The sequence below is a fragment of the Vulpes lagopus genome, chromosome 8, assembly GCF_018345385.1.
Source record: "Vulpes lagopus strain Blue_001 chromosome 8, ASM1834538v1, whole genome shotgun sequence".
Taxonomy (NCBI): Eukaryota; Metazoa; Chordata; class Mammalia; order Carnivora; family Canidae; genus Vulpes; species Vulpes lagopus.
In genome coordinates this window covers 79,269,524-79,544,939 of record NC_054831.1, presented here as the reverse complement: position 1 = coordinate 79,544,939, position 275,416 = coordinate 79,269,524, and the positions used below count along the sequence as shown (strand labels likewise).

The window sequence follows — 275,416 nt, the reverse complement described above, 5'->3', positions numbered from 1 at the left end:
ATATTTCAATATTTCTTTTTTTTTTAATTTTTATTTATTTATGATAGTCACAGAGAGAGAGAGAGAGGCAGAAACACAGGCAGATGGAGAAGCAGGCTCCATGCACTGGGAGCCCGATGTGGGATTCGATCCCGGGTCTCCAGGATCGCGCCCTGAGCCAAAGGCAGGCGCTAAACCGCTGCGCCACCCAGGGATCCCATATTTCAATATTTCTAGGTATTCATCTATTTCACCTGATTTATCTTACTGTTGTCCCACTGTTGTTTATAGTATTCCCTTATAATCCTTTTTTACTTCTGTAAGGTTTATTTCTGTAAGATTTATTAGCACTCTCTCTTCCAATTCTAGTAACTTAAGTTTTCTCTTTCTTGGTTGGTCACGCTAAAGATTTGTCAAATTTGTCAATATTTTCAAAGAACCAAAAAAAATACTTTCAGAACTGTTTTTCTTTTTCTTTTAAGTAAGTCCTATGCTGGGCATTGAGCACAACATGGAATTGAACTTATGATCCTAAGATCGAGATGTGAGCTGAGATCAAGGGTTAGATGCTTAACTGACTGAGCCACCCAAGCACCACCCCCAAAAAATATTTTCAAAGAATTAGCTCTTTTTTCTTTATTGCTATTCTCTATTTCCTTAATTTCTGTACAAATCTTTATTATTTCTCTCTTAGTTTTAGGTTTAGTTTGCTTTTCTTTTATGAGTTTCTTAAGGTGTGGGTTAAATTATTGATTTGAGAGTTTCTTAATATAGGCATTTGCAGCTATAAATTTCCCTCTAAGTATTTCTCTAACTGAATTCCATAGGTTTTGGCATTTAGTGTCTTAATTTTCACTCAACTCAAAATCTGTTTTAATTCCATTTTGATTTATTCTTAAATCCATTGGCTACTCAGGAGTGTATTAATTTCCACATAAGTTTCCTAATTTTTTTCTGGTTAATGATTGTTAATTTCATTCCACTGTGCTCAGAGAAATACATTAAATTTAATAAGGTTTGTTTTATGACCTAATACAAACCTATGACCTAATTGTCTATTTTGTAAAATGTTCCGCATGCATTTGAGAAGAATTTATATGCTATTGTTGAGTGTTCTACAAAAGTCTGGTAGGCTTAGTTGGCTTGTAATGCTGTTTAGGTCTTCTACTATTGTCATTTATTGTAGCCATTATCAAAAGTGGAGTATTGAGGTCTCCAATTATTGTCTATTTTTCCCCTCATTTCTGCAATTTTGGCTTCATATATTTTATAGGTCTATTATTAGGTGCATATCTATTTATGTTTTATTTTCCTTGAAGGTTGACCTTTTTATCTTAATGAAATTTTCCCCTTTATTAATATTTTCTGCTTTACAGTGTATTACCTTAATACAGCCATTTCAGCTTTCTTATGGATGTTATCTTCATGATATGTTTGTTTCAATTTTTTTGCTTTCAATATATTTATATCTTTAAACCCAAAGTGTGTCTTCTACAGACAGCTTCTAGTTGGATCATTTTTTAAAAGATTTTATTTATTTATTAATGAGACACACACACACACACACACAGAGGCAGAGACACAGGCAGAGGGAGAAGCAGGCTCCATGCAGGGAGCCTGACGTGGGACTCCATCCCTGATCTCCAGGATCACACCTTGGGCTGAAGGCAGCGCTAAACCGCTGCATCACCTGGGCTGCCCTAGTTGGATCATTTTTTAATCCATTTTATTGATCTCTGCATATTGATTGGATTGTTTCATCCATTCATATGTTGTTATTGACATAGCTGGACTTACAAGTGACTTTTATAAGTTGTCTTATATAGTTCCTGTCTCATGTCTTATAAGTCTCATATCTCATGTCTTATATAAGATCTCATGTCTTATAAGTTCCTGTTTCTCCTTTACTGCTTTCATTTGCATTAAGTGAATATTTTCTATTGTATCATTTTTCCTTAATTTTACTTGTTTTTTAATGATTGCTCTACAGTTTGCCATATACATCTTATCAAAATCAGATCAGATTTATACTAGCTTAATTCCAATGATGTATAGAAATGCTGCACCTAAATAGCTCTAATCCTTTCTTTTCTCTTTTATGGTATTACTGTTATTAATGTTAAAGCCCAACAGTATATTGTTATAATTATTGCTTTACCATCTGTTGACATTTCCTTAATCAAATACAGCTTTGTTCTCACCTACCTCCTTTGTGCTTTTATTAGCAGATATCATATACATATTACATTTCTATGTGTTACATAAACCCAATAAGTCCAATATTATATACATATTATTTCATGGCTTTTAAAGGAAAAAGCACGCATTTGTGCTTTTTTGTATCACTACATAATAACTTTACCAGTGCTCTCTGTTTTTTCACATGGGATTCATATTACCATCTGGGGTCACTTGGTTTCAACCTGAAGAACTTCCTTATATTTTTTGTAAGGCAGATATGCTGACAACATATTTTAGTTTTTGTTTATCTAAGACAGCCTTTTATTCACTTTCATTTTGATAGATGTGCTGTATATAAGATTCTTGTTTGACAGTTTTTTCTCTTTGAGCACTTTGAATATGTCATCCTACTGCCTTCTAGAGGCCATTATTTCTGCTAAGTCAGCTTTGAGTCTTATTGGGTGTCACTTGCAAGTGGCAAGTTGTTTTTCTATTGCTGCTTTCAGAATTTTGTCCTTATCTTTGACTTTCAGCATTGTTACTATGTTACATTCACGAATCTCTTTGAATTCATTCCACTTGGAATCCATTGAGTTTCCTGGATGTATATATTATTGTTTATTTTTTTATGAATTTGGGGAGTTTTCAGCCATTGTTTCTTTTTTAAAAAATATTTTATTTATTTGAAAGAGAGAGTGTGTGTGTGGGAGAGTACAAGCGGGGGGTGGCAGAGGGAGAGGGAGCAGCAGGCTCCCCGCTGAGCAGGGAGCCCAAGGTGGGGCTCTATCCCAGGATTTTGGAACCATGACCTGAGCCGAAGGCAGATGCTTAACTGACTTAGCCATCCAGGTGCCCCTCAGCCATTGTTTCTTCAAATATTTTTTCTTCTTTCTTTCTCTCCTGCCCTTCCCATTATACATATATTGGTGTATTTAATGTTGTCCCACATTTCTGTAAAGGTTAACATTTTTCTATCAGTTTACATAATCTCTATTGATCTATCTTCAAATTTGCTAATTCTTCTTCAAGTTTAAATCTGTTGTTGAGTCCCTCTAGTGTTTCTTATTTCAGTTACTGTACTTGTCAACTCCACATTTCCCATTTGGCTCTTTTAAAAATAATTTATCTTTATTGATATTCCCTATCTGATGTGACATTGTCATCATATGTTTATCACGCTTACCTTCAGTCTGTTGAACATATTTATGATAGCTACTTGAAATCTCTGTTAAAGCCAACATTAGTCACTCTCATAGGAGTTTCTGCTGCATGTTTTTTTCTCAGTGTCTAGGTCATACTTCCCTGTTTCTTTTCACACCTCATAAGTGATATGACTCTAGGGAGATCTATTTCCCCATATACAGTGTTAAGCTTCTGTTATTTCTTTTCAGGGAAAATTAATAAGCTAAAAAAGAAAACTGTATAATCTCCAGTAGATGCAGACAAAATTCGGGACTTATTTATGATAAAAGCTCTGAAAAAGTAGGAGTAGAAAGGAAAATCCTCAACCTAAAGGACATAAAACACCAAAGCTGGGATGCCTGGGTAGCTCAGCAGTTGAGCATCTGCCTTTAGCTCAGGGCGTGATCCCAGTCTGGGAATCGAGTCCCACATTGGAGTCCCTGTGAAGAGCCTGCATCTCCCTCTGTCTGTGTCTCTGTGCCTCTCTCTCTGTCTCTCATGAATAAATAAATAAAATCTTTTTTTAAAAAAACACAACAAAGCCAACATTATACTTAATGGCCAAAAACTGAATGCTTTTCCTCTAAGATTAGTGACATATAAAGATGTTTGTTCTCACTTCTTCTATTCATCATTGCATTAGAGGCCTTAATAAGGAAAATACATATTGGAAACAAAGAACAGTATTTTTATTTGCAGTCAGTATGCTGGTCCTAGAAAATCTTAAAGAATATACATGCACACACTAAGAACTATCAGATCTAATAAGTGAGTTCAGCAAGTTTTAAGTAAAAATGTGAATATGGAAAAATCAATTGTATTTCTATGTACCAGCAACAAGCCATTGTAAATTGAATTCTTAAATACCATCAAAAGCCTTAAGAGATAAACATAACAATGTGCATAATACCTGTACACTTACAGGTTTAAATATTGCCCAGGGAAATTTTAAAATACTTAAGTAGAAATATCATGTTCATGAATTTGAAGATGGGAGTATTCATCCCAAATTGGTCCATGTATTCAACATAAGCCCAAGGCCAAACAAAATCCTAGCAGTTTTTTTTAGATAGAACATAAGTTAATTCTAAAATTTATGTGAAAATTCAAAAGATTTAGACTATCCCAAATGTATATGAAAAAGAACAAAGTTGGAGGTCATGCAAATTTAAACCATAACACACCCTCCAGAATAACCCAAAAAGTGTTGCCAAAAATGGATGGCAACTAGAATTTTCATGTTGCTTGTGGAAATGTAACTTGGTAAAACTGATTTGCCAAAAATTTGACAATATCTATTGAAGTTGAACTTACGTTTGTTTCTTTATTGTCACAATAATGCATAATAAACCACCTCAAATTCAATGGCTTAGGCTAATAGCATTCATTCTCATGCTCATCAATCTTCAGAAAGTCTCACATTCTGCAAATGTAAGGTGGGTTTATGCCACAGGTTGGATTCACATCTGCTCCATATGTTTGTTCTGAAGACCCAGGTTGAAGAGGCATAGCTATCTGAGACATGGTCTCCTTGTGTGCATCATCTGAGCTCAAGGCACAAATGAACTGCATATGGATACTTAAGATTCCTACCCCTATCATGTCTGCTAATATTCTATAAACCAAAAATATTCACATGACCAATGGCAATATCAATGGAGAAGTAAATTTGCCAAAAGCAGAAGAGGGAGAGAATAAATACTTGCTGAAACAATTCCAAATTATCATGTCCAGTATGGTATACACCCAACAGAAGTGATGCACATGTGCACCAAGAGACATGTATAAGAATGTTCAAGCAGAATTATTCATAACAGCCCAGAACTGGCAACAATCCAAATGTCTATCAACAGTACAACGGTGAGGTGCCTGGTTGGCTGAATTGGTAGAGCATGCAACTCCTTTTTTCCTTAAGATTTTATTCATTTATTTGAGCAGGGGAGGGGCAGAATGAAACAGAGAAGCATAAGCAGACTATTCGTGGAGCAGAGACCCCAACACAGGGCTTGATCTCAGGACCCTGGGATTATGACTTGAGCCCAAGGCAGATGCTTAACTGACTGAGTCACCCAGATGTCTAGGACATGCAACTCTTAATCTCAGAGTGGTGAATTCAAGGCCCACATTGGCTATGGCACTTACATAAACAAAACAAAACAAAACAAAACAAAAAACAAAACCAACCCCACAGTAGAATGGATAGAGAAAATTTGCTATAGCCACATCTACATATATAGCGATGAAAACGAAAGAATAAGTACCCATGAAAACATGGTTTGCTGACACTGTTACTCCAAAGAAACTAGACACAAAATTATTCATTTTATATAAAGTTCAAACTACAAGCAAAATTAAATGGTGAAGTTTAGGGATGTATGTTTAGGCAATAAACCTAAAAAGAAATATCCTATCTCTCAACCGGGGTGGCCGTTTCGTGAGCATTTGCTTTGTGACAAGTTGAGGAGGTGCACATTTTGGTTTTGTGTACTTTAAACATAAAGTTGTATTTTGTTGTTTCTACAGCCAACCCTCTTCAGTTTCCGAACACATTTAGTTTCACTTCTGGGGACTTTGCACTTGCTTTGCCTTCTGCTTGGAAAGCTCTTCCTCCACATCTTCCAAGGACTGGTTTGGTCTGTTTTTACTACTGAGGTCTGACCCCAAAGGTCCCTTCTTCAGTGAGATCCGGCAGCTCGGTCTCTTCCTCCCCTGGCCTCCAGCCTCCAGCCTCCAACCACATCCTCCAGCCTCTGCAGCTTGCGCCCACAGCTGTGTTACATGAAATTCTATTTTTGTTGTGGTGGTGGGCTACTTGGTAATGTCTGTCACCCCCTTCTAGAGTAGGTTCCACTAGGTACCGGTTGCTTGTTCACAACCGTGATGCCTGTGCTGACCTTAGTAGCTGGCCAGGGGAGTCAGCAAAAGCTGCTACCGAACAGACACATCCTCTATCCCCAGCATGTGGTACCCTGCCCGGGTCGCGGCTCCGCGCCTGCGGTACTTAATCTCTCTCATCTGTAGAGTTAATGCCACGTGTGGTCGCCTAGCTCTGTCTGCATAGGTCATAAACCTCTAGAGGTGTTTCCCTGGGGAGTGAGCTCTTTAATAGTCCATGTGCAAAAATGAAACACCTAATTCAACCTGGAGTCAAGAAGCAGTGCAGGGTCGTCAGTAAGCACCACTCCTGGAGAGGGACCCCTCGTGCCCCAGGGGGAAGATTTCTCCCGCCCTAGCTACAAGCCAGCCAATGAGAAGGTGCCACAACAAGCCAGCCAACGAGAAGGTGCTACAACAAGCCAGCCAATGAGAAGGTGCTACAACAAGCCAGCCAATGAGAAGGTGCCACAAGCCAGCCAATGAGAAGGTGCCACAAGCCAGACATTAAGGTGCCACAAGCCGGCCAATGAGAAGGTGCTACAACAAGCCGGCCAATGAGAAGATGCCACAAGCCAGCCAATGAGAAGGTGCCACAACAAGCCAGCCAATGAGAAGGTGCCACAACAAGCCGGCCAATGAGAAGGTGCCACAACAAGCCAGCCAATAAGGTGCCACAAGCCAGCCAATGAGAAAGTGCCACAACAAGCCAGCCAATGAGAAGGTGCTACAACAAGCCGGCCAATGAGAAGGTGCCACAAGCCAGCCAATGAGAAGGTGCCACAACAAGCCAGCCAATGAGAAGGTGCCACAACAAGCCGGCAAATGAGAAGGTGCCACAACAAGCCAGCCAATAAGGTTCCACAAGCCAGCCAATGAGAAGGTGCCACAATAAGCCAGCCAATGAGAAGGTGCTACAACAAGCCAGCCAATGAGAAGGTGCCACAACAAGCCAGCCAATAAGGTGCCACAAGCCAGCCAATGAGAAGGTGCTACAACAAGCCGTCCAATGAGAAGGTGCCACAACAAGCCAGCCAATGAGAAGGTGCCACAACAAGCCGGCCAATGAGAAGGTGCCACAACAAGCCAGCCAATGAGAAGGTGCCACAACAAGCCAGCCAATAAGGTGCCACAAGCCAGCCAATGAGAAGGTGCCACACCAAGCCAGCCAATGAGAAGATGCCACAACAAGCCAGCCAATAAGGTGCCACAAGCCAGCCAATGAGAAGGTGCTACAACAAGCCGTCCAATGAGAAGGTGCCACAACAAGCCAGCCAATGAGAAGGTGCCACAACAAGCCGGCCAATGAGAAGGTGTCACAAGCCAGCCAATGAGAAGGTGCCACAACAAGCCCAGCCAATAAGGTTCCACAAGCCAGCCAATGAGAAGGTGCCACAATAAGCCAGCCAATGAGAAGGTGCTACAACAAGCCAGCCAATGAGAAGGTGCCACAACAAGCCAGCCAATAAGGTGCCACAAGCCAGCCAATGAGAAGAGGCTACAACAAGCCGGCCAATGAGAAGGTGCCACAAGCCAGCCAATGAGAAGGTGCCACAACAAGCCAGCCAATGAGAAGGTGCTACAACAAGCCGGCCAATGAGAAGGTGCTACAACAAGCCAGCCAATAAGGTGCTACAACAAGCCGGCCAATGAGAAGGTGCCACAAGCCAGCCAATGAGAAGCCACCACAACCCTGAGGCTCTCCTCCAGTGAGTTGTCACAACCACCTTTCCCAACTTACTCCTTTGCTCTATAAAAAGAACCTTTCGCCCCTTTTTAAATTGGGGCTTGCCTGAGGTTCTGTTTAGCTTGCAGGTCTTGAACTACGGTCCCTCTTTATGATAAAGCTACTGGCAGTTCTGTTCTTAAGGTTAACACTCTGTTAAGGTTATTTTTAAGGATTTGACGTTTACTAAATTACAAGATTTCATGCATGTCACTTTGGGGCGAGACAAGCGTCAGCACCGCACCGTCAGGGGACAAACCACAGCCCCCTGTGAGCCGGCTGCTGGAACCCACGCAGAACCATCATGGCGGCCGGACGTCTTCTCCTGCACGACTTCCGCATCCGGCCACGCACCAACCCTGGAGACACCAGGCTCCGCTTCGCCCCGCCCCCAGCTGCGCACGCAGAGTCCGTCCTCCAATCCCAGGGCGCGCTGTAGACTCGCGCCTGCGCATACCGGGGAGGCTAGCGCCGCGTGGACGCGGCCCACAGTCCGCGCGTGCGCGCCGGCTTCTCCTCCGTGATTGGCTCCCGCCGTGCGCCACGGTTCAGTTTTCACTTTCTCTTTTTTTTTCCTCCCCACCCCTCCCACCCCTCCCACCCTGTCCTTCCCTGGGACCGGGTTTCACTTCCGGTTTCCCGTCGCCGTCGCTGAGCTAATCGACATGTCCGCTCCGGCCGCGGCGCGTCTGGGGAAGCCTTCCTTCCTATGAGCCTGAGGAGAAAGCACGACGCGTGGCTGACGAGCGCGGCGGAGCCTGCGGCCTGGGAGCCTGGGCGCCCCCCGGGCGGCGCTGCCGGCGCTGCGGGCTCCGGGGCCGACAGGGTCCCGCGCGCCCCTGAGACGCCCGTGCCGAGCGCGCCGGGCGTGCCCGCGGCGGCCCCGGGGGCGGGGGTCGTGAGGGCGCCCGGAGGGCTCCCGTCGTGGGGTCCGTGCCGGGCGGCGGCGGGCGACCGAGGCGGAGACCGGCCGCGGTAGAGGAGGAGGCGCCTTGTGCCGAAGCCCACACCCACCGGCATGGGGAAGAAGCTGAGGGCGAGCCTCAGAGCCTCGGGGGCGGCGGCCGCACGCGACACCGGTAAGCGCGGGTGTGTGTGTGTGCGCGTGCGCCGGACCCGGGGAGGGTAAGGAGGAGCCCCCGCCTCAGACTGCGGCGCGGCGCGGCGGGGCTGCGGTGGGTGCGGGCGGGGGCTCCCTGCGGGGGGTTCGTGGGCCGGGGGGCGGGGCTTGCCTGCCGGGGGCTTTGTGCTGGGGGCGGGGCTTGCCTGCTCGGGGGCTTTGTGCTGGGGGCGGGGCTTGCCTGCTCGGGGGCGGGGCTCCCCGCCGGGGGCTTGTCTCCTGGGGGGCCCTTCCCTGCCGGGGTTTGCCTGCTGGGGGGGCCTTGCCTGCCGCGGCTCCCTGCGGGGGCGCTCCCTGCCGGAGGGCCGCGCGTTGCTTGGGTTCCCGGGGATGCCGTGGGCTCCTCTAGGATGATGCGTGTGGCTCCCGCTCGGCCCCGGGGCTGCGGGGCGGGGGGTTCCGACTCGCTTTCGCCGTCGCCATCCCGCTGCTGACCTGGGTCGGCCGTTCGTAGAGTCGCTGACGCTCGGACCCCGACGTGATTGTGCGAGCCCGTGTGGGACTCGCTGGGGCCGAGCTGCGGAGTCGGGAGGGCGGCCTCCTCCCCGCGCACGCCGCGGTGGCTCCTCGGTTCGCGCTGCGCTCCCGTGCTTCGGGCGAGCCGTTGCGTCCCCTCCCCAGGCTGCTCTCCCTCTCGGGGGAAGGGGTCTGCCGCCAGGGAGGGTCGTGCACACGGGGTGTGGTGGTGACGTCGGCCCGGGCGGCCCCGAGCAGCAGGTGGGGGGGACGTGGCGGGTTAACCCCAGCGCTTGTGGAGGACACCTTGAAAGTCCTCTAGTTTCGCTTGTCCGTTGGAAATCCCAAAACGTAGTACACCTGCCTTACCCTCTGTTTCCCTTGTGAGGTGAGGTTAGAGTGGTGAGGCCATTGTCCACGTAAGTGTGGAGCATGCACTGTGTTCCTGAAGAGGCAAAGAGGCGAGGAGGGGCGTGTCCTAGTGGGAATTTATAGGATCCGAGGTTGGTAGCAAGCCTGCCCGGGAGTTTTACAAGGAAGCAGATATTCTTGGACGGTCTGTTGAAAGTCCAGAACTGGAGATGGCTTGGCCGCATGTTCACGCCAGTGGTAACTAACCCACGCTGAATAGAAGAGAAGAGTGACCGAGTGTGCACAATTAACACAAAGGAGTGTTTGAAATTTTGGGTTTTCAGGACATTGGGCCAAATGCAGCTGTTCTCTTTAAAAAGCCTCTCCTATAACTCCGTAGTTCAAAATGAACCCCCAGAGTGCCTAAAAGCTTGGCTGAGACAGTGTTTAATGAATGTAGTATGATACCTGCTTAGTATGATTAAGTAGGTATGGGGTCTTTATCAAATCAGTCTTTCCTTTTGCTGGATATTTATTTTCAGGTTTTCCCTTCAGTATTTCTGTAGAGTTGATTCTCTATGAGGATGCTGGGTAACAAAGCTGTTAAATTGCCCTCCAATATCATACTCTTTTAATATCCACTCTGAGAAAGCAAGCTTTATCTCCCTGCTAGCCAGCACTGGATGGTGACAGTATTTCCCTCACATCTTACTAATTTTCTAATAATTGAAAATAGCTTCTCATTTTAACTTTTATCTTCCTTGGGTGATAAAAAAGTAAAACATTTTGGCTGGGTCATATCCCCCCTCCCTTTTTTAAATTAGGTTCTGAATTTTCACCCATTTGCCTATTACCACACTGTTTTAATTATTGTAGCTTTGTGATGTATCCTGGTACTTTCTTTTGAAAAAAGCTTTGGGCATTTTTTGCATTTTTCTTCCAGATGTTTAGAACCATCTTTCCAAGTTCTTATAGAAAATCGTGTTGGGATATTGTTTGTGATTACATTGAATTTATAGATTAATTTGAGAAGAGACATTCTTTTGAGTTTTTCCTAGGAGAGTAGGTATGTTTTCTTTGTTTCTTATATTAAATTTTTTTTGTGAAGTATGCCACTTATATGTATTGTGTTGTTGTTTTTAAAGTATATCTGGGTACCTGGTTTAAAAGTACATTTAAGTGCCTTAGAAGCTTTAGTGTGTACCTCTCCCCAGAAGCAATGTATTGCCACCTCCATCACCATTGTCATCCTGAATTTGGTGTTAATTATTCCCTTGCCTTTCTCTGGAGTTGTATCACTTACATATATATTTTTTAAATTGACCTCTTTGTTTACTTTTTTAGTTACTTAAACATTATGTTTTTGAGATTCATTATTGTTGAAGCATGTGCCTTTAGTTCAGCAGTTCAGAAACTTTTTGGTCTCAGGATTCCCTTTGTGATTTAAAAAAAAATTTTTTTTCCCCTTTGTGATTTTAAAAACTAGTGGGACCCTAAAGATTTTTTGTTTATGTGAATTGTGTCATTAGGTATTACTACTATGGGTCTTAAATGTAGTAGATATGGCATGTCTTGGTACCTCTAAAAAATAATAATAGGGATCCCTGGGTGGCGCAGCGGTTTGGCGCCTGCCTTTGGCCCGGGGCGCGATCCTGGAGACCCGGGATCGAATCCCACGTCGGGCTCCCGGTGCATGGAACCTGCTTCTCCCTCTGCCTGTGTCTCTGCCTCTCTCTCTCTCTCTGTGTGACTATCATAAATAAATAAACATTAAAAAAAAAATAAAAAATAAAAAAAATTAAAAAATAGAAAATAATAATAAACTTGTCACATCCTAATATAAATAACATTTTCCTGAAAAACTATTTTCCAAAAAAATTAATGACTAGTGGCATTACATTTTCTCAAATATCTTTAACAACTTAGTTTCATGGCTGCCTCTGCATTCGGTCTGTTGCAATATATTATTATGGTTGAAAGTATATGAAGAAAATCCAGACTCCGCTGTGTATTTAGAAAAGGGAGGGATGTTTTAATAACCTTTTAAGATAGAATTTGATGGACATCAAAGAAAAATATAATTAACAATTTCTTTAAAGGTTAGCTGCAGTGTAAAACTTGAAGCTATGTCAGTAAACTTCTCAAACTCCGTGACATGAAAACACATTGGTCTGTCTTGCATTTTGAAGGGATCTTTCATCCACACATTGGTCATGTGGTAGACACTAGTGCTCTGAGTTCTGTATATCTCCCAAATGATGACACATTTCAGTATAGGATAGAAAAACCCACCCAAGCACCATCACCACTTTGGGAATCACTGCTCTAAGTCCTTTGTTTTCATGGAAGTATAATGGTCTACTATAAGAATATGTTATAAATGGGTTATATTCTTATCCGTTTTATGCTTTATCAACATACTGGTTATTTCCAACTTGGGGCTATTATAATTAGTGCTGCCATAAATGTTCTTGTTCATCCTCAAGTGCATATATACAATATTTTGCTTGCGCATACTAGTAATGGAATTGCTGGATCCGTTACGATTTCATTAGATAATGGCCAGCTCTTCCCAAATGGTAGTTCTGATTTATACTCCATTAATTTTGAATGAAACCTCCCGTTGCATCCCATTCTTTCCATGTATGGCATTGTCCAGCGTTTTAATTTTTGCTGGTCTGGTGGAAATGAAATGTTACTGTGGCTCTAAACTCCATTTCTGGAATTACATAAAAGAAGGTAAACATTTTCTTCTGTGTAGTGTTTAGTCATGTTTTCTCCACTTTTTCTATTGGGTGCTTGTTTTATTAATATGTATGAATTTTTTTATGGCTTATTTTTTTAATAAAATAATTTTTTATTGGTGTTCAATTTACCAACATACAGAATAACACCCAGTGCTCATCCCGTCAAGTGTCCCCCTCAGTGCCCGTTACCCACTCACCCCCACCCCCCGCCCTCCTCCCCTTCCACCACCCCTAGTACGTTTCCCAGAGTTAGGAGTCTTTATGTTCTGTCTCCCTTCCTGATATTTCCCACACATTTCTTCTCCCTTCCTTTATATTCCCTTTCACTATTATTTATATTCCCCAAATGAATGAGAACATACACTGTTTGTCCTTCTCCGATTGACTTACTGCACTCAGCATAATACCCTCCAGTTCCATCCACGTTGAAGCAAATGGTAGGTATTTGTCGTTTCTAATGGCTGAGGAATATTCCATTGTATACATAAACCACATCTTCTTTATCCATTCATCTTTCGATGGACACCGAGGCTCCTTCCACAATTTGGCTATTGTGGCCATTGCTGCTAGAAACATCGGGGTGCAGGTGTCCCGGTGTTTCATTGCATCTGAATCTTTGGGGTAAATCCCCAACAGTGCAATTGCTGGGTCGTAGGGCAGGTCTATTTTTAACTCTTTGAGGAACCTCCACACAGTTTTCGAGAGTGGCTGCACCAGTTCACATTCCCACCAACAGTGTAAGAGGGTTGCCTTTTCTCCGCATCCTCTCCAACATTTGTGGTTTCCTGCCTTGTTAATTTTCCCCATTCTCACTGGTGTGAGGTGGTATCTCATTGTGGTTTTGATTTGTATTTCCCTGATGGCAAGTGATGCAGAGCATTTTCTCATGTGCGTGTTGGCCATGTCCATGTCTTCCTCTGTGAGATTTCTCTTCATGTCTTTTGCCCATTTCATGATTGGGTTGTTTGTTTCTTTGGTGTTGAGTTTAATAAGTTCTTTATAGATTTTGGAAACTAGCCCTTTATCTGATATGTCATTTGCAAATATCTTCTCCCATTCTGTAGGTTGTCTTTTAGTTTTGTTGACTGTATCCTTTGCTGTGCAAAAGCTTCTTATCTTGATGAAGTCCCAGTAGTTCATTTTTGCTTTTGTTTCTTTTGCCTTTGTGGATGTGTCTTGCAAGAAGTTACTGTGGCCAAGTTCAAAAAGGGTGTTGCCTGTGTTCTCCTCTAGGATTTTGATGGACTCTTGTCTCACATTTAGATCTCTCATCCATTTTGAGTTTATCTTTGTGTATGGTGAAAGAGAGTGGTCCAGTTTCATTCTTCTGCATGTGGATGTCCAATTTTCCCAACACCATTTATTGAAGAGACTGTCTTTCTTCCAATGGATAGTCTTTCCTCCTTTATCGAATATTAGTTGACCATAAAGTTCAGGGTCCACTTCTGGATTCTCTATTCTGTTCCACTGATCTATGTGTCTGTTTTTGTGCCAGTACCACACTGTCTTGATGATCACAGCTTTGTAGTACAACCTGAAATCTGGCATTGTGATGCCCCCAGCTATGGTTTTCTTTTTTAAAATTCCCCTGGCTATTCGGGGTCTTTTCTGATTCCACACAAATCTTAAAATAATTTGTTCTAACTCTCTGAAGAAAGTCCATGGTATTTTTTTTAAATTTTTATTTATTTATGATAGTCACAGAGAGAGAGAGAGAGGCAGAGACACAGGCAGAGGGACAAGCAGGCTCCATGCACCGGGAGCTTGACGTGGGATTCGATCCCGGGTCTCCAGGATCGCGCCCTGGGCCAAAGGCAGGCACCAAACCGCTGCGCCACCCAGGGATCCCATTCCATCTCTTTGTGTCTTCCTCAATTTCTTTCAGAAGTGTTCTATAGTTTTTAGGGTATAGATCCTTTACCTCTTTGGTTAGGTTTATTCCTAGGTATCTTATGCTTTCGGGTGCAATTGTAAATGGGATTGACTCCTTAATTTCTCTTTCTTCAGTCTCATTGTTAGTGCATAGAAATGCCATTGATTTCTGGGCATTGATTTTGTATCCTGCCACGCTACCAAATTGCTGTATGAGTTCTAGCAATCTTGGGGTGGAGGCTTTTGGGTTTTCTATGTAGAGTATCATGTCATCGGCGAAGAGGGAGAGTTTGACTTCTTCTTTGCCAATTTGAATGCCTTTAATGTCTTTTTGTTGTCTGATTGCTGAGGTGGGGACTTCCAGTACTATGTTGAATAGCAGTGGTGAGAGTGGACATCCCTGTCTTGTTCCTGATCTTAGGGGAAAGACTCCCAGTGCTTCCCCATTGAGAATGATATTTGCTGTGGGCTTTTCGTAGATGGCTTTTAAGATGTCAAGGAAAGTTCCCTCTATCCCAACACTCTGAAGCGTTTTGATAGGAATGGATGCTGTATTTTGTCAAATGCTTTCTCTGCATCTAATGAGAGGATCATATGGTTCTTGGTTTTTCTCTTGCTGGTATGATGAATCACATTGATTGTTTTATGAGTGTTGAACCAGCCTTGTGTCCCGGGGATAAATCCTACTTGGTCATGGTGAATAATTTTCTTAATGTGTTGTTGGATCCTATTGGCTAGTATCTTGTTGAGAATTTTTGCATCCATGTTCATCAGGGATATTGGTCTGTAATTCTCCTTTTTGGTGGAATTAAGGTGATGCTGGCCTCATAGAACGAATTTGCAAGTACTCCATCTCTTTCTATCTGTATGAATTTTTTTAAAATGTGTTATACATGCAAGTTGATGAACTCTGTTGCCTAAAAAAGTTAACTAGAACAATTAAAAAAAACGTAAAGACCATATGAAGAAAAATCATTCTTTCCTATTCCTATCCCCAGTGTTTGTTTTTATAATCTGATTTGTTCTATGCTATTTTTTTTCTCCATTTATCAGTATATCCTGGAAATCTTCACAAATCAGTTTATAGGTAGCATGCTCATTCTACAGCATGGGAAAACAATTTCCCATTGTGTGGCTGTACCAGTTTATTTAACTAGTCTGTAGTAGATAGCTTCTGGTCTTTTGCTGTTGAAAACAGCACCAATTACTCTATGCACCATAGAGTAATTTTGTAGAATTGTCAGTGTGAACAGGTATTTCTGTACTCGTAATTTCCAGAGCTGTGATTACTGGTTTAAATTGAAGTGCCTTTGATACTTTGAGAAATATTGCCAAACTCCTTTTCCTTGGGATTTTGCAGGCTCACCTGCAGTGACTTTTCCTGAAGTTCCCCTCTCCCCCAACAGGATGCCTTGCTAAACTTGTGTGTTTTGGTAGTTTGACAAATCAGTTTACAGATAATTATGACTGAGTTTGGGGATCTTTTCGTATATTTCGAGGCCTTTTTTTTTTTCTTTGTACTGTTCATATCCCTTGTCCTTTGCTGTTTTTTCTTGGATTGTTGAACTCTAGGAGGTTTTTTTTTTTACACACTCTGAGTACTAATCTTTCGGTAGTTAAATGGGTTACAAATACCTTTTTTCTCTCTCCATGATTTTTTAAAAAAATTTTTTTAAAATTTTTATTTATTTATGATAGTCACAGAGAGAGAGAGAGAGAGAGAGAGAGAGAGGCAGAAACACAGGCAGAGGGAGAAGCAGGCTCCATGCACTGGGAGCCCGATGTGGGACTCGATCCCGGGTCTCCAGGATCGTGCCCTGGGCCAAAGGCAGGCGCCAAACCGCTGCACCACCCAGGGATCCCTCTCTCCGTGATTTTTTTGATGAATAGAAGTTGTTAATTTTAAAGATTTTCATTTCATGTCTGTATATTTGGAATTAATTGTGGATAGTTTGAAGTATAGATATAACTTAACTTTATTCTCATGTAGTAACAAGTTGTGGTAGAATTTACCATTCAGTCTGAAGTTTTGTTGGTGGCAAATTTTTGACCAGTGATTTAATTAAATTTTTTTTTTTTTAGTGGTTACACGATTTACTTAAAATTTGAAAAAAAAATTGTCCCTATTGCTTAGATTTTTCTAGGTCTCTTTTGTCTGAATTTTTTAATATTTATAGTTAACAGTGCCCTCTTGCTATCTTTAGTGTGTGAAGCATGAGTAAATATGTCTCCTTTTTTCAGTTTTGATATTGAATATTTCTCCCTTCTCTCTGTAATGTTAATTCATCTTGCTTCTAGCTTGTCAGCTATGCTTTGTGATTTTCTCTTTAATACATTTTTTGTGTTTTTTTTTTGTTCATTTGTTAAACTGTTTTGAAATAGCTGTAGACTCAAGCACTTGTATGTTTTAGATGTCTCTTTTAAAGAGCATCTGTTGGCATTTTTTAATGCAGTTTTAAAACTTTCAGTTGGGATATATAGCCTATTTATACTCACTATAATTACTCTTATTTTGTGCTTTCTGATTGTCCTGGATGTTCTGTATTTCTTTTCTCTCCTTTCTGTTATTTTTTAAATACCAATTTAATATCTTTATCATTCCATCTTAGATGGTGCAAGAACCTTAGTTTAACTTCATTCAGTCCTTGGATGACTTACATGTTATCATATGTTTTAATTTTTTAAATAATATCCTTACTGGACTGAAGGGGGTCTATTTAGAATTATTGTTGTGTTTTACAGTCAGTGCTTATTTACATTTCCCACAATTTTTACTACTTTTCTCTATTGCTTCTTTTATCTTATCGAATGTCAATCTAGGGCCATTTTCCTTCAGCTCAAAGCATGTCCTTTGGTTTGGCTTTTTTTGTTGTTGAAAGATTGATTGTTAATGAACTCTTTCCACTTTTGTTTACCTGAAAATATCTTTTTTTTTTTTTTTTTTTTAAGATTTATCTATTTATTCATGAGAGACCCACAGAGAGGCAGGGACAGAGGCAGAGGCAGAGGGAGAAGCAGGCTCCCTTTGGAGACCCCAATGCAGGACTCAAGAGAATTGGAGAATTAAATCCCTTGCTTCTATTCTTTGTAAAGACTCACTGCCTTCCTTCGCATGGTGAAATAGACTGCTTAGAACCTTTCAGTACACCTGCTCCCTCCGTGGTTAGAATATTTAAGACTCCCAGCTTCTGAGATTCAGTTTGACCAGTTGAAGTACCTGCTTTCCCCTGCAATTTTCCTCTACTTCTCTGCGAGCCACTGTTAGTGAACAGGCCTGTTCTTTGCCCTGGACTTTCAGGATAGGATATTTCTAGGGGTGTGAGCAATAAAGAAAAAAAAAAACACCTTTGTTATGGCATGGATTAGATCACTTTCTCTTTCATCATACGTAATCAAAAGAATCCAAAGCAGTTTTAAAAATATGATTGTTCCTGAGAAAAATTTATTCTTAGGATTTTCTTTTAAGAAGTAGTTGGATTCTGAGGATGCTAAAACAATCTTCAAAAATCGAATACTAAATCCAAAAGTCAGTATGCCACAGTTAAATGAAAGAGTCATAGTACATGGGTATATCTCATTTTACAAAATGGATATAATCCTCCAAAAAATGTTTTTTAAAAAAAGCAGTTTCTCCCTTATCAGATATGCTAAATACCCAAAGTGAGTTTGCTGTTTTAAATAGTATAAAATCAACCTACATGACTCTTGATGAATTTAAGTGAATTTTGTGAGTTCAGATTTTCCTCTATGTTTTATATACATACAAAACAACGGTGGTAATGATTCTCTAGGATCTCTTGATTAGATTTTCCTCTAGCAAATGCAGATGTGTTCAGGAAATGCAGTTGGATGTCTTCAGTAACTTTATTAAAGCAGGAGTCAAAAGTAAAGATATCCCTAAGTCAGGCCAAATACTTCATGCCCCCTCCCTCAGTTTTCTTTTTGGCAGGTTTGGTTAGGGCTGCTTGGTTTAGTGGACAAGTACCCCCATCCTGACCACAACTGCTGATATCAGCATCTCCTGGGGATATATGGAGTATTCAAAATCATATTCAGTAGACCTTGTTTTGTAAATTATGCAACAAAGGCCCATGAAACTGTAGCTGGTGAATTTATATCGACAGTTATGGAAAAGCTTTATAGGGGCACTGATAAAGAATAATTGGGGATCACTGTAGTGAAAAGATGTGGATTTCGGATAAGCTCTGGGATTTGGCATCCATCATCAATACAGCATCCCCTGGGCAAGATCCTTGAAATTGAAGCTTGGAGGGCTCACTGTAAAATAACAGATATTCTAGAAAGAGGAAGACCAAGGGCAGTCTGGCTGTTCCACCTGCGTTTGAGCCAGATTGCAGCTCCCGCGACCCCCTCCCTACCCGGCTCTGTGGTGGGGGTGTGGGGTCTGCACCCGCCGTGCGTGCGCGGCTCGAGGGCTGCCTTCCTCGTTGACTTTTGAAAGGTGCCGCCCCGCGCTGCCCGCGGCCACAGCACTGGCGTTTGCGGGCGGGAGGGGGCCCGACGGGCCGGCTGGGCAGGGGTGAAGCCCCCTCCCCCACGCACCATGAGGTGAGGAGGAGGAGGGGCTGGCCGCCACCGAAGCTCTGCTCGGTTCCCGCGGCCGTCAGGTGCCCCACCTGGCCAGCGAGCTGCCTGCTTTAGCGCCCGTGCAGAGGAGACCGGGAGAAGGGTCAGGCTAGTGCTAACCTTCGGGGGACTTGAGAGAGTGGAGCTTCGGTGGGGCCGCGAGACGGTTGGAGGGTACTTACAGGTTTACCGAGCTCCTTTGCTCCTAACTCCTCACCGGATCCTGTAAGTATGGTAGTGAGGAAACGCTCCACGAACTGCTGCAGATACAGCGTCACTTCCTAGAACTCTCCTGTGTGTGTAGATTTACAGTATTTTAGGTCAGCTTTTGAAATATAGAACAATGATTACACATGTTTTGCCCTTAGAGCAAAGGCCCTTTGATTTTTATTCCTCCTGTGTATGATTATCTGGGCATTAAACTTCTGTACATGGCAAATCTTTTCATATTTTTAAATTTCATAAAAATCATGCCTTTCTTATTCTATAGTATTTTCTTTTAACAGAGGTGCTTTGTTTCATGGATCTCCATTGTTTTTGCCTTATGGGAAATGTTATTTCTATTTGTCTTCTCTGCCTTGTCTTTATACTTAAACCTAGCTTTCTGCTACTTAGGACTATGGGAGACCCCCCCCCCCCAAAAAAAAATAAACGTTGCTTTACTTTCCCCCAGGTGTTATTTATGCTTATGTAAAATTTTAAATAATATAAAAAGTTAGAAAAGATAATAACAAGAATTGCCTATACTTGACCCACCTAAAGATAACTTCGTATTGAACATTTCCTGTGGCACTAGGAGCTCTGCTGGACACTGAGGGACTTTGGTGCACAAGACAGAGTATGTGCCTCTATGGCTCTGACATTTAGATGGGAAAGATGCACCCCTAAAAAAGTAAATTGGTAAATAATTGCATGTCATCATAAGGAATGCTCTAAAGAGAGCATACCTACACTTTATGTGGGGTGATCGGAGGCCTATTTGGGGGAATAATGTCTAGATTTTACTGAAGGAAGAGCGAGAGCTAAGTCATGGATGGAATAGGAGAAAACATTCCAGTCAGAAATAACAGCATGTGCAGAGGTCTGAAAAGGGGAAAGAGCCTGAATCAGAAAGACTTAGAGGTAAGTCAGGGGAAGGTGGATCAAGGTGAGTAGAGAAATGATCTGGAAAACAAAGTGATTTATTCATTACATAAATGTTTACTGAAACCTTAATGTGTATTAGGCACTGTTCTAGGCATTGGGGATACAGCATGGATAAGGACAAATTCCCTGTATTCTTGAAGCTAATAAACTGGTTAGTGGGGGGATAACCAAATAAGAAAGATAGTGATATGGGTGTTAGGCAAAAGAAGACCATTGTTTAAACTGTGGTGTGTGTTCTTAATGACTTTATATAGATACATAGATTTCTCTTTTATAATCTGCATTTCTTTCCTCTAAACAATTTATATTAAGACATTTTTCTTTTTTTATCTTTTTTATGTTTCTGCATATACCATATATTGTAAATTTGTTATATTTTTGTATAATAATTTTAACTCAGTCTTTATCAAGAGTAAAATGAATCATTTGAATTGTGTCTTGAGTTGGAGGCACAACTCACATAAAAAGGTTATTGTAAGTTACTTTTTAAAAATGTTATTATAGAAATCTTTTTTCTTTCTTTCCAAATTTGTATTTAAATTCTATTTAACATATAGTATAATAGTGGTCTCAGGAGTAGAAATTTAATGATTCATCACTTATATATAACACCTGGTGCTCTTCATAACAAGTGTCGTCCTTAATAACCATCACCCAACTCCAACCCACCTTCCTCCATCAATTCTCTGTTCTTTATCCTTAGAGCTTCTTATGGTTTGCTTCTCTCTCTCTCCCCCGTCTTCCTCTTCCTATATGTTCATCTGTTTTATTTCCTAATTCCATGTATGAGTGAAATCATTTGGTATTTCTTTCTCTGACTTATTTTGCTTAGCGTAGTACAAACTAGCTTCATCCACATCATTGCAAATGGCAAGATTTCATTCTTTTTGATGGCTGAGTAAAAATCCGTTTTATACATATACCACAACTTCTTTATCTGTTTATCAGTCTATGGACACTTGGGCTCTTTCCATAATTTGGCTATTGTTGATAATGCTGCTATAAACATTGGGGGTCCAGGTGCCCCCTTTGAACCTGTATTTTTGTATCCTTTGGGTAAATACCTAGTAGTGCAGTTGATGGATTATAGGGGAGTTCTATTTTTAACTTTTTGAGGAATCTTCATACTATTTTCCAGAGTGGCTGCACCAGTTTGCATTCCCACCAACAATGTAAGAAGGTTCCACTTTCTCCACATTCTCACCAACACTTGTTGATTCCTGTGTTGTTAACTTCAGCCGTTCTGACAGGTGTGAGGTCATATCTCATCATGATTTTGATTTGCATTTCCCTGATAATAAGTAATATTGAGTATCTTTTCATGTCTGTTAGTGGCCATTTGGATGGCATCTTTCAAAAAGTGTTTAATCATATCTTCTGCCTATTTCTTAACTGGATTATTTGGTTTCTGGGCATTGAGTTTGATAAGTTCTTTAGAGATTTTGGATACTAACCCTTTATCAAATAATCATTTGCAGATATCTTCTCCCATTCCATAGGCTACCTTTTAGTTTTGATGACTGTTTCCTTCGCTGTGGAGAAGTTTTTTATCTTGATGAAGTCCCACTAGTCGATTTTTGCTTTTGTTTTTATTGCCTCCAGGGATGTGTCTAGTAAGAAGTTCCTCGGCTGAAATCAAAGAGGTTGCTGTCTGTGTTCTCCTCTAGGATTTTGATGATTTCCTGTCTCATATTTAGGCCTTTAATCATTTTGAATTTATTTTTGTGTATGGTGTAAGAAAGTGTTCCAGTTTCATTCTTCTGCATGTGGCTGTCCAGTTTTCCCAACACCAGTTGTTGAAGAGATGGTCTTATTTCCATAGGATATTCTTTCCTGCTTTGTCAAAGATTTGTTGACCATATAGTGTTGGGCCCATTTCTGTTCTGTTCCATTAATCTGTGTGTCTGTTTTTGTGCCAGTACTATATTGTCTTGCTGACTACAGCTTTGTAATATAGCTTGATGCCTGGAATTGTGATGCCTCTAACTTTGCTTTTCTTTTTCAGGATTACTTTAGCTATTCAGGCTTTTGTGTTTCTATACAGATTTTAGGATTATTTGTTCTAGTTCTGAAAAATGCTGTTGGTATTTTGATGGGGATTGCGTTAGATGTGTGGGTTGCTTTGGGTAGTATAAACATTTTAACAGTGTTTGTTTTTCCAATTCATGAGCGTGGAATTTTTTCCCTTTTCTTTGTGTCTTCTTCACTTTCTTTTGTAAGTGTTCTATAGTTTTCGGAGTATAAGTCTTTTACCTCTTTGGTTAGGTTTATACTTAGGACTTTTTTTGATACTATTGTAAATGGGATTGATTCCTTTATTTCTCTTTATGCTGTTTCGTTATTTGTGTATAGAAATGCAACAGATTTATGTATATTGATTTTATATCCTGCGACTTTGCTGAATTCATGTATTCTAACAATTTTTTGATGGAGTCTTTCAGTTTTTCTACAGAGTATCATGTTGTCTGCAAATAGTGAAAGTTTGACTTCTTCCTTGGCGATTTGGAAGCCTTTTATTCCTTTTTGTTGTCTGATTGCTAAGCCTAAGATTTCCAGTATTGTGTTAAATAGTAAAGGTGAATGTGGACATCCCTGTCTTGTTTCTGACTGTGGAAGAAAAGCTATCAGTTTATTCCTACTGAGAGTAATATTAGCTGTGGATCTTTCTTATATGGCTTTTATGTGGTTGAGGTATATTCCATCTATACCTACTTTGTTGAGGGTTTTTATCAAGAGTGGATGCTATATTTTTGTCATGCTTTTTCTGCATCTTTTTAGAGAATCATAAGGTTCTTGTTCTCTCTTTTATGATTTGCAAATAATGAACCCCTACTGCAGCCCAGGAATAAATCTTACTTGATTGTGGTGAATAATTTGTTAAATGTACTGGTAGGTTCGATTTTTCTAGTATCTTGAGAATCCATGTTCATGAGAGATATTGACCTGTAATTTTCCTTTTTAGTGGGGTCTTTGGTTTTGGACTCAAGGTAATGCTGGCTTTGTAGAATGAGTTTAGAAGTTTTCCTTCTATTTCTATTTTTTGGAACAGTTTGAGAAGAAAGGTATTAAATTGTCTTTAAATGTCTGGTAGAGGGCCGCCTGTGTGGCTCAGCGGTTGAGCATCTGCCTTCAGCTCAGGGTGTGGCATGGTCCGGGAGTACCGGGATCGAGTCCCACAACGGGCTCCACTTGAGGAGCCTACTTCTCCCTCTGCCTGTGTGTCTCTGCCTCTTTCTCTGTGTCTCTCATGAACAAATAAATAAAATCTTAAAAAAAAAAAAAGTGAAATTCCCTGGGGAAGCCACCCTGGGACTTTTGTTTGTTGGGAAATTTTTTATTATTGATTCAATTTCTTTGCTGGCTATGGGTTTGTTCAAATTTTCTATTTTTGTCTGTATTAGTTTTTATGTTTCAAGGAATTTGTCTATTTCTTCCAGATTGCCCAGTTTGTTGGCATATAATTTTTCATAATATTTTCTTAAAATTGTATTTCTATGGTGTTGGTTGAGCTCTCTCCTTTCATTCATGATTTTATTTGGGTCCTTTCTCTTCTCTTTTTGATAAGCCTGGCTAGGGGGTTATCAATTTATTAATTCTTTCAAAGAACCAGTTCTTAAGTTTTGTTGATCTGTTCTACTATTTTTGTTGTTGTTTCTATATCATTTATTTCTGCTCAAATCTTTATCATTTCCCTTTGCCTACCAACTTTAAGCTTTATTTGCTGTTCCTTTTCTAGCTTCTCAAGGTGTAACAGGTTGTGTATTTGAGATTTTTCTTGGTTCTTGAGGTAGGCTTGTATTGCAATAGACTTCCCTCTTGGGGACTGCCTTTGCTGCATCCCAAAGGTTTGGACTGTCATATTTTCATCTTCTTCCATGTATTTTATTATTTTTCTTTAATTTGCTGGTTAATCCATTCATTCTTTATTAGGATGTTCTTTAATCTCCATGTATCTATGGTCTTTACCAAATTTTCTCATGATTGACTTCCAAGTTTCATAGCATTGTGGTCTGAAAATATGAATGGTATGATCTCAGTCTTTTTGTGCTTGTTGAGGGCTGATTTATGACCCAGTATGTGGTCTGTTCTGGAGAATGTTCCCTGTGCACTCAAGAAGAATGTGTATTCTGTTGCTTTACCATGAAATGTTCTGAATGTATCTGTCCCAGTGTGTTTCAAAGCTGTTGTTTCCTTTTCAATTTTCAACTTAGGTGATCTGTCCGTTACTATAAGTGGGGTGTTAAAATCCCCTACTGTTACTGTATTATTATCAGTGAATTTCTTTATATTTGTTAATGATATATTGATACATTTGGGTGCTCCCAAGTTGGGAGCATAAATATTTATAATAGTTAAATCTTCTTGATGGATAGACTCCTTAATTGTTATGATATTCTTTTACATCTCTTGTTATAGTCTTATGTTTTTAATCTAGTTTGTCTGATATAAGTATGGCTACTCTGCTTTCTTTTGATGTGGTAGGATATTTTTCTATGTTTTTAAATGAACAGTTTTTATTTGGGAGCATCTTTGTGTTTTACATTAAGTGTGGCAAAAGTTATGCATAAATTTTAAAAAATACTCTGTAGTAACAAATATTTACACACTCTAAGGCTTCATAATATAGACAGGTATATAGTAACTTTATTTTGACAGTCTGACATTTGGCTCTCCTACCTCATCCCACTCTCCAGCAGCCCCTCTGTGACTGTTTTACTTTCACCTGTTAATGTAGGTAGTTAAATTCATGGGTATCCTATTTATTGAACCAATTCTTAACAGTCCTATAATGAATCTGAATTGATCTAGTTTATTTGAATATCTTGAGAGATTCTCTTTGCCAGTGGATATATTTTAGGATTTTAGTATCAATATTCATATGAGAGATAAGCCTTTAATTTCCTTTCTTATGTTTTGTCAGATTTTATATTGCATTTGGCTGCCCTCATAGGGCTTGGTTTATTAGGGAATTAAAATTGATGGAGTAATTATAAATACATAGTTATGAATCATGACAAGTACTCTAAAAGAAAGGAACAGTGCTTTGAGAGAAATATCATTGAAGATCTTGAGATTATACTTTTTAGGTGTTTGAGGACATGCCTATTGAGTATATATGCACTAAAAGATAATTCTTTTTAAATGAAATACTTACTGAAGATTTAATATGTACTTAGGTCTGTGATAAATAAGTAAAATGAAGTCTTCATAATTGTAAAGGTTGAAAAATACTGGTATTAGTAGCTACCAGAATTAGAGGCTATATTCCACATTTTTTAAATGAAGAAATTAAGACTTAGTTTATAGATAGACACTTCTAGTTTAGTATCCAATTGTACACTCTGGAAATCCCACTGAAGTTGTAGTAAAAGAATAAAGATCTAAATCAACAAAAAGAGAATGGGAAAGTAGTTGCCAGGTGAAGTCACCTTTGAGGAAACTAGGAAGAAGATGGTTCAGTGATAAGTGACTACAGATTAGAGGACGCTAAAGGCTGAAGAGCAGTAAGCCGACAAGAAGCAAGCTGCTTCCACCAGGCAGTCTGGCAGCAGCTGGGGATTTGGAAGTACAAAGTACTTCTCAAGGCAAGATTATAGGATGGAGTGGAAATGGAATGATTAAGTGATAATTTTTTGTAGTTTTGATGCTCCAAATTCCCTTCTCTACTGCTTGCATCCAGACAACTGCCTAACTGTCTTCTACCAGATGGAGGACTGAAAGTTTACCTGCAGGAGACGATTGTACTCAGGGGACAAGCTGACTGCTGAGGTGTGGCAAAGCACCTAAACAAAAATGAGGATGAAGTCGAAGTCAACATACCGAACAGTGAAGCCAGAGCTATCTTTTTATTAGCAATAATTGCGCCTTGGATAACCTCATTGGCTATGATATTGCCACTTTACAAAGCTCAGAGCTGTCTTTCTGTAGGACTCTCAGAACTCATAGTCAAGCTTATACTCCCCTAAACAAGATGTTAAAGGATTCTTTTCTGGGGACACGTCAACCCATGGCAAAATATTCAACGATACGGACTTTGGGAGTTTGCCTGGTCAAACCGCTGCATCGCCATCAGATCATGGGAGAGAGGGCTGCTGGTTGAGAGGCACCATTCATGCATCAGACTTTGCATTGGCTTTAAATGCCTCACATGTCAGCATAAATGGACAGCCAAGGATAACCAGTCATTTGGTAGAAGTCTCTAACATAAAAGAAACCAAATAGGAGTAAACAAGTATGAAATCAAAGAAGCTTGGTGTAAATAGATTTACTGCAGGTAATAGAAGAAACTTAAACCAAATAATACTATGGTACCTTTAGAAAGAAAAGAAATGATGTCCGTGAAAGAAGAGGTTCTGTTTTTTAAAAAAGAGAAATTATTCAGAAAATAGAAAAGATATCTGGGAGAGCAGGAAAAAACACATAAGGATTGAATAATAAAGCTGAAGAACTCTCCCCTAAAATAAAATAGCCATGAGAATTAGAAAATAAGAGTAAATAAGAAAAGTAGAGGATCAGTCAAAGAAGTCTTTTGTCTTATGCAGTGGGGGGAAACCATCATTTAAGTCCCAGAATTGGAAGAGGTGAGCTTCTGGGTTGAACAGGTCTTCTGTCTGGTGCCTTGAAGAAGAAAACATGCACTGTTGGTGAGAATGTAAAATGGTGCAGTCACTTTGGAAAACAGTCTGGCAGTTCTCCAAATGGTTAAACATAGATTGACTATATCATCCAGCCATTCTTGTAGGAATATATTCAGGAGAATTGAAAAAAATGTCCACACAAAAACTTATACGTGAACGTTTATAGCAGCGTTATATACATAATAGCCAGTGAAAATAGCCCAAATGTTCATCAGTTGATGATAGGATAAAAGAAAATGTGATATATCTGTAAAATATCATTTGGCCCTAAATGAGCCAGTGAGACAAAATGTGAGCGAAGTACCTGCTACCATATGGATGAACCTTGAAAACATAATGCATGAAAGAAGCCAGACAGAAAAGGACGACTTATTATTATGATTCCATTTCTATAAGATGGCCCAGTATAGGCAAATCTGTAGAGATGGAAAGTAAATTAGTGGTTGCGTAGGCATGGGGATAGGGCATAGTGAAGGGTGAGGATGGTGGCTAAGGGATACAGGGTTTCTTTTTGGGGTGATGAAATGGTCTACAGTTGATAATAGTGATGGTTGCATAGGCCTGAAGAAAATAAAGCCATTGATTGTACACTTTTAAATTGGTGAATTGTGGCTATGTAATGTAAACTATATCTCAATAAAGGATTAAAAAATAAAAATAAATGAAGCACAGAAGTTATGAAGACCACAAAGCAGAATTATAAGAATTTGAGGAAGAGACAACCAGACCACAGGAGAATGTGAAATGGGCACCAGGAGAACAGAAAAGAAAAGGAAGAAAAAGATTAAACCATTCAGAAACAGTTAATTAGGCGTGTGGGACAGCAGGTGCCATGGCAAAAGATAAAAAGATTAGATGCGAAATGTTGTGATGTTTATTTTACTATGATTTTTACAGTGTAAAACAAAGCCAAACGAGAAAAGTGAATAAAAGCAAGCATGGATATCTCTAAAAAGTAAATACGAAAACAGTAATATAGAAGACCATCAAAAGAGATCCAAAATACAAATGCAAACTTGGAGCCCTCAAAGAAGAAAATCAAAACCAGATATCTTAAGGTATAACTCAAGAAGTTTCCTTTTAAAAAAAAACTTTCTTTTTAAGTCTGTCTGTTGTAAAGATGCACCATGTTCCAAGGAAAACTGGCCCAGCACTGAGACATATTCAGTAAAAGAAATTGGTGACTGACAAAAGATCTTAAGGAAAAGGAAATCAGCTTGATGGCAGAACAGAAACAATGCGCCAGATAGTAGGCTTAGGGTTTGAACTCACAATCCTGAGATCAAGAAGAGCTGAGATCAGTAGTTGGACATTTAACCAGCTGAGCCACCCAGACACCCCGATTTTTTTTCAGAGAAGTAATCTTGATTTTTCTTGCTCTGTATTCCTTTAGTATTCCTTCCTTATTTCCTTTGAATTTACTGTTTCTCTGTTTTCTAAATTCTCAATTTGACGCTAATTTATGATTGATTTTCCAGTGTTTTTCTTTAATATTTACATTTGAATTTAATGGTTTTTGCTCTTCTTCAGCTCTGCCTATGAGTGGGCATCATGGCCACCACCCTCAGGCCTCTGGTGAAGCCCAAGATCATTAAAAAGAGGACCAAGAAGTTTATCTAGCACCAGTCAGGCCAATATGTCAAAATTAAGCACAACTGGTGGAAACCCAGAGGCATTGACAGTAGAGTGCACAGAAGATTCAGGGGCATATCTTGATGCTCAACATTGGTTAGAGGAGCAACAAGAAAACAACACGTATTACCCAGTGGCTTCTGGAAGTTCCTAGTCCGCAGCGTCAAGGAGCTTGAAGTGCTGCTGATGCGCAACAAATCTTATTCTGCAGAGATTGTTCATGGTGTCTCCTCCAGGAACCACAAAGCCACTGTGGAAAGAGCAGCCCAGCTGGCCATCAGAGTCACCAATCCCAAAGCCAGGCTGTGCAGGGAAGAAAACGAAGAGACGGCTTATTTGCACGTCATATTTGTATTAATAAAACCATAAAACTACCAAAAAATAAATTTAATGGTTTTCTTATAGGTATTTTTTTTCTTATAAACATTTTATGTGTGTCTGTGTAGACACATTCACTGTCATTCAGTTCAACCATTTTAAATTTCATTATAATTTAACTTTTGAGTGATTTATAAGTAGGGGTTTGGATTTTTTTTTTTTTTTAAAACAACGGGCTCTTGAGAGTACTTTTTTATGATCACATTGTAATTTTACTAGATCTTGGTCAAACATTGTATTCTATACTCTATCAATATTTAGTGCCAAACACATTTTAAGTACATTTGGGTCAGTGAATTTAGGTAAATGTGTGCACCCTGTAATGAACACACCAATAAAAATAGAGGTTATGTCTGTCACCCCAGAAAGTTCCTTTGTACCTACCTCACTTGCAAGCAGTTTGCTTATTCCTACCCTGGCAACTGCTGGTAGGATTTTTATCAGTATAGATTGGTTTTGCCAATCCTAAAACTCTGTGTGTGTGTGTGTGTGTGTGTGTGTGTGTAATCTTACAGTGTGTACTTTTTTATGTCTGATTTCTCTCGTTCAGTTAATGTTTTGAGATGCATGCAAGCATCAGTAGTTTTTTTTTATTGCTGAGTAGTAGTATATTGTATGAATAGATCATAGTTTATACATTCACCTATCATGAACACGTAGTTTGCAATTTTAGCTTACTGATAATAGTGCTGCCCTGAAGGTTCATAGTCACTTGAACTATAAAATAAGTGTATGTTTCACTTTAAAAGAAACTAACAAAACTATTTTCCCAGTTAGCTATATAGCTTTATATTCCTACCAGGAATGTTTGAGAGTTCCAGAGTTTTCTCATCCTTGCCAACACTTAATATTTTCTGTCTTTTTAATTTTAGCTGTTCTAGTGGGCAAGTATTACCTCCCTGATAACTAATAACATTGACTATTTCACCATGTACTTACTTGCCATTAGTATGTCCTTTGTGTTATGTTTAAGAGTTCTTTGTATATTCTGGACGCAAGTCCTTCATAGATATTTTTCTTAATGATGTCTTTTGAAGCTCAGAAGGTTTCAATTTTCATGAACTCTAGTATATCAGTTTTTATTTTGTGGTAACTGATTTTTGTTCCATAAGAAATCTTTACCTGCCCCATGGTCAGGGTTTTTTTCCTGTGATCTTTTTCTAGAAACTATGGTTTGGCCTCTTAATGTTTATGTCTGTAACTCATTTCTAGTTATGGTTTGAGGTAGGAGTTGAGGTTCATGATTTCTTTCTGTTTTGATTGTTATAGCACCATTTGTTGTAAAGCTGTTCTTTTCCTCTGAATTATATTGGCAGTGTTGCTGAAAATGAACTTTCATGCTCTTCCACTCATCTTTACATCAACACCACAGTCTCAACTACAATTGCTTTGTAGTAATTTTTTTTAAAGGTTTGATTGATTTATTCATGAGAGACAGAGAGAGGCAGAGATAGAAGCAGGCTCCCTGTGGGGAGCCTAATGTGGGACTCGATCCTAGGACCCTGGGATCACACACCCTGAGTCAAAGGCAGATGCTCAACCACTGAGCCACCCAGGTGCCCACCTTGTGGTAATTCTTGTGTGGTGAGTCCTTTAAGTTTGTTCTTTTCTTAAAAACTGCTGTTCTCTATCTTTGGATGCAAGTTTTAGAGTCAGGTCATCAGCTTCTGCAAAATAGGAGTGTGGGGAACATTTACACATCAGTGTACTGTCCTATATCGTCATTTCCCAGCCATGTCATGAAGCTCTCTAGTTATTGGAGAGCACAAGTCCAGACTGAAGCTGGATGGCATAGTGTTCGACAAAGGATGTTGCCAGAAACACTTGATGTCTCTGTTGAAAGGGGATTTTGGGTCTCTAGGATAATTTTAGCTTGGATAATGATTGGTAACTGAAAATTAGGCAGAAACAATTTGAAAATGAGTAAAATGAAACATCCTAGAAGAAAGGATATATATATATATATATATATTTTTTTTTTTTTTTGGAAGAAAGGATATTAACTACCCAGTGTGGTTAGTACATACAGTTTAGTGAAACATTGAATACTGCCAGAGCAAAACTAGTGCTGTGAGTTGATATGGGTATTTTATTTAGAAACATGGAGTTATACCAGAAGATACAGCTAAAGTTGATAGTGGTCGCCCAAGAGGAATGGAAATAGAGGCTCCCTGTGAGGGTGGGGACAGTGATTGATAGCCTAGTGGTATGTAGCTTTTTATTTAGTGTATGCGCTTTGTTGGAATTTATTTTTAAAAATAAGAGGAAGAAAGTTTGTGGCTTTCTCAAAGTCACAAAGCTAGAAAGACCTCCGTTCAAACTCCTGTCTTGCCAAGTTCTTCTAATGACCAAGTCTGTGCCCATAATCACTCGTTCTCCCTCCCTTGAGTCTGAAGAGGACCTTGTCCTGAACGAAACACAATCCTGAAATAATGACCTAAATGTCAAAGACTACTCTTTTCAGGTGGACACACAGTTCTGGTTTTTTCCCTGTATTCCATAGCTCCAGCCCAAAACCATACATATCCCAGGACTACAGTAAATATCTGTGAGTCACTAGTGAAGAATAATTAATGCAGGGTGGAAAATCTTAAGTCATCAGAGAAGTTAGGTTTGGGGGGTGGCTTTAAACATGAGGACAACTTAGACGTGAAGGGGGAGGAATGTGAATATCAGACTCTGGCACTAGTGAGGAAAATTACATCAAGAGTGCTCTACGTCGGGCAATTTTCCTTTGTGTGTGGGAGAGAGATAGACTTAGCCAGTAGGTGGGAATCAAAGGCTTTAAATATCCTTATATTTTAGGTTTCGAGTTTTCACAGAAGTTATATTAGCTTTTGTGATTTCTTACTAATAAATACTTAGTAGGATAAATGACTACGCCTAGTAACAAATAAAAGAGAAATTCAATAAATTATCTAGCGCAGTACACTATCTCATACACAACAGACCTTGAGGAAGGCCGTTTGCAAAGTCACAGTGTTAGAACTGAAAGGAGGAGGCACCTGGGTGGCTCACTTGGTTGAGCATCTGCCATTGGCTCAGGGTGTGATCCCAGGGTCCTGGTATTGAGTGCTTCTCCCTCTGCCTGTGTCTCTGCCTCTTCTCTCTCTGTCTCTCATGAATAAATAAATAAAATCTTAAAAAAAAAAAAAACTGAAAGGAGCCTTAGATAATTCCAACTAAATGAGACCTTAGAAAGTTCATAGTGTTTTTTCAGTTGCCAACAAAAGTGGTTTAAATAATAAAGAATATTTATTATTTCACATCTCAAAAGACTCAGGCAGGGCAGCTCCAGGTGAATTTGTTGAATAGTTCAAGGACTTTCGGTGATGGAGATTCTGTATCTTTTGTTCTACCCCCCATGTTTTGGCTGATCAGTCCCATCTTGGTTGTAAGGAATTCTGGGCAACGAACACATCTTAAGAGAAGGCCAGGGGCCCCTGGGTGGCTCAGTCAGTTAAGTGTCTGCCTTCAGCTCAGGTCATGATCCCAGGGTCCTGGGATAGAGCCCCAGGGCCCAGCTCCTTGCTCAGCAGGGAGACGGCTTCTCCCTCTCCTTCTGTCCTTCCCCTTGCTTAGGTGTACGCGCCCTCTCTTTCTCAAATAAAATCTTTAAATTAAAAAAAAAGACAAGGCCATGAGGCAAGGAGATGGGGACAGGGAGAGCATCTTTTCTTCTAGTACTTTTTGTAAGAAAGCTTTCCCAGAATTCTCTCTGCTGATGACCATTTACATCACATTGGCCAGAGACCATAATGAGCTTAAATTCTCTCTCTCTCTCTCTCTCTCTCTCTCTCTCTCACACACACACACACACACACACACACACACACACACACACACAGCATACCTCCCAAGCCTCTCCTAATGCATGGGATCACCCAGTACCTAAACAAAATTATGGTTTAGGGGGATAGAAAGAAAATGGAGCATGATTGCTGGGAAAGCAGTCAACAGTGTTCTCACACTAAAGTCTCATAAGTTAGTGGTTGGCCTATATGAGACTCCTGGTCTTCTGATTCCAATTTAATTTTTCCCTCTTGACATAAGTAACCTATTTGCTTAACAAATGAATATCATCAATATTGCTACTTTTTCTACAGAATCTTGAATATATCCACACCATTCTGCCTCAAATCCTTTTTGAAAAAAGGCTTACTATTCTAAAACTAGACACGCTAATTTTTTGTGTAAAGTGTATTGGATTCTTCAAATAAACTACTGGTTTATTATATGTATAATGTTACTACCTCTGCTCCTAATGTGCCTAGAAAACATACAGGCTAGCCCCCTTTTTTGGTTCCTTTATTTGAGTACCTACTGAGATTTCAAGTGTCCATGCCTCTGAAATTTCTTGACATTTCCTCGTCTTAATGAAATCCCTATTATGAATCCACTGCATGGTGTTCTAGATTCTACCACACATTATAGTACTGGTTTTTGTGTAGGTTTGTCTTCCTTTTCTACTCTAAGCTTTCATTGTAGCAATGGTTTCTCATTTGTCTTGATGAATCCAGGGTACAGCATGCTACTGTATGTGTAATAATTTTGTTTAAAGAATGGCTGGGTCGAGGGTGCCTCTGGCTCAGTCAGTTGAACCTCTCACTCTTGATTTCGGGGTTGTGGGATTGAGTCTCTAGTCGGGCTCTGTACTCGGTTGGTGGGGAGTCTCTGAGGATTCACTTCCTCTCCCTCTGCCCCTCCCCCTCATCTCTTTCTAAAATAAATCTTAAAAAAAAATGGATGGGTCATATACTAATTTGGAAGTGGGGAGGGATTTTGTGTTCTGTTTGATTTTGTTATTTTCAACCAGTAGAACATGGATGTGGTTCTGTAATCTCTACTTTTTATTTTGAGGCAAAAGTGATTCCTATAAGCATAACTTATCTGTAACAAATTTTCTTTGGAACTTGAAGGAAAAGCATTTAATTTTGTGTGTTACTGCTTATAGAACGAATTTAGCGTTAGCCCTGGAGACTTGTCAAAGGAGGTAAACATTACAGAATTGTACCTAATATAAATTAGATGTTCAGTAGACATTTATTTGTATGGTAGATACGCTGAAAATAGAACTATTCACTTTATGATTTAATTTTTCTTTTCTCATTTTAGCATTTATGATATTAACAGAGAACAGGACTATGTCACGAATTCTGGGGGTATACTTGGTGAAAATGAATTAAGACCACCCTTCCAGCTACATTGTCTCTTAGAGAAGACCGAGCCAGGGTTCATACCAGAAAAGAGTGGGTATTAAACCAAATGCTATGAGTTATTATTAATGAATCCAAAGTAGAATAGAACAGTACAATTTGAAAATTTCTAATTTAGATCATGTAAAATGAAAGGACTTTTAAAAAATTTTTTTAATTTCTAGTGATTACAAATTTTATTAATCAAAAATCATTAGTCTAAAATTAATAGGTGAAAAAATAAAAATAAAAAATTAATAGGTGATTAAATTTTTGAATTGCATCAGAAAAGGTTCAAGGGAAATTGTCACATTTCTCTATTTGAATTTCTTTGAAATTATGATTCATTTTACTTGATTTTAAATTTAGATATTTTAAATACTAGTAGTAGTACATGCTTATGTAAGAGAAACCTAACTTGTAATAATATATATAAGGTAAAAAGTATAAGTTCACCTTTATCCACTTCCATTTCAATAACCACTGGTTTAGACACTTACCAATTTGGTTTCCCGTTTTTCTAGATTTTTTCTATAAACTTTGAAACACATAATTTTTTTTAACCAAAATGACATTATTTGTTATTTACTCATTAGTATAGTAGACATCTTTATATCTCAGTATATACAGACTTTTTTGTTTGTTTGTTTTGATTTACTTGGTTTTTTATTTTATTTTATTTTATTTTATTTTATTTTATTTATTTATTTTTTTTTTTACTTGGTTTTTTAATGTAGTAGTTGTAAGGTGTTTCCTTATTGATGTTTAGGTTATCCCCAGTGATTTTGCTGTTAAAGATGTTGGTGCATGGGGTAGCCTTGTGCATGCATATCTCCTGTACTCTCATGCTAGATTCCCAGAAATGGCATGGTTATTAGGTATGCATATTTAAGTTTGTATTAGGTCCTGCCAAATTCTGCTGTAAAAAAAGTTGTATTTATCTTAAACTGGCAATCCCTTAAAGGTCTTAAAAATAAAGGTAATACATTTTAGGTATTTAGGTAATATTTTAGGTAATACAAAAAAAGTTGTATTTATCTTAAACTGGCAATCCCTTAAGGTCTTAAAAATAAAGGTAATACATTTTAGGATTAGATAATTAAGGAATGGGCTCTTCAACAACTATCAGATGCCTATTAAGACTAGATCAAATATGGAGGCATCAACGGCAATAATGGAGGTAGGTTGTAGTCCATTTTTAGGACATACTAATAAGGGCCCTTAGTGACAGATACTGTTGGGTTCTGAGTGTTTCTGTCATCGATGAGTGCTGTTGCATAATGCACAAACAGGAGATGTGGTCATGAAAGTCGTGGGGAGATGTAGAAGTGGCTAATTTTTGTTAGAAATATTATGACACATAAGTTGTTGGCATTAGTTGATCTCATATTTGCTTTCAGAACAGATGCTTACAAATTGGAAAACAGATACATGGGTCATAGCATCAGAGATTGGTTTATAATTTTCTGATCCCTCTTATTAGAAGTTAAAAAGAGAAACAGGTGTCCAAAGCAGACATTCCGTATTTCTGATGGATTTTGAGAAAGGAGGAGATTAACACAGGGTACTTTGAACATAATCCATTTTATGTCAAGCTTTACTTAACTTTTAAGACTGAATCCACTAGGGCAGCCCAGGTGGCTCAGCGGTTTAGCGCCACCTTCAGTCCAGTGCGTGATCCTGGAGACCAGGGATCAGTCCCACATCAGGCTCCTGCATGGGGCCTGCTTCTCCCTCTACCTGTGTCTCTGCCTCTCTCTGTCTCTATGAATGAATGAATGAATGAATGAATAAAATAAAATAAAATAAAATAAAATAAAATAAAATAAAATAAAATAAAATAAATAAAATAAAAAGACTGAATCCACGAATAACAAAAAATGTGCCCAAAGTGAGGTACTATTGGAAAGAATATGAACTCCGTTTCTAGTATCATTGTGATTGAACTTGAATTTTCCCGTATATTCTCTACTGGTCACTTAAGCCCTTATGAACATTCTTTCACTTTACAGACAGGTACTTTTTGAGCTTGTTTAAGGGTTTCTCTGTAGAATAATTCCATTTCTTCATTCTCTTAATGTTCTGATAACCTGGAATGTTTAAATGAAGCATGCATTTGTTCAGCAAAAATGCAGCCATTTATTTAGTGCTCGTACTGTTTTGTACACTAGTTTGCTCTTAAACGATAGTACATTGTGTAAGAAGAGATAATGTCAAATAATATCTTGATAAAATGTTCCTCTATCTCCTTAGTTATAGAGCAGGAAACTTGTGCTTTCTTGAGGGTATAACCAAGATCATTTTTTTATGAAATCATGAAAGATTCAAGATTTACTGTGGATTTTTAACAGTTTTGTTTTGGACGTGCTTTTCCTTCTGCTAACTGAAGTGATTATTTGCATAAATGTATTGCTATTTGGATAATGCTGACCTAAAGGGGAAGCATTTTTAAACATATATAGTTTTAGGAATAAAAATATCTTAGCACAAAATCACTTCCTACTGTTTATTTTAAACGATTATCTCTATTCATAGTTTTACTGAGACCAATATTCCTCCTATTACTGAGACCATTGATTAATAAAGTGTTCTCTGACCACATGAATTTGGAAAACACTGTATTGGATGGGTTGTTTTTGTTTGCTTTTCAAGTTGCATTGTTTTTTTACAGTTTTTTTATTGTATATGTTGACCCTCAAAAATGTGGATATATGTAGTATTTGGTACTTCTGAAAGTTAAAACCTGTTTCTTCACTTTAACATCTTGTGATATTTAAGAGTTGATAATCATAGAACGTTCATTTCCAAAGCTCTGACAACTTTTATTTCTTTCATTGTGAGCAACCTGTTTCTCAAATATTGAGCCTCAGAGTTTACTTAGATTTTTTAAATATTATTTTGCCTTTTTTTACAAATATTAAATACAAGGTTTCCCTAATTAGGATTTTTAGAGGAATCTGGATTTGCATTTGGGCTAGCAGTGCAGCTTATTTGTAAGACGGAGTCACAAATGCTTTGGCTTCCCAGTTTGTTTTGAGTAACAACTAAAGAAAGCCATCATTTTAATTGTTTTCCCTGTTGTTTTGCTATTTGAAACTCTTTAGAATATCCATGTTTTTAAAGTATTCATATACTGATACTGAAGGAAAAAGTAAAACAGAAAAAGTAAAACAATTGCTATGGATCAGATGTATGAACTTCAGGATATTCTTAAATATTTCATCCTCTTTCTTGATACTTTAGTCTTTGATTTTTGATAGTAGGAAGTTTTGTTTATTAAAGCATTTTTAAGTTACTTGGATAATTAAAGTATTAGGACAACTTAGTCCAAAATTAACTTTATTGAAATATTTTTATTTCTATGATAGTTTAGTTTTTTACTGTTGTTCGTAAGTTCACTTTAATTAAGATGCTTGTCTTTCCTTTAGCTTTTGAACTTTATTGTAATTGACAGAGTTCTGGTAAAAGCAGGAAGCCATATTAATGTATTTATGTATACTCTATCACCAAAACTTCCAGTGCTCTGTATATTATTCCATTCTCTTATTTATAATCTGTTGCCTCCCTGCCTTGACCTAGTTAAAGAAAATAGAGAAGATACAAATGTAAGGGAGTAACCAAATCAAATCATTAAATGTCATGAGAATTCATTAGGCTCAATTCTTGGTAAAGAAAAATTTGCAATGCAAAAGGCAAAAAACCTCAGTCAAGAGAATTATTGGGTTATCAGTAAATCTGGATTAGCATGTCTCTCGTGGGAGGAGCATATCAGAATTTCTGGGGTAGCACATGAGTAAGGTTTGAAAAAAGCACTTTCTAAAAGTAATAAAGTGTTATTTTTGTGGAATGAAAATAAGTAATGATTTCATAATATAATCCATAAAAAGTCAAGTTCACAGATATCTCTAGATCATGAGGAAACCCCAGAAGTACAACAATTTCTACTGTGTTTGTTGAGTGGGCAATAGTAGGCCCATTAAAAGAATCTAACAGGCTAACATGGAAGATTTGATGAGAAGACAGGAAAGGCAGGGTAAGTTTATCAAAATGTGGCAAAAGTCTAAAAAAAACCTCAGAATGAGAAACATCGGTCTAAGTGATTACTGACCACCACCTTGACGTGACCGCATTTGATCTATTCAACCACTATTTGATCCACTGTGGTTGCAACACACAGCTTTAAACTAGAAGGCCTAAGGGATTTGGGAGGGTTTATTCAACTCTTGTGTTGAAAGTATTTTACCCACAATAACTCCCCTCCGTGTAGATTATGTTCTTCACATGAGAATTCTTTTAAGATCGTTATAGATATGACAGTCAAAACACATTGTAAGTGCCTGAGTTTTACAGAAGGAAACTAGATGAAATATTCGGTGATATTTAGTATGCCGCTTTTAACCCCATCCTTTGGTTATCTTAAACAGTTGCATTATTTTTGTTTGTGTTTTACAGTTTTTGAGACAGTGTCCTTGAGTTCAGACTCTCTCTTCCAGAGGGCAGTTTCAATTCTTCATACTTCTTACTTGGACTCTGCATCTGAGCATGGTTTTCAGTACAGTCAAGTGACTTTGGTGAAAAATGACATTTTCTTAAATGAGGTGAGGTGCTTGGTACACACTGTGTCTGTGTGTTAGTTTTATTTTAGTTTTAAAGAAATAGACCCATCATTTTTGGTATAAAAGCCTACCTAGTTCTTTTCAGCTATGACTTTCAGATGAGATAAATCCTTGGAAGGTAATAAGAATATATTCTAGGGAATAGAAAAATAATACATTTCATTAGTCCTTTAACAGGAGGACTTCAGATGATGCATTTTTAAAAATTAATTTGCAAGGCAAAATAATATGCTTATAGCATCCAATTATTCTTTCTTTTATATAGTACAAAACTTTTTACCAAGAAAAAAAAGCAAGTAATTACACTCAGGAAGAACTTCAAGAGACTTACGGGTTTCTTCTGTTTGAAACGGAAAATCAGGTAAGGGAATTAGGTCATAGAGCATTAATTTTGTGATATTAATGTTTTTTGTGATATTAATATTCTAACTTAAATATTGGTATTTCACTTCTCTAGAATTTTTTAAAATTTTTTTAATTAATTAATTTATGATAGTCACAGAGAGAGAGAGAGAGAGAGGCAGAGACACAGGCAGAGGGAGAAACAGGCTCCATGCATCGGGAGCCCGACGTGGGACTCGATCCCGGGTCTCCAGGATCGCACCCTGGGCCAAAGGCAGGTGCTAAACCGCTGCGCCACCCAGGGATCTCCTCACTTCTCTAGAATTTTTAAAATTACTTTGTTGCTTTTTTGTTGCTGAGTCTAGTGGTAGTGGGAATGAAGGTGACAGCTAGTCCTGAAAGAAATTGGATTCCTACACCTTTTCACAAGCCCTCTTTAGTTTCATCGTAAATACATTTGTCAGCTCATGGTGTGATTTGGATTAATACAGCTTCCTAAGTATCACTAATGCCTTTTAATGGAGTGAATGGCTATTTCTCCATTCTGGATCATTGTTCACATAGATACTTTATTTCTTGTGGAGGTTTTTCAAGTTTCAGTTACTTAGTTTTGAGAATAAGGTGAACACTTTTAACAGTTGAGTTCCTTGAAATTATTTCTTGCGTTTGCTTGAAGATGGAGCTTCTGTATTGTTGCTCGTACCCAAATTGTGGGAGAAGGAAATTACTGTGTGGAGTATGTCCCCACAGATGTATGTGGCTTCCTAGATAACAGTTTTAACAATACCAGAGATTTATAATTCAACTTAAAATAATTTAACATTTTGATTGGGTTTGTGATTTTTTTTTTTTAAAGAACAAGGGTAGATTTGCTTAAAGAATACTTAATATTAGCATATAACAGTGATTATTTAGTAATGGGAGAAGAGTTCATTTACTTAATCATCTACTTAGAAATAAGATACTCTGTAGATTAGTGCTAAAAAAAGCATTAAGGGAAAAGACATTTTCAAATTTAGTGATTCCAGAGCTACAATAGAAGTCTTCAAGAGAGGACTTAATCTGTGAGCTTGTTTAATTTGGTTTTGCTGGTGACATTTTTATTAACAGAAATGATAAAATTTTGTGAACTATTAACTAAACACAATTGCCTTATATATGCTTGCTTTGTGCCATAAATATATATCACATACAGGTTCTGTATTTATTTGAAAGCTTATATAGTGTTATTTCACTGTCTCTTCTAAAACTGTTATGATAAGCAAAGTACTATCTTTTATTTAAAGGCAAAGTTAGTATGTCAGCGTGGACTCTGTGTGGGCAGCAGTGCTATTACCACTCTCGGTGATCCAGCAAAAGGTAAGTCTGTAAGAAAAAAAGAATCTCTTCTTTTACAAGATGAAGTGAGGTTTAGTTAATTCCATAAGATACTTATATTAAAAGCCAGTTTTATTAATGATAAGTAATAATCTTTAGAATCAGAGCTTTAAACATATAAATGAGCTTTGAATCTAAGACTTAAGATTTTCCAATAGGGGTTACATGATCAGAACTTTTTCTGAAAGGTTGGTTGGACTATAGGAGATGCTGAAGGTAGCTTTCAGTACCGAGATTAGTGTGGTCATTCAGGGCTCATGAGGATGTCTTCTAAACTATCATAATGGCAGTGGGAATGGAGAATAGATGGAACTGGCCAGACTTGGCAACTGTGGAATGTGAGGAGTAAGAGAAAGGACATACTCAGATTAAAGCTTGTCAGTTTACACTACAGTGATGTTGTTAATAGAGAAGCACAGAAGGAGAGGAGACTGGTAGGGGAGCTGAGGAATTAAAAGAGAAAGGTAATCTTAAAGTTAATAATGTGGATTAGCACTAAATTTCTTTTAGCTTCAACTTCCTCATCTGAAAACAGTTAATAAAACTATCTTGTAGATCTGCTGTGAGGATAATGTGAGGCTATGTGAAGTGCTTAACCTGGGGCGAGCACCTAGTAAGCTCTCAGTTAATGGACGCTACTACTTTCATGAGTTAAATTTGAGAAATAAAAAAAAATTTTTTTCTTGAGAAATAGTGAGATTTTCCTAGGTATTTCTGGAGGAGACCCTTCTGATGGTAAAAAATAGCTGGGAAAAGGTTTAGAACTGGAAGTGGAGGCTCAAGGTGGTGGGGCTGGTGTTAGTTGAAGCCAAAGATACTGTTTTACTGTTTCGTGGGGCAGTATTGAAGGAAAAGATAAAAGAGAACTGGTCCCTGTGGGACCAGTGGGTGGAGAGAGGAGAGGGAGGAGGAGGAGCAGGAGAGAAGGGGAGTAGAGGGAGGGAGGAAGGGCAAGGGAGGGGAGGAGGGAGCAGCCCAGTGGAGGAAGAACTGGGGAGTAGAGTTTGACAGAGCAGAAGACCTAGGGGATGTATTTGGGTATTTTGCACTATCAGGTGCTAGCAGTGTGGAGATTGGGGGTAGCCAGCTCCCTGCTGACTTTTTCTTTTTCACGGCTCTATCAAAATAAAATTTATATCCCCTGCAATTCACTCATTTCAAGTGTGCAGTTCAGCATTTTTTAACGTATTCATAGTAGTGCTACTGTCAGCGCAGTCCACTCTAGACTATTTTCTTCATCTCCCTGAAAAGAAGTCCTGTGCCTGTTGGCAGTGATGCCCCATCCCCACTACCATCGGCCAAGGTGGCCATGAACCTCCTCTCCACCTCTACAGGTTTACCTCGTCCAGACATTCCAAATAAATTGAATACTACATGTGATGCTTTGTGAGTTCTTTTCTCAGTTCAGTGTCTTCAAGGCTCATCCACGATGTAACTTATGCCAGTATTTCCTCACCCTTTAGGCTGAATAATATCCCATTGTATGGTTTTACCCTGTGTTCTTTATTTGTTCAGTGCTGGAGGGGCATTTGGTTGTTTGCATTGGAAATGCTGCTCTGTCTGTGTTCACGTACAGGTTTTGTGTAGATGTGTGTTTTCCTTTCTCTTAGGTATAGACGCAGCGGTGGATTTGCTGGGTTATGTGGTCACTCTGTGTAACACAAAATGCTTTAAAACTTACATTCTGGGGTCCCTGGGTGGCGCAGCGGTTTGGCGCCTGCCTTTGGCCCAGGGCACGATCCTGGAGACCCGGGATCGAATCCCACGTCGGGCTCCCAGTGCATGGAGCCTGCTTCTCCCTCTGCCTGTGTCTCTGCCTCTCTCTCTCTCTCTCTCTGTGACTAGCATAAATAAATAAAAATTAAAAAAAAAATTAAAAAAAAAAACTTACATTCTGCTCTTCTAACGGCCATAAGGGACAATAAATTCATAACCCCGGTAACATTTTATATAAAACTTTTTTTCCTTCTTATTGCTTTTCATCCCCCTTCTTTTCATTGTAAAACATGCTAACATGGGAAGAGAGGATGGTATGATGTACCCATCCCCTTGGTTTAACAGATCATGTTTTGCATTATTTCCTTCACTTGGTTAAAGAATTTGAAAGGAAATTATAACTAAATACTTTAGGTTACATTTCCAGAATATGAAGCCTCATTCTACATTACTCTAATCTCTGATTATATGGTCAATGTTAAGAGGCTGGCTTTAGCAGGGTGCTGGAGTGGAAACTGTATTATTTCTATCAAATAACACTTTGTTCTTAAACACATACAGGGGTGGGTAATCAAATAGCACTACCGGCCGTGTGTGTACTAGAGTTTCTGGCTCAAATAGAAATGGTTAGTTCTGTGAGTAATAGTAATATTTTATATGAATGTAGTGTCTTGGAGTTTTAAAAGTTTATGGATCTTTTTAAATCTTCCTGAGGACCCTTTAGCTAGATATCCAGGACCCAAGTCCCTCCAGCCCACCTCTGCCCCCACTCAAGTGACCTGCTCTTCAGTCACCTGGTTATTAGGAAGTGAAAGACTTGACTGGAACGAGTTTATGTTCTTTCCAGGATATCACAGTGCTTTCACTGTTGTCTCGTATTTCGAGCGATGTCTCAGTTCAGGATCTCTGTGGGATTCCCCTGCCGCCACCTGGGGACCCTCCTCTCCTGTCTCAGCTCCGACAGTAGCTTTCCGATTGGTCTTGCTTCTAGACTCTCCCCTCTTGAGACTGTCTTAAGTGGCAGTCTGCTGCTGAAAACCCTTGGTGGACCTCTGCTGCAGGGTGTGGGTCTCACCGGAAGAGCAGGTCCTACCAAGATCCTTAGCACTCAGTTCAAGCCTCCCTTTCAGCCTCAGCTTCCCATGCTTTCTCCCCTGCTCTCCACAGTTTAGAGGCCCATTGTCCTACACAGTTTAGAATCTTCTGTGCTTTCTACTTTTGTTCACTTTGTTCTCTGAGAATTTCATCCCCCTCTCTGTTTAAAGAACTCCTTTTCTAAGCAAATATAATTGCTTATTTCCATTTCATTGTGTCTTCAGATACATATGTCTGACAAATAGGTGAGTACCTACTCCATACTGGGCTGCAGTGTGGCTACAGTGGTGAGAGATCAAATGTGAAATTTGACAGACCAGCAAAATAAGCTGCTTCAAGGCAGGACCTTCTTTTATCTTCTCTGGTGTGGCTGCTGCCCAGCACACACCTGCCTTGTAGCAGACCTTAGCACTTATTGAATAAGAGTACTGACTGAATTTTTTTTTTTTTTTTTTGCAAAAAATAACTTGAGAATCAGATTACTATAGATAGGCCTTTTCACCGAATGATTGGGGAAAAAATAAAGTTAAAATTTACCAAGAATGTGATACTTTTGTCTCTTTGTAGTTATTGTACCCAACTAGAACATTGGTTGTCCATCAGATACATCTTGTCTTAGCTCTAATGTTTCCATACTTTTAGAATATCTCGAATTAGTTTTTAAAACATAAGCAGTTTCAAAACAGCTTAATGTTGACTTTTAGGTCTTTTGTGTTGTCTTGTTAAGAATAGCCCTACATGTGAAATGCATATGAGTAAACAATCCTTTTATAGTGTGAATTAATCTGTATCTTACACTTTTATAGGTGTGTATATTTCCAAGTACTCAGACTATCTTCATGCAAGACCATGGTATCACGGGAAGTCTGGTTATGTTGTAATTTTTAACCTAATTAAGGTAAAGCCCGTACGTGCTTCTGTGTAATTTTTCTTTTAAAAACTAGAGGTTATTAGGCTGTGATGTTCTTGGCAGATCATTTGCTAAACATCATAGTCACCGAAGACAGCTATCCAAATTCAGAAAAGATAATTGCATTATTCTTGCTTTCCTCTAAAGACGAAGCTTTTTTGTTCGTTACATGATCTATGCATATGTTTTTTAAAAACAGCTCTCAAAATAATACCTAAGGTAATCAGTAAAAAGTCTTCCTCTCACCCTGGCCCACAGTGCCACTTTTTAAACATTAATTAACAGAATACAAGAAGCAGCCTATGAAAACAATGTGATTACAGTCACAAGAGAGGAATTTAGAAAGCAAGTTTCATTTTCTGGTTCAAATTATTGAAATAAGAGAGCCTTAATTCCTTTATCCCTTAAACATCCAGGCCTGTTCACAGCTTTATGTGGCATCTGTAATGGCTGATCTCAGAAATGCTTAAGCACTCTCAAATAGATCAATATAAGTGAATTGAACAATTAGAATTTTTACTCAGGTAGTTCCTAGAAAAACTGTGACTGTGGAGATTGGTGGGCTCTGTGAGGACGTATTCTGTGCTCTCGTTTTGTTGTTTTTGCTTTGCTTTTAGCTTTCTTACTATCTTGAGTTCTCTAATTATGAACCAACACTACTGAGGTGTTTTTTTTTTTGTTTTTTTTTTTTTTTTTACTGAGGTGTTTTTTTAAGAATATGAACTCTTCACATTCTAAAGTTTGTCTCCAAGACCTGGAGGGAACATAGCATCACCCTGGCGTGCAGCCCACACCCACCCTCTGTCGTCCTGCTCCGAGAGAGCTACTGCTGTGGATGTACTGTCTCGGCTCAGATAACCCTCATTCAGTGTTTGGCCCTGGGGTTCTTGGCCCTGTACCCGCCCTGTCTGGTGAACATTGCTATTCAGTTTTCCCCTCTATGCTGTCAGTTCTCCTGACTTTACTGTTCAAAAGCCAGCCATGCCTGACAAAAAGTATTGAGAGGAAGAAGATGCAGGTTGTGATTGCTCACTCAGAAGCACTGTTCATATTATTACTGTCCCTGGTGGTGCTATGAATGAAGAGACAGGACCTTAATATAAAAAAAAAAGTTAGATTCTTCCTGCAAAGATAAAAATAAAAGTTTCCTACAACTTTACCTCATTTTGGTATATATTTTGTGTATTTTTCCACATATGTCCTTATATTAATCACAACAGCTTTTAAAATCAGTATGATATTTCATTGGAATGTAACCTTGATTGTAATCCGTGATGAAGAGAAAACCATAATCAGAAATACTGTGGCCTGTTCAGTAATCAGGCCCAGTTATCAGGATGTGTAACTTTACTGTGTATTTGTTCCTTGCTGATTTACTGGGTCCTGCCATAATAAAAGTAACTTGATCTAAAAATTATAATTGGTAACTTATTACTTCAGTTTGAAAATTTGTCTTGTGAAATTTTAAATTTCATTTGTCACCTTTTATGTTACAATCATTGACTAAGCTAATCTTTTCAAATGGTTAGTTTTTCTTTTAAAGAAATCGTTCTCTTAAATTTGGGGTGATTCATGTACTCTTTTTATGTTATGATAAAAGCTGTGATCATTTACCCCAGAAAGATGCCCAGATTTACCAGATTTTTAAATACAACGTTAAGAGTCTCATGGATAATTAAAACTATTGTTGCCCTTAAGGTAATTCTCGAAGAACCATAGTTGTTAACACAATTTGTTTGTAACACATCCACATCCTTACTTATTAGGCTACTTTTAAATGAATCCTAGAGTAGAATTATTGCCATTTGAAGACCTCTGATTAGTCTTAATATTTTCATTCTAGGGAAAAGTCAAGTTTGTGTCTGAGAATTATACCACTAACTATACTAGCCCATCTTCTGGCTATGATTGCCACGTGGCTGCAAATACTAACAAGGTTTCTCACAAGACGAGTCATTTTCGTGCATTTGAACTGAGTCAGGTATAGTCACCTGGGAATAAATCATTCCAAAGATACATTTCTGAATCTAATGTGTTAAATGTCAGGACTGGGTGGAATTGAGATAAACTTGGTGCTGATGGAATTCTGTAGTGCTACCCTGATAATCTTCATTTCTCTTCTTTCAGTATTACCTCTATGAACTTTCAGGCGGCACTGTTACTGAGCGGCCCAGGCAGATCTGTCCTTATGTTATTGTAGCTTTTCAGTACAGGGAACCGAAAAGGATGGCAGCATCTTCTCCTAGAAGCGTGTAAGTAATTACGCACATGCTTTATTTTACTGGATCTGTTTTGTTTGCTCTTATAAATATGCCTTTTCTTTTTCCCTAGATTTGAACTCCGTGAAAATGGTAAGAAATTATTTAATTAGTTCTTTTATGTTTTTTTTAAATAAATGTTTGGCTCATAAGTAATTAGTTTTTTTCTTACTCATTTCTTAAAGCTATCACCTCTTTGTGGCAAGGCAAATTAATTATTCAAGGCTGTCTGCTGTGTGATATAACTCTGTGGTCCTCTCATGGTACTGTTCCAACACAACTGTAAGTATTGAGTTTGTGTCCTTTACTATTAGTCTGGGCTTTTTTCCCCTGTCATTTGAGGTCTTGTTTGTTGGTTCTGGTGTGAAGCAAAGCAGTTGGACTTGGTTTTTGATTATAGTACTTTGGGGCAGATGTATAGAGCACAGGAAACTTAAATTCAGGTCTAAATTCTGAACTTGGCTTTGAAATAGTTTTATAATCTTTGACAAGTCACTTTTGAAATTTTAGTGTCTTAATCCATTCATGAGAATATGACCTTGCAGACTGAATTGATACTAGATGTTTGACTCCCCCAAGAAACAAATTGGATTTGCCTAGATGGCAGATGTAGCAGATCATAGACACTTAGTACTGTTATTGAGTCTTTATTAAATAGAGTTGAAGGAGCTGATTTTGTAATTTTCTCATGATTTTCCTAGACCACTATTAACTAGAGTATCTTTTACATATATTTGCATTACAAAGAATTATTTTCTTTTGGGGCATCTTATGAAATCTTTTATTCGGTCTATTCTTAGTTTGCACCCTAAACTGTTCAAAGATAGACCTATTTTATTGAAATATAAGCTGAAAACAGGTGTGCTATTAGAATTCATTTTCTTTCTATTGACTGACCTGTTTTAAGAGGGAGGAGTGAGTGGTATTGGAACCCAGAGAATAAAGTAAGAATTCTGTAAGTAGGGATCCCTGGGTGGCGCAGCGGTTTAGCACCTGCCTTTGGCCCAGGGCGCGGTCCTGGAGACCCGGGATCGAATCCCACGTCGGGCTCCCGGTGCGTGGAGCCTGCTTCTCCCTCTGCCTGTGTCTCTGCCTCTCTCTCTCTCTCTGACTATCATAAATAAATAAAAATTAAAAAAATTCTGTAAGTAGAGGCACCTGGGTAGCTCAATCTGTTAAGCATCCGACTCTTGGTTTTGGCTCAGGTCATGATCTCAGGGTGGTGAGATCAATCCCTGCATCAGGCTCTGCACTGGGCATGGAGCCTGCTTAAGATTCTCTCCCTCCCTCTTTGCCCTTCCCCCCACTCCCTACTCCCTGTAAATGCGTGTGTGAGGGCGTTTTCTCTCTCTCTCTCTCTCTCTCTGTCTCTCTCAGAAAAAGAATTCTATAAATGAATGGGAGAGACAGGAAAGTTCATTGTCACTGTGGAGTTTAACTAATGAGCGTTGAGAGAAGTGGTTAGATCCATTAAATGGTTAAGTTGGTTAGCATCACCAGCAGTAGGATAAATATCATGTACTTCCTGAAAGCATTCATGGAGAACGACACAGTGGCACTCGTGTGCTATTCCTGCCAATCTAATCAGCAGGAAAACATTATACATACCCAGATTGAGGGGCATTCTGCAAAATACATGGTCTGTAATCTTCAAAAATACCAACGTCATTCAAGATAAAGACCAGAGGACTGTCCAGATTGAAGGTGACTAAAAAGACATGAACTAAATGCAGTGTGTCATCCTGGATTGGATGCTAAAACAGAACAAAATTTGTTTTCTTTTGTTATAAAGCCCCTTAGTGAGACAGTTTAAATTTGAATAAGGTCTGTAGATTAAATAATGGTAGTATATCATTATTGTTTTCTTGATTTTGTTAATTGTTCTGTGGTTGCATAAGGATGGCATGGTAAGCAATCCAGTATTGTCAAAAGTTGTCAACTCTTAGCATAATTTTTAGAAAATTCTCATTCCAATATGCATAGTTCTTTCACCTATGTATATTTTGCTTATCTCAAAAATACATGTGCATTCAGAAAATGTGGAGATATTTGTAGACCGTGGTCTGTGGGTCATATATTTGAAAATCTTATTATTTGATTTGGATTCTGTCAATTTAAGGGCTTTTTGTTATGGTATTTTTGTTTGCATTTACATTAGAAAATTATGAAGTTGTAGTTTACGTGTTTCTTAAATTGCATGGTGGTGTTTTGTCTTTTAGACCACATGAACTAGATTTTAAGTATGTAATGAAAGTGTCATCTTTGAAAAAAAGACTACCAGAAGCTGCGTTTAGAAAACAGAATTACCTGGAGCAAAAAGGTCTGTTTAGATGTAATGATACACTGCATGCCCTGGGTTCTTCCAGTTATTTCCCATTTATTTCTGTCACACGCACACACATACACACTCCATTGTGGTTTCGTCCTAAGTGATTCGCAGAATGGCCTTTGGTAAAAGTTATAGGGTTGCTGTGTGATGTAGTTCCTTGGAGGCTAACTAGAAACTGAAAAGTGGTTTCATCTAAGGTGGCAGAGACCAGCTTTACTATAGGACGCTGAGGGAGTCAAGCAGAGAGATGCTTACAAAGAGTTGGCAACTCATACCTGTACCTTTCAAGGAGAACAGAGGTTTTGTGGTGGTAGTTTTTATTTACTTATGTACTTCTAGCTGAAGAAAAGCAGCAGAAAACACGAGAAGGAAATTTCCTGGTCATTTAGATTAATTCATGGAACACTGATGTTTATATTATTTATATAGTATATATTTATCTTGATAAATCCTGCAGTAGAGTCCATATTTATGAAAGCATTGTTTTCAAATACTTGACACAGTAACTTCTTACTGAGTTTTATAACAAAGACCATTGAATGTTAAATGTTTAAGAGTATTTCTAGTTCTTCTTTCATCTTTTTAACATATAAAATGAATAATTTAGTTATAAAAAAGTGTTACCGCATTTTAAAATAAAAAAGGTTCTGTTTTTCTGATTTTTCTCCACAGTCTGTTGCCAAGATATGTGCTTCGGGTTGTATGAGGTGGAACTATCAAACAAACAAGGGGAAAAAATAAATAAACTAACAGAATACATTAAAAATGAGCAATTGGTAAGAATCATCCATTTAAAATATTATTTTTTCCTTGAATTAAATTGAGATCTGATTATTAGTTGGCTGTATCTAGAGTGAATTATTTGTTGGCTGAAACAATTTTCATAACCTAGTGTTTATTGACATATTCTTGACTTAATGTTTATTGTCTAATATTTTCATCCCCCTTTGTGTCTCAGTTTACTTTCATGTTGCTGGTCAGTTGATACTCCTGATTTAAAGAATAAGAAGACAATTTTTCCCAAATCCTTTGTTGTTGTTTTATGACTGAAGAATTGCGTTAGATTCCTAGTGTTTCTATATTAATCCAAGGACCACTTGTGAGATATTTCTTTAAAAGTCACCTTTGGAAATAATAAATAAATAGATAGATAGATAGATAGATAGATAGATAGATAGACAGACAGACAGACCGACCGACCTTTATTGATCCGTGGACACATGAGGGAAAAACCAAATGCTGGTACTCCCACTGTTTCAGTATTGTAGAAAGGTAGACACTGATGAGACGTGTAACAATCCAGAGACTTCTGTACATTTTGTTAACCATTTTGTTAACTCACTGTGCAGAAGTAGATGTTGACTTTCTGTGAGTGAGTCCTAAACATCCTGAAGGAGATGTTTTGAGTGTAGGATGGCAATCTAACACCTGTGAGCCCATTGGTGGCATGCTGCACTGTCCCCATAGTAGATAGCAAGAAATCAGGAAAGGAAAATAGGGCATGGTGAAGCTGTGACGGTCTTGGGGCAGTCAGTTAAGATACTTGGAGTTACGTGTGATGGAAACCCAAGCTGGCTTAAACAATAAAAGGATTGAACAGGCTTACATTTCAGTTCTAGATGATAAAGCCAGTTCAGGTACTGTCTGCTTAGGACTCTGTTTCACCTTGCCCTCCCTCATACACTAGTTTTGTCCTGTGTGCATCCAGAGAGAGAGCCCCTCCTCACCTTTACTTCACTCTCATTAGACCAGTGTATGTCATCTGCATGTCTCTCATCTAGTAACTGACAGGGAATGAGGTGCTCTGATCCGCGCAGGCCACCCCAAGCCCACCTTCCCAGACTGGGTGCAGGGTCTGTCCTGCTGAGTCCATGGTAGTGCTCAACAGCATGGAGGGAGGTGGCAGGGCTGCAGTGGATGCTGAGCAAATGTCCATTGAGTATCTGCTAGGGGGTGTGGGCCGTGTCGTTTTGTGTAACATAGTCCATTTTATATTTGGAAATTAAAAGGAAGAGAATCCAAAGGTGTTTTCGGAAAATGCATTCGTGAAGTGACTGTAAGTGCAAATGATCTCAAAAGTAGCAGAGACCTGGTGCACAGATCACAGATTACGTCAGGTCCTTCCTCCTTCATGTTCGTGTTTTTTCTTCTTTTATTTTGAAGTTTTTATGTTAATTTAAGTTGGTTAACAGTATAATATTAGTCTCAGGTGTACGATACAGTGAGTCAGCATTTCCATATACACCCCCCCAAACCCACCCCCCGCGAGGGTCCTTACAGCAAGTGCTTCCCTTCATCCCCATCACCTGTTTCTCACCCCCCTTCCGCGTGACCAGCAGTGCATTCTCTAGAGTGAAGAATCTGTTTTTTCATTTTGTCTCTCTTTTTCCCCTTTGTGTGTTTTGTTTTTTAAATTCCACATGTGGGTGAAATCATAGGTATTTATTGTTCTCTGACTGACTTCACTTAGCATAATACTTTGTAGTTCCCATGCTTTTTTTTCTTGCCTCGTCACAGTACTTTTACATAGACATCTCCCCACCGAGACATTCAGTTCCTTAAGGGCAGTTACTGTATCTTAAACATCTGATGTACAGAGGAAAAGCAATAAATGTCCCTTGAATAAAGTGTATGTGGACTTGTACCTACAACACTGACCTTCGAGAACAGTACAGTTCTCTTTTTTTAACAGGTTGTTAAGGACATAGATGGCTGTATTTTTCTGTGTGTAAATCGAAGAGTCTAGTAGATATGTAAAGGATTGTAAGATTTCTCCCCACAAAGGTTAAAATAGGAACTTCAGCCCTTTCATTTCATAATCTGAGAGACCAATAAGATACATATTTGTTTTATTTGCATGTTTCTTATAAGATCAAAATGTTTGGTTTTCAGTAGGTAGACAGGTTTTACTTTTCATCTATATTATAAAACGAAAACACAGAACAATATGGAGGCTAATTGTTGTCACTTAAGCTTTTTACAGCAGTAAAAAATTAAGCCAGAACTATACATGCAGCTAACTAGATACCAAAGCTATGGGTATATTTAACTACTGGTATATTTATTCAGTAATTCTTTCTTCAGTCCTTACTGTGTGCCAGAGCACAGATAAGACTGTTGTAAGGGAAAAAAAAAAGACTGTTGTAAGACTGGAAGAAACAAAAGCAGAAACTGTCAGGTGCCCAATGGCTGTCAGAGCAGTGTAGAGTGATGGATCCTGGGGGTGTAATCATCCAAAGTCTTTTCTTCATACTTGAATTGTTACTGAATAATTTATTGATTCTCTATATTTGTAGGCTTATGACCTATCAATCTTTGAAATAGAATGTTTTCTCGCTTTATAAAATGGCGTATTTTGTTTAGGTTTCTATTTTAACTGAAAAATTACTGTCTGAACATTGGATATTTTCTGCAATGAATTCATAAGCTTTTGAAATGGTGACCAGTGGAAAAGCTGTTATCTTTATGATTTACAGTAATAGCTTTTAGAGAACGTCCCCAGCTATCTGGAGAAAAATTCCCAGAATTACTGGAAAGATGAAAATTTCAGGATTTTTTTTTCCTTGTGCTCAAGATTCCACTGAAGCCTATGGTAGAGAGAAATGAGAGGAAGAATTTATTTTCGTTTGTATCTTGTGCTGCCACTGGACCTAATTATGTTATTTTCTATTCGTTTCTTCTCTTAGGTTGCTGAAGGATTATTTTATTGGATGGCATCTTACATTTTTTGTATAAACATTAGCTCATGATGCTAATCTCAGGTCTAAGTCACCTTGAATTTGTAGTGGCTGAATGGTGACAGATTGGCTGTGTAGGCAGCAGTATGAATTGTCCAGCATCTCAGTGAAAAACTAAAATGTCTTTTCTAACTGATTTGTTAATATAGTTGAATACTATCCTGAAACTAATCTTGATGTTCTGGTTCTTATATGTGGGCCACATGGGGTCAAGATCCTTTGAACACTAAGGAACTTGCAGTTTCTGGTACTGGGAACAAAATTCTCCTGATTCTCACAAACATTTCAAGAATTGTTTTATGTTTATACTTTTCATGAGCTCACAATCCACTGCAGAGTGTGGTAGAGGGAGGAGAGAGGGACTGGATCTTTCATTAACTTTTTTTTTTCTTTTTAATGTTTAAGGCAATCATCAAATGCTTAGAAGATCGGGGGTTTTTCATCTTATTTACATCATCAGCCTTAATATCAGAAACAAGTAAGGAGAACTTTTTTGAAAAACTATTTTTAAGTATGTTCACTTTTGTTTTATATAATTACTTTTCTTACAATTTTTATTCTGTGTAGATTTTGAAGCTGAGCAGACAGGTCTACATGGGTTACATTTATTCCATCCGTCCCTTCTAGCAGGTAAGGACACAGTGATGGCTGGTTCATGGAGTCTGGGGATGTTTTTCAGCCTTCATCTTGGCGCTGGTAACATTCTCTGCTCTGAAATCACTCTTCCTTTAGCCTCCCTGGGTGATCCCTTTATCTCTTTTGCAGGCCTAGCCTTTTCTCCTAGCTTCACATACAGCTATTCAGATAATTTTGACATTTTCCCTTAGATATCTCAGGTGTTCCTCAAATTCACACCCCAAACAGAACTCCTGTACTAGGGAACAGCAGTGGCTGGGACATGGTCATCTCCATGTGCCCGGCAGTCAGGACTTGGGGCCTTCCCAGACTCAGCTCCCTCTGTCTCAATAGCTCGTCTCCTTCCCCTTTGTCAGCTAAAGTTGACCCCTGTGAGACCAGTGATTGGCTTATGGGGGCAAAAAAGATATTACTGTTATAGGATATAAATAGATACACAGTGTATCTGCGGTATTAAAATTTCAGAGGGAGATCAGGAGACAGAGTCTAAAAAGGCTCTGAGGTGGGGGGAAGATAAGAATTAAAATCAGGGAAGCATCCCTTGAGCCTGTTATTCCTGTCCATCCAGTGTCAGCTTAATATCAGCTGTTGCTGCCTCCACTCTTCTCTTGGTGGGACCTCCAGGTTTATCAGCAGTATCATTTCAGTATTCCTTTGTATAATTATTTAATACCTGCTTTTCTTGTATCCTATTGTATTCCTATCCCCTACTGGTACCAGACAACTGAATAATAACAAATGTCGAAGGCCCAGCTGATTCAGTCAGAGGACCATGCAACTCTTGATCTCAGGGTCGTGAGTTCAAGCCCTGTGTTGGGTTTAATAGAAAGTACTGGGGAAAAAGAAGAAGAAGAAGAAGAACATGTTTGTGGAACAAATAAATGAAAGTATAGGAGTCACTATTTTTTGTCCTATGAGGATGTTTTCCTCATATTTTATAATCACACTGTCTTTAAACTTAAAATTGTAGGACAGCTGGATGGCTCAGTCGGTGAAGCATCTGCCTTCAGCTCAGGTCATGATCCTAGTGTCCTGGGATCAAGTTCCATATCAGGCTCCCTGCTTATCGGGGAGTCTGCATCTCCCCTCTCCCCAGCCCCACACATGCTCGCACGCACGCGCGCTCTCTCTCTCTCAAATAAATAAATAAATAAATAAATAAATAAATAAATAAAATCTTTAAAAAATAAAAATTAAACCCCATAAAATGGCATATAGCATTTATTAAGCTACAACCAATACAAAAATGTTTTTAAAGTTGATTTTTAAACATTGTATTCAGTTACTCAAAGCAGAGAACTGTGCTGTCTTGGGCATCACTTTGAATGAAGCAAGACATTTAAAGTTATAAGAACATGATGGCAGTAGCTATGTGTACTTCTCAAGCATTTGTTGTACTTCTCAAGCCATGTGTGGTCGATTTAACGGCCCCCAAGGCAGGTCTGCATGTGAGGACCACCTCAGAGGTGATGGGCTGAAACCTGAATTTGTCCACCGTCAGTTAAGCTGACTCCTTAGCTGCCTTCCAGCCCTGATCCCATACCGCCTCTCCTCATCTGTGAGACCTTGGACCGCATCCTTATTTTTAAATGTACTTCCAGCCAGCTGAGCAACACCGGTGCCCACACCACACACCATGGCACAGCACAGGGCCAGTAGTGCAGCGTTACACTACTGTGTTCACATCCTCCTCTGGGGCCTTGAGACATCGTCTACCTGGGCACAATCAGAGGCTCAGAACTATGGGTACCTTAAATGCACGCTTTGCTTAAGCAGACTTTGAAAGTTCCTTTTCATAGATTATATAACAGTTTATTACAAATCATTCTGTTTCCACCTTTCCACATTCTTGAAATTATGAAGTTGTCTAGAAAAATACTTCTTGATTGTGAATTGTTGGTGCTATATAAGAACTTTTTAATATTTTTCCTTCACTTGTTACTTTTTAAATGATGAACTGCTCAAAGAAGGAAATTTTTATTTTAATGTCTAGCCACATTTTCCTGTTTATCCATATTTGCTTTTCCTTTCCTTTTCCTGATACCTGCTCAAGGGCAATAATATTCAGCTAGTACTGACTTGGCGTTTTTTGTTTTTTGTTTTTTTGTTGTCATTCTTTTAGATTTCATTTATTTATTCATGAGAGACAGAGAGAGAGACACAGGCAGAGAGAGAAGCAGGCTCCCTGCGGGGACTCCAGGATCACGCCCTGGGCCAAAGGCAGATGCTCAACTGCTAGTCCACCCAGGCATCCCTGACTTGGCGTTTCTTAATTTTGCAGTTACTTTTTCTTTAAAAAGTGCTGTGACTCAGTTCAGTTCAGTAGACACTAGAGGCCTTTGTCATTCGTGGGTTTTTTTCTTCTAAGAGTTACTGATGTCTTATATTTTCTAGAACTTTATTACCCACTTCTCAGTAACTTGACCTTTTCTCTTTTTTTCCCTCTTACTATTTTCCTTTAGATTATTGTTTTGCTGAAAAATTTGCATTTCAGTCAAAGAGAGAGCCAAGGAGAGAGAGCGGAACACAAGACTAGTCGGTTTAGTTACTTTTAAAAATGTTTATTTCCTTTTTTTTTTTTTTTTTTGTTTGTTTATTTCCTTTTAATACCAATAGTTAGTTACAATGAGATTTGAAGGTTACTTAAAGGTTCTACTTTCTGCAGGTCAGCTAGTTTGCATTGTAACTTCTTTAAAAGAATTTGAAGTTAAATAAGACCTATTTCTAAAGCAGGAAATGAGCTTTGAAAAGTATGCTTGAAAGCAAATCTGGAATGACACCTGAGCTCATGCTAGGCTCCTGGTAGGATGAGGTGGAGCTGGAGGCAGGTCTGCCTTCCTCCTTCTAACCTAGTGATTGCATTTGAATTACCCTTTTTTTTGAGGGGGCGGGGGGTGGCAGGGGCTTGGGGGGGAATGTTATGTGAATACAGAGAGATACATATATTCATTATATGTACCCACAGGTCTTCTATTAATGGCTATTTAGATTCCAATTCGAAACACTACCATATTTAACCATCCCATAACTTTGTAATCTGAAACATTTTCTTCCTGAATGTTTTTGTAAAATTAAAAAAAAAAAAGAGAGAGACAAAACATGAGGTTTGAATGTATGTATATATGTTTTAGGGCTGAAAGAATCGAAAGTTGACAACATCTCATCGAAGGTGACACCTATTTTACCTGCCCTTAATTGTGCCCTACTAGAAGCAAAGAAGTCATTTACTGAGGAAGGAGTCTGTCCAAACATGTTAGTCAAGCACAATTTGCAGGAACTGTTCAAGGTGGACAAAGGCCCTTCGTTGACTGCTACTTCCCAAAATGGAATTCAGGAGACTGCCTTCTTGGGCCAACTATCCAATGGCTTTGACTTGGTTCCTCCAGCAGAAAAGTGCCCTTCACAGTCTTTAACTCAGTTGAAGTCTTATTTTTCAAATCCTAGTGGGTACGTTTTGGAAGTGTCTGCTGCGTTAGATTTCTTGGCAGAGTGTCCTCAGTCTCCTTGTGTCTCAGATGGAATCTGTGATGCAGGATTTTCCTTAGTTATGACTCCAGATCCTGAATTTCTTGACTCTGAGGTAGAAGTAAGAAAGGAAACTGAAACCAAAAAGAATCCTGAAGAAATGGTTAAAGTAAGGCAAGGAGCAGTGGTTCCATTAAGCCCGGCATCAAATTTGAGAGTTCAGCCCAAGAGAAAGTCGAGCGTGCCACCTGCCGTGCAGAGTAAAAGGGTGAACTTATGCTGCCCCTTCCCCAAAAGAACTCCTGGCGGAGCAAGCAAGGGTTCAGACTCTCCAACAACTCCCAAATTAGTTAAAGGACCATTCCCTCAGAAAAGAAAAAGAGGTAAGTAGAATTTCTGTGGATTATTAAATGAGCAGTTAGAAGTAGCTGTGGTTTCTGACACGGTTCCTGTTTGATTGTTGTACCCCAAGCTGGGCAGTCTCGGGTAGTTGCTAGAAACACCAACATTTCTCTCCAGGTAATTTATCTGCATGCTAACGTTTGAGAAGCACCAATCTAGAGGACAGATGAAAATCCAGAAATAGGAAAAACAGATACCTCCAAAGCCCTCATCAAGGGCTCATATTTCATCTATAAAGTGGCTCCAACCATCACTCACTTGTTTACACTCCATTCTAAGCATTGGGGATTCAGTTTCCTTGGATGAGTAAGGGTGGAAGAAGAGGGTCTTCTAAAACCAGGCTCACCAGTGGCAGCAGGAAGTGATAAATAGTCTGAACATGTATGAAGAGGGACTTAAATGCCTGGATTCCCCAAACATAAAGCAGTCTGGGGCAAAATTTCCCATCTGTCGCGTGTTATCAGTTTTAAAAATAGTCACCTAGATCCCACCATAGACCTATTGAGACAGTGACCAGTGGCCTAGAGACCTATATATTGAAACAGCTTCACAAATGGCTCTGTTGCCCCCTGAAAATTTAATGAGAATCAGACTCTGGAGCTGTTCAGTATATAGTCAGATGCACTGTGGTGAATACAGCATAGTAGAACAATTTTGGCTTAGAGTCATCTTACCTGTGTGCAGTGTGCTTTGCTTTAAATTGGGGAACCATGTGCTCCGTGACACCTTAGAGAAGGGGTTAGTGAACTGTGGCCAGAGGCCTCCTCAAGCATTTACCTGTTGTCTCTGGCTACTCTACACTTTGCTATCACAGGTGAGCAGCTGTGACTGGGACCATTTGGACCAGCAGCCCTTCACAGAAGAGGTGTGCTAACCCTAATGTTGGTGCTTAAAGAGGAAAACATAAGGGATATGCAGGTCTTCAGGATTCTAGATAATTAAGGCTTTACCTTGTGACTTAGCAGATAGTTATTTCTGGCTTATGTTTGAGAAATGGAGTGTGTGAGGACGATGCGAAGTATGGCAGTAGACAGCAGTGAATCAGACCATACAAGTACTTACAGATATGTTCCAGGCCAACCATGTTGAATTTCTGCTATATATAAACCAGTTTACTATAAGGTATAAAATAATCTATAATTCAACATATATGTTGTCACTGTTTCTCAAATGTTTTTAATGTCATCCACTATAAGAATTGTTTCATGTTGTATAGTCCACTGCATGCAAATTCATGTGACTGAAACAAAAATTTCAAAAAATATTTACCCTAATTGTGCATACTATAATCTGGTATTTTCTATCCTGTTTCACTTAAGAAAGGATTTTGGTTGCAACCTATTAAACTTACTTTACAGTCCACTAGTGGATTGTGCCTACGAACTTGAGAAACCTGGCATGGAGTGCTGCAGATGGTCCCTGGGGGATCATCTTGTTCTGTGTTTCCATTACCCTACCAAGACCTGGGTTGTATGCAGCCTTCCTGCCTCCCTGTGCCACTGCCAGGAGCTTCACCTAGGTCTTGGTCCTCTCATCTTAGGTTCTTTCTCTTCTCAATTTAGTCAGCTGTTTCCCTGCTTGATTTATATTTTGCCCTTTTTGTGCTAAAAATTTTAGTAAATAGCTGGAGTAGAGTAAGAAGTCTTATTATTAAAAACAAAACAGTGTGTTGCTTTATAACTTTAATTGTTTAGTACAGAGGAAAATAATTAGACCCAGGGAAATGTACACATTAAGAGATGCCAGAGCTTTTTTCTTTTTAAACCACTCCTTTCTGAAACTCCCTAAAAATAAAATGAAATTGCTCTCTTTTCTACATTTCACTAACAGTCATCACAATTTCTTAAACTAGTATTGTGTTTCCTGTTCTCAATTAGAAATACAGTTGATCCTAGAACAACGTGGGTATCAGGAGTGCCAAGCCCCCATGCAGTGAAAAAATGCCTATAGCTTTTATCTCCCAGACCTACTCATAACCTCCTGTTGACCAGGAGCTTACTGATAGTACAGATCGCTGATTGACACATACTCCGTATGTTTTCCATAATATACACTCTGTTCTTAAAATTATGTAAGGTAGATAAAAGAAAGTGCTACTAAAAAAGTGCTAATCATAAGGGGGTTGGCCCCTGGGTGTGACACAGTTGATTAAGCATCCAATTCCTGATTTCTGCTCTGTTCATGATCTCAGGATCATGAGATGAGCCCTGCTCTGTGGGGAGTCTGCTTAAGATTTTCTCTCTCCTTTCCCTCTGCCCCTCCCCCCACTCTTGCTTATGCGCTCTCAGATAAATAAATAAAATCTTAAAAAAAAAAATGGGGGCCTCTGGATGGTGCCATCAGTTAAGCATCTGACTCTTGATTTTGGCTTAGGTCATGATCTCAGTGTCATGGGATTGAGCCCCATTTTGGACTGCACTCTGTATGGAGTCTGCTTAAGACTCTCCCTCCTCTCCCTCTGGTCCCTCTCCACTCGAGTGCACAACCATGCACTCTCTCTCAAATAAATCTTTAAAAAGAAAATCGTAAGTTAATAATACATTGTACTTAGGTTTATTTAAAAAAATCCATTCAAACCCCATTGTTCAGGGGTCAACTGTATGTTTTCTCTATGTTGTAATTTTAAAACATTTGTGAACACTCGTGTGATATTTTTATTGACTAAATTTGGGACTTAATTTTTTGGTGAGAACAGCTAAAAAAAGTTTTCAAAGGGAACATTAACTTTTTTTTTTAACTCTTGAAAGAGGTTGAAACACTTTCTGTTGTGTTAAATTAGCAGGTAGTCATGAGTTTTTTTCCTACGTACTTGCCTCCTAGCTGTTTCCTTCCATGTGAGAAGCAAAGCCACGTACCCTGTAAGAGAGATGAAGCTTTGTAAAAGGCTTGTAGAAAGTTAAATCAGGTGAAGGCTTCTTCTGTGGACCTTCCTCTGTCTGCTCCATAAAGACAATTTTTCCAGTCGTGTTAAGACTTGGATATTTAGGACTAGTTAAGCGAAATCTAGAAGATGGCTCTTTATGAAAATACAGTCTCTTCTCTGCAGTGCAATTACAGTTTCATCTACATCGCCTTGTGGGAGCTGTTACTTTTCCATAAATTAAATTCTCCATCCCCCAGTGCTGCGAACTACCATCCTCAGCCCTTACCTGCCTCATCAGTCAGGAAAGATTATGGAGAATGTTTGTTTTTTTTTTTTTTTCTAATTTAGTTAAGTCATGCCTTGTTTTATAAAATTATTACCCTGACATTTTCTTTTTCACCTGACAGGACTAGTCTGACACTTAGATCATATTTTTATATTTATATGAGAACTTTTAACTTATGCTTTGTTTAAAAAATATTTTAATGAAATACCCCAAATTTGATATTTTCTTCCCTATTACTAAAGTTACCCCTCTGAAAAGAAGTCAAAGGAGAAACTATTGCTGATAAGTATTTGAGCCCCCTTCCCCTTAAAAAACAGTGTGTTTTCTACATAAGGTGCTGACATGCTGGCTGCACAGTTTGTACAGACAACCAAATTGGATAGGAAAAACCGAGAAGCTCCCATTTCTAAAGATGCTCCAGTGGCAACGAATGCTAAAAGGGCAAGGAAACGAGAGAAATCTCCAGTCAAAACTGTTCCAAGGGCTAAGCCACCCATGAAGAAATCTCCACAAAAGCAGAGGGTAAATCTAGTAAAAGGCAAACAGAATCTCAGAATCAGAAAGCAGCCACAGCCTGGTAAGAAACACTCTTCCTGTCAACTTACACACTGCAGTGCAGACGAATTGCAATTGCAAGATAATGTGTTGAATTAATCTAAGAATAGCTGAAATTTACCAAGAATTCCTGCTATATCCTTGAGATCAGAGCTAACCGGATTAAGTAGGTGGGTTTCCTGTTGTAAATAAATCTGTAAAGTACAGGTTTGGACCTTCCCAAAATAGATCCTCCTTTTTAGTTTATATACAGCCTGGATGTGAACAGTCTACAAGAGTGTAAGTGTACAGAGGCTTTTTTAGAACTAAATGCACACAGATGGTATTTGGAATATTTTTCTGAGCCACAATCGGTTTAAAAAGTAGAAAGTTGTAAGTTTAATTTGTCCAAAGGGAGTTCTAAAGAGCTTGTTCAAGATGCTCAGTAATCCTGAGCCCTGTGTTTGGTTTTAAAAGGCAGTAGATTAATTTTTAAAGCAGTTTTGCAAAAAGAAAAAGTAAAAAAAAAAAAAAAAAAAAGCACTTTTGCTTGCTTAAGTGAATAATAAAGTTTAGTTATATGAACAAATGACCAACTGCTCTAGTTCTGTGTTTTCAACTTCTGAACAGAAAGTACCACTCTCACCGCAGACTTCTCCTCCCAGGCTGAGCTCACGTCACATCCATGTCCCCTCTTGCCTGGCCTCTGCATGTGTAGTGCACTTCTTCCAATCTGGCAGGGTCTAACTTCTACTTCATCTTTGGTATTGAGGCCTGCTGGGTTGTATGTGTGTTGTTTTTCTTGTTTTAACAAAGACTTCATGTCTCACACCTTTGTATTCCTATCAGTTTTCTGTCTAATGTCCCTGGTTCTACTCTCTCCCTCATCTATTTTTAGGCTTTTAAAAAACCTCACAGTTAGTGGGAATTCAGAAAATACTGTTTTGTTGGGGTGATGGTGTTATGGTAAATGTGGGCTTTTTTAAGTTTATTGGTTTTTTTTTTTTCCTAATGAGTGACTAACTTTTAAAAGCTTGTCCTGTGATTCTAAAACCCAGTGTTGCAGTTTTGACACATACATACCAAATGTAAAGTCTGCTGGTTTCTTGGGCAGTTCATAATGGGGCCTTACCCCACACATCAATATTTCCCTCCTGCTGTTTCTTGGCCTGTCCCTGCCCTACCACGTACTCCACGCTTCTGCACACGCATTACACTGATTTTTGCTCTTGAGCATTTTCCTTATATCACATTCTGCACAGCTAGGTCCTGCCTCCACTGTGAGGCATTTCCTGATGCTCTGTTTTTTGTTTGTTTTTGTTTTTTTCAAAAGATTTTTATTTTGGGGCACCTGGGTAGCTTAGTGGTTGAGTTTCTGCCTTTGCTCAGATCAGGATCCCAGGGTCCTGGGATCGAGTCTCACAACAGGCTCCTTGCAGGGAGCCTCCTCTCTCTGCCTCTCTCTCTCTCATGAATAAATAAATTTTAAAAAAATTAAAATGTTTATTTTTTTTGACAGAGACAGCACAAGCAGGGGGAGCGGGAGGGAGGGAGAGGGAGAAGCAGGCTCCCTGCTCAGCAGGGAGCCCAATGTGTGGGGCTCAGTCCCAGGACCCTGAGATCATGGCCTGAGCTGAAGTCAGAAACGTAATCAACCAAGTCACCCTGTCCCTGCTGCTCTGATCCTCACTGAGCTCTCTGTTTCTTTCATTTCCTTCTGGAGTTTTGAGAACACTATGGAATCAAATTTATACTCTTTTCTAATCATTTGATATTTCTTGGTCCTCTCTAATGAATTTATAAACGTTGTGAGCACAGATACACATATAAGCTTTGTTTGCTTAGCTGTGTCGTTGGAATTATTGGTACCGAATTGGTACAAATATTTATAGATGTTTGTAGACTAATTGGTTAATAAGAGGGATGCAGTTGGGTATTGGCATAAATGGCACCCAGAAAATGAAAAGGTTTTAAATATGTATTCAGAAATAGGCTGATTTGTATTGTAATTGTCTGTGTATATTGTGCAGCCACGTGCCAGGTTAAAATTTTAGGATTGCCTACATTTGAAATAACTCTTAATTTTTGTTATTTCTTAATCTCCTGTAATAATCTGTTTCATTTCTTATAATTGAGGTATCAGAATTTAAGAAGGCTCATTTTTGTTACTGAAACTAATGCTTTTCTGCCTTCTTTTAAATTTTCAATATAGCTTTTCATTTTTGAACTCTGTTTTTTATATACTTCATTTGGTGCTGTCTTATTTGTATTTCTTAAAAGAGATGATCAGTATTCTATTTTTAATTAATTGAGAACCTCTAACAAGTCAGTAATTAAATGATTTACCTGAGACACATATTTGTTAAAATGAAGCCTATTTCTAACTTTAGTGCAGAGTTCTTTATATTAGGCTTTACTCATAAGTGGTATCTTATTTAAGAGCCATAGTGTTAACCACAATGGAATGAAATTACAGTGAATAAACACATCAGATCACAAAATGGATTTTGTACTTCCAGTAGATCCATGGGGCTGATGAGGTGATTCTCTGCTTTGGGTCCCTTCTTTCCATTTACTCCTCTTGGGGTTGCTCTTTTAAATAAAAAGTAAACAGTGGTTGATTACTTTTATCATTCCCACCACACACACACACACACACACACACACACACACACACACTCTGATGACTCTCGCAGACCAGGGTTTTCTCTTTAAATGGATTAATCATTGGCCTTTGCAGGCAGGTTAATAATTCATTTCAGACCTGCTGCTGCTGCTGTTACAAAAAAAAACACAGTTGGCTTTTCTGTCCATGCACCTGCTGTGGGGAATCGTTGCCTAGTATTCTTGTGAACTCTGTCCTTCATAATAGACCTCTCAGGAGACTGAACTAACATCCTGGGAATGCAAGTAGGTTGCTGTCAAGGGTCAGCTTTCTGCTGTTTGCAAACAGAGTAGAGAGGAAATTTTTTCAGTACAGAATTTAAAGTTTTAGAAGGTGATGAAATTGGTGATTCTAAATGAATAATCCTATGACTTCTGATTTTTTATTTGTATCATTACATATTCTAATGAAATACCAATATGGTTAAGAGTTGTCTGTAGCTTGAACTTAGGTGATTTCTCTAACAGAGCACTTAAGGGACGTGCTTTGTAAAAGTGTGTTAACATAATATAATATACACTTCAAACTTAAAAATCCTTCTATTCGCACTAGATTGTAAGCTCTATGAGGGCAGGAGTCCGGGTCTTTTTTTTTTTTTTTCCTCTTTGTTTCTTTAGCTGAGCAGTATACTTTGTGTATAGTTACATACATGCATTTTTGAAAGATGATTTCTTTTTTTTTTTTTTTTTGATGATTTCTTTTTAAATCAATATGCGTGCTCTTTAAGATTTGTTCCTGTGGTATAAATAAATTATATTAGAACTGGCAGTTGGAAGAAACCTATCTGATAGGAATATTTCAACATATAATCTGTGTAACCTGTCCAGAGGTTCTTCTTGAATATAGTGACTTAACCATTAATTTTCACTAAGCCATAGTGTACTATAGCAGAGAATTAAAATATACGGAAATCAAATGTTACATGTCCTTTTCTTTTATACTGAAGCAAAAGGAGAAACTGGTTCACAACTGCCGTCAGAAATCTCATCAGTTGGACAAGAGGATGTTACTAGCATAAATGCCGCTCAGACGGAAGGAATCTCAGTGGCTCAAAAAGACCTCCCTGAAAACTCTATTGTCAACTGTGACTCCCAAGCCCTAAATATGCTAGCTGACCTAGCCTTAAGTGCTGCTACTTCTACCACGCCGTCATCGGAGCCCAGAAACTTTCCCTGCTCCTCTGAATCACCACAGAATGATGTTCTGCTTTCTAAAGAACATTCTGTGCGTGGTACGTCTGACCATGAATATCACAGAGGTGTTAAGAATCAAAAAGGTGGACTGTTAACTAAGCCTTCCTCTGAGAAAAAGAGTAATCCAACATCGGATTCCACCATCAGCCAAATGGAAGAGACTTGGGTTCCTGGTGATCCGCCCCCTATGGAAGCCCCATCAGCATTTCCTGAGGAAACCCTAGAGACTAGTGATGCAAGCCAAAGTTCTTTTGTTGCTGTGGAACATTCCTACGCCCTGCTCCTTGCAGAACATTCAAAGAAGCATCTACAGCAGAGGGGAATCACAGGCCCTGCCTTCGCCAAGAATGGCACAAAAGGCCCTGAAGCAGGGACCCCGGTGGGAAAGGTAATGCCATTCCGGCACCAGCACAGCACCTCCCCTCTGCAGAAGCTGTCTGAGGACCCGGGGTGCAGGCGCAAGGGTAGTTTGCTGTCCTCCAGCCTGAAAGATTCTTACTGTTCTCATACTGTTTATAGCTGTGATGGCTCCTTTAAGGTCACTTTCAAATGTGACTCAGAATATGCATTCAGCTTAGACAGCAAATACACCAACAACCCCCTGGAGAAAACCATAATAAGAGCACTACATGGGTAAGTAAGAGTGATGCTCAAGGTAGATGGATGTGACTTTTGTGCTGATAAATGTGGTGGGAAGGAGTATTTGCACTAGACTTTGGGGAAAGAGAAGTACTGTGTGTGAATCCAGTAACTTAGTGATATTATCAAGCAGTCATGTTTACTGACAACTAAGAAAATGAGGCTGGTTTTGCCACTGTTGGTGGTCCCACAGAGACCTTTTGCAGGCTGACTTTAGCCTAGTGAACAGCTTTCTATTTTGAGATACTCCTATGAAAGCCTTTATGGTCTTTGAATTATAATATTTAATGAGATCTTAATAGTGCAGATTTTGACTCAGGTCTCTTTGAGACAGGGCCTGAGAGTGTACATTTCTAACAAGTTTCCAAGTGATGCCAATGGAGGATGACAGTCTGTAGGCAATGCTTTCTAGATTTGATTTACTCATGAAAGACAGAGGCAGAGATACAGAGGGAGAAGCAGGTTCCCCACAGAGAGTCCGATACAGGACTCGATCTCAGGACCCCAGGATCACAACCTGAGCCGAAGGCCGACGCTCAACCACTAAACCATCCAGGTCCCCTGGCCAATGCTTTTAAGTATGAGTTTAGTAATAGCTACAAGTCAGGGTGTTGTGTATGTGAGGGTTTTACGCAGTGACTGGCACAAACTGGTAAGCAGTAGCCGTTATTATTTGCAAGGAGTGCTAGCTATGTGAAAAGGCGCTCAGCTGCCTCTTCACGGAGTGTCTTACCTAGGAGCAACTAAACTGTATTAGACTTCTTCCCATGCTCTGGTCACAAGCTCAGGCCCATAGGAGTGTACACTAAGTGTTCCCATCTACTCAAGAGGGTCATGTCCTGAGCCTTAATCCTGCCTGGCTGTATGGTTTCAGGAGATTTTTCAGGACTGTAATCTGAATTAAGGTATTTTAACCTTAAGACTTTCCCAACTATTAGAAGAGAAACACACACACAAAAAAAAGAAACACAAAAATAGAAATGAGTTGGCCAAACCGGGCAAATATGAGGATTTGGGTGTTTGCTGGAGCCATTATTCACATAATAGGCATATTGTGTCCAGAGAGAGTTAGAATAATAGAAAAATCCTAGCCCAGGAGGCCAGAGACCTCTGTTGCAGTCTTGGTTCTGCTGCGTCAGGGTCTACGATCGGAAGGAAGTCACTTTTCAAAGCTCTTGAGTTTCAGTTCCCTTTCCTGCCTCTATAAAATGAGTGGATTAGATTCATTGTAATTACTTTTTTTTTGTTGTTTTTTTGTGTTTTTTTTTTTTTTGTAATTACTTGTTAAATGAACTTCATTTTTATCTTATTCATCATTTCATGTTCATGTATTTTTACTATAAAAATGAACACATTTTAAAAAAATGAACACATTTAAAACTAAGATTAAAATGCAGGCACTTAATCAACTAAAATCACCATTTTCAGGATTTTTTTTGCATGTTTTTTCTTTAAAATCTCAGGCCCTGGAACACTGACTTACCTGATAACGTGGAAGAAGTGAAGCTTTTGCTTCATATGTGGGTAGCTCTGTTTTACAGCAATCAGAACAAAGTCATACGGTCATCCCGAAAAGTGGTAGAACACAGCAACCCAGCAAAATATGTGTCTATAAATAGCACATTAGAATCATTAGAATTCAGTGAAATCGAGGAGTCCTCCAATGTGGAAAGATGTCCTGTGGACCCTCTGTTGGAGACCAACGAAACTCCCAGAGGTCACGCTGCCGAGGTGTCCTTCCCTGACACCAGCTCCTTGCTTCCCTTCCTTAAACCTCCACCCACAAGAGGCTTGGAACTCTGGGTACAGAAGGAACGGAAAGACATTTTTCCAAGAGAGGGTCATCCAGATACCCCAGAAAGCCAGAATTTCATTTATTCTTGTAAAAATGAGGTAAGTAAAGCTGAGTATATGCTGACATTTGTGAAGATTTTTTTTTCTAGATATGTAAAATCACATTCAAAACATATCATTGGTTTGTTTTAGGAAGGTGGATTCCCTATCTATGTAAAGGACTAGTAATACCAAAAACTGTTCCCGTAAGTGTCACTGTGGATTGTCTGCAGGTGGAGCTTTTCTCCATCCCTGATTGAAGTAGTAGTAGTAGAAAGAGACCGTGGGTGTCAGATGGGTCTAGAGCCAACCATAATGGTGTCACTTACTGTATAATTTGGGGCAAATTACTTGTTCTCTCTGAGCATACTCTCTTCTAAAAGAGGTATGTAATACCTGTTCTTATTTAGAATAGGTGTTGTTGTTGTTGTTGTTGTTGTTGTTGTTGTTGTTTTTAATTTTATTAGAGAGCATGAGCAGGCCCGGGGAAACAACAGAAAGAGAGGGAAGAGCAGACTCCCCAGTGAGCAGGGAGCCCGACCCGGGGCCTGACACGAGGCTCGGCTCGATCCCAGGACCCCAGGATCATGACCTGAGCTGAAGGCAGATGCTTCACCGACTGTGCCACCCCGGTGGCCTAGAATAGTTTTTAAGGCTCATATGCAGTAATAAATATTAGAAATATTTAATAAACCTTAAACTGAAATTGAATATATTCAAAATTATTTGTGAAAACAAAAGCAGGAACAGTAAGTACAGTGCCAGACTCCACCAAGTCAGTCAGTAGCTATTTGTAAATATGGAAAATACACTTTGTTTCTTTCTATTGTTCTCAGCTAATGTTCAACAAAACCACATAATCACATTTTAACTGGAGCAAATAAAAAAATCGTATCAAAAGTCTCTAAGTAACTGGATTGACAAAATATGTGCCCCTTTAAGGATTCAGCCTCCCTCTCTCCCAGAATTCTTTTGCATGGGTTTGGGCACCTACAGTACCTGTCTTAACATTGAGTAGACAGTGTTTCTTTATCTGGGGTTACACTTGGAGGTTGTGGGTCCAGGGGCGAGCCTCAGAGAGCCTATGTCTCCAGATGTTCATCGTTATCATCACAAAGCACTGATGGCTTGCTGTGGGCCAGACAGTGGTCTATGCCCTGTGCTCACATTAGCTCAGTCTTACACAGCCCAGTGCCATCCTACAGATGAGGAGACTAAGGCACAGGGAAGCATGCCATTTGCCTGAACTCACATAGTAAGTTGTTAAGCCTAGATTCAAAGCTAAACATCTAGATATTTCTCAGATTCTGTGTACATGTGTGTATGTGTTTATTTACTTTTTCCTCATAGGAAAGTCCCAGATGACAGTGTCTTTATGTCTGATTGATGCTGGTGTTTTGTTGTTGTTGTTTTAAGTTTTTATTTATTCATGAGACACAGAGAGAGAGGCAGAGACATAGGCAGAGGGAGAAGCAGGCTCCCTGTGGGGAACCCAATGTGGGATTCTATCCTAGGATCTCGGGATCACATCCTGAGTGGAAGGCAGATGCTTAACCGCTGAGCCACCCAGTGTCCTGATGCTGGTGTTTAAAATACATTATTCTTTGCTTTAAAAACTCTCTTTTAATCTTGCTGAAAACATTTAAAACCAAGTTGTTGTTTTTTTTTTCTCTAGTACTACGTGTCTGCATTAGGTGATGCTATTTAACAAACAAGCTGCATTTTCAGTGTTTACATTGTCATTGGTCCAGCCACTTCTCTTCTCAAAAGACAATTTAAAAAAAAAAAAAATTGGCTGTGCAGTTAAAGTTTTGAAGCTCTCATCTGTGTGTATATTTAAAGAAAAATTTCTATTTGGGGCTTTTGTAGGTATCTAAAAAAGAGAGGGATGTGCTTGATTTCTACCCTGTGATATTATTAAAAATCAGAAGATTCAGAACAAACTGAAATTAATTCTTGTCCGTTCTGTTCTTCGTTATATGTAAATGTGATAGTCTGTTTGACTCTTGATTTTTCTTTTTGTCATTTCAGGTAATTGGGGAAAAAGCCAAACCAGACTCCTCAGATAAAGTAGAGACTTCTAATCTTGTGTTTTCTAGTATTGGAAGTACCCAAACTAATGGACTTTCTGTTCCTAGTGAAGATAAAACCTTTGAACCACTTGATAGCTCAAGAGTGACTTACAGTGATACTGTCACACAAACCACGTTCAGCAAGACTTATGATGGGCTCAGCGATCAGTCGGTGATTTGTCATAAGTCTGTGTACAGCACCCTTGAAAAGGAAGTTGATGTTTTTCATGCAACAGTACAGGCAGAAACCAGTACTTTACAGGGCCTTATCCAGCATAGCAGCCCCATGAGCAAAGAATGTCAGCCTTCATCAGAGAGGACGGATGATACAGAGTATGTGATAATTAATCTGGAACCAGTTACTTTTACTTTTGAAGAAAATACCTATGTACCAATACAGTCAGAAGTTGTAAATAAAACCGATAAGCCTGCAACCTTTAATACAGAGTTGATTAAACAGGTGTCACCTGCCTCAAGTCTTAGGCATCCTGTGTCTGCATTTGAGAAGGCACAAACACAGGGCCTTAGGGATGTTCCCTCTCTAGCAATCTCCGGAGAAAAAGATACTAACTACCTTTGTGCCTCTCCAGTAAGTGGAGAGACTCTTGGAAATGAAATGTGTTTGCTACAGAAAGAGATTCCAAACGTTCCATGCTCATCATCACCATCTGATAATTCAGTGATAGCAGAGGCATTGTCATTAGTTAAAAGCTCTAATTGTTCATTACCCAGAGAAGAAATGAAACTCTCTCAAGAATTTTTCCTGCAGACTCAGAATCTCTTTGGCATATCTTCGGAAGAGATCATAGAGCCGTCCCAGGTTGAAGAAGTGGTCTCGGCATCTGCCTCTGCCACTTTGGGAGGAAATTACTCCCATAACTGTATTCCATCAGTGGATAACAAAGCAGAGAGCTCCTCAGAACCAGTGAATGATGGGAGTGGTCTAAAGAGTGAAAATAGGAATTTGGAATCCTTTAATTCAGCATTCACCAAACAAACCAGCCTCTCAGTGAGTAAAGAGGATGCCAGCCTGGAGTCCTCAGAAGAAGATTCTGACATTGATCTCATTCTCAGAATATCGCCACCCACCAGCCCCAGAGAAGAGATGCCGGCAGAGGAGCTAGAGCCACAGCGGGAGGCCCCACTGTCAAATTTGGAACTTCAGGATATGACTGAAGAAATAATTAGGCCAGAAGAGGTGGCTCTCCTAGAAAACCGAGAAGCGACTTCTGCTAATTATACATCCACTTACCCTGCAGTGCCAGAGAAATCATTGGAAAGTAAGGAGAGGAAAGGTGATAATTTACAGACAGTTACCTTGATACTTTCTAAAGAAACCTGTGCCCTTGAGATTGCAGAGGAGGTGAATGTTACCTCAGACTTTCCCTTTGCTTCTTTAATTGAAGAAGTGTCACCAGCTTCTAGTCCTGACCCCGAAGATCTAGTTGAAGCAGCACAGCCATCTCAGACACAGCCTGAGATGGCTGTGTCTCTGTGTAGTTTACAACTTGCTGGTACACAAGGTGAGAGAAGCGACAGATTCTCCCAGATTGAGTCTGTAGATTTGGCTGTAACGGAGAAAGAAAATTCTTCTGTTGGTCTTACCCATCCAGTGGTACAAGATAACTTAATTGGTGTACAACAAATGCAGCCTTCTGCCAAAATGCCTCTAGTAGGAAGTAAGCATCCAGGCAGAAAAGATGGCTGTTTGAGCTGTCCTGGTAAAGTAACCAAGGAAATTGTCCCCGGGGAACATGGCGAGGGTCTCTCAGAAGAGGTGCCATGTGGTGATATGGAGCTGAGCCAGCCTGCCTCAGATGCCAAGTACAGAGAGGACTTCAAGCTTTCTCTGGAAAAATTAGTGACATCAGGAGATCCACTGCAGCCAGTTAGTGTACAGAACAGGAATTCGGACTTAAGTCATCTTGTCTTGGAGCCTGGTGAGCCTCCATTTAGCCCTAGAAAGATTATTGAAAATAAGTCTTTGGCTGACACAATTGTTTCTGCAACTGCCCCAACTGGTAGAGTGGATCTGTCACTAAAACAGCAGCCCAGCCCTAAAGGTATTAAGAAAAATCTCTTTAGCAGTGGTGTGAAGACAAATGAAGCCGTTTACACTCAAGCACAGTCCTTGAGCTCTGGCTCAGTTGGCGGAGCTGATACACAGACACACGAGCACTCAGAGATCCCCAAACTTGCTTTTTCCTCAGATGGTTCCAGACCCGTGAACACAGAGACTGGGTTCCAGACACAAGAAATCTCCGTAGTCAGAATGGCCAGTTTACTTAGGAATAATGATGCTGAGGTCAAGCTCCATGAAGAAGCCACAGATCTAGGAGGTGTTGACTCCCAGCCAAACACCACATCTCCAAAAGACAAGCAAAAAGCAATCCATACGCAGCAAGATGGGGCAGTGTGTGAAACCAGAGATCTGTTGAATGCTAGGCCTTTGCTCACGTATGTACCCATGGATTTTTGCCTTCAAATGGCTGTCGCTGGTGAAAACACGAGTAGAGAGCCTTGTGCATCCATCGCTCCCCAGGCTTGTGCCCCTCTTGTTTGTGAAGTCTCTGAAGAGCAGACGGCAAATAAGGGCTCTGGTGAGGGGCTCCGAGCCGAGGAGGACTTGGATACCCTGGGTGGAGACGTGGATGTCGGTGTGAATTCTGACATCCATTATGAGCCACTTTCCGGAGAGTCTGATCATGACTCCTTTGGGGACGGTAAAAATCCCAAAACGGAGGCAGAGGGTTCCTGCACTTTGAGGTATAGTCAAACCAAGAAAGAAGAAGATGCTTCAAAAGATGATTCTGACTCTTTCCAGAGCCTAAGTAACAGTGATAATGAAGAGTGGGTCTACTCTACCCAAGCCCCAGGGCTGGAGATGGGCATGGCTCCCAGACACTGGCTTGTTGGATTCAAAAAAGAAGACAGATGTGTGCCATCTTATGTCCAGATCCGAGACCTTTGTGGCATTCCCAGGATTTATGCTAATTTCACCGTCACTAGAGAGCTCACGGATACCACGAGAACTCTGCACAGCTTGAAGAGGCACCCCAGTTTCACTGCAAAATGTGGCTTGCTCAGCTCCTGGACAAATAGCTGGCAGGTGGCAGATGACCTCACACAGAACATTTTAGATCTGGAGTATCTGCGTTTTGCACATAAGCTAAAACAAATTGTAAAGAATGGAGATTCTCGGCCCTCTGCTTCCTCCACTGGTGTCTTTCCAAAGGAGCACCCTCTCCAAATTGGTGCTGAAGCTTTCCCTCTGACAAAAGTATCCAAGTCCCCGGCTCTGCACCCCGCCTCCCGGAGCAGAAGTCCCCTTGTGGTAACAGTGGTGCCCTCGGGCACCAGGCAGCGGAGTCTGCGTGGGAGAGACCATGCACTGGGCACTTTGGATGGTTCTTCCTTTTGGAAGGAGAGCTGTGGTCGCAGTAGAAATCATCTTGCAAATTCCGAAAGAAATCAGACTGGGTCGTTCCACCTCAACAAACTGAAATATAACACTACTTCAAAAGAATCCCGGAATGATGTTTCACTTATTCTCAATGAATATGCTGAATTCAGCAACATGATGTTGAATAGCAACCTCGTGGGTTTCCCAGAGAAGGAGTCAACTGTGGCTTCTGGAGAGGCCACCTCTCGAGAGGTGTGTTCACCTATCCCGCGGGCAGCCTCCTATGAAGATGTGATCGCAGACCTGTGTACCAGTTTGCATGTCAAACTGAAAAGTGTGGTGAAAGAGGCCTGTAAGAGCCCCTTCCTGTTCTACCTCGTGGAGACCGAAGACCAGTCGTTCTTTGTGAGGACAAAGGTAAAGTGCCAGATTCGTCCTAGACTTTGCATTATTCTGATTGCCACCCAACTTTGTTTTAGAGGTAATAACATGTAGCACCCTTGGCTTCAGAGAGAAATCATGACACGAAGCGGCCTTGGAGTCTGACAGGGCCTTCTGTATCTGCATACGGAACGTTGTGCTACAAGCTCTCCCGTTTGTGCTCTATCTGAACACGTGTACAATGTTCTAGAATTAGTGCCGTGACTGATTTTTACACCAAAAAGGTACCACTCCAAAGTCTCATACCAGAAATGTGACTCCTATTTAAATATAAGCACAGATAGATTCCAAAGGTAGAATTCAACAAAAAACGAGTACGCGTGTCCTCCATTAGTGTGGATAGTTGAGAGAGACCATTTGGGTTTGGGGTGTTTTCGAATATCAGGATAGCTGACATTCTGGTGAGCACATGCTCCTGACCTTTGAATGCTAGGGCCGCAGTCTGTCTTGATCACTGTGAGCTTTCTCCTTTTATCCTCTCCGAATGCATTTCTTTTCTTCTTGGGGAGAAGACTTTTCCTTCTGCTTTTAAAATACACTGTCAACAGGCAGCCTGGGTGGCTCAGCGGTTTAGCGCCGCCTTCAGCCCGGGGCGTGATCCTGGAGACCTGGGATCGAGTCCCATATCTGGCTCCCTGCATGGAGCCTGCTTCTCCCTCTGCCTGTGTCTCTGCGCCTCTCTCTCTCTCTCTCTCTCTCTCTCTCTCTCTCTCACATCTCTCATGAATAAATAAAATCTTTAAAAATAAAATAAAATACACTGTCAAATGCACAGACAGGCTACACAAATGGTGCCTTCCCCTGGGCCCCTGCTCTTAATCCCTCTGAACCTTTTGGAAACAGGTTGCACGCAGGATGCCCCACTGCCCCTTCCTGCTAAGCCTAAGTGTGTGTGACCTTTAGGTTTGGAGGCTGAGGTGCCCAAGGGCAGGGACACCCCTCTAAGTGATCACAGCCAGTGACCCATCATGCCATGTGCTCACCAAGCCCACAGACCTGGCCGTGCGGCCAGCGTTATGAGTTGCTTGTCGTGTCTCAGCGCCCGTCAGCGCGCAGTAGTTCCTCTGTCATTGGTTATCTCCTGTGACCTTGATGGTATTGAAGAGTGAAGGCCAGTTACGTGGTAGTTTCCTTCACTTGACATTCATCTCTTGCTTCCTCACGATTTATGCATGTTAGGCGAAAATCCCCGCATACGACTTCCTCCCCTCTGTGTCCTGTGAGGAGGCCCGCCAGCTCCCTTGTCCTGCGCCTGGGTATTAGTTGCTGTCACGTGAGGATGCTTCTGCTGGGTTCGCCCAGTGTGAAGTTAGTAAATGTGCTGTGGTTATTAACACACGGGGAGCTAGGATGGGACATCTGAAAATACCCTCTTCCTCATCACACTTCTGCCCATTGACGATTCTTGCCCGACGCAGTTCCTGATATGATGGGTGCCGCGTGGTGTTCCAGTCCCATGTTCCTTGTAAATTTAGTAGTGGGCGCTCCGCTGCAGGGAGGGCTTTCCCTTCTACCTCTTTTGCTGCTTTATGTCCCATGAAGCCGCACTCTATCCCATCGTACTCAGGGTTACCGTCCAGTCCCTCATCATGAGTGCCTCCTTCACCCCCCTCCCCCTTTCCTCCCCCTTCCCATGACCAGCAGTGTGTTCTCTGTAGTTCACACTCTGTTTCCTGGTTTGTTTCCCTCACTCTCTTTTTCCCTTTGCTTGTTTGTTGTTTTTCTTAAACTCCACTTGTGAGTGAGATCCCGTGGTCTTTGTCTCTGACTGACTTATTTCTCACAGCATCATAGCCTCTGGCTTCGTCCACATTGTTGAAAATGGCAAGACTTGTTCTTTTTGATGGCTGAGTAATAGTCCTGGGGGGGGTGCGCACCTGTGCACGTGTATGGACATCATCTTTACCTATTTACCTATTGATGGACATTTGGGCTGCTTCCATAATTTTGGTGTTATACATAATGCTGCAGTAAGCATAGGGATGCATGTGTCCCTTGGAATTAGTATTCTTGTATTCTTTGGGTAAATACCTAGTAGTGCCATTGCTGGATCGTAGGTCAGCTCTATTTTTAACTCTCTAAGGAACCTCCACACTATTCTCCAGAGTGGCTGTACCAGTTCACATTCCCACCAACAGTGTAAGAGGGTTTCCCTTTCTCTGCAACCTCACCAACACCTGTTGTTTTTTGTGGGGTTTTAAAAATTATTACTTACTTAAGTAATCTCAGCACCCAATGTGGGGTTCAAATCACGACCCAAAGATCAAGAGTCACGGGATCCTCCGACTGACCCAGGCACCCTTCTTGTGTTGATTTTAGCCATTCTGGCAGGTGTGAGGTGTTATCTCCCCATAGTTTTGATTTGCATTTCCCTGATGATGAGTGATGGTGAGCATCTTTTCATGTCTGTTGGCCATCTGGATGTCTTCGGAGAAATGGCTGTTCATACCTTCTACCCATTTGTAGTTGCATTATTTGTTTTTGGCTGTTGAGTTTGGTAAGTTCTCCATAGATTTTGGATGCTAATCTCTATCAGATATGTCGTTTGCAAATGTCTTCTCCCATTCCCTAGGTTGCCTTTTAGTTTTGTTGACTGTTTACTTCATTGTGCAGCAGCTTTTTATTTCAATGTAGTCCCAATAGTTTGTTTTTGCTTCTGTTTCCCGTGCCTCAGGAGACATACCTAATAAGTTGTTATGACCAGTTTCAAAGAGGTTACTTCCTGTGCTGTGTTCTAGGATTTTTATGGTTTCAGAAGGCCTCACATTTAGGTTTTTAATCCATTTTGAATTTATTTTTGTGTACAGTATAAGAAAGTGGTCCAGTTTTCCCAATGCCATTTGTTGAAGAGATTGTCTTTTTCCCATTAGTCTTTCACGCTTTGCCAAAGATCAATTGGTCATATAGTTGTGGGTTTATTTTTGGGTTTTCTTTTCTGTTCTACTGATCTGTGTGTGTGTTTTTGTGCCAGTACCACACTGTTTTAATCACCACTGTTTTGAAATATAACTTGAAGTCTGGAATGGTGATGCCTCCCATTTTTTTCTTTTTCAAAATTGCTTTGGCGGATCCCTGGGTGGCGCAGTGGTTTGGCGCTTGCCTTTGGCCCAGGGCGCGATCCTGGAGACCCGGGATCGAATTCCACATCAGGCTCCTGGTGCATGGAGCCTGTTTCTCCCTCTGCCTATGTCTCTGCCTCTCTCTCTCTGTCTCTCTGTGACTATAAATAAATAAAAATTTAAAAAAAAAGAATCATTTAAAAAAAAAATTGCTTTGGCTATTCAGGGTCTTTTGTGCTTCCATAGATTCTCTGTTGTAGTACTGTGAAAAATGCTGTTGGTGTTTTGATAGGGGTTGAATTAGATGTGTAGATTGCTTTGGACATTTTAACATACTTCTTTTGGTCCTTCATTGCTTATGGTAATGCTCAGATTGTCCCAGACACAGTCAGCAGGTCTTAAAAGCTGGCTTGTCCTTCTGACAAGTCCCCATAATTGTGTGGATCCTTTCTTCCTTTACGGTATAACTCCATTTACAGATTTATCTCACATATTCCTTGGAGTGGAATTTCTCTAAGGAGTTGTGATTTAAGTGAAGAAGAGCATTTGGAATCAGTAACTGGGCACAGGGTGAACTCAGTGTGATTGGGTAACACTGACTCCAGGCGCTCTCAGCAGAGCCAAAAAATATATGGATATTTAAAAAACTAAAATGGGTGCACACTCATATCCAGTTCCAGTCCAGCATCAGGAGGCTTATTCTGGCCATCTTTGCCAGAGTAGCAGGTCTCCCCCCAGAAAGCCAGCTCCCATCATCCCAGATGCATCTGCCACCCCACTTACATTCCCACTGGACATCCAACCCCCTTCTTCAGTGCCTGGACCACCAACCCAAAGCTGCTCCCCAGACACACCGCCTCCCTCAACTATGCTTGCAGCAGGAACTAGTTCAAAGGACAGCAGTCTTTAGTGTACATTCTAGAGTCCAGCATTTAAGGGGAGGGGAAATGTTGCCTTTCTGTCATGATCCTTAAAGCTAGCTTTACAAGGAAAACACTTGTAAAGCACACAGAGTAATGTAAAATTGACAGTTGAGGTGATGGCGCAGGTGTTTGGACATTGCTTTGAAAGGATAGGCCTAGTCAGGAAGGTCGGGACCTTTTTCTGAAGGAAGTGATGCTGCCTGTTGTACAAGGCATGGACAGCTAGACTAGTAAGTGTGTAGGTTCTGAATGTTCACCTAGATTTGTTTCAGAGTGCACTTATATCAGCGCCTCAAGAATTCCAGAGTATCTGTCTGTCACGTGGTAAGTGTCACTTGGCAGACCCACAGGTGTTGAATCACTATGTAACATTAAACAGCTGAAGATACTTGTGTCTGTCATCGTGGCAGAGTGTGTTAGGGGAGGCCAGGTCTTTTTTTTTTTTTTTTTTTTTTTAAGATTTTTAAAATTTATTTATTCATGAGAGAGAGAGAGAGAGAGAGAGGCAGAGACACGGCAGAGGGAGAAGCAGGCTCCACACAGGGAGCTCAACGTGGGACTCGATCCCAGGACCCCAGGATCAGGCTCTGAGCCAAAGGCAGACACTAAACCACTGAGCTACCCAGGGATTCCTGGGGGAGGCCAGTTCTGAGAGTTGCAAGTGGCCTCCACAGAAACCACGTTGGTGGCAGCTCCCTGGTTGCCCTGCTGCCCTCGGGGTCAGCATTGTGGAGGGCATGGGGGCCCTCGGGCCAGAGGGCTACCCCCCCCCCCCCAAGAGCTGGGTCTGGAGGTGTGGACAAGGTACAAGTCCCACTAAGGCACTTGGATGAGCCTGAATTCAGTGGGGGAGGCCCTGGAAATACTTCTAAAAGATAAAGAACGTCGTGTGTGTGTTTGAGAGCCATGTCTTCGGCTGCAGTGTGGGGAATGGACTGGAAGCATGATGAATAAACAGGCCTTCATGTGAGCCTAGACTCAAATATGTATTCTTCTCTATAGTGGCTGATGGCTCCTATTTTATACCATTTAAATATGATTTTAAATAATTTATATTAAAAGATTTTTATTCCCCATCAACGATCCATTTGTTTTCCAAAGTTTTTCATAAATGGTTGCCAGGTCTGTTTCTGCAGCCCCTCCATCATCATTGTTCCAGTTTCCATGTTGCTTTGGTAAGCAGTGTGGTTGAAAAATGAAGTTTTTTTTTTTGTTGTTTTTTTGTTTTTTGTTTTTAAGCTGCTTGTCCTCCAAAACTAATCTAAAAATTATTATTTTTTTTTTTACCTTGAATTGAAGTTAATTTTGTTTGGCTGATTACATATACTGTACCTTGACCAGTGCTGAAATAAGGGGGCAACTCAGTGGCATCATGCCACAGTGAGCAAAAGACCCGGTTTCTTTTTGCTTCCATCTTCTCAAAAGCAACAGCACCATTCTTGTCCTTGACAGAGAGAGCGCAGAGGATGCTGGGTTGTTTTTTTTTTAATAATAAATTTATTTTTTATTGGTGTTCAATTTGCCAGCATACAGAATAACACCCAGTGCTCATCCCGTCAAGTGCCCCCATCAGTGCCCGTCACCCATTCACCCCCACCCCCTGCCCTCCTCCCCTTCCACCACCCCTAGTTCATTTTCCAGAGTTAGGAAATCTGCTATCTCCCTTTCTGCTATTTCCTACCCATTTCTTCCCCCTTCCCTTTTATTCCCTTTCACTATTATTTATATTCCCCAAATGAATGAGACCATATAATGTTTGTCCTTCTCCGATTGACTTATGTCACTCAGCATAATACCCTCCAGTTCCATCCACGTTGAAGCAATGGTGGGTATTTGTCGTTTCTAATTGCTGAGTAATATTCCATTGTATACATAAACCACATCTTCTTTATCCAATCATCTTTCGATGGACACTGAGGCTCCTTCCACAGTTTGGCTATTGTGGACACTGCTGCTAGAAACATCGGGGTGCAGGTGTCCCGGCGTTTGATTAGGATGCTGGTTTTTGTGCAAGAGAGAGAGCGTAGTAGCCACGTTCAGTTCACACCTACAGCTGGACTGCTTCGAGACACCACACATGGTTTGGGAGTGTGTGTTGTGTTTCATGATCATATTTATCTCGTGGCCACTGTTTACAACAGAAAGTAAAAGATTGGGGGCCCCTGGGTGGCTCAGCAATTGAGCATCTGCCTTCAGCTCAGGTCGTGATCCTGGGGTCCTGGGATTGAGTCCTGCATCGGGCTCCCCGCATGGAGCCTGCTTCTCCTTCTGCCTGTGTCTCTGCCTCTTTGTGCATCTCTCATGAATAAATAAATCATTAAAAAAATAAAGTAACAAATTTTGTGCAAAGGTAAAACTATCCTTCAAGCGAGAAGGTGGGCATAGTATAAATTAAGCGTCAGAATAAAGTACTATCAAGATAATCTAGAGCAAAATGTTTTCAAAAACTCAGCTCCCCTGGGAAGTTTTCTGGCCTGGGGAGTCCTGAGGCACTTGGGAGAGATGGGGTGTCCGGCCCCACTTATCTGTAAGATGCGGAAGCTCCTTTATTATTATAGAAACTCAAAGTGTGTGACCGAAGAGCCCAGGTTTCACGGGGTGTGGTAAAGGTGTTGAATGTCTCAGAAAATGTGTTCCTTCAGGTCATTTATTAGTAAACGAAGTCAGAGCCGAGGATCTGTACTGAGACGTTTCGGTGGGCTCTTCGTCAGATCTTACCTGGAGGAGTTTCTTTGAAGTTACGTTGCTGTGCATTTTGAGTTGAAGTATCGAAATGATCAAATTTGAGTTGTTTTGAGATCCAGGGACACTGTGCTTTTACAAAGGAAATAACAAGTGCTGGTCAGACCGTGCTCCTGGTGCCAGGAGAAGCCTCAGGGTGTGCAGTGGAAACGTCCAGAATCCTTCAGACAGAAACAGTGTCTGCATCACAGAGGGGTATGGAGTGAAGGAATTGCTCGTAATTACTCGAGTAACTGCCAGTCAGGCCTGGGACAGGTGGTCCTGCCGGTGCGGGAGCATCCAGGGGCTCCCCGGCCATTCATGATGTTCCGGGGGATGCAGCTTGGCCTTCCCAAAAGTTGTAGGAGCGTTTCGACTGGAGGTGGTATTTTGAGGGTGAATATCTGCATCCCCAAGGTAACAGCCTCAGATTGCATGAGAGCCCCGTGTCCGTGCATTAGTCTGCTCTTGGCCACTTCGTGGACATAAGGATTGATTAGAAAGTGCTTTCCTTTTAAATGAACCTCTAAACCCAGTTGTTAGTGATGCCCGGGAGCCATCTGGAAAGCTCGTTTAGAGATGAAATCTTAAAAAAAAAAAAAAATTAATTAAAATTTAAAAATAAGTAAATTAAAAAAAAAAAAAAGAAGTAGGACTTAATTGCCACCCATGTTGCCTGGTTAGGATAGTTTAGGGACTAGGATGTGCTTTTTGATGTGCTTAGTGGACTATGAAAGTAATCCTGTGCAGGTGGCCCTTCTGTGGTAATAGTTATTTGTAAATCTTTCAGAACATCCTGAGGAAAGGAGGCCATACAGAAGTTGAACTTCAGCATTTCTGTCAGGCCTTCCACAGAGAGAATGACACGCTCCTGGTCATCATCAGGAATGAAGACATAGCATCGCGCCTGCATCAAGTGCGTATGCCCCTCTCTTACAGAGCTGTTCAAGCATTTTATGGGGTGTTCCGCGGGGTAGCTAACTGACCGAGGCATTTGTGGGATGTGTTATGGCTCCGAGTGAAGACTTCCCTCCTAACTAGGGAAGAGCCCCGGCGAGGGGGGCGGTGTGGGGACATGGTCTCAGCCCAGATTGAAACCCACACAGCAGGAGTGAACCTTCCTTTACAGGGACTGGCAGAAGTTTTCTTAACTCTGTACTGATATTAATGTGTCAGTTGAGTAAAAGGGGTTGCCTGTCCAGGGAAGCCCTCACTGCACAGCCTGGGCTCAGGGCAGCTGTCGGTGTGGGAGAGGAGCCCAGTGCCTGCTTCCCGGCTCTAAGGTTCACCCCACCCCCAGTGTCAGGCCCAGGGGGTTTCAGAGACCTCTCGGGAAATAGACAAGATGTTAGGGTCCTTGCAGCAGGTGAGATGAACCGAATCCATATTCCTTAAGGGAGGTGCTGCTGGGGTGTGCTGGGGGTTATGGGAGGTGCTGCTGGGGTGTGCTGGGGGTTATGGGAGGTGCTGCTGGGGTGTGACGGGGGTTATGGGAGGTGCTGCTGGGGTGTGATGGGGGTTATGGGAGGTGCTGCTGGGGTGTGATGGGAGTTATGGGGAGATGCTGCTGGGGTGTGACGGGGGTTATGGGGAGATGCTGCTGGGGTGTGATGGGGGTTATAGGAGGTCCTGCTGGGGTGTGACAGGGGTTATGGGAGGTGCTGCTGGAGTGTGCTGGGGGTTATGGGAGGTGCTGCTGGGGTGTGAGGGGGGTGCAGAATTCTAGTCATTTAGCTTAGGTTTATTTTCAGCTGCTCCTGAATCTTGCAGTCCTTGCATAACAGTGACCCCACCAACCTCTCCCTTTGGGTCCTTTGTGTTCACTAGATCCCCTTTCTTCTGAAGCTGAAGCACTTCCCCAGTGTCCTCTTCGCTGGAGTAGACTGCCCTGAGGACGTGCTCCAGTCCACCTACCAGGAGCTGTTCCAGACTGGAGGCTTTATGGTCTCAGATGACAAGATCCTGGAATCCTTAACATTAGGTCGGTCTTGTGTTTTCCTTCCTTGTTTCTGTCTTTAAAATCTAATTGGGTCCATTTCTCTTCCCCCAGCGACCCAAACACTACTTTCTCAAAGAGATTAACTCAGAAGTCGCTGTCAGTCACCACCTTGTGAGGCCTTCATTTGTGCCCCGTGCTCTGCTGAGCCTCCCTTGTGGCTTGCTGTCACCCCCGCCCCTGGCACGTGTGCTCCTGGCCTCTCGGGGGCCACCTGGCTTCTCTTCAGCACCAACCCCGCTGGGAGCACTGCCTGACTGTTCACCCTTGCCTCCTACACCTGCCCACAAGCCCTCTCTTCTGCATTTCTCTTGTTAGCAGTCCTGCCGTCTGGGTGATGTTCTGGAAACATGCCTCTTAAGTCTTGTTAATTATGTGCCAGGCACTCCTAATACTCTTCTCCCTGGGCAATGATTAGACGGAGGAGGTGGTGATAGCAGCCTGGCGGGGGGGGGCCTTTTGGTATAATCAAACCCTGCCCCAGCTGATGTCATACTAGAGCTCCCTGTAGACGCCACTCCTGGCCCATTGGAGGGGGTGGACCCCCACAGCCGGAATTATGCACGGAGACTGGAGTGGGGAGTATTTGCAGGTGCAGGATGTGGACTTCCCGCTTGTGGGGTCCCTAGGATTGGTGTCTGGGTGCCGGGTAGCGGGCCTAGCCGCCCCCCACCATCACAGTTTCTGGGCCCCACGAGACCGCTTCTCTTCCGTCTGTAGCTCAGTTGAAGGACGTGGTCAGAACCCTGGAAAAACTGAACAGAAACGGAAGGTGGAAGTGGCTGCTCCACTACAGAGAGAACAAAAAACTGAGAGAGGACGTCAGGTGAGGCCGCGGGGCGCGGAGCCTGTCAGGGAGGCCGGGAGGCTGGAACCGCCACCGAGGGTTTGAGGCCCAGACTTTGACAGCACTGGAGGCCAACGGAGGTCAAACTCGGGAGTCCTGAAGTTTGGGCTCTGCCGCCGTGAGCCGTGAACCTGGAGGGACTGGAAGTGTGGCCATGGGCTACTGCGCTCCTGGGCCTGTGTCGGGGGTGGGGTGGAATCAAGTCACCAGTCACAGGATGGAACAGGACAGGAACGTTCCCTTGGTTTAGTCGTTCGGGAACCAGCAGACTGGAAGGAGGCGGCGGGGCAGGGCTTCTGGGCAGCGCTGCTTTCCAGGAGGAGCCCCGGGCCATGGGGCCTGTGCTGCGGTGGGGCTGCTGCCGCTGGGCCCGGGGTGGATGCGTGTGGAGCTGCCAGGAGCCGTTGCAGGCTCCTCGGGGACCAACCGGCGGGCGGCCAGTGTCGTACAGCAGTTGCCCCCACACTCCAGGGATTGGGAGTGGCCGCACGGGCGCGACAGATCTGACCCAGGTCAGACGAGGAGCTGTGGTGCCGGGCTGCAGGCCCAGAACGTTCGCCTTAACCGGACCGCTGTCCTCTGTGCCCCACCGCGCTTCTCCCTCCCAAGGACAGACAGAGGCGGGAGCAGGTCTGGGAGAGGCTGTACCCGGAAAGCACTAGTGCAGGAGGAAAAAGCGAGCCAAAAGGTCTGAGCGGACCCCAAAGCAGATGCTGCACGTCCAGGGGGTGGGGGTGGGGGCGGTGGAGGCGGTTAACCAGCCCTTCAGAGTAGAGGCTCAAGCGCAGGAACGCACCACGCACCGGTCCACCTGGCAAGCACGGGTGGATTTCCATGTTTGGATATTAGGTAAATTGGTCCGCCACTGCCGGCCCTCGGATATGCACTCCCACCACAGTGGCCATCATGGGCACTTGCCAGAAAACGTCCTGTTCTGTGGCCTCCGGAAGCCTTCATCTCAAACTAAAAGCAAAAGAACCTTAGCTTTTAAAAACTTCTGTTTCAGCAAAGATGTTTATAGTAACAGGTGGTTATTAGTAACCTCAAAACCAGCCTCCAACCCAGCTCTAAGCAAATATGACCAATATATGGATTCCATACATTCATAATTTTTAACACATTTGCAAAATAAAGATTTTGCAAATATCTTACTTATAAAAAGCGGGGCTCATAAAACATGTGGTATGATGCCACTTAATTGTGTGTACACGAAGGGTAGAGCCTGAAGGAAACACAGCCCTGTGACATGGCCAGTGTCAGTGCCGCTGGAGACGTGGGGACCTGGGGGACTTGTTGGCTTTCCTCCAGAAAGCAGATGGACAGACGTGTAGAAGTTAGAGGAGATTTTAAGGGAGGTCACAGGGCACTGGGGGCTCGTTGGGTTTGTCTGACTGGATCTCCGCTCAGGGCGTGAGAGGAAGCCCCGGGTGAGGCTCCGCACAGAGCGTGGGGTCTGCTAAAGCTGCGGTGTCCCCCGCTCTCTGCCCCTCCCACCTCCGCACACTCTTAATAAAGAAGAAATTTAAGGAGTGAGAAATGACCGTTATGAAGCAGCAACTTCCTAATGAAGCTGCTAATCTGACTAAGCAGATCAGTGGTGGCCCTAGAACGGGGACGGGAAGCATCGCGGCACAATCCCTCCCGCAGCTGGGGGCCGCTGGACCTGCACACGGAGATGCCCCCCTGGCTTGGAATGAGGCCTGCACGTCTCAAAAATGTGTGTTGACAAAGGGAGGAAGTAGGCCTGTGCCACTTGAGGGAACCTGCGGGGCCACAGCGAGGTCCAGGAAGACAGGTGCGTCGTGGGAAGCGAGAGAGGAGGGAAGCAGCGTCTTGGGAGTTTTGAGTGTTTTCACAGATTGTGAAGACAAGAAGTCGAAGAATAAAAGCTAAAAATGAAGACACAGTAAAAAGTAAACTCGCAAATTTATACTGAACCTGAGCTTGGCTAACATTTCTGCGTCTATTACAGAGTGGATTCGGTCGCACATAAGAAGAACCTAATATTGAAGTCCTACCAGAGCGCAGAGCTCATCGAGCTGCTTCATTACCACCAGTGTGACTCTCGAGCAGCAACAAAAGCAGAACATTTAAAATGTCTGCTGAGCCTGCAGATCCAGCACATCCAGGCCAGGTTTGCGGTCTTCCTAACAGGTAAACTCACAGCCTTCGTCCCGGCTCCTCTAGAAACGTCCAAGATCCGTGCGCGTGTCCACCCGGCAGCCAAGAACCAGCCTTTTGCTGTGTTGGGAGAAGTGTGCTGAAGGCCCAAGACACGGGCCACTGGGTTCGGTCTGGCGCGCGGCCCCAACCCACATGTGCCTACGCACCACACCCTAGTGCTCCAAGGCGAGACCCGGGGACCCTGTCACCCCGGGAGGACAGGGAGGACGAGCCGCCCTTCAGCAGTGGTGTTCCGCACCTCGGCAGCCGCTCCTGACCCCACACCTTTCCTCCCTACGACAGTGCGCCCCCCCCCCCCCAGAGATGAAGCAGTTCCCTACAAGTTAGTGGGTGTTTTGTTTTAAAAAAGGGAGTTCTGATGCTTATAAAGTATGTACATCAATGAATTTTTCACCAAAAGGTATTTTTTTCTTTTTACAGAAAAGCCCACTGTCTCCAGAGAAGTCTTTGAAAATAGTGGCATCCTTGTTACAGATGTAAATAATTTCCTTGAAAATATACAAAATATAGCAGCTCCGTTTAAGAGTAGCTATTGGTAAGAACACTTTACAGAACTCTTCTGTGTGAACGGGACATGACACGTACTGACATTTGCGTCTGTGAGGAAACCGGTTGTTGGCAAACTCTGTTCTTTACCTTCTACATCATGCTATAAATTTTAAATCTGTATTAGGGGTGGAATTGCTGTTGGCTCAGCCTACTTGAGGGAACCCACTTCATCTGAACGGCACACGTCGTCACTGGCAGTTCACCTTGTTCCCGGGACACAGGAGACGGTGACCATGAGGTGCCTGGAAGTTGTCCCCACTGGACCGCATCCTGCTGCTGAAATACCAGTGTCCTGTTAATCAGGGATGAGCGGCAGCTGGCCTAGACCGCGACGCCACTGCCAACCAATTCCTGGTTTCCTTTTACTTTGAAAATTTTTTAGATAAACAGAGTCGTTTTCTCATATTTGAAAAATCAATGTTCTACAACTTGGAAGTTTTCATTTTCTTACATTTTGCTATAAAAATCTTGGCCGTTATTCAAGTGGAACATGAGCTGTCCACTAGCTTTGTTGCAGTGTTCGATATTATTGTTTTAAATTAATTTCATTTTATACAGAGAGCCTTCCAAACTATTAATTATAAGCTCCATGCTAAAAACAATTTTACAAACGTTTACTTATTAGTCGTAGCAAAAATAAGTGTTTGACCGATGGTTCGGTTTTTGCATGTCCACGTCCAGAAGGCGTACGTAGTGCATGGTAGTCCGTCTTAAAGGCTTGACCGCCCTTGTGAAAGCTAGGCTCTTAACTGGGGGATCTGCTGTTATTCTAGCAACACTACAGTCACGTTGCTGATTTATAAACTGTTTTCAAGAGCTCAGTTTTTGTAAATACTGCACTACAAAATCAATTCTGAGGAAGAAAATCACTTATTTATGGTATTAGAAATAATTTCTACAGTAATCTTTAAACTCAAAACCAAGCAAAAAATGTTTGTAGATACATAGTATCTATTTGGAACAGAGGTTTTTGTAACTAATTTGTTTCATTTTTTAAATAAAGACCCCTGAAGATCAACTTTCTGGGATTCCTTTAGAGCAAAACTTGAATTTGTGGGGAAAGTGGTGGCAGTTTTCAGACCACTTGACAGAAGTGGCTCTGCTCCCCTCAGAGCAGGGCGCCGAGCCCCGGGAAGGACGGGCTTCCCTGGCCTTTCACCTGCGCTCTGGACAGTCCGCTCCAAGGCCCGGCTGCCCGATCTGACCAGTAGCCGTAGGTGGCACGACCGGCGCAACAGCACCTGCTGTCACTCCGCTCTCAGAGGTCAAGCCCCCCCCCCCCTTGAAGAGCCGCCCTTCCCGCCCCCCCCCCCCCCCCCCCGCATCCATCCCACCTTTTCTAGAACTGTTTGTTTTTACACCTGACCAAGGAGTAGCCTTCTCTGCACGGTCCGCCGTCCTCGTTCCCTGCGGGCCTGGCTGAGGGTTGCAGTCATGCCACACGCATGCTACCCGAAGACTGGGAAGACCCTAAGGATTTTCAGCCCAGCATGCGCCCTTGCCTTCGCCCACAGGCCTGGTGGACAACTTGAATTAGGGGAAGGAAGGGCTTGCTGGGGTTTTAGATACTCCTACCACATGGAAAAGCAGGGGTTTCTCAACTGGGGTCAGTCTGTGCCCCAGGAGATGTGTCAGGAACCTAATTTGGGGTCTACTCACTTCGAAGCCAGGCCACGGGCATGCTGCTAGGCGTCCGGATGTAAATCCCCCGGGGCCATCGGCGCGGAGTTGGCGTGTGTGCCTGCACAGCAGCCAGCACAATGCACGCCAACTCTTACACCAGACAAAGAGACCAATGGAGCAGGAACTGGTTTCCAGAGTTTGGCTTTATTTTGCAGTACAGAAATCATGTGGAGCCATTTGAGACAGACACTGAAGTGGAGGCCCTGTCAAATCAATACTGCATCGCAGCTTGGTCCGTTGAAGAAGCCACACCTGGGATACAAAAGAAGCTTCTACGTTTACCTGCTTACAAGGGGTTTCTTTCCCCTTCGCGCTCATCCATTTTATAAGGTTAAAACACCGCACACAGGCTTCCTCCGAAAGGACTCTCAGGGTCTGCAGTTGGGTTAGATTTTAGGCTCATGTCTCCCCACTCGTGGCCGTGTGCCATGGGCACTGTCGGAGTAGCGGACAGGACACAGCACGGGAAGGTGGGGGGCAGATGTAGGGCTGCTGTCCCGTAGGGGAGATTCAGTCTTGAATCTCAACGCCAGGAGGACAGATGGCACGCAAGTGGTACTGCTCCGGCTCCGGAGCAGCAGAAGCACACGGCCGCGGCGGCTACACTGATTAAAAGATACAAAGTCTGTATCAAGTGCTCCGTACCAGGATCACGGATGTCCTCAGACTGCTCCTCCACTAGGGAGAGCCAGGGCTGGCTAAGGTGAGCAGACACGGTGACCTGCCGGTGCGGAGCAGCCCCGCCATGAGACACGTTCCTACATGATATTAGAAAGGGAAGGAGTATTTACTGGTACAGCGCCCTGCAATCACGGTGCGGATTACAGCAGCAGGCCTACGCTATCGGGGGCGAACAGTATGCGTCATTTGCCAGAGTTAGGTCTGTCCTAGCGAGATGAGTACGTGCACTGCTCCTAGTCTTCCCCGTAGATGTCGTTCTTCTTGCGCTTCATTTCCTCAAAGTCAAACTCGGAGCCGGTCATCCTCTTGTAGATGTTCTTAATATCGTCACAGGTGGTCTCAAAGTGAGTTGTAGCATCGTACGTGCGGGAAATAAAGATCTGCGAATGAAATCACCGAGACGTGAGGCGGGCATCTCCCCGCGCCGCCCGTGCCCGATGCCCTTCTCAGACCGCCACTCACCTGGCTTTCCGTCCCCAGGTCTTTGGGTACAAGGAGGTCGCTGATGCTAACGAATCTGGAGGGGGAAAGAATGAAGTCAGCAGGTGAGCTGCCCCCGGCCGCCCCTCGTCCTCACTGCGCTCCCCTCGCTGCGAGGTCAGAACTCAGTCTTGGATCTGAGCTCATCGAAAGGGACCCATCACTCACTTCTGTTCAATTGGTTCCAGAAGCTCCAAAGCTGGTCTGATTTCCTTCTCGGGTTCCTTGGTCTCCACTGTCGTGCTCACTATGGCGATGTACTTCCCTTGCGCGGCCACATTGTGTGCAGAGGAGATCATGCACACGTAGATGTCTGCAAACGAGTAACGCCGTCTCACTGCCAGGGTTCCCAGGCCTCAGCCGTGTGTGCGCAATCCACTCTCCCCGTATATCATCAGGTGGAATTAAAATTGCTTGGACCAGACAAAACCTTCTAGGCGGAGGTGGCAACTGGAGGCCGACGGCGCCCTCTCTGTTCCAGATAGGACCGCGTATGCAAGTACCAAGCCACTTGCAGCCTCCTGGGGCTGTGGGTTTCCGTGGCCAGAACTGCCGGGCTTACACAGCTTGCTTTCCTCCAGCTCTGTGGCCGCTAACCGGACACCTGACAACCCCACTGACCGCGCTGTCTCCTTCCTCTCCGAGCCCTGCATCTAGAAAGGGGCTGAACAGCTAAGGGACAATTTATTAAGGACTAGCTTCTCGTTTACTTAATTGAAGTAACAAAACGACCAATCAGCACAAGCTACTCTTCGTTTCGCATCCCGTCGTCTACTGCCCCCTCTGCGTGCTGCTTAGTAAGTGCGTCATTTCCAATACGAAAGTCACTACTGAGCTGCTTTCCTCTCGAGTTCACCAACCCTGGGGTCTGCGTGGGCCCCCTGCATGTCCCTTGGGTGCAATCCTAATAACCCACGATTCTGGTTTCTTACATGGAAAAAACATACCAGTAGTTCTGTTTAAATGCTGATAACCCTTCCTAAAGTTGAATTTTTGATAGATATAGGGCTTCCACCTCTAAGGATGGTGGGAAAAGGTAGGGGATGAAAACAACTGCTCACCACAAGGAGATTAGGAATTCCTACTTTAGAAGTCCGTCCTGATGCAGTTGTTTTCTAGCACACTGCTGAAATCCAGCCTAAGCTGGCTCAAGACCACAGTAGAGCTGGGCTGCCTAATGCCTAATAAGCCATGACCTGCCTCCCCATCCCCATGCCGGAGGGGCCAGGAGGCACCATGACCACCTAGTCCAGCCAGCTCAATTCCTCATTCTACAATGAAGGAAAGGAGGCCCAAAGTGGGGGCAAGCAGGAGGGCGAGGCAGGGCTCCAGGGTGGAGTTGTGCCTTTCAATGCAAGGACCTCACATCCCTGTGAGCTAAAGCCATCGGCTCTCGTTTCCCGTACGCGACCTAAAGTTTCTTACAAGAGAGCAAATAAGGATTCTAACAACGTGGCCCAAACATCTGCTGGTCTTCACACCTCACCTGACTTCCGATTGACCTGGTTCTGGGGGATGATGATCTGGCAGGAGTTGGCGTCATTGGTGTTCTTGATGGGGTGGCTGAGAATGCAGATAACCCTGATGACCTGGCCCACCTTCTCTACCCGGTCTTTGACGTAGCTGGGGTCACAGATGAGCTGCTTGCAGCGAGCAACCTGTAGTAAACGGTTGAGCTCCCATTTATAGCAGTCCGGGTCCCCAAGGCTTCCAGCTAGACTACTGACGCCACTGGGCTGTCAACACGTTCCCTTCATAAGGGTACCTGTCAATTACTGCTCAACTACAGATCACCTAAAACTAGTTTTGCCAACCACCCCCCCCGCCCATTCTCCTGGAACAGACCCGTGCATTCGAAGTCCTGTTCAACTACTAGGAAACCAGGTGCACAGTGTTTAGAAGCACAGGATTCAGAGTCGGGCAGACAGGTTTCCAATCCTGGCCAAGCTTAATCTCCAACAGCTGTTGCTGGATTAAATGAAGTACCGTATTTAAGGGCTGTCGCTATATGCGATGTGCCTGGGAAGACGGGAATGTTTATCTCCCACGAGGGAACCGCTGTGGGGAAAACAACAGGAGATGACCCCCACACTAAGCGCTCTGAGATCCCAGATGAATTGCTCCCCGTTTGTCCCTGTTCCCTAAACCCGTTCTGATGGACACACAAGGCAGTTACAAAGGCTCCACGGTAATGACTCATTCTGACGGCCCACCGCTGAGTGAGGATTACGTGGGCCAACCCACGCAGTACCACAGGAATGCCAACTAGCTCTCCGGTCTTAGCTTCTGAGCAGTGCCAGCTATCAGTACGAGTTGGCAGCTCATGAAACACGAATGAGCTGGTCAGCGGACCCTCAGCATCAGCCTCACCTAAGAGCTCGCAAGGACACAGACCCACCGAATCTGAATTAGCACGTGAACAAGGTTAACACATTCGTACTCAATCCAAATCAGAGAAACTACTTGAAACTCCACCCAGCCAGCACTGAAGCTAAAACCCAAATTAAATAATAAAATGCCCAGTATTCACCAGGCCCACCCAATTCCACTGATAAGTTATAAATTATATAAATTATAAAGCTACATTTAAATGAAAATTCAGGAGACAGGCACCAACCTACACTCCATAAATAGAGCACCTACCACTAAGGTTTCATCCATAACGTATAACCCAGTCTTCAGCAATAACCAACAGTAAGATTTTTGTAAAATAAAGCACAGTGGGCAGCCCTGGTGGCTCAGCGTTTAGTACCACCTTCGGCCCAGGGCGTGGTCCTGGAGACCCCGGATCGAGTTCCACGTCAGGCTCCCAGTATGGAGCCTGCTTCTCCCTCTGCCTGCCTCTCTGTGTCTTTCATGAATAAATAAATAAAATCTTAAAAAAAAAAACAAAAAACACAGCATCTCAAGCCAGTCCTTACTCATTATGAACACCAAAGTGGCATAAACCAGTCTGAAATCCAGCATTGATGCCCAAATCCCGTTCCACCAGGCAACATTTTCTTCACTAGAACACAGTATTATTTACATTGTGAAAGCTACTTACCTCTCCTTCAGATTTCACACCAATCACTTGGCCATTTTGCACAATGATTTCTTCAATGGGTTTATTGAGCATGTAGGTGCCACCATAAATAGCACTTAGCCTAAAAAAAGGTGAGATGACAGTAACTTATAATTGTCCCAACTACTAAAAAAGTCTTAGATCTTAATGAGTCACAGGCAATGTGTATTTCCTCAATTCCCTTCTAGAAGGCAGTAGTTTCAAAGTCATTGAGCAGCAAGTACAAAACCATGAAATGAAGTGTCCCATTCGCAGTTCTAAATACCAAGTCCAAAAAGAGCAGCAACCAGTAGTGAGTGAAGAACTTATGTTGGTCTAATCCTCCTGCATATAAATAAAACCGAACTATAAAAATAGACAAATAATAAACTAAAAGCAGACAGATACTGGAGAAGAGACTTGGAGCTGCGTGTGGGGCTCCTGTGGCGGCTCAGCTGAAGGACCCTCTCCCTGCTCCTTGTCACAGGAGCTGCTAAACAAGCAGAAAGCCTGTGGTCTTGTCAACTCGGGGCCAAAGGATGGAATCCAGGGCTCAAAGGAGATGAACTTGTGGGAGCAAAGGATACAAAACGGGGAGCCACCAAGTCTTCAAATTCTTCACTCCAGAAGTGCTCGTTCTTGTGACATTCCAAGGGGTCCAGCGAAAGCAACGCCCAAAAGGTGCAAGGAGCTGAGCAAAGGGTACGGCCGGGGCCTCGAGGACGAGGGGGTCGAAGTCTGATGCTACCACAGCAGATGGCCTGGGACCCGCCGTAAGCGCTCCACCAAAACCCCGGGAGCATCACAGCCCGGTGTTCGAGGATGAAGGATTGAGCCAAAACAAACCCTGCCGTCCCATCCAATAAAGAGCAGAGTCAGTCCTGTGGCCAAGGACTGAACCGCCAACTCACACAAGTCACTCCTCAGAGGAAGGAAGGACCCAGCATCTCGACAGCGCGCCAGTATTTACCAGGCACGGGAAGAAACAAAAAAACGTGATCCAAAGTAAAGCCTCGGGAAAAGCAAATCAGTACAAACAGGTGCCCAGATCACCGGCGTCACAGTGTGCAGGGGGCTGGAGACAGCTATTACTTCACTCACACAAAGGTTCAAGAACATGTTACTGCAAATATATTCAGGAGGGTCAAAATGAGTAACAGAATCTCACAAAAAACTATATTTAAAAAACTGGAAATTCCACATGTAGAAAGTACAGAACCAGAAAAAAGTTAAAACTCACTGAGTGGGATTAATAACCTTTTGAAAATAACAAAAAGGAGTTCGTGAACTTGAAGACAAATCAACAGGCATTATCCAATACGAAGCACAGAGAGACCAAAATAATGAAAAGCACCTCAGTGACTATGGAATAATACCCAGCATCCAACACACACAGACCTGGTGTCCAGAGGGAGAGGATGGAGGAAATGGGAGGAAATATCTGAAGAAAATGAGGATTTTTAAATTCCCAGTTTGATATAAACAATTAACTTCTACATCCAAGCAGTTCAACAAAACCATCCAGGCAAAACCGTCTGAGGCAAATCCAAGTAAGACTGTAAAACACCAAAAAGAATCCTGAAAGCAGCCAGAGAGGGGTAAAAAAATGCTGGTTCCATACAGAGGACCGGTTACCGACCTCAGTGACGGCTCACTGTCATCAGAAACAGCAGCTGCAAAGTGCTGAATGAAAACATGTCAAGCCAACAAAAGTCCTTCAAAAATCAAGGTACAGACCTCGTAAGAGCAGACCTAGAACTACAAGAACGCTGAAGAAGAGATAAAGAGAAGTGTCTGCAGAGAAATGGATGTAAAAGAAAGAAGAGCAACTAACATGGTAGCAGGGGGGACAGGGTTACGGCTACTCTTTCTCCTCCTCTCTTCAAACTGATTGCTCAGTGCAAAAATTATAATGCTGCGTGGTGGAGATGATTAAAGCAGACATGGAGGGGCACCGGAGTGGCTCCATCAATAAACCATCCGACTCTTGGTTTGGGCTCAGGTTGTGACCTCAGGGTCCTGAGATCGAGCCCTGCGGTGGGCTCCACGCTCAGTGGGGACTGCTTGAGAGTCTATCCCTCTACCCCTCTCTTGCCCTCCCTGCCACCTCTACACGCATTCTCTAAAATAGGTAAAAATTTTTAAAAAAATATTTGACCATAAAGTATGCCTTAATTTCAAAGATTAAAATTTTACAAGTTTGTTCTTTGTCATGGAATTAAAGTAGATATCAGTTACAATATTTAAGATTTTCAAATGTTTAGCAATTAAACACTATACCTTCAAAAACCCAAGGATCAAAGAAGAAAAAAAGAGAGGGTACCATAGAGAATGATACATACTTAGAAATTTTAAACCTTTTAATCCTTATGTTACACAAAGTAAAACCCATGTTCTGTTTCAATTTTAAAAAGCTAAAACTAGAAGAAAATTAAACCCATGTTGGAAGAAAAAATAAAGAACAAAACCAATAAAATAGAAAATAAGCTACAAAGAAAATAAATAAAACTAAGACTTGGTACCTTGACAGGATTAATAAAATTGATAAAATCCTAACAAGAAAAAGGAGAAAATATGACAAATCACAACAATGACAGTGGGAACGCACTGCAGATCCTAGACACTGAAAGGATAATAAAAAAATATGGATTTATCAGAAAATTCAAGAAATTATTTGAAATGTGGGGGCGCCTGGGTGGCTCAGTTAAGTGTCACCTTTTGCTCCAGTCATGATCCTGGGGCCCTGGGACTGAGCCCCAAATCAAGCTCCCTGGCAGGCTCCCCCCCACTTGTGCTCTTACTCGCAAATAAATAAGATTTTTTTTTTAATTTTTATTTATTTATGATAGTCACACAGAGAGAGAAAGAGAGAGAGAGAGAGAGAGAGAGAGAGAGGCAGAGACAGGCAGAGGGAGAAGCAGGCTCCATGCACCGGGAGCCCGACGTGGGATTCGATCCTGGGTCTCCAGGATCACGCCCTGGGCCAAACCAAAACACTGCACCACCCAGGGATCCCTAAATAAGATCTTAAAAAAGAAAAATTAGAATACTCAGGATGCTATGGTAATGGCATAAGAAACATAAACTAATGGAACAAAACAGATACACATCTGTGGCCCGTGGATGTGCCAACAAAGGCACCAACGTGACTGGAAAAGAAAGTCTTTTCGACAATGGTGCTACAAGAACTAAGTATTGGTATGGACAGAAAGGAACTTCAAGGCCTACTTCACCTCACACACCAACATTATTTCACAATGAAAACTATGAAGTTTCCAGGAAAAGACACTGGAAACCATCTTTGTGCTCTCGAGGTACGCAGAGCTCTCTCAGGAAGGACCCGGTAAGCACTGAACGTAAGCAAAAGACAAGGCATTCCGGGAGAGAAGACGTACAGTACGTGCACTGACAACAGACCTGCCGCCAGAATACAAGGCCTCCTAAAATCAAAAACAGAAAAGACCACCCAATCTTGAAAAACATGCAAAAGACATTAACAATCATACCACAAAATTATACAAATGGCCAAAAAGCTCATGACAAGGTGACCAACATTAGTTCTCAGGAAACCCAAGTTAAAGCCGTAATGAGCGCACTTCACACCGACTTGGGTGATTAAAATCGAGAAGCCTGACAACACTACGCACTGACACCGCAGCGGGGCAAGCAGGCCGGCGGAATACAGGTCACGTTACTCCCTCCCTCTCCGTGACCCTCCCACACAGGCACGAGTGATCTGTAGTGGAAAGAAGTTACAGGTGAAGCTGCTACGAGTGGGGGTGGCTGATGAGGAGGTGACCCGAGGGAACTTCCTGGACAAACGCCCTCTCCCGGCGGTGGTGGTGGTAAACAGGTCTGGACATGGATCCAACTACATTTCTTTCCTGTAGATCCGTGGTTTCGTTATATATCAAAAGTTTTATCTCAATAAAAATAAGCAGCATCTCGTGACTCGCAGACGGAGCTCCTCACCCCAAGCACGCAGCACGTACTTCCGCTGAGGAGGAGACGAGGTTAGCGACCGGCACTGACCTTGCAAATCCCTGCGGCAGCTCCCCAAGGCCATACAGTGGGTAGAGGTACGGGCTTTTGCCATATCTTGCCAGAGACTCGCTGTAAAGTTTAATCCTATTAATGGTTTCACAACATGGCTGATCTAAATAGCTAGGATAAAGGAAATAAATATTAGAAAATAAATATTAAAAACGTTTTTCTCAATGATTTCATTTCACTACTTTCATATTTTACTTCAAAGGTTCTAACACTAATTTACAGCTTGAACTTTTCATAATATAACCTGGTTATTTACTTGTTTTGTTAGAATTTCCATTTTGGAGAATGGAGAAATTCAGTGACAATTCCAAGAAAAACACAAATCTAAAAGCCAAAACACTTACTCATCGGTCCTGTAAAGTGCCAGGGCATGGCCAGTAAAGTCTATGACATCTTGTCCCAAGTCAAATTTCTTGTACACCTCTCGCATGGCAGTCTTCTTAGGATCGATGCCCTCAAAAGTTCTGGGATCTTTTTCATCAAAGTTGGCAACATACACTAGGAATTTTCTGAAGCGACGTTTTTCAAACAGTCCCATTAAGCCTAAAGAATTTGTCAAAAAGCAAACATTCACACTAGAACACGAGGAAAAGAGAGTGTGAGAGGCAAGTTTAAATGTGCCGTGGGATTACCCGAGGCTCTTCTAGACAGTATAGCTTCTACTTTTACTACGCTTCAAAAGAAACCAACAGAATTACAACAGATCAGCTATTAAGTATTTAATTTTACAGTTACAATTATAATCAGCACTTAATTAAATGTAACACACTTAATTTTCTCTCTTATTAAGGTGCAAGGTGAACATGACTTTGAAAGACTATTACAAGGGCATCCACCTGAATGTTCTAGACAACTCTGATCTGTACTCATCCAACTGCCTAAAATTCTGAAAGCTCCTCCTTTTTCTGTATTCGGACATTCACTCCGGCACCTCACAGAAAAGATGTTGGTTATGCTGCCGGGCACTTACTTCAGGGAGGTCCTAGGTAATCAGGTAACTGCTTTTTATACAAGAAAAAGGAGGAGGAGACAGGTATAAACTACTTTACAAACCTGCAGCTCTCTTGTCAGCAGTCCTACCTGAGTTCACAGCCGCCAGGAAGACAAGGCCAAAGGAAAAAACCTGTTCTGGATTTATCTCCTTCCCCTTTCCTAAACTATATGACTACGGTAAAGACAACAAACTCTCAAGGAACAGTGAAATGTTTCGATATTCTGAATGTTACTTCCCCCAAGATTATAGATGAAACCAACAAAACAAATTAAAATGCTCATCAGGCCATTAACGACAGCCAACTACACTTATTAACATTTTTAAATTCTATTTACAACCTAGCTTTAAAAAAATGAGACGGGGGCACCCGCCTGGTTCAGTCGGTAGAGCATGGGACTCGATCTCAGGGTCATGAGTTCAAGACCCATATTGGGTTTGGAGCGGACTTTAAAAAACTGAATGAAAATCAAAATGGATTTTAAATAATTTTTTAGGAATTAAAAAAAATAAAGTGGGACCAAGTGCATACACAGTAAGGGTAATAAGGGTAAAAAAAAAAAAAAAAAAAAATTGATGACCACACAAGCACCAACTTATGTTGAGTTGTCAGGGATAAAAATAAGCCAAAATAATACAGTACAACTCCAACTACTTCTCTGTGACGGTGCCTTCCCGGATCACTTTATTTAAAACTGTGTCCCCACATCCCTTCATCTGTCTGCACAGACTTATCACCATCTGATATCCTCTCCCTTATTTATTTATAACCTGAATCCTCTAATACAAGCTTCATAACAGAAAGCATTTTTTACTTTTCCCCTTCTGTTGAACCCTCCTCCAAACCTAGAAGGGTACACGGCACATAACACGTGCTCCATACTCCACTCACATAATTAATGTCTGATGCAAGGAAATACAAAAGTCTAATTATTCGTAGATAGGAAAACAGAAGGAATATAGAAGGAATATAGAAGGAAAATGTTCAACTATATAAAAAAAGGGTTAGAAAAAAACCCTTTTCCAAATTACTCAGTTTCCTAAGTTAAGTAGTATCTTAACATCATTTCAAATATTGTTTTACTTCTTTTCATTCACTTGCACAGTAGGGTTTATTTACAAAAAAAAAAAAAAAAAAAAAACAACTTAAGTCAAGGCCTTTAAAACATAAAAAGTTAACAAAATCCAGAGCAGTTTCATCAAGAGAAAAAATAAAAGCTTTAAGTGGGTGTAAGATTGGACCACAGAGAACTGGAAGGATATTGTTACAATGTCCATACTTACCCACAGCAATCTACAGATTCGATGCAATCTCTATCAAAATTTCAACATTTTTTTTGTACAGAACTACAAAAGAGGGACGCCTGGGTGGCTCAGCAGTTGAGTGTCTGCCTTTAGCCCAGGGCATGATCCTGGGGTCCTGGGATCAAGTTCTACATCGGGCTCCCCGCAGGAGCCTGCTTCTCCCTCTGCCTGTGTGTCTGCCTCTCTGTCTCTCATGAATAAAAAAAATCTTTAAAAATTAAACAAAGTAACTTATTCTTATTCATCCTTCTGAACTTCTCCACCTTTCCATATCCCATTCATTCTGCCTAGGATCTTCTAGCCTCCCATTCTGATTTCCAGATCCTATTCACTAACAGGAAAATAATCATCTGGTAAAAATTCATAAAACTATATACTAAAACAGGTAAATTATACTCTATGTAAAAATTATACCTTGATAAAACTAACCATAAAAATAGGCAAATAAACACATTTGCTTATTTTTGGAAAAAGAAACATAAGAGGATAAACCAGAAACAAAAACGATGAAGGGGAAGGATGGAAGACAACAGAATAAAGACAGACTCTAAATACATCTTCTGCTATAATGTTGGCTTTCAAGTCATCTAAAGGCTTTACATATTTGAAAAATTTAAATCAGAAAAATAAAACTGCTAGAAGGTAAGTCCTTCACTGACTGTTAATGAAGGAGACTGAAGTTATTAACAAAGGTAAGACTCAAATGGAGAATAAAACTTTGGAAACACAAACTTTGTTCTAAGAGATTCTCCTCAAACTGTTTAACTTTTACTTCTATGAAAATACTTTATTTGGATAAATTTTACATTGTCATTTAAAATACTTCCATGATGACACCACTAAGTCCCTCACTTTAAGTAGGGGCCATTTCTTCACCCACAGTTGTCAATCCTAACTTTGCCACAAACCTCCGTACTCATGTTTGACTTTCTGGCTATTGTGCCTTTCAGTATTTTATGCCAGCACTTTCTCCTCTGAGAGCAAGAAGGAAGTAAATGGAATTGGAGAAGTGGCCAAAGTCATTCAAATTGGGTTTTTAGGTGAGAAAATTTTCCCACACTCACACCAAAATAATCACTGAGAATTTACTGGCACTTTCCATCTTCTCCCAATCCAAGTGGCTCCCTCCCCTGAGCTCCTCCAGTACTCACTGGAGAAAACTAATCCACCCACCGCTATATAAATTCATCCTTTCTCAAACACCTTCAAGGACATCTAATGAAAAGAGGCAGTAAGAAGAAAGGTTAACCAGATTAACCTTAGGTTGAGCCAAGAGGGGAAATAATTTTGGGCAAAGAATAAAGTCACTCCATACTCACTGGGAATTCCTAAAACCAGGGCTTCCAGAGAATGACAGCATCAACTAGAAGATTAGTTTTGCCAGAACCAAGTTCTTGCCTTTTGTAGCAGGTTGGATAATAAGGCGTAAGAGGTCAGCACAGGTAGTAAAGTACACGCACTGGAGCAATACCACCAGTTTAAACCCTAATCTTGTCACTTCCCTGTCTGATTTTAGGCCTGAATCCCTCTCTATGAAATGGAAACCCTACCCCATAAAGGTGTTTCAAAAGTCAAAGAAGAAAATGAATGTGAAGTATTTAGCACAGAGCCTAGCACACAGGAAACACCCAAAACAACAGCTCTTATGAATTATTATGAAAGAGCACTGGCTGACCTAACAGCAGCACCAAGTTCCACGAGACAGAGACACTTAAACTCTCTCCGAGCTTCAGAAGAGAGGTGCTGAACATTCTCCTCACTGATGGTCTCTCAACTGCCCAGGACAGTGTCCGGCAAGTAACAGACATTCAATAAATACTGTTGCCTGGATGAGTGGACAGATGGCTGTCAGACAGGGGACATTCACTGTGACCCCCTAGGATTCCTTTCCATTATAAAATCTCAATGTTCTGAGAAAATAAAATAAAATCACTTACTAGATGCCAGGGCTTCTGCTTCAGTGGAAGGAACCTTGTAGATTTTTCCTCCCTTGTAGACAAAGCTCCCTTCAGTCACTTTGAAATCCAGATAACGAGTGACCTCTGTATAAAGCAGCATCTTCACCAGCTGACCTAAAAAAGTCCCACAATTCAAACTATAATTTAAATCTTACCACCTTCAAAAGCCAGCAGAAAAAAGAATACATTTATTGTTAGCTAATACTAATGGCTTCCCAGTTTTTTCTAGCATTGTCCGATAACCTCTACCAAAAAGTCTCCAATGCCGTGTTCTAAATGGGACCATCAGAATGCACACTCTTACTAAGCAGATTTAGAAGTTTTTTTCCTATTATAAAACTTCAAGATTAATAACTTTATCAACTTGTATCAACTTGCTTTTGTAAAAGCTATACTAATAATGAGAGGTATGAGGTTTAGAGTTAGAGTATTGCAAATGGGTCTGAGTTTCCTTTAATAAAGTTCCTATTATAAAGAGACTCAAATGATAGGCAAAAAATTTTCAAGAATTTGTGCTATTCAGTTTATATTGTTCAATCTGTATTAATTAAAATAGATATTAATTTAGTGGGCACCCGGATGGCTCAGTTGAGTATCCATCCAACTTTTTTTTTCTTTTTTAAAGATTTTATTTATTTATTCATGAGAAACACAGACAGAGGCAGAGACAGGCAGAGGGAGAAGCAGGCTCCGAGCAGGGAGCCCGATGTGGGACTCGATCCCAGGTCTCCAGGATCACGCCCTGAGCTAAAGACAGATGCTCAACTGCTGAGCCACCCTGGCGTCCCTCCATCCGACTCTTGATTTCAGCTCAGGTCATGATCTCAGTGTCATGAGATCAAGCCCTGCTCTGGGCTCCAGGGTGCATGCAGAGCCTGTTTGGGATTCTCTCTCCCTCTGCCCTCCTACCCCCCTAAAATAAATAAATCTTTAAAAAATAATAAAAACATGAATATTAATTTCAGATAAAGAATATAACCAGGCATATAATTAAAAATATCACCTGTCCATAAACCAAAGAAATGTGGGATACCAAAAATAGCAAACTTTTTGAGAAATTATTTTAAAGCTCATTTGAAAGGATAAAAATTCTATATATATATATATTTTTTAAAGATTTATTTACTGAACGAGAGTGTACACACAAGTGGGTGGAGGGAACAGAAAAAGAGGGAGAAGTAGACTCCCTGTAAAACAGGGAGCCCAATTCAGGATTCGATTTCAGGACCCTGAGATCATGACCTGGCCTGAAATCACTTAACTGACTGAGCTACCCAGGAGTCCCTAAAAAAAATTTTTTTTTTAAATGATGAGAGTTTTATGTAGCCAGGTGTTAGAATAAATTGCACAGTTATATTGATTAGTCCACTAATTAGTGGGGAAAAAAAGAGACCCATTTCTAAGAATATATTATAAAAGTTCATATCAAAGTGGAAAAGATACATGGTGTTGAGGGACAACAGATGAACCATTCTGAAAAAACAAATCTCAATCTCTACTTCTCAAATGGGTTAACAGAGAGGACACCTGGCTGGCTCCACCGAAAGAGCTTGTGACTCTCAATCTTGGGTCAGAAGTCTGAGCCCCATGTTGGGGTAGAGATTACTTAAACACACACACACACACACACACACACACACACACACAACCCCCCCCCCAATGACTATAAAACCATTAATAGCAAATATTAGTATTTTTATAACCTTGAAGATAAAATTATAAGCATACCCTTCAAAATCAAAAACAAAAAATCACTCTATTAACTTCATGAAAAGTAAAAGCTTATTTACAGAAGAAAAATACAGCACAGCTACATATAAAGCCAATCACAGACAGGAACATACCTTTAAATACACTATTTATTCCATAGCTCTTTGACACATGGATAAGGAAAAATTTTAAAACCTCAAAAGAAAAATATACAAAGGCTAAGGCTGGCCAATTCACTAAAAAAATATGAAAGGCAATAAACATCTAGAAATCATTTCACACTCTTAACAAATAGGTACTTTTAAAAAATTCATGGGGAGCCTGACTGACTCTGGATAGAGCATGTAACTCTTGATCTTGGCATCATGGTTCAAGCCTCATGCTGGGCTTGGAGCCAACTTAAAATAAATAGATAACCCACTATTTTGCCTTTAGCTATAACAAAGTGATAAAAATTAAAATGACGGGGTGCCTGGATGGCTCAATAGGTTAAGCATCTGACTCTTGGTTTCGGTTCAGGTCATGATCTCAGAGTCCTGGGATAGAGCTCAAAACTGGCTTCGTGCTCAGCAGGGTCAGGGGGAGGGTCTGCTTCAGATTCTCTCTCCCTGTTCCTCTCCCTCTGCCCCTCTCTCCCAGCTTGCTTGTGAGCACTCTGTGTTTCTCTCTCAAATAAATAAAACCAAAAACAAACAAACAAACACAAAGGTTAAAATGAAGAATATTCAGGCTTGGTGAAGGAACTAGGAATGAGGTACTCTCACAGGCCGGGGGTTAGAGACAGATGTGGCAATATAAAATAAAGGCTTTAAAAAATCACTGCATCTATCCCCACACTTTACATCTAGGAGTGTATGGTGAGGTTCAACACACAGAGTCTGGCAGGTTATACACGAAAACATTAACCATGATTCTAGATGGTAAGACTCTGATTATAAACATTTTATTTCCTCTCTTGCTTATCTGTGTCTTCTCATTTTAATGAAATAATTTTATTATTTACATAAAAGGTGCTTACAATTTATTTCAAAAGAATTTTAGGTAGGTACCTTTTTATTTCAGAGACAATTCAATTAAGATCTTTTCACTAGGGATGGCTGGGTGGCTCAGCGGTTGAGCGTCTGTCTGCCTTTGACTCAGGGCATGATCCCGGGGTCCTGGGATCGAGTCCCGCATTGGTCTCCTTGCAGGGAGCCTGCTTCTCTCTGCCTATGTCTCTGCCTCTCTTTCTCTCATGAATAAGTAAAATCTTTAAAATATATATATATCTTTCCACTAAAAAAACTATAAAATATCAACTCATAAAACAAAATACACAAAACAAAACCCAAAAACAGGGAAGGGCAGCTCATACTTTAATTCATGGTACATAAACAGACTTCATACCAACAACCTGACTTTTTAAATGTCATTTCAGAAAAAGGTACTAATACCACAGCAATTAGCTCCCCTAATTAAAAACATGAGAAAAATGTGAAAAAATAATCTTGAAAGCCTCCAAAGTAGGAGAAAACCTTCTTCTAAAGGCCCAGTTATCTGAGACTGTTGGGAAAGCCCCGAGGAGTGCTGCAGACGCTTACGGCTTTCCTACATACTGTGCTGCGTCCTAAAGGGGTCTCCAGAATCGACCAGGTAGGAGTCACCCCATCCTCCATTCATACAGACTCCAGATGCTTCCACGGGCCCACACACTACTCACCACAAACCGCTGCCATCAACAAAAGCTACTTTCACATACCTAGCATAACACTCTGTCAGGTGTTCTACCTTTCTTAAAGGTTCTACCTTTAAGCCAGATTCAATGCACCCCCATAAATGCCAGAATGCTTTACCATTGGCCATGAGGAACTTAGGGATCAGGTCCACGTTCCAGTCTCTCCCTCTTCCCATCGAGGCTGGTGGTGCTCCTGGTATCTTAAATCTTTTGTATAACTAAAACCAAAACAAAAATTACCCACAATGTAACAAAATTTACTTTTTATTATGCTACGCAGCAACCATTGCATGATGTGGTTTTGGTATAGTAACTGACCACCAGTAGATTTTATCAGATAAAATTTTTAGAGAAATTCCAATACATATCTAAGTTAAATAATACATTACTAAACTAATGAATGCTAAAATAAATATTACAGAGGTAGTATTTTCTTTACTAACAGAAAAGAATACAAAACAATTTTCAATGACATGCTAGCTCTGCAGATACACCCTGCATATGTAGAAATCATTTAAACTCATTCTCTTCTGAATAAAAAGTTAACAAAAGGCTTAGTTTTGCTTCCATAGTTATGTAAGGAGTTAAAAATAAATTCTGGATTCTTCAAATCAAAAAAGACAAAGTTAGTTCCAGCTAATTTTTAACTTCTGTCAGTTGAGTAAGAGCTCTAGATAAAAAGCTTGCCATCTAAAATTTAGAAATACTCATTTGAACTCCTAAATTTTATTGCTAATGTGGAAGTAAGCAAAGCTGGCATATTTACTCCTAAAAAACCCAACCCCTTGAGTATATTCACTGTGGAAACAAACGAACAAAAAAGTCAGCTTACTCACTTCACTGAAGATTAGTAAATGTACTATGTAGAAGGAATGGTGCCAACATACCACTCTCTATAAGATTATTAACAATGAAGAGATCTGGTGGTCATCACCTTTACTAGGGTCAAAGTTGGCATCATGACCAGTGGAGGAGTCTAGACATCATATCAGGAGGGATATAATGCAATATTAAGTACACAACGTTTTCTTATTAAAAAGTAGTTTGGAGGGACGCCTGGGTGGCTCAGTGATTGAGCGTCTGCCTCTTACTCAGGCATGATCCCAGAGTCCAGGATCGAATCCCGCATCAGGCTCCTGCAGGAAGCCTGGTCTCCCTCTGTGTCTCTGCCTCTCTCTTTGTGTCTCTTATGAATAAATAAATAAAATCTTAAAAACAAACAAAAAACTAGCTTGTACTTTTCAAAAGATAGAAGTGAGGAGATTTCTATAGATTAAGAGAATAAAGAGAACACCAAAGGCAATGTGTAAAGTGGTTTAAAAAGAAAAAAAAAGAAACACTGCCACCACACACACAAAAGAAGACATTCTTGGCATCAATGGGAAATTTGACTATAGTCTGGATATTACTGTTAATTTTCTTAAATGTGATAACAAATGATATTATGACCACATAGAATGTTACTCTTAACCAGTGAATGCTAAAATATTTAGGTCAAGTATCATGATGTCTATTACTTTCAAGGATTCAAACCAGTAACAAAAGACATAAAGCAAATACTGCAAAATGTTAACTGCTAAGTCCAGATGGAAGGCTGATCATTGGTATTCTTTCAACTTTTCTGTAGGCCTGCATACAGAAAAATTTTTTACAGAAAAATTTTTTGATAAAAATATATCTATGTTATCAGTCATTATGGACAGTAATTGATGATATCTATGTATCCCCTATAAAACACAGTACAGCTGGTATCTATGCATATGGATGCTGAACAAACTTCACAGAGAAACATTTAGCAAAACACACTCTGGAAATGCTTCGTGTGCCTACATTCTAAAAAAGTAGGAAGCAGGGGAGAGAGCAGAGCAAAATGAACTAAAGCTGTGGAGTCTGACAACCAAGGCTCACAATGCTGCTCTGTGATTTTAACAACATAGGTTATTTTGTCATCTGAAAAACGGGATAGAAATACCTCTTTGAGTAACTGGGAGACTACCTAAAACCAGGTGGAAAGCACTGGTGCTGTGCTTGCCAATTAGTAGATCTCCATCAAGTCTACGCCTTTAACTTCAAGAGATAACAGATAACTGCTCCAGATGGCAGTAAAGGTCACAACTTAAATGTCTATAAGCCCTAAACTAGCTGTCCCTGAAAAATAGGATGCTATAGATAATCTAATAAAACAAAATTAACCTCTCTATACAGAGTGAAGTTGAGATTCACAAGTAAAAGTTTCAAAGAATGAAAACCACACTAATTCATTCTAATACTTACATCTTCCAGAGGGGTTATAGATGCACTTTCTCCTCCATAATATGGGTTTCTATCCATGTGAAGAACTTTCTTCCCATTCACCGACATTATACCTGACAGGATACATTCCTAACAAGGAAAGCGAAATTACTACATGTTTCAAACAGATTTCTTTTCCCCCAGATATATCTTTTTAAAGCCCCTCATTAGGGGTACACCTGGGCAGTTCAGTCATTTGGGCATCTAACTCTTGATCTGGGCTCGGGTCATGATCTCAGGGTCCAGGGGTTGAGCCTGTCACGCTCAGTGCTCAGCTGGGAGTCTGTTTTTCTCTCTCCCTCTGCCCTCACCCTGCCCCCCCCCCGTCATGCGCACACTATCTCCCTCTAAAATAAATCATTCTTTGACAAAATAAAAGCCCCTCATTAAACACTCTCATAGTAACTAATACTTACCTATGTACAATATATCATGTAACTTAAGGACAAAGCCCTAAAGCGACTAGGGTTCAAAGTGTGGTCTGTGGAACCCCATGGGCCTCAAGATGAAGACTATTTTCATAACACTAGGACACTATTCACTATTTTTTCCACTGTGCTGACATTAGCACTGATGCTGCAAGGCCAACGGTAAAGAAAATGAATCAGGGCAGTAGCTCCACATTGTATTAGTCATCATACTCTCCACCACCAAGCGCTCACAAATTAAAAAAAAACAAGGCTAGTTTCACTTAAGAATGTCCTTGATGAAGCATTAAAAGTTACCTTTGTTAAATGTACACCCTTGAATGCCTACCTTTTTAATATTCTGTGTAACCAAACAGAAGTTTATATAAAGTAAATCTGGCTCACGGAAACACTTTTGTGCAACTGATTTGTAAGCTGAACTAGCTACTTTTTTTCATGGATCATTTTTATTTGAAAGAACCAATTTATTCAGACTTAGGTATTTGGCAGATGTGGTTTCAGATTTCATAGAATTACTCTTTAAAAAAAAAAAAAAAAAAACCTGCAGGAGCACCTGGTGGCTCAGAGGTTGAGCATCTGCCTTTGGCTCAGGGCAAGATCACAGGGTCCTGGGATGGAGTCCAGCATCGGGCTCCCCACAGGGAGCCTGCTTCTCCCTCTGCCTATCTCTGCCTCTCTCTCTGTGTTTCTCATGAATAAATAAATAAAATCTTAAAAAAAAAAAAAAAAAAATTAAAAACCTGCCACTAATGTTTTGATATTAATCCAAAACTATCCACTACAATGTGAAAGGCTATTAAAATACTCCCTATTCCGGGGATCCCTGGGTGGCTCAGTGGTTTAGCGCCTGCCTTTGGCCCAGGGCACGATCCTGGAGTCCCGGGATCGAGTCCCACGTCGGACCCCCGGCATGGAGCCTGCTTCTCCCTCCTCCTGTGTCTCTGCCTCTCTCTCTCTCTCTCTCTCTCTCTCTCTCTCTCTCTATCACAAATAAATAAATAAATCTTAAAAAAAAAAATACTCCCTATTCCAACTACACATCTGTATGAGGCCTGATTTTCTTCTTATACTTCGGCTAGAAAAATAGCTCACAAAAGTCTGAACACCAAAGCAGATGAAAATCCAGCTATCTTTCAAGACAGACATTAAGGAGACCTGCAGGAAATGTAAATCAGAGGCGCCTGGTGGCTCAGTGGGTTAAACACTGGCCCAGGTCAAGATCAGGGTCCTGGGATGGAGCCCCACATCCAGGAGTCCGCATCCTCCTCTCCCTCCCTCTGCTGCTCCCCCTGCTCAAGCTGTCAAATAAGCCAACAAAATCTTTAAAAAACAAAAGACTCTCTCCTCTCTCTGACCCCTCCCCCCAACTAGCACTTGCCCATGCTCTAAAATAAATAAAATCTTTAAAAATAAATATTTTTTTTAAAAACGTAAAATAATGATACTCTTCTCACAATTTTTTTGTTTTGGAAGATATAGTTACACTTCAGAAAACTTACTCATGTTAACATGTAACGGGCTTGTCATTAAGTGAATTAATAAAAATTTTAAAAATTTCTCAGTGTTAATTTCTTTCTTTTTTTTTTTTTTTAAATTTTTTTTTTTTAAATTTTTATTTATTTATGATAGGCACAGAGAGAGAGAGAGAGGCAGAGATACAGGCAGAGGGAGAAGCAGGCTCCATGCACCGGGAGCCTGACGTGGGACTCGATCCCGGGTCTCCAGGATCGCGCCCCGGGCCAAAGGCAGGCGCCAAACCGCTGCGCCACCCAGGGATCCCTCAGTGTTAATTTCTAAAGATAAATATTAATAGACATAACCCTTATAACCAAAACTCTGAGTTCTTAATTTTTAAGAGTATAAACAGATCCCCAAGCCAAAGAGTTTGAGAACTAGAGCTCTAAAGGAAGCATCCAAGATAACCATAAATAAACTGGCAATAAATAAAAGATTATAAATGTCCACTCTCAGGAAAAAGGTAAATAAAGCATGAGTATTCTAAGATATAATATATCAAGATGGAGGGGGAAAAATAATTCATTCAAGAAAGAATAGGATGAATTAATGAGAAGAAACAAAAGGGATACACATTCACTCAAAACTCTTAACACCAGGGTTTTGGTGATCAGGGCTTTATTTTTTAAAAAGAAAAGGAAATCCCTTCTATCCTCATAAATCGTTAGGGCTTTTCAAATTTACTCCAAAGACCCTAGACGGCAGAGAACAATGTCATTCCCCTGGAAGTCGGACTTTGATATCTTTATTTTAAAAATTCATAAGTATTTCAAATTTTACTCCATAATATATCTATCCATTTTAGTATTTTTAAAGTTTTAATTATTATTAGGTTCAAATTTTACTCTAGGAAGATGCACCATTTCTTACTTAGATCAAGAAACAAAACACTGAGTGCTCTATCTAGAAGGCCAGTTAGGCCCTATTCCAGTCCTAACCACAACTTCACACCCACCCCCTCTCGTGATTTCTAAGAGTGAAGATTTGCTCATTTTTTAAACTCTGAATAAATGGAATCATGCAGCATATCCTTTTTGTATACACTTTTATTCAACATTATGTCTCCAAGATTTATCCAAATTACGTTTTATGTGTTATGCTGTAGTGTACTACTTCTCATTGCCACAGAGTACATACAGGTCCCCAAAGTACAAGAGCCAAGTGCAGCCTGCATACAATTTTCATAAATAAGGATTTACTGGTAAACACCCATTACCATCCATTTATGTATTGTCTACATCTGTTTCCACTGTACCACAGTAGAAGCGTAGTTGTGACAGAGGCTGTATAACCTGCAAAACCTAAAATATTTACTATCTGCACCTTTACAGAAGGTCTGCCTAATCCTGCAAGCAGTGGACGGATCTCGAAGCTTCCCAATTTAATATCACCCCTGAATGTGTCTAAAATGTTAATTCTAAGCAGGTTCTCAAACTTCATTTTGTATCCACATCACCTGGAGGACTCATTAAAACAGATTGTGGGATTCCCACTCACAGAACTGGGTTGGGGCTAAGAATCTGCCTTTCTCAGGAGTGATGTTAAGGAGGCTGGTTCAGGACCAATTTTGAGAACCATTACTAAAAGCAGTGCTGCTCCACTTTAACAAGCATAAGAATCAATCACTGATCAATCACTGATCAATCATGATCAGGGGGATCATGCTAGGGGTGCCTGGCTGGCTCAGTCAGTAGAGCATGGGACTTGATCACCGGATCACAAGAGTTCAAGCCCCACATTGGGCTTAAAGCCTACTTAAAACAAAAACCTAGAGATCATGCTAAGCTGAAGTTTTTGATTCAGTACACTCAGCATGAGGTCTAACCTTCTGCAGTTGATCAGACCACAGTTTAGGTGACAAAGCTGTAGTGGCTTTAGTTGAATGAATGTATCACATGAATATACATTTTTTATTTATATTTTTTTTTATTTTTTATTTTTTTATTTATGATAGTCACAGAGAGAGAGAGAGAGGCAGAGACACAGGCAGAGGGAGAAGCAGGCTCCATGCACCGGGAGCCTGATGTGGGATTCGATCCCGGGTCTCCAGGATCGCGCCCTGGGCCAAAGGCAGGCGCTAAACCGCTGCGCCACCCAGGGATCCCGAATATACATTTTTTAAAATCCATTCTACTATTAATGGAAATCTGGAAAGTTTACAGTTTTTGACTCTCATAAATAATGCTCTATATTCTAATATGTTTTTATTATGCATTTACTGGATATATATCAAGGAGAACACAACTATGTCCAACTTCATCAGATACTCCCAAACAGCTTTCCAAAGTGGTTATACTAATTTATACTTTTGTCATAGCAGTGCATGAAAGTTCCTGTTGTTTCAAATCCTTGCCCCACACTTGTGTCTTTTTAATTTTAAGCATTCTATACTTAGGATGTGGTTTAATTTGCATTTCCTGACAAATAGTGAGGTTGAACACTTTTTTAGTTTTTTTTATACTTTACTGATAATGACTATCTTCTTTTGATCAGTGCCTATTCAGATTATTTACTTTTTAAAAAAAAAAATGTGTTTCTGTCTTTATCTTACTGCTATATAAAAGTTCTTTTTAAGGGTGCCTGGGTGGATCAGATGGTTGAGCATCTACCTTCAGCTTAGGTCATGATCCAGGGCTCCTAGGATGGAGTCCCACATCAGGCTCCCCACTCACCAGGGGAGTCTGCTTCTCCCTTTGACCTTCCCATCTTGTGCTCTCTTTCTCTCAAATAAATAAATAAAATCTTTAAAAAAAAAAAATAGTTCTTTTTCTATTCTGAATATATAAAAGTGCCTTATTGGTTATACATACTGCAAACTTCTTCCATTCTGTGGCTTGCCTTTTCACTTTCTTAACGATGTCCTGATAAAGAGAACTGGGGATCCCTGGGTGGCGCAGCGGTTTGGTGCCTGCCTTTGGCCCGGGGCGCGATCCTGGAGACCCGGAATCGAATCCCACATCGGGCTCCCGGTGCATGGAGCCTGCTTCTCCCTCTGCCTGTGTCTCTGCCTCTCTCTTTCTCTCTTTGACTATCATAAATAAATAAAAATTAAAAAAAAAAAAGAGAACTGAAGGCAATTTACAACTACAAAAATCAACCCTAATCAAAAGCAATTCACTTGTTCAAAATAAAATGCAAAGGAGCACTAACATATGTGGTTCAACATATTATATGAAAATACAATAAAATTTACTTTCACACAGATTATGACATAAACAGAAAACGACGAAACAGTCTTATTTCCAGCAGACTTCAGAGTTCAACTTTTGAAAGCAAAATCTTAGCAAGCAACTCTGAGTATTGCATAGCTTCTATATATAACTTTGCACACTCCCCTGCAAATAAGCATGATCCACTCACTGGACCATGGCTCTAGGGCAAGCACTAAAGGTGCAGGCCTAAGATAAAGGGCTCAATAGTTTAAAGATTCACTAAAGTCCAAAGTGTTAACAACTACCTTTAGAGGCGTCACTTTGAACAAATATGACAAAAGCTAATTACATATCTGCAGGTTCACAGATTTTCCTAAGCCCATCTATAAAAGATTGCTTATACCACCAAAAGAATAAATACATAGTAGCATTAAGTGTAATATTTTAAATTTTACTTTAAAGCATAGGATGAATTTGCTGATAAAGTATATATAAAGTCAATCATATCTGGGCATAGGACATACATTAATGACCCTAAAATTTTAATATCTTACAAATAAACAACTCAGAATTAAAATCCAGTACTACTAGTTATCTGATGAATACAGAAGAACAAGCAAAAGCACATTCAATTTTTTAGAGAAAATACTCTAAATGAATTCCCTTTTTTTTGCACCAGGAAACCTGGTCTACCCATCATATCTATCAACAATATGGGTAACTTTTACCAGAAATCCTTTGTAGCAGTGAATATTAACCAACATAGTTTTAAATCTAAGAGATGAGAGTACTCCACATTTAACTGAAACTCACCCACAAACGACCTGAGCTGGGTAACAAAGAATACAAACTTGCATCCAGAATAACCAAAACCATAAAACCATCTTCGGAATCCAAGTTCTTTAGGATAATGGCATCTGCCCCTCATCTGACATTTCATGTTCTCCTACATAAAGAGTAAGTAAGCAGATCGAATGCTTAAAGGTCAGCTACAGCCTAGTCCTACTATGTGGAGATGTGGGGGGGTGTGGGACAGGCCCTATTAGTGGTATGAAGTTCACCTCCCTTCAGCATCCTGCATGTATCGCTAGAGTTGCAATAATCAGGGTAACTTATTTGGACAGCACCTAAATACATTAAGACAAAACACCTCTACTGGCCTGAAGGGGGCTGCATGCTGCTCCTACATATGAACTGTGATCAACTTAAACTGCATTTCCTAGGTCAGTGGTACTTAGAGTATCCTGGTATCTTGGAAAAATTAATGCCCAACCCCTTCCTGCTGAGAGAGCAAGCTTTGAAGAGAATCAAGCCAGAATACGTTAATATTCTGACAGACCTTCCAAGTGACCAAACTAGGCACCCACCGAAACTCTAAATCCTACTGAATTTTAAAGTTACATGGAAAAACAAAACGACAACAAAAAACCCTGAGCGGAAAATAAATGTACACAAAAATGTGATCAGGAAAACAAGGTACCTAAAAACACACTAAAGAAAAGTGAATTTTTAAACCTATTTACCTAAAACTATGGGGAAAATGCATTAAATAGAACATTTTTAAATCCGTTAATCTCCATGATATATGTCAGCAACAACACAGTAAAAAAACCATTGTTTTCAGCAGAATGTTCCTTTAACTATCTCTGTCCCCTGAATGCATCTCATTAAATGCTGTCAAAAGATATTTTTCTTGAAACTGGTTCTAATTATATCTTTCTTGCTCAAAATCCTCTCCCATTGCCTAAAAGATAAAGTTCAAATTTCTTAGCCTAATACATTCAACATTCCTAGTGACAGGCCTTCTCTCCAACTCCGTTTCCCAATTCACCTCTTCATACCTTCTGTTTCAGGCAAAATAAACTCCCTATTCCTTATATACTTCCTGTTCTTAATATCAACCCATCCTGCTCACTCTGCCTAGAAAATCATGTCTCCTGCTCAAAGCTCACCAATACTTTTAAAAGCTGGCTTACAAACGTCCTTCTTTTGAAGGTTTTCCTGCTTCCCCTCTGAATTCCCACACGTGCTCTAGCATAGCACCCAGTACACTTCCTCATATTAACTCTTATTATAGTCTCTCCTACATGAGAAACTATTTGTTTATACGCAGGCGTATTTACCTTTGTACTGCCCATAACTGATCACAACTGTCACAATTTTAATTAATGAAACCCGGAAAGCCATTACTCCAGTAAGAGTCTTTAATCAGGTACAAGGGGAAGATAGAAGGGATTGCCCATTATTATGTACATGAGCCAAAACATTTACCTAGCAGTTTTTCCAACCAAATAGCTCACTGCTACTTCTGTATGCTAAAATGTTTCTGATTTTACTTCTAATCTATGGGACCAGTATGCCTGCAACTGATTTAAAATAGACTGGGTGGTTCAGCGGTTGAGCGTCTGCCTTCAACTTGGGGTGTGATCCTGGGGTCCTGGGATCAAGTCCCACATCGGGCTCCCTGCAAGTCTCTGGCTCTCTCTGTCTCTCATGAATAAATTAATAAAATCTCAAAAATAATTAAAAATGAAAAGAAGACACAGACTGCCTACAAGATATTTACACCGTCCCAAAGTAAGACCTTTGTACATACTGGCCCAATGATCACTACTGCAGTGGAAAGTCCGTCGTCTACAAAACTTTAACAGCAATGGCAAGGATCTTCAAGGAGCAATTCTTAGAAGCAGTTGGAGATTTTTAAATCAGATATTTAAAAACTCTTATAAATCAAAATTTTCACAAAGTAAAAGGGTAAAATTATGTCTGGGATGTAAAACAATTTCTAAACATATGCTACAGAGAACACTGGTGAAACATCACTAAAATACACGTCTCTATTCGTAATCCCTTGCCAGAATTACTATGTAGAACAAAACACAAAAACCTGTGGGAGCCACAAAGAGCTATGGAACTAGTTAACCTTCCATATACTAGTGCTAAGATTCATGAATTTATTGCCAACCCCAAAATCAATCAGAAGTAACATATTTGGTGGTCAGATGTTGTCTATTCACCATGAAATCAAAGTGAAAGTCACCAGACTAACAGGAAAGTAAGGGAGGAGGGAGAGTGAAGAGCAGACCAAGGGCTAACTCAGAAAGGCCAGCAGTCTGAGTAGCTAATAAGGATCCAGGTGTTTCCACGGCTTCGTTGCGGCACAACAGTAACACAATCAGTAAACATCATGATGCGAAATCATGATTTTTGATGATTATTGAGCAAATCATGCTCCTTAGAGTTTGTTAAAGAACTTGTGATGTCATGTGGAAAGGCTTTTTTTTTTTTTTTCAGAAAGTGGTGGTTCTTTAAACAGCTAATCTTCAATTCCTTAAGAAATTCAATTACACAGAATATTCCATTTCTCCTGGACAGAATGATTTTGTTCCAAGTTACACATTTTCTGTTAAATTTACTATCTACATCTGTGGATTACCATGACCTTTATTTTTAGAAGGAACTGATACTAAACAGTGCCAGTACCAGGCAACAGAGTAACTCTGACACTTAGGCTTTCTTCAAAGTAACAAGTTAAGGGCACTAAAAGTACTTGACACACAGCCATCCCCTCTGCCGTCCCCTAATACCTTGTACCCATAATTGATAGAGTATGTCTGTTTTTAGGTTCTTAACTCTCTGGCACTAAATATTCATAAGCCAAAAATCAAGAAAATTAAGTGGTATGCTCACTCCAATTCTGATTTGTGCGTTTTTAACTTTGGTGTCTCATGTCACTAGAAACAAGTGATCATCAAATCATCCCACCATCACTACTCCTATCCGTGACGGTAATAACGAGAACGCTCTGCGTGGACAGAATTCTCAAAGACCATCTCAGAAAGCAATCTAAGGAGGCTCTTAGGAATCAAAGTCATCACAGCCATAAAGCGAGGGCTGAAACTGGTCGGATCTCTAGTTATGTATCTACTACCACTCATTAAAAAAAAAAAAAAAAAAAAAAAAAAAAAAGGTCACAATTAACCCAAACGAATACTTAAGTGCACTATCTTAACTTGGCTGCTCTCCGGGAAGACCATGCCATCTCTGACACAAAGTGATGCTTCTAAACCAGGCATGTAGAAACCTGCAGGATGGATTTGTGCTCATTTGTCCACATCCAAATGACCTAATCTAGGGCAAATCTGAAAGACCAGCAATAACGGGGGGGGGGGGGGGGGGGGGGGGGGGGGGAAGGGACCAGAACTGGCTTTTCCAACATGCTGGCAGCAACGGGCCCCTTCCGATGGGCGAAATCCCGCACAGACTCCTTAAGCTCGGCTGGGAATCCCAAGTGGACGCTTCAAAAATATTAACTGAAACACAGCCGCGCAGCTGGCAGGCCTATTCGTTCAACACATGCAACCCTCTGCCAACTCACCCACCGAGGAAGAGACTCCACCAAGTCCCTCACATTCGAAACCATTACAGAGGTCTCCTGGGTGAGCGACCTCGTGGGTCTGCTCCTACTTCCCAGCCAGGCACGTGTCTGCGTGGGGCCGCTCGGAGGGAGAGAGGCCAAGGCCGGCCTCCAACCCCCAGCCTCCCATCACGCATCTATGGGGGGGGGAGAGCCCAGGGCTGACAATGGACGCAGGGCACCGATCAAACCTAAAGGAGAAGACGGCAGGGCTGGGGAGACAAAGCGTCGGGTACACAAGTTTTGAGAACACTCACTCCCAATCCTGCGGATGCTCCGCAAGTGGGATGAGGGTGGTTAAAAGGTCTGTGTAACGCTTCTCATCGGCGGGGGGGGAGGGGGGGGACTAGTTTTCTCCAAGTTAGCCGAGCTGCATCCGCTGCAGACAGCGATCATGCGAAGGCCCGTCACACACCTGGCCCCGGAGCCCAACGAGCTGCGCGGTCCGAGTCCAAGCAGGAAACGCAGCTGCGGGCGCGCCCCTCCCCCTCCCCCTGCCCCTCCCCCACCGCCCGCTGCTTTTCCGCTTCCAGGCGGGAGAGGCCGTCCTCCCGGAGCCGGCGGGCGCGCGCCCACACCCCCGCCCCCGGCTCCGACCCCCCCCGCCCCGGGCACCCCCGCCCGCCCCACCCCGGGCATCCCCTCCCACCCCGGGGACCCCCTCGCCCCCCCCCGCCGGCGCGGGCCGCACGGGGCTCACCGTCAGGCCGGTACCCAGCACGATCACGTCGTACTCCTCGTTCATGGCGGGGGGCGCACGGAGCCGCGGCCCAGGGGCAGCACGAGGCGCAGGGGCCGGAGAGGCCGGAGGGGCCGGCGGCTGCTCTGCCACCCGGAGCCGCAGCGGAAGCGCTCAGGCCGGCGTCGGGGCCCGACGGGAGCGGGGAGCCAGGGCTGGAGCCGACACGGCGCGGGCGAGGACGGAGGCCGGCCGCCACCCGAGACGGGAAGAGGAGAGCGGGGCAGGGAGGGGAGGGCCGGGGAGGGCCGGGGAGGGCGGGCGGCGGGCGGCGACCGGGCCTCCGCAGCCGGGGCGGGGCTTGGGGACGGCGCGCGGGAGGCCGTCGATCACGCCCTTCCCGCCCTCCCATTGGCTGCGGCCCCACCCGCCGGCCAACCCGCGTCCTCTCCCGCCTCTCGCGAGAGGAGGGCGGGCCGTGCGCCCGGCGCTTCCGGCTCCCTGCGCGGTCCGCTGCCACCGTGGTCGGGGGGCGGAGGAGGCGCGGCGACGGCAGCGCGGGCCCCGGGAAGAGGGCTGGGAGGGGGCCGGGGGGGGGCGCAGGGCCCGGGAGCGGCGGTCCGTTTCCTGACGCCTGCCGCGGCGTGGGAGCCCGGCACGCCCGCCGCCCTTGGACTTTAAGCGGGCGCCGGCCACGTGCGCGGGAGCGGGGGTCACGGGGGCTGCGGCAACCCCGCCCGCGCCTGCCGGGCCTCGGCCGCGGCCCTGCATCCGCCCCGCCCGCCTCCTTTTTCTGAATGAAGCAGCACCCGCCGCCCTTAAAGCCGCAGAGACCTCCCGGGCTTCCTCTCCGTTCCCGCCCTGGTCCCCCCGCTTGCTGCGTGCGCCCCCCTCCGTCCCCGTGCCGGCCCCGAGGAGGTTCAGGGAGAAGGAAAGAAACCCACAACTTTTATATAAAGCTACCCTCAGGGCAGATGGGGGGAGCCAGGCCTGTTTGGGAGGCGGGGCTGCTGCGCCCCCGAGCGCCGCGCGGAGCAGGTCCGCGGAGCAGGCCTCCCGTCACCCCGCGCACCCCCGCCCCAACCTTCGTCGGGCCCCCCCCCAATCCCCGGCTCTGGGGGGAGGTGGAAGGAGAGGCTGCTGCTCTCAGCCCGAGAGCGCGGACCCCCGCCAGGCAGTCCGGACAGGGATTCCCCGAAGGCCCGGGCAGCCTGCGCGCCCGGCCCCAGGCAGGTGTGAGCGCTCAGGCTGAGGCAGGCGTCCGCGCCCAGGCCCGTCGCAGGTGTGCGCGCCGGGCCCCGTCGCAGGTGTGAGCGCTCAGGCCGAGGCAGGCGTCCGCGCCCAGGCCCATGGCAGGTGTGCGCGCCCGGCCCCGTCGCAGGTGTGCGCGCCCGGCCCGTCGCAGGTGTGAGCGCCCGGCCCCGTCGCAGGTGTGAGCGCCCGGCCCCGTCGCAGGTGTGCGCGCCCAGGCCTAGGGTTCTCATCGGAGTAAATCTTGGTAGCCAGAACTGCATTCCTGCTTAAATCATTCAGATTCCGGAAATACTGTAACAGCTTTGTACAATGTTTCTTCACCCCAGGTAGAGCTTAGGAAACTGTGTCCTATCAGACGGTGGACCCTGGAGGCCGTGTGTGTGTGTGTGTGTGTGTGTGTGTGTGTGTGTGTTACATTTACACACCTTAATTGCATCTGTATACGTCGAACCAAATGCGTTTCTAGGAGTACACAAAAATTAAGTGCAAAGTTGACGTCTGAACCCACTATGGACCAGTGGGCGCGGCTGACTTTTCTGCTGACTAACCATGATGTTTTAGGAAGGTGCTTACTTCCTTACTCTCCAAGTATATGGTATATGTGTGGATAGATGGATGGATGGATATATACACACAAACTTACAGACAACAGAAACTTCTCACAGTTCTGTAGGCTACAGAGTACAAAACTAAAGTGTGTCTGGGGAGGCCTGCTTCCGGGTTGGAGCTGTCTTTTCACTTTGTCCTCAGTGGTAGGAGGAGAAAGGGGTCTGTCTCCAGGGCTACTTTTACAATGTTACCCATGTTTTTGAACTGACTTGAACTATTGACCCATTAAAAAAAAAAAAAAAACCTAGCATTAATGATGGGGCACTGGGTGGTGGTTCAGTGGGTGAAGCATCGGCCTTCAGCTGGGGTCATGATCTGGGGTTCTGGGATGGAGCCCCACATCCCGCTCTCTGCTCAGCAAGGAGTCTGCTTCTCCCTCGCTGCTCTGCCTGTTTTTGCACTTGCTCTTTCTCTCTCTCCCTGTCAAATAAGTAAATAAATAAAATCTCTTAAATAACAAAACAAAACTAGCAATAATGAGCCTGGCTGTCTTAGTAGACCATGTGACTCTTGGTCTAGGGTTCAGGAGTTCAAGCCCCACCTTGTTCTTGAAGATTACTGAAGAGGAAAAAAAAAAACTTTCGGGCTCGTGACTGGCTCAGTTGGTGGAGCATTCACTCTTGAGCTCAAGGTGGTGAGTTTAAGCCCCACATTGGGTGTGGAGCCTACTTTCTTAAAAAAATTATAAAAAAAAACAAATTGTAAAATATAAAAACTAGCAAAAACAATAAAGAGCCTTTTTCATGTATTGCCATCAACCTCTGAATGTTGAGGCTTTTAAGGATATTTGCTGAGTTATGTTACCGTGGGGGATTTTTTGTTTTAAAGATTTTATTTTTGTTTATTCATGACAGAGAGAGAGAGAGAGGCAGACACAGAGGGAGCAGCAGGCTCCATGCAGGGAGCCCAATGTGGGACTCGATTCCAGGTCTCCAGGATCATACCCCAGGCTGAAGGAGCCAGCAAACCACTGGGCCACCAGGGCTGCCCGATGTTACCACGTTTTAAGTGAGGGGTGTTTTACCAATATTCAGATGGAGTGAGAAACTTTAAGCACTGGATATGAGGGATCTGAACTTAAGGCTAATGATCCTTTTCACAGAAGTTTAGTTTTGTTGGTAGTACAAGTCTTGTGACCCCTGTGTAGGGACAAAAAACATAAAACCAACCGGTTTAATCCAAAATTCTATGCCTGCTCTGGGATCTTCATCACCTATTCCAGTTGCCAAGGAACTTGATAAACAACAAATCCTGTTTATGGTGAAGAAGCCTGAAAGCCACTAAGCGGTTGGGTGTATTTTAGAGGCCTCAGTTCCCAGCAGAATGAAACCTCAAGTTTGGGGGGAAGTGGGTGATTGGTGGAAAGAAGTGGGAAATACCATCCCCGTGAAAGATCTTTCAAGTCTTTGTACAAAACAGGAGTCCAGTGTGAGTGTTATTCATATCCAGCTGCTTGGGAATCACTGCTGATCTGTTGGCACTGAGGCCCCACACCCGCCTTTCAGAGGGAGAGACTTGAGTCCAAGGAAAAGAAAATCAGAATGAACCTTGGTCCCAGCCTTCTTTCTATCCTTTGCCATTCTGCCTGGGTTGACCATTATCTTCCTAAAATGTCAATTGGATCATGTTCATGCTTCTGCTTATGTTTTGCAGTAGAATAAAATGCAAACCCCTTAGTATGGCCTAAAAGGTATTGCTTATCCCAACCTTTGCATCTTTCTCCAGCTTCATCTTGTACACTTCTTGCTCACTACACTCCAAACACACTAGACTTTCAGTTCCTGGAATCCAGTCAAGCTTTTAACCACCCAGGGGCCTCTACACCTGTGGGTCCCATAGCTACTAACCCTCACTTCCCCTCCTACACCTCTACTCACAGCTGGCTCTTTCCACTTCCTCAAGTTTCGACATGAAAACCTTCCCTGGGGACTCCTGGGTGGCTCAGTCAGGCTAGTGTCTGCCTTCGGCTCTGGTCATGATCTCAATGTCCTAGGATCGAACCCTGCATCCAGCTCCCTGCTCAGCGGGGAGCCTGCTTCTCCCTCTCCCTTGCCCCTGCCCCTGTGCTTGTTCTCTGTCTCTCTCTGTCTCTGTCTCTCTCTTTCAAATAAGTAAGTAAATAAATAATTTTTTAAAAGATAAGGGAAAAAAGAAAACCTTCCCTGACCACCTTATCTAAAGTAGGTTCCCCTCAACTCTTATTCTCTAACCTCCCCCCTGCTTATTTCTTTCATTGATTTTTAACAAATTGGTAATTACATTCTTTACTTGTTTTTTTCTTTTTTTGTCTGTCTGCTAATCAGAATGTAAAGTCCATGAGGGCAGGGATATTCTCTATCTTGTGTAGAATTATGGCCCTAGAATAATGCTGAATACCTGGCAGATGATGAATAAATATCAGATGAATGCATAAGAGACATGGAAGTTGATTCCTAGATCAACAAGGACCACATGTGATGAAGTAGGTGCCAGTTCTGCTGATACTTTTGTGAAGGGTGGCTTTCTTATTGCAGAAGATAAACTAAAATTAATATTTTTGAGGGTCTTAAAGATAGAGATCTATAAAATATAAATCTGATTAACATCTGAAAATCTAATGCTGAAGATAAAACATATTAGGGTATCTAGGAAAAATATTTTTCTAGGAAAAATATTAATCCCCAAAATAAATATTTCCTAGTTTATGATAGATTCATTTACCCACCTCCACCCAGTCCCACAAAGCGCTCATCTGCTCCCAGTCTCCATCTGAGTAGAGTCTGGCTCCGTTCTGGGTCTGAACCAGAAGTGGAGATATCATCCTTGATTCTGTCTTCTTTCTCTCCTTCCACATCTATTCCTATTTCCCTTTGCTGTGTAACCAACCACCCCAAAACTTAGTGGCCTAGCAATGTATTATTATCCCTTATGGTTCTGTGGGTTGAATGGGGTCAGGTGTGTGGGAATTGCTTGGGTCTAGGATGCTGCTGAAGTCAATGGCTGGGTGGGAGGACTGAAGACTTCCATGGACCGGACATCCAACATGGTGCTCTCCCGTGGCTGACAGCTGCTGCTGGCTGTCAGCAAGAGCAGCTATGGAGGTGTGTCCTCTCCGCCTGGCGTGTGCTTCTCAAAGTACGGTAGTTGTGTTCCAAGAACACATACGTTCCAAAAAACAAGAAATGGAAGCTGCTGGTCTCTTAAGGCCTGAGCCCACAGATGGGCACAGCGTGCCTCCTGCCACATTCTACTTGTCTGAGAAGTTACAGAACACACCCAAATTTCGAAAGGAGAAGCCCACCTATCACCGAGAAGACCTGCCAATGGATGTGTAGCCATCTCCAGTTTGCCACAATACCCCATTATGTTCTGGCCATGCCACCTCATAAAAATCCTTCCTTCAGAATCTCCAACCTCACTGCCTCTGCACTAGTACAGACCACCGTCCAGTTCTCTCCTAGGTGAGCGTGAAAGCTTTCTTAATTGGCCTTCAGTTTAGGTGTCCCAAACTTGTTCTCTACATTACAGTCCAAGTGATCTTCAACAAAATCAAAAATGACTGAGCTGACCACATCTTGAAAACCTTTTCTAGGCCTCCACTGCTCTTAGGATCAAGTCAAAACACTGGCCATGTCCTAAGATGAGCTTCAAGGATCTGGCCCTCGGTGACCTAGTCCACCACAGCCCTCACCACAGCCCTCCTCCAGCCCTCACTAGAGTCTCCGAGTCGTCGCTGCATTGGTCAGTGTCCAGCCAGAGTACAAGCCACTCTAGGTATCTTAAATGGAGGCAGTATAATGTAGGGAATTCATTCCAGAACTTGAAAGGGCTGGCGAGGCAAAACAGAGAAGGTTACCCAGAGGTTAGGAGCTGCCTGAAACTCTGGAGCCAGAGGGGAAATGCTGCTCCCCAGTGTTCGTGCCCAGGCCGGCCCAGTGCCATTACTGCCACTGCCTGGGCCCCACCGCTGCTGGAGCCTGGGCGTCCCCTCCCTGGCTCTCCCGATGCCGTGACTGCAGATACTACCAACAGCCGGGGGACGTGCCTTCTCCTGTCTCCTGTCTTCCACCAGCTCTTTCCATTGGCAGCACTTGCCAGAAGCCAGTTGGCAGAGGGCTCTGGGAAGGCTGGTTCGCTGACTCAGCCCCTGCAATCGGGAGAAAAGCAGGGATGGGACTGAGGGCCAACAGACAGATGATTAGTAGAGCTGCTCCACACATTTTTCTGATCCAGGAGCTGGCCATGCTCCTTTGCTTGTAGACATGCTTTTCCCTCGGTCTGGAACATTCTTCCCCTATCCTTCTACGGGCCGTGCTTTCTTCTGCTTGTAAGAATTCTCAGTGCAGATGTGCCTTCTTCCACAAATCATTCCTTACTTCCCACTCTGGATTAAATTCCTCTATTCTGGGTTACCGTGTACTATCTACGACCCTTCTCTTAGCACATAGCACCTGGGTTGTACCTGGGTGTTTACTGTTCGCTAGTCCTGTGGAGTTGTGTTCCTCTCAAAGGTAGAACCAGACATTTTCATCCTCTTTCCCTTACCACCCAGATCATACTAGGCACCAAATAAATAATGCAGGGGTTCATAACCTGGGGGATAATTACAATGGCCTCTAAATGGCCTATGAACCCTCAGATTCGTATGCAAAATAGAGTGCACATCTGTGTTTTTCTAGAGAGAAGATCCACCATCCAATTCTCAGGGGGGTCCGTAACTCCTGAATAATTAAGAAAATCTACATATGGGGGCAGCCCGGGTGGGCTCAGCAGTTTAGCGCCTGCCTTCAGCCCAGGGTGTGATCCTGGAGACCCAGGATGGAGTCCCATGTCAGGGTCCCTGCATGGAGCCTGCTTCTCCCTCTGCCTGTGTCTCTGCCTCTCACTCTCTCTCTCTCTGTGTCTCTCATAAATAAATAAAATCTTTAAAAAAAAAAAAAAAGTCTATGTATGGATGAGGAATGAATTGACAATATTCCTAAAGGTTGGATAAAGAAAAATATATCTTCCAGGAGGAAACTGAGTATCAAAGACTATTTTGGTGGCTTAACCCTACCTCACAACTGTTATTGAACTTCTGTATATAGAGAAATGAAACCAGTACCAAGACTGATGATGTATCTATAAATACAAAATAACATGCAAAATAGAAATCATTAGCAAGTGCAATTAGTAGCAGCTCTACAGAGTGCTTTACTTTTTTTTTTTTTTTTAAAGATTTCATTTATTTGACAGAGAGGGAGAGAGAGAGCACAAGCAGGGGGAGAGGCAGAGGGAGAAGGAGAAGCAGACTCTCCATCAAGCAGGAACTCGATGTGGGGCTTGATCCCAGGACCCCAGGATCATGACCTGAGCTGAAGGCAGATGCTGGACTGAGTCCCCAGGTGCACCTATGGAGTACTTTATATATAATGATGAGCAGTTGGTAGAATGAGGTGGAGTTTCAGGTGCTGCGGCCAAGCAGGTAAGTCGGGTGTCCCAATTTTCAAAACATTCATAAGCACAGGGCACACATGTTCCAGGGGCAGGGGAGGGAGTGAAAAATCACCTAGGGTGAGAGGTGCCTGGGTGGCTCAGTTGGTTAAGCATCTGTGCCTTTGGCTCAGATCATGATCTCAGGGTCCTGGAATTGAGCCCCGGAGTCCTACTCCCTACTTCTTCCTCCCCCTTTATCCCTCCCCCTACTCGTGCTCATGCTCTCTCTCAAATAAATAAATCTTAAAAAAGAAAAAAAAAACACCTAGAGTGAGAACCCTTGGACCATTCTATCCAAGTTTGCATAATTCAAAATCAAATTTACAGAGAGAGAATCTGATTGGCCCAGCTTGGGGTCTTGTGTCCAACTTGATCCAATCAACTAAAGCTGGGCATAGAGTCGTATGGCAGAAATATGGCTCCCAGAAGTCCACATCCATTGGTCTGGTGGCCAAGTTCCCAGAAAAGACGGATGAACAGATATCTTAGTATGTATCCATTACATATCCTTTACCCTAGAAGTGAGGTGCTCTAGCCTGACTCTCTGGACTCTACTCACACACGGTTTAGGAGAAAATTTTCTCAGAGTGATAGCTGTGGTATCTGTATACCTTTAAAATTTTAACCCCAAATCTTCCACTGTAGGGCTTTTGAAATAAAACTATCGATTTTTTTCATTTATCTCTTCAACAATTATTTACTGCGTCTCTTCTGTGCCAGGCACTGGGCTAAGCCTTAGTGAGCCAGTTTACACATTTTAACTCCAGATTGTTTTAATGGTGGTGACAGCATAATCCTATGTTGGGTTAGCCTTTCTTCATTTCAAATCCATGTTACCTTTGACATCCAATTACTATTTTTTAAAGATTTTATTTATTTATTTTGAGAGAGAGAAAGCAAGTGGGGGAAGGGCAGAGGGAGAGAGTCTTCAAGCCAACTCCCTGCTGAATGGGAGCCCCACTCGGGGCTCAATCCCAGGACCCTGAGATCATGACCTAAGCTGAAACCAAGAGTCGGATACTTAACTGACTGAACCATGCAGGCACCCCTATCGAATTATTATTTTTAATTTTAAAGTTTTTAAGTCAATTCTCTTCTTTATACCACTGTATAAAGTGCATACCAGTGTATCTGCCTGTCAGAACTGAGCATTAGTCTTGGTATTTTTATCAGCAATTCATGACCACAGGCTCATATTTTACTAGAATAGTCAGTTTTGACCAGTGAAACTCACTCAGTTGCCCAAGGCCCTAAAAAATAAAATATTAAAGAATTCCAAGGTTAGTCTTGACTCCTACCAGAAGTAAACAGTGTTATGAAGAACATCTTGTCTTTTCCCAGATAACAGAAAGATAAGTTCTTACAGTAGCTGGCAAATAAGAATTCACTGTGCACTGAAGGTTACATGGAATGGCTCTGTTAGGTACACACAAGCCAGGTTTCCAGATTTTAGTCTCTGGCCATCTCCCAAAGCAGCGCATTGGTCTTCCTGTGCCGTGTGCTCTCTGTCAGATTCTGTGAGACCCTGAAGGCTCAAGATGTTCTTCAAGGAAAGGGCCCCATGGTCACGTGAGTTTGAGAAACACTGCCCTTCTGTCCTCCTTGGGGAGGGTCCCAATGGAGATGGTAAGGCCTCTGAGAAGTTTTAACAGCCACAGTCACTTTGCAGAGAAATCTGGCGGTACTCACTACCTTGGACATGTGCAAATCCTATGTCCCAGTTCTCTATTCCTGGGTAGGCACCGAAAAGACATTTTCTGGGGTATAAAAAGCAGCGCTAAAATGCTGGTCAAATTCTAATATACGGGAGCAAAGAGTTGGAGGTGACGTCCGGCAGCAACCAGAAGGACTAAACTTCAATGTAACAAAGTGGAAGAGGCTGAAAAGAGTTGAGACAAGAGGAGATTTCTAACACATACCCCACTATCATAAACTGCCAAGGTGTCACACGCCATTCAAGTACACTCAGGTTTGAACACCAAAGCGCAAGTCACATTGCCAGGGCATTCGTTAGAGAGGTGGGTGAGGGGGACGATAATACAAGGTGGAACTGGTGACAGCATCATCCAAATTGAGTGCATGCCTGTACCCTGGCTCCCTCCCCAAGGTCTCCAGAAATGGCATTGGCAGAATAAAAAGGGCATAGAGTTTTGGGTTTAAGAGAGCAGAAAGGGAGTCAGCCACTGGAAAATAGAAGGCTGACGGTCAAATGACCTAACAGACCAGAGGAAGCGGAAAAGTCAGGGCCGGCACAGAGGCAGGGCATTCAGAAGCGAACCCATTCAAGCTCCGAGACTCCAAAAAAGACCAGGAGTTCGGAGCAGGTGCCTCGAAGGCCAGGCCGGCACGTGGGATGAGAAAATAACCCATTGAAGGTGCATACAAGGAGTGGGGGGGGGGGGTTCCTGGATCCTCTCCTGCTGCCACTCCCTCCCCCAGCAAAAGGCAGGTGGTTGGCCAGGATGGGTTCCATCAGAAAAGCCCTGGTTCTGGCGTGCCAGAAAGAAAAAGCGTGCCACCTGCAAGCCAACGGGATTGTGGTACGGGGTGCTGACAGTGGGGCAAGCAGGATGTGTGTGTGGGAAATCTATATCCTCAACTCAATTTTGCTGTTGAGCCTAAGATTGTTCTTAAAAATAAAGCATATTTTAGGGGCACCTGGGTGGCTCAGTTGGTTGTGCTCTGGTGGTGATCTCAGGGTCCTGGGATTGAGCCCTGTCGGGGGCTCCTGCGCGGCAGGGAGCCTGCTTAAAGACTCTCTCTCTCCCTCTTCCTCTGCCCCTCCTCCAGCTCGCTCTCTAAAAATAAAGAAATAAAATCTTTAAACAAAATAATAGAGTATACTTAAAGAAAAACAGCCCAAAGCGGGTGCCTGGCTGGCTCCCTCCTGTCCGACCTGTCATCTCTTTCCCACGCTCTCTCTTCTTCCTCTTGTCATTTTTTTCTGGTTTGCTTTCTTCCTTTCTTTCCGGCTTTTCTTCCCACGGCACCTTTGACACTTGGCTCACCCCCCGGACAGGAGAAGGTAGAACCTGCCCGAGTACTGTTCATTGGCACGACACACGGAATGGTTTCTGCCCCCGAGGGCTTCCCGCGTCCCCGACCTGTGCTCCGTCCTCCTAGCACTAGCACACAGTGGCTTCTGGGGGCTCCGTTAGCTCTCAGCGCTGTTGGGTCAGTCCACCGCCAAGAGCATCCTCAAGGTATGTGGTGGCAGTGCCCGGGGGCGCGGAGTTGAGGCGGAACCCCTGGCTCCGAGGTAGCCCTTCCCGGAAACAGCCCTGAAGCCTAGCATCTTGGTCCACCAGCTTTATTTGCATATTGGGGTCACCTGGCCTGGCTCTTCTGTGGGCCATACCTGAGTACATATGGGGGAGCCTTCCCTCCCCTGTGGGACCCAGGAAGCTAACCTTGATATTGACTCGGTGGCTCAGCCTGGTTGGCAGGACAGGAAGCCTGTGATGTAGACTTGTGACCTTAGAGCCTAACATTTCTACAATGTCAGAAGACAGGCACTGCAGATGTCACCCTTAGAAAGCCAATATCAAAAAAAAAAAAAAAAAAAAAGTGCCAGTATCACATATCCTTATTACTTAACATCTAATTTTAAAATGATTCACCTAAAAAAAAAAAATAAATAAAATAAAATAAAATAAAATAAAATGATTCACCTAGCGAATAAAAAAGAAGAGTCAAGTGAGACTTAAGAGTATCCTGCAGAAAATAGATGTGCTCCTTCTGCACAGACTTCCAGCCTTGCTGTTAAGTTTCTTAGGTGTCTTTCCAGAATATTCCATGCACATGCACACACACACACCCACAGTAACACAAATGTCAATGCACTTATTCGGCTCCTACCTTTTCTCACTTAACAATAGATTTTACAGATTGTTTCATTTCTGTATAAAGAGATCCACTTGGGTCAGCCCCAGTGGCCCAGAAGTTTAGCACCGACTTCGGCCCAGGGTGTGACCCTGGAGACCCGGGATCGAGTCCCATGTCGGGCTCCCTGCGGGGAGCCTGCTTCTCCCTCTGCCTGTGTCTCTACCTCTCTCTCTCTCTCTCTCTCTCTCTCTATGTCTCATGAATAAATGAATAAAATACTTAAAAAAAAAAAGAGAGATCCACTTGAAGCTTTCCAACAGCTCCATCCTGTAATTTGGTCTCATTATTATTTTTTTTTAGGTTCTTTTAGAATATTAGAAAACTATATGAGGACAGAAGTTGGAAACCAGCTTGGGGACACTCGTGTAAACAACCAAATAAAAGAGTAACCCACACCTTTTTTGGTAAAGCACCCCCTTCGTGGCAGGACATGGGATTTCCCCCCAAGGAACAGGTAGGGGGTTGAACGGTGCCCCACAAAAACCCCATGTCCTAACCCCTGGGACCTGTGAATGTGACCTCATTTGCAAAAAGGTCTTTGTAGGTATGATTATGGATTTTGAGATAATCATCCCGGATTTAGGGTGGACCCTAAATGACCAGTGTCCTCCCAGGAGAACAGCTGAGGGAGAAGCCACGTGAGCATGGAGGCAGCGACAGGAGGGACTCAGCCCCAAGCCCATGAAAGCTAGAGCCCCCGGAAGCTGGAAGGGGCCGGGGAGGACCCTCTCCTCGAGCCTTTGCAGGGAGCGTGGTGCCGCCGACACCTGGATTTCAAACTCTGGCCTCTGGAACCATGAGAGAATATGGTCATTTGTTGAGGCAGCCCTAGGAAACTGACTCAGGGCGCTAGCCTAGATGTCAGGAATCCCACTCATTCTGGGGCTGGGTTTGCTTCACGTCTAAAAAAGGAGAAGGTTGGGCCACAGAACCTAAAGTTTCTTTGTAGTGTAGACAGTTTCTGACCGCATTAGGTTGTCTGCGTAAGAGCCCCCTCGATGGAGGCCAGGCTGGGACGAAGGCATCTCAGGCTGTCTCTATGCTTTCCCACAGCTCAGCTCCTCTCTCCGTTCTTATCGGAGTGCCCTCTGGTCCCTGCGGTCACCTGCTGGCTCTCCATGCGTGCTGGTGTGAACAACATGACCTTTCTAACCAGAAGGAACAATCCTCCCTCCGAAAAGGTCAGGACTCTTTAGGAACCAAAATGTGACTCAGAGCAGTTTAGGGAAAAGGAGAAATACGTGGATGCTATGAGGTATCACCCTGTTCCAGCTCACGAATGAAAAAATCGCCACCCCAAATGCTGGGAGCGCCCCCGGCAGCCCCTTGAGGGACTGTGTCAGCTGGAGGGAGGGCCACGTGCCCAAGGCCATGCCCCTCCCAGGCCCACATCCACGGACTGGTCCTCCAGGGGAGGAAAGACCTGCCCCCTGCCCCCGGACTCAGGAGGCCCACTCTAGCTTTCCAGCGCTCCAGGGGGCTTCCCAAGACAATTCTGGTGGCTGCACAGCAGTGTGGCTTCTCCTTCACCCCATACTCTTCCCTGCTGCCCTTCCACAGCTGCTGACACCAAGAGATTCCCTGATGAGCCACCTGCCCGCCGAACCCCATCGCCACCCAGCCTGGGGCAAGGAACTTACTGGCTCGTGTAACCAAACCGTTAATGAAGCTGCAGTACAGAGGCCCAGGAACCTACTGGATCGGGGGTTCCAGCAGAGACTTGCTCCATGCTGGCCTCATTGTGGCCTCGTGCTGAGGAGGAACCAGACCTCATTGTGTCTCTGCCCACCGAGGGCAGATGTAGGAAAAGGCTCTGACTGGCCCCACGTGGGTCAGGCCCCTGGCTGCAGACCAAGGAGGAACCAGCATTTGGAAAACACTATTAGTGCCCACTTAGACCGTTTGTGTAGAGCGGGTGAAAAGTATAGCGAGAGGGACACCCAGGTGGCTCAGGGATTGAGTGTCTGCCTTTGGCTCAGGGTGTGACCCCAGAGTCCCGGGATCGAGTCCTGCATCGGGCTCCCCGCAGGGAGCCTGCTTCTCCCTCTGCTTGTGTCTCTGCCTCTCTCTCTCTCTCTCTCTCTCTCTGCCTCTCATGAATAAATAAATAAAATCTTAAAAAGAAAAAAAAGAGGCAGGAGAGGGTTGCTGAACAGGTGGACCAATGAGTACTGTCCACGGGGTACCCTCACTTTCTGCCAGCTGACCCCTCCCCAGCGCGTCCAGGGGCCTGGCAGAGTGGTCCGAGGTGGCTAGGGCAGGCTGTGACTCTGGTGGGCTGATGGACCCCCTTGCTCCCTGCTACTGCTGACCTTTTATTTCTTCATGTCGTTTAAAGGTATAAACCTTTAAGGTATATACCTTGGAGGTATAAATTGTATTCCTCACGCGGCCTAGACTGGGTATGATGTGGGTCCGGAGTGGCAGCCGGTGAGCTAGCTGAACTCGGTAGTCCCCACTTGGATCACTTTGCAAGGACAGCAGGCCTTGAGGTTAATAAGGAAAGTGTAACAGTAAGAGAACAAAGCAAAAGCAAAAGCCCTGAGCCCTAACTTAATAGATAGCCAGATGACCAAGAGTCACCCTTAACCACGACCGACCGTTGCCCTGCCGCGGCCAGGACGAGGCAGGGGCAGGGGTGCTGCAGAGGAGGGAGGGACCGTGAAATCATTTCCTGGGTTTCTGTGCCGAAGCCATCGGATCAAAGGAAAGGGGTCCACGGGCACCTGGGTACCTCAGTTGGCTCAGTTGGTTACGTGTCTGCCTTTGGCTCGAATCATGATCCCGGGGTCTTGGGATTGAGCCCCATGTCAGGCTCCCTGCTCAGCAAGGAGCCTGCTTCTCCCTCTGCCTCTGCCCCTGCTTGTGCGCCCTTTCTCTCTCTCTCTCTCTCAAATAAATAAATAAATAAATAACTTAAAAGATTTTATGAATCTTCTCATGAGAGACACAGAGAGACAGGCAGAGGGAGAAGCAGGCTCCCTGCGGGGAGCCCAATGTGGGACTCGATCCCGAGACCCTGGGGTTTCGCCCTGAGCCGAAGGCAGATGTTCAACCACTGAGCTACCCAGGGTGCCCCATAAATAAAATCTTTTTTTTCTTTTTTAAGGAAAAGGGTCCAAATGGACCCTGCCCCATCCACTACCCCTTGCTGTCCCACAATTCCTTCTTTTACTGAGTGCGGACGTGACGGGCGGCAACCAGGCCAGGTGACAGCTCTCTTATCACGTCCTGATAGCCATCAGCCCTTCTAGCAAACAGACTCAACAGGCTTCAGCTGGGCGTGGACTCCCCACGTTGTCTGGAAGGCAGGGCAGACCCGCCTTCATCTGAGGGACAGCCCTCAGTGAACATGGAAATGGTGTAAGAATCACCAGGTTTGTGGTCTGCGAGTGGGGAGGGCTGGGCTCGGCTGGGAGGTGCCTCACGCCTAAGGACATGTGCTCCTGAGCGTCCCTCACACCTGGGCCCCGGGCCTGGCCCACACTGGGCACTAAAGCCACCGTGTGGGATCCCTGGGTGGCGCAGTGGTTTGGCGCCTGCCTTTGGCCCAGGGCTTGATCCTGGAGACCCGGGATCGAATCCCACATCGGGCTCCCGGTGCATGGAGCCTGCTTCTCCCTCTGCCTGTGTCTCTGCCTCTCTCTCTCTCTCTGTGACTATCATAAATAAATAAAGATTAAAAAAAATGTTTAAAAAAAAAAAAAAAAGCCACCGTGTCCGGGAGGCAGACAAGTGGATGAACAACCCTCGAAGGATGAAGGGGTCCCCCTAAGGGGAGGCCGTCCTCCGGGTGGTGCATGAGGGCGACTGCAGGAGAGTCCCAGGAAGGGGAAGTCAACTTAGGGATTGTGCAGCACACCCCAGAGGAGACTGACCCTTCCTCTCAGGAGGGTCGCGAGGACCAGGCCTATGGCAGGACAGGCAACTGTTGAGTCACCAGAGAACAAGATGTGAGAAGGAGGCGGATTCTATTTGTCCAGGATTCTCCAAAGAACAGAACCAACAAGTTATACAGAGAGAAGAGAAGATGTATTGTAGGAAGGGGCTTACCCGGTGACGGCGGCTGAGAAGCCCTGTGATGGGCCGTGTGCAGGCTGCAGGCCCAGCAGAGCCAACGGGTCATTCAGTTTGGGTCGGGGGCAGGAGAAGATGGACTTCCCAGCTCACGCAGAGAGATCCGCCCTTCCTCTGCATTTCTTTATTAAAGATTTTAATTATTTATGAGAGATACACAGAGACACAGGCAGACGGCAGGGCGGCGGACACGGTGGTTGCAGCCCCTGCCCCCCGGAGTCCAGCCTCGCACGAAAGGTGGACGCTGAACAAGCAACGGAAGAGGAGATGCACGTTACAAAGGACAGGACCAGGGGGCCCGGGGCGTGTGGCGGGGACGCTGGGCGGGTGCAGGCCAGCAGCTCCCAGGCTGCCCTCCCCGAGGCCCAGGTCCTCTGCAGGAGCTGTGCCGCGGCGCCATGGTCTCATGAGCTGGGGGCTTCACAACCGTCCCCTGGCTAACAGTTTTTCAACTCATTAAAGAAGCCTTTTCATTGATGGCTTTAATTATCTGTTACGATCCTAAGCTACTCAGGTCCAATGGCAAAGTATTTACAATATAGTTTAGTTGTTCTGTGTTTTAACTCAAAATAGCTGGATTTTATACTGTATAGACGAGGAACCGGAGAGGCTAAAGCCTTGCCCAAAATTACCTTACCAGTAAACAGCGAAGCTGGGATTCACGCAAAGCTCTGTTTGACGCTCAACTCTGTGCTCTTTGGCTTTCTGTGGCAAATTATAGAAACCCAAGTCAAACTATCTTAAGGAGGAGAATATTTTGGGTCACGTAATTTAAAAGTCTAAATGTCGGCTTTCAGCATGGCTGATCCAGAGGCTAAAATAGTGTCACTGGTGTGTGTGTGTGTGTGTGTGTGTGTGTGTTTGGGAGAATCAGTCCTTCTCTCCAGACCCTGGACAGGCTTCACGGCCACCACAGTTCATGACCAGGCCACTCCCCTCTCCCAGGGGATAGAGCTGCTTCTGTGGTGACCTGGAGAGGGCTTTGGTTTACTAGCTTTGGTCCCACGCCCATATTAAACCCATCAGGTGGCCAGGGGTGAGGTCCTCCGGTTCCTCAGACCTGGCCTGTGACTGCCCCTGGGTGGGCAGCAGCCCCACCTGAACCCCATGGAGTCAGTTCCCAGAAACGAGGGCTTCTGTTGCCTGAAGAAAGGGAAGGGGTGCTGATCGGGCCCAGACCTCTGCCCGCCAAGGCTTTTAACCAGTAGGCTCTACATCAGGCTGTTTCCTGCCACAGCGGAAAGCCCAGAGCGCCAAGGCTCCGGTGCACACAGAAGACAAGAACATGAATGCGACGGATGAGTCATGCTTTGTCACAGGTCATTTAGCACACACCAGTTATGCGATGCTGGGCCAGGCACCATTCGAAGCTCAAGGACTAGAGGTGTTTTGTTTTGTTTTTGAAGGCACAGGCCCTGCCCTTAAGGAGCCTCCACCTAGGACTGGAGGCAGGCATGTAAGAAAGGAGTGGGTTAAGAGCAATAATAAGAGCATTTGAACTCAGGGCTCAGTCAGTGGAGCGTGTGACTCGGAGCCAGTTCAAGCCCCACGTTGGGTGTAGAGATCACTGAAAAATACATCTTTAGGGGGTAAAAAAGAAAGTGCGGGGGGATGCCTGCATGGCTTAGCAGTTAAGCATCTGCCTCTGGCTTGGGGCGTGATCCTGGGGTCCCGGGATAGAGTCCCACGTTGGGTTCCCTGCATGGAGCCTGCTTCTCTCTCTGCCTAGGTCTCTGCCTCTCCCTCTGTCTCTTTCATGAATGAATAAATAAAACCTTTAAAAAACAAAAAGGCAGATGAACTCATCCGGGATATGTGAAGAATGCCTACAACTCAACAACAAAAAGATAAACAGTTAAAAAATGGGCGAAGAACTTGAATATACGTTCCTCCAAAGACATATGGATGGCCAACAAGCGCGGGAAAAGACGTTCAACATCATTAGTCATGAGGGAACGCAAGGCAAAACCATGGGCTACTATGTCACCCCCACTGGATGGCTAACCTATTAAAAAAAAAAACACAGAAAAGACAAGTGTCAGTGAGGACTGGGGAGATTGGAAGCCTTGTAGGTCACCGGTAGGAATGCAAAATGGTAGGGTCTATGGAAAACAGCTCAAGGGGTCCTCAAAAAGTGCCATGGGATGACCCTGTGAACCAGCAACCCCACTCCTGGGCAGGTGACCCACAACTGCAAGCAGGTTGCAGACAGACATTCGTCCGCCACTGTTGCTGGCGGCGTCATTCACAGTCGCCAGAAGGGAAAGGACCCAATGTCCGCCAGCGGATGAATGGACACACAAAGCATGGTCTCCACACACAGTGAAACGTTCAGCCATAAAAGGAACAAGTACAGACACAGGCTCTGAAGCCCGGTGCCGAGCGAAGGCCGCCCTACACACCAGGCCGGTGCGCGCCGCCTCCCCCGTGGAACGGCCGGAGTGGGCACTTCCAGGGACAGAGAGCAGGTGGGAGTTCGCAGGAGCTGCGGGGGGCAAGGGAAAGCTGCGGCTCGGGCTCCATCAGGTTTTATCCGGGGTGACGAGCAGGGGTTGGAGCTAGAGAGGGGTGGTGGCTGCACAATGATGGGAATGCGTGAAATGCCACTGCATCGTTCATGTTAAATGGTTGATGTTGCAAGGTCAATATAAAATAAAGAGGCCCATGGTGTGTGCGGGCCTTGGAGGGTGTGTGACCGGGCGCCCGGAGGTGGGGGGGCCAGTGCGGGGTGTCAGGACGCCTCTGGGGGTCGGGGACTTTCTCGGGGGCTGGTTCCCTGGTTTCCTTCAGGTGACGGTGGTCTGGCAAGGAGGCCGGTGCTGCAGGCCCCAGGCCAGCCTGCACGCAGGTGTCAGGGGCCGACTGTCCCATGTCGTCCGTGGAGGCCGGGACAAAGGGCGAGGACCGGAGGCCAGCGTCCCAGAGGCCGGCCACATGGCTGCCCTTGGCTGCTGACGGAGCACTGACAAAGTACCTTGTCCTTCGGGGGTGACTGCGGGCCCGCAGGCAGGACGTCTCCTGCCATCTCAGAACACCTCGCGCCGCGCCCCGCACGCTCGGGGAGCGGGGTGGCAGCAAGGGGCCTCCCGTTAGGGCGGCCAAGTGCTCGGGCCCCGAGGCCTTGTCCCCAGCTTCCCGGGAAATCCCTGGTGAGTGACAGAGAACCAGACAGAAGCCGGTGGAATGTGCAGATCCCGGAATTCCTGGCACGCGGTCCCTGGAAGGGGTGTCGCTCTGCCGCAGCTGGCTCGGCAGCCGTGGGGCAGGGCCGGGTCCCCCACTGTCCCCAGAGTCCCCGCCTTTGTTTGTGGCGTTTCCTCCCTCGGCGTGGGGGCCCCCACGGGGACGCCCCCACCCCCAGGCTGACCCTGGCTTGTCTTCTCTAACGCCATCCCACCTGTTTCGCGTCCCATCCTTTCAAAGTCCTTCTGACACGAGTGCAAACTGCTGTCTGGAGGTTGCATTCCAGCCGGGCACCAGTGGGTGTTGGGGACACTCGGGTTCACCGAGCCCCTGTCACCAGCACGTGAAGTGGGCATTACTGAGTCCGCTGTGCACCTGAGGAGCAGACGCCAGGACAACCAGGACTCGGCCAGGTCACCAGGGGGTTAGCGGCGGGACAGGATTCAGACTCGAATTGGATCCCTCCTCGTCAACCAGTCCCTGGGGACATTACATCTCGCAAGGGACATCATGCCTCTACAGACTACAAGTGGTCCCTTAACTTCTACGTTGGAGAAGGGAATCAAGAGCAAGATTCACCTGAGATCACAGGTGAGCTGGAATGCTCTTCACACCTTGCTTCGGGAAGCCCCCAGGCCCCCCCAACACATGAGCTGCCCCTCTCGTGCTATTCCCTCCACTAGGTAGGCTCTGACATGCTGAGCCCAAGGGCTCCGTGTGGGTAATCATCTTGTCTAGTGCTCTTAGTGAGGGAGGGGTAAAAAGGAAGACACAGAGGGGAACAATAGAAGTTTCCAGGTGTACGACTCCATATAAAAAGACAAGCTGATTATGGATAAAGAAGATGTGGTCTGTGTACACAACGGAATAGTCCTCAGCCCTCAGAAAGGATGAACACCCACCATTTACATCGACGTGGATGGAACTGGAGGGCATGATGCTGAGTGAAATGTCAGTCAGAGAAGGACAATCATATGGTTTCACTCATACTTGGGATATAAGAAATAGTGAAAGGGATTATACGGGAAGGAGGGGAAACTGAGTGGGAAAAGTTAGAGAGGGAGACAAATCATGAGAGTGGTTTGGACAGGCACTGAGGAGGGCATGTGATGGGATGAGCACTGGGGTTTATACTATCTGTTGGCAAATGGAATTTAAATTAAAAAAAAAAAAAAGACAAGCCAATGAAAAGATGGGCCAGAGACTTGACTAATTCTTGAAGCAAGACCCACAAATGGCCAACAAGCAGGTGAGAAGATGCTCAGCATCAGGGAAATGCAAATCCAAAGCGGGAGATACCGCCTCGCACCCACGAGGACGGCCAGAACGGAAAGGACAGACAATACGATGTGCTGGCCACGACGTGAAGAGAGTGTGAAGTGGAGCAGCCACTTTGGGAAACACTCTGAGTGCCTCAAACCATTAAACTCAGACATTGGACGTACTCATACCTGGGGTTCTCCAGGCCCCATAAACTCCACTCCTGTTCTGCACCCGAGAGAAATGGGAGCTGCGTGTCCACACAAAACCTTGTAAAGGAACATTCACAGCAGCCTTAACCGTGAGAGTCAAAGGGTGAAAGCAGCCCGACGTCCATCAGCAGACGCCCGAGCCGACCATGGTCTCTGCTGGTGTTACTGGGCCACAGGAAGGGATGGGATTAGCCACATGCTACAACACGGGGGAGCCGAGCGCACTGGGCCAGATGAGAGACCCCCACAGACCGCACGTTCTGGGGTTCCCAGGTATTTGTAGATCCTCAGGAGCCCTTGCGGGGTGATGGGCGGGGGGGTTGGCATTTCCCTGTGATGCCCCAGAGTGATTGTGGTGCTGGCAGCCCGACTCCGTGAATAGTCTAGAAACCACTATATGGCATGTGAATTACTCATAAGCTGCTCTTTCCCCCCTGGAGTTTCCAGCCCCTTCCTGCAATTCATCTTGGTTTGTATGAAGCTTAATTACTTGAGTTTCAGTTTTTAAATAGCATATAGATTTTTAAACCCCTCATAAGCACTTTAGTAAATACTGATATAGCATTTATTTTATTTTTTTTACTAAAATAGTATTTAATATCTGTTTTCAAGGTTTATAAATATGTAAAGCATTAATTTTTTTGAATTTTATTTATTTATTCATGAGAGGCACACACAGAGAGAGGCAGAGACACAGGCAGAGGGAGAAGCAGGCTCCCTGCGGGGAACCCGATGCGGGACTTGATCCCGGGACCCCAGGGTCACACCCTGAGCCCAAGGCAGATGCTCAACCGCTGAGCCCCCAGGGGCCCCAAACCATTTCATTTTTTAATGTAAGGCACATATTAAAAGAATACAGTATTCTTTCAAAAGAATATTCTCACAGAAGAATACAGGATTTATTGTCTATCAGGAATTTAACGTCTCCACTTTGTCCTCATCATAGCCCTTAATCTGTCTTTATTTTTAGTGTCAAAGAGGAGGGGTGCATCTTGAGGGCCAGCAGTGGCCCAGGGAGTCGGCAGGAAATCACCACCTGCTTCCTTTCTGGCCCCAGAGAAGCTGGGAGAAGCAGCAAGGTTAGATTCCCGCACAGCTAAACGTTGTCACGAACCCACACGAACCAAGTCAGACCCAGGAAGGGCGTGAAGGATCCCACCTTGAAAAATGTATCCCACAGAAACGGGAGCCTTTGGGTTTTTAGGAAGATATTTACAGTTTGTTCAAAGAGGTCTATTTACACTCTGCCCTAGATTGACCAAGCGACCGGAGAGTCTTAGGAGTGACATCTTGGCCTGGCGCTTGCTGGTCTTGTCGTTCCCTTCGGAGACCATCCTGAGGACCCAGGAGGACCTCGCCCTGGGTAGGAGGGATTCAGTGATTAAAACCAGGGTGCAGAGAGGTGCTCGGCTGGCTCAGTCGGTAGAGCATCCTTGATCCTTGATCTTTGATCCTTGAGATCCTTGATCTCAAGGTTGAGTTCAAATCCCGCAAAAGTTGGCTCCCGTGGAGCCAACTTAAAAAAAAAAATCAGTTTCATCAATTAAAACAAAAAAAAAGTGTGTGCAGACGGGCATAGGCAGGGAAAACCACACGAAAAGGTGAAAGCAGTGTATTTGTATAATGAGAGGATGATCACATCGGATCCCCTACAATGGCCTTTCAGTATGATTATGATGCTTTAAATAAAATGTGGGTTAAAATATTCACTTGCTATCATACCCACTCAGGGGAATCCTACATAGCAGCGAAAAAGTATAAGCATGTCTAAAAAGCACTAGGAAGGAAGGAAGGATGTCCAATCGTCATGGAAAAAAAAGAAAGTGAATTCCAAAAATAAAGTAGTAATAAATAAGATAAAATATTAAAGGACGAGGGTGTTTTTTGTAGTACTCTCCCCTGGTATGTATTTGGTTGCACACATATAAAAATCTAGAAAGCTAAGCCATTAACTCTGGTTGTTTCTGGGAAGAAGGCTAATAGGGAACTTTCACCTTTTGTGGTCATGTTTTTATATTATTTGTATTATTTAAACGTACGTATTTCTATTTTAATAAACATCTGAAGCATATTTTTAGACGTTTCTTCCTTTCTGTGTTTTCCTACACTTAATCATATACTGTTTGGGGTTAGCAGTTTTTAAAAAATGTAAATCATTCTTTTTGCTACCCTGTTATTTTTTTTTTTTTTGTAATTTCATTTTTTTAAAAAGTCTAATTTTTGAACTTGGGTTCAAGCTGAGGCTTGCACACACCCGATTTCAAACCAGCACCGTATTTAGCTTCTCAAACGCTCTTGCTCATGATGCAGAGAGCAGCTCTTCTCTCGAGCGGCTCCTCCTTCCTCCCTCAGTGACAAGGGTGAACTCACCCAGCTATTTTCGACTGCAGTAATGATTTCCTTCCCGAAAGCTGCCTTCTCCGTCTTCTGTTTTTCCTGTTTATTGGAGGGGAGGTGATGTATGTTGGCTAGCTGGACCTGGCCATCAGGAAGAACGGTGAGCAACTTCAGAGAGAAGCTGGACTTAGTTGCTGACCTCTGTTAAGAGCTATCATGTGAAAAAAAAAAAAAAAGAGCTATCATGTGAGCAGCCCTCAACTTTTTTTTTTTTTTTTCAAGTCAGCTATGGGCCACCTGGGTGGCTCAGTGGTTGAGCATCTGCCTTCAGCTCAGGTCGTGATCCTGGGGTCCCGGGATCAAGTTCTACATTGGATTCCCCGCAGGGAGCTTGCTTCTCCCTCTGCCTGTGTCTCTGCCTCTCTCTCTCTCTCTGTGTGTCTCACATGAATAAATAAATAAAATCTTTAAAAAAATTAAAAAAATAAAAAGTCAACTATAGTGAGTCTTTGGTCTAGTCTTTGGTTCTAGGAATGCCTCAGTTTTGAGGCCTGGGAGATGAGACCACAGAGATGGGCACCACGCACTTTGGGGTTCCCCGCCCCTCCCTCCCGCAAGGCGGAGCAAACAGGATGCGATGGTGATGTCTATCTCAGGCAACACCCTGACAAATATTTGCTCTAAATCATAAACCTCATCTTACTTTGGTCAAAGGAACTTTTTGAGCCTTTATATAGAAGTAGGCATTTCATTTATAACACAGCGCTGAACATACTCCTTGCCTGTCGGCCGGGGGGACAATCTGTAATCTGTACTGTCAATAGCCCCATGGAAGTGTCCAGACTAGAGAAGGGAATCTTGTTAGTCACTGAACATAACTCGTCAAGAAGGACAGGTTTGAGATATTTTGTGGGTCAACCATGTTGAAGGACATGACCTGCCTGTGAAGCACACCACCTCATCTTGGGGTTGAGAGGACAGGGGAAGTTACTGTTTGTCCCTAAGGTATGGGAAAATGTTTTCTTTCAGCCCCTGTCCCATTCTGGGACACTGGCAGCTGGGCGAAGTCCCAGTCACAAACCAGCCAAAGCTGTGGCAACAGGGCTGGGATGTCCTGGGAAGTCCTGTCGGGCAGGTGCTTCTCTCTTCCTGGGCTTGTGCCGCCTTGCGTTCAGGAAAGCTCTCGTCTAGATAAATTAACCCAAGCAGTACAGGTGATTGCATTTCACCATCTCGGCCTCTGTGCTGGGTCCCTGCAAGTACCAAAAGGCAAAGCAAGGGGAGAATGTGGTCACCAGCAGCCCACTTTTGCAGGAGACTAACATGGGAACAGTGTGTTTAGCCGTTATCCCTGGGGTGCTGTAGATGCCGGGGGTGGGGGGCGGGGGGGCGTGGAGGGGGACTCAGGCATGCCAGGCGGTCAGGGGGACGCTGAAGCCAGGGAGAAAAAGAACGTTTCCCAGGCTCTTCCACCAGCTTATCTGTAGGCAACATGAATGTCCTGGGGCAGGAGCCTGGATTCCAGGCCACCCCCAAATCTGATACCTGAGAGGCAAGGCAGCAGACCCTCCTGACTATCTGGAAAGAGCAGCAAATGCAGCCTGTCCCCTTCACTCCTTCACGTGGAAACGCCCTGGTGGGACAGCGTGGACACTGGTTACTTGGAGGGCACGGCGCTGGCTGTATTTTGAGACACATGGCTGTGTGAGCTCAGCTGAGTCACAAACTTGACTGAACCTCAACTCGATTGGATGGTTTCTTAGATTTAAAGATTTAAGATACGGGGGGACCTGGGTGGCTCAGTTGGTGAAGCACCTGCCTTCGGCTCAGGTCGTGATCTCAGGGTCCTGGGTCGGGCTCCCTGCTCAGCGGGGAGTCTGCTTCTCCCTCTCCCTCTCTCCCTGCTTGTGCACGCTCTCTCTCTGTCTCTGTCCAATAAATAAATGAAATCTTTAAAAAAAATAAGAATTTAAGATATGAAAATCTTTGATACTACTGTGTTATTACTGGGAAACCACCACCACCCAGCAGGCCACGGAGGCACTTTGAACAGGCTGCAAACGAAGCAACGATGCTATAGCACTGGCCCGTCACTCAGGCGGCGGGCAGGGTCGGTCCTGTGGGCTCTCTCCAAGTGAGCCCACCGAGGACCGTGGTGCCCAGTATCGTGGACAGAGGAAGGCAGGGCTGGGATGTAAGCGGTGTCCTGGGGTGCCCAAGCCTGTGTCCCTTCCACTTGCTCCTGGCCGGGCGGTGGTGAGTTCAGGGCACGCAGGAAGGGGACTTCTCCCGGGCCTCTGTGCATCTGGGTGGAGCCACCTGTCTGGTTTTGCTGCTGCCAAGAGGCCATTCGCAAGCCTGCCCGTGGGAGAGCCGTGTGACCTGTGGGGTTGCCCCTTCCCGGCTTTGAGACCACAAGCCAAGGACTCCAGGAGGTGGCTCCACTGCTTAGGGGAGGGGCGGGGGGGGGGGCAGGTGCCAAGAACATCCAAGTCAGAACCTTCCATAACCAAGAAACACACCTTTCTTCTGTTAAGCTTCTGAGATTTTGTGGTTGATTATTTCGGCAATGGTCGAGAGGCTGGGCTCCAAATTCAGCTCACTTCATGTTTTTTTTTTCCGAGTTCAGCTAACAAATCGAGTTCAACAGAACAAATTAAAGGGCACATTGTTTTCCCCCTTTAGAGAAAGAGGCCAAGTTGACACATGAATTAGCATTTCATTGAGGGTTGCCAGACCCTGCGCGTGAAAACACAGATGCCCAGTTAAATCTGAATTTCACACAAACAACAAATACCATTTTTAGGATGAGTGTGGTCTGTGCCATCCTTGGGACATACATATACTGAATGATAACTCATTTATCTGAAATTCAAATTTACCTGCATCTTATCTGGCAACCCGGATCTCATTCTATCACATCCTTGCTGTGGATCCTGCTTAGACAGCTTTCCCCATCATCTCCACAAACCTTACTCCCCCACCTTCCAGTCCTGGGATCGAGTCTTCCTGTGAGAAGCCTGCTTCTCCCTCTGCCTGTGTCTCTGCCTCTCTCTCTCTCTGTGTCTTTCATGAATAAATAAATAAAGCCTTTTTTTTTAAAAAAAGATTTTATTTATTTTGAGAGAGAGTGCACCCATGTGAATGGGGCAGGAGGGGCAGAGGGAGAGAAAGAGAGGGTCTCCAGTCGACTCCAGTGCGGGGCTCCATCCCACGAACCTGAGGTCATATGACCAGAGCCAAAATCAAGAGTTGGCCACTTGGCCGCTTAGCCGAATGCACCTCCCAGGCGCCCCCAGGCTTGCTCTCTTTTTGGATTTTAGAGGTTTTTTTTTAGACTTTATTATTTATTCATAAGAGATCCAGAGAGAGGCAGAGACACAGGCAGAGGGAGAAGCAGGTTCCCTATGGGGAGCCCGATGTGGGTGGGACTCGATCCCAGGACCCTGGGAGCATGCCCGGAGCCAAAGGCAGATAGATGCTCAACCGCTGAGCCATCCAGGTGCCCCCGGATTTAAAATCTTGAGTCTTGAGCATGGAGACAGATTCTTTGTCTAGCACTCGCCCATACCGTTTGCTCACTGAACACGTATTTGCGGAGGGACCGTGCCACAGCACGCACGAGACAGGTGGGGGCGTTGGCGTCGTGGCTTCCACCGTCTTGCAGGAAAGACAGGCATTACCCAGTCCCAGTTAGGAGAAGGAATATTGCCAAGTGCAGAGACCCTAACAGCCCCCCAACGTCAGTTCTCCTCTAGCGCTCATGTGGTTGAGCTGCGGCCAGTAGGGCATGGATGGAAATGTCACACAAGCCACCTTAAGAAAGGGCACATGACCTCCCTTCACCCTCGTCTCCTTCACAGGCTGGTGGGCTGGCCTGGACCCCACACAAGGGCCACCTGCTCAGGATGCCACAACTACCAGAAGGGTGGACCTGGGTCACTGACGCTGTGGGTCTGGACTGACCCGACTCAGACGACGTTGGTTTTGCCCAGGCTCTACCTAAGGAGAGAAATTAGCTTGTGTTTATGTCGCTGTAACTTGGGGCTTAGGTTCGCTCTGCTTGGAGAGTTTCTATCCTAACTGGGGTAGGCAACCCATGGGGTGTGAATAGAGGACAATGGAAGGTCTGAGAAGGAGCCATGATGCATGAAAATGTTTTCGCTGACCTTTTCCAGAGCGTGTGCGTGCATGTGCGACAGGTCAGGGATGTGGGGGTTGTGAGAATGTAGTGTCCACACCAACAGTGCTGATGTCCCTCTTTCTTTGCATTTGGAGCATTTTTCTCTACTTATAGAGCAGTTCCTGTCAGCTGGGGAGGGAAGACTGTGAGACCCGGGGCTCCGAACCCAGGGGGGAGCACAGACCTCCAGCTGGAATTTGCACCACAGCCTTCCATGTCCATCTGAATCTTTGGTGATTGTGGATTTTCAGAAAACAGGGAAAATATGGGCTGCACAGACGAAAGCTCTAGAACTCTGGAGGTTGCTTCCAGGCTCCTGGTGCTGCCTCTCATCCCAGCTGTGCCCCCCCCGCCCAGCCAATCACCCAGCGAGCCGAGCCTCCATGTGTCTGCATCTCGAGAAATGTTTTTCAGACATCACTTCTGCAATGTTGCCGCTTGTTTCGTTTTTTTCTTTCACTTATAAACATATTCCCCACATCTTGTTCTTACTATCTGAATTTTGTGATGCTACTTAATATAAAAAGGACTCTTACAAATCAACAAGAGGAACAGAACAACGGACAAAAGACAAAGCAAGAGGTTGACTTTACAGATGGTCCCTATCAACCGCCTGTATCACGGGCGGGGTGGTGGGCTCTTATGACGACGCTGCGCTCGGCCGCCTGGCCGTGGGACCTGCCTTGGCGAGTGCGACGGGGGTGTCTGCACGAACAGAGCAGACATGGCAAAAGCACTGAGTCCTCTTTCCTCTCTTGGATCTCTGCCACGGTCATGAAAATGAGCCCGAGCTTGCCTGAGGAAGAGCCACACAGTAGAGCAGAGCCAACTCCACCCCACACCAGCCAGCTGGAGTGACCTGGACGCTGACCCCAGACACACGAGTGAACCCAGTGAGCAGCTGAGTTCAGCCAGCATCAGCAAAACCACTCGGGTGAACTGTAGAATTTTTTTTTTTCTACACTTGAGAGAGAGAAAGAGAGAGTGTGCATGTGAGCCAGGGGGTGAGGTGGGGAGGGGCAGAGGGAGAGGCAGAGAGAGAATTCTAAGCAGACTCCCCACTGAGCTTGGAGCCGGGCAGGGGGCTGCATCTCATGACCCTGGGATCACAACCTGAGCACAAACCAAGGGTCAGATGCTTATGTGACTGAGCCACTCAGGGTCCCCACCTGTGGATTCTGAGAAATAATTCATAGTTGTTGTAAGCTTTGTCATCGACTGTTTTCCAAGGAGGCCTCTGACAGTTTCCCTGTCCCGACCGCAGCCAACACGGCACGCCTCTGGAGCTGGAAGGCGAGGGGCAGCAAGCCAGCGAGCAGAGACTCGCCTGCCGAGAAAGGCAGCACTTCCTTTCCAGGCCCAGATCTGCAGCACGGCTCTGGACGTGATTCCTCAAGAATCTACCAGAACTTGTCTCTGAGCTATTGCAACAGTGCTGTGCGCCAGCCCACACCCTGCAATAAATCTCTACTTACTTATGTTGGAACGCGCGGTATGCTCTGTACGCGGGCTATGGCCAGTGACACACATTTACGTCGCCTTTGATCCACGTCTAGGAATTTGTCCTCTAGTTGCATTCAGAAGGACAGAGAGATACGTGTTGACCGTGCTGCTGTTTACGACAAGGATTCTCAAGACCTTAGGAACCTCCCGAACGTCTGTCGACAGATTATGGACCATGTGAATGAGGCAGTGGGAAGACGTTCTCGAGATGCAGGGCTGCAAGGACTAATGAGAAACGCCGTCTGGGGTGCGCTGGTATGTTAGGAAGCTTGCACAAGAGTAAGTATGACAGGATCCTATTAGGTAACCTGAAGCCCTCTGTGTCTGCCTCTGGTTGGAAAGCCCCCAACAGCAGTTACTTCAGGTCAGTGAACAGGCTGGGGACAGGATTTTTATTTGCATCATTTGAATTCTTTTTCACCAAAGGAAGATGATTACTAATTATCATAAAAACCCGTTGAAAATCAAATAAGATGCACGAGTGTTACGTCGTATAAGCTTCTTTCAAATCCACAAACAATTCCTTGAAGATGTGACACGGGCCAGGCACTGGGTGCAGTGCTTCTGGGGTTTTTGAGCAAGAAATACCCCAGGGCTGCATGTCGGCAGCTCAACCAGGGCACACACAGCTCCTACACATGGCAGGCTACGTGGTTGGTGCTGGAAAGTGCAAAGCGGAGACGGGGAAGAGATGCAGGAAATCTGAAAGAGGTGTGAAGGCTCTGAGGCCATGAAGGATGGGTCACTCCAGGAGCTCACGTGGACTCTCCAGCCTTGGAGGACTACTGACGTTTCCTGTTCTTCGTGTGCCTGGCGAGTGCTAAATGGGTTACATGTGGAAACTCCATTGTAGGCAGGTTATTGCCTCATTGTGCAGATGAAGGAATGAGCTTGGAGGCGTGTGCCAGGCCCTTAACCACTGTGTGCAGAGCCGGGCATGGGGGGGCCCTCTCTCTGAGGCCAGGCAGGTGTGGGGTATTGACTTAGGTTTGGGGTGTACACATACACTAGACATTGTACTGAATAATCCTTAGCTCCACTCACCCCACCTTGAGGAAACCTACCTTTGCGCTTGCTCCACACCTGAGCCCGAGCAGCTGACCGTGGGCTAGAAAGGCAGGACGACGAGCCTCAGCCAATGCCCTGCTGCATTGCCCTGTGCCAAGGGCTCTCACACTGCAGGTCCGACCTGAGGGTCACGTCAGCCTTTCAGAGACGGGGCAGGAGGAGGAATTGAGCGTGTACCAGAGGCGGGTGGCTCAGACCGTGAGCCTCCCCGACGGCTCTTCTCAGGGATGTCAGAGGAACGAAGAATCTGGGAGGGCTCTGTGATGGGCCTCCATCACGCACAGTCTTTCCCGCGACAGCTGGGCCTCACTTGGGCTGCGTCTCCCCCTACATCACATCACCCCCTACGTGGGGCCTGGCGTCCTCCTCACCCCTGCTGACTCAGGAAAGCAGTTTTAAAAAGTCAGTAAAGACCCCAAATGTAGGTTAACGTTAACATACGTGTTCCACCAACCCCACGCCTGCCTGACATTAAATGAGATGCATGTGGGTTGTGCCAGAAACCTGTCTTCCTTCTCATATGCATCTCTGTATCCTGGCGTCTCCCTGGCCGCCCTCCTGGGGGGCTTTGGGCCCTACTTCCCCTCCCTCCCTACCTGCCGCAGAGGCCGGCTCTACCAATGAGCCTTCATCTCTCTGGGCTTCAACTTTCTCCTCCAACTCGGCCCTATCTGAGGCTGAAACTCGAGGGTCTCACCCTCTCTGAGAAAACCTATCCTGTCCACCGGTCTTCCTACCTTTCCTTTCTTTGCAGCACTCAGCACCTCCAAGCATGCAGGCCCACTCAGGCCCAGCAGTCCCCATCCCTGCCATCCTGTGGCCCTCGTCCCCACTGTCTCCCAGCCCTGCTGTCCTAAGACCCCACGGCCCCTGTATGCCCGTCCCTAATGTCCCTTGGGTCCTATGACCCCATGGCTCCTCCATGCCCGTCCCCACTGTCCCTCAGTCCCTATGACCCCATGGCCCCTCCATGCCCGTCCCCACTGTCCCTCGGGCCCTATGACCCTCGTGGTCCCTCCATGCCTGTCCCTGCCGTCCCCCAGCCCCTATGACCCCTTGGCCCCTCCATTCCCTGTCCCTGCTGTCCTTTGGCCCCTATGACCTCACGGCCCCTAGATCTCTGTCCCTGCTGTCCCTTGGGCCCTATGACCCCACGGTCCCTCCATGCCCCGTCCCTGCAGTCCCTCGGCCCCTCCATCCCCTGTCCACACTGTCTCCCAGCCCCATGCAGCACTGACCTGGGATCAGACCCGAGTCTCTTTCAGTTCTGACACCCCTGCCTCTGCCTACAGTCCAGTCTAATGACGACCTCCTAGGTCTTCTCTTAACAAAACAAAAATAACACCATCAGGGAATAAATACAGGCAGCAACATCGAGAGCCATTAGACAGTGATTAAACTAAAAGTGCACAAAGGTTTGCAGAGCGTTAGGATATGCTTTCGACATAATGTCCGGGGACAGCGTGCCCGGGGTCACCTCCAACACATACACTTAAAGGCCAGGAGGAAATAAGAGTGGTTATTTCTGGGTTGTGGGAAATGGGTGATTTCTCTTCTTCCTTCAGCATTTTGTACATTTTAGAGCCTTGAAAGCTGGTGTGGCCCCGCCGCCAGCCCTCGGGGCTGCCCCCTGCTGGCGTTGTCCTGTAGTGTGTGGGGGTCACAACCGGCACCTGCCCCTCCTCCTCACCTGAGCTCCCTTCCGGGAGTTCTCTTTGACCCGACTTGTGTAATTTCTTTTCTGTTTTAAGATCTCCTTTTTGTCTTGTGAATATTTTTTGCTTTAAGAAAAAAATTTTTTTAGGGGCACCTGGGGTGGCTCAGTTGGTTAAGAGTCTGACTTTGGCTTAGGTCATGATCCCGGGGTCCTGGGATGGAGCCCAGAATCGGGCTCCCTGCTCAACGGGTAGTCTGCTTCTGGTTTTCTCTCTGCCTCTCCCCACCAGCTCACGGTCTCTTTCTCAAATAAATAAAACCTTTTTTTCTTTTTTTTTTTGGATCGCTGGGTGGCTCAGCAGTTTAGCGCCTGCCTTCGACCCAGGGCGTGATCCTGGAGCCCTGGGATCGAGTCCCACGTTGGGCTCCCTGCATGGAGCCTGCTTCTCCCTCTGCCTGTGTCTCTGCCTCTCTTTCTCTCTGTGTGTGTCTCTCATGAGTAAATAAATAAAATCTTAAAAAATAATTTTTTAAAAAATTCAATTAATTAACATAAAATGTATTATTGGTTTCAGAGGTAGAGATCAGTGACTCATCAGTCTGACATCACACCCAGTGCTCATCACATTGCGTGCCCTTCTTAATGCCCCGTCACCCAGTGACCTCATACCCCCATCCCCTGAATATTTTCTTGCATATTTTTTTCTAGTAATATACATTAGGCCATAGCTATTTTCAAACGATGAATTCTTCCCTATTTCTATCTCCTTCCAGAGGCTTCTGCCCTGATTAGTCTTAGGAACAGACCTTCACTGTGGGTCAGGGGTGCCTGCAGGACCAGCTAGCAGCCCTCGTGGAGGTGGGAGGGGAAACACATGAGTCATCAGCGTCCTGGTCACTGGGGAGAGAGCTCTGGGACAGCTGTGGGGGGACGGGGTGGCAGAGGGCAGAGTTAGGAGGCCCACACCACCGTGGTCTGGATGATGTCCAGAGGGCTTGAACCCGGGAGTCACGGTGAACTGCAGACCTCGCCGTGGTGGCCAACTGGGTTCAAGTGTAAGCAGCTCACGGAGAAAGCCAGGTTTAGGACACAGTGAGTGTGCGACGGGCTGGAAGGCCCAGGCAGCAGGGGACCAGGCTTACAGGGGCGAGATGGCTGGGGAGCACACGTGGAGCGAGGAGACACAAGCAGGGGCACACCAGCTTTTGAGGACAGGCCTTAAAGCAGGTGCTCACGGCGGACACAGAGACGGAAATGTCTGGGAAACCCGGGTGGGCACTATCCGCTGGGTGGAGGAGGATTCCGGGAGGCAGAAGGGATTCAGACCAAGTCACACCAAGGTGAAAGGATCAGTAACGTGAAGGCTGCAAACAAGCTGCTCGCTTGGTCAGCAAGGCCCTGGTTACCCTGCAAAGCAGCAGCGAGGGGCCTGCATGTGTGAGCTGGGGGGACTGGCTATAGATGTCTAGAACAGAAATGGTGCCCAGAGTGGAGTCAGAACAGGGGGGACAAAGAGACCACGTGGGCAAGGCACCCAGCACCACAGCTGGGACACGGTACCTGTTCAAGAAGCACGAGCCACCATGCTCATCTGTCACGTAATAATTTAAATCCCGCTTCGTGCCAGGCACCGTCTGGGCTGCGTAGACAGTGAGTGAACTAGGGAGACAAAGTCCCGGCCCTGAGCTCCCGCTCCAGTGGAGGGGACACGCTGTAAAAGAAGCACATGACAACACGTGTGGTGCATCAGTGGAGGTTTATGCACTAACAAGGAGAGAGCAAGGACAGGAGGCCCAAAATCTTAGAGGAGGGGATGAAGTTTTAGATCAGGCGGCCTGGTGAGGACTCCCTGGAAGGCAAGTCAAGCACCCACAATTAGGAAGTGAGGGCACGACTCACTCCTAGCAGTGACTCCACGGGCAGACTTCCTGGACCGTCCCCGCCACCTGTGCCATAGTTAACACCACTGACATCCACACCGTCATCCCTGGTCCTCGGGAAGCTTCAGCAGCCATGGTCTACACCACTGGCACAAAGGCAGGACCACGTGGGAAGTAATAGTGCAGCCTCATACCCCACAATCTGCTGCTGGCTTATGCAGCAAATGTGAGGGTACAGATGCATAGGGACCCCCTGTGGAGCTGCTGCAAATCAGGAGCCACATCATGGGTGCACAGAGGGGAGGCGGCCAGTGCCACTCCTGCCCTTCCGTCCCCCCGCAGGTAACAGGACCATCCTCAGACCCAAGGGGCAGTGACACAGGGGCATCTCTTCCGAAGCAGCAGGAACCAAAGCTCCAACAGGTACACATTACAAGAGGTACCACTTCGAGATCCCAGGATGACAGCACCAGCGGGTGCTGGTGGTTTGGACTAGGAAGCAGCCCGTGCCACCCGGGATGACAAAGAACTGGGAAGTCCTACTCCTTCCCTGGCCCAGCAGAACGCTCAGACCCAGCAGGGCTGCAGTAAGTCCTGACTGGCTCACGACCAGCAGGAGGATCCAGTCTGGCTGTGCCGGACACGTGTGATTTCCTAGGACTGACCTGGACTAATTACTTTTTGCAACTCAGAGAAAATGATCTTCATCCCTTCCCCCCAAAAGGAAAAAGGAAAAGAAGCTGAATGCCTGAGGACACAGCCTCCCTTCAATCTGTCTAAAGTGCTACAGAATTTTTGGAGTTACGACGTCAAGTATCCTCAACGCCCACGGGCTCTGGTGGGCAGGTGGCTTGGGACAGGAAACAGGATGCGTGGGTTTTAAGAACAAAGTCCCTTTTTTGACCGAGGTGATAGAAAAGTCTAGAAAAGATCTCAGCTGCATTTTTTAGATGTGTTTATTATCTGAAGGAAGCCAACACAGAACCATTAAGTAAAAATAACCTCGAGATTAAAATGTTCTGGTTTAACTAGTAGCGCTTAGAATGCACAAGTATTTCCATTATTTCCGTGCAAATGCTTGTGCAGGCCTCTCCTTCCTGGCTACAAAACCCAAGGTGAAACCACTGCAACGGCCAAGAAGCAGCCCACGAAGGAAGGAAGCAGCAGGTCAGTTGTGTTTGCAGCTCAAACTAACAGCAATCTCTTGTATGGTTCAGTATTGCCACTGCCTTTCCCCATAACGTTCCTCATAAAACACGTTCTCTGTTATGTTTATGCGCGTCACATGCTTCTCTCAGGGCTCTGACACGGACTTCATGAACATCCCTCAATTCCAGGTAAAGGGCAGGAGAGGCAGACTCTGGATCATGGAAAGACCCCAAGTGCTTCCCATCTGCCCGCATGCGGGTCACAGAGCCTGGAGCCCTCAGGGCCTGGGGTCTTGGCAGAGAGGGGCCGCAGGCTGGGGACCCCAGCAATGGAAGGAGCAGGAGCGGGTCACCGTGCATGTGGTTGTGTGCCCTCAGGATGTGGCATGGTGGTCGAAGCACCGAAGGATGTCCGCGTTGTGGGTGAGCTGCCTGGCCAGGGCGCCCGAGTCGTCAGGAGAGTCGCGCAGCCCGGACTGCAGGAGGAGCTCCACGCAGGCGGCGTGCTGGCCCGCACAGGCCAGGTGCAGGGCTGTGTGGGGACAGAAGCCACATGGACTTGGAGCAGGACCCTGCAGTGATGCCTGCCTGGCCAGTGGCTGCTCCCAATAACAAGACTCCTTCCGTTACGCGGATTTTATACTTCCCTGATTTGGCCTTGCGCTCTTGCCTCTACGGGATCAGAACATTTCCCCTTTTAACCTGACTGGGTTCGAGATGGTTTTAAAAATAGCAACCAATTAGAAAATTTAAGAGATTTCTATCAAAAGCAATGAAGCAAGTATACAGAAACCAATTTCTTCAAAGTTTGACCAGATGAAAAGAAGAAAACTAGCACTTTGAAAACTAGCACTCAAGGTTCCTGGTGCCGCTAGCCCTAGGATCTCACGTTCTGGGGACAAAGTCCTATGTCCTGGACTTGGTGACCATCCTTTGCGGCCACAGCAGGAGTTTCTAAGCATCACAGGGAAGCTTGCAAGGCGGCCGTGGGTGCACAGAAGGTTTATAGGAGGGCTTATTCAACTCAAGTCTAAAGAATTAGCTCTGAAGATATCTTCCAGGGCCTCAAGTTTAAAAAAATTATAGAGGGCTGCCTGGGTGGCTCTGTCAGTTAAGCATCTAACTGTTAGTTTCAGCTCAGGTCATGATCCCGGCGTCCTGGGTTCGAGCCCTGTATGGGGCTACCTGCTCACATCATGCTCCCTGCATGGAGTCTGTTTCTCCCTCTGCCCCACCCACCTCTTGGAAATAAATCTTAAAAAAAAACTTACAGTAATTACAGTTTTCTTTTCCTTTCTTTCTTTTTTTTTTTTTTAAAGATTATTTATGCATGAGAGACACAGAGAGGCAGAGACACAGGCAGAGGGAGAAGCAGGCTCCATGCAGGGAGCATGATGTGGGACTCGATCCCGGGACCCTGGGATCACGACCCGAGCTGAAGGCAGATGCTCAACTACTGAGCCCTGCGGGCGTCCCAGTGATTATAGTTTTCAAATACACTCCAAAGAGAGAGCCGACCTATGACGAATCTGAACGATGGAGCAGCTGGCAGTGAGGTGGATTTAGAAAGTGCTTCTAAGAGTGAGCATGACTGATTGATCATGGTACAAAGTAGTCAGAACAGCAGTGACAAGTGGCAGGCCCGCCATTGCCATGGTCACAGACACATTTCCAGAGCTCTGCAAACATGTGGTTTCAAAGAAAGGTTGTCGAGCTACTAGAGCAATAGCATGAAAACCAGTGGTTCTAACATCAAGGTTTGTGTACTGTGCGCATCCGTGCCCAGTAACTACCCAGGCGTGTGAGATACGAAGCCATACCTGATCGGTCCCTTTCGTCTTTGGAGTTGATGTCGGCACCCAAGGATAGGAGCACCTGGATTGTGCTCACGTGTCCTTCCTGAGGGTTGAAATACATGTTACCGGGTGACGACACGGACAAGCCTTTAAATGCAAACTAGTGCACATCAGGTACTTTTTCTAAGATATTCATGCTAACACTGAATTTTCACACCTGGAGGAAAACTCGCATGGCTCTCAGGTTCGAGGGCCCGTATGATGCTAAATGCGGCTTTTGGTGACATTTGGTCATCAAAATAGAGAATCTACTCTGGAGGCCAAATTACCTACTACTGCAGTCTGGGGCATGTGTCCTGATTCACACGGAACACACAGTTCCAGAATCTCTCCCAGCAAATATGTCATTGCTGGAACTTCAGAGCAAAGATACACAGTGGGAGATGGCGACCTGTCCTGGATGCTCATCACAGTGTGTGTCACTGTTCACCAAGCACATGACAGGCTCCCTGGCCAGCTGGCTGCTCCTCAAGTACGGAGCCAGGCAGGATCGCGGCTCCAAGTCCCATCCATCAGCGCCATGGCCTCAGCCACCCTCCTCTCTCCACTGCCTTCCTGGGGGAGGCAGGCAGCAGAGCCCCTTCACAAGGAAACAATTATTCCTGCTGCTGCTGGAAAAGCCAGTGGAGGCAGGTAGCCAGTGAGGCTGAAGATAACCTGCAAAATACTCCTAATGCCTCAAACAGGGGAGTAAGCAGCGACTTTCTGGTGAGTACCTTCTGCAGGCCTGCAGTGGCTTGTACGTGGAGAGCCTCTGCCACTCACATGGTAACTTCTGGAATCCAGTGTAAGGACAAGGCAGCAGGACTCCACATGGGGGGTTCTTATGATTGCAAACGACATTATTCCTGAACATGGAATAAAGGCTGGCAGGAACTAATGCGCAGGCATCATATGGATCAAGGCAGGTCTCCATTGAGGGGACCCAGGTTCCAGGACCATGACCACATCCCAGGCTTGTCCCTATGGTGATAGAGAGACCAACCTTAGCGGCGAAATGCAGCGGCACCAGGCGGGTGGGCTCTGTCCTTGCGTCCACGTCAGCACCCAGCTCTGAGACCAGGAAGCGGAGAGCCTGGTCCTGCCCTGTGACGGCCGCCTTGTGGATGGCCTGAGCACCCAGGGCGTCCCGCGCGGCCCAGCAAGCCTGCGGGGGGGGGGGTGCGGGGGGACAGGAGGCCCCAAGTGAGGAGCACGGAGCTGGGCTACGTACCTCAGACTTCCAGGGCTCTCTGGTCAAGTACGGCACCCTTAGTGGCGGTTAGCCGTCTGGATTCTCCTCCTCCAACTGCTCCTCGCAAGGTCCCCCACCCCTGAACAAGGACGTCTGCCTCCCCCTCGCCCACCGCGACACTGACCGCATTCGGCATCGAGGTGGGGCTGGGATTCAAACCTAGGATTGGATGTGCTCCCTGGCCTGAGACCCTATACCTTGTGTTGCTTGAGCAGCAGCCTGGCTACGTCGATGTGGCCGCACTGAACGGCGTCCATGAAGGGTGTGCAGCCGCACCTGTCTCTGCAGTCAGCTTCGTACTGGCACCTGCGGCACCAACCCAGAGCAGCAGGTCTGATGGGGTCCTTATCCCCTAAACCCTTCCTCACTCCCGTCTCTCCCCCGTCACCAGCCCGTTACCAAAAATCTCAATTCCACGAGACTACTCTCCCTCAGGCACCCTGGGTAGGTAGGGCCACTCCTGCTCCAAACCTCTATCTTCCACCCAGAGGGGAAACGTAAACCCTCAGGACCCAGGCATCAGGAGAACAGTGCTATCTCCTCACTTCCCTGGCTCCCCCGGGGCCACCTGCCGCCTTCCCGGGCCCGCCCCTCCCACCTGCTTCTCAGGCCTCCCACCCACCTGCCCACTTCCATCTCCATCCTGCCTTTTTCTTTTCCCACTAGCTTTGCTGTCATATCCTTCTGTTCCTGTCCTTTTTCCTAATTCAGCCTCCGGTGTGACCTCCTTCCGTTCCTGGCATCTTCCTGGTTCTCCTCTCCATCCTGAGGTTGGATCTCCCTCCTTCTATCACTCCTCCTCTTCCCACTATCCTTTCTGCTTCTGTCCCTCCCGTCTTCCTGTCTGCCTCCTACCTCATTTGCCTTCTTCTATTCCTTCCCAGCTGACGTTTGTCCTGTCTCCTGTTCTTCCCTTCAGGGTCCCATCCGTCCTACCTCCTTGGCCCTCCCTCTACTCCATTATGGTCCTGCGTGTCCTACCCTCCTCTGGCTCATGATCTTCTCCTGCAGCTGCCCAGCTCTTTGCTGATCCCCTCTGCTTAGAACACTGGTTCTCCCTTCTTCACTTCAAATTACAGCTTTGACACGACCTCACAGAGCCCTCTCTTCTCTCCTCATCTTCAGACGGGCCTTTGCTCCCTCGCAGCGCTGCCTAGAGTCCTGTTCTCCCCTTACTATTCAGTATCTGCTCAGGTAATCTCTCCCACGCTCATGAATTCAGGCATCATTACTATGTCGATGATGCCCATGTTTGTTTCTCAGCTCACACCCCTTCCTGTAGGCTTCAGATCTGTGTCTGTAGCTGGCCACTCGACAGCTCTGCTCGGATGCCTCCCAGGTACAAGCAACTCAGCACGTCCCAAAGTGAAATTATCGTCTTCCTGGCAAAGCTGCTCCTCCACCAGTGTTCTCTGTCTCAGTAAATGGCACCGTCACCATCACCAGTTGTTTCAGCAAGAAACCTGTCATCCTTGATTCTCCTCCCTCATTCTCTTGTTCAAATTATTCACCTAGGTCTATTGATTCCACTTAAGTATCTCCAAGTGCTCCTCTTCACCCCTACCAGCAGCGTTTTAGTCCAACTATCGTTCTTTCTTTCTTGTTTAACTGCAACGGCCTCCTAGTGTTCACAGCACTCACCCTTGCTGCCCCCCTACCCCAATCCATCCGCTATTTTCCAACCAGAGGATCTCTGAAAAATGCAAGTTTCTTAGTACTGTCCACCCTCCGCTCTGCCTAAAACCCTTCAATGGCATCTGATAACCTAAGCAGAAAACTTGAAGTCCTCACATAGTTCAGTGTCCTCCCTAAGTCTGGCCTTCCTCATCGCACACTGTTCTCCCCATCACTTCTAAGGCTCCAGCACGCACTCAACTTTTCACTTTACCAAGCACCCTGCTTTCTCCTGGCTCTGAGCATTCCTGGAGGCTGTTACCTCTGTCTGGAATGCTGCCCCGCCTCCTGCTTTCAGCCTCCTTCATGTTCTAGCTCGAGTATCTTAGGGGCCAAGATGCCTCACTCCCCATCAAGTTGGGTCTTCCTGGCATGTGTTCCTGGGGGGATCCTGCAATTCCTTGGACTCCTCAGACTCGCAGGATGTGAACAGTGAGTCCTGTCTGCCAGGCTGTGAGTTCCAGGAGGGGACCCAAGCTGGCGGGCTTCTGTTGTAGCCCGTGCATCTGCTACAACGCTTAGTGAGTGCTGACACACTGAATATATGAATGCTTGCTGAATGAACAGATAACACGGGTGGTTTTTTTCTCTCTCATGTTACTTAGTGATTTTTGTTTTATACTCTTTGAGCTATGTCCTTTCTTCATTTCTCTTTTGGTACTTTGGTTTCTTTCTGAGCAGTTTTTTCTGAGCTTTTTCTATAGCATCGATACTGTCACAATTAGTGAATCTTTTCCTCCATTTGCTCTTTTGTTCTTACCTCTGTAGAAGCACCTTTACTGCCTCTAAACAGCCATGCATTGCTGGGAGAAGACAATTGAGAGAGCTTTTTAGTGCAGGTATAAAACTCTTCTTTCCTCTTCTCTCTGCCACATCCTTTAGCTAGAGCTTACAGGAGGTGGCAATTAAATTAGGGACACTGTTACCATCCTAGAAAAATAAAATTTAGCTGGATAAGTGGTAACGATGATGTTTTCACTTTTCACTTAATAGGCACTTAGCCAACACTCGATTATCTGGTCTTTGTGAGCACTTCCACGGCAAATTCTCAGTCCTAAACTTTCTCTTCATTCTTGTGCTGCAAATCCTTAGCGCTGGCCAGGTTTTGCCCAGGAAATGCAAAACATATTAATAATGATCCATGACAAAGTAGGCAGGAATGTAATTCTCCTACTAAAGAGAATGACACTCAATAAAGATTTCAGCTCTCTGTTCTCCACTATTTTCTGGGAATGGCTAGGTGCTAATGGTTTCTAGGGGAGCTAGGCAAACAATTCAAAGCAGAGGAAAGTTTTTCTACCACTCGTCAAGTTTTAAAAAGAAGTCCTTGGTCCCTAGCTGCTCTCAGTACCTGTAATAATTGTATGCATATTTCCTAAACTGAATCATGTCACAGGTATTGACATTTTGAGAAACTAAGGCCCTGTATCCTAATTCAATGAATCATCCAGAAGGCTAAAGTTCATTTTAAAAAAATTTCTTGATCTGGACTCTTGAGGTCTTTAATATCTGTGTTGTCTTACATCACAGCACTTTTTGCTTTTCACTCATTTAAAATAATCTACAAATAGACGATTCAGATTTAAGGATAATTACTCAGTTGTAGTCCACTGCATTATCACTAGATAAGTCAAAGGCACTCAGGCCCAGGTACTTAATTATAAGTACCTATATTTATTTAAATGGCTTAACACTGTGGTATTGTTGAGGCTACGTGGACATATCATCTTTTTTTCCTGTGTATAACAGTAACATAAAAGTGATCCTGAAAATAGCTGCACCCAGTTCTGTGCTCACTGTATGTCAAGCACTGTGCCAAGTGATTTAAATACATCGTGTTCCTCAATCTCTACAACAACCTTGTGATATGGGCATCATTACCGTCATTATTTTGCTGACGAGGATTTGCTTAACAGTCTGCGTCCCTTGCCTAAGGTCAAAGACAGTGAGGAACAGAACCAGCTTTCTAACAAACTGGGGAGGACAGGACAGATACCCGTGAAAATGAGTGAATACGAGAAAGAAGAACACGTACCAACTTCCGTTAGTTTTAGAAACAAACTATATGCTGAAATACCCTAAAGCTGTTCTTACTAGACTCTAACTAGAAGGCATTCTGCGGGGTCAGATGGGCGGGCTACACGTCCCTGCAGGGCTCCTAGCCATACCTGCCGTGTGCAGAGGGGTTCTCCCGATTTTGCTCTCTGTCTTCCAGGCGGCCGGGCAAACTGTGAGCAAGTACTGGAGGATCAGAGGGTCACCCTCTCGACTGGCAATGTGGAGACTGTTCCAGCCGTCTTTGTTCTTCAGAAGCGGGTTGGCGCCATGTTCCACGAGGTCCTGGATCACCTCCAGATTCTTCCTTGTGCAAGCCATCATCAAAGGAGTCCTAAAGCCAATCAGAACAACTGTCAGACGGAAGGGCAGCTGAGACATTACAAGCGTGTGGTCAGGTCTTCAGAAAACCCCATGTCCTTGGCAGAGACGGAACACCTAGAGGACTCAGGGGTCTGGGAAGCAGGAAAACTGCGTTAACAACTTCTCTGTCCCCCACCCCCTCCAGTGAGGCACTGGGAGGGATAAGAAAAGGAGAGTGACTAGGATGTAGGCATGTGTGGAGGGGAATGCCGAGGATGCAAACTTGCTTCTGGAGAATAGTTGAGAGTATGGGACTGAAGTGAGACACAGTTAAAACCATAGTTTGTCTTGAATAATGTTTGTGTAAGACTTATCCCATTCATTTCTAACAGTAATCGTTTATTAATTGTGCTGAAAAAGGGCTAAACAGAACATCTGACACACTGCCTAGCCATGAGGAGCACACGTTGGCAACATGAATGAAACAATTACAGGAAGTTTCTGAGTTGGCTTGTGTCCACAATTATGGGAATAAACTATGCTAATATCAAGGGAGGTGGCTCTATCCTTCTCATATATGATCCTTGATGAGTCATTTCAATTTCATGAGCTTCTGGTTTCTCATCTGCAAAATGAGAGAGACATAACTCCCGGGAAAGCAAGGTCAGGTCTAATCTACCTCCTGATTCCTGGGTTTCAGACCCAAGTCTGGCACACGGCTGGAACTCACTATACCTAGGTGACGTGGAAGGCCGCATCTAGGATCTATCTTCTAAGATTGCCATGATAATAATTAATTAACCAACACTGCTGGGGGGTGGGGTGGGATATAATAATGAGAGTGAATGAGAAATTAAAAGGGAGAAACCCAGATAAATGAAGGCTGGAAACTTCCAGAAGGACTTCACGGCGGGAATAAATCTTGAACCAGGCAGGATGATTGGAAAAGCAAGGAAGGTATTGAAGAAAGCCAGAAAGGTGAGGATGGGAAAAAAAGTCTCATTGCAATTATACCTCCCAAATACATATTCAGATGAACTTTGTCTCCTTCATGTTTTTTTGGGGGGCGGGGGGAAGAGGTCAGTTCCCTATCCATAGAATTACTGTGATACATGGATGGGGTAATGTGTCTCTTGGAAAGGTCCAGCAGCAGAAGAAAATCAGTCTTGTGCTAAGTCATAGCCAACGTGCAGCCCTCAAAACATGCCCACGCCGACTCCCCCAACCCAGTGGGCAAGATGCGCTTTATTTAAAATGTAAGTGTACCTGCTGTGATTCATTTCTATCAGATCAGGTATCCGTTGCAGGCAGGAACTTCATTATGTCATGAATCTTAGGATGCTCGTGACCCTCAGGAGGCCCCCGGAAGTGAGTACTGGAAACCGGGTCGATCTCACAAAACGCAGTTGGTTTGTGTGATCCTGCGGGCGAGCATCTTGTCTGTGGAGGTGCTTCTGCACGTCTGCCCATGTGATAAAACCACATGGGGCATCATCACTCACTGAGCTCAAGTGTCCACATAGGCGGTGAAATCCTGAACAAGCGCACGCACTGCAGCAATGTCAGCTCCTCAGCCTTGGTGGTGTGCGGTAGCTCTGTAAGGTGGTAATATTAGGGGGAGCCTGGGCGCGGGGGGGGGGGGTTCCCTGGAACTGCTTTGCAACCTTCTGTGAACCTCGATCCCGAAACAACCTGTTCAAACAACGCCCTTTAGCCCAGCGGGGCTCAAGCTGTACTTGATGCAGACAATCCATCGTCTGATCGCATTCCCTACCGGTTCCTTAATGGGAAATGGAGACACCCCTCCCCCCTTGCAAGAGGGTTTGCAGGAGGTACTCCGTCTTGCAGGGGAGGCTCCGAGCTGCGGTGCCCAGGCCGACAAGGTGCACGGAATCCGGGGCTCTGCGGAGGGGCGGAGAGCGCAGCGGGGTGGTCTGTGGGGCTACCCCGGCCACCTACCAGTCGGCCCTCTTCAGGCAGTCCACCGCCGCGCCCCGGCCCAGCAGGTACCGCACGCAGTCCCGGTGGCCCTGCGCCGCAGCCTCGTGCAGAGGCCGCTTGTAGTCGCGGTCGGCGGCCTCCACGTCCAGGTCCCAGGTCTCCACCAGGTAGGCCAGCACGTCCCGGTGCCCATGGCGGGCGGCGCAGTGCAGCAGGGGGTCCCCGGCGCGCCCCGGGCCGCCCGCGCGCAGCTCCTCCCGCAGGGCGCTCAGCCGGCCTGCCTGCACCAGCCGGTGCAGCCGCCGCGGGTCCCCGGGCGCCGCCACGGCCGCCGCCCCGGGGGCGCGCCCCCGAGCCCCGCCGCGCGGAGCGGGGGTGCAGCAGGTGCGCCCCGCCCCCGCCCCCGGGGCTCGGGAGCTCGGAGGAACTCTGGGAAAGTTTCCCTCGCCGCCTCGGCCCCGGCGGAAGCGCGGACGGGGCGGGGCCTTCGGCGGCCGCCGCGCCCCCTGGGGAGGCGCGTTCCTATTGGCCGCTGCGGCCGTCCGTCAGCACGCCCCCTCCGCCTGCCGCTCCGATTGGACGCGCGGGCGGTCCGTCAGGCCCCGGCGGCGGGCTCTTCCCGGGGCTGCGGCCGGGGCGGGGCTGGCGGAGGAAGTCGGCGGCCTGCTCGGGCTGGCGCTGCCCTGGGGGCGCTGGGGCTGGGAGGCCGGGCGGCCCGGGCCCTGCGGCGGCGGCGGCGGCGGCGGCGGCGGCGGGAGCCCCGGTCCGGAGCGCCCTAGTGCGTGAGGCCGCGGGCGGGGCGGGGCGGGAGCGCGGGCGGGGCCCTGCCCTGTGCACACTTACGCGCTTGGGGTCCCGAGCGGGGCGGGGGAGGGGGAGGGGACGGGAGGGGGAGGGGGGCCCGGGCGGAGCGCGGCCGTGCGGGAGCCCGGGGGCGGGGGGGCTGCAGGGCTGCAGGGCTCGGCGCGGCGCGCGCGCAGGACGGCGAGGGGCGCCCCAGCCAGCGCCCTGCGCCCCGGGGCCGCGAAGCTGCTTGCCCCCCCGGTCGTTGCAGAACGAGGCACGGGAGACGCGGCCTCGGGAGCCGGCCCACCGGCGGCCCCTTTGCAACCCTCCTGCTTTGACCTTGGGCGAGTCATTTGATGCTGTCCTCTCGCCACTCTTTTTTATTTGCAGGCTCCCTTACCCGAATCCCCCGTTTTCTCTGAATATCAACTAAATTAGGGCGGTGCGGGAAGGCCTCCGGCTTGTCGTGTGGACCGTGCAGGGGTGATGGGAGAGATTAGGGCAGGTGATGAATCCCTAGCCTGATCCTTCTGGGTGCTGGTCCTGCAGACTTCCCGGTGCCTTGGGTCCCAAAGTTGCTATGCTTGCCAGGCCTGCAGACAGTTAGGCTTTGCATTCGGTGTCGCGCGCAGCTCTGCGTTTTTTAATGATCTAACCCTGCAAAAGCAAGCCTGCGAGGCATCCTTACAGGTGGGGGGATGTTGGTGCATCAAGAAGTTAGATTTTCTCGTGCAGCTGTAGGGTCCTAAAATCTTCTGGCGCAAAGAATGGTGGCCCCAGTTGGTGTCTGTGGGCTCTGGGGGTGAGGTGAGGGCTGCCTCTGTGCTCACGTAAACTAAGGGAGGTCAAATGAAAGAAGACGCCAGGTATGGACCCAGGAAAACAAGTCCGTTTTACTAACGGGCAGATTGAATTTGGTGCATTTACTGAGTAATACGGGTCGTCACTGGGGACAGAACGGGGTCCAGGGGTTAGCTTTGCCACAGTTCTCGTTCCAATCTGTCTTTTCCACTTCAGCAAAAGGTAGGCATGAAAGTCTTGAAATTCACAGAGTTTTCAAACAGGCCCAGCATTGCTCTTCCCGCAGCTGTTGGTTTGGTGCAAATGGAAATGCAGGCATCCGGTAACTTCATATTTTTTGCTGCTAAGCCCCCCCCACAGCCCCATCCTCATTACAGACCATCCGCACTGTGTCTTGCCTTGTGTCTCCAGTGTCCCTGTTTTAGAAAACGAAATGGGGACACATGGATGCATGATGAGACTATTTTATTACTTACCCCCGATGCAGTGCTGCCTCTTCCGTGTCCTCCTTTAGATAACTGGACACTAACGTGTACGAACGTGACTGTGGCCCTTCTTGTGGTTTTTTCTCCAGTAAAAGCTTGGTGTAGAGGGAAGGAATCCTTACCGTTAGTAGGTTCCCCAGTTGGGCCGCCCATTTCTTTTGTGCCGGTGTTTGGAATTTGTGGTCTGCTGGTTAGCGTCTCATTTCTCATGCAGTCGGTTTTGGCAGCGTGACTTGCTCTGTGGCCATCTTCTCTCCTTTCTCTTACGCTGTGTTTCGTGGTTGTGTACAGCACTCGCCTGCGGTCATCCGTGTCATGAGCCTTGGCATGTCCTGTGATCCGTGAGTGTGTGAACACTAATGGTATCGGTCCTAGGACTGTAGGTTCACTGTTGTTGCCATCCTCTTTTCTCTTGCTTATCACATCCCACTATCCTTCGTAGGTGGATTTATTTGAAAACTGGGTTGGATTCTGTTTTGCCCTTCTGGCTTGCAAACCAGTTATTCCTACTAGGAATTTGTCTCTCATTACAGCATCTCTCCATCTTCACGCTTCAGTGTCACTCACATGCCTTTTGAGGATCCGTCTCCTATTTCAAAGTTCTTCCTGGAGCTTAGCCCGGCATCTCGCAGATAACTTTAAAACAAAGCAAGACAAACAGCTGTGTTCAAAACGGGGAAACTTTCACCTTCCCCTTCCAGGAAAAAGCAAGTAAAACAAAAACACTGGCTCTCGTTACTCCTTAACGTGGTTAATGACGCGACCTCTGGGCTCCAGATAAAAATGTTAGTTACCTTTGTCCCTCCTTCTCCTTCATCTTTTCAGTCTTGTCGAAAAAGATATGTTGAACTTCCCATTCCCTCTCCCTGTTTCTGCTGCTGCTCTCAGGCCTTTCCCAACCCTTGTGTCGGTTAGGGAAGTGACTTCTTGTCGTATTTTCCTGGCAGTCTCTGTGTCCACCCATCTTCTACCTAGCTTCCAGGGTTACTGTTGTAGAGTGTGAATTTGACTGTATGGTGGCCCTGCTGGCAGGCTACATGATCCCCCGAATCGCCTACACAAGAAAGCCCACAATTTCTTCAGCGCTATATTTAAGGACCGTTACAATCTGTGCCTCCAAATTCCTTTTCCAGCCTCGTCCCCCATCTGTGAACCTCTTGTTCTCATAAAATTCGACTTCCCACTACACTGATGCTGTGCTATTTCTCTGTTTCGCACATAGTGTTTCTTTTGCCTTACTGCATCCTACTTGTCTTCCGAAGCTGAACTCTTCATAAAGCCTTTAAAAAAAAAAAAAAAAGAGAGAGAGAGAGAGAGAGAGAGCATGAACAAGAGGAAAGGGAGAAGCAGACTCCCCTGCTGAGCAGGGAGCCTGACATGGGGCTCTATCCCAGGACCCTGAGATCATGACCTGAGCTGAAGGCAGACGCTTAACCCACTGAGCCACCAGGTCTAGCCCCACATAAAGCCTTTTTCAACATCCCTACTCTGGTCCCTTTACTCTCATAGCATTTCATGTGTGCATTTGTGCAGCACTCACTTTGCCTGATATATGGTGGCTTGTGTTTGTTTGCTTACTGCCTTATGAGCAGACAGAAATCGTTTCTGTTTCGTATGTTCACGAGAAACCGAGAGAGAGCAAGCCCTCGTGGTGTTTATGAGTCTGGGATATAGTACAACTTACAAGTGGCTGTGTAATGAATTGACAGTAGGAAAAGTCTTTCAAATATATGAAAATATACTCTGGTCCATAAGTAACCATCATTTTCTTGTTTTTCCTTTCTTCTCACCATTCCTCCTTATCCTTGTGAGAAACCTGCAGTCGTCCCTGTGTGCTGTGATAAGTGATGCTATCTCTTCGGTGGGGGCAGGGGTTCATAGGGTGTGAGAGGATCTGGGGAAGATCAGGCCTGCCAGCCTAGGCCTTTGGGGTTTATAGAGAAGCAGGATGTGGGATGGGAGCTCTCTGTCATGAGAGCTAGGACCACAGTGTTTTCTTTCCGTGTTTATTTCTTGCAGCGGTAATGGGGACATGACAGTTTGAAGTTTTTCTGTTTTGAGCTTACTGTAGTTAGTGATTATTTTCCTTGAAGTTGCGTTTCCTAAATAATTTCATGTTATTTTATTACATCTTCGGTTAGGACATTTCACAATGATGGAAAAAAAAAAGTGACCTAGAAATGAAACTGGAGGTTTCCAGAGGCAGCTTTAAAGCTTCCTGGATATGGAAAGCAGGCTGTTAACAGGAGAAAGAACACTTCCCTTGGGGAGTCAGAGAGCTCAGTGCCGTTGCCCACAAGCTGTGTCGTGACTTGAAGCAAGCCTTCTCTGAGCCCCGCTAAAAGCCTGGCACACTCGTAGGATGGTGTGAGGTTCCAGTGAGAATACTTCCGGAGCTATGAAGCCCTTGGGAGCTGTAAGGTAGTGTAGGGTTTCTTTCTTTGTTTCTTTCTTTTTTTTTTTTTTAATTTTATATATTTATTTGACAGAGTACAAGCAAGGTGAGTGGCAGGCAGAGGGAGGGAGAGAAGCAGGGTCCCCACTGAGTGCGGAGCCGGATGCAGGGCTCCATCCCAGGACCCTGGGATCATGACCTGAGTTGAAGGCAGACGCTTAACTGACTGAGCCCCCAGGCACCCCAGTAGTGTAGGGTTTCAAAGCCAGGGAGGAACCCAACTTCTATGGAGGGAAGCAGGGGGGCGCTGTGGTTGTGCATTTGTTTGTTTGATCGCCAGTTATGCATGAAGCGGCATGTGTCCAGTGCTGGGCTGAGTGAGTCCCTGGCTTCTGTCTCCCGCCAGACAACTGAGCTTCCAGTTCAACAGTGGAAGTCGAGTTCACACACACACACACACACACACACACACAGTTGAAGGTAGTATACGAACAGTAAAATACACTGTAGCAATATAATTTTCATATGAGGCATATTAAATACATAGTTTTACAGAAAATTGTTAGAAGTATCTCAGGAACTGACAGGTTGGTTTTATTATTGCAAAGCGCTTCCTGGTTTGAGTGTGTACTGTCTGCAGTGCTGAAGTTGGGAAGTAATACATTAACTGGTGAAATTGGGCCCATTGGTCTCACAGGTTGCAATTTGACCTGTGGAGTACCTGGATCCGTGCAATAAGGGGCCACACTGCAGCGCACCTGCCATCCCCATAGGACACCGAGGAGGGGAAGCATCCACTTGTCAGTCTTCACAGAGCCCCTCCCAGAGAAGCGGGAGGCTGTGGAGAACTCACAGATGAGGTTAGGTGACTCAGAACTGCTCTCTGTGCTTCTTGTTAGGAGCCGTCTGGCTGCTCAGGTACCTGGTACTAGACAATTACCTTGATTTCAGGTTTTTTTTTTTTTTTTTTTTTTTAAAGCAGTTATTTAACAGTCTTTCCCTTCAGGAATTGTAGGCGCTTAGTATCTTCATCTTGTCCACTTAGGTCTATAGCCTGTCAGTTTTAGAGGACTTTTTGTTAGAAATTCTGATTAGCAATGATAAGGGAAGAGAGAAAATTATTTGGTATGAATTTCCAGTGATCCTGGGAATGGTTTGAGTAGGTTTGGCTGCAGTAACAACCAGATCCAAACGTGAATGACAATCACAGTTCGTTTCTCAATCTCATGACAGTCCAAGGTGGTTCCAGGTTCATGGGTATGCATGTGTGTGTGTAAGTGTTGGTGAGTGGGGGGAGTGACACCCTTTGAAGCAGTAATCCGAGGACCCAGGCTGCTGGAATTCTTTCCATCTTGAACACAGGGCTTCTAAGGATGCCCTGGGGAATCCAGTTCCTTATTGACTGGAAGGAGAGCAGAGGATGGAGGAACAAGCCTGAGAGGTTTCGTGTGCCAGGCCTGCAAGAGGCACCCTTCCCTTTTATTTGCATTTCCATGGGTGGAGCTCACTCAAGGCAGCATTCTAACTCTGGTTAACCAGAGGAATGTAGACTGTGCTAAGGAAGAAGAGAAACAACTGTCGTTGCCCCAAAGCAACCCCCAGAGCCCTGTGTTTCACTCTTTGTGACTTGTGAATTGTCTTGCAGTAAAGATTCTGGAATGAAGCGGACTGATGAAAACAGAGTTGAGGAATCCTAGCCGAACAAGTACCTGAGGGTCTGTTAACTTGCGATGTATTATCTTAAGCTCTTTGAGGAATAAGGTGGTGAGACGTGTTCCCCGCCTCCTGGGGGCTTCTAGTCCAGGGGAAGTCGGGAAGAGCTGGAGGTCGGGGGAGACCTCTGTTAGCGGGTGTGCCTAGGAAGGGGTGGCCCTGAGGCCAGGCTAGTGGGGGACAGATGTCGTCTAGTTAAAGAGGTTCTGGGCTGGGTAAAGGTAAGAATCACTCCAGGGACTTGCCACTTTGAGGTCAGCACAGAATGGGAACCTGAGATGCCTGTGGTCTGCCGAGCTGTGGGCTCTTGAAAAGGGGATCACAAGAGTGGCAGGCAGAGAGATGTCATGCTCTAAGAAAGCGGTGTGGTCACGGGCAGAGCTCTGCTTGACAGGATGGCTTTCATATGTCCTCAGTGCTTTCCTGTCCTGACACATGAGGGAGATGACTAACATCTCTGTTAGTCACTGTGGGAGTCTCCGAGAGGGGTGCACACCCCCACTTGGGTGCAGAGGAGGTCCATACTGCAGAGACCTCATGTAGCGTGGGCAGCCCATGAGTGCCCCTGCCCTCTCGCGTCCCCTTCAGCTGCACACGTTCGTCGCAGAGCACTCTTTACCTTTGCTCCTTAAGGAGCCATGAGCAGCTTCTAACAGTAAGGGGAGCCCTGGGAGAAACTGGGTGCACAGTGCGCTTGCCACGGGGGTGGGGTGGGGTGGGGATACCATGAGGTTTGGGTGACTCAGGGGAGGAGGAGGTAGCATTTGAACATCTTCCCTTTGATAAAATTATACTTGAACTGTTGGCTTGAAAGTATAAGAAGAATAGAAAGGTGGTTAGAATTTTGCTGTACTTTTTTTTTTTTTTAATGATTTCACAAGAACATTTGTGCCATTAAAATAAAAATAAAACCCCTGCGCCTCTAAGGAGACACAGAGTGTGGTGCTGAAGACATGTTCTTCCGTTTCAGCCACTGGGTTTGTCAGCCTCCGTACGGATGTCACTAGGTATATTCATATATATTGTCTCATGTGAACCACGACTGTCCTGTGAATTCCAGGTGGCAGGTTATTGTACTTCTCCACTTTAAATGATGAGGGAATCAAGGCTTCTGGTGATGAGTACACCTGCCAAGTAGAGGAGGTCTTGTGACTCTAGTCGGCGTGTCCACACCTCGAATCACAGGTCAGTGATGTGTGTGACTCCAGAGGTGGACAGACCCGGGGCTCCTGGCTCCCAGGTCACGGAGTCACAGCGTTTCATCTCTCACAGGTCTGAGACTCAGATAAAACACAATCTAGTTTTTCGTACCTCTAGCTGAAATCAGAAAAGTCATTTTCGATTTGTGAATCCAATAAAAGTGGTGGCTCCGTCTCCCGGGTAAGCTGTCACGGATGGCTCAGGTGATGTCCCTCCTGATGGACAATACCCAGAAGCCAGAGCGCTCAGCCTGGGTGCCCCTATTCCTGCCGCTCTCAGCCTTGGCTCCTTCCTTGATGGCTCCATGCCAGGATAAGTGGGAATTTACCAGAACTCTCTGGAAGCAGAATACTGTGTTCCACTCACTCCTGGTAAGTCTTCCTTTTGCTCTTCTTGTGCCTTTGGAAGATTTCTGCAAACATTTCATCCTCTCAACAAACATTTTAGATTCTGATGTATTTTAACAAAATAAATACATAAATAAGAGCCTACCCTGTCCATTTACTTCTCATCTCACAAACTATTCCTTTTGGGTATCTTTGACGTTCTCTCGTCTGGTCTGCCTGCGGCAGGTTCCACACGAAAGCAGTTGTGCAGCAAATTCCTAGTGACCTGGAGCTTAGGGTCCTGCGTGCCACCCAGCATTACCACTATCCCTGCTCTTTCCTCCTCCCTCTCCATGTTTCGTGTTCGCTGGACAGGTGCTGTGTGTCTGGCACATATTCATATGTGCCATAGGAACAGAAAAGACAGAATAATTCCTTAGCCTACTTGAAACAAACTTACTGACTGACTCCTGGGCTTGTGGTTAAGACATTACCACCCCGTTGATGGTCATCGTCAGCGCCTCCATGTTTTCATTATGGCATCGTTGTTAGAGTTAGTTGGCTGGGGAAGGCTGGGATAAAGCCATTCTTTGGTACTTTTTACGGAAAAAGTTTCAAGGTGCTTGGCATCTCTATTAGTACCTCATCTATATACACCTGCTGTCAGCTACTGTCTTGTTTAACAGTTTCCCAAAGCCGAATTTAAGGTATATTATAGATTTTCGTGGGCATCTAAACCCTTGATTGACTCCAGCATTCTAATTGGTTCTATGTCTGTTGCCTTTTAGAAGTCGTCTTTTTTTTAAATTTTAAAGATTTTTATTAATTTATTTGAGATGGAGAGAGAGCATGAGCCAGGGGGCAGACAGAGAGCCCAATGTGAGGCTGGAGCCCAATGTGAGGCTCGACCCCAGGACCCTGGAATCGTGACCTAAGGCAGAGGCAGGTGCTTAACTGACTGAACCACCCAGGTGCCCCTTTTCAGAAGTCTTCTCTTACCCAACTCCTCCCAGTAAGCTAAGCAGGTCTGTGCTGGTCCCAAGGCCCTGGATTGTATGAATTTGAGTGGTTTTGATGTTGTTAATCATATTCCTTTGTGATTTTATCCACGACAGGTTTTCCTGGCCAGGCCAGTTTGGCAGTAGACCATCACTTTCTTTAAATAAGATATCGGCTATTAGTAGCTTTTTGCTACTATCTCCTGTTCTAATTCTAGATGTTCTGTTTGCCAGCTCTGAAACAGTTGGGGATATTTGAAGAGCCAGAAAAGCAAAGACCAGTCACGTACTTGGGATCTACAGTGTTAGTGGGTTTGTTGGTTGGAATCCTGCAGCTGCTACTGTAAGTTGAACCAGCTATGCTTGGAGCACCCGAATTGGGCACCAGGATTTGTTAGTATTCTTTAAGGGCCACTGTAGTTCTTTCTAGCTTATGTCTTTTGCTAGTCTGACCAGAGGTCCCCATTCAAGGCAAAATAATTAGGTTGTTGACTTTGTTTGAAGCAGAAGGTGGTGAAATGGTAAAGTTGTGTCCTATAATTAAAAAAGAGAATAATCGTAAGCCTGTTTTTTTCAATGTAGAAAATTTCAAATATATTTTATTTTTTTAATGTAGACAAAGTGCATGTTCATTTTTTTTTTTGCCGCTGTAAGTGTGAATAGGACCCTTGGTTGTTTTGCATCAAGGAATATATTCAACAGCAACAAAAAAAAAAAATCAGTTGTAAAACCTTTACACCGGAGGGGATATTTTCTGTTCATAATAAGTAATTAAGATATATTACTTTTATTTCCCTACAGTATTTCCCACAGTATTCCCAGTAATACAGACCTAGCTATAATTGGACTGCTAATGCATGTCTTACCATTAGGTGGCATCTTTATAACTGGAAAGTTATTTCAGTGTTTTATGCAAATTAGTCATATCTAAAGCTTTGTTAAGTAGAGTAAGCAGATGGGTATATTTGGGTGGGGTCTTAGAGTTCAACGACGGTTTGTGGCTGTATTTTCTCATTGAAGCATTGTAATATCTCTAAGTCTCAGAGAACTGGTGACCTGAGGTCCAGCAGCTATTCTGTGGCCGGCTAAGGGCTCACACCATTGCCCCTTCCCATCTGCTGGCCTCTTGCTACACATGTGGCTTTTATCCCTCTGGCTGTGTTATCACTGCCTCTTGCCTCTAAATTCACATAGTCAGAAGGTCTCTAGCATCCTTTTGGAGGGGGTTGCACAACTATTTTTGCATGTATAAATAATTTTTTTAAAGTCTTAAAATATTCATGAAGATTTTTCTTCCTTAAAACTTCTGTTTAAACCTTGAAAGAATGAACTGAAATTTGGAAGGATCATTTCTGAAGATGCCAAGGGTCAAGGGAGATTAATGATAAAAAAAAAAAAAAGTAAATTGTGCTGGTTTTACTCATCAGTGACTTGGTTTCGGACATTTTCATGCTGAAATGTTGAGTGAGATTCTCGCATCTGACATGGGAATTTACTTGAATATTTTTAGGACCTGTGAAAATGTGGTAGTGATAGGAATGGATTTTATTCCTTCTTGACCATCTTCTGTAAAGGATAACTTTAATTCTGTTACATCTGTTCTTGTCCTCTAGCTCCTTTTTCTTTCTTTTTTAAGTGTGACTCTTCAGAATGTTTAACATTTAGTATAATTGTTCCATTTAAGGCCGTAGAGAGGTAGCTATATTGTGCATGTGTTAACAGATACAGAAACATGAAATCTTGGTTAAATACGAGAAAGCATTACCTGACAGAAAGGGACTAATATAAAACTACATATGTCAGTACTCTTGAGAGAGAATTCTAGATACAGTTGCTGCTATAATGCGTTGCTAAGGGAGAGTATGAAATTTCCTCCTCTGAAGATCCTCAGGAGTGGATTGTCTTCCACTTGGGGGCCTCACTCCCATCCTCTTCCATCACAGCCGGAATGGAGATCCAGGGGCTGAGGGGAGTATATTGTGGTCCCCTCTGGGACTTTACAGGGACTGTTTCATTGGTCACTGTGTTCTGCTTCAGAGACGTGGAGAAGCTAGTATATACAGAGGATGATGAATGAGTTTATTTTTGCAAAGCTATAGCGAATTCTTAAATATTTATGATTATTTTGGGAACATACACGGCCTGGCTAAAGTCAAGGAAAAGATGTCAGATCTCAACTTATTCATTAGTGGCAACTTCTTTTTGAACAAACAGGTCATGATCAGGGCTCCCAGGAAGTCTAATAAATAAAAAGAATCATTGTAGGATCTTGTTTTAGGATTCTTAAATTCTAAGGAAGACATGCTAAGAGACTGGGAAATGGCTAGAAGTGAATAGGAATACAGAGAAGAAGGAAAGGGTTGGCTGGGGTGGCCCACAGTCACTAGATTCCTGACAATTAAGGATAAGTTGCTGGCTCACTTGTAGAGTTGGTGATAACTAACCAGTGTCCCATTTCTTCTGCCCATTGGTACAAAACAGTGAGACGGTTTAAGCGGAAGCATCTTACAGCCATCGACTGCCAGCATTTGGCTCGGAGTCACTTGGCTGTGACCCAGCCCTTCGGTCAGAGATGGACCAACAGAGACCCCAACCATGGTCTCTATCCTAGACCCAGAACAAAAAGAGGGACTAGGGGTAGGTCTTCCAAAAATACCTTGCATTTCAGAATCTGTAGTGTGTGACCTTTGAATATTTCTTGATATTTGTAAATATCGCTGCTGTGATTTTGTAGTTCTGTTGGTGACAGTTTGACACGTTTTTCATTATTTGTGAGTTTCTGTGAAAATTACAGTCCTATGATAGCGGTTGGCCAAAGACCCAGGAAGACATGGTGGAGTGAGTTGCGTTAGTGTGCTTTATCCCAGTGTGGTGGAAGACACGTACCAGCATCCCACTCTTCCCCTCTAGAACTGCTGCGACGTCCTGATTCCAGCAGTCCATCACTACGTCCACTGTGCCATTAGTTTTCTCCAAAATGCCCCTCATGCAGTGCTTTCATGGTGGACTGTGCCCTGTCACCTGGTACCCGGCTGCTCAAGTCACCCTTCTCCTTGCCTTCAGGTTTTATTTCTTCCAGTTCAGCTGGAACGTACATCATCAAGTTTGTATTCTTGATTTCCATTTTCTGCCCTGCCGCTGCCACTCAAACACCTGCTATGAGATGTTTCCCTGTTACTATATGGACACAAGCTCGGACTTGCCACCGGCTGGTATTTATTATTAATTACATGCAAATCCTACTTCTGGCAGTTTGGGTTTTTTTTTTGCCCATCTAGGTGCCAAACAAATTACTACTTTTGTTAATAATATCCGTCAGGATCATCCTAATTGCCTTATATCCCTTTGATATATTTAATTTTCAGAACCCAACTCAAATCTTATCTAGTCATCTTTAAATATTGTAATATATGTTTATCACTTTTTGGAACTACTGTGACCAATTTATGAGGCAGTTTAAAACTCAGTGGTGATATTTTGTTTGTGTGTAGAAGTCAACTTCTCTGTGTTGTGAGTTCTTCACTGACCAAGATTTTTGTCAGCGTGTGTACGTTTCTGTGTGGAGTCCTAGCACTGAGCATATAGCAGGCTCTTGGTGGATATGGGTGTGATCAAATGTCACAATTAGAAAATATCAGGATTTCACCCAGACCTATTGCCTTCAAACTCTGGGTTTTGTGTGTGTGTGTTTTTTAACGATTTTATTTATTTATTTGACAGATAGAGTGAGCACAAGCAGGGGTTAGCAGAGGGAGAGGGAGAAGTGGACTCCCCACAGCAGGGAGCCCACTCAGGGCTCGATACCAAGACCCTGAGATCACGACCTGGGCTTAAGGCAGACGTTTAACAGACTGAGCCACCCAGGCGCTCCAAGCTCTGGGTTTTTATCTGATTGACCCAGAAACAGTTACCATTTTTTCCCTCTAATGTAGAAAACATTATGTCTATGAATTCTAAAGCCTAATCCTTTCTAGCACCACTCTCTTATTTTCCACAGTAAGAATTCTGGCTACAGCCATTTCAGGAAGGAACCATGTTATTTTGATATATATTGATAAGGTGTTTATTTATTTATTTTTAAAAGATTTTATTTATTTATTCATGAGGGACACAGGCAGAGGGAGAAGCAGGCTTCATGCAGGGAGCCTGACGTGGGACTTGATCCCGGGACTCCAGGATCACGCCCTGGGCTGAAGGCGGTGCTAAACTGCTGAGCCACCTGGGTTGCCCTGTTTAAATACATCATTGGCATTTTACAATAGGGTTTAAAAATACAGTAGTGATGTGTGAAATCACCATTTGGACACCCTAAGTGCCTGAAAGTCTTGAGATTAAGGAGTGTGTATGCCGTGTTTTACTTTCTATTTGTCTCAGAATCATGGGTGCTGAATAGATGCCAACTGAATAAATGTGTGCACTAGGTTAGGTACCATTCTCCTAATATGAAGAGAATTCTGACTCCTTTTTTTATTTTAAAATCAATTAATGTGTCAGCTTCACAGGAGGAAATAAAAATAAAAGGGCTTTAACTGAGTCAAAGAGTAAGTTTTTCTGAATCCTGATAACCTGAAGCATTTTCTTTCCTACTTAAGCAAACTTAGATTTTGTGTTGTAAGAGTAAGCCAGGAAAAGTGAGTTTTTGTAAGTGGGTGTGTCCACGTGAGCAGTTGTTGACTTTTTGTCTGTCCATTTGGGTGTTCAGTTTGTATATACTGCAAGGTGGAATGTGGTCCTCAGACCATGGGAGACTGGTGTCTGTCTCTTCCCATGTATGTGTCTGACTACATGATAGTGCCAAATAGAAATATTTTCTGGATTAAGTCATATATATATAATCAATCGACCAATTGTTATATCCTTGTATTTCTTCACTATTAATGTATGTACTTAAAAATTAGCTGTCCTCATTTGGATCAACAGTGGGTCAGCAGTCATTCATATCTTGTTCATTCTGTTTGGGTTCTCTGTACAGGTCAAGGATGTCAAAGATACAACACTGAATTCTTCCTAGCTGGCCAGCAGCGGTGCACCAATGACATGGCCAAAAGCAATTCTGTGGGCCAGGACTCCTCTAAGGACTCGGAGGGGGAAATGATCTTTGCTGCAGAGAGCAATTGTGCCCTGCCTCAGGAAGGCGATGGAGAAGTAAGACTGGGCTCATCAGGGTCTGCCCTGTCTGCAAGGAAGCGGTCTCGGTCCTTTGAGGATGATAGGAATCAAGCTACAGGGACCAGTCAGTGGGATGGTGTTTCTAAAAAAACTCCACGGCATCGTTTGTCCCTGTCATGCATAAGACCCAGGGAAGCCAGGCAAGAAGCGGGGGACTCTCTGTCACGGCGTTCCGCAGAGTCTGGAGAACCCAGCCAACAAGTGGAGGACATTGGTCCAGATCCCATTCCTGACTCTTACTATGGGCTTCTTGGGACCTTGCCTTGCCAAGAGCCCCAGAGCCACATCTGTAGCCTGCCCAGTGAAGTCCTAAGGCACATCTTTGCCTTCCTCCCCGTGGAAGATCTCTACTGGAACGTGAGCTTAGTGTGCCATCTCTGGAGAGAGATCATCCTTGACCCACTGGTATGTCGGACACTTGTGGCTCTCTGCTGCTTTCTGTAAAAGCACATAGGTTAGCTTCTCTTAAAGCATGCCTCTGATTTTAACGTGTCTTCAGAAATGGTAGCGTCCATTTACCAAATTCCCAGGAGGCATTTAAGGCTCTCCACGTGTGCCCTCGTGTCTGTTTACAGCCTCATTGCCCACTTCTCAACATATCCCTGTATTTTATCCACCACAAGTGATTTCCTGCATCCTGACTGTAGGCCACATGTTCCTCCCCCTCTGTAGGTTGGTCCAACTCCCTCTGCACCCCTGCCCCAGTAAAGGGCCCCTTATACCTCTGTTGACCTCTTCTGTCTTCAAGGCTTCACCCTATTCCTTGGAAAGTGAGATAGAAATTTTTCACTTTCTCTTTCTTGTGCTTCTGTAGAAATTTATGCCTGAAGCTTGCCACATTCTGTATTATTGTGGAGAGAACCATCCTCTTCCTTTTAAAGATTTTATTTATTTGAGAGAGAGAGAGAGAGAATGCCAGGGAGAGGAGCAGAGTGGGAGGGTTAGGGAGGGGGAAAGAATCTCAGGTAGACTCTGTACTGAGTGTGGGGCCTGATGCAGGGCTGGAGCTCACGACCCTGATCATGACTTGAGCTGAAACCAAGAGTTGGACACTTCACTGACTGAGCCACCAGGCGCCCTCCTTCCTTCTCCTCTTACAGTATTGGTTCATGGATAGAAGGGTGCTGGTCTGTTTTTTGCAATCTCCATTATGCCTCATGATATATATTATATACATAGGTGATTCATAAACGAGTCTCGTGTGAAATTGCCCTCGTGTCCCTCTTGCAGTTGATACAGTGGGCAGCCTGTGCTCTCAGAAGAGACTTCCTGGTGCTGACTTTGTCCTGTCACTGCTCTGGTGCCCTGCCCTTCTGTTTGTGCTTCAATTATACTTTTTCCCTCCCAGGTGCAGGTTCAAGGGTAAACCCAATGGCTGGGAGCATGTTTTGCTTGGCCTACGATATCCCCTAGACTGTGGGGATAAACCATAGAAATGAAGATGAACTTTCCCTTCAAATATAGTGAAGTTTAGAAATTTAGGAATGGAGGGCTGCCTGATTGGCTCAGTCGGTTGGGCGTCTAGGATTCTTGACTTTGGCTCAGGTCATGATCTCAGGGTCTTGGAATTGATTCCCACATTGGGCTCAGTGCACACTCTTCTTGGGATTCTCTCCCTCCCCCTCTGCTCCTGTCCCCACTTATGCTTGTCTCTCTTTCCTTCTCTTTCTAAAATAAAATCTTAAAAAAAAATTTAGGGATGGAATGCGAGATGGATATAGCAAGAGTTAGTACATTTTTCTTCTAAGCATGAAAGATAGTGGAGGAAATTTCATATTGTAATGTACTTGCTTCATTCTTTGCTTGAAGTCTTGTCTCCTACTTTTGGAGAACTATCTTTATGCATTTGGATGTGAATTCTGTTATATGTCATAGTATTTCTACCCACTGAACTGAGATGTCTCCAGTGTGAACTAAGTAGTCACAGATGGGGATGAGTGAGTTGTCTTCATTCTGCTTGAGAAGATCTGGAGAAGAATATCCTGACTTATACTTCTCTCTAAAAATGTTAGACTGACGTTGTTTTTCATCATCATTAACCAGGATGCTACATATTTATTTCCGATGATCTGTTGTAGCCCTCATCTTCCTTTCATTACTCATAGTGTCTTTCTCTGGTTTTTGTATAGGGTTATGGTGGCCTCACAGAATAAGTTTGGAGGTCGTCCCTCCCCTTTAGTTTTTTTGGAGCATTTGAGAAGGAATGATATTAGTTCTTATGAAGGAATTAATACTTGGTGAGATTCTCCAGCAAAATCCTCTGGTCCTGGGTTTTCCTTGGTTGGGAGGTTTTTGGTTATTGACTCAGTCACTTTTTGGTCTGTTCACATTTTCTGTTTCTTCATGAGTCAGCCGTGCTGGGTTGTCCTTTCTTCTAGGTTGTCCAATTTGTTCATGGCCTTTTATTTCTGTGATACTATTTGTAATGTCCTCTCTTTCCTTTCTCATTTCAGTGATTTGAATCTTTTTTTTTTCCTTACTGTACTGAAGAGGTTGTCAATTTTGTTGATCTTTTTATTTTTTTAATTTTTATTATTTTTTTTAAAGGTTTTATTTATTTATTCATGAGACACACACACACACACACACACACACACACACACACACACACACAGAAAGAGAGGCAGAGACAAAGGCAGAGGGAGAAGCAGGCTCCATGCAGGGAGCCTGACGTGGGACTCGATCCAGGGTCTCCAGGATCAGGCCCTGGGCTGAAGGTGGCGCTAAACCGCTGAGCCACCTGGGCTGCCCTTGTTGATCTTTTAAAAAAAAAATTTTTTTTATTTATTTGAGAGAGAGAGAGAGAGAGAGAGAGAGAGAGAACAGAGAAAGGGGTGGAGGGAGAGGAAGAGCTCCGTGAAGCTCCGTGTGGGGCTTGATCTCAGGACCCTGAGATGAAACCAGGAGTTGGGCACTTATCCCACTGAGCCATCCAAGTGTTCTAATTTTGTTGATCTTTGAAGAACACCAACTCTTAGTTTCAATGATTTTTTTTTTCTTTCAGTTTTTCTCTTTTCTATTTCATTTATCTCTGCTCTGGACTATTACTTTCTTCCTTCTGCTTGTTTTTTCCTAGTCCCTATAGATGTAAAGCTAGGTTGTTGATTTGTGGTCTCTCTTCTGTAATATAGATGTTTACAGCTAAAAACTTCTCTCTGAGCATGGCTTTCACTTCATCCCATCAGTTTTGGTATGCTATGTTTTTGTTTTCATTTGTCCCTAGGTATTTTCTAATATCTTCTTTTTTTTTGACCCACTGGTTGTTTATAAAAATGTGTTGTTTAATTTCTGCATACTTGGAGGTTTTCCAGATTTTTTTCTGCTACTAATTTCTAGTTTCATTCTGTAGTGATAGAAAAGCATACTTTCTATAATTTCAGTCTTTTTAAATTGGTTAAGGCTGGTCTTCTGACCTAGCATGTGATCGATCTGTCCTGGAGAATGTTCCACATGTGCTTGAAAAGACTACATTTTTGTTGTTGGGTGGGATGTTCTGTATCTGCCTGTTCGGTCCACTTGATCTACTATTGTTCACATCTTCTGCCTCCTTATTGATCTTCTGTTTGATTCTTTAGTTCATTCTTGAAAGTGAAGTATTAAAATCTCCTGTAACTATCATGTTGCTGTCTGTTCCTCCCTTTAATCCTGTGCTTCCTCCAGTGAGGAACTCTGAGATTTGGCACATTTATATTTATGATTGTTATATCTTCTGGGTGAGTTGGCCCTTTTATCATTATATAATCTTCTTTTACTTGGAATAGTTTTTGATATAGAGCCTATTTTTGTCTGATATTAGTATAGCCACAGTTCTTTTTTTTTTTTTTTTAAAGATTTATTTATTTATTCATGAGAGACAGAGAGAATGGCAGAGACACAGGCAGAGGGAGAAGTAGGCTCCTCACAGGGAACCTAATGTGGGACTCAGTCCTGGATCCCGGGATCATGACCTGAGCCAAAGGCAGGCGCCCAACCACTGAGCTACCCAGGTGTCCCCAGCCACAGCTCTTTTTAAAGATTTTATTTTTATTTATTTGAGAGAGAGTGAGAGAAGAGAGCACCAGCTCCGGGGGAAGGCACAGAAGGAGAGGGAGAAGCAGACTCCTCACTGAGCAGGGATCCCAATGCAGGACTCGATCCCAGGACCCTGGGATTGTGACCTGAGCTGCAGCAGATGCTTAACTGACTGAGCCACCCAGGAACCCCCAGCCACAGTTCTCATATTGTTTGGTCTTCACTGAAACTCTGCAGTATTGGTGTCCTGACAAGGGAAATTGAACTACTGGCTTTTCCCAGATTCTGTATCTTAGGTTAGAACCAAAACCAAGACCCAGTTCTCCTCTTTTCCAGCCGAAATGTGTGTAGTGTTTCTACCCTGCTTGCCCAGCTTTTGAATTGTGAGCTGTAAGTGCTTTTTAAGTGTTTGAAGGTTGTATGTTTGTGGCTTAATCTGTTGTCTCATGGCCATTGCCTGAATCTTATTGTGGATTCTTTTTTTTTTTAAAACGATCCAGTTCATTCCTTGGAAAAAGCTGTATCATCGATACCTGATGAATGAAGAGCAAGCTGTGAGCAAAGTGGATGGCATCCTCCTGAACTACGGCATAGAGAAGGAGTCGGACTTGTGTGTGCTGAACCTCATCCGGTGAGTTGCTTCTCTCCTGGAAGACCGATTCTGAAACCCCTTCCCAGATACTAGCACTTAGGATCACCTTTCTCATGGACTCTGCTGTGACTGTTGTACAGCTATACAGCCACCACGAAATGCTCCCCAAGTGTGGATCCGGGACGGGCGTTGTGGAGTCTCAGGGACCACCCCCTTCTTCCCGAGGCAGAGGCTTGCGTGCGGCAGCACCTTCCTGATCTCTACGTGGCTGCTGCGGTAAGTAGGGAAGCTGTGGGAAAGTGTAGGCACAGGTGACACCCTTTCCCATTGCAACAGAGTATATTGGTGATTAAGTTTGGCTGAAGGTCATTTTAGATCTATTTTCAAAATCTTTCCTTTTTTTTTTAATAGAAGGAGTTGTGGGGCAGTGGGAGAGAGACTCTCCAGCAGGTTCCACGCCCAGAGCAGAGCCCAACACGGGGCTTGATCTCACAGCCCTAAGGTCATGACCTGAGCCCAAATCAGGAGTCAGATGCTTCCCCAACTGAGCCACTCAGGTGCTCTCATGATCTCCCTTTAATCAAGCCTTAATCTTGTCATTCACCCCATTCTGGAAATAACAGGCCACATTCTTAGAGATCCTTCAATTTGGAAGGTACTTTAAAAAGCACTGAATCCAATTTCCCATTCTGTGGGGGAAGCTTCAACAGAGGATGGTTATCTGGCCTCTGAAAACTTTGATTAATAAGGATTTCTTTACAGGATAGCACATTTCATTGTCAACAACTGGGTTATTTGAGAGGACCAGAGAAATGAAGGTTCTTACTATAGACACTGTGAGTCAGTGGAAAGCTAGAAATAGTCTTCAGTTTCCTCAGGCTTTTTTTTTTTAATAAAATAAAATTTATTTACTGATTACATATAATAACATGAAAAGACACTAAAATGCTCACCATGCTCTGTATCTTTGGTGATATGACAGATGACCTTTTATTTATTTTTACATTTAATTTTGTTGTATTTAAATTCAATTAATTAACATATAATGTATTATTAGTTTCAGAGGTAGAGTTCGGTGATTCCTCAGTTATACCTGACTCAGTCTCGTGGCTTATTATCTAGATCAGAGCTGCTGCTGCTTCTTCTTCTTCTTCTTCTTCTTCTTCTTCTTCTTCTTCTTTTAAAGATTTTATTTATTTATTCATGAGGATGGAGAGAGAGAGGCAGAGACACAGGCAGAAGGGAGAAGCAGGTTCTCTGCAGGGACCCGATGTGGGACTCGATCCCAGGACCCTGGGATTATGACCGGAGCCAAAAGCAGACGCTCAACCACTGAGCCACCCAGGCATCCCTGGATCAGGGCTTCTTAAATTTTATCTTGGAAGCTACATGGACCCTCAAGCCTGTATTCTGCAACCTGCAGAGGGTTAGAAATCCAGCCGTGTGCATTCCTCTTTTTTTTTTTCCTCTACTGTCTTTAATGAAGTGATTGATGGTGATGATGGAGTAAGATTTCTTCCACAGGATGGTTGGACTGAGAGTTGCATGAACTAACCTTTCTTTGAATGTTTTTTTTTTAACAGGGATATGTGTAATAAAGTTAAGAATGCAAAAGATACTTTTCCAGTATTTGACTCTCTGAGTCTGTGAACATTTTCTTAGATATTACTAACCAGAGTGTACTGTGCCGTAGTAATAAATTTTCAACCATTTAATTAATATTAATTAACATTAATTAAAACATATTTTTTAAGATAATGAAAACATTTAAGTCATATTAATTAGAACATTAATTAGCATAGTGTTTAATCATTATTAAATAATAACATGAAGTAAAGAGTAGATTAACGTCTTTATGCCAGGGAATTGTCAGTCTTGGTTTTGTCCCCTAAAGACTGCCATCTTCTTCTGTATCCCAGGTGGGCACCGGTCGTGTGGTGAGCCTCCTCTGACTCTGTCGAGTCTCTGTGGACCTGGGAGCTCACGCTGACCTGGACAGGAATGGTGGGGAGGTGGGAGTATGCGCTTTTTTGCCAGGTCCTTTGTTAAATCCCTTATTCATGTTTTTTAACTAAAGAAAACTAAGAACTCAAATCTAAGAGTGATGAGAAGAAAGGGATCCAGAGTGAAAGGAAAGGTTCCCGTGTTTCCAAATATCCTGGAGAAGTTTGCACTTGGCTAGGGCAATCTGAGATAGCACGCGAATGTCAGACTTGGCTTTCTTTGCTGCTCTTTATTCATCGTATTCTGGGTCTTGTCTCTGCCCCCGTCTGCCTCCCTCCGCAGGGTGTCAACGTGTGGGCTCTCGTGGCAGCCATTGTCCTGCTGTCCAGCAGTGTGAACGACGTCCAGCAGCTGCTCTTCTGTCTCAGGAGGCCCAGCTCCACTGTGACCATGCCAGACATCACCGAGACCTTGTATTGCATCGCTGTGCTTCTCTATGCCATGAGGGAGAAGGGGATCAACATCAGCAACCGGTAAAGCGGTGGGAGGAGGAGCTGAGGCCCTAGTCGGGGAGAGGCCCAGTTCTGGCGCTGGGCAGGCCGCAGAGCTTACACCACCCCTACCCTGTCTCCCTTGTGGGAAAAGGAAGGTGCTGTGACAATCAGACCTGCTCTGCGAATGTGAAGTGCCACTGGGCTGGGAAGTAGCGCTGAGGCAGGTGGACTTTCAAGCCCGACGTGATGTTCCCCTTCCTTAGAAGGAGACTTCTTTCTTCCTACATAGCTACATTTTGCTAGGGAAGCATGAGGATTTGGTTCCTCCATTTCTTTTTTGGGGTGGTGTGTGAGCCATGTGGCTGAGTCTCACTGGCCCTGCCGTCTCTAGTACGTGGGTGCTTCCTTCAGAGTGACCATCCCCGCTTCACATGCCAGCAGGTGTCACAGGTCAGCTGGTGTCACAGATTTAGCAAATCTGAAGCATTGGCTGCCTGTTGGGAGGGCCTGGTGACTGAGTCAGCCGCTATTCTAGCCTCGTGGACTAGGTGTCCAGGGGAGGGGCGACAGGTACCGCGTCGGTGAACAGGTTAAACAGGAACATCATAATGAGTGAAGAGTGGTACAAAGAAAACTGGGTGACAAATGAGTGGGGGAGAACACTACGTTAGATTGGGTGTGAAAAGCTGCTCTGGGGAAGTAGCATTTGAATTAAAACCCGAATGTCAATTTTACAATGTCATTTTAAGATCGGAGCGAGAGCATTTTAGCAGGAGTAGATTATTTCAGGGCTCAAAGACAGGAATGAATTTAGTATATACAAGGCAGAGAAGCGGTCTAGTGTGGGTGGACCGTGGAGGGGAGGGAGACAGCAGCCTGACGAGGGAAGTTGAGGGTGGCCATGGGGAGAGGGCAGTGTGATGCCGCAGCCTGTCCTGGGGAAGCAGAAGGCCCAGAGAGGATTGCCTTTCCCTGGGATCCCTGAGCCCAAGGAGGTACGTGGCTGGTGGCACCACGGGTGCTGTGGCCCAGTCATCCTTGGGGAAGTTCACATTCCATCCTGAACGTGATCCATTGTCATCCCCAGCAACTGTCAGAGTATTTGCTGCATTTCTGAGTTAGTTTCGGTCTGTTAAGTGTCATTTACGTTGTGTCCTGTGCCATGGCATTGACACACAGGACAGGGAACTTTAGGATTAATTGGGACAACACAAATGCACAAATCGTGAATGACGTTCTTAAGTGTGAATATGAACCTGCAGGTTATCTCCATGTCCACAAGGACAGAGATGAGGAGTGGAGGGTATGATATGTTGAGTTTCCTTGTGTGTATGTATTTCGTCCTGCTTAACCTGGGAGATAATGTGACCAGAGACTGAAGTGTTGTGTTATTATAGGTATTTGTTGCATCAAAGAGATTGGTGCTCGGAGATATGTCTCGCTCTGGGGATGGGGAGCACTGTGCTAAATGTGGCAGTTGGTGATGGAGAGAGCAGAGTTTGGGGGCATTGTGAACACAGCTTTGGAGCGGCATGTAGCAGGCTGTTGGCCTGTTCCTGGCACGCAGCACTCCTGCTCCGTGTCATCTTGGGCCCCTTTAGGTGGCTTGGAGGCTGCTTTGTTTCCAGACCTTGGTGATCATATCTTGTTCTCTGTGTAGCACCCTTCCTTTGGGACCTTTAGGGATAGAATGTTCTTTGTGCTTCTACACCAATTACCACCTTACAAGAAGCAAAGGAGTCTGAGAAGGATAAGATGACATTAAGTTGATGCTGAACAGGAATCTCACTGCTCAGAGTAGAATTTACATTTGTTTCCAGTTGGTTCTTACTACTTTTGTGATTATTTGTCTCTTTAGGTCACAGCTAGTCCTGGCCTCTCTCCTTTGCCATTACACATTGGAGCCGGGCACCTTTCCAGAGCTGTGTTTGGTCAGGGCTTTGGTCAGCTCTAGGTGTATTTGAAGTCTTTTATTTGTTAGTTTCTTTTCATTTTTTTCTCCTACAAATTGGTGGTAGGTATTTTCTTTTTTAGAAATGGTAAGGAGTCCAAACACATCTGAGGGAAAACAAGATAGAGGTTGTGACTTAATTTGAGAATCTCTAAATCTGCTTTTTCCCTATTAGGATTCACTACAACATTTTCTATTGCCTGTATCTTCAGGAGAATTCCTGTACGCAGGCCACAGAAGTTAAGGAGGAACCATCGGTTTGGCCGGGGTATGTATATAGGGATTTGCGTATGTGTGTGTTTTGTCTTCTCTTCTCCATTCCTTCTACTTAACGAGGAGAGGTGTTCTGTCCTAACAATTTCATTGAGATATAATTTACATTATGAAAAATCTACCCATTTTAATTGTACGATTCAGTGATTTTCAGTACATTTATTGAATGTGCAACCAATATCATAAACTAGCTTTGGAACATGTTTATCACTCCACGGGGAGGCCTTTTGTTTGGTTCATTTTCTTCCGATTTGCCATTTGCTTTGTGATAGTCCATCACCCGGTCTTTTGAACTCCTTTCTATTTTTCTAATTTCTCTCTTATAATGATTATAGCAAGAAAACAACCATCCAACTTACACATGAACAACAGCTGATTCTGAGCCACAAGATGGAACCTCTCCAGGTGGTAAAGATTATGGCATTTGCAGGTAAGGGACTGAAGAGTCCGGTTCATGCCTTTTATCCCCCTTCCCTGCTACCTGTCAGAATTTCTTTACCTTGGTCTATTATCCAATTGCTGCAATTAAATAATTTCAAAAGCAGCTAAGGAATGCTTGGTTTTTGGTTTGTGTTGTGGTGGTGGTTTTTTGTTTTGTGTTTTACCAGTCCGGGGAGCATCCACACTGGACTTCCTGGTTGGACAGATAGTTCATAGGAATTAGTCTGTGGGATAGATGCCACCAGGATTGATCCAGCCGGCATTTATCGTTGTATATTATATGCTCTGGTACTAATTGCTCATGGAGCGGCAGGCCATGTTTCAGTAGCTTCCCGATTTCTGTAGGGTTAAAGTCTGGGAGGCTCTCCCTGAGTTTGATTCTAACTTATAATCCTGAATATGCTGTCTGTAATTCTCCTGCCTCAGTCAACTAATGGTGCTTATAGTCTCCTACAGTGCTTGGTTATTCTTCAGTCTGAGCCTTTGCTCAAACTGTTTTCTACCTGGAATCCCTTCCTGCTTCTTTTCTGTGTAAATATCCTGCCATGAACAACAGCAACAATTCATTCAATGCCTGGCACTGTGCCAAATCATGACACCATTCTGTAAGGTTTGTTAGTTATCTCTGTTTTGTAGATAAGGATTTGAAACTCAGAGAAATTAAAATGACTTGCCCAGGTTAAATAAACAAATAGTGGAGGAGTTACAATTCAAAGCTGGGTCTGTTTCTAAGAGCATGCGTCTCCCCACCCCGGCCTGCCTTCTTTGCTGTGCTATTTTGACTTCCATCATTTCTATTTCTTCTTGGTGGAGGCTTCTTTAGCCATTTGAGTCATATATGATCTCTGAACTCTTACTGTAACTAATCATCTGTATTAACTACTTGGTACTTGATTATTTAATAAGTATAGCTGACGCACACATTTTATAAATACTTCCACACTGTGTCATTAATCTTCATAAGAGCCCTGTTAGGTAGGGAAAGAGGTACTATTTTTCTTCTTTTATAGGTGAGATTTTTTTTATTTCCAAATTTATACTTTTTTTTTTTTTTTTTTTGGTCTGCTATGGTGTTGTCATTATACTCTCATTTTGTTCTAATTGTTTCAACTGTGTGGTATTGTATCCCCGAGATTGTAGTACAAGAACTTTGCTTTATGTTTTTTGTTTTAACATAGTCCCAGTGGGGGTGCCTGGGTGGCTCATTTGATTAAGCGTCTGCCTTCGGCTCAGTCATGATCTCGGGGTCCTGGGATTGAGCCCTGTGTCGGGCTCTCTGCTCAACGGGGAGCCTGCTTCTCCCTCTCCCACTCTCCTTGCTCATGCTCTTTTTCTCTGTCAGATAAATAAATAAAATTAAGAAAAAAAATACCCATACTTACAGTGCTTAGCATACAGCTGAGCATGGAGTAGGTGCTCATAAGTACTTGGTAAGTGAATGATTACTGAATAAATGAATGCTGGAGAGGCAGGGCACACTCAAGAGCTCAGAATGGGCCAGAAGCATCCTTGAATCTCACTTGTATGCTCTTGCCATTGAAGTGTTACTGTTGCCTAGGCCAGCAATAGCTACTCTTACCAAGTTCCTCTGCTCGGGTACCTTGATGATTGCAATTATCCTGCCAGACACTGCAAGGTCAATGTTATGCACACATGGCTGAGGAGCACACCGAAGGCCAGTGAGGTTGAGTGGCTCGTCCTTCACTACTTGGCTAGAACCTGCCAGAACCATGATCTCATGTTAATCTGGCTTAGAATCCACTGCTCCTTACCAGTATTGAAGAACTTGTCAGAGGCAAGATAAGCATGGATAACACCTAATAAGGGCATCCTCAAAGGGTCACTCCTTTCTTCTTGGCTTCCCCAGGCACTGGTAAGACCTCTACCCTGGTCAAGTATGCTGAGAAGTGGTCTACGAGCAGGTTTCTGTACGTGACCTTCAACAAAAGCATCGCAAAGCAGGCTGAGCTGGTCTTCCCCAGCAACGTCACCTGCAAAACCTTTCATTCCATGGCCTACGGACACGTCGGGCGGAAGTGAGCATTGCACTGCCACCGTCCTTGTTCTGTCTAATTCTTGGTTTTCCTGTTGTGAGCATCATGGTTACACATGAACTTACGCACAGCAGCACTACGAAAATATAATGCTTTCATCTCCACTGATAGGCAGGAAATATAAAGATATTTAATGATTTGCACTTTTACCCTGTAAAAATACGTTGTTTGCAAATAGTAGTGTGTTACTGAGGTGAGCATTCTTATTTCTCTGGAACTGAGGCACAGAAAGTCTGAGTGACTGGCTTGGAGTGCAGGCTCTTAGCAGTCTTCCCACCGTTGAGGTTGTTGGGTGGGAGAAGACTCAGCTGAAGTGCACTTGGCCCAGGCCTCCTGGGGCCCCTGAACTAGCATTCCCTTGGATGGGAGGGCTTCAGGGAACTTGAATGTCCCCCCAGGGACCTTTTGGAGTCTGGTCCACACCATGGAGTAATAGCATCTGCTGTGAGCCACTTCATCTTCTGGGTTATTATCTGAGAATCCCTGAAAGCCTGATGAAGCCATTTCAAATCCTGCATGGACCTTGCTCAACCCCTCTGGCTTTTTTTTTTTTTTTTTTTTAACCCCTAACCTATATGTGACACTTAAGGTGGCCAGGTGGTGTCATTGCTGAGAAGGGGGTTGGGATGGGGGGAGACAGGAAATACCCCATTGCAGTGGTAACAGTGAAATACTGTTCATTTGATATGTGTATTACAGGTACCAATTAAAGAAGAAATTAAATCTCTTCAAGTTGACACCCTTCATGGTCAATTCTGTCCTCGCTGAAGGAAAAGGTGGATTCATAAGGGCTAAGCTAGTATGTAAGACTTTAGAAAACTTCTTTGCCTCGGCCGACGAAGAACTGACGATTGATCACGTGCCTATCTGGTGTAAGAACAGCCAAGGACAGAGAGTCATGGTTGAGCAGAGTGAAAAGCTGGTGAGTATCTAAATATCTTTAGTTTCAGGGATCTAGGATAAATGAGAAGAGCTGACATGATACAGTGTCCTATTTATCTTTCATTTCTTCAGAACTGCTAGCAGAATGTCTGACTACCAGACCATAGGCCTGTCATGGTACCTGTGAGGTAGATAGTGTTTTCTCTGAAGAGGACTCAGAAACATTTTACTTAATCTTCACACTGGTCCTCTTAATTCAACAGATGAGGCTCCTCTGACTCAAGGTTTATTGGAGCTTGTCATTGGGTCTGCTGGATACAGGATCTAAAGATAAGAAATCTCTTCTCTGACTTTTATAATCTTTTCAATCATTGCCCATTCTTTATATGACTTAGTGGTCAGTCATAAATCCAGAAAATGAATCCAGCCTTCTCTAGCTCGTCAGATCTTGTGCTCTTCCCCTTCCCTACCTGCCCCAGATCTTGTAGTCTTTGAGTGATGTTCTGTTGCTGGGCTTGGTACGGCCCCAGCTTCTTACTCATCTCTGCACTTGACATTGTTCAAAGGCTATTGCGGAGCCAGAGGGAGGTTAGGGAGGTGACTGCCCCTCACTGTGCTCTGGTGGTGCTGGTGTTCGTGTATGAGAATGAACGTGATTTCAGGAGGTGTCTTCCAGAGTCTTAAACTATGACTTGCCATTGTCACTTGCCTTCTAGAATGGTGTCCTTGAAGCAAGCCGACTCTGGGACAACATGCGGAAGTTGGGGGAATGCAAGGAAGAGGCTTACCAAATGACTCACGATGGTATGTCAGTTCCTACATCTTGCTACCTGTATGCGTGACTGCTCTATGTGCGAGTTCTCACTCTTGCTGCTCCCTTCTTGTAGGCTATTTGAAACTCTGGCAGCTGAGCAAGCCTTTGCTTGCCTCTTTTGACGCCATCTTTGTGGACGAGGCCCAGGACTGTACCCCAGGTGATAAACTATTCAGGACATTAGTGGTCTCACACACATAGAAACAGCATCCTGATTATGTAAAAGGACACACATGTGAAATGAGTCAATTATTCATATTTTTCATGAAGAAGAGGTGCAAATGATAATTTAGTTATGCAGAAATCCTTGATTACTTGACTTTGGATTTCGGCAGTTGTCCTTCCTCCCCACTCAAAGCAAATTTATTTTTCTGTAAATGCTTTGCTTCGGTTATTCTTAAAATGTCGACTAAGCATAGGTCATCAGGCGATTGGGATGTAGACTCATGCTGAGGGGGAGAAGCTAGTCAACTTCGAGTGGACAGTTTGTGTTGTGTGTTTCTCAAGTGGCCGATAGAAAATTGTGTGACTTTGTGGGGTCATTTTTGAGCTCCGAGTTATAATGTTAGAGAAGACAATTTGCCTCATTTTTTATTTGCTTATGTGGTTTTTTTAGACTCCCTCATTTATCCAGGACTAAACACAATCTGCATTCCTAGGCTTAGAAACGGTTTCTCTTGTCCATGATACAGTTGTTTCTTTGCATTGCCTGCGTATCCTGCAGGGAAAGACAACTTTGTTGTCCAGCGCGCCCTGGCTTAGTTCCACAAAGAATTTTCATCTTTTTCTGTCATAAATATGGTTTCTTTTGCTCTGTGAGTTGGCATTCCTTCAGCTCTCTCACTGTCCCTCTTATTGGTTGCAGCTATCATGAACATAGTTCTGTCTCAGCCATGTGGGAAAATCTTTGTAGGGGACCCACATCAGCAGATCTATACCTTCCGTGGTGCAGTCAATGCTCTGTTTACAGTCCCTCACACGCACGTCTTCTATCTCACACAGGTAAGAGCTCTCTCTGCTTCCGAGTCCCCAGAACTGTAGAAGCAAGCTTTGTGGTCTCCCCTGCACCCTCGTTTTTCCGTGGTTAGTGGGGGCCAGGCGCCGTGCAAGGTTGTCTAGTCGGCACACAGCATGTAGTGGATCCTCGCTTCTAAGCAGTGGTGCCCTGTGGTTGTCAGGGGGTCTGCAAACTCAGAACTGTTTTTACAAGGCATGTGCCATCGTCACTGTGTTCACATTTGCACTGCTGATGCCTTCCCGTGAATCAAGGTGGTGGCACCAAACGGTGCCGGCTGTCATAGTGTTCTTCTTGCAGCGCACTCAGGGTACAACGAACAAAAGAGGTTCAACTCCAGAACATTCCGATGTTCCAGCAGACATGATGAACTGCTAGCCCTTGGGTGTGTCTCTAGTATTCTGTGGGATAAGGGGCCGATGGAAGTGTGTTGGCTGTCTGACAAAGAGCACTTTTGTGATTGAGTTGTGAGCTCAACTGGCTGCTTTTGTGTGTATTTAATGTTGGTACTCGAGAGAACAGCTGACAGACTTGGTTACTTGGCATTTTCTCAAAAATGAAGGAAGTGAGCTGTGATTTCCAGGAAAACAACTGACAAATGTTTGTTGCCAAAGAAAAAATTCTTGCTTTCAAGTGAAATAGAAATTTGGAAAACTCGTGTATGCGTGACACCTCGTGGCATCCCTGGTTGTCTGAGAAAGCTGTAACGACCCTCCCCTTGCCCGTACCTTTCCACATGAGGCTGCTGGGGTAGCTCCGTAAACTATTTAGAATTCTTCTACAAAGAAGATTTTTGTCTTCTCTCCCACTTACTTCTTTATTCGATCATTTATTTATATCAGTGTGGACTCGTGGATATTTCATTTTATTTTTTGGGTCATGGCTCCCTCAGAATGGTTCTGTAGCAACAAAGTGCTATTTGTTGAAAGGCTCATGTTTTCTTTAGTATTGTCGATGTTCACCAGAGCGCGTAGCAGTTTATTACTTTAAGTCCTTAGTACATGGCAAAGGGCTGTAAGTACCATGAGTTTGGAGACGAGGGTGTCTTTCCAGCTGCAGTGATCAAGGACGTGGGTGTGGGGCCACGTTTCGAAGGGTAGAGAACAACTGGCCATGTGCCAAGGCAGGGGGCGTGCAGGGAAGGCTCAGAGAGTGACGATACTTGGGGCTGGCCATGTGGGGCGGTGGTTTTAAATTAACGGTGAGGGAGGCTCAGAGGCGAGATGAGAAACCCTCCTGCCCTCCCTCCATCTTTTGAATAATTGGCACTCTCATTTGATTTGATTTGGAAGGAAGGGTAGATTTGCTTAAAAGCTAAGTTTTCCACTGGTCTTGGGGAATGAGAGGAGAAGAGGCTGTTCGGGCCGTGAGGGATGTTCAGAGTGCATGTACTGCCGTTTTCCTCACGTGCTGCTCTTCCTTTTTGTAGCAAGGGTGTGGCCTGATGAAAGTATGTGGGCAAGAGTCATCTGGCAAGAGGGCGGGAGAGACCGAGTGGGTGAGGCATGGAGTTTGGGCTGCTGAGCTGAGATGGTAGCAGTGGTGAGAAAAAGAGCATAGACCCTCTGGTGGGAGGATCGCCCAGATCTGGATGTGGGGGTAAAGGGTAAAGGAAGAGAGGTAACCGGAGGGTTTCAGGGTGGAAGCTGCAATTTCTGAAAGCTTAGAACTCAAGTCAGCGATGGTCTGATTGGCAAGATTCTTCGATTCCTTGTGAGCGGGTTTACAGTGGGGAATTTGCAAATCCACTTTCCAGATAGGGTGAGTCAGGAATCAACAAGCAGGGTCTTTGTGGGGACAGAAACAGGCGAACCTACTTCAGGGAGGGCTTGTTGACTCCTTTTGTTCTGTCATTTTCCCACAGAGTTTCAGATTTGGCGTGGAAATAGCATACGTGGGAGCTACTATCTTGGATGTCTGCAAGAGAGTGAGGAAAAAGACTTTGGTTGGAGGAAACCACCAGAGTAAGGCCTTCAGTTACTCTTCATTTATTTGTTACAAAAGTTAGTTTTCCTGTTTACTTGGATTTGCCACAGAGTTTGTGCTCTCTCCCAAAAGGTAGCATTAGAGGTGACGCCAAGGGGCAGGTGGCCCTGTTGTCCCGGACCAATGCCAATGTGTTTGATGAGGCTGTGCGGGTGACGGAAGGAGAAGTCCCCGCGAGGATACATCTGATTGGGGTAAGAGTAAATCTCTCCCGACTCCTCCCTGCACAGACGTAAACCCAGCCAATGAAAGCATTCAGCTTCATTAGGATTATTACACAAGCAAGCATTTAGGGCTTGGGGCACCATCTGCACCATGACTGAGGTCTTTCCCCCCTAGCTGTTCCAATATGTTAGCCATTCTTATGAGGAACCAGCAAGGACTGAGGATCCTTTTCTCTGTTCTTTAAAACACTGACACCCTTCTCATCTTTGGCTCTGCAAATGAGGCTGCCAGCTGGCTGCCTGCGAGTGTTGTGGTGTGTGGTGTTCATTAGTATAAGGACTAGGGAGCTGTCAACACAGCTGGGAGGTGCTAGTGGGCTCCAGCGTAGAGGGTGTGGACGCCTGGGTTCTAGATCTGATTCTGTCACTAACTTTGTGTGGCTTGTGGCAAGTCACCACTTCTGTGTGCCTCATTCTCTCCATCTCTGAGACAAGATTAATGCCTTTACCTGGTTCCCGGGGAAGTTAGGATTAAGTGACACATGTGTGACATTTCTGACTCTTCAAAGCAAAGTTACATGACTAAGAGATGTTCACTCTGTTTATGAAAAACAGTGTTTTTGAGGGCTTCCTGTGTGTGGGCACTCGGTATATACAGTCAGTGAGTCATAATCAAAAGATGTTCTGAATTTTCTTTTTTTTAATCGATAAAGATTATCCAGCCAAGTTACAGAAGCTTTGGAAATTAAAAGGAAAAAAACCCTCATGCTCAATCTCAGTATTTCAGATAACAATTTTCCCTTTTGCTGTTCATGTCTGTGTCTTTATAGACACACATTTCTACATAATTGGAATTATAATGTACCTAAAAATGTGTTTTCCACATGTAAGCATCTTTTCTTTCATGTTTCTACATGAACGAGTACAGTATTTCATCTAGTGGTTATAGCATAGTTTAAGCATTTTTTGTTATTGTTAGAAAATAGCACTCTTGGAGTGTGGCCCACGTGGGGCATGGTAGACAGTAAGTGGTTGTGGTCCCTCTGTCACACCCACGTGTTGCCTGAAGCATGTGGCAGCACTCTCGATCACATCTGCTCTCCAACTATGATACGTGCTGGCTTATTTCAGTCTCTGTTTGATGTCAGCGGTTTGTATGTCTCTTCCCCAAATGATGACAGGTCCTTGGAGGGTGGTGCCTCAGTCACGGGTTTCTTCTGCACGGGGGTCCCGGACAGTGCTTGGCATGTACTTCTAGGTAGAAGGAGCTATGCTGTGATACAGGCAGGGCTCCCCCACCCCCCCAGGAGCTAAGCTTTTAAACCACATGACAGTCCGGACCTGTGGGCATTTCTAGCTTAGGTCTTCCTCCAAAGACACATTGGTAAGTACTGATGTTCCGCACGCAGTGTTCAGGTATCCTTGGAGCCTCCACTGTGGCCATGTTTCTGTTCCTGAAAGGTAGATGGTTTCAGGTGCCCCTTTTTGACAAGAGAGCAACCTACAGCTGGGTCTTCCCCGTCCCCCTATTTTTTTTTTAAACAGAGGAAGAGTTTGAGGTCACTTAGCACTTGATAATCCCAAGTGCTCAGGCTGCGTGGTAACCTCAGTGCCCTTGTGCTTGATGACATTTCCTCCTTCCTTTCTGATTGCTCTGGGTGTGATCTGAGATCCATTTGCAAGAAAACATCTCATTTCAAAATCCCATCTCTACATTTGCTTTCACCTGTTTTGTTAAAACAACAATAACGAAACAAAACAGAAAATAACAAAAAAACAAAATGCCACCAAAACACTTTTTCAGGGGATTAAATCATTTGGATTGGACAGAATCATTGATATTTGGATCCTTCTTCAGCCAGAGGAAGAACGGAAGAAACGTGAGTACCCTCGCGGCTGCTGCGGTGGCAGTCGGCAGCATGCCAGTGATGAGGGCCGGGAGTGGGCGGGCTGGTTTGGAGTCGCCTCCTGGAGAAGGGGTGGAGCTAGTGTGGCTCTGTTGCCACCTGGAGTGGGAGGCTGAGGTCTCCTGTCTGCAGAGGTACCGAGAGCTCCTTCTAGACCCTTGTCTCAGGAGTCTGAACTTCCTCCTATTGTTGGTCCCGGAGGCTGTCTGCCCCAGCAGCTGCCCCACTGACACTTCTGCATGGGCCCCATGTGGCTGTTGCTAACATCTTGCAGTGCATTTCCTTTCCATGCTGCGCTGGTTCACATCCCTGTGAAGTGGGTAAAGATGTCAAGGGTTGGGCCCTCAAGCCTCAGTGTGGAGACAGAGAGGCTAAGGCATAGGTCCTTTTGGACTTGCCCAGGGTCACACAGTAGGTTAGTGAACCGGTACTAGAACCCGGATCTCCAAGCTTCAGGATGGTTTTCAAGGGTGCTGTTGGCTAGGAATGGGGAGCTGTGGCTGTGGTAGCTCACGGAGCCCTGTCGTGTTAACCCGAACGTGTGTCCTCCTCAGAGAACCTCGTTATCAAAGACAGGTTTATTAGAAGATGGGTACACAGGGAAGGCTTTAGTGGCTTCAAGAGATACGTGACGGCAGCCGAGGATAAGGAGCTGGAAGCCAAGATTGCAGTCGTTGAAAAGTATAACATCAGGATTCCAGAGCTGGTGGAGAGGATAGAGAAGTGCCACATAGAAGACCTGGACTTTGCAGGTGTGGACAATAGTGGATTCTTCACTTCCCAGCAGGAGGAGGGTCAGATGGTCTTCTTCCTGCGGGAGCACTTGAGGTGGCCCGGTGGGGCTTTGCTGCATCCCGGGGAGCCTGGGAGGAAGGGGAGCAGAGCTGCTGTTCCTCCCCAGGGGCCCTTCCTTTCTGTCCTGGCTCCAAGGCTGCAGAAGGGGGCCTTCCAGTCTCAGCTCTGCCCCCATGTATGACTCTGACTCTGGTAGAGGTCCCCCGGGGCTCTTCTGTCCCTTTGCCCGCAGATGCAGGGGGTGGGCATGTTCCTGCGAGCTCCAAGGTGGGATTCGGGTACTAACGTGCCCACTGTGAACTTCCCACTTTTGCCATCTTTTATTTCTCTCTCCCTCTCTCTTTTTCTTTCTTTCCTGATTGTTCTTTCCTGTTTTCCCCTTGCCTCCCTTCCCCCCAGAGCAACATGCAGGTGAGGAAACGTCGTGGCCGCATCCTTAGTTTTAGGAGCCTAGTGGGAAGAGCCTGCTTTTCTTTTCCTCTCTGGTCCCTTCCCCTGCCAAGCCCCCATCTAACTGTGCTCTCTTTTTATTCCAGAGTACATTTTGGGCACCGTGCATAAAGCCAAAGGCTTGGAATTTGACACTGTGCATGTTCTGGATGATTTTGTGAAGGTGCCTTGTGCCAGGCACAACCTCGCACAGCTGCCCCACTTCCGAGTTGGTAAGGAGCCTCTGTGTGAGCTGCCTGCTGGGGGTGCTTCCTTGGGTTGCCTTGCTTTTTGTTGGGTGGTATGGCCTCTTGGCAGGATCCTCTTCAAAGGAAAAACAGCCACCTCCTGGTTCTAAGTTTTTTATTGTCCTACTGTGTGTTTTTGAAAATCGAGTCTTCCGAGTCTACCTCTTTCAGGGCTGCCAGTAGGGCGGGGTTGTGCTTATGGTGGTCCTGTTCCCCCTGGCATTAACTCTCAGATTTGGGCTTTTCACCGTCAGTTATTGGGTACCCAGCCTCATAGAAGCTTTAAAAACATACAATTTACCTGCTCACCAAAGTGTTGGGGGCCCCCGGGGGGTTTTGTTTTTTAAAGATTTTATTTTAGAGAGAGAATGACATAGCAAGAGAGAGCAGGGGCTGGAGGGGGAGAGGGTGAGGGAGAAGCAGGCTCCCCGCTGAGCAGGGAGCCCAATGCAGGACTCAATCCCAGGACCCCAAGATCATGACCTGAGCTGAAATCAAGACATTTAAGCAACTGCGCCCCCTAGGCACCCCCCCAAAAAGTTGTTTTTTAAAATTAAATCTCATTTTTACTAAAGGGGCCAGGAAATCATAAAAAAAAAAAAAATAAGCACTTTGTATCATTTGTCTGCTTTTATATAAATTTATACTCAAGGCGAGTTGTTATGCTCTGTGCGATTATTTTGGTTTTAAATCTTAGGATTAAAACATGTGAAGTTTTTCTATAAACAAACATTCTATTAACCGTGCACTCAGAATTTGGGGCATAGCATACATTGGCAGCCTGAAAATAGAAATGCTAAAAACTCCTGGTCTCTGGTGGAATACATTCCTAACATTACAGAAGGACGTGGTGCTGAAGATAACTTAGAGCAGAGTGGGGGAGGGAGGGGCCCTAGGCAACGGTGGCTCCATATTGGGTGAAGAAAAGTTTATCTAATATGCTGCTACCTTTTTTTTTCTTACTGGCCAGTGCATGTTTATATAATTTTTTGCTTATAACAGCTTTATTGAGGTCTAATTCCCATACTGTACAGTCTGCCCATTTAAAGTGCACAGTCGGGCACCTGGGTGGCTCAGTCAGTTGAGTGTCTTTGGCTCCGGTCGTGATCCTGGGGTCCTGGGATTGAGTCCCACATCAGGCTTACTGCTCAGCCAGGAGTCTGCTTCTCTCTCTGCCCTTAACCTCCCTTATGCTCCCTCTGTCCCACTCTCTGCCTCTCTCTCAAATAAATAAATAAAATCCTAAAAAATAAAAATAAAAATAAAGCTCACAGTTGAATGGCTTTCAGTGTATTCACAGATAGCTGCTCGGTGCTGCGTTCTCACTGTTGTACTGGGTGTGGTGACTGTCAGGGGAGAGGCTTCAGGGGCAGCAGAGCCTTGTGATGTGTGTTTCTTCTCTGCTTGTTGTATGACAGCCCGACATTTCCAGGTTGGACTGGGTTGGAGAGAAAGACAGTGTCAGGAATAGGGAAGAATGTGGACCTTGGAGATTAGCAACCTTGAGTTCAGCTCCTGGGCTCTTGCTCAGCCTTAGACCATGTGTCCAAGTGATTTGGGCCCTGTGAGCCTCAGTTTCCCCATCAGTCCCACGCAACTGTCATGAAGAGACCTGGGAGGATGAATGAAAACATGCACCAGGCATGATGGGTGTTGCATGACCAGTGATCAGGCTCCCGGGATTTCCCAGTAGCTGCACATATTAAAACTCAGCATTTTGTGCCACCAGTCTGTGAGGTTTTTGTTTATTTTTGGAGGCTTTTGAGCTGATACCTTTCTTCCCTTCACTTTCTTTAGAGTCGTTTTCTGAGGATGAATGGAATTTACTGTATGTTGCAGTAACCCGTGCCAAGAAGCGTCTCATCATGACCAAATCTTTGGAGAACATTTTGACTTTAGCTGGGGTAAGAGGAACCAGTTACACAAGTTAATTTAGCAACATCCAGATTTTACTGGGTTTCAGTAAGGGATCAAACTTGTTGAAAGGGATCAACCAAAGGCCTGAAGGCCTTTGGTTGAGGCTCTGGGGTTGAAAGAGAAGGGGCTTCTTTTGCTCAAGAGGACAGGGGCTCTCAGTGCAGGAAGAGTTGAAATCAAACATGTGGGTTCTTTTCTCAATTCTTTCCTGATTCAGCTTGAAGTGTTCTTTTTAGAGTATCAACTGTGTTCATGTGTTTCTTTTCTTTTTTTTTTTTAGATTTGTTTATTTAAGATCTTATTTATTCATTCATGAGGGACACACACAGAGAGAGAGAGAGAGAGAGAGGGAGAAACCCAGGCAGGGGGAGAAGCAGCCTCCTTGTGGGGAGCCCGATGTGGGACTTGATCCTGGGATCACACCCTGAGCCGAAGGCAGATGCTCAGCCACTGAGCCACCCAGGCGCCCCTGTTCATGGGTTTCTTAATTTCTCCCTCGCTCAGTTTGTGCTCACCACTCTTGGGGCAACAGCAGCAGGAATGTTTTCTGGGTCTGCCCTCCTCCTCTCCCCTTCCCTAGTCCTCTTTGAACCCACAACTGCTGCTGCCACCACCAGACTTCTTCCTGGGAATGTCCCCGGGGGAGGGGAGAATGAATATGCAGGCTGAGATGTGGGGAAAGTGTGGGCACTTGCTGTTTATCCCCTACAAACCAGCCTGCCCCACCACTATTTCCAGCTCCTTCCTGCCTTTCAGAGGTGGGAGGAGAAGCCAGTTAGTCATTTCAACCCAGTTGGAAACTTCAGCAGACACTTGAGCTCACGGGGGCTGTCTAGTCCATCTTTCCGTGAACCAGTTAAGCCAAAACCTAGAACTTAAGTGTAAAAGTTACCGTGAATACTCCTTCCTCTGCCATCTCGAGAACAGAGAAGGTTTCGTATAGCAGAAGCCCTGAATCTCACGCTCTCTCAAGGGGGTGAGAACCCTGGGAGCTGTGGAGTCCAAGCAGTGCCACCAGAACTTCAGGGCAGGAATCACTTTTTATTGTCATTGAGAGATGTGTGTGGAGATCACTCGTTGCTGTTCACACAGCTCTTCTCATCCCTTGAGACTGCTGAGGAGTACTCACTGGGTCAGCATGTCGTGGTTGGCGCGGCCCCGCAGGATGGCTGCTGGGTTCTTTGCAAGTCCTTTGCCTTCATTGATAACGCCACGAGGCATCACAAGGCACAAGTCATTTTCTGGTTTGCAGGTGTGTCCTGGGGAACACATTCTAGAATCTCAATTTCTAGGTAAAGGATAAATGGATATGTGATTTTTCTAGATACTGCCAAATTGTTGACAGAGATTTTGACACCTCAGCCTCCCACCAGGTACATAGAGGAGTCGGAAAGGCTTTTTAAAGCTAGTTGAGGGATGAATGGATGGCTCAGCCATTAAGCGTCTGCCTTTGGCTGGGGGCATGATCCTGGAGATCCGGGATTGAGTCCCACATTGGGCTCCCTGCATGGAGCCTGCTTCTCCCTCTGCCTGTGTCTCTGCCTCTCAGTCTGTGTCTCTCATGAATAAATAAAATCTTAAAAAAAAAAATAAAGCTAGTTAAATACTCATCAGTTGGTTACTATGTATATTTTATGGGGAACGTGAATTTTTCCCCATAAAGAAAAGGACATGGAATCTAGAGAAATACTTCCCCCTTTACTGAGTCTGAGTTGGAAAACATCTGCTGTTCACAGAAGTGCTCTGAGGAAGCCCCAGAAACGTGGCCCATCCATGTGCCCAGATGTTTGGGTCTGAAAGCCCTTGCGTGAGAGGGAATACTTCTGCTTTTTATCACAGCTTGCGACTCTGTTTGGAGACATCCTCTTTGGAAGTGGCTAAGTCCACCCTCTGCTCAGCGGGGAGGCTGTGGGGATTTTGAAGGCTCTGTGGATGGGAGTAGGGTAATAATTTAGAGAATGTGAAAGCACATGAATGGTGGAGTACTGCATGCTGAGGCTTTGGAGCAGAAGGAGCCATTGGTTCCTGCTACCTAGAGTGAGAAACCATTTTGGTTTCTGTAACCAAGATTTGGCCAGGCAGCCTCTTTTTCCTCTGACCCCCGTAGAAAATGTAGCTCATTACCAGCCTTTTTGTTCCTTTGTTTCTTTAAGTTTTGAGGAAGTGAAGGGAATCATTACAGTTTTGTATTAAATGTCATGAAGTCCTGCTGGTTGCTCAGAGACAGCTTCTCAGCCTTCCAGAATCTGAGATTCTTTTTTTTTCCCTTTTAAAGATTTTATTTATTTATTTGAGAGAGTACGCACAAGCAGGGGGAGGAGAAGAGGGAGAAGCAGACTCCCGCTGAGCTGGGAGCCTGACTCAGGGCTCTATCACTGCACCCCAGGATTGTGACCTGAGCCAGTGGCAGACACTCAACTGACAGAGTTCTGACTCACAGAATCTGAGATTCGTAATGCACGTTGCACAGGCACGTCCTCAAAACAGTGCTTGGCACATAGGTGGTGCTCAGGAAGTGTCTGTGCTCTGGATGAAAGCAGCATCCCTCCTGGCCTCAGGCTGGGGGTCCTGATTCCACAGGCCCTGGGTCAGACTGCCTCGGCTCACAGCTCTGCTCTCTCGGCCTGACACTCTGGGCAAGTCACTTGGCACTCTGTGCTTCTGTGTCCTAATCTGTAAAACTGGCACAATGGCAGGACTTACACCCCAGAGGAGGGGTTAAAGATGGCTCTTGGTGGCCTGACGGGGTACCTGCTGTGGTGGCTTGGGAGGATGCAGGGGTCCTCTGAGGCAGTTACTTGTCTTCGAGACGTTCAGCTCTAGGAGGGGGAGGTAGAGGGGAGAACTGCCATCTGAGGAGGAGCATGGAGTCATGGCAGGCACCCATTCATTCAGCAGTATTTGAGGTGTGGTTTTTACCTGACAGAAGTTCTGTTGTTGTGTGCCTCCTTGCCATGTAGCTTTGTATTTACAGATCGTAGGACAGAGCGACTCATGTTGCTTGGTGCTGGGAGGGCACAGATTCTGGACTTAGACTTGGGTTTGAGTCCCATATCTGCTGTGATCTACCTCTGTGATCTTTTGCATAAGTGACTAATTTCTCAGCTCTCGTGCCCTCCTCTCTGCCATGGGGATGATGACAGAGCGTTGGTGAGGATTATACATATGGCACCACTTCATAAGCCAAGGACCCAACTGCATATAAAGAACCAGTGTGTTTCAAACCAAAGCAGCCTGGAAGCATTTAAGGAAGTAGTGTTATCATGTGGCTTTGGGTTCCTGAAGGCTACGGGTTCTAATGAAGCTTTGGGGTAAGCATTGCTTTTCTTCCTTGGGATAGTGTTTGCAGCAACTGGCACTGCTCCTTCTGCCCGGACCTTACCAAGTGCCGTAAGCCTCTTGGCAGTTCTCTGGATGATGGCGTTTCCCAGCAGCTACGGTCTTTGTACCTATGGAAGTAGTCGATACCAGGATGTCACTAAAGAGTGGAGGGGGGCTTGATCGATTCACCCATTCACTCAGTTGACAAAGTAGATTTATAGAGACCGGGTTATGTGCCAAGCACTGAAGTTCATGCTGGGGAGTATAGGTAACAAAACTGGTGGTATGCTTCACGATCTCATGGACTTTACTGTGTGGGAGGGATGCCATTAGTCAGCTTTAGATCCACCAGCAAGACTTGGGGATTTGGAGAGTCTACCGCTTTTACACGTGCTATAATCACGCCTTGGGCCAGATGGGAAGTTATCTCTGTCCCACCGTAGCACCGTGTCTGTCAGCGCAGCAATGATAGATTGTCTTCAAACTAATTGTCCGTATAGGAAGACTGATTTTTCCCATTATGTTTGGGGTTTTAAAGGTTCATTTTCTTTTTTTAGCTTTTAGAAATAGTTAGACCGTGAGACGATTCATTTGCCTAGTGGGATTCCTCTGTGTCGTAAAGATCTTATTTATGTATGGGAAGTGGAAGTTCTCCCTAAAGAGCATGGTCCGTACCCAACAGGATTTGTAGCCTGGTGGAATTTGATAAACTGATTGTAAAATTCACATGGATGGATAGCCCAGGAATAGCCAGTCAGGGGAAGAAGGTAGTGTGGGAACTTGTGGGTGGATAGTCTGAGTGTAAAGACATGCTAATGAAAGCAGAAGAGACGGTTCAATGGGAGTTCCCAGAAAGTTACAAGGATATGTGGGAACTTCACTTGTCATAGCTAGGAATTACACATGGTAGCGAAAGAATGTGCTGGAGTAGTTAGCTTTCCATATGGAAAAAAGTCAAGTTAAATTCTTTATACCCTCATCATAGATTCCAACTGGATTAAAGACCTAATGTAAGAAAACAGTTTTAGAAATGTCAGAAAAAAGGACAGCCCCCATGACTCAGTGGTTAAGTGCCGCCTTCAGCCCAGGGCGCGATCTTGGAGGCCCGGGATGGAGTCCCATCTTGGGCTCCCTGCATGGAGCCTGCTTCTCCCTCTGTCTGTCTCTGCCTCTCTGTTTCTCTCTGTGTCTCTCATGAATGAATAAATAAAATCTAAAAAAAAAAAAAAAAAAAAGTCAGAAAAACACCTTAGGATAAGGAAGGTTTTCTTCATAACCTTGACATAAGAATGGGAAGTCCTGTAAGTCCTATAACAGTTATATCAAAATGTAAACCTTCAGGGCGAAAAAGTAATAGGCAACATTTAGTTAATATTTAGGAAACATCCTTTGAGATGCGTGTTTTGCCGAATGTTCTCAGAGTTTGGCAGCAAGCAAAACCCATCTCTGCCCTCCTGGAGCTTACGTAACTGCAGAGAGTAGGACTGGCAAAGGTCATAAAGAACTACAGATTTGTAACACATAGGCCACCTAGTAGTTGTGTAGGCAAAAGATACAAATGAGAAGTTCACAGAAAAAGGAGCCCTTGTGGCCAGTGCATAGAATAAAAAACCAAATCAAAACAAAAAAAAACCCTCTGTCATAGCCCAGGAGACACAAACTAAAATAATCACATTGGTAAAAATGAAAACGTTTGACCTTTTCAGCTATTGGCAAAAATCATATGGAAGGCAGGCACCATCCTGGTACTGATGGGAAAATGTGCACCCCCACTGCTCAGGAGTTTTCGCTGGAGCGAGCCCTGGTTCTAAAGTGTGGTCGAGGGCCTTCCAGGCACTTGACAGAGCCCAGCTCCTCACACAGATACTATGAATGTCCCTGAACCCACGTTCATCTGCTCGATGTCTCCAGACGCCGTCTTTGAGACATGAGTATGCAGCAAGGAATGGGTTTCTTCAAGAGGCAGCCACAGGAGGGGAGGGGAGAGGAGGGCAGAGTAAGCCTCCAGCTGCCTCCCGGAAGCTAGGGAGAAGGCAAGGACTCAGAAAATCAGAAGGCACACAAGAAAGGCCTGGGCACCACCCTGCAAACCCTTTGTTCTGAGGTTCAGTCCCCACTGTCTTTGGTCTTTCCTTGTTCCTGAGGGACTTGGAAGGATGACCCCAGCACCTACTTTCTGCTCAAAGGAGGCAGAGATCAGGGTTTGAGGAATGGAAGCCTGCTCTCTTTTAGAAAAACGCTTTAGTTCCAGGTTGAAACCCAACATCCTGCATTAACGAGATTTTTATACCTTGGTTACTAGTTTTCATAGGGCATTTGATCTTGTTTTGTCTAGGGCCTCAGGGGAGTTGTTGTAACCGGGTAGCTTGTTGTATTGATCAACTGCTTTCTTCAGACAAGCTCTCCTAAGTAGTAGTTTCAGGTCCACTGGAGGCTCTCGGCTGCGAGCAGGGTTCTTTGGGAGATTGTCCTTGCTTGACGGGGTATAGGGAACCTGTGGATTCAGTAATCTGCTTGTGAGCCTTTCCAGCTTCATTCCCTGAAGAACCGTGGTCGGCAGTACCTCATATGGTGCTGATGACGTTGGAGCTGGTCTTCTCGATGCCTCCACCACCTGTCTGGGATTTCAGGTCACACAAGGGCACATCTGTGGGGCATGTCAACCTGCCTGATGCAGACATAGCGAACGTACCTGACTGTGTCCAACCCCCTAATGTGAGCCTTGTCGGGAATTCCTAAGTCATGGAAAGTGTAGAAAGAACCTTCCAGGTAACACATCATAGGGGCTTAACCAAAGCCACCTCACCTCTAAGGGCTGCTCTTAGTTGACACAGTGCAGCCAGCAAGGCTTAGTCCAGTTTAACAGGCAGGCAAACCTTCAATGATCCTTAATTCTCAACTAGAATCTAACACCCATGGAGGTATGTAACTGTAACAGTTTCTGTAAAACTCACCCTCATTTTCAAAGATAGCCAAATGAAGATGATTCTGTTTGTAAAATTAAGTCCAGTTTTAACACAGGTGGCCTAATTGTTCACCTAAGCATGGCCAGAATAGTGATTGGCTTATTGTTACTGTTTTCAAATCTGCTGTGCTGGAACTTTCCATAAGGCGTATCAGATTGAGTTTTTAACAGCGTCTCGAGGTGAAGAAGACAAGCCAAATACTTGCCACCAGACTTTGTCTGCAATATCTACAGATTTGGGTGAATTCCTGTCTTTGAAGTCCCCAAATACCTTGAGGTTCCTGCACCTGCCAGGAGGTACCCTTTATTCCCATAGCAAGGCTGCTGGGCACCCTGTGACAAGGTCCACACCAATTTTTCCAGGGGGTTTAATTGGCTCCATGAAGTCATCCTTAGTTCCTCAGAGCTGTCTGGTCATGTCTGAGCCTTTGCCTGCGTCCCTTAACTGTGACATGCCTGTCAAAGCCTTGGTAACATAACCAGTGTTTCCAGTTGTGTTCTGTCATGGAGACCAGATTCTTACTGAACTTACAGAAATAATTACATTGCTATGAAAATAAGAATAGTCACTGGGAGTTTCTGAATCCTGGAGGCATCTGGCTGGGAGAAAAAGATAAATGTCATATTTGTTTCCAAAGAAATATTTTACTGAATTGCTGGAAGTCACAGCCTTAAATCTGGAAGATCAAATGGGACCAGCGACATTTCAAGCAAAAATCTGTTGGAATGAAGTTTTCCCATTAGTTCCAAATCTTCAGCAGGAGTGAGGACTCTCAGCTGTGGGGAATGCGGCCCACAGCCCTCAGCTGCCACCAGGGATGCCCTCTACCCAGGTGGTCACATCCCATGACTATCTGCCCCAGAGTAGGATGTCCTGAAAGGTAATCCAACTTTCGGATTGTACCTCAGAGAATCACTAAGGTTTCTGTTGATGCCAAATCACTGCTCCACTGCTATCTGATCTTGTGCTCCCTCTCCTCCCCTCTGCCCCCTCTCCCCAACCTACTATCCCCCCCAGGTGTCGATCATGCTCTAATAGACTTTACATAGTGAGTCTCCATGGTCTTAGTCCTGACAACACACAAAATTCTTTTCCAAAGATTTCCCTTCTTACAGACTTTCTAAAGCTTAACAGAATTGTTTCCTTTATTTCCAGTAAACCAACAACCTTAAATTAACTTTAATTCCACGTATTTTCCAAACAACATTTGGGTTAGTTTCTTCTAAGAAACTAACTTAGTCTAACTTAGTCTTTCTAACTAAGTCTAACTTAGTCTTTCTAAGTTTTAGAATGCCCAGTTTTTTCCAGGTGTTTGCCTTTAAACAAACTAGAGATGTTTTACAAATTAATTTTAGCAAACCATCCAGAGGTAGAGGGGTGCCTGGGTGGCTCATTCGGTGAAGCCTCTGACTTTGGCTCAGGTCATGATCTCAGGGTTTCAGGATCGAGCACTGTGTTGGGCTCTACACTCAGCAGGGGAGTCTGTGTGTCCAGCTCCCTCTGCCTCTGCCCTTCCCCCTGGGATCCTGCTCCATCACACATGCACGTTCTCTCTCTCTCTCTCTCTCTCTCTCTCTCTCAGATAAATAAATAAAATATTCATAAAAAATACCATCCAGAGGTAGAGAAAATAGCTCACATTTACAACATGCATGAACACAGAAATACACGAACAAGATGTCGTCAAAATCTTAGCCCAATCTCCAAATCCCTCCCTTTTACAAAACAATTGTAAGATGGTATTATATGATTTATGGATTTGTTGGTCATTTTTCTCCAGAGTCTAATGACTCTTGTAGCCAACCAGTGTCACAAAAAATGAATGCCCAGTTTTCGAGGATGCAGACCAGAGGGCTGCATGTGAGACAAAGTATCATTTCCCATTTTTCAAGTAGAACATGGCTGGTTTTATTCAAAGATACCAAAAGCTAAGGGAACAAGCACACCAAAGTCCTGAGTGACTCTGTACGCACTGGTTCTTCCCCAAAGTCAGGGCTTCACAGGCTGAACCAAACAGCTTCTCCAGCCTTTGCTTAAGAAAAGGAGGCTAAGAGGCACTGGAACAGGAGGAGGAAACCTAAGAGCAAACCAGATGGGAGGAAGGAACAAGTTGGTGTGCCATCAGGCAGGAAGAACTCCCCAAGAGATGTCTACCCAAATGGAACCCAAAAACTATTTCCTTGCCACAAGAGTTAAACACCAAATGTTGGCTGCACCCTGTCAGGATGAGGCCCCAGGGATCAGACCCTAGAACAGAGAGCCCAGGCAGCTGCTTGGATTAGTCACCAGACTGTGGCACTGGCCAGCAACGAGCCATCAGCAAAGAGCTCCTGGCCGGCTCCCCAGATCTGAAGCCAAACCCAAGCTCGTCTGCCCAATGCACAGCAAAGACAGAGACATCAAGTATGCAGCAAGGAAAGGCGTTGTTGGGGGCAAGCCTCAAAGGAGGAGAGTCAGAGAAATTTAAGGGCAAATGGAAAAGGCCTGGATAAAAAATTGGCAGCCATGCTTATGAGTCCCTTCGACCTTTCGGCTGCCAGTTTCATACATATGTTGTGCTGTTTGTAGGATACTAGGAAGCCCTCCACCCTCTCACTGAGGTGCAGTGTTTTTCAGAGGCCACATGGCATATGCTGTCACTACAGGCTGAACACAGAAGCAGAGATGACAGGACAGTTGTCTTCCTTTAGGCCATACACAAAAGAGATTTGCAAAAATGTAAAAACTATGCTACTCTTCGAAGTTTTTTTTTCCCCCTGAAAATGCAGTTGTTTTTCATAAAAATATGTTAACATGATAGGTATAATTGTGATTCTTTTTTTTTATAATTGTGATTCTTAAGAAGAATAAGCATTTAAAATTTCTTAGCCTAAATTTTGTTAGGTGGTAAATATTAATAGATGAAACTTCTACATGAACCTTCTTTGGAAACCATACTGTTTAGTAGTATCAAGGGGTCCCAAGTCCAAAGTGTTTGAGAACCGCTACTTTGGAGCCGTGCTTTTTAAAGTGTCGGTTGCAATCTGTTCATGATTTATGAAGTTAATTTAGTGAGTTATGATAAGTTTTTTAAAAAGGCGAGATTGAAATAAAAATCCGAAAGACAAAGACTATACTCCAGGTTAAATACTGTTTCATGAAACTGTTGGCTCAACTTTTAAATATGTACATATGTGTGTTTAGAATTGTGATGCTAAGTAGATTTCTTGGTGTGGATCCTGCTCAGAAAGTCTGTAAAAAGAGAAACTCTTGCATGGGGGGTGGGAAAGCATATAGAAGCATGTCCGTTGCTGCGTTGTGGGCAGTAATTTGGAAGCTGAGTGGCTGAATCAAATGTGGGAAGAGTGGGATGATTGAGCCCCGTGTAGCACTTAGATGAGCTAGATGGGAAGCAAACTCAAAGTAGATCATTTATGTAAATAGATACCTGCAAGATGATAAGCTAACATTCTAGGACATGTATGTAAACCTAAAGCCTTTAAGGATTGATCAAAAAGGGTGCATGCTGGGATTCCTGGGTAGCACAGCGGTTTGTTGCCTGCCTTTGGCGCAGGGTGCGATCCTGGAGACCCGGGATCGAATCCCACGTTGGGCTCCCGGTACATGGAGCCTGCTTCTCCCTCTGCCTATGTCTCTGCCTCTCTCTCTCTCTCTCTCTTTGTGACTATCATAAATTTAAAAAAAAAAATTAAAAAAAAAAAGGGTGCATGCCAAATTCATGACACTGGCTACCCCTGAGAGTGGAATAGAGATGACAGGCAAAGGGGATTTCAGCAAAACCTGTCATTCTGCTTTGAAAGGATTTCCTGGTTTAGTTGTCCCTCAGTTACTGGTGGGAACAGGAGTGTTTATATATTTCCTGTTCTTTTCTGTAGCAGGCAGACAGGTCCTGCACGAGAGAAAGCCAAATCAATCAAAATACTGGATATAGGTTTTGCCAAAAGTAGATCAATAGCCCGTTGTAGTCCAGAAAATTGAAAATCATAGTTACCTGGTTAACAGATTTTGTGGTTCTGCCGTCGGCCACAAAACTCTGCCAGGGTGCAGCAGATGAGACACTGGTCCCTGTTCCTATCCCTGTGGCTTTTCCAGTCTGGGAGGTCATTCACATTTGCTCTGGGTGCCAGGCCCTGAGCACTTAGCATGGGGGAGTATCTCTCCTTCACATCAGTCAAATGAGGCAGGCACTGCGTTATCTGCATTTTACAGATGAGGAGGCTGAAGCTTGAGGAGGCCAAGTATTTGCTCACTCCTACAGCCACAGCCTGGGAAGAGGCAACACACTAGGTCAATACGGGCAGATCTTTTAAGGTCCCCCGTTTCAGTCCACCTGGCTTGGAAGGTCATTATACAAATAATTTTTAATGATTCCAGATAGGTCAGCATGAGATAAAAATCCAGAGACAGTTTTGAAATAAGATTACAGCCGATAGTTGTTTATTTTTTATTTTTTATTTTTTTTACATGTTTGCCCATTAAACCTTTTATTTTTAAAATGGCCGTTTTATCAAGAATCCAGCTGAGGTGCTTTAAGTGTTCAGTCTTGGAGACCACCTTACAGGCAGGGAAAAAGCAGAAAAACTGAGGGCAGTCAGTGCTTTTCTCCTGGGTGGACTCTGCTGAGTCCGAAGAGCGTTTCCCGCACTGGCGCTATCGGAGTTTCCAAGCAGAGTGTGGCAGAGACATTGCTTTTATCCTCTCTCTCTTTTGTCATCAGGAGTACTTCTTGCAAGCAGAGCTGACAAGTAATGTCTTGAAAACTGGAGTGGTTCGCTGCTGCGTGGGGCAGTGCAACAACGCCATCCCCGTGGACACCGTGCTCACCATGAAGAAGCTCCCCATCACTTATGTATGTGGGCTCGGCAGGTTTTGCTTTCCGTAGAATTTGATTCAGTTGTTTGCTTCTTCTTACACGTGAGCCGTGTGCTTACCGGGGCCGAGATAACAGAGAAACGTGTATATAATCCTCGTTAGGAGCCTTTCACAGGCAAGGCACAGGAGACGTCAGGTCGGCCTCTGTGTCACAGGCGGTATAGTCAGGAGTCAGGCTGGGAGAGGGGGATGTGGCCCCACACTTGCAGGACCACTGTTCCCGTGGGGCGCCCTGTTCACTTTTCTTGGCCTCTTCACCCCGTGCCATGACAAAGGCTGGTTTCTGCCCCAAGGGAGTTTGATAGAGTTGCGTCTACCCTAGATGGCCGTGCTGTGGGATAGGTTACCTCAGGTCGTCCCGGCTCTGAAGACATCAGGATAATGGCACCTGGTCCCTTTGTGGAAAATCCCTGTTGCCCTATCACCCCCCTAACTCCTCTTCCTTCCCCCTTACTGCAGAGCAACAGGAAGGAGAACAAGGGTGGTTACCTGTGCCACTCCTGCGCGGAGCAGCGCATCGGGCCCTTGGCCTTCTTGACAGCCTCCCCCGAGCAAGTGCACTCCATGGAACGCACCGTTGAGAACGTAGTGCTGCCCAGACATGAAGCCCTGCTCTTCCTTGTCTTCTGAAAGCCAAGAGGAGCTTTCTCCACGGTACAGAATGCCTTGTGTGGACTCCAGTTACTTGAAGAAAGCCAGTGTGGGGTGGGGTCCTCACTCACCTGAGACTCTGAATTCACCCACAGAGCATTTTTTTTTTTGAGGAATACGAAGCCAACGAGCGTTGGACCTGCCATATCTCTATTCCCTGTAGGTAGCCAGTTTGCACTGCCCCTCCTCTATGCGCATCAGGCTGGGGACGCGGGGGATGTTCTTTTGATAAAAAACAAAACAAAACATTTTATGTATTTAAACTTTTATTACAAGGTTTCAATTAAACAGGCATTGTAGCACTGGCATACCGCTGTGTGACACCTGGCCTCAGCCCTGCTGTTTTTGAACTTTCTCTTTTTCCCGCTTACTCTTTTCAACACCTGTGCCCCTGCTCACACGAAACACCAAGCAGAGTATGAGACTTCATGTCTGGGTGGTAGCTGACAGATCAAACACTGAGAGAATTTTGTGCCGTGGGGAATCACACACGATGAGACCTAATGTGTGCCTTTGTCATTACACGGGGTGCACAGTTTAAACAGGGAAGCTTCATAACACAGGAAAAGACAAGTACAAAGTGACAAGAGCCAGACTTCTTGTGTTTCCCAAAGGTAGAACTGAGGATCAGAAACCCTTGAGAGAGAAGTGGAGTTGTCCGGCCACCGAGGGGGTGGGGCGAGGGGCCTCGGGAGAGATGGGAAATTGCTACCTGGTTCGCTGCCTGGGGATGCTGGGTGGATGTTGTAATAAAGCTGTTCTTACAGAAACCAATGACAAAACTCCCATCGTCTAGATGTACATGGATCTGGTATTTTTACGTTTTTGCCATGCAGCACTTCAGGGATGCAGATGGCAGGTGGGGGAGTTGGCACAGCATTGCCCAAAGAGCTCACCACATCTAGTCTCTGAGGCCACCAAGCGGCGTCCAGGAGCAGGCCTCGTAGCTCCCGTTGTCACAGCCTCCCCTTAGCCTCCTCCATCAGCCTGGTGGAGCTTAGAGTGCGGGCCGGTGAGTAAAGCAAGCGTGCTGTCGGATTGGGCTAGGGGTGCTCTAAAAGGGCGAATGCCGAGTGAATGTTTGCATATTGAGGAGCGTTCACAGAATGGGACCTGAAGGCAGAGGTGGGAGACGTCGATGGCAGAGGGACGAGGCTATTTCATCCACTCGGCCAGTATTCCTGGTCTAGCCTTAATTAATGCTTAATGGGTGACTCAGAATAAAAGAGCAAGTGAAAGGAATTTGAATTTGGGTTGGTCACAATTTTCCCTGGCCTTCAAAAGAGGGATTTGGGGGAGGGATAGTGAGCAAGGGTTCATTAACGTGTTTTCTGGAAATCAAGTTGTGCCAACCAGAGAGGAAGCCACGTATTTGTTGGAGAAGTCATTAACTCACTGAACTGTCATCGAGCACTGTTGTGTGGCAGGTTCTATGTAAGTGGGTGTGCAGAATCACAGTGTGGTCCCGGCTCCCAGAGATTTTGACCAGAAGTATGATTGAGGGGTATGGAGGGAGGGCTGCACTGGTGCTCGGGGCCAGACAGGCATCCTTACCCACATGTGAGGTTGGAGGGCTGCCCGACGTGAGTGATGCTGGAGTTGTGTTTACCAACAGGACAGGTAGTTAGCTAGCTGTTCAAAAATGCAAAAGTTTTCGGGGCATCTGGGTGGCTTAGTTAGTTAAGCATCTGCCTTCAGCTTGGAGTCCTGGGGATTGAGCCCCACATCAGGCTCCCTGCTCAGCGGGGAGGTGCTTCTCCCTCTGCCTCTGCCCCTACACTCGTGTTCTATTTCTCATTTTCTTTCTCTCTCAAATAAATAAATCTTTAAAAAAAAAAAGGAAAAATTATCTAGGAGGAAGGACAGCAGGAAGGACAAAAGGATGTGTGTGGTAATGGCATTGCCAGAGCAAAATGTCAGTACTAGCATTTTGGTACTAGTTTTGAAAAACTTTTACACTGGAGTTTCATTTTCAAGTGTTAATTTTTTTTTTTTTTTAAGAGATGGTGCGTGAGCATGGTAGGGAGCGGGCAGAGGGAGAGGGAGAGAGAACCCTTTTTTTTTAAAAAAGATTTTATTTGTTTATTCATCAGAGACACAGAGAGAGGCAGAGACACAGACAGAGGGAGAAGCAGGCTCTTCAACAGGAGCCTAATGTGGGACTCAATCCCCGGACCCCAGGATCACAACCTGAGCTGAAGGCAGATGCTCAACTGCTGGGCCACCCAGGCGCCCCCATGGAGAGGGAATCTTAAGCAGACTTCCTGCTGAGCACGGAGCCCCGTTAAGGAACTGGATCTCACAATCTTGAGATCATGACCTGTGCTGAAATCAAGAGTTAGATGCTCAAGCAACTGAGCCAGCCAGGTGCCCCTCAAACATTAAGAATGTTTTTAAAAATTAGTGAAACTAAATATTTGGTGTGTTTCAAATAGAAAAACAATTTTTACTATCAGCAAAAATATAAATCAAAAGTTTTAATAGGAGCGATTAGATGAGAAAAATAAATGCATTACTCAAAAACATAAACACTACGTGAAAATGAAAATCTATTAAATCTTTTAAAAAGTAGAGTCTTCAATATAAGAGACTTTCATGATTTTATTTAGTTGTGACTGGTGTTTTATGCAAGATCTTCTGTAGTCTTTTTTTTTGGCATCATTAACTGGGGAAGAAATAAGGAAAATAGTTATAAGCTAGTTCCAAATATTTTTCTTTGACCTATTGATTTTTTTATTAATTTCTCTTATTTGATGCCCAAAGAAGATCTTTTCAAGTTCTTTTAAGAATCTTTAGTCTATTGATATGCAGCTCTAGTTTTTCATTTCAAAGAAAGCGTTTCTGATTTGTCTTGACCTTCTTTGATTTTTATTGTGTGTGTAGGGATTCTGATGTAGTTGCCCATATACACACGAATGTTGTTATGTGTAGAAGGTATTTGAAATAAAATAAAAATTATTCTTGCAATATAAGTGTTAAAATACTGCAGCATATCCTAGACCATGCGTTAGTTTGTTCCTTCACGTAATTATTCTCAGGATGTATGTCAGATTTTAGATCTTTAAGAAGACAGTGAGGTGATAGTATTGGGACAACCTAGAATATCTGTTCATAGATATTTAAAATACCCAGAGCATACCAGCAGCTGGAGGTGCGGCCCCTGAGGGCGTGAGGCCCGGGTCTGCTCAAGCCCGGAGAGGTGTGTGTGGCTGTGGTGAGTCTCACAGTAGCAGGCTAGCAGGGGCCAGGCTGCCGTCCAGGCCAGGGAGGCTGAGATGTGGAAGAGTGCTGAGGAGTCACTGCACACTTTAAGGCCTCAGCTTGCCTGTTCAGGAAGAGCCTGCTAGCTGTAGACAGGAAGACATTTTACAAAGGTCAGGTAGGTTACGATGTTATATGATCTCAGCACAGGGCATGTGTTTCTGGATGAAGCAAATTAAAAGGGGCCGGTGAGGAGGGCTGCTACCAGATGAGCAGTTGTGAGTGTGGTCCCCAGAGGAGCAGCGTCAGCATCACCTGGAAACCTGTGAGAAATACAGTCTCCATCTGGCTCGGACACTGTGACGCTGAGGCCCAGCTGCTCCATGTGTGATGCTGTTGCACACTAAATTTTCAGAATACCTGTTCTCGATAATAAGAATGTAGAGCCAATAGGACCTTGAGAGTGCTGAGATGAGGATGGGCTGTGACAGGACCTCAGCGGGACTTCTGGTCGTCTGGCCTGTCGGCCACAGGCTCTTAGTGGGGCTTTTGGTCGTCTGGCCTGTCGGCCACAGGCTCTCAGTGGGATTTTGGTTGTCTGGCCTGTTGGCCACAGGCTCTTAGTGGGACTTTTGGTTGTCTGGCCTGTTGGCCACAGGCTCTCAGTCGGACTTCTGGTCGCTTGGCCTGTCGGCCACAGGCTCTCACTGGGACTTCTGGTCACTTGACCTGTTGCCACAGATTCTTAGTGGGACTTCTGGTCGCTTGGCCTGTTGGCCACCAGCTCTTAGTGGGACTTTTGGTCATCTGGCCTGTCGGCCACAGGCTTTCAGGGGACTTCTGAGTGCCTGGCTTTTTGCAGGGTAGATGAGAGCACCCTTCATTGAGGCAGAACATGGGAGATTTAGTAGGTTTGTGAGCACAATGATGACTTCGGTTTTTGGCATGTTGAATTTGGGGGCACTTGTGAAAATTCCAGGTAGATTTGTCCAGGGGCTGTTGGGGAAACAGATTTATACTTCAGCAGATTGCTTTGGGCTAGAAATAGAGATTTTAGGGTTGTGAGTGAGCACAAGAACCTTGTGCCATGATAGTTAGGGTGGTTCAGTTTAAAGGCTTGTGCTTATTTCTGCGGAATAACAAGAATGAAAAGAGTGGAGGTGTAAGAAGCCCCAGGAACACCAGGCTTGGGGTAAAGAAAGGGAGAGGATTTTGTGAAGGGAGTAATAACTGATTCCAGGAGATAGAATTGCTACTGAATTTAAGCAAGAAGGAGCTTGAACAAAAGTGGTCAGCACCTGTCAGGTGGAAGGTGTTTGTCTAACTGACACTCTGAGGTCAGTGGCGGTATTAGTGTGGCCAGTTTCAGTGAGGCCAGAAGCCAGTGGGTGGTGGGATGTGGCTGGGGGACTCTAGGTGATTTGCTACACTAAACATGTCTTCAGAAGCCATACTAAAATGGCAATAAAATGATTTTTTTTAAAAAAGGCAGAAACCTATAAGGGCAAAGGAAGCAAAAAGGTGGCACAAAATTCACAAAATTTTGGAAGTTGGATGCAGATAAGCGAGTGGTAAGTGACTTAGCTCATCGAGTAAACTGAGTCCTAAGCCCAAGAACTCTCATAAGATGTGGAGAATGATGGCACAAGGTTCTTCAGGAAGAAGGGTGTAAAGGTGGAGCAACAACCAGGAAGATTGGTAGAAAAGTTTATTTAAAAACACCAACTAAGGGGCACCCAGGTGGCTTAGTTGGTTCAGCATCTGACTCTTGAGCTCAGCTCAGATCTTAATCTCAGGGTTGTGAGTTTGGCCCTGTGTTGGGCTCCACACTAGGCATGGAGCCTACTTTTAAAAAAATAGAAAAGAAAAAAAATCATTTAAATCCTCAACTTTCTGGGCAGCTTTTCATGCTCAACTGTAGCAGAAGACCAGAGGTTTAATCTCTGGAGCGGATCATGTCACATAAGAGATGAGGCATAGCTGGGGGCAGGGCCATAGTAAAAACAAGGCCATGTCTTGCTGTGTTAGGGCCTAGGTGGCTTATGAACAACAGACGTGTATTCCTTACAGCTCTGGAGGCTGGAGGTACAAGATCAAGGTATCAGCAGATTCGGTGTCTGGTGAGATCCTGCTTCTGGGTTCATTGATGGCCATCTTCGTGCTGTGCCCTCACACGGTGGGAGGCGTAAGGGAGCTCTCTGGGATCTCTTTTATGACACTAAACACATTCACCAGGGCACCACCATCATGACCTAATGACCTTCCAATGGCCCTACTTCCTAATACCATCCCCTTGGGGGTTAGAATTTCAACATACGACTTTTATACACACAAGAACATGCACATGCTGGCACACATACTCTGCATGGGAGATTGCCAGTTCCTTCACTGGGGAATATGACCAGCTTTAGCAGAAACACTCATGGTGACATTGGGGCTTCCTGAGGCAATCGGCCAAGCAGATTACCCAGCGCCAAGGGCTTACAGTCTTCAGACTCTACCCAAGTCTTCAGATTTTCAAACACAGTTTTAGTGCCCCACTCCTAAATAGTGGTAATAAGCCAAGGAATGCCAAACATCTGAAAAGAAACTCTAAGATGAAGGTTGGATGTGAAAACAAACATTCAACTTGGAAGAAACAGTCAATGCAGGGAAAAGAAAACATCTAAATTTCTTCAGCACATTCAGAGAAAAGAAGACAGTGTATCCACGAAATAACAGGATCTATCTATCTATATATATTCACACACACACATGAATATTTGGACATAATTAAACGTACAAAAGAAAAAACAAAACCAACAGAGTTGTTGGAAAGATAGTTTGAGAAAATATCCAAAAGTAGAGCAAACACAAATATTGAAAAAAAGGAAATAAGTAGTTAGAACCAAGCAACTGAGCATCTGAATAATAACAGTTTCAGGAAGAGAAAGACGGAGGCTGGGAAATTTTTTAAAAAATCGTGAAAATTACCCACAGCCAAATATATGGGTTTCCAGATTCACATGGTCAGCAAATGCTCAGCAAAACAGATGAAAATAGACCCACAGTGAGTGTGTTATGGTGAAATTTTAGAAACACTAGAGACAAAGATCCTCCAAGCTCTCTCCAGAAGGAAAAAAAGTCATCTGCAAATCAAAATATCTTCAGATTCCACAGCAATAACACCATAGACCTGTACCTTTGAGGTTGAGGAGAAATGATTTCCAACTTAGAATTCTAAACCAAACCAAAGGAGCAACAGAATAGAGGCACTTTCACACAAAAATTTTTATCTACCAACCAGAAGCTGCTGGAGGATCTAATTACATAAAGTCAAGAGCAAACCAAGAAGGAGGAGGACTTTCCTCTAAGAAACAAGCTGTCCAAAGCAGAAGGGGATAGGAGGCTGTACCAAGTGTTCCAGAACACCTTGGTCGGTTGTTTGCATTAACAGGCAGAGTGTTGAGTCTAGAGAGTGATAAACACCAGAAAACTAAGCAAATGGGACAGGAAAACGAGGGCATTAATCTTTAATAATTAAAGCAGTAGGTTGTATAGAAGAGAAGAATGTTGCTCAGCTGCACACAGTTGTGTTTCCGTAGGCTTCCTAATGCTAGCGGGTGTGTTGGAGGCAGGGAAGCGTGTGATTGGAAGGGGGTGCGGGTGTTCCACCTTCTGCTTCCACAGTAGGAAGTTGGCCACTATGCCTGAGACTGAAAAATGAAAGTAGAAGTTGATGAGAGCTTACTTAGAGATACAGAGATGCACACCCCAACAAGTGGCCAACAGATTCTTTAAACAGTTTCCTTCTGGAGGGGCAGACAGGGTTGGGGTGCCTTTCCAGTAAGGTCTCTCCTATCACGATTGGTATGAACTCTGCCTGTATAGGTGTGGGAAGTGAAAAACCGACATGGTCCACGTAGACGAGTCTCCAGTGAGGAGGTTGGGAATGGGGAAGACAGTGGAAGAGAGGTGACCTGGCATCGGAGAGGGGAGTTTGTCTTTAAAGTGCAAGAAATGTGAGCATGCCTCCGTGTTGAGTGGGATCTAGCAGAGGGGCCCATGGAGGAGGGGTGAGGAGCAGCGGGTGGGGAGGAGGGGTGAAGGGCAGCGGGTGGGGAGGAGGGGTGGGATCAGAGATAGAAAGGAAGACAACTCTAAATGGCGAAGGAGGAAGTTTAGGAAGCTCGCCCTCAATCATTTTAGCGTGTCTTTAGTGACATCACCTTTCGGGTCACCCAGAGAGTGTGGAAGGTTTGAGGCCCATGTGGAGGGCATGAGTGGAAGCAGCCAGCGCAGGCTGGATCCCAACACCATGCTTGTAGTGGATGCGTGCTTCTCCATCTGGCTGCCCGGGCATGGGAGCCAAGAAGGCAAACAGTTAAGATTCACACCCAGGTGCCTAAGCACTGAACACAGCAGAACCAGCGCCCGGGATGGGAAGTCACCCTGCCCGGAGAGCCTAGGCCCCGGGCGCGTGTTGTACCCGCTCCTACCAGGGGGCCGGGGCTGCCTGTGGGCCAACCACCTGGATGGAAAAGGGACTTGGATGCCCCTCAATGATCAGACCACCTGAGGTTCAGCACTTCTCCTCTGGCCTGGTCTTCAGCAGTACCCCTTCCTAAACGCCCCTGCACTGTTGGATTTGCACACAGAGGGGTTGAAAGCTGACAGCTCTGGATCGCCGGTGGATGGGTGCAGTCGGGCTGGTCCCGAAGGAGGCACCGAGACTTCCTCCAGACACCGCGCCCAGATTCAGACCTCACACACCCCTCTCTAGATGCTTCAAGGAAGGCCCTCAGCTGCGGCGCTGGGGGGTGGGTTTCAGAGCATGTGCCAGGGACTCTCTTCCTCCCTGGGGTCTTACTGCTCGATTCTCCTCGTGAGCCCCGTGGTCCTGTCCCTCCTGTCTCTCCTGTCCCTCCCCACCAGTAATTTCCTGGGGGTTTGAATGAAGAGGAAGAACAGCTGGAGAGAGGAGTTTCAACCTTTGCTTGCTGACTCCATTGGCCTCAAACATACCCAAAACGCACTCTTGATTTCTCCCCCGCCCCAACTGCTCCCTCCCCTCATCCTTCCCCACATCTGTAAAGGCACCAGCGCAAATCATTCTGACCTGGCCTCTAAGGATCTCGGCTTCATCCATTTCTCTCCATTATCCTCCCTCTGGAACCAGCACTCTCGCCTCACCTGGCCCGAGGCCACATCCTGCAGTTGCCTTGTACTTTTGCTCATTTTAGCTCTCCTACTCTCCACGGGGAAGGACCCGGCATCTTAAAATGAAGGGGAAATTATGTCATCCTCCTGTTTAAAGCCCTCCGGGGGCTTCTTGCTGCCGTCAGAATGTCCAGCTTGTGCTTTGGGCAGAAAAGACCTCTTGGCCGGGCCATCTTTTCTGGTCTACTCTTCAACTGAAGAAGTAGCCGACACGATTATCAGTGCTTTGGTTTGGTTTTCCTTTTTTAAATGTCCAATTCAATAGACGTCTTAAGCCATCATTTTCCTAACAGTATGTTTTCCTAATCTGGACCCAGAGTAAAACAGGCAACATTTTAATCTGTTGCTTTCCAGCTACAAAACAGAGGGGCCCTGGCTTTCTAGCCTAGAGTCATAGGGACGTTACCACCTACCCTTCTTTCTTCTGCCTCTGCTCAGTCAGTTCCCACATTAGGATCTGTTTTGATAGCCCCATTTCCTCTCACCAATTTCAGTATCGGATTTTGTATCACCCTTTGGGCTGTAACCCAAAACAAAAACTCTGAAGGGCATTGAACAAAAGAATGTTACAATTCCGCCTAGGATAGCAGATAAGGACGCACTGTGGGGCGGCAACGTAAGCTGCTTGGCACTGTTGTGGAGAAGCCCTCTCCCCCACCTGACTTCCCTGCAACAGGCTGTTGGCAGAAGTTTTGGGCAGAGTGTCCAGATGGAGCAGTGACAGTGAGAAGCTGGTCTTCTGTGTCTCATAGGAGCCAGGAAACCTTTCCCAGCGGCTTCCCTGGTCAACCTCATGCCTCAGTGGTGAGAACTAGGTCACCTGCCCATTCCTGAACCGATCTCTGGCAAGGGCATGGCTTAAAATAATCAGGATTTCCTTTCCTTTCGTGCTTGGGATGTCTGCTTGTGGCTACGTGGAAGAGAAGAAATACCTCAATGTTGGGACTTGTTCGAAAAGGAAGGGGAGGGGTGGGCAGCCACCAATAGGGGATTATCCAGTATATAAACAGATCTCGTTTAGGAAATGCCTCCCACATGGTAGACACACTTAGGACTTCATGTACCTTATTCCATGTGATTTCCCACAACAAAGCTGGAAGAGCAGGTGATAAAACAGTCTGTAGGGTTGGACCCAGACCACCCGTACTGGGTGGCACGTAGAGCAGAGCCCGGGCTCCAATTCATGTCTCCAAACCCATGGTATTTGTCCTGCCGCCATGGAAACAGTTGGAACTACAGCTCTAAAAAACAAAAACAACAACAACAACAAAACTACATTTCTTAAAAACTGAGTGCATAGAAGGTTTTCAGATGTTCCTAGCCATGGCGTTCTTCAAAGTTGACGCCTAATTCAAGAACATAGCAGCTATAATTACACAGGACTCAGGCAGGGCGGCAACTAGAATTCTTTCTAAGCTGCCCCCGCTGGATAGCACCCAGGGTGCTTCTGGAAACGAAAGCTAATCTGAACATGCTGAAGACCTCAGCAACCACAGGCAGCCAGGCGGCCTTGGGGCCCTGTGGCTTAGAGCAGCTTGCATGCTGCTCTCAATCACCTTGCTCTCAAAGGGGATTTTGAAGCCGATACACTTACTCTGTACTTTGTGCTTTCATCTCTCTACCCGGAGAACTGAAGACACAGCCCTGGGAAGGTCACCATCTGAGTTCATGGTGATGGTATCTACCAGACAGGGGCTGTTGGGTAGAACCAGGGACGAGGGGGGAGGACCCCAGGGTTCTGACTGTATCCAGTCCCTGCAAGACCCTTGCTCTTGAAGGCTCCTTTGCTTCAGCTGGCTTAACATGGAGCTACCAAGCCATCCTGCCACAGCCTTACTCTCTCCCACCAGCCAGCTGCCTCGCTCTTCCTTTTCCGAGCGTGTCATTCCTGCTTTTAGAACCCTCCCTGCCTGTATCTATTTACTTAGATCCCACCCATCCTTCATCACAAGTCTCATTACATTGAAAAAGTCTCCTCAAACATCCAGGCCTTCTAGTGATTTCTTCCTTTCCCAAGCTTCTGCAACATTATTGTGTTTACGACTCCTGTGGCATTCGTATGGACTAAGCTTGTGGTGTGAGGTCTTTGTTTTGATAGGTCTTTCTTTTGGCTGAAAGCACCTCAAGGATAAGTCCCAGAGCTTCAATTTCAGCATCTCTAGTGTGGAGAGAGAGAGAGAGAGAGCAAGAGCACAAGTGCAGAAACATATGCCAGTTACAAAGCACTTTCAAACATCCCTTTTGCTCCGCCCCTTGCTGAGAAGGACGATATGCACCTTATCTCCTTGTTAAAGACAGAATGTCATTCTGTGTAACCCCAGGGGTTCTTCCAAGCTGATGAGGCCAACAAAGTCCAAAGAAAGCTTGGCCCTCAGATTTTCTAAGTCCTGTGCTCCCTCCACTATACCAAGGTAGTAGTAAGCAAACGCCACATTTGTAGGGCCCGTAATGAATGTTACAGGAGCTCAGAGGCAGATGATTCTGCGCGCGCGCGCGCGCGTGTGTGTGTGTGTGTGTGTGTGTGTGTGTGTAGTTAATGAAGGCTCCCCGTCGAAGGTAGAAATCAAGCTGCCTCTCGAAGGGTAGAGTGGATGTGCAGAGGGTGGCTAGCACTGACAGATGAGGTGATTGTGAGCAATATGCCTGACCCATGAGCACGGAGCAAGGCAGGTCCTGGGAAGCAGTGGGAAATGCCGTGAGGGAGGCAGCCTGGAGCAAGGTTCTGGATGGCCTTCGTGGGAGCCATTGGAACCTCTTCCATTACAGAACAGGAGTTGGGAGGTGGTTCACTAGTAGGGCAGGCTTCCTCTTGCAAGATTATTCCTTGGCCAAGGAAGTACCATTACCTTGAAGTGAGGAGCAGCATTACCAGACAAAACTGGGGGCTGCCTCTGAGGACAAGGTGGGGTAAGTGGGGGAGTGGCGTTACTTGTAAGCCCTGCAGATTTCCCCTGTATCTTTCTTCCAGTATTATCCAACCATGCCCTGCCTTGCAGTTAAGAAACCTGGTGGGGCTATAAACTTGGCTAATGTTTTTCAACGGCGTGAGGACTCAGACTCTTCATTTGGGTTTCCAGTTCTCTTGGCTTTGCTCTCTGAAGGATGAGAGTCAGCCTGGTTATAGAAGTCTCTAGGTTTCCATCTTTTTTTTTTTTTTGTAAGGTTTTATTCACCTATTCATGAGAGACACAGAGAGAAACAGAGACAGGCAGAGTTGGAGAAGCAGGCTCTCTGCGGGGAGCCTGATGCAGGACTCGATCCCAGGACTCCAAGATCATGACCTGAACCAAGGGCAGATGCTCAACCACTGAGCCACCCAGCTGCCCCTCTAGGTTTCTATCTTTGGCTTGAATTGAGACTTTAAGGATTTGAGCTTGTTACTCTCTCTTCTAAATTATTCACTGTCACTAATAGTAGCCACCTATTTATGGTCTTGACTTTCTTCACCGATCATACTTTAGGATGGCAGGGATGCAGTCTTCCAGAACTGGGCCTTCAGTGGGCGTGCCAGTCCAGGTGTCTTTCAGGGAACTAATTCACTGCATGCCACGGGCTGCTGGGTTCCCATCTCATAATATTAGCAGGACTTTCACTACTTCCTACCCTCTCTCTCTAAGACAGATAACCAATCACAGATAGTCCCCAGTTCTCTACTTCTCTAGTTGGCAGTATGCTCTCTTAGCACCAAATTCCATATCAGTTAGGAATTTTTCAGTGAGAAGTAATGAAAATTGGGTCTGTTCTAAGGAGAAAAAAAATGTTTTGAAAGCATGTTGGGGACTCATAGGATCATGGGAAGTTGGAGGATTCGATTTGGAAAATGGATATGAACAAACGCCAAAATCTGCAGAGCCAATAAGCAGTATGACAACCGTTTGATCATTTTGAAGCACTGCTGGGTGCTGCTGTGTAAGTTCCATCGTGTTCATCCCATATTCTTAGCACAGCTTGTGCGTGCTACCTAGGTGAGCGTATCTGATGGGCTAGCATCAGGGCCCCACACCTTGGTGGGAGCAGAAGGGACACCTGCTTCTCTAAGTTACTGGGCAATAAGGCACTCCAACACAATATTGGGTCCCCAAAATGGGAGAAGAATGGATGTGCTGCATTCTGGAGAGCTAAAAAGAAGAAAAGTAGAATGGGTAGATTTACAAATAGGCTCTTGGGGGAGAAAAGAGTGAGCCAGAATTCCACATTAATGTAGTGTTGTAGATTTATAAATTCTGGGAACATAGCCACACACTGAATTCCAGATACACCTTGGCAGCGTGATGTATCGGGGCTACTACTATTTGAATCTAGCTGGTCTGGCCTTCAAGGAGCCTAGGCTTGTGGGAAAACAAACAAACTCAAGATTCTCTGTTACATTCTTGATGTTCTGAGGCTGATAGTCAAAGGTCCTTCCTTGATGAAGACAATGGATTGGACAGTTAGAAACATGGAGAGACCCTTAAATGTGTCTTTTTGGTCCCCGTTCTATTCCTAATGTCTAGAAGGTTTAAAAAGAAGAAAATAAAAGTATTAATTAATGATCATGGAAAGATGAAGAGCAATCAATTTTCTTCATGGCAAATGTTGTGGATGACAGGAAATGAAAGAGGGAAAAACAATGTGAATTATGTAGATTTGCAGCCAGCTGACAGATGTGGGCTAACAGCTTGCCCGTTGAAGAACTTTCAAATCCTTTTCCACTAAAAAAAAAAATTAAAAGATGGACTCTTCTCAGTACCCTGCAGGTATCCCTGGATCATTTAATTCATTAATGCATCAGAGATTTTTTGGCATTTACTGAGTGCCAAATATTGAAAGACAAATTGCATTTCTCTGATGGCCCTGGGAGGTACTGTGGTAGGTGGTCTCCAAAGGTAGTTCCCATGGATTCCTTTTGTTGTTCCCCTCCCCTTGAATCTGGCTGCCTGCTGACTTGCTTTGACCAATAAAATGCAACAGAAGTGATGTGTGGCAGACCCTACCCCGGCCTTTAAGGGGCCTGGCAGTTTCTTCTGTCTGCCCCAAGGCCGCCATGCTGCCAGGAAGCCCAAGCTAGCTCAGAGGAGTGCTAAAGCACCCGATGAGCCCATGAAGCCTTCTTAGACCTTCTGGCTCAGCCCAGCCACACTCAATGCCGCTGAGTGAGTGCATCTAGTTGATGCCACATAAAGCACAGCCACCTGGCTGAGCCCGTTGGCCCCTAAAGATAATAAACTGTGGTAGTTTAAAGCTGCTGTTTTCCATGGTTGGTTTTCCGGCAACGGATAACTAGAGCAAGTAGCAGATTGAAGGAATCAGGACTTTTGGGTAGGCTAGGGGAAAGTGGTGAGTCCTGAGAACAGTGGCATGCAACCTGCTGGTAGGGGGGAGGCAGGAGGGACTCGGAAGGGGCCCTGATGCAGTGGAAGAAGTGTGCCTCACACCACTATGTAATACTTAGTTGCCCGTAGAACTCACATCCACCCTTCCACTGTAGGTTGCCTTTGCTCTCCTCATACTCCTCCTTCACTTCCAGGTCCCATGTGTCCTCCCAAGCTGTCTGGGAATCAGTCAGGTACTATTTATGTGTAAAATGAGGATAGAACTCGAGGCAATGCTTGGAACTGTCAAGGCAGGATGGGGAAACCAGATGCAGAAAGACAAGTGGCTGAGTGGCCCCCAAACATCACCTTCTTTATAGCCATGCCTGAGAACAGGCTATCCTATGTCAGAAAAATGTGCTGTACTTTGGTTAAGAATCTTTTATTTATTTAGAGTCCCTTAATCACCTTCAGGGCACTGCATCAGTCCCTGAAAATTCAAAGGTGAAAATAGTTCTTAATTTCAAGATGTTCATCACTGCTCACTGGGTGAATCCTGGGGCTGTGGCGTGACTTGGCATCATACAGGTTACTTAGACGCATTGCTAAGGACTGTATACCTAGTAAGAGAATTACTTTTACCTCTTTACTTCTATTAAAAAAGCACTTGATTCATTTATCCACCCCAAACCCACTGGTTTTGGTCCTTCCAGACATCAGTCCACCCTGCTGGCTTCCCTGTCTAGATCTACTTTTCCTAGATCTAACTTTGGTCATGTAATTTCCTCAGCTTGAATGTGGTTGGTGCCTGCCCGATGCATCACAGACTTACTCTGTGGTGGACCTGAGCCAGGTGATTCTACAGCTCTGAAATGGGGCCCCAGAGTTCATCATGTTAGTTTTCCAAAGGTGACAGTAAAATGGAACTGCAAATCTATAAAGTAGCCTAATGGCCTTTTTACACTCATTAGAAACCTTTCAGAATTCTGGTTCTACTGAACAGCTACCAGTTTTTATGGTGCCAAGTTGTGTCTTCTGTCAAATTGGTTTTTGAAATAACAAGGATCAGACTCTTTCAAACTGCTTAAAAGAACAAAATGGATCCAGTTAATGGTAAGCTCTAGAAATGTAGGGTAAACAGCTGAGGAGAGAGGCAAAACATTTAAATACTCAGATAGGTTCAGGAAAATCAAGTACTTAAGGCCAGAGAATACAATGTCTCCGCTCATGTGTTAGCAATGAGTTTCCTCTTGTTGGGAAAGAGAATTATAGGGAATGAAAATGGCACAGCTCTAAAATCACAACACCAGCCATTGGAAATTCCCACCATTCCTTCGCTCTTGATGAAACCATCTAAATTGATGACATGAAGAAGTTAGTAAGGAAAGGCCCTTTGGCAGCTGCTGGTGGCATGTGGATGATTGCTGAGCCCGTGCCCCACTTTCCAGATGCTTGTGATGGCTGCCTGACTGCACCTGGCCGTGCGTGAGGCAGTCAATGGCTGGTTTCTGGTTGGGACTGGTCCTCTCCTGCCCCATGGCCCTTCCTAAATGTTGCCCAACCTGGCATTAATCGAGCCATGTGACCTTGGGCAAATCAACTTCTATAGACCTCATATTTCTCATCTATAAAATGAGAGAGTCAGATTAGGCCCCTGAATTTATAAATAAGTGTTATTAAAAAAAGAGAACAAAAAAAAAATAGAAAAAGAGAACAATGTAGGGAACAAGACAGTGTATGTGCCAGGCCCACTTGGGTCATAACCTGCCACTTTTTGCTTCTCACATGGAAATCTTATTAGAGATTCTCTAAAACTGTGATCTGATCCAGCTTTAGGCAAGTTTCCCCACCCCCCCCTTTTCTTTTAGAAAGAAAAGCCAAGCTCAACCATTTGGGATTCTGCATTCCCGCTCTTTCTCCTCTTCTTTATTTGAGGCCCATTACATCTCCTCAGCGATTCTTTCAGTGCATTTTTTTTGTATTGAAAATAGACATTTTGTTTATATAAGACACAATTTCAAAATAACGTTATATAAAATATGTAGCTATAATAGACAAGGAGTATAAATAGAAGTGCATATATATGGAAAATATCACTGAGTTCAGTTTCCTTCTTTCTGAATACTTAAATCAAGTGGATTAATGGAGCATAATACCTCTTTGCTCCCTTTCAGTGCATGCAGAACACCTAACTAGAGGGACAGCAAGTGTTTTGGAACTGCAACGCTGTTGTCATCCTTGTAGACATCTCCTAAGCCAGGAGGAGACTCATAATTATCTTAGAGCCTCATGATTATCTTATAGCCTCCTCTGTAAACTGCAGGTCAGGATGAGGGATGGAATAGTCAAGCTGCTAAGCTATCCTGAATAAATGTCACAGTGACATGAAAGGAAGGCCGAGGCCTTTGACCACTCTCAGGAAGGTTTCAACTGCTGGGATTTGGGGGACACCAGCCCTATACCAGAGGCCAGACAGGGCCGGGCAGGGCAGGTCCCAACCATCCAACATGAGACTGAAAAGCCTATAAATACAGGAGGTGTCTTGAGTGGGTGCCGTCGATAAAATGATGCCAAGGCATTTGTCTTCCTGACTGGCTCTTTCCTGGCACCCACCACCTTGAGTTGTTTCCAGGTCCTCTCTGGCTATGGCAGGGTTGGTGCCTTCGCTTCAGCCTCTGCTGCCCTCAGGTCCCCCCTGGAGTCTTCTAGGTTGTGCGGGTAGTTTTCTGCAGTGTCTTCTTTGCCATTGGCTCCCCTCGTCATTGGCACCTCTTCCATGCTTTCCATTTCAACCTGGGGTGTCTGCGAAGTTTGCCTGTAAAGCAGATCATTCACAGGTTTTGAAAGGAGGAGAGGGTCTCCCTGAGTGAACAGGTCATTCCCAATGAACACTCAGATGGAGTAAACCTAGCTTACGTCCATTCAACCTGGCATTTCAATCTGACTTTGGTGTTTTGACCCCCTCAGCCTCCTAAGATTCACCAGTGCTACTGCTGGAGCAGCTTACCCCATCTTCTCCAATCCTCTGCTAAGAAGCAGTAGTTCAAAGGGCAGGAACAAAAGGGAGAGAGTACCCAGGAGCCCAGCTAAGCCACATGTGATCATCTTGGCAAAAATTATGTCACCTTCATCAACCTTTTCAGACAGTTCTTGGTACTTGGTACATGTTTCAAGAAACATATATGAATCGATTCCTGAGTAATGAAGAGTGGGGAGAAGCAGAACATGTTAATTCCACATGTTTCCCCGTCATTGAAGGACTTATGTTTTTAGGGCCTGGGTCAGCAGTGTCTGGGTCAGCAGTTTCCTCCACAGATTATAGCATCTACCTCTTGAGGAGAGGCAAGTCTTTAGGACATTTCAAAGTAACACTTTGAATCCAAAGAAAACAAAACCACCAATTCGAAGTGATATCTGCACCCCATGTCCACTGTGGTGTTATCTACACCCACCAAGATATGGAAGCAACTAAGTGTCCATCTACAGATGAATGGATAAAAAGGATGTGGTGTGTATATACACAATGGAGTATTTCTCCACCAAAATAATGGAGATCTTGTCTTTTGTGACAGCGTGAATGGACTCAGAGGGTATTATGCTAAGTGAAATAAGACAGAGCAAGACAAATACTATACAATTTCACTCATTTGCGGAATATAAAAAACAAAAATAAAACAGACTTGTAGATACAGAGAACAAACATGGTTGCTAGAGGGGAGGGGCTGAGGGGCAGGTGAGATAGGGGAAGGGGATTAAGAGGTACAGTCTTCCAGTTGCAAGATAAATAAGTCACAGGGATGTGATGTACGGCACAGGGAATACAGTCAATCATATTGTAGTAGCTTCATTTGGTTGTCTGATAGTAATTAGACTTATGGGAATCATCTCATAATGCATAAAAATGCTGAATTCATATAATGCACACCTGAAACTAATAGGATATTGTATATCATCCCCACTTCAATTATCCTGTACATAAGCACTTTGAGCTCCTTGGAGTGAGTGCTAAACTGTAAATCAGGGCTCTAGGCCAATGTACTGAAGATAATCTGCTGAAAGCCAATTTGTTGAATGACAAATCTACCTAATAACCCATTTGTAAAAAAAATAAGTATACAGCAAAGAATTGCTTCACAGAATGTACCAAGTAGTAATGCTTTTCAGGCTTACCAATTCTTAAAGATATCATTTATCAATGTTTCTTTAAAAAAAAAAAAGATTTTATTTATTTATTTATGAGAGACACAGAGGGAGAGGCAGAGACATAGGCAGAGGGAGAAGCAGGTTCCCTGCAGGGAGCCCAATGTGGGACTTGATCCCAGGGCCCCAGGATCATAACCTGAGCCAAAGGCAGATGCTTGACCACAGAGCCACCCAGGCGCCCCAATTTATCAATATTTCTTTACTATAGTCAGTGAATATTGATATTTTCATCTTACCCGCAAGTTTATTGGCCATATATACCAAATTTACAAATTCTTGTTAGATCCTATTTTTAATGTGTTATTCTTAGAAAAGATTGTGTACATTTTTTAAGCTAATGAGTACAATCATTATAATCTCTTAAGAATGTAACTCGAAATACAACATTTCATGTAGAAACTTAGTTGTAAACACTGAAAATCCTTTTAAAAGTCATTTTTGATTTTGCCAACATTTCAGCATTTGGGGGACTGTTTTGACAGTTTTTTGAGTAATAATACATTAACCTTCATTTCTAAATGATCTCTTAGGTTTATGGCATTTCTTTTGGTTGGGATGGTATTAATAGCTTTCAAAGATTGATGTAAATTTTTATTTAATTCTTAATTTTTATTTAATTTTTAATTTTTATTTTTAAAAGATTTTATTTATTTATTCTGAGAGACACGGAGAGAGAGAGAGAGGCAGAGATACAGGCAGAGGGAGAAGCAGGCTCCTCAACAGGGAGCCTGATGTGGGACTTGATCCCGGGACTCCAGGATCACACCCTGAGCCAAAGGCAGATGCTCAATTGCTGAGCCACTCAGTCATCCCTGATGTGAATTTTTAGATGACTTTTTCATTTTGGCCTCACAGTAGCATTTCACGGAACATTCATTTTGCCAAAGTGAGGCTTAAAGGGTGGTATAACTCTTATACTGATATATTTAGAAAAGAATTCTTTATTACTAGCAACTAAAAGTTTAGTTTCAACAAATCTGATTTCCATTGTTCATTGTATAATGTTGTATACATTGTATATCAATATGGAATGCTGGTTACTGGTTTCTAACTGATAGATGTGTGAAATGAAGGTGGATTTGCCATTTGAGGTTTTAATGATTAAAATGCCTCAAGATTAGAATAATAATAAAAACTGAAATTTCAGCAAGCTGCAGAAACGCTTTTGTCACAAATGCTGAAATACAGAATTTCAGTTATTAGAAATACAAAAGTCAGGCTGACATGAATAAGCACAAAAATAAAGTGTGCCTATATTTCATGAGTGCATTCAAGAAAATATATTCATGCTCATATTGTAGCAATTGCATATCTATCAGATTGGTCACCGGATACATTCTTTGCTTCTGAAAAGGAAAGAAAACTGTTCATTCTTTTCTTTCCTTCTGGTAAACCTTTGTTACCAGTTAGGTCCTGGCTGCTGTGCAACTGACTGGTGTCCTGCGAAGGGCCGCCCAAGGCTGGCTCTCCTTTTGGCCAAGATGGGCCTGTGGGTGAGCATGAGAGCCTGCCTCAGATAGCCAGGAAGGTGGGAAGGCCCACAATCATTGTGATGCAGCTCTTTTCTCACAGGGAAGCAAGAATCTCAGCCAGTAAGAATCTCGGAGTCTCTTGGCGCTACTCACCTCATTTTTTTGTAACATACCAGAAGAAATACCACACACACTACACAGAGCACAGTGACAGGTGTGAAGATCGCCGCTGCAAGAGAACAGAACTAAGCTGTCATGAGGAAAGTCGTGGTAGCATTTCTAAGAATCTGAGAGTTCTTCCCAATTTATATTCCTGCAGAGAGATCCAGATGCCTTCCCAGTGAGCTTACTGTTATTAACATTTCTTGAGGTCCATGCAGTCCGATCTACTCTCCTTTGGGGCAAAAAGTACAGTCTTTCCCCACCAATACCACCAGTTCATTTGACGCATGTCATGATCTCAGGGGGGTGGGATGGACTCCGTGTTGGGCTTCTGGCTCAGTGGGGAGTCAGCTGGAGATCCCCTTCCTCTCCCTCTGTCCCTACCCCCACCTCCTGTGTGCGTGCTCTCTCTGTCTTTCTCTCAAATAAATAAAATCTTAAAAAAAGAGTCGGATGCTTAACCAACTGAGCCACCCATGTGACCCCATCGTTGTTTTTTTATTGACAACTTTTTATGGTGGAGAAAGAGTGGTGAGGAGAAAGAGGAGGCATTGTAAGAGAGGTGTTACAGATAGGAGGAGAGTCAGGTGATGGCTTAGGAGAAGGGAACCATCCTGTTTGGGCTGAATTGAAAGGAACAGCCTGGAATGATGGCAGCACTTGCAGGTAGGAGGTCAGCAGTCCTAGGGCATTTGAGATTTATTAGACAGGATAGAAAGAGGGGGATCTCCATGTGGAAGCAAGAGGGCTTAGCCCGAGGGCCCGGTAAACCTAACTATTTTAAGAATACTTGCATTAGGGTGCCAGGGTGGTTCAGTCGGTGAAGCATCTGCCTTCAGCTCAGGTCATGATCTCAGGGTTTTAGGGTCGGATTGAGTCCCGAGTGGGGTTCCCTGCTCATCAAGGAGCCTGCTCCTCCCTCTCTATTGGCCCCTCCCCCTCCACTCATGCTCTGTCTCTTGCTTTCTCTTTTTCTCAAATAAATGAAATCTTAAAAAAAATAAAAACACTTGCATCAGTAATAAGCTCCAGGGCCAATTTGCCTTAATATTGTGAAATCACCCTGCAAAAAACACCCACCTGCCCTACATGAAAGATCTCAGCCCTGAACATCTAGGGTGTGAAGCCAGGGGTCTGACTGGGGACCGTGAGTCACATCTAGACGTTAAGCTTTCTGGACCTATGTCTGTATAACCAGCATACGGCCTTGTGTACCGGATAAATCTCCCACCTTGGCCTTTCAAAATACCACTCTGTTGGAAAACAGAAAGACAAGGATGTGGGGAAACACTCAGATTCTCCACCAGGGAGGAGTAAAATGGTTCAGGTTTTCTCAAGGACAAGTGGCAACATATAACAAAAGCTTTAGAGAAGACCATACCCATTGACTCTCTAGTCCCACTTCTAGGAATTGATTTAAGAAAATGGGCAAATACATTCAGGAGTATTCACTAAAGTATTATTTAAAGCAATTTTTTGAGTGTTAACCTCAATCTCTTATTAATAGAAAATTAACTAAATAAACTGTAGTCCACCCATGCATGGGAATATCATTCAACTTGTGAAAATTATGAAATGAATCTATTAACATGGAAGGATGTCCCTGTCCCCAATATCTTAAGTGGAAAAAAACTGTCTGGGGTAAAAATGAACCAAAAAATAGTGTCTCATAAGCCATGTGTGTGCCTATATATCCATAGGACAGCCTTGAAGAATAGATACCAAAGTCTTAAGTAATGGGGGGGGGGGATTGTGGATAATCTTTATTTTCTTTTTTAAAAACTTCGCTTTTCCCCTGATATTTCTGAAATGGTGCTGTCATCAGAAGAAACAATGAAGTTGTGAAAGCAAATCTACTTGTGCCTCAGTAAATATAAATAAGAATAGAAAAGTCCCACAGGAAATAACAGGAAGCATAGCAAATTAGTGAAAAATGTTTTGAGTTTTCAGACTTAACATTAATCATCATTATGATTGAATACCAGAAATACTTTCTAAGCACACGCTGTGTGTGTGTACGCTGGGGTAAACTATTTCTTCACATTGACTAATCAGCTAGGCATGCATTTACTGTCCATGGAGGGATTTATTGGAAAAGGCCAGTTGATGTCAACTGTAGTTCTACTTTCACAATGCCTCTTCCTGCTTCTTCCGTATGATAAGCCTGTTGACTCCCAACTCCAGGGAGAAGAGGGCTTTTGATCCAGTGATGTGACCGAGCACTTAGAATCCAGTGTCAAACTCATGCCCTTGACCTCTTCCTCAGTTATCTCCAGGCAAATTGAGTAAAGAAATAGAAACCAGAATCACTAATATGATAGGTAAACATATCAGTTGCCTTTTGTGTTTCCTACAAGATGCATGGGTTGGAGAAAAAGCAAGAGAGTGAGGTTTGGCAAGCTGGAGGAGAACAGAGGAGGACTAGAGTCTGGGGGAGGAGGGAGAAAAAGTGGATTATTGCTCAGGAGGCTGAGAAAGGCCAGTAGCTCCACACCTTGACTTAAACCCCACAAAGCATGTTGGGGCTAAAGTGAAGAAGGTGGCGAAGGCAGCCAGTGGCCACTTTTCAGTGTGGATGATGAAAAGGTCCTCTGAGAACATGGGAGGTCACCATTCCTTAGCAGTACTTGCAAACTAGGTCATCCAGAGAGTGCTGTTTCTGAGTGCTGGTGTCCCTGCAACTGATGAAGGAAGTTTTGAAGTAAGAATATCCATCCATTGTTCCTGGGCAGTGTTTCTCTTCTGTCTCTTACTGTACTAAGCACATAGTAGGTGTTGGGTTTAGAGTAGGCACTCAATAAATACTTAATTGGTTGAATTAAACCAGGTACAGTCCATAAATTGAGGTACTTGTGACGTGCCATTTACTTCTCAACAAGAAATCTGCATTTTGTTGCAACTTAGGACCAATCTGGTGTAGAGTTAGAACTCAATTTATATTGAATAAACGGATGAATGATATAATATAGAGCTAGCTCCTATTAAAGGCTGAGCATAGCAGCAGCATATTTATTTCAGATATGAAAGATGAGATGCATAACAGTTTGAAAAATTAACTCTTCCCTCCTAGTGTATTAAATGAACATGGGAGTGCAAACACTGTCATAGATGACATTCTGGCCTTTTCAGTTATAATCAGGAAGTTCTCGAGAATAGCCTAATCAAAGATCAGATATTGGATATTGGAATAATTGAATGAAATTATTGATTAAAAGGGCTTCCCAGGGGCACCTCATGGCTCAGTCGGTTAAGCATCTGACTCTTGGTTTCAGCTCAGGTCATGATCTCAGGCTTGTGAGATTGAGCCCTATATGGGGCTCTGTGCTCAGAGGGGAGTCTGCTTGAGATTCTCTCCCTCTCTCTCTGCACCTCCCCCCAGCTTGTACTCTCTCTCTCAAATAAATAAATAATATCTTTTAAAAAAGGCTGCCAAATGAGCCTATAGATATTTAAGACAATGAAATGATGAACCATACTTCCTAAACATTTACTAAAATGTTAAAGTCCTCAAGTTCACATATCATTTGCTCACCCATTTACTATTTATTGAGCATCTACCATTTACCATTTTCTGTTGAACTAAAAAGAAAAAAACACTTTAAAAAGCTGTGATAATCATTTATGTAACTTATTTTAAAAATTATGATATTGGTAATTATCAATGGGCTGATGAAAATATTAAGTTAATCAGCATTTCCTGAACGACTACTATGGTAAAGCATTTATATTTGCTTACAAACATGGTCAACTGGTTGCTTATTCATGCAGAAATGACAACATCTACCAATGCCCAAGGAGCCAGCAGGTGTCTCTGCCATTTGTACCTGACAGGGGCATCCTCTTGGGTCTCAGGTGGCTTGGATTATGTACTACATACCTGGCAGGCATCATCAATAAGTGTTTTTAGAAAATTAGCATGATTTTAATGTCAGTTTACACCTTCTTAGCTGATAGAACTTAAATAACATTGAATGAAATAGAACTTATTTTTATTTCTATGCTGACAAATACTTGATCTGTCTTGTTAGTGCTAACATGTTTATCTTGAAGCCGGAAATATTTAAAGCTTTTGCATTTGTTTTTTTAATCTCTGTATTTCCACAATTTTTTGCACAGAGCTATCTTTGCCTATTGCAGGTGTTAGTGCTTATTACATTATACTTCAGAATGTAGGAGAAAGTTTCTGATATTTCAATCTAATGAAAGTCATGAACTGGAAAAAATATAAGATGATATCCCATAATAAAGTAGTTGTTTGAAAATCTACATGGGAAACATACCCCTCAGGGGCACCCGGGTGGCTCAGTGGTGGGCGTCTGCTTTTGGCTCAGGCCATGATCCCAGAGTCCTAGGATCGAATCCTGCATTGGGCTCCCTGAGGGGACCCTGCTTCTCCCCCATCTGTGTCTCTGCCTCTCGCTCTCTGTGTCTCTCATGAATAAGTAAATAAAGTCTTTAAAAAACCCGAAAAGATGCCGCCCCCCCAAATTTTATGTGTAGGATTTATCCTACAGATATACTTGCACATAGCAAAGGTTAGAAGGTTTTCCAATTAATTACTGTTTGTAACATAGCTAAGGAATGTAAATAGTCACATGTCCAAATAGGGGGTTGGCTACATAAATTGTGACAAATCCATATGCTAGGATATTTCATAGCTGTTTTAAAGAAGGAAGTGGTTTTTTATATATTGATATGGAGGATTCCTGAGATCTACCACTAGGTGAAAATAAGCAAGGTGTAAAATAGAATAAAATACTGATCTAGCATCAGGTTTCCTCCGTGAAGCTATTTATAGGTTGACTCTGAAAGGCTGTAGATATACATAAATCTGGTAGCAGGAGTTGCATTCTTCCTGCAAGGGGATTTTCAATGTGAGATGGGGCTTTTCGCTCTATATCTTTTTGTAATTTGTCATTTTTAAACCCTGTACAAATATTACCAATTCAAAAAAAATGAATAAAAAAGCTTTTTAGAAAGGTTAATGTAGCATGTGACATAAAGAGAAAAGTTAGTTTGGCTACTTTACTTACTGGTTGCCTCTTAAGTGATAAACATATTTTTGTTTCAGCATCCTTGTCATGAAATCCCATCGTTTTTCCATGAAAATATTCTCTAGGGGGGGGCTTTTTAAAATGTCTTGCCTTTGCATATACATTTTGATCATTTTAAAAACTACTCTGATCAACTGGCTGCTGAAATGACCGAAGCCACTTGGATGGCCTTTTTTTTTTTTTTTTTTTTTTTTTTTAAAGAGAGAGAGAGTATGAGCAGGGAAGGGGGTGCCATGCCATGCGGAGGGAGAGGGAGAGACTCTCCAGCAGGCTCCAGGTTCAGTACAAAGCCTAACTTGGGGCTGGATCCCATTACACTGAGATCATGACCTGAGCTGAAAGAGTCAGATGCTTAACTGACTGAGCCACCCAGGTACCCCTCACTTGTTTTGCTATTTTTTTTTCTCTAGATGACACTGTTTTTAAAAAAGATTTTTTGAATTAATTAATTAATTGATTAATTAATTTATTTTAAAGAGACAGGAAGAGAGAGTGGGAGCAGAGGGAGGAGCAGAGGGCGAGGGAGAGAAGCAGATTCCCCACTGAGTGCAGGCTGAACATGGGTGATGTGAGGTGATGCAGGGTGATGCGGGATGATGTGGGGCTCAATTTCATGACCCTGAGATCACAACCTGAGCTGACATCAACAGTTGGATGCCTAACCGACTGAGCAATCCAGGCGCTCCTAGATGATACTTGGTGCAGATAAAATATAGCCACAAAAATATGAGTTCTTCTCCAGTAGGAAAACTAATACATAGAAAATAGAAATAACTTTTGTCTGTACGAAATTATAGTGGGTTTTTTTTTTTTTGGCTTATTGAAAACTTGTCAGACAAAAGTCTTTGATTCTTTCTTAGGATTGCATTTCTCTCTGCCTTCTGTCTCTTTTCTTCCACTTTCCTCCCCATCCTTCCTCTTTTTCTTTAAATCGTGCAATCGCTTTTCCACTCTCCTCTTCACACTCACTGGGTCATTCACTTTCTCTCCTAGCCTTAAAGTTATGTGTGTCTTCCATAAAACAGAAACCTTTTATACTGAGAAATTTGAGCAGTCCTCACGTAAGGTGCATCATGCTAACACCCTGTGAAAGATGAATGCGGTTTATGGCAGAATAACAACATCATTGTAATAATAACAGCAGTACGCACATGTGGGTTTCTGGTAAGTCCTGGATGCAAGGCTAGCCCTACTTAGGGGAAGGAGGCTCTTTTGTGATGCGTCAGCTCTCTGGTTCCCACATCAGTAGCCTAACAGTAAGGAGCTACCAATATTGAGATAAATAGTTCTGTTAGAATCCCTAAGTAGGGTGACCCTATAACTTATTATCTAAGCTGAATCACTTTTGAGAGTGAAAGGGGGATGCTGCTAGGGGCCGTACTGGGGCAGCACAGCATAAGCCAGAACTATCCCACGCCCTGAGACTGAAGTCTTAGGGGCATAAACACTGTTAGCACAAGAAAAAAAGAAAAGACTTACCAGTCACAGCTCCGGAATTGTATGAATATGTACCTGCAGAGAAGAGATTGCAGCTCAGTTATTCCTGGAGTCCTAAGGGCACTTATTTCTCATTAAGCAGGAGGAGTTTTGGACAGTTTGGGTCCCATCTTAAAGCTTTGAGAGATTCATGGCTGGCAAAACCAACCTCCCTTTAGCAAAGAATAAGGATAGTTTATTTAGATGCTAGGCCATGCTTAAGAATCAAATATGCCCTGTTTGCATAGCTAAGGAAACCATCAACAAAACAAAAAGGGAACCTACTAAAGGGGAGGAGATATTTGCAAGTGACATCTCTGATAAGGGGTTAATAACCAAAATGTATAAAGAACTTTTACAACTCCGCACAAACACACACATACAAACACAAACACACACATGCGAATAATCCAATTAAAAATGGGCAGAGGACCTGAATAGACATTTCTTTTTTTTTTTTTTTGAATAGACATTTCTCCAAAGAAGACATACTGATGGCCAACAGACACATAAAAGGATTCTCAACATCCCTCATCATCAGGGAAATGCAAATGTAAAACCACAATGAGATATTACCTTACACCTGTGAGAATGGCTAGAATCAAAAAAGACAAGAAATAACAAGTGTTAGTGGGGATGTGTAGTAAAGGGAACCCTCATGCACTGCTGGTGGGAAGCAAACTGGTGCAGCCACTCTGGAAAACAGTATGGAGGTTCCTCAAAAAGTTAAAAATGGAAATATCTCTATGATCCAGTAATTCTATTGCTGGGCATTTACCCAAAGAAAACAAAAACACTAATTGGAAAAGAATATATGCACCCCTGTGTTTATTGCAGCATTATTTGCAGTAGGCAAGATACGGAAGCAGCCCAAGTGTCCATCAATAAATGAATGGATAAAGAAGATGTGGTGTGTGTGTGTGTGTGTGTGTATATACACACACTATATATATATATATATACACACATATATTTATATATTTATTATATATTTATATATAATATATTTATTATATATTTAATATATATTAAATATATTATATACTATTATATAAAATATATATACACAATATTATAGTGTGTGTATATATATAGTGTGTGTATATATATATAGTGTGTGTGTATATATATACACACTATATATATATACACACACACTATATATATATACACACACTATAATGTGTATATATTATATATAATTGTATGTAATATATATTTAATATATATTAAATTATATATATTATATAATATATATATTATATATTATATATACACAATGTTGTATATTGTGTATATATTGCATATATATATATAGTGTGTGTGTGTATATATACATATACACAATATTAGCCATAAAAAAGAATGAAACCTTTCCATTTGAGATAACAATGGATGGATATAGAAAATGAGTGAAATAAGTCAAACAGAAAGACAAACACCATATGATTTCACTCAGATGTAGCATTTAAGAAACAGAACAAATGAACAAACAGACAAAAGCAGAAACAGACCCATGAATCCAGAGAACAAACTGATGGCTGCCAGAGGGGATGAGTGTGAGGGATGGGCAAAATGGGGGAAGGGGAGTGGGAGGTCCAGGTTTCCGGTGATGGAGTAAATAAGTTATGGGGATCAAAGACACAGCGTGGGAAGTACAGTCAGTGGTGTTGTGGTCGAGAAAAACACCCCACAGAGAATCAGATATGCCTTGACGGAAGATATAGATTTACCCAGAGCTTTTCCATCCCACAGAGTGTGAATCCAGACTGCAGAAGGCTTCCACTGTCCTCCCATATCAGGAGGAGGCAGATATTATTCAGACTGGCAAAGCCTCTGCCATGCAGGTCAATACGGTGAGCCTTGTCACATCCAGGAGATGGACTTTCTTTTCCATCTGGACTGAACCAGGGCAGAGCACAGAGGTTAGAGAGCAGAGCAGGAGACTGAGGGTTACTGAGTTGTCTGGACTTTGGATCGGATGGTATGATGCTATGCAGTCAGCTCGAGGTCTCCACCTGCACCTCAGAAGCAGCACATGGGCGGCTGACCTCTCCTAAAGTATGCGAAGCCAGTGCTAACCTGGCGTCTCCTGGGAGGCAGAGGGAGTGTGTTCCAAGGCCTTTGCTGTTGTCTGAGATGGGGCTTGGGAGGAGGGTTCATTACTGATCAGCCCTGTGGTTCCTGTAGCAGGAGGCTTTGACGGCATCGGCCTGGAGCCTGGCACAATAGTTGGCTTTGTGGCCACTTTGGTGTCTGACTTGGAAGTGAAAGTTGGCTCTGCAGGAAAGTGCAAGATATGGAAAACATAAATATTTAGAATAGTGTCTCTGCTCAGCTCCAGAAGAGAGTGGACTTAACACTTGCTCTGGTGAGTCCACGCTGGGCCAGCCCTCCCCCTCAGCACATTCCTCCATGGCTCTTTGGGAAAATCCCTTAACTATTCATCCATCTGGAATGGCCATGGGACTTTTGAGAATGCTAGGGGATCTACAGCTATTATGGTGCCCATAAGTTGAAGATCCCATGGATTTGAGCAGACCTGGGCTGGTTTACTAGAGAAGGCACACAAGATGCTGTGAGAGTGTGCTCTCAAAAACTGAGCGTAACTATATTTGCCCAAGACATCTGGGTTGCAATTTTAGTTTATTTTTTCCATGTTTGCATGCCACTTTGGAAATAAGGGGAAGCCTGAGATTCAGGCTGACTGGATCGAAGAGAGGGTCCTGGTTTTGCTCTGATCTAGAAGAGGGTAGCCTGCCTTGTGTCCAGGTCCTCACCCTCCCTGGCAAATGGCTGCCCCCAAACTGGGAAGCATGGTGAAACAACTTCACTATTCTCTTTCCATGAAGGATGGGTTTCCATTGTGATCGGTACCATACCTAGGAAGCCTGGAACAAAGGAGTAAGCAAAGTGCCTCTGTGACCCCAGCACCTTTGGCTGTCTGGCCGCGCTGTGTGGGGCTGCTCACCTGTGCTCTCCCAGCCAGCTAGGCTGGGAGACGTCCTCCTGCCCCTTAATCCCTTAGCTCACAAGTTCCTCACGCCCCCTGGGATGTCAGCACTCCGGGGATCGCACAGATAGAGCTCCCCAGAACATCCCTACCCAAGTGCACATGGCCATGTCACCCCGCATCAGAGATTACACTCCCACGTCTGAGATTTTGGCCGCACAGTTTCATCTCACCAAGTGTTTGATGCACAAACGCAAGGCTGGGAGGGACCGTTTGATTATTCTGATCCGTTGGTGAACCAGATGCACCTTGGGTCAAAGGGGTTTGGGAATTCCCCCAAACTGAAATGCAGCCAGCACTCAGCCATATCTTCCTGTTTGTAGTCAACTAACTACCTCACTAACTAGGATGAAACCTCATTCTGGCCTCTGCATCCCCCCTTCAGCATTGGTTCTCAGCTTTGGCTTCCTAAGAATCACCATCCTAATTCCCAGCCCTAATTCCCAGACTGCTCCCCCCAATGGCTAGAGTTCCAGGGCAATCCCAGTACACAGCCACAGTTAGGAAGCTGTGCTCCAGGAAAGGTGTGCTTCAGCAGTGCGGCCAATGACGGCAGGATGACTATGCCTGGGCAGGAAGGAGCAGTCAGGGGCAGGGGAAAGCCACATTGGATAAAGGGACACAAAAAATCAGGCTTTAAGTGTAAAGTAAGGCTCTCCTAGGATGTAGGGCACATTGTCCCAAGATATTAGCATCTAAGATTTCAAATTTCCTTAACAATTTCAATTTACTTTCAATTTACTTAACATCAGGACAGTGCTAAGGAAATTGGGATAGAAGATCAGCTAAGACCTTGGAATTGTGCAATGCTTCTGTACCAGAGCGATCATCGTTGGGATCGTTGGGGAACAATTCTGCACAGGTCCCTCATGTGTCTGCACCCCATGTCAGCAGAGGCACTGACAAGTCCCTCTCTTGGGAATGTCTTTTCAAAGATGTTCATATAGCTTTGGAAGGTGGAGACAGTGCCTCCCTCTGGAGCAAAAAGGCAGACATGGTCAGCCAGTTGTAAGAGACTCCTGTTTCTTGGTGTGCCTCAGTGACTCTTGATTTCAGCTCAGGTCATGAGCTCAGGGTTCTGGGATTGAGCCCATCATCAGGCTCTGCGCTCAGCATGGAGTCTGCTTGAGACTCTCTCTCTCCCTCTACCCCACCCAAATTCAAACTCATACTCTCTCTCTCTGTCTCTCTAAAATCAATTAATCTTAAAAAGAACAAGACTCCAGTTTCTTGAACTCAGGCTTCTTCTGTTAGGAAGCAGCCTTCTGCACGTACAGGCATCTTGGAGGCCAACCCCCATTCATTGCCCCTATGGGACATGGAGATGAAGGAATTGACACAAATATGCCAATGCTCCTGCTGCCTGCTGGGCCATGTAAGTAAGAAAATCCTTGGCCTCTGAAGTAGGAATGTAATGTTTTCTACTGGCACCCATGAGGTTTTGGCGGGCTAATGTGCAAGGCATGCAAAACGGTGGATCCTCTCCAATTTTGATTTGGAAGTGCGTCTATAACTAAGTCTGATCTGGCATATTAAGATTAGATTTTGGGGGCACCTGAGTGGCTCACCCAGTTACGCATCTGCCTTCGGCTCAGGTCATGATCCCAGAGTCCTGAGATCGAGCCCCGTATTGGGCTCCCTGCTTAGCACAGAGTCTGCTTCTCCCTCTCTCCCTCTGCCTCCCCACCATTCATGCTTGCTGTATCTTTCTCAAATAAAGCAATAAAGCAATAAATAAAATCTTTTTTTAAATAAATCTTTTTAAAAAGTAGATTTTGAATCATTATTAGTTATGTGCCAATGAAACCTAGATATCAAGCAACTTTGACTTAAAAGAGAAAATTAAGCTAATCTAAAATTTAATTTTAACTTTAATAAGAAGTGTGTTTGGTCGTTTAAATTGGTCCGAGAATTTCTGAATTCTGAGGGATACATAGAGACCAGAGTCATAGCAGGGAATGGAAGTCCTTAAAAAGTTTCCAGCATCCCTACCTTTTCCAGAAAGGGAGGTGCTCTCTGGCTCTGGGGTCACCCCTGCCGGCACGTCTGTGGAGGATGGTCTTAGGTGAGTCAGGGAGGGGTCTCCTAGAGAGAGGATAACCACATGGCATTTATGAGCCTGAGGGTGGAAGCTGGAGTGCTTCACGACTACATATAAATAAAAAATAAATATATAAATTTAAAATGGAGAGATCTGGCTTCCTGGGCCAAGTCAGAAGCACCAGAAAGAAACAACCAACAATGTTTCCCAATCTTCAATTCCCATGCAAATACAAACAGACTGCAAACTATTTTTCTTGCCTTTCAGAAAGACTGGACATGTATCAAATGTCTTTTTATTTTTGGTTAGAATGATACCAGTGAGATCAACTCAGTTTTATAATACCGTCTTTTACATGGGAAAGTAAATGACTACTCAGTAGATTCAGTTGTTTTGTAAGAAAGAAAAATAAAGCACATTCCTAAGCACAGGAGGTTAGGAAAAGTAATGGAGGGAGTTGTTAGGTGTAGAAGGTGAGGAATCCCTGGGCTACATGAAACCTAAAAATCCTCCAGTCTTTAGGTTCTAAAAGTCTACGATTCCAGGTCTATTCCCCGTTTTTCTCCCCCCCCCCCCACCTCCCCACTAACCAGTTCAGAGCCTGCAACTCACCTCCATCTTGGATCCATTCACCCAAAGGAATTGGCACTTTGAAGAAATAGTCACTTTGCCTGTGCTGGAAAGCCCTTATGTTTGCCCCTGGATGAACCCTCTGTGTCTTTGCCACAGTGTTATTGCTCATACCTGTCTTCACCCAGGTAGTTCATCACTTCAATGGCATTTGATACCATGTGCCACTATGTTGCCCAGCTGAGCGATTCCTTTGCAACAAATAGAAAGCTTCCTCTTTGCCCTACCTCTGACGTCTGCATGACGTCATGCAGCGGGGAGGGGACAGGTGCACAGATCCAATGAGTAATTCTGGCTCTTCAAGGAATCTTAGAGCAGAGTGGGTTTGCTCTAGAACCACCCCCTTTTGTCCACTCCCCCGGAGAGGAATTGAGAATTTTCACGTATACAAGAAAGTATCTAGCTCACAGTTGGACATGTACCAAATATGCAGTAAACCATGAGTTAACAGTTATTTTTCTAGAGTAAGGGGCTTAGTATTCCTGGAAATAGCACTTTGGACTTCCACTCCAAGATTGCTGGCTTCTGACATAGTTATCCAGTTGTGGATGGTTAAAGAGAAAAAAAAAAATAGATTCTGACAACCATCCCTCATGTGGGCTCAGGAGTGCTGGCTGGACACCGGACATGAGGGACCAGGCTAAGGGAGTCTCTGCTCCTTGGGTAGCCCCCATTCTCCTGGGTGGGTAGCAACAGAGAACAGTAATAATTTCCCTACAGGCTGTCTTCCAGGGAGAGATTGGGGAAGCTTTCTGGGCAGCAAGGCTGCTGTGAGCACACACCCTTTGTAGTTGAAATCTTTGTAGTTGAAATCTTGCTACAAAGCGTAAAGCATTGATATTAATAGTACAGGCATACCTCAGAGATACTAGGAGTTCAGTTGCAGACCCCTACAATAAAGTAAATGTGGCAATAAAGCAAGTCAAGTGAATATTTTTGTTTGTTTCTCAGTGCATAGAAAAGTTCCATTTGCACTGTACTGTAGTCCATTAAATGGGCAATAGCATTATGTCTAAAAAAAATCAGTATGCATACCTTAATATAAAAATACTGGGATCCCTGGGTGGCGCAGCGGTTTGGCGCCTGCCTTTGGCCCAGGGCGCGATCCTGGAGACCCCGGATCGAATTCCACGTTGGGCTCCCGGTGCATGGAGCCTGCTTCTCCCTCTGCCTGTGTCTCTGCCTCTCTCTCTCTCTCTGTCTCTCTCTGTGACTATCATAAATAAATAAAAATTAAAAAAAATACTGCTAAAAATTGCTAATCGGTAGGACATAATCTTTGCTGGTGGTGGGGGTGGGGGTCTTGCCTCCATGTTGATGGCTGCTGACTGATCAGGGTGGTGGCTGTTGAAGGTGGGGTGGCTGTAGCAGTCCCATAAAATAAGACACTGGTGAAGTTTGCCATGGCGACGGACTCTTCCTTTCATGAACGACTTCTCTGTAGCAGGTGGTGCTGTTTGATAGCAGCATTCTACCCACGGAACAACTTCTTACAGAATTGGGGTCAGTCCTCTCAAACCCTGCCACCGCTTTATCGACTGAGTTTATGTAATATCCTATATCCTTTCTTGTCTTCACCAGAAGTAGATTCCATCTCAAGAAACCGTTTTCTTTGCTCACCCATAAAAAGCAACTCCTCATCTGTTCGAGTTTGATCATGAGATTGTATCAATTCCGTACTATCTTTAGGCACTACTTTTAATCTGGTTTCCACCTCATCTCTTTCTGCCTTATCTCTTTCCACCTCATCTGCAGTGACTTCCTCCACTGAAGTCTTGAGCCCCTCAAAGTCATCCATGAGGGATGGAATAAACTTCTCCAAAACTCTGTGAATGTGTATATTTGGGCCTCTTCCCATATTATGAATGTTCTTTTTTCTTTTTTTAAAGATTGTATTTATTTATTTGAGAGAGAGACAGAGATACCGACAGAGAGAGCATGAGCTGGGAAGAGAGGGAGAAGCAGGGTTCCTGCTGAGTGGGGAGCCCAACTCAGGGCTCCATCCCAGGACCCTAGGATCCTGACCTGATCCGAAGGCAGCCCCTTAACCGACTGAACTACCTGGGTTCCCCAATCATGAATGTTCTTAATGGCATCTAGGATGATGAATCCTCTCCAGAAGGGTTTTAATTTACTTTGCTCAGATCCATCAGAGGAATCACTATCTATGGCAGCTATAGCCATATGGAATGTATTTCTTAAATAATAAGGCTTGAAAGTTGAAATGACTCCTTGATCCGGGGACCGCAGAATGGATATATTTTTTAGCAGGCATGAAAATAATATTAATTTCACTGTTCATCTTGACCAGAGTTCTTGGCTGACCAGGTGCTTTGTCAATGAGCAATCATATTTTGAAAGGACATTTCCTGAGCAGTAGGTCTCAACAGTGGGCTTAAAATATTCAGCCAACCATGCTGTAAGCAGATGTGCTGTCATCCAGGCTTTGTTGTTCCATTTATAGAGCACAGGCACAGTAGATTTAGCATAAATCTTAAGGTTCCTGGGAGTTTTGGAATGGTCAGTGAGCATTGGCTTCAACCTAAAGTTCCAGCTGCCTTAGCTCCTAAAAGTCAGCCTGTCTTCAAAGCTTTGAAGCTTTGAAGCTACGCACTGACTTCCCCTCTCTGGCTATGAAAGTCCTAGATGGCCTCCTCTTCCCCTTTAAGGCTGTTTGTCTATGTTGAGAACCTGTTGTTTAGTGTGGCCACGTTCATTAACCACCTTAGCTAGATCTTCTGGACGCCTGGCTGCTTCCCTTTGCACTCTCCTATTATGGAGACGGCGTCTTTCCTTGAAGCTCAGGAAGCAACCTCTGCTGGCTTCAAGCATTTCTTCTGCAGCATCCTCACCTCTCTCAGCCTTCAGGGAATTGAAGAGAATCAGGGTGAGGCTTTGGCTCAGGGGTGAGTCTTTGGCTTATGGGAATGTTATGGCTGGTTTGCTCTTCTATTCAGACCCTTAAAACTTTCTCCTTATCAGCAATAAGTCTCTTTTGCTTACTTACCACTTGTGTGTTCTCTGGAGTAGCTCCTTTAGTTTCCTTCAAGGATGTTTCTTTTACATTCACAACTTGGCACACAAGAGCCTATTTTTTTTGGTCTATCTTGACTTGATGTGCTTTTTTTCACTAACCTAATCATTCCTAGTTTTGATTTAAAAAGAAAGACATGTTTCTTCCTTTCACATGAACATTTAGAAGCCATCATAGGGCAATTAATTAGCCTAATTCCAGTATTGTTCTGTCTCAAATGATAGGGAAGTCTGAGGAGAGAGAGAGAGGTGGGAATGGCCAGTCCATGGAGGAGTCAGGATACATATACAACATCAATTGATTAAGTTAACCATCTTATTTATGTGGGTGTGGTTTGCGGTGCTCCAAAAGAATGACAATAGTAACATCAAAGATCACTGATCGCAGGTTACCATAACAGATATGAGAAAGTTTGAAATTCTATGAGAATTACTAAAATGTGGGATCCCTGGGTGGCGCAGCGGTTTGGCGCCTGCCTTTGGCCCAGGGCGCAATCCTGGAGACCCGGGATCGAATCCCATGTCGGCTCCCGGTACATGGAGCCTGCTTCTCCCTCTGCCTGTGTCTCTGCCTCTCTCTCTCTCTCTCTCTCTCTGTGACTATCATAAATAAATAAAAATTTAAAAAAAGAGAATTACTAAAATGTGACACAGAGATACAAAGTGAGCAAATATTGCTGGAAAAATGGTGTCAATAGACCTTTTTGAGGCAGGATTGTCACAAACCTTCAATTTGTAAAAAACACAGTTTTTTACAGTGCACAGTAAAGTGCACTAAAGCAAAACGCAACAAGATGAGGTATGGCTGGAGTCAATATTGACCAGGTTTCACTTAACACTTTTGACCCACAATGTTGATGTTGGGTTCATTTTCTAGATGAGGAACAAAGACTTCCAAGATGGTAGTCCTGAGCCCTCACTCAAAGAACCCTGTATTATGTGACCCTAAAGCCTATGTATTTCCAACTCTCAGGAGTGTTGTTTAGAGGCCCATTGGTTTATTTAGCCTCAGACGTCAACACAAATGCCTTGTCCCCCAGAGATGGGCTCACTCAGCTTCCCACACTACAGTTCCACTCTCTGAACAGCTTTGGTATGGGGCATGGAGAGACTTGCAAGGATGACTACTTACTGATGCACTTGAGACTGGGGATTGTCCAGTGGGCAGTGTTGGTGGTCTTGTTGAGCACACACTCAGTCAGGCTGGATGTCCCGGCTTTCCGCTTGAAGCCAGAGTTACAAGTGTACCGTTCCTTGGAGCTCACGCTGTAACTCTTGACCTGGATATCTGCGTGTTCGACAGATGTGGGAGGAGGGCATGTGATGCCTGCAAGGGTGTAGATAAGAGAGGAGAAGTGAACACATTTCAGGTTGTTCAGAGGTGTTCTCCAGGGCAACTTGGGCAGCACTCAGCACCTCTCTAGCCAGCGTCTGGCTTTCCTAGGGGCCCTTTAGGATACACCCTACATTCTAAACATGTAGAACATTCAGTAAGGGCTCTTATCATTTAGAAGTCTTCCAGGGAGCCTTGTCTTTAGTGCTTGCCTTCCAGCATGGCTAGGGCTTGGGGGAGTCACCCATGGAAGCCCCATTCCCTCCCCTTCACTTGGGTGATCCCTGGGCCACCCAGGGATCCCTCCCGGTGCATGGAGCCTGCTTCTCCCTCTGCCTGTGTCTCTGCCTCTCTGTGAGTGTCTCACTGTATCTCTTTGGCCCCATCTAGCTGGGCCTCTGCACTCTCTTGCCTGAAAGCAGCAATAGCCTTTGGATTGGTCTCCCTGCCTGTTCTCCCTGAAAGCCTTAAGTCCATTTCTGTAATATAGCCAGTCATCTTCAGAAATGCATGTTGGATGACTTCACTCTTTCCTGGTTGCCTGCTGCTCTTAGAATAAAAGCTAAAATCCTCAGGAGGTCTTCAAGGGTCTGCTGGACCCGCCTCCCACCCCACCTCCCTAGCTACTGAAGAGTATATATACACATTCACAGAGTTTTGGAGAAGTTTATTCCATCCCTCATGGATGACTTTGAGGGGCTCAAGACTTCAGTGGAGGAAGTCACTGCAGATGAGGTAGAAAGAGATAAGGCAGAAAGAGATGAGGTGGAAACCAGATTAAAAGTGGTGCCTAAAGATAGTACGGAATTGATACAATCTCATGATCAAACTCGAACAGATGAGGAGTTGCTTTTTATGGATGAGCAAAGAAAACGGTGACCTTGGCTGCACTGACCTTCTGTCCCCCCATGCCACTGTTCTCCCCAGCTCATCTCCTGCCATCCTTCCTAACTTGAACATGACTTTCTCAGGAAAGCTGCCCCCATTGCCCCTCCCCATCCAATCAGCCAGGTCCCATAGTTCTGTGTTCTTTCCCTGTACAGCCAGCCACATTCATGGTTGTAGTGAAGACAACGAGATGACGTAAGAGCTGTATGTCTCATCATTTGCACTTTGAGCAGCAGAGTGGGAGCCACATCTGTCTTGCCCAGCACCATATTCTCTGAGCCTAGTACAACATCTGGCAAGAGACAGTGTTCAAGAAATAGTTGTTCAGAGAATGATGCTTATTATGCACCTGCCCTTTACCCCAGCAATTTCACTTCTAAGACTTTACCTTACACAGATATACTAATATACTTATGAAGTGAGCAGGTACAAAGTTATTGATCGTAATAGCCAGTATCTACAAATGACCTTGTATGTGGTCAGCAGGAGACTAATTTTAGTAAATTACAATACAGCTACCCCAAAAAGAAGTACTACTCAGCTGTTTACAACAGATGGACTGAAGTGGAAAGGTCTCCAAGACACACTGTTGGTTAGGAAGGAGAGGAACAGAACTCTGCATTACGTGCCACCATCAGTGCAAAAGGAAGAAATGGTACCTATACACAACTTTTTGTCTGGACATAAAACCTCTGAAAGTATTTGAGGGACTATTAACCCTGGAGACGAAGCAGCTGAGAAACGCACAGGGAGAGACAGAGATTTTTTCCTGAATGCCTTTTTATACTTTATTTGTTTGTTTGTTTGTTTGCCTTTTCATACTTTTTGAATTTTTAGTGCCACAAATGTTTTACGTGCTAAAAATGCTTTTGAAAGTTTTTGCAATGTCCTGTGTCTTTAGCTGCTCTGTACATGGATGTTTATTATTCCCTTTTCCTTTTCATCTATTAATATATGCCAGGGTGAAAATTAAAATTAACAAGCAGTGCCACTCAGATATTCTGACCAATCAGGACAGCTGCTGGCAGTAATTGGGACAGGGGTGGGGTAGGAGTGGGGGCGGTAACCACTGGCCACACTGATGACAGGCCTAGCAGAATATTAGTTGTGCCCTATACTCATTCACTGTTTTAAGTATATGAAATATCTCATAATAGAAAGGTAGGTAGGGGAGGGGAGATTTTAAAGTACCCCGCTGCAGGAACTCAGAAATCTTGGTTGAGCCTAGGGCAAGAGAGGGATAAATGATGCCAAGTGTGGGTATTTGCTGCTTTTGCTGTGATATGTCACCTGCTAAATGAATATGAGAAATGCAGGAGATTCTAGAATGAGGAATTTTTGGCCTTTCTCTGAGTGAGTTAAGGAGGTTTGGGGAAAAATTGAAAGGAAGAAGATTTGCAGAGTCATCTGGGACGATTCTGGACACGCTTTTGGGAGACATCCCCCACCCCCACCCCGGTCACTGCCAGCAGACTTGCGGATGTGACAAAGTGCATGCCGAGTGATACCATTTATCATAAGAATGTTATGAAAAGAAGGTAAGAGCCAGAGCTAGAACGATTTGAGTTTTCTCTAATCTGTACAATTGTGTCAAAAATGACCCCACTCCTTCTAATTAGACGTTGAAATATTTCAGCAAGATTTAAACTCCAAGGTTTTCTTCGGTATGAAACTTACTGGCTAAAGCCAAGGTCCTAGGACCTGCTCAATCATGTACATTCATTTCATTTTTGTGGCATTTCTACAGATAGGTGCTCAGTAGATCCTCAGGATAAGCCCTACAACCAGTCTGATGGCTTGTGGGCATGACACCTAGGGAAGTTCTCTGTCCTCATGTCTGGGTTTTGGAATGTACCAGGAACAGACAGCTCTAGTCTGAAAGTCTGACAAGTTAGCTAGCTGAATCTGAAAGGACGGTAAACAGCCCAATTCCCAAGTGGATGAGGTGAGCTCAGTCACCTACCCAGATTAGACTTTGGTGCTAGGTCCGAGGGGGACAGATTCTGGAAGATGCAACTGTCTTCTGCAGCTCTGCCTATTATAGTGAGGATTCTGGCTTCTGGAACATGAATCCCCATCCATCCTGGAAAAAATGTAATGTCTCTGATCTTAACCTGGATGTTCTAAGAAGGCTTGATTTCCTTCTGCATCCTTCAAATAAGCCCCTCTTGTTTGATTTACCCAAATAGTATCTGTGTCTGCTTTCCAGCAATCTGAGCCTTCTTTTGGTTGGGCAGGATCTGGATTCAGCTTTGACTAGCCATGGGCCCCCAAATGGCACTTTCTCCTTCCTTCCTACCTACTTCCTGTAGGTTGGCTTGTTTCTGCCTAGAAACCCTAGCTTTTGGGACTAGGGCCCTGACCTCTCTGCCCAGATCTTGCTCATCTTTTCCTCCAGAGAGCAATCCCTGGATTGCTACACTACCTAGTTGCTAGCTTAGGTTTGGATGTCCAAGAACAACTGCCAGAATCACCAGGACACTTATCGCCTGGATCCCTTATGCCACTTCCCACTGGCCAGGAGGGCCTCTATAGGTATTAGAATCGGAGGATTCCACCTCCAAATTCAGAATGTGGTCAGAACAACCTTCTCTAAGTGCCTGGCACCCTGCAGATAGACCAGCCCGTTGGTGGGTCAGCTGTCAGATTCTCCCCCACTAATTCACAAAGGCCTCCCATGTGGGCTCTCCTGGCTGGGGTTCCAGCATGTCTCATGCCTGAGCCCACCTGGGCTATGACAGCCCCATGGGTCAGGAAAGCCCAGGCCTTACTTTGGTCTTCCTAGTCTCAAGAAAGGAAATGGATTTGACTTTCGTTCTTAATCTAACCACTGACTTTCTTTTAAAATCCCATCAACATCTAATCTTAGCTTTTTGTATAATATAATATACATCTGTGCTGTTTATCACCGATATCAGACTATCAGCATGATGATCTCAATGTTCTCTCTTCCTTCACGTGGCTGCTAGAGCGGATGCAAACATTCCCCTTTCCTTTTGAATAAGGTCATAAGATAATCTTCACTTTAACTTACTAGTCCTCTATTATTTCCTTACTATTTCTATAAATAAAGTTAATAGAAGAGAGAAGAAATCTATCTGCTTAGATTGACTTCCTTTACCATCTCCTCTCTCTCTCTCTCTCTTCCTCCCCATCTTGTCTTTGGGATGTATCCTGTTTGCCCGTATCCCTGCCAAGATATTTTTATTCACCAGGTAGCTCTCAAGTTCCATTTTAATTTCAAATAATGTTCTGGATCTACTGATCTTCCCTCTCTCAACTTTTTTCAGTCTGTGTTGTTTTCTGTATTTTTCCAAGATTCGGGATTTTTGTCCGCAAAAACCATTCTACATCTTCTAAGTGTTGATATATTCTCCTCCATTTAGAATGGTGGTTTTCAACTTTCAGCATTTCTGACACACTTTGAAATAAAACATTTGTGACCTGTCCCTCAAGATGACTTTAAAAAGCCAAGGCAGTGGTGACCATATCAGCAAGAGTTATAAAGACTCACAGCTACAGTAGGAGGGCATCATGCTAACATGTGACTCATCCAGTTGTCCTTTGGAGCTGGTGGCTGTGTGTGTGGGACAGTTTATTGAGTATATGAGAACTCAGAGTTCTTACAGAGTTCAATAAATATGTAATCTTCTTTGTGGTAGCTTGACTTACTCCCCTTGCCTTAGATTCATAGCAGATAGTGCCCCTCTCAGCTCAACACCCCTATTGTCAAACATTGTTGTCCTTGTCATATTCACTTTAGCAGCAGTGAATGTGACACATCAAGTAGGGAAGAGGTCACAGGAAGCAAGTTATATGCACGGTTGAGAACCACTGTTTTAGAAGGAAAAGCAAGCTGGGACAGACACTGAGTAAACAGTGACGGGCTTATGGTCCCTATAGATTCTCTTCTGAAGCCCATCTCTGCTGTTAAATCTGAGGGCCAAGATCTAGAATCACTGTCAATGCTTCTTTTCTCCTTGATAGTCTATAGGAACCAGTTGTCATCAATGAGAAAGACAGATGTAGTCCAGGTTTCTCACCATTGGAGGAAGAAGTTGTAACTATGGAACAAGGGAAAGGATGACTGGAATGTACCCATGATGTTAGAAGAGAATTGGAGTCGGAGATGTCGTATGTAACCATTGTGTGTGTTCACCTGTGTGTGTACATATGTCTGTACATGGCAGTGTGTATGTGCAGGTGTGTTTGTGTGTGCATGCTTTAGCACTGTCCTTTTATGATGCCTAGAAGCACTGACATATTAACAGTGAGTATACTTGGTGCCCAGATCTTGGTCTCCACTAGAAGAAACAATCGCTACTTGGAGAAAAGGCTTATACTTGATCTCAATAAAAGATCAACATGCTGTTTTACTTATCTTAAAAATATTTTATTTATTGAGAGAGAGAGAGAGAGAGCACACATGGGGAGGGGCACAAAGAGATGGAGAGAGAGAATTTAAGCAGGCCTCATGTCGAGTATGGAGCCCAACATGGTGCTCAATCTCATGGCCCTGAGGTCATGACCTGATCTGAAATCAAAAGTCAGAAGATTAACCAACTAAGCCACCCAGGCACCCCACATTTTGATCTTTTAAAAGATCAAAAGATAAGCCTGGAATATTGTTGTACCAGAAAGTAAGGAAATACTCAAGGAAAGATGGCAACAATGTCAAAAATATATTGTTCAAATGCTGAACTGGCTCTCACTAGCCACATCCAGGACCTTTTGAGTATTAAAGGAACAAAATAAAACAAAACTCCCTAAGTCTGTACTAATATAAGTAAGTAAGTAAATAAATAAATAAATAAGTAACAGGGGAAAAGAGAGAGCCCTCCTTACAGTATAAAACTAACTAATTTAGAAAGAATAATGGAGTAATAAACGAACTAGGGGTGGTGGAAAGGGAGGAGGGCGGGGGGTGGGGGTGACTGGGTGGTGGGCACTGAGGGGGGCACCTGATGGGGTGAGCATTGGGTGTTATTCTGTATGTTGGCAAATTGAACACCAATAAAAAATAAATTTATTATTAAAAAAAAAAGAAGAATGGAGTAAGAGAAGAAACAATGGATGCTAGGATGAGCCGATTGCAGTTTGATCAGGGACAGGATATTCATATAGGTGGCAGACTGCACTGGGTCAGTTCAGCTAAGCTGGACACACATTCCCTGAATCCCCTTTCCTGATGGTGCCCAGTTAACCTGTGACACAGTCACCAATCTTGTGCTGCCTGACACAATTCACTGAGAAGGAGATAACATCACACCTGTGGTATATCTCCCCCAGATCCATAATCTGAATCTGATCATGAGGAAACACTAGATGAACCTAAAATGAGGGACATTCTGAAAAATAGCCTGTATTTGAGGTCAAGAAAGATAAGGGGAGCACCTGCGTGGCTCAGTTGGTTGTGTCCAACTCTTTTTTTTTTTAAGATTTTATTTATTTATGGGGGGGGGTAGAGAGAGATTGAGCAAGTGGGGAGAGGAGCAGAGGGGGAGGGACAAGCAGCCTCCTCCTGAACACAGAGCCTGATGCGGGGCTTGATCTCAGGACGCTGAGGTCATGACCTGAGGTGCTCACCTCTCACCGAGGTGAGACACCTAGGTGCCCCAAGTGTCTGATTCTTGGTTTTGTCTTGAGTCATAATCTCAGGGTTGTGGGATTGAGCCCCAAATGGGGCTCCACGCTGGGTATGGAATCTGCTTGGAATCTCTCTCTCTTTCTGCCCTTCCCCTCCCCCACTGTGGGCATGCCAGCTCATGTGTGCCCTCTCTCTCAAAGAAAGAAAGAAGAAAGAAAAAAGGGAAAGAAGGAAAGAAGGAAGAGAGAGAGAGAAAGAAAGAACAGAAAAAAGAAAGAAAGAAAGAAAGAAAGAAAGAAAGAAAGAAAGAAAGAAAGAAAGAAAGAAAAAGAAAGAAAGGCAGAGGAAATATTCCAGACTGAAAGAGGCTAAAAGAGACATGGCAACACAAAATGCACCATGTGTTCCTGTATTAGATCCAGAATTAGGGAGAAAATGGTGAACAAGGGCATTATTGGGACAACTGACAAAATTTGAGTATGGCCTGCATATTAGATAATAGTATTGTGTCAAGGGTAAATTTTTGATAATTGTTCTATAATCATGTGAGAGTGTTGTGTTTTAGGAAGGCACGTAAGAAAACGTATTCTTGGGAAATAATCCTGAGTATTTAGTCATAAAGGGGCATAATGTCTCCAGCTTAGTTTCAAATGCTTTAGAGGAAAATGCACATGTGTAATAAATTTATATGGTTAGACATGGGGGGTGATAAAGCAATGGGGCAAAATGTAAACAGTTGGTGAATCTGGGTAAAGGGTATTCAGAGGTCTCTTTTCTGTTTTTGCAGTTTTACTGTAAATTTGAGGTTGCATCAGAATAAATAAGTTAAAAAATAAGCAAAGTAAGTAACCAAACAAAAACCACTCGTTGAATGGTGCTTGGGTCCCTTTCTTTGAGGACTGCTCTAAGAGCCTTTGACAACTCAGGCCAAGATTATAATTAGTTAGGAAATGTTCTTTAATTATTTCCCTGCTCGTGGCTTTCAGATTGCGGTCTTTCCCTCTTTTCTTGCCCTCTATTCACACCTTTTAGAGTTCCTTCTTCCATTTCCAGGGTCTAAAAGTAGTGTTTGCACTCTTTCTACATTCAGTATTTTGACTGCAGCTTTGGTTTGGTGTGCAGGTTCATCATTGTCATATTTGAGTCCTCATTCTGCTACATCAGCTCTGCTCCTTACTACCTTCATCTTCATCGTGGGGCCTGTCAGTGATTCCTAAATGTGAGTGTGCAGTAGAACCACCTGGAGGGCTTGTTAAAACACAGAGTGTGTGTTGGGTGGGGGTTGCCTGGGTGGCTCAGATGGTTGGGTTTCTGCCTTTGGCCCAGGTCATGATCCGAGGGTCCTGGGATGGAGCCCCACATCAGGCTCTCTGCTCAGCAGGGAGTCTGCTTCTCTTTCCCTCTGGTTCTCCACCCCCACTTGTGTGCTCACTCTCACTCACTTTCTCTCTCTTTCTCAAATAGATGATTAAAATCTTAAAAACAACAACAACAAAACAGAGTGATGGGCTCTCCTCCCAGAGCTCCTGAGTCAATAGGTCCGGGGCAGGGCCTGAGAATCTGCATTTCTAACAAGTTCCAGGTGACGGTAATGCCACTGGAAGCTTGCACCATGCCATATGGAACCATGCTATATGGCATTTACAGATGCAGAGTCTCTCAGCATCACATCAAGTTGCTTTCTTGTGTGGATTTTCAGTTTCTCTTGAAGATGTTAATAACTGCTTGTTCATACCTTTCCCTGCTATTGATATCGTCAGTGAAGATTTCTTATACAGGGTTCCTCATAATGTGCTCTTCTGAATTTCTATTCTAATAGTTTCTAACCCGACCCAATTCCCCAATCTCTATCTAAAAAATGTACCCATCCACCATGCATATGCGTGTCTGCATGTGAATGTGTATGTGTGTTTAGCTTGGTAGTTCTGTGGGTTTAGCTCCACGCTACCAAAATCTTAACTCTGCATTTGCGGTGCTCTGCTGTATGTTAACATAGATGGGAAAATACTTAGAAATGGAGGGTGGGGTGGAACAGGGAGGAATGATCATAAAACACTCTACTCTAGAAATATTTAACAGTAGACCAGAATGCATAGTCCCATAAAAATACTAGACTCTGCTCTATGATAAAATGTTCCTTCCTTCCAAGGAAGCCCTGATGGATGATCACCTTTGGACCTCTCGAGTAATATTACATCACTGGTAACTGGACAGTCTCCTTTCACACACAAAACTGTGACGCCAGAGGACACGAAAGACAAGAAGTCCCCAGAGGGAAAGGCTAGGCAAAGACTGGATGTCACTGGTAGGAGTGTATTTAACTGTTTTTTTCCTTACCTACTCCTTTCCTTCCTTATGCCAGGTTTGCTTTTTAATGCTGACAGCATAATTGTCTTAGGCCTGGAGGAACTTGTGAGATCACAGAGTCAAGCTATCAGCCTCTGTAGGACTGATGGCCCCTACCATGCATTATTCTGAAACTTTGGAAGGGAAGGAGACTCTAAGAACCCATACCTCACCCCAAACACCGTACATAGTTACTTCTAAGACCAGTCCATTTTGGGGGGGATTGCAAAGACAGCTTGCACAAAACTGTATTTGTCTTTTTATACCTGTTTTCCCTTAGCATATTGTCCTTAGTGCAATCCACATATGCTACAATATTACACAGTTTCTTTTAAAGGCTGAATAATATTCCACTGTTACGTATATGCCACATTTTGATTATCCATCATTCATTTGTTGATGGACACTTGGATTGATAACATGTTCTAGCTCTTATGAATAAATCTGCTATGAACATGGATGTACAAATACCTCCCTGAAACCCTACTTTCAAATCTTTCTGGTGTATTCCTGGAGGTGGACTTGCTAGATCATATGGTAATTCTGTTTTTAACTTTTTGAAGAACTGCCATACTGTCTTCCACAGTGGCTGCACCATTTTGCATCCCCACCAACAGTGCACGAGTCCTCCTTTTCTCTACATCCTCTTGTTTTTGTTGTTGTTGAAAGTATTCATCTAAATGGGTATGAGATGGGCAGCCCAGGTGGTTCAGCGGTTTAGTGCCGCCTTCGGCCCAGGGCATGATCCTGGAGACCCAGGATCGAGTCCCATGTCAGACTTCCTGCATGGAGCCTGCTTCTCCCTCTGCCTGTGTCTCTGCCTCTCTCTCTGTGTGTGTCTCTCATGAATAAATAATTAAAATCTTAAAAAAATAAATGGGTATGAGATGTACCTCATTGAAGTTTTTATTTGCATCACCCTAGTGATTAGAATATTTTTATGGATTTAACTGCCATTTTTATATCTTCCTTGGGGAAATACCTATTCACGTTTCTTGCCCATTTTTGAATTGGGCTTTTTTTTTTTTTTTTTGCTGTTGAGTTTTAGGAGTTCTCTATATATTCTGGATGTTAATCCTTTATCAGATATACGATTTGCAGATATTTTCTCCCATTCTGTGGCTTGATCTTTACTCTCTGGACAGGGTCTTATGATGATGCACAAAATTTTAAAATTTTCACGAAGTCCAATTTGTCTATTTTCTTCTTTTGTTTCCTGTGCCTTTAGTGTCATTTCCAGGACATCATTGCAAATCCAATGTCATGAAGCTTTAGTCCTATGTTTTGTTCTAAAATTTTTGTTTTAGGTCTTATACTTAGGTCTTTTGTCCATTTTGTGTTAATTTTGATATATGGTATTATACCAAACTTCCAATGTCATTATTTTGCATGTCCAGTTTCCCCAGCACCATTTGTTAAAAGACTGTCCTTTCCTCTTTGAATGGTCTTGGCCCCCTTGTCAAAAATCATTTTGCCCTATAGGTGGTGGTTTATTTCTAGACTATTTCATTCATTTGTGTGTCTGTCTTAATGCACATACTATACTGTTGTGATTACTACAGCTTTGTAGTAAGTTTTGAAATCAGGGTATAGAGTCCTCCAGTTTTGTTTTTTCAAGATTGTTTTGGCAATTTGGGTACCTTGAAATTCCATATAAATTTTAGGATGGGTTTTTCTATTTCTACAAAAGATGTCATTGGGATTTTGATAGGAATTGCATTCATTCTGTAAATAACTTTGGGTAGTACTGACACATTAACAATATTAAATCTTTCAATCCATGACCATGGGATTTTTCCCCATTGATTTGTGTCTTCTTTCATTTCTTTCAGCAATGCATGGTAATTTTCATTGTACAGGTCTTTTACCAACTTGCTTAAATGTATTCCTAAGCATTTTATTGTTCACTGTTAGTGAATAGAATTGCAAGTGATTTCTGTATGTTGACTTTGTATCTTGCTATTTTGCTGAATTCATGTATTCTCTCTTTTTTTTTTTTTGTGGAATTTTAAAGTCTCTCACATATAAGATAATACCATCTGCAAACAAAGGTAATTTTATTTCTTCCTTTCTGATCTGTGTGCCTTTTATCTCTTTTTCTTGCCTAACTGCTATGGTAGAACTTTCAGAACTATGTTGAGTGGACATGGTGAAAGCAGGCATCCTTCTTGATCCTGATCTTAGAGGAAAAGTTTTCAGTCTCTCACCATTGAATATAATGTTGACTGTGGGGTTTTTTGTATGGTTTTTATTATGTTGATGAAGTTTCCTTCTATTCCTAGTATTTTGAGTGCTTTCTTTTTTTAATCATGAAAAAGTGTTGAATTTTGTCAAATGCTTTTTCTACATCAGTTGAGATGCACATGTGTTTTTCCTCTTTCATTCTGTTAATGGGTATGTTATACTGATCAATTTTCATAGGTTGAATCATCCTTGCATTCCAGGAGTAAATCCCACTTGGTGATGGTATATGAATCCTTTTAATATGCTGCTGAATTCAGGTTGCTAGTATTTTGTTAAGGATTTTTGCATCAATATTCGTAAAGGATATTGGTCTATAATTTTCTGTTCTTACTGTTTCCGTATCTGGCCTTGGGATCAGGGTGATGCTGACCTCACAGACTGGATTAGGAAATGTTCCCTCCTCTTTAAGTTTTTCTACCTTCTAGGTAGGTTTTGTGTTGCTAGGGATTTGTCCATAACACCTAGGTTGTCTGAATTATTTGTATACAATTACCATAGTAGTCTCTCATAATCCTTTTCATTTCTATAGAATTGGTAGTAATGTCCCCATGTTCATTTCTGATTTTAGTCATTTAAGTCATCTCTCTTTTTTCTCAGTTCATCTAGCTAAAAGTTGGTCATTTGGTTGATCTTTTTTGAAGAATTGACTTTTGGTTTCATTGATTTTCCTGTTTTTCTATTCTCTACTTCATTTATCTCTGCTCTAATCTTTATTATTTCCTTCCTTTTGCTAACTTTGGGTTTAGTTTGTTCTTTTTCTAGTTCCCTGAGGTATAAAGTTAGGTTGTTGACTTTAGATCTTTCTTTTTTCATGTAAGCATGGGTAGCTATAAAGTTCCTTCTTAGCTCCACTTTTACTGTGTTCTGTAAGTTTTGGTATGTGTGTTTTCATTTTCATTCATCTCGAAATATTTTTTAACTTCTCTTATGATCTCTTCTTTGATCTTTTGGTTATTTAAAAATGTGTTGCCTAATTTCCACAATTTCGTGAATTCTCTAGTTTTCTTTCTGTTATTGATTTCTAACTTGATCTTGCTGTGATCAGATTAGATACTTTGTATGATAGCTGTCTTTTTAAATCTATTGAGACTTATTTTGTGGCCTATCCATTGTCCATCATGGAAAATGTCCCATATGGATTGAGAACAAAGTATATTTTGGTGGTCAAAATGTAACCAATGTATATTTTGGTTATTAGGTACAATAAAGGTCTATAACTGTTTTATCTTGCTATATTGAACTTTTTATTAATATGTAATATCCTTTTTTTGGTCTCTAGCCTTTTTTGATTTAAAGTGTATTTTGTCTGATACTAGTGAGCGTAGCCATCCCTGCTCTCTTTCGGTTACTATTTACTATTTGCATGGAATATCTTTTTGCATCTTTTCACTTTTTAAAAAATATTTTATTTATTAATCAGCAAGTGAGACACAGAGAGAACAAGCAGGGGGAGCAGCAGAGGAAGAAGGAGAAGCAGGCTCTCCACTGAGCAGGGAGCCCCGTATGGAGGACCCTAGGATCATGACCCAAGCCAAAGGCAGATGCTTAACCAACTGAGCCACCCAGGTGCCCCCAACTTTTCACTTTTAATCTATTTGTGTCTCAGGATCTTAAGTTTGTCTCTTGTAGATAGCATATAATCAGATCAAATGTTTTTGTTGTTGTTTTACCACTCTGTTTCTCCATTAAAGGGTTTAAATCCATTTACATTTGAATTACTCATAAGGAGGGACTTACTTCTGTCATTTTGCTCTTTGCTTTCTACATGCCTTATAGCTTTTTTGCCCCTCACTTTCTGCATTTCTGTATTTTTTTTATGTTTAGTCAATTTGATGTCATGAAATGTTTACATTTCTTAATTTATTTTGCGTATATTCTATAGCTATTTTATTTGTGGTTACCATGGGGATTACATTTAACATCCTAAAGTTACAACACTCTAATTTGAATTCACACCAACTTAGCTTCAATGACATATAAAAACTGCTCTGGCACTGTTGTTGATGTCACAAAATTACATCTTTATACCTTGTGTGCCCCAAAACATAAGCTAATAATTCTCAAAATGCATTAGTCTCTTAAATTATGTAGAGAACAAGATTTGGAGTTACAAACCAAAGTTACACTAATATTACCTTTTACACTAATTTTTTTCTTGAAATATATTAGTCTCTTAAGTCATGTAAAAAACAAAAAGTATAGTTAGAAACCATTGTTTAGTACCTTTTTTGAGGTAATTTACCTGTATTGAGATCTTTATTTCTCCATGCTTCAAACTATGGTCAAGTGTCCTTCTGTTTTGCCCTGTAGGACTCTTTGAGCATATATGGTAGGTCAGGTCCAGTAGTAGTGAACTAACTCCCTCAGCTTTTGCTTATCTGAGAATGTCTTCATTTCTCTCTGACTTTTGAAGGACAGTTTTTCTGGATATGGGATTCTCGGTAGGCAGTTATATTCTTTTAGCATTCTGAATATATTGGCCCACTGCCTTCTGGCCTCCAGAGTTTTTGATGGGAAATATACTGATAATCTTATTGGAGAATCCCTTGTATATGATGATTTGGTTCTCTCTCACTGCTTTCAAGATTCTCTCTTTAACTCCGGCTTTTGAAAGTTTTGATTCTATTGTGAAGGTCACTGAGTTTATCTTACTTGAAGTTAATTGAGTTTCTTGGAGGTTTGTATTCATGTCTTTCATCAAGTATGGGAAATTTTCAGCTATTATTTCATCAAATATTCTCTTGGCTCCTTTCTCTCTTACTTCTTAAGACTCACACAACGTTGGTCTCTTGATGATGTCTCATATGCCCCTTAGGCTCTGTTTACCTTTCTTCAGTCTTTTTTCTTTCTGTTTCTCAGACTTGATCATTTCTGTTATTCCTGTCTTCAAATTTGTTAATTCTTCCTTGTACCTGTTCAAATCTGCCTTTGAATCTCTCTGGTGAAGTTGTCCTTTGAGTTATTGTACTTTTCAGCTCCAAAATTTGTTTTTGGTTTCTTTTTAGGTTTTCTCTCTCTTTATTGGTATTCCCATTTTGTTCATACATTGTTTTCTTTGACTTTTGCTACATCTTCCTTCAGTTCTTTGGGCATCTTTAAGACAGGTGTTTTAAGTCTTTGTCTAATATATCTACCATATAGTCTTTTTCAGAGACAATTTCTCTTGATTTATTTTTTTCTTTTGACTGGGTCATAACTTCCTGTTTCTTTATATGATCTTTGATTTTTTTTAATTGAAAACTGAACATGTGAATCTAATAATGTGATAACTCTGGAAGCCAGTTTTGCCCATATCTTGGGATTTGCTTGCATTTATTTTATTTATTTATTTATTTATTTATTCATTCATTCATTCATTCATTCATTCTTTTGATTGTTGCAGGCCATCACTGTGCCAGAGGTCAGCCTGAGGTATAACCTTAAGGTCTTCTCAGGTCTTTTCTAAACTTTTCTCTGAGTTTACCTGGTCACCTTCTGTTTTTCCCTAAATATGCAGTTGTTTATGAATGTCCTAGTCTTTAATATCTGGCTTCCAAAAGGAGGAAATAGGAAAAAAGAACAGGGGAAGAGAAGGGTGCTGGCTGTCTAAACCCCCTGGAGTCACTTCAACTGCTTTGAGAGAGGCTTGCAACAATAGAGAGAGAGGTACAGCAGCAATGGCTTCCCACATCCTTGGCAGCACATCTGTGATCAGAAGCACCAATCAGCAATCACAGCAAGGATCCCTGATATTTATAGAACAGGGTCCTTTTTGCCCTACTCTGGATCCTGCAAGCTGTGTGCAGGCTGCTCCAGGCATCCACATCTGCCTGCCTCGTGGCTGGGGCTGGGGGCTGGGTAGCTGTTCCTTTGGAAAGTGCTGAAACTGACCACACTTTATCTTCCAGGTTTTTCCTGCAAGTTTCAAGCTTTCAACAGATTCCAGAGTTCCAAAATAGTTCTATCAGACATTCTGCCAGTGTAACTATTGTCCAGGAGAGTAAATAGATTCCTGATATTTCCTCCTCTACCATCTTCCCAGAATCCTGTTTCACCCTACTGTTATGAATAAAAGTTTCTCCAGGTATACAATTCTATGCAGATGGTTTTTCTCCCCAGCACTTTGAATCCTTCTAGCTTTTAATGTTTTGTTCTACTAAAAAGCCCACCATGTGTCTAATTATTGTTTCTTTGTCAGCAGTCTGTCCTTTCTCTCCAGATACTTAAGATCTTTGTTTGGGTGCTCTGCAGATTCATCACAATTGTTCTTGGTATGGGTGTCTTTTTGTTTAGCTTGCTTGGTGGTGTTTCCCAAATTTGACCTTTGGTGTCTTTGATATCTTTGACATTTCTGGAAAATACACAACCGTTACCTCCTATGTCCTCTTCATCATCATTCATATTACCATCTTATGGAGCTCTAATCATGATCCTTATTCTAGTTTTCTTAGTTCATGCCGCTATAACAAATACCATAGATTGGATGATAACATTTATTTCTCATAGTTCCAGAGATTGGAAGTCCAAGATAAGGTGTTAGCATGGTTGGGTTCTAGCGGGAGCCCACTTCATGGTTTACGGACCACTGCCTTCTTGTCCATTGTCACATGGTGAAGAAAGAGAGAGCTCTGGGCTTTTCTTATTCTTATAAGGATACTAATCCTATCATGGCTTCACCTTGATGACCTCATCTAAATTGAATTACCTTCCAAAGGCCCCACCTCCTAATACCATCATATTCAGGATTAGGGCTTCAGCATATGAATTTGGAGGGATACAAATATTCATTCCATAGCTCTGTCCTTCCTATCTTTAAATTCTGATTTACCATCTGTTTCTCTTGTTATACTCTGAATAATATTTTCAGACTTATCTTTTAGTTCACTCATTTCTCTTTAGCAGGCTATAATTTGACCTTTAGTTTCTCCATTTATTTTTTGAATAGATGTTTGAATGTTGATTATTTGCAGTTGATTAAATCCATTTATTGTTGACAAGTGTTTTACCAGAGTGAGTCAAAAATCAGCTACATAATTTGTATTTGAGAGGGATGGCTGTCTCAGAGTACCCTCTGCTCAGCATCCTCTTCCTCTTCTGTACATGCCTAAAACACTCTTACTGTGAAAATCACACATACAAAAGTATATAAAATGCTTATATACAGCTTAAGGATTAATCATAAAATGAAGACTCATTCATAGTCCAATCAGTTTAAGAAAGAATATTACTAGTAGCTTAAAGGCCACTTGAGTGCCATACCCAACTGCATGCCTCCCCCTTTATCTCCCCAAGAAATGAACACTATGCTGATGTTTGTAATAATCATTTCTTTGCTTTCATTTATGGTTTTACTATATAAATGTGCATTCCCAAATAATATAGTATCTACTTTTTATGTTTTTGAATTTTTATAAGTTGAATCATATGACATATATTCTTCTCTACTATGCCTTTGACACAGTGTTATGTTTTTATTTATGTTGATGCATATAGCTGGAGTTCACTTTTGGTAAGTATTGTATTAATATGCCACAGTTTATCCATTTTTTACTGTTTTAACATTTGGATTGTTTCCAGTGTCTTTGCTATTACAAATAATAATACTAAGACTATTCTTATATCTGTCTCTTGGTGCACATGAGAAAGAGTTTCTGTATGGTATTTTCTTAGCAATGGCATTGCTGGGATATAGCACATGCACAATATCAATTTTGCTGGATAATACCAAATTGTTTTCCAGAGTGACTGTACCCATTTACACTTCAACCAGCTATAGGTGAGTTATTTTTCCACAACCTCACTAACATTTGTCCATCTTAATTTTTGTCAAACTGGTGTATATGATTTGGTAGCTCATGGGACTTAATTTGTGTTTCCCTGTTATCAGTGAGGTTGATCAGCTTTTCATGTGTTTATAAACTGTGTATTTTTTTAAAGATTTCATTTATTTATGCATGAGAGACAGGGAGGGAGAGAGAGAGAGAGAGAGAGGCACAGACACAGTCAGAGGGAGAAGCAGGCTCCAAGCAGGGAGCCTGACGTGGGACTCCATCCCGGGTCTCCAGGATCACACCCTGGGCTGAAGGAGGCGCTAAACCGCTGAGCTACCCGGGCTGCCCTGCCCATAAACCATGTGTTTTTTAATCAATAGCATGCCTGTATGTTTTTGCCAGTTTTTCTATTAGGTGTCTTTTGCTTTTTATTGTATTTTTTGTGTATTTTTGATACTAACTTTTTGTTATTTGTATATTACAAATACTTTCTCCCAGATAATGGCTTATCATTATTTTCTTTTTGGTGCATTTGGAAAATAGAATTTTTAAATTTGAATGAGTGAAATTTATCAGTGTTTTACATTTAAGATTGGAATTTTGGTGTCTTTCTCAAGAGGTTTTCCCTAACTACGTTATAAAGAGATTCTCCTAGTTTTTCCTCTAGGAGTTTTATATTTTTGCCTTTCAAATTTAAGTCATTATGCAGTTGATTTTTGTGTACGATGTGAGATAAGAATTCAATTTCTCTCTCTCTCTCTCTCTCTCTCTCTCTCTCTTTTGGAAGGCTCAATGCCAAGTATGGAGCCCGGTGCGGGACTTGAACTCACAACTCTGAGATTGAGACCTGAGCTGAGAGCAAGAGTTGGATGCTCAATTGACTGATGCATCTGGGCGCCCCTCAATTTCATTTTCTAAAACAAAGATAGCCACTTATTTCACTGATTATTGTAAATATTCATCTTTTCAGCTCTATCATAAATTAACGATCTGTATTTTGTCTCTAGTTAGGCTATTCTATTTCATTGATTTATTTTTCTATCTCCACACCATAATTTAGATAGTAAGTCCTGATATTTTATAGAGCAAGAATGCCTTCCTTCCTTGTGTTCTTCTAATATATTTTCTTGGCTATTCTTGGCTTTTTGATATGAATTTTAGAATTACTTTATCAATTTCCACAAATAATCTTGTTAGCATTTTTATTGAAATTAAATTGAAGGACAGATTTGGGGAGAATTGACATCTTTTAAGATATTCAGTCTTTTTTATCCAAAAACGTCTATCTCTACTTATTTAGGTTTATTTCAGAAAGTTTTATGATTTTCTATATAAGGGAGTGATATAGATTTTTTTGAAAAGATTTTTGTTTGAGAAAGAGAGTAGAGAGGGAGAGGGAGAGGCAGACTTCCCGCTGAGCAGGGAGCCTGATGTAGCTTGATCTCAGGACCCTGAGATCATGACCTGAGCCACTTAACCTACTAAGCCACCTAGGTCCCCAGGAGTGATGTATCTTTTGTTGATTTATTAGTAGGTACTTAATTTTGGGTGGGGAGGTGTGCTTTGTAAATGTCATCTTTTTAAAAAGTGTATTTTAAAAATGCTTTTTGCAGGTACACAGAAAGAATATTGATTCTTGAATATTGAATTTTAATTCAACAATCTAGCTCAATCCTTAATAATTATCTGCAAATTATTGTTAGAGCATAACAATCATATATCTGAAAATAAGAGCTTGAAAAGTTCTTTTCCAATCTGTAGGTCTGTTTTCTTGTCTAACTATATTAGTTAGGACTTCTTGTATAAAGTTGAAAAGGAGGGATTATAGTGTGAAACTTTGTCTTGTTCCTGTTTTGAAAGGGAATTTTCAGGTTTATTCTATTTCTTCTTGACTTAGTTTTGGTAATCATTTTTTTTCTTTTGGTTTGTGTTTTTATGTTTGCTTTTTTTTAGAAGGGGGAGGGGCAAAAGGAGAGGGAGAGAAAGAATCTTAAGCAGGTTCCACACCCAGCGTGGTGCTCAATGTGGGCTCGATCATGACCTGAGCCAGCTAGAATCAAGAGTTGGATGCTTCACCACTCAGACGTCTCAGTAAATTGTTGTTGTTGTTGTTGTTGTTGTTGTTTAAACAAGGACTTGTCACCTACACTTTCAAATTTACCAGCATGAAGGTATTTTAAATGTTTCATTTATGCACTCTTTTACATGCCTAAGATTCTTTATGTGTTCTCTTTTATTCTTGATTAATTCTACTAGAGGTTTGTTCATTTTAGTAGTTTTTTCAAGGAACCAACTATTGGATTTGTTCATCTCTCTAATGTACATCTGTTTTCAATATTATTGATATCTGTTTTTATCCTTATTGTTTTGTTCTTCTACTCCTATTGGACCTATTCTGCTTTTCTATAATGTCTGTAGTTGAGTGCTTAGCTCATAATGTGAGGCTTTCCTTATTTTCTAACATAAGTACTTAGGGCTCTAAGTTTCCAGAAGGTGGTGTTTGGTGCTTTTGTTTTGTTTTATCCTAGGTAATTTTTTGGTTATTTTTTTCCTGACTTATATTCCTTGTGGTCAGAGAAGTTAGTCTATATAATACCTATCATTTGAAATGTATTAAGGCTGATTTTATAGCCTGGTAACAGAGAGTCAGTTTTTTTTTTATTAAGATTTTAATTTATTCATTCATGAGAGACACAGAGAGGGAGGCAGAGACACAGGCAGGGGGAGAAGCAGGCTCCCTATGGGGAACCTGATATGGGACTTCATCCCAGAATCCCAGGCTCATGACCTGAACCAAAGGCAGATGCTCAACCACTGAGCCACCCACGGGCCCCAGTTTTTAGAAATGTTCTCTGAGTATTTGAAAAGAATTTATATTATTCAGTTCTTAGATAAATTGTTCCATATTTGATCAAGCTTGTTAATTGTTTTCACAACCTTTGTATTCTCACTGATTTATTGTCACATTTGATCCATCAAATATTTAGAGGGGTATGTTAAAAGTCTCCATTATGATTGTGTATTTGTTAATTTTTTATTTTTATTTTTTTAAAGATTGTATTTATTTATTCATGAGAGACACACAGAGAGAGGCAGAGACATAGGCAGAGAGAGAAGCAGGCTCCCCATGGGGACCCAATGTGGGACTTGATCCCAGGTCCTCAGGATCCCTGAGCCACACACAGGTGGCTCAACTGCTGAGCAACCAAGGAGTCCCTATTTGTTAATTTTTAAAATAGTTTTGACCATTTTTGCCTCGTGTATTTTGAGCCTATGCTTTATAGGTATACAAATTTAGAATTGTTACTATTCCATGTTAAGTGACCTGTCTCCATGTAGTGATTATACTAACCTCTTTAACATGCATCCTTAATAATGTGAAGAAATTAATTGATATCCACAGCCTCCTCCCCAGCAATATAAGAACCTTAGAGATGCTTTAATGCCATTACCTGTTATTATTTTCTTTTTGTTTGAGTCTTTATTTCACTATCTTTCTTAAGTGACAATTTTATGCAGCATAGAATTCTGCATTGTCAGGTAGTTATCATCACCTACCTTCCATATTCCACTGCTGTTGAGGATTTAGCCATCTCTCAAATTTGCATGCCTTTGATTTATTTTTATGTTTATTTTTATTTTATTTATTTTTTGAATTAGCCAGTGAAGCCATCTGGGTCTGTAAGTTTTTGTTGGAGTTGTTTTAAACTACAACTTTAACTCTCTAAGCTATAAGACAACTCAGGTTATTCCCAAATGGGCTTTTGTATTTGTGTTTCAATGAATTTGTCCATTTTACCTAAGTTGTCATATTTCCAGCCATAAAGTTATTTATAATAAGACTTTCTGAGCCATCAGATATCTGTAGGATCTTCAGTGATGCTCCTTTTCATTCCCAGGGTTGGTAGTTCATGTTTATTGACTTTTCTTCTTGATCAGTCTGGCTAGAGACTTACACTTTTATTGATCTATTGAAATGACCAGCCTTTAGTTTAATTGATATATTCTTTATTGTTTTCTGCTTCAATGTCATTGATTCTGCTCTTTATAATTACCATTTTCTTCCTTTTGCTTAAGGTTTATTTGCTCATTGTTGTCTGGTTTCTTCAGGTGAAAGCTTAGATCACTGATTTGAGACTTTTCTTCTTTTATAATATAAACATTTAATATGATTAATTTCTTTCTCAGATCTCTTTTAACTGAGTTCCACAAATTATAGCTTATTTAAATGTATTTTCATTATCATTCAACTACAATATTTTCTATTTTCCCTTATAATTTCTTCTTTGGCCCATAGATTATTTATAAAGGTTTTGTTGAATTTTGACACATTTGAGGATTTTCCAGATATTTTTCTGTTAAGGCATTCTAATTTAATTCATTTGTGGTTACAGGACATATTTTGTGTAAATTCAATGATTTGAAATTTTTTAAGGTTTGCTTTATGGCCCATAGTATGGTCTCTCTTGGTGAGTGTTCCAGATATATTTGAAAGGACTGTGTTATCTGGTTGTTGGACTGGAGTCTTCTGTAAATGCCAGTTAGATTAAAGTTTTGATCTTCTATATACTTATTGTTTTTTTCTAATAGTTTTTTTTTTTTAGATTTTTATTTATTCACGAGAGACACATAGAGAGAGAGGCAGAGACACAGGAAGAAGGAGAAGCAGGCTCCCTGTGGGGAGCTTGATGTGGGACTCTGGGATCACATCCTGAAAAGGCAGATGCTCAACTACTGAGCCACCCAGGCATCCCAGTTTTTTGTTTTGTTTTTTTTATTACTGAAAGAATAGTGTTAAAGTCTCTAACTATAATCTTGGTTTGTATTTTCTTCTTTCAGTTTTATTAGATTTGCTTTATGAATTTTGAAGCTCCATTGTGTAAGTGCAAACACAACTAGGATTTCTATGTCTTCTTGGTGAATTAATATTCCTGGTAATATTCCTTGGTGAATTAATGTCCTGGTAATATCCCTTCTTCTGATATCTACTTTGTTTGCTATAATACAAATACTCCGGATTTCTTCTGACTATTGTTTGCATGGTATATCTTTTCCCATTCTGTTTCTCCTAATCTGTCTTTGCTTGTATATTCAAAGTGGCTATTTTATATGCAGCATATAGTGGAGTGTTGTTTTTTTAATTTAATTGAAGATTCTCTGTTTTTTGATTGATATGGTTAGATCACTTGTATTTAATGTAATTATTAATGTGGCTGGATTTAAGACTACCATTTTGCTAGTTATTTGTTCCATCTGATCATTGTTCATTTTTCCGCTATCCTGCCTGCTTTTGGATTGATTTATTTATTATCCCACTTTATCTTCACTATTGGCTTATTATATGTACCACTCTAAATTATTTTTAGTGGTTTCACTAAGGTAAACAATATATATCTTTACTTTATCAAAGGCTACCTTCAAACAGTATTACAGCTACAGCACTTCACATATAGTTAAGAACTCTAGGGATGCCTGGGTGGCTCAGCAGTTGAGAGTCTGCCTTTGGCTCAGGGCGATTCCAGGGTCCTGGGATCGAGTCCTGCATCGGGCTCCCTGTGAAGAGCCTGCTTCTCCCTCTGCCTGTGTCTCTGCCCCTCTCTCTGTGTCTCTCATGAAAAATAAATAAAATCTTAAAAAAAAAGAACTCTACCAATGCATACCTAAAATTTCTCCCTCCCCCCCCCTTTTTTGCTGTTGTACATTTTACTTTTATATATTCTATAAATGCAATACTTTGCCATTTTTGCTTTGGATAGTCAGATATTTTTTAGAGTGATTTAAAAGGACAAATATATTTTATTTGCTTCAATTTTAACCATTTCTGGAGCTTTTCTTTTTATAGATCCAAGTTTCTGTTTAGGATGATATTCCTTTTGCCTAAAGAACTTTTTTAAAAGTGTTTCTTAAAGTATGTGTCTGCTGGTGATGAATCCTTTCACTTTTTGTTTGTCAGAGAAGAGTATTTTGCTTTCAGTTTTTTAACGATAACTAGTTATCCTGGTTATAGAATTCTGGCTTGACAGGTTTTATTTGTTTTATTTTAGCATTTTAAAAACCATTTTTTAATGGCTTGAATAATCTCTGATAAGTCTGCTCTAATTCTTATCTTCATTCATCTGAGTAATGTATCTTTATCTGCTTTATCACAGTTTTTCTTCATCATTGCTTTTCAGTGGTTTAAGTATGATGTGTTTAGATGTGAGGGTGTTTTGGATGGGAGGGGGAGGCATTTATCCTGCTTGGTGTTCTCTGAGCTTCCTGGATCTATGACTTAATATCTTTTATGAATTTGGGGACATTCTAAACTGTTACCTCTTCAAATATTTCTTCTGCCCCATTCTCCTTTGTTTCTGGAATTCTGGTTACACATGTATTAAACTATTTTCTGTTGTCCTATAGCTCTTGCATGCTTTGTCTCACGTTTTTTTTTTTTTTTCTCCATTTTTTCTCTTTGTGTTTCTGTTAGAGTAATTTCTACCAACCTATTCAAGTTTATGATTCTTTCCTTGGCTGCATCAAATGTTCTGATAAGTCTGTTGAAACCTTTCTTCATCTTGATTACTGTTTTGTTTTGTTTTAATTTCTAACATTTCCATTTGACACTATGTTATGGTTTCCACCTCTCAGCTAAAATTACTCATTTGTTCAGAAATACTATCCATCATTTCCACTAGAGCCTTTAACAGGTTAGTGATATTTATTTTAACTTCCAGTCTCATAGTTCCAATTTTTGGGTCATCTCTGAATCTTGTTGTTTATGCTTTGTCCCTTGATAATGGGATTGTATTGTTGTTGCTTTTTAGTGTGTCATATAATTTTTGATTGAATGCTGGACGATGTGTGTAGGACTGAGGTAAAATAGTATTTATATCTGAAAATGGGAAAACTTCTTTGGCTAAACTGACAATGTAGGGGGATGGAGTCCATCTAGTCAGTTGTTGAGTTGGGTTTGGATTTTGTTGCCTTCAGAACACCACTGGTTTCAAATTCCTCTATTGTTCTTGTGTGCTTAGGGTGGAGGGCCAGAGTGTTTCTCTGTGTTCCTAATCCACCCGTATTTTTCATCCTTCTCTATGTATCTAAACCCCAAGAGGATACCTCCACACTCTTGCCCACCGCACCTTTGGTGGTTAACTGCTATGAACGTTACTTGGTGCTTACTTGCCTGGTGGTGGTGGGGTCAAGAGAAGTTTTCTGTTGTCCTAGTCTTGCCTCAATCTTAGGCAGGCTGTGTGTCTGGCTCTTGGGGTTGGAGCTTTCAGTTATATTGCTTCTTAACATCTTGTAGTCACTTCTCCCTTGGATCCTTACAGGGTTTGTGTAGGAAAAAGCTTCCTTGCCCGTTTCTCATAGTAGTGGACCTCCAGTGGTATTGGTTTAGGATCCTGAACCAGGACCAAGTATGAGTGGGTTTATTTCTGGACTTGCTATTCTGTTCCATCGATATATCTGTCTATTTGTCAATCTTGACACCAATACCACACTGTCTTGATTATTATAGCATTATAATAAATCTTGAAGTCAGGTAGTGTAAATTCTGCAACTTTGTTAATCATTTTTAAGTTGAGTTTGGTCCCTTACTGAATTTTCCAACCAGTATATCATTTTCTACTAACCAAAAAAAAAAAAAAAAAAAAAAGAAAAGAAAAAAGAAAAAGAAAAAGAAAAAAAGAGGGCTCAGTGGTTGAAGCATCTGCCTTCCACTCAGGTTGTGATCCCAGAGTCCGGGGATCCAGTCCCGCATTGGGCTCCCCACAGGGGGAGCACTCTCTGTGTCTCTCATGAATAAATAAAATCTTAAAAAAAAGAAATCCTGTTGAAAGTTTGATTGGAATTGCATTACATTTATAGATCAAGTTGGCGAAGAAATGACCTCTTAATAATATTGAATCTCTCAATATCTATAAATATAGCATCTCTCTCAGTTTATTTAAATCTTCAGTAGTTTATCTCAGAAATGCTTTATAGGTTTTTGGGTACTGATTTTGTACATTTTTTGTCAACTGTGTTCTTAAATATTTCTTATTTTTTACGTCAACACAAATGGTCTTTTTTCATTTTTTTCAATTTCTAATTGCTTGTCGCTAGTATTTTATATATTGATAAGTTAATTGTGTAGTCTGCAACATTTCTATACTCACTTATTCTAAGAGTATTTTTGTGGATTCCATAGATTTTCTATGGAGATGATCATGTCATGAGATAATCTGAGTATATTTCATGATTTCATTTTATCCACTTTGTTGGCTTACTAACTATAATTATTTGTCATATGATTTTGGTGGTTGCCTTAGGGTTTATGGTATGTCTTTAACACTTCACAGTTCACCTTCAAGTGACATTCTACTGCTTCACAGATACAGTGTAAAAACTGTCAGCAATATCCTTCCATTTCTCTTCTCCCAGGCTTTGTGTTATTGTTGTCATACATTTTGCTTCTACATATATTATAAACACCACCATAGATTTTTTTTTGCTTTATATAGTTGAATACATATTTTATTAGCTCTGGATTTTAATAGGTATTTGCTCTGTATTATTCATCATTTCTGGGTGTTTTGTAGCAGATTTTTCAGACTATCTACTCTGCCATTCTATTAGACCACTAGTAGATTGTGAACAGGCCTCGAAGAAAGATACTAATTGATATATGAAGGCACAAGGATATCAATATGCTGAAACCAGCCCTGTTAGCCGCACAATGGCCAGTTATTTACCCTACAAAGCTAGACTCTCTCATAAGTACACTGGGGATAATACATTTGACTGTATCAATAACCTTTCTTTCTAGAGACCCCAATTATATCTTTTGATACTTCAGTTATAATTTCCCTACATGTTTTCTTATAACATTATTCCTTAGACATTCCACATAAGCAAGTCTTGCCTTACAATACTGTTAGCTCCTCAGAGGTGGTAAATGTATTTCAAAGTTCTCTGGTACTCTCACAATGCTAAGCCTGGTATGTGATAGGTGCCTTCTGGGGTTAGTGGCTTATGAATATACAGAGAGGAATGGATGAAATAATGTAAATAGTCATAAATTTAAGGTGCTGGGATTTTAAAAACTCTTAAGTACCCCAAAAAAACCCCCAACAAAACCCCATATACAAGTCCCAGTGATCATAAATGAAGTCACCCAAACTGTTTAGGGCCACGCCTTTCTCTATTTTGTAGAACTTGTAAATCAGACTTCTTTATCAAGTTGGCTTACAGTCTAATATGGTAAGTATTCTTGGCCTAGTCTCATATCCAGAGTTGAAAAGGTATTGTGTTAGCATGCCCCTCCCATTCTTTCAGGAGAGTCAGAATCCATTCCAATATTTTTTTTCCTATTGTTCTACCATTTATATGTATGTCTACAGCATGCAAAGAGTAGTAGGACACAAAGAAGTATGAGATGTCATTGCTCCTGTCAAGCGGCTCACTGTGACACTGATGCATCAAAAGTATAAAGCCTCTGTGGTCACATTAATCCATTTTCTTTCATTATTTTTCTAGCTGAAATGCCAACCAAGTCAACATGTTCACTTCCTTTTGGCACTCACTATAAGTACACACTCTACCCAGATCATTTTCTTTAACTCAAAATTCTCTTCTTTCTGTCTCAGGCTCCTTAACTGAGATTCCCAATCCACCTTTCATGTGGTAGATGAATTCATCATAGTGGGGTCCTTAAATATTGATTTATCAGGGCTTTGAACAGTTGAGTAGCTATAGGCTGAAGAGCAAACAAAAGGGAAAGAATGAAATACACTCTATGCTTGTAAGACTCAAAAGGAAATCTGCCTCCTCCTCTCTTCCTTAATGAGAGTGTCTCGGTTCAGGATTTCATCACCATTTACTGGAACTGTTGCAAAAGTCTCTAACTTAGCTTCCTGCCTCTAGACTGTCTTGACTACGGTTTATTCTTCACATTATTTAGAAGAGTAATCTTTCCACCATGCAGGTCCAGTAGTGTCCCTCTGGCCCAGAGACCCTCAGTGGCTCCCTACTGCTCCAAAGAAAATCAAGTCTTTCTTAGTAGAAAACATTCAAATAACATCAACCATGTGTAGTAAGTAACAGAGATATGAATTCAAGTGTATATACTAGGGAATTTTATACATTTATTTACACAGTTACACACTATTTGGTAAAATCAATTTGGCAAAAGTGACTTAGCCCAAAAGAAATTAAGAAGTTAGTCAAAGTAATGATTTGATTGATAAAGAATATCCCCAGAAGCATTTATACCATTTTTTTTAGACTCTGAGAAGTTTTCCCTTGCCCTTTTTGCTCTATTTAGTTTATTTTTATCCAGTTGTTCCTACTTTTTAGAACATCAGACATTTTGAAACAACTTAACTATCCAGATTACACAGTTCTAGCAATAAGGAACTGTTTAAACAAATTGTAAATATTGTAAAATGTATTTATAAAATATTATAAAATGTAAAAACGTATGCACAAATATTATATATGGTGACTTTATAGTTCTATAACTCAATTTCAATTTGCAAAATTTATAAAGTCATGAAAACATTGCCAAACAAGATCAGCTCTAATTAGTTAAAAATGAATCTGAAAAAAAACCCCAAATTCTATCTTTTTTGAGCTACTTCTTTTATAGTTTTATTTGCTTTTTACACAGGCAATTTCAATTATGACAGAAAAATAAGAAAAGGTTGACAACTACACACACACACACACACACACACACACATACACACACACACCCCATAGTATCTCCCTACTGAATGATAGCTACTTCTAGATCTTCTAGTAAAAACTGAGTAATATGATGCATATTATTTGAAAGCAACTGCATTTATTTATGCAGTCCTCCACTACTGAACATTTAGGTTGATTTCCATAAATGCCATATTTTGTGCATTTAAGTTTTTATTATTTTTTTTGCTATAAGTAGCAGCATAAAACAATAATAACTAGATAAAACTGATCTGAAATAAAAAATGAAGAGTTTGAGCAAAACTCCCCAGAATTCTGAAAAATGGCTTTTAAAATGTTTAAAGACCCAAAAATTGTAAAGCCACCCCAACTGTACTAAACACCCTGTATAACGAAATCCAAGTTGGTAAGGTATACTTATCTTCAAACAAATCCTTCCACTCCAGCTGCTTTTGGAAAATCGTCTGCAGCCTTTCAGGCTGTGAGGATCTTTAAGCAGTAAATTACTTCTTGCCTAAAATGATGGGTTTCCCCTCCAAATAATGCCTTTTTACCAAGAACAGATAACAGCAATTTTCTGTGTCTGTTAGCACTGTAAACTAGCAGGAACATATCTGAGACTATATATTCTTTGTTCCACTGGTGATAAGGAAGGGGCTTCTCTCTATCATTTCTGATCAGGATCATAGTACCAGGTAGCAAATTGGATAATTTGTATCCACTTCCCTTCCAAGCTCATTTAAAAACATTAGGCACAGACTATTCTGTTAGCCCTCTGTTCCTCTTTACCCTAATACTACATTGTCTTGAGTACTGTAACCTTGTAATAAGTCTCAAAATCAGAAGTGTTATTTCTCCAACTTAGAGAACGTTGTTTTTCAAAGTTGTTTGGGCTATACCAGGTCTTAATGCATTTCCCAGCAAATTTTGGAATCACTTTTTAAATTTTTGTATGAAAGCCTACTGAAATTTTGACTTGGGGGTTGGAATCATTACCTAATTGATTTGTCCAGTCCGTGAGGTATGTGTCTCCATTTGTTTAGGTCTGCTTTAATTTCTCTCAGCAGTAGTTTGTGGTTTTGAGTGCATCGGTCATTCTCATCTTTTGTCAGTTTATCCATAAGCGGTTCATAATTTTTGATGCTATTGCAAGTGATGTATATATTTTTAAATTTCAATTTCCAATTGCTTATTGCTAATGTAGAGAAATATAATCAGACCGATGATATTTTGGCTACAGCAACCAACACTTCTATGAACATTTGATGTTCAAAGTAGGTGTAAGAGCAATTCGGTTAATATCATCTTTTCAACAAATAGTGATGGAACAATTGGATATCCCTACGCAAAAAAAAACCCTGAAACCAAGCAAATATGGAACTTTCAATCCACACTTTACATTATATAAAAAATTAACTCAAAATGAATCACAGACATAAACGTAAAGCCTTAACGCTATGAAAACTCTACAAGAAAACCTTTGCGACCTTAAGTTAGGCAAAGATTTCTTAAAGATGACACTGAAAACATAATACCTAAGAGAAATAAACTGAACTTCATCAAAATTAAAACTTTCTGTTCATCAGACACTGTTAAGAGAATGAAAAGACAAGCCACAGACTCTGAGAAAATGTTTCCAAATTATATCTGATAAAGGTCTTGTATCTAAAATATATAAAGAACTCTCCAAACTCAATAATAATTCAATAACTCAATTTTTAAAGAGCAAAGGTTTTAACCATGCACTTTACCAAAGAATACTGATGGCAAATACGCACATGAAAAGATGCTCAACATCATTGGTTATTAGGGAAATGCAAGTTAAAAACTATGAGAAAAAAATATGACAGTCCACTACACACCTATTAGAATGGGTACAATTGAAGATACTGACCACACACACACACACACACACACACACACACACACTTTGGTAAATGTGTGAGGCGATGAATGTGGTAATCATGTCACAAGATGTACATATATCAAATCCTCATGTTGTACATATTGTACATCTTAAGCTTATATGTCAATTATATCTCAAAAAGGTGGAAAACTTTTTTCAAGGAAAAAAAAAAGACCGATCCTACCAAGTGTTGATAAAGATGTGGAGAAACTAGAACTCACCCCCTGCTGGTGGGAATGTAAAAATTAAACACATACCATGTCATATGATTCAGCCATCCTGCTCCCATTTTCTCTACCCAAAAGACATGAAAGCCTGTGTCCACACAAAACCGATTAGTGAATGTTCATAACAGCTTTCGATGTAACAGCCCAAACCAGAAACAACCCAGATGTCTAGTAACAACCGAGTGGATAAACAAACAGTATGGTACCCATGCAATGAAATACTTCTCAGCAATAATAAAGAACAAGCTATTGACACAAATTAGAAGATGAAGGGGGAATTCTCAGAACAGTAACTATGCATAAAAGTAGCCAGACAATAAAAGAGTACATTTTGTATGGCTTCATTTATATAACATTCTAGAAATGGCAACAAGTCAAAGTGACTAAAAGCCCGTCGTGGTGGCCTGGGGGGGCGGATAGCGTTGGGCGTTGAGCAGGAGGCAAAGGTTATGGAAGACAAGAGGAGACATTTGGTGGTGATGTTTATATTTACCTTCTTGATCATGATGGTTCCTGAGTGTATACATTTACCTCTAAACTTATCATGTAATTAAATGTATGAAGTTTATTATGTATTCTATGTCACCAAACCTGCCCGAGAAACACAGAGAAACAGCGGGAGCTGCAGAAAGGCAGCAGTACCATTGTGAGGTCAAACACGAGGGTTATGTCAATGAACTTTGGAGCTCTCACCTGCAGTGCCCTCTGCACTCGCGGGGCCCTGACTAAGGCTGCATCTCACTTTCTCACTGTGCTGGGAGCACTGCCCCAGTCGCCTGGCTACTCTGCACACTGGCTAGGGAGATGAAAGGATGAGAGTTCTCCCTAGGAACTGTAGGGAGATGAGATGGTGACCAGGTCACCAACAGCAGTCAGGGAAAAAAAAAAAAAAAAGACTGATCCTACCCAAGTGCTGACAAAGATGTGGAGGAACTAGAACTCACCCTCTGCTGAGTTTTCTCAGTTGTGGGAGAAAATCCATAGTCTCGAGAAAATAAAACTTCATGAAACCCTGCAGGGCTGCAGGATTCACACCAAGCCAGCTGGTGGGAGATGTGGATGGATGGGTCTGATCAAGTGCTAGGTATTAAGTGGATAGATCCACGGGACTGAATGCAAATTATTGGGAGTCTTGCCTTAACACACTCACACACACACACACACACACACACACACACACACACAGATCACTGAGTAAACTAACTCTTGGAGAATCTATGGATGGCCTTTCATGGGGCCCAGGCTTATATGCATGTGCATTCATGCATAATTCTGGGGAGAGGGTTCCTAGCTTTCTGCAGAGCCTCAGAGGGCTGGCTCCCTGTTAAAGCCGGACCATCTATTCTTTCTCTTCCCTCCTCTCCAGCTCCTATTTCTTCCCCGTCGCCCGAGTGCCCGCGCTGCAGGCCGCCCCACCGCGCCCGCGCCCGCGCCCTTCCCGGGTTTCCTGCTGCTGAAGACCTCGGGGCTGTTTGCAGGTCGCTCCGGGGGGCCAGCTGCCCTACACGCTGCCACCCCGTCCCCCCCCCCCCGCAGACCCCCTCCTAACCTCCGCCTCGGGGATGTGGGGAGCCTGCGCGTTCAGAGCCCGGCCCCGGGCGGCCGCGAGCGGGGCGGGTCGGCTCGGGGCGCTGCCCTCCCGCGCCCGCCTGCACGTGTCCCCGCGCCCGCGCCCTCCCGCCCTCCCCTCCCGCCGGGGGCGCCGCCTCTCCCTACCCGGCGTCGCGGGCCGGAGCGGCGGCGGCAGCAGGAGCAGCAGCAGCAGCAGCAGCAGCGCGGGGAGCGCGGGGAGCGCGGGGAGCCGGCGGCCCCGGAGCGGCCGCCCCATCCGCCCCATCCGCCCCATCCGCCCCCCGCAGATGCGCGAGCGCCGCGGACGCGGTGGCGGGCGCCGCTCCCGGGACCTGCCGCCCCGCGAGGCGCATTCGCTTTCGCTTTTGCTTTAGCCCCCGGAGGGCCGGGGAGAGGTGAGCGGCGGTGACAGAAACGTGACTCAGCGTCCCCACCCCCCACCCCCCACCCCCTGGAAGCGGCCGCCGCGCCCCCGCGCCCCCGCGCCCCCGCGCAGGGACCCGACTCCGCGGCCCCGAGGGGGGGGCGCCCGCACCTGAGTCGCGCCGCGCCCGCGCGCTTCTCCCCGCCGCTCCTCCAGGCCGCGGTCGCTCCGACCTCGCTGTTCAGGTGTCCCCGCGCCGCCGGGACGAAGGCCGAGTGACCTGGGCGGCGCGGGTCCCCCGGGCCTGGGTGGCCGCGGAGCTGTCGCCGCGGTGTGGCCGCTCGGGGCACCTGCCGCCAGAGCCACCTGCCCCGGGCCCCGCCGCGTCACCCCCGCTCGGCTCGTCCTGGCCGGTGCGTCGCTCCTCCCCGAGGAAAGTGCAGGGTGTGAAGGGGCGCGGCGGGGAGGGGGGGTGCGGGGCCGGACCGCTGTCACCCCCGCCCCGGCGCAGCCCGTGCTCCCACCCTGCCGGCTGGCTGCCTCTCTGCAGGTGGGCTGCTCCTGCCCTCCCTCCCTCCTTCTCTCCCTCCCTCCCTCCCTCACACTCTCCCTCCTTCCCTCCTTCTTCCCTCCCTCCCTCCTTCCCTCCCTCCTTCTCCCTTCCTTCCCTCCCTCCTTCCTCTCTCCCTCCTTCTCTCCTCCCTCCCTCCCTCCCTCACACTCCCTTCCCTTCCTTCTTCCCTCCCTCCTTCTTCCTTCCCTCTCCTTCTTCCCTCCCTCCTTCCCTCCCTCCTTCTCCACTCCCTGTCACTCCCTCCCTCCTTCCTTCCTTTTCCTTCCTCCTCCTTCCTCTCTCCCCCTCCTTCTCGTCCTCCTCCCTCACTCTCCCTCTTTCCTCCTCTTCCTCCTCTTCCTTACCTCCCTCCTTGCCTCTCTCCCTCCTTCTCTCCTCCCTCCTCACACACTCCTTCCTTCCTTCTTCCTCCCTCCCTCTTCCCTCCCTGCCTTCTCCCTCCTCCCTCCTCCTTCCTCCTACCCTCCTTCCCTCCTCCCTCCACCCCTCCCTCCCTCTCTCCCTCCCTTCGCTCCTTCCCTCCTTCCTTCTTCCTCTTCCTTTTTCCTCCATCCTCCCTTCCCTCCCTCCCTTCTCCCTTCCTTCCCACCCTCCTTCCTCCTTCCCTCCTGTCCCTCCTCCCTCCCTCCCTCCCTCTCTCCCTCCCTTCCCTCCTTCCCTCCTTCCTTCCTTCTTCTCTCCCTCCCTCCTTCCCTCCCTCCTTCTCCCCCCCTCCCTCCCTTCCTCCCTTCCTTCCTTCCTAACCTGAAGCCTGACGTTATTAACCCCCCCCCCCCCCCCCCCCCCCCCCCCCCCCCCCGTGTGGGAGCATCTGGTATGACTATAATACAGCATCACATTCAGGAAATTGACCTTAACACCCTCCACAGGACTTACTCATCTTTTGCCGGCTTTCCACGCATCTGTGCGCCTGTGCATTTAGTCCTGGACGGGTTTGTCACAGCGCCTCAAGGCACAGAGCAGTCCCGGTCACAAGGTCACAAGGCTCCCTCCTCTTCCTCTGTTGCAGCCACAGCCGCTGTCCTTTCTCACCTTCTCTCCACGCCCTGGAAACCAGGGATCTTTGCTCCATCTCTAGGATTTTGTTATGTGAAGAGCGCTTATAAATGGAACCGTAGAGTCTGTAACCCTTAGAGGTGGACTTTTTTCTCACAGTGTAATTAATCCCCTGGGGATCCCTTCGGGTTGTCCTATGGGTGGTTTGTTCCATTTATGAGTAGCACTGGCGGGTTCTGTTTTTAAACGTAGGCATCTGTGCCATCCATGCTGCGACAACCCTGTGCTTTTCTATGTGTATTAGTTTCCTAGAGTTGCTGTAACAAAGTACCACAACTAGTTGGCTTAAGACAACAGGAATTGATTCTCTCACAGTTCTGGAGGCCAGGAGTGTTGGCAGGGCCTCGCTCTCTTGGAAGGCTCTAGGGGCAGATCCTTCCTTGCATCTTCGAGATTCTGGTGTTTGATGGCAATTCCTGATGTTCCTGGGCTAGTAGATGCATCACTCCAGGCACATGGCTGTCTTCTCCCTGTGCATCTTCACGCCATCTTTC

The 275,416-nt window shown here is 43.9% G+C and overlaps 5 protein-coding genes and 1 long non-coding RNA gene across 22 annotated transcripts; 2 read left to right on the top strand and 4 right to left on the bottom strand.

Moving 5' to 3' along the window:
- Nucleotides 1–8,589: 8,589 nt before the first annotated feature.
- On the top strand, nt 8,590–86,434 carry TASOR2 (transcription activation suppressor family member 2). Of its 10 annotated transcripts, XM_041765610.1 has the most exons (25): nt 8,793–9,021; nt 33,985–34,118; nt 38,517–38,662; nt 38,946–39,041; nt 40,309–40,381; nt 44,017–44,108; nt 45,964–46,101; nt 46,248–46,372; nt 46,452–46,471; nt 46,564–46,660; nt 48,598–48,698; nt 49,380–49,483; nt 52,850–52,922; nt 53,012–53,074; nt 56,212–56,928; nt 60,431–60,673; nt 64,242–65,121; nt 66,591–67,020; nt 68,992–72,852; nt 80,370–80,495; nt 81,407–81,560; nt 82,296–82,401; nt 84,395–84,576; nt 85,027–85,141; nt 85,280–86,434. In XM_041765610.1, the coding sequence occupies exons 8-25, from the start codon at nt 46,347–46,349 to the stop codon at nt 85,452–85,454; spliced, it is 7,473 nt and encodes a 2,490-aa protein (XP_041621544.1). In that variant the 5' UTR covers nt 8,793–9,021; nt 33,985–34,118; nt 38,517–38,662; nt 38,946–39,041; nt 40,309–40,381; nt 44,017–44,108; nt 45,964–46,101; nt 46,248–46,346; the 3' UTR covers nt 85,455–86,434. The 10 variants fall into 10 exon arrangements, with proteins under 10 accessions (XP_041621539.1, XP_041621541.1, XP_041621543.1 ...); XM_041765605.1 differs by lacking the exon at nt 33,985–34,118 and having other exon boundaries at nt 8,590–9,021; XM_041765613.1 differs by lacking the exons at nt 8,793–9,021; nt 33,985–34,118 and adding an exon at nt 28,690–28,896.
- A 529-nt stretch (nt 86,435–86,963) lies between these two features.
- Nucleotides 86,964–115,535, bottom strand: GDI2 (GDP dissociation inhibitor 2). The gene is made up of 11 exons (XM_041767269.1): nt 115,278–115,535; nt 105,048–105,155; nt 102,892–102,991; nt 99,329–99,463; nt 95,440–95,638; nt 95,075–95,206; nt 91,046–91,145; nt 89,486–89,657; nt 88,168–88,312; nt 87,982–88,036; nt 86,964–87,899 (listed from the first exon to the last, which is right to left on the bottom strand). Exons 1-11 carry the CDS (start codon nt 115,320–115,322, stop codon nt 87,753–87,755), a joined length of 1,338 nt encoding a protein of 445 aa, XP_041623203.1. The 5' UTR covers nt 115,323–115,535; the 3' UTR covers nt 86,964–87,752.
- A 20,377-nt stretch (nt 115,536–135,912) lies between these two features.
- LOC121497545 lies at nt 135,913–146,117 on the bottom strand. Its single transcript, XR_005989499.1, has 3 exons — nt 143,186–146,117; nt 137,561–137,738; nt 135,913–136,549 (listed from the first exon to the last, which is right to left on the bottom strand). It is a non-coding gene; the product is annotated as an uncharacterized LOC121497545 (long non-coding RNA).
- A 2,639-nt stretch (nt 146,118–148,756) lies between these two features.
- Nucleotides 148,757–158,499, bottom strand: ANKRD16 (ankyrin repeat domain 16; the record flags this gene model as incomplete). The annotated part of the gene is made up of 7 exons (XM_041767480.1): nt 148,757–149,498; nt 150,787–150,865; nt 151,808–151,969; nt 152,254–152,362; nt 154,491–154,533; nt 155,899–156,119; nt 158,048–158,499. Coding segments are annotated over 7 exons (1,224 nt in total), but the record flags the coding sequence as incomplete, so codon positions are not given.
- A 180-nt stretch (nt 158,500–158,679) lies between these two features.
- Nucleotides 158,680–205,937, top strand: FBH1 (F-box DNA helicase 1). 3 transcript variants are annotated; one of them, XM_041765750.1, is made up of 22 exons: nt 158,691–158,807; nt 166,968–167,076; nt 169,215–169,370; nt 171,706–172,307; nt 176,414–176,544; nt 176,646–176,781; nt 178,792–178,982; nt 181,070–181,162; nt 181,503–181,597; nt 183,476–183,644; nt 184,362–184,584; nt 185,261–185,348; nt 185,432–185,518; nt 186,224–186,360; nt 188,238–188,337; nt 188,432–188,553; nt 190,328–190,403; nt 190,985–191,182; nt 191,762–191,887; nt 193,700–193,806; nt 204,824–204,955; nt 205,438–205,937. In XM_041765750.1, exons 4-22 carry the CDS (start codon nt 171,771–171,773, stop codon nt 205,606–205,608), a joined length of 2,919 nt encoding a protein of 972 aa, XP_041621684.1. In that variant the 5' UTR covers nt 158,691–158,807; nt 166,968–167,076; nt 169,215–169,370; nt 171,706–171,770; the 3' UTR covers nt 205,609–205,937. The 3 variants fall into 3 exon arrangements, with proteins under 3 accessions (XP_041621683.1, XP_041621685.1, XP_041621684.1); XM_041765749.1 differs by lacking the exon at nt 166,968–167,076 and having other exon boundaries at nt 158,680–158,807; XM_041765751.1 differs by lacking the exons at nt 166,968–167,076; nt 169,215–169,370 and having other exon boundaries at nt 158,681–158,807.
- Nucleotides 205,938–209,617: 3,680 nt separating this feature from the next.
- Nucleotides 209,618–273,347, bottom strand: IL15RA (interleukin 15 receptor subunit alpha). Of its 6 annotated transcripts, XR_005989368.1 has the most exons (9): nt 273,073–273,347; nt 241,537–241,731; nt 236,693–236,785; nt 233,770–233,967; nt 231,691–231,723; nt 225,149–225,224; nt 221,934–222,135; nt 215,094–215,270; nt 209,618–209,826 (listed from the first exon to the last, which is right to left on the bottom strand). XR_005989368.1 is itself a non-coding variant. In XM_041765754.1 (8 exons), exons 1-7 carry the CDS (start codon nt 273,200–273,202, stop codon nt 221,964–221,966), a joined length of 897 nt encoding a protein of 298 aa, XP_041621688.1. In that variant the 5' UTR covers nt 273,203–273,347; the 3' UTR covers nt 215,010–215,270; nt 221,934–221,963. The 6 variants fall into 6 exon arrangements, 5 of the variants coding, with proteins under 5 accessions (XP_041621688.1, XP_041621687.1, XP_041621690.1 ...); XM_041765754.1 differs by lacking the exon at nt 209,618–209,826 and having other exon boundaries at nt 215,010–215,270; XM_041765753.1 differs by lacking the exons at nt 209,618–209,826; nt 215,094–215,270 and having other exon boundaries at nt 221,211–222,135.
- Between the last annotated feature and the right edge of the window lie 2,069 nt (nt 273,348–275,416).

Bases quoted from the DNA above. Each gene is read 5' to 3' on its own strand.
- IL15RA (XM_041765754.1), bottom strand. From the start codon at position 273,202: ATGGGGCGGATGGGGCGGATGGGGCGGCCGCTCCGGGGCCGCCGGCTC. The intron at 233,968-236,692 runs GTAGGGATGCTG...ACTTTCCTGCAG, and splicing joins CACCTCCCTTTCTGGAAAAG to AGCCAACTTTCACTTCCAAG. The intron at 225,225-231,690 runs GTAAGTCTTTTC...GTTCTCTTGCAG, and splicing joins CAATTCCGGAGCTGTGACTG to CGGCGATCTTCACACCTGTC.
- FBH1 (XM_041765749.1), top strand. The intron at 172,308-176,413 runs GTATGTCGGACA...AAAACGATCCAG, and splicing joins AGATCATCCTTGACCCACTG to TTCATTCCTTGGAAAAAGCT. The intron at 181,163-181,502 runs GTATGTATATAG...TAATGATTATAG, and splicing joins GAACCATCGGTTTGGCCGGG to CAAGAAAACAACCATCCAAC.
- TASOR2 (XM_041765605.1), top strand. From the start codon at position 8,961: ATGGGGAAGAAGCTGAGGGCGAGCCTCAGAGCCTCGGGGGCGGCGGCC. The intron at 46,472-46,563 runs GTAAGAAATTAT...CATTTCTTAAAG, and splicing joins ATTTGAACTCCGTGAAAATG to CTATCACCTCTTTGTGGCAA. The intron at 49,484-52,849 runs GTAAGAATCATC...TTAATGTTTAAG, and splicing joins ACATTAAAAATGAGCAATTG to GCAATCATCAAATGCTTAGA.
- GDI2 (XM_041767269.1), bottom strand. From the start codon at position 115,322: ATGAACGAGGAGTACGACGTGATCGTGCTGGGTACCGGCCTGACG. The intron at 99,464-102,891 runs GTAAAGCATTCT...GGACTTTTTTAG, and splicing joins TAAGTTCCTCATGGCCAATG to GTCAGCTGGTGAAGATGCTG. The intron at 89,658-91,045 runs GTAAGTAGCTTT...CGTTTACTACAG, and splicing joins GTGTGAAATCTGAAGGAGAG to GTTGCTCGCTGCAAGCAGCT.